The 288,358-nt window shown below is 43.0% G+C and overlaps 2 protein-coding genes, 1 long non-coding RNA gene and 1 other non-coding gene across 5 annotated transcripts in view; 1 reads left to right on the forward strand and 3 right to left on the reverse strand.

Moving 5' to 3' along the window:
• Positions 1-4,812, reverse strand: part of prkacba (protein kinase, cAMP-dependent, catalytic, beta a) — a 23,130-nt gene extending 18,318 nt beyond the window's left edge. The window contains exon 1 of one of the 2 annotated variants that reach the window (XM_046298118.1): positions 4,445-4,812. In XM_046298118.1, the coding sequence (XP_046154074.1) occupies positions 4,445-4,490 (46 nt within the window). In that variant the 5' untranslated portion in view covers positions 4,491-4,812. The remainder of the gene's footprint in view (positions 1-4,444) is intronic. The other variant, XM_046298120.1, reaches the window with a different exon arrangement.
• Positions 4,813-30,833: 26,021 nt separating this feature from the next.
• LOC123995788 lies at positions 30,834-39,722 on the reverse strand. The gene is made up of 2 exons (XR_006831892.1): positions 39,378-39,722; positions 30,834-32,687 (listed from the first exon to the last, which is right to left on the reverse strand). It is a non-coding gene; the product is annotated as an uncharacterized LOC123995788 (long non-coding RNA).
• A 282-nt stretch (positions 39,723-40,004) lies between these two features.
• Positions 40,005-171,232, forward strand: ttll7 (tubulin tyrosine ligase-like family, member 7). Its single transcript, XM_046298121.1, has 21 exons — positions 40,005-40,256; positions 58,133-58,479; positions 60,964-61,095; positions 79,973-80,094; positions 90,700-90,767; positions 90,929-91,087; positions 103,441-103,663; positions 104,235-104,399; positions 108,669-108,827; positions 120,893-120,987; positions 123,776-123,923; positions 133,864-133,937; positions 136,103-136,238; positions 138,346-138,432; positions 141,256-141,490; positions 144,111-144,409; positions 145,247-145,381; positions 148,377-148,457; positions 155,827-155,987; positions 157,879-158,052; positions 169,022-171,232. Exons 2-21 carry the CDS (start codon positions 58,455-58,457, stop codon positions 169,140-169,142), a joined length of 2,799 nt encoding a protein of 932 aa, XP_046154077.1. The 5' UTR covers positions 40,005-40,256; positions 58,133-58,454; the 3' UTR covers positions 169,143-171,232.
• Positions 171,233-197,570: 26,338 nt separating this feature from the next.
• trnai-aau lies at positions 197,571-197,644 on the reverse strand. Its single transcript has one exon. It is a non-coding gene; the product is annotated as a tRNA-Ile (tRNA).
• Positions 197,645-288,358: the final 90,714 nt, after the last annotated feature.

Genomic DNA, 288,358 nt, shown 5'->3' on the forward strand with positions numbered 1-288,358 from the left:
AGCGGAATGCCTGCGCCAGAAAGGTTAATAGACAATGCAGTAAATTAAACATCCGTCACGTCCAGGACCGGAGTCTACGCAGACCGGTGCACCATAGCCAATCAGAGCTGTAGAAGTTATTTTTGCAAACAAGCCATTGCCACAGGCATGACATCTTTCATTTTGAACTGGACTGTGTATTTACAGGCAGTTGCAACAGAGCAACTTTAGATCATGAGAACGCATTTATGAAAGCCACAAAATACACCCGAATGGATTAATGCTAATACCTGACTTGTTTCAGGAAACAAGGCATATGACGCATTTCACTGGAGGCATTTGAACATAAACATGCATTCTGAAACATGTGAACTTTCATGTGCCTTAAACTTGTACTCAATCCATAAACACGAATACATTGTTTAATTACGAGCCTCCTTAGTTTAGTCACGGAAAAAGAAACCGTCCCACTAGCCATGATTGGCGTGCTGTTATGCGAGCTGATCAGTATGTGTTGCTACTCCTTTCTACCGTGCCATTTTTTAAAGATATAACTTTAGACATCAAGAACTACAAAAGTTTTGCTACTTTTCTTAACATTGATGCCCTGAATTTAGCAGGCGCTATTGACATATCAGTTGGAAAAAGTTATGGGCTACTTTCTGCACAACGCTGTCCAAACAAGATGTTTCACTACAACAAAACGGAGTTAAATGGTTCCAGTCTGCCGTGATATTGCAAGTTAACGCATACTGCTAGTTAGCAAGCGAACGTTAGCTTGCTGGCTCACTAGCTTACGTTACGTGTATGATCTGCGTAGTAATATTATTCAAATCAGAAATCTATTTGCGTTGCTAGTTACAGCCTAATCTTAGCTAGCTAACATTGAACGTAGTTTCTACCTGCAGATCCATACTACAGCTATGACAATGTTGGTATTGGTAGCAGTAAGAGTTGAGATTATGCCTGTTCATTGTTTAGCAAGCTACCTACCTGGCTAGCTACATGTCTAAAAAGACTCCACTTCGGCCAGATTATTACATCACCCATCAAATTAGCCAGGTGTTTCTGGGAGTGATTACAGCCATCTATTGTGTTTCATTAACATGTCTAGACAATAGTGACCCATCCACTTAGCTCGATGTGGCTGGGGTTTGGTAATTGCATATCCTTCACATGACCCATCAATTTAGACAAGTGGGTCGGGTAAGTGTCATCTAATAATTATAAAATATTTTTATCTGGACACTTTTTGTTTTTGATATTGCTACTATGCAAGTAGTATCTCTACCGTTTACACCTTCTGTATCCTGTGACAAATAAAAGTAGATTTGATTTGATATAGCCTGTTTACCACATTGCCTCACATGTGAATACTTTAAGAAATGGGTGGGGGTAAGGCTTAAGAGAGGGTAAACAATGCTGTATGAGTTTAGACCAATGCCGTTGGGGGTACGCCAAATAAAATGTTTCACATTTAAAAAAATACAAAAGTAATTTTTTACATTTTTTTCCTTCACATTTTCAAACAGTCCATGTATATTTTGCAACTAGGCTATACATTTGGGCGAGGTTTCTCTCGCCTGAGTAGTTTCACTGCCAAAAATAAAAGTTACACCATCTAGTGTTCAGCGAAATAACAGAATGACAAATACAGGTAGCCGAGTCAAACAATTGAAATCCAATCACATTACCCATTACTCTCTCGCAGGAATTCCACTACAGGTCTGTATGAGCCAAACGTAGCTGCTGCTCACGTTGGTATCTGTACTGATGACGCAAAAGCCATGACAGGGAAACATAGTGGAGTGGGAACGCGTGTGCAAGCAGTTGCTCCCGATGCCACTTGGGTACACTGCAGCATACACTGAGGCTCTTGCTGCCAAGGGAATGCCTGAATGAAAATGGTTAACTGTTAAAGCAAGGCCCCTGAACTCTCGTGTATTTTCTGCACTATGCAATGATGTGGGCAGTGACCATGTAACGCATTTACAACATACAGAAGTGCGCTGGTTATCAAGGGGCAAAGTATTGACACTTTTTTTTAATTGAGAGACAAGCTTAAAGTTTTCTTTACGACCATAATTTTCACTTGTCTGACCACTTGCGTCATTACGAGTTTCTCACATAACTGACCTATCTGGGTGATGTTTTTTCTCGCCTGAATAATCTGAATCTAGGATTACAGGGACGCATCACATCTATATTAAATGTGCGGGACAAAATTGAGGCTATGATTAAGAAGTTGGAGCTCTTTTCTGTCTGCATTAACAAGGACAACACACAGGTCTTTCCATCATTGTATGATTTTCTTGGTGCAAATGAACTCAAGCTTATGGACAATGTCAAATGTGATATAGCGAAGCACCTGCGTGAGCTGGGTGCGCAATTACGCAGGTAATTTCCAGAAATGGACGATACAAACAACTGGATTCAGTCTACTTAACGATATCTGAACAAAAAAGCCTCATCGAAATTGCAACAGGCGGTTCTGTGAAATTTCTATTTAATCAGAATAGGGCTGCGCTCAGAGTTTCTTGCCTTGGCAAATAGCGCTATTAAGACACTGATGCCCTTTGCAACCACGTACCTATGTGAGTGGATTCTCAGCCCTCACTAGCATGAAAACTAAATACAGGCACAGACTGTGTGGAAAATGATTTAAGACCGAGACTCTCCAATACAACATAGCAGAGTTATGTGCATTCTTTCAAGCATTATTAACCTGTGGTGAGTTATTCACCATTTTTTATGAACAAATAAAGTTTTTTTATGTAAGATGGCTAAATAAAGAGCAGCATTATTGATGATTATTATTTGTGCCCTGGTCCTACAAGAGCTCTTTGTCACTTCCCAAGAGCCGGGATGTGATAAAAACTCACTCATTCTTATGTTAAATAAATAGATTGTATAGTGTGTGTGTGGCAGGCTTAAAATGACGGCACAAAACTAAATTTGAAAGTGCGCCGACCCTGGTCCTAGAGGGGGTAAGCAACTGGAGGGTGAATGTTTGAAGTGGCACGGGACTATAACAAGTTTGGGAACCACTAGTGTAGACAAAGAAGAGCTCTCCAGTTGGTGTACCAAAACATTCAAGGGCCATTTTCTCAAAAGTGGGGTTACAAGTTTATCAACTTTCAAAGCATGCAATGTATGATAAACTATTTTCTAGCTCCGAGTCTCTACTTTTATAACAATTTCTAGTGTTGCTGTATAAGAGCGAATCTAGGCATTCGGTCATGTGTCAACGCCCTGGGAGTCCTCTTATATTTGGGAACATCACAGTCCTATAGATCAAACAACCATGGCAAGGTAGGCTAGCACCTTCAGACAAGAGTGCTCTGAAATCGGAGTACATAGCTTGCCAGAGTGACTTTGCGAACACAAGCGATATGCTAACTGGACAACAGTCGTTCAGTATAGCTAGCGAGCAAAGTTATTCACATTTCTTGCTAGTTAACTAAATGACACGTGCATCTCTAGCTGTGTAGCTACTGAAAAACGATACAAGGGGGAAAAAGTCAGTCAGTCATCCACTCCTCCAATGAATGACATTACGCCCCGCTAGCAGCTAGCTAGATAACTAGCTAACATTAGGCTCTGTTTTTAGCTTGCTACATAAATGCATATTAGTTATGGCTGACTTGGGATCATTGCCCTTGCTAGTTTGATTAATTGACATTCCCTGCCTTAGTTACCTTTGTCCATGTTATTGAGTCATTGAAACTTTAACAACCTGAAAATGTATTGGTGAATATGAATCATGCATTGAACTGCATCCATTTATTCTGCCACTAGACTCATGCCTACTAGACTCATGTGTAGCAGTAACTTACATCATGGAATGTTGAGTTTTACATTTTTAAAACTTCAAAGTTGGTTTTGTATTATAAACTGGGAATATTATATATTTTACTGAAATTATGAACTGATGATTGTCTGTTTCATATTTGCAAAGTAGTTAAAACGCCTGACTTTAATGTCAGCGGTTTTCTTAAATAAAAAACGTTAGCAAACAGTTCAAGTTACCACGTTATAGTAACGTTAACTACTTTACTTACGTAGCTGCTAAATTAGGTAGCTGGTTATCTAACTATAGTAACTGGACAGCCAATGTCTTCGTGAATATCAACATTTAACATGCAAATTGTTATTTACTGTCTGACACTTTCCAAAATGTTTAGCTAGCTAACGTAACTCAAACACAAATGAATTAGTATACCCTCCCTCCCCCACCCTGTTGCACCGCTGGTAGTACGACGGCCGCATCGTCTACCCAACTGTCAGTGTAGCTAGCTAGTTAGCTCGTTAACGTTAGCGCACTGTTGCTAACGATTGTTACGTTAGTTAGCTAAGCCAGTTTGTCCCCTAACGTTAGCCTGCAATCCTTTATCAAATTGGCTCTTGAAATAACGAACATCATAAGTTAGCTAGCTTTTCAGGGAAGATAGCAATAATCACTTACCGCTCTCTTGTTCGTTGCCTTTCTTAGCTGTAGCGGCGTTTCCCATCGTACTCAAATTAAGACACGGCGATATATTTGAAACGATGGTGGTGTTGATGGGTCCGTAGCTAACAAGCTATTAGTCTTCTGACAGATACTTAATGTTCTGCTTATTAGCCAACGTTACTGTAGCTGGATGGCTAACTAACATTTATTCCGTTAGTTGCACTACCGAATGGGACTCTGCCAACCCCTTTGACCTTTCTTGCAGTTTACTTTATCGTTAGATGCCTATTAGTGTAACACCTCTATGTCACTGACATAAAGACATAGTCAGGCTTTTCACCTCAGCCTGTCGTTCCACCAGCGCAACAAAAAAAACAACAACAATATTTTTGCTAACACCGGAAATTACGACAACTTAATCTTCTTCTATAATATTATGGTGGTCCGCAAACAAACGTTAGATGTGAATTCCGCCACCTACTGTACTGGAGTGTGTAGTCACTCACAGTTTAGACTAAATTAATAAAGAAACATTAAGATAAACTAAACCCTACTATCTAATCCTGTACTACAAAGAAAATAAAAAAGAGCCCTACTAACTTCAAACCCTCCCTCATCCACCAAATCCCTACACATCTATCTTTCCCTCTTCCTCATACCGGTACTTACAACAATACATCAACACATGCTTTATTGTTTCATCAACCATACACAAACCATTTGCATGCTTGCCAACCAGATATAAGGATATAATAAATGCAATGTACAATTTCCTAGCAAAAACTACTTCTTCCGTCCTAATCTGACCCTTGAATCTTAGTCCACCAACCTTTCTTTGGAGGGCATAAAAATGCCGCCCTTGGACTCTGATTCCTACCTCTGTTGCCATACATCTATCATAATGGCTCTAATCTTACATTTGATTTCACTTCTACACAGTGGAGCATGAATATAAATTGTATATCTTTTTAAAGGTCATTTGGCCCACTCCCGAATTCCCTACACCTTGTCTCTCGATTCTCCATAATAACAATAATGCCTAAATGTATTTATTTTTTATTTTTTATTTCACCTTTATTTAACCAGGTAGGCTAGTTGAGAACAAGTTCTCATTTACAACTGTGACCTGGCCAAGATAAAGCATAGCAGTGTGAACAGACAACAACACAGAGTTACACATGGAGTAAACAATAAACAAGTCAATAACACAGTAGAAAAAATTAAAAAAAGAGTATATATACATTGTGTGCAAAAGGCATGAGGAGGTAGGCGAATAATTACAATTTAGCAGATTAACACTGGAGTGATAAATTATCAGATGGTCATGTGCAGGTAGAGATACTGGTATGCAAAAGAGCAGAAAAGTAAATAAATAAAAACAGTATGGGGATGAGGTAGGTAAATTGGGTGGGCTATTTACCGATGGACTATGTACAGCTGCAGCGATTGGTTAGCTGCTCAGATAGCAGATGTTTAAAGTTGGTGAGGGAGATAAAAGTCTCCAACTTCAGCGATTTTTGCAATTCGTTCCAGTCATTTAACATTTACATTTAAGTCATTTAGCAGACGCTCTTATCCAGAGCGACTTACAAATTGGTGCATTCACCTTATGACATCCAGTGGAACAGCCACTTTACAATAGTGCATCTAAATATTTTAAGGGGGGGGTGAGAAGGATTACTTTATCCTATCCTAGGTATTCCTTAAAGAGGTGGGGTTTCAGGTGTCTCCGGAAGGTGGTGATTGACTCCGCTGTCCTGGCGTCGTGAGGGAGTTTGTTCCACCATGGGGGAGCCAGAGCAGCGAACAGTTTTGACTGGGCTGAGCGGGAACTGTACTTCCTCAGTGGTAGGGAAGCGAGCAGGCCAGAGGTGGATGAACGCAGTGCCCTTATTTGGGTGTAGGGCCTGATCAGAGCCTGGAGGTACTGAGGTGCCATTCCCCTCACAGCTCCGTAGGCAAGCACCATGGTCTTGTAGCGGATGCGAGCTTCAACTGGAAGCCAGTGGAGAGAGCGGAGGAGCGGGGTGACGTGAGAGAACTTGGGAAGGTTGAACACTAGATGGGCTGCGGCGTTCTGGATGAGTTGTAGGGGTTTAATGGCACAGGCAGGGAGCCCAGCCAACAGCGAGTTGCAGTAATCCAGACGGGAGATGACAAGTGCCTGGATTAGGACCTGCGCCGCTTCCTGTGTGAGGCAGGGTCGTACTCTGCGGATGTTGTAGAGCATGAACCTACAGGAACGGGCCACCGCCTTGATGTTAGTTGAGAACGACAGGGTGTTGTCCAGGATCACGCCAAGGTTCTTAGCGCTCTGGGAGGAGGACACAATGGAGTTGTCAACCGTGATGGCGAGATCATGGAACGGGCAGTCCTTCCCCGGGAGGAAGAGCAGCTCCGTCTTGCCGAAGTTCAGCTTGAGGTGGTGATCCGTCATCCACACTGATATGTCTGCCAGACATGCAGAGATGCGATTCGCCACCTGGTCATCAGAAGGGGGAAAGGAGAAGATTAATTGTGTGTCGTCTGCATAGCAATGATAGGAGAGACCATGTGAGGTTATGACAGAGCCAAGTGACTTGGTGTATAGCGAGAATAGGAGAGGGCCTAGAACAGAGCCCTGGGGGACACCAGTGGTGAGAGCGCGTGGTGAGGAGACAGATTCTCGCCACACCACCTGGTAGGAGCGACCTGTCAGGTAGGACGCAATCCAAGCGTGGGCCGCGCCGGAGATGCCCAACTCGGAGAGGGTGGAGAGGAGGATCTGATGGTTCACAGTATCGAAGGCAGCCGATAGGTCTAGAAGGATGAGAGCAGAGGAGAGAGAGTTAGCTTTAGCGGTGCGGAGCGCCTCCGTGATACAGAGAAGAGCAGTCTCAGTTGAATGACTAGTCTTGAAACCTGACTGATTTGGATCAAGAAGGTCATTCTGAGAGAGATAGCGGGAGAGCTGACCAAGGACGGCACGTTCAAGAGTTTTGGAGAGAGGCAGCAGATGACAAACTATTCAATACAGAATCTGAGCATACTACAATTCTGATAGGTTAAACGTCCTGGAGGGCAGCTACTACTATCGCCAACAGTTCAACAGAGTATACTGACAGTTCATCTGTTAGTCTTCAACATAACTCCACATCAACTTGCGTAATGTAAATGCCTGCTCCTGTATGACCACTATCTGGGTCCTTGGAGCCATCTGTAAAAATCTGTAAACTACAGTGCCTTGCGAAAATATTCGGCCCCCTTGAACTTTGCGACCTTTTGCCACATTTCAGGTTTCAAACGTAAATATATAAAACTGTATTTTTTTGTGAAGAATCAACAACAAGTGGGACACAATCATGAAGTGGAACGACATTTATTGGATATTTCAAACTTTTTTAACAAATCAAAAACTGAAAAATTGGGCGTGCAAAATTATTCAGCCCCTTTACTTTAAGTGCAGCAAACTCTCTCCAGAAGTTCAGTGAGGATCTCTGAATGATCCAATGTTGACCTAAATGACTAATGATGATAAATACAATCCACCTGTGTGTAATTAAGTCTCCGTATAAATGCACCTGCACTGTCATAGTCTCAGAGGTCCGTTAAAAGCACAGAGAGCATCATAAAGAACAAGGAACACACCAGGCATGTCCGAGATACTGTTGTGAAGAAGTTTAAAGCCAGATTTGGATACAAACAGATTTCCCAAGCTTTAAACATCCCAAGGAGCACTGTGCAAGCGATAATATTGAAATGTAAGGAGTACCCTCTAAACTTTCAGCTCATACAAGGAGAAGACTGATCAGAGATGCAGCCAAGAGACCCATGATCACTCTGGATGAACTGCAGAGATCTACAGCTGAGGTGGGAGACTCTGTCCATAGGACAGCAATCAGTCATATATTGCACAAATCTGGCCTTTATGGAAGAGTGGCAAGAAGAAAGCCATTTCTTAAAGATATCCATAAAAAGTGTTGTTTAAAGTTTGCCACAAGCCACCTGGGAGACACACCAAACATGTGGAAGAAGGTGCTCTGGTCAGATGAAACCAAAATTGAACTTTCTGGCAACAATGCAAAACGTTATGTTTAGCGTGAAAGCAACACAGCTCATCACCCTGAACCCACATCCCCACTGTCAAACATGGTGGTGGCAGCATCATGGTTTGGGCCTGCTTTTCTTCAGCAGGGACAGGGAAGATGGTTAAAATTGATGGGAAGATGGATGGAGCCAAATACAGGACCATTCTGGAAGAAAGCCTGATGGAGTCTGCAAAAGACCTGAGACTGGGACGGAGATTTGTCTTCCAACAAGACAATGATCCAAAACATAAAGCAAAATCTACAATGGAATGGTTCAAAAATAAACATATCCAGGTGTTAGAATGGCCAAGTCAAAGTCCAGACCTGAATCCAATCGAGAATCTGTGGAAAGAACTGAAAACTGCTGTTCACAAATGCTCTCCATCCAACCTCACTGAGCTCGAGCTGTTTTGCAAGGAGGAATGGGAAAAAATGTCAGTCTCTCGATGTGCAAAACTGATAGAGACATACCCCAAGCGACTTACAGCTGTAATAGCAGCAAAAGGTGGCGCTACAAAGTATTAACTTAAGGGGGCTGAATCATTTTGGACGCCCAATTTTTCAGTTTTTGATTTGTTAAAGTTTGAAATATCCAATAAATGTCGTTCCACTTCATGATTGTGTCCCACTTGTTGTTGATTCTTCACAAAGAAATACAGTTTTATATCTTTATGTTTGAAGCCTGAAATGTGGCAAAAGGTCGCAAAGTTCAAGGGGGGCGAATACTTTCGCAAGGCACTGTATAAAAGCTTCTACCAATGTAATTATTAACCGGTTCCCCTATATCACTCACTTTGGTCTCTTCACCAGTGGTTAATGCGTCTGACCAAGGACTTGGGCATGTCCTACTTTGACAATTTTGACTCCTTCTGGAATAGGCCTTGCTACTTTGTGGAAGACTGAATTCACCTGGGTGAAAATGGCTCCCGGCTGTTGTCATCAAACATTGGATAGGTTGTAGGTCAACTAAATTGATGCGATGACAATATTAGCATTACATGTAAGTCCGTTTTTACCATCTCCTCTTTGGTCTCTATGAGAGTTCCACATGTTGTATCTGAAAGTGGTGACATGCCAAATGGTGCTAACTGGATAAATGTCATTTTTATTCCTACTTTGTTTTATTTTCCTAATAAGTATAATCCAATCTTTGAGTCTCATGTTGTGCTGAAATCTCAAAGTAATCTGACTTGCATTGAAACTCCGTATGATTTTAAATGCAGAAATAGTTTGCAATTTTTACATCTTAATATTTGTAGTTTATTACCTAAAATAGATCATGTCAAGATCTGGTTCTCTCAGGCAGACACTGACATTTTTATTGATTTTGAGACATGGTTAAATGATAAAACCCTGGACGCTGATGTTTCTATGGATGGTTACAATGTGTTTAGGGCGGATAGGAAAGGCAAAGGTTGTGGTGTTGCTATTTACACAAGGAATATTCTTCCTGTGTCTCTGTTAAAGGCTACCTCCAATCCTAAACCATTTTAATTGTTGGCTTTAAGTCTTCAGTTGGGTTCAAACTCAAAAATAACAGTTATAGGAATCTGTCATCCACCCTCCGCCAAGAAGTGTGCACTAAACAAACTCATTCATATAATTGCCATTTTTATCACTTGAGATTTTCATCTTGCATAGGGAACGCAGGATGCTGACTGTTTAAAAGATTTTTGTACTAATCTAAATTTGACCCAGCTGATCACAAAGCCCACTCGTCCAAACTAAAAGGACCCTACGAAATTGACTTTGATTGACCTCCTATTTACAAATACTCCATAGAAATATGCTGGGAGTGGGGTATTTGCTTTGGATATTAGTGACCACTGTCCTATTGTATGTGTCAGGGATATACAGACGTCTCGATCCAAACCTTGTTTTATCAACAAGAGGAATTTAAAAAATGTCAATGAACAGGCCTTTTTGTGACCTTTATTTTGGTGACTTTGATTGTATTGCAACTATACCTGACCCAGAGTTGGCTCTGAACCATTTCACAAATGTTTTCAATTGTATTGTAGATAAACATGCTCCCTTTAAAAAACTGAGAATTAAAAATTGGTCTTGCCCTTGGTTCAGTCCAGAGCTATCTGAAGTCATACACAACAGAGATGCTGCCTGGGCCAAAGCTAGATTCATGGACTCGGGCCCAGACTGGCAGTCTTTTAGGCTGTTGAGAAATCTATGCATAAAACTAGTTAAAAAAGCAAAATCAGATTATTATGTTAATACTCTCATGACGTTACCCTGTTGGGTGAGGTTTATGGCCCCCCCATAAATACATTTTCCCCTTATCTCTCCACTCTACAGAATGGACTCTTGGAAAGCCCTGTGTTACCACCGAGAAAGTATGGTACCATCAAATGTTAGGGGAATGGAACAATATTTCCCTTTCTCAACCAGTTAAAAGTGTCCGTTGGTACTTAAAAAATGTGATGTCAGATCAGTTGTTGTCTGGGACATTATGTCATGTTTGTCATTTATTGTCATGTCTTGTCCCTGTGCTCCCCATGCTATTCGTTTCCCTCTGCTGGTCTTGTTTGGTTCTTTCCCTCCTTCTATCCCTCTCTCTCCCCCTCCCTCTCTCACTCTCTCGCTCTCTCTTCTCTCTGTCGTTCCGTTCCTGCTCCCAGCTGTTCCTATTCCCCTAATCATCATTTAGTCTTCCCACACCTGTTCCCGATCCTTTCCCCTGATTAGAGTCCCTATTTATTCCTTTGTGATCCGTTCCTGTCCCGTCGGTTCCTTGTATTGTATTCACCATGCTGTGATTGCGTTTCGCCCTGTCCTGTCGTGTTTTTGCCGTGATTGTGTATCACCCTGTCCTGTCGTGTTTTGTGCCTTCATCAGATGCTGCGTGTGAGCAGGTGTCTCAGTCGACTACGGCCTGCGCCTACCCGGCGACCTGCAGTCTGTGGCCGCTTCTCCAGTTGTTTCCCTCTACAAGTCTAGAGGATTTCTGTTATTCCGTTTTGGACTTTAATAAACTCTGTTTCTGTTAAGTCGCGTTTGGGTCCTCTTTCACCTGCATGACAGAAGGAACCGACCAAGGAATGGACCCAGCGACTTCAGACGCTCGTTACACTGCCGTCGAGATCCAAGGAGCCATGCTCGGCAGACACGAGCAGGAATTGTCTGCTGCTCGCCATGCCGTGGAAAACCTGGCTGCTCAGGTTTCCGACCTCTCTGGACAGTTCCAGAGTCTACGTCTCGTGCCACCTGTTACTTCCTGGCCTGCCGAGCCTCCAGAACCTAGGGTTAATAACCCACCTTGCTACTCCGGGCAGCCCACTGAGTGCCGCTCCTTTCTCACGCAGTGTGAGATTGTGTTCTCTCTCCAACCCAACACATACTCTAGAGAGAGAGCTCGGGTTGCTTACGTCATTTCGCTCCTTACTGGCCGGGCTCGAGAATGGGGCACAGCTATCTGGGAGGCAAGGGCTGATTGCTCTAACGATTTCCAGAACTTTAAAGAGGAGATGATTCGGGTTTTTGACCGTTCAGTTTTTGGTGGGGAGGCTTCTAGGGCCCTGGCTTCCTTATGCCAAGGTGAACGGTCCATAACGGATTATTCCATTGAGTTTCGCACTCTTGCTGCCTCTAGTGAGTGGAACGAGCCGGCGCTGCTCGCTCGTTTTCTGGAGGGACTCCACGCAGTGGTTAAGGATGAGATTCTCTCCGGGAGGTTCCATCAGATGTGGATTCTTTGATTGCTCTCGCCATCCGCATAGAACGACGGGTAGATCTTCGTCACCGGGCTCGTGGAAGAGAGCTCGCATCAACGGTGTTTCCCTGCTCCGCATCGCAACCATCTCCCTCCTCTGGCTTTGAGACTGAGCCCATGCAGCTGGGAGGGATTCGCATCTCGAATAAGGAGAGGGAACGGAGGATCACCAACCGCCTGTGCCTCTATTGCGGAGTTGCTGGACATTTTGTTAATTCATGTCCAGTAAGAGGCCAGAGCCCATCAGTAAGCGGAGGGCTACTGGTGAGCGCTACTACTCAGGTCCCTTCATCTAGATCTTGTACTACTATGTCGGTCCATCTACGCTGGACCGGTTCGGGTGCTACATGCAGTGCTTTGATTGACTCTGGGGCTGAGGGTTGTTTCATGGACGAAGCATGGGCTCGGAAACATAACATTCCTTTCAGACCGTTAGACAGGCCTACGCCCATGTTTGCCTTAGATGGTAGTCATCTTCCCAGTATCAAATTTGAGACACTACCTTTAACTCTCACAGTATCTGGTAACCACAGTGAGACTATTTCTTTTTTGATTTTCCGTTCACCGTTTACACCTGTTGTTTTGGGTCATCCCTGGCTAGTATGTCATAATCCTTCTATTAATTGGTCTAGTAATTCTATCCTATCCTGGAACGTTTCTTGTCATGTGAAGTGTTTTATGTCTGCCATCCCTCCCGTTTCTTCTGTCCCTACTTCTCAGGAGGAACCTGGCGATTTGACAGGAATGCCGGAGGAATATCATGATCTGCGCACGGTCTTCAGTCGGTCCCGAGCCAACTCCCTTCCTCCTCACCGGTCGTATGATTGTAGTATTGATCTCCTTCCGGGGACCACTCCTCCTCGAGGTAGACTATACTCTCTGTCGGCTCCCGAACGTAAGGCTCTCGAGGATTATTTGTCTGTGTCTCTTGACGCCGGTACCATAGTGCCTTCTTCTTCTCCGGCCGGGGCGGGGTTCTTTTTGTTAAAAAGAAGGACGGTACTCTGCGCCCCTGCGTGGATATCGAGGGCTGAATGACATAACGGTTAAGAATCGTTATCCGCTTCCCCTTATGTCATCAGCCTTCGAGATTCTGCAGGGAGCCAGGTGCTTTACTAAGTTGGACCTTCGTAACGCTTACCATCTCGTGCGCATCAGAGAGGGGGACGAGTGGAAAACGGCGTTTAACACTCCGTTAGGGCATTTTGAGTACCGGGTTCTGCCGTTCGGTCTCGCCAATGCGCCAGCTGTTTTTCAGGCATTAGTTAATGATGTTCTGAGAGACATGCTGAACATTTTTGTTTTTGTCTATCTTGACGATATCCTGATTTTTTCTCCGTCACTCGAGATTCATGTTCAGCACGTTCGACGTGTTCTACAGCGCCTTTTAGAGAATTGTCTCTACGTAAAGGCTGAGAAGTGCTCTTTTCATGTCTCCTCCGTTACTTTTCTCGGTTCCGTTATTTCCGCTGAAGGCATTCAGATGGATTCCGCTAAGGTCCAAGCTGTCAGTGATTGGCCCGTTCCAAGGTCACGTGTCGAGTTGCAGCGCTTTTTAGGTTTCGCTAATTTCTATCGGCGTTTCATTCGTAATTTCGGTCAAGTTGCTGCCCCCTCACAGCTCTTACTTCTGTCAAGACGTGTTTTAAGTGGTCCGGTTCCGCCCAGGGAGCTTTTGATCTTCTAAAAGAACGCTTTACGTCCGCTCCTATCCTCGTTACTCCTGACGTCACTAGACAATTCATTGTCGAGGTTGACGCTTCAGAGGTAGGCGTGGGAGCCATCCTATCCCAGCGCTTCCAGTCTGACGATAAGGTTCATCCTTGCGCTTATTTTTCTCATCGCCTGTCGCCATCTGAGCGCAACTATGATGTGGGTAACCGTGAACTGCTCGCCATCCGCTTAGCCCTAGGCGAATGGCGACAGTGGTTGGAGGGGGCGACCGTTCCTTTTGTCGTTTGGACAGACCATAAGAACCTTGAGTACATCCGTTCTGCCAAACGACTTAATGCCCGTCAAGCTCGTTGGGCGTTGTTTTTCGCTCGTTTCGAGTTTGTGATTTCTTACCGTCCGGGTAGCAAGAACACCAAGCCTGATGCCTTATCCCGTCTGTTTAGTTCTTCTGTGGCTTCTACTGATCCCGAGGGGATTCTTCCTTATGGGCGTGTTGTCGGGTTAACAGTCTGGGGAATTGAAAGACAGGTTAAGCAAGCACTCACGCACACTGCGTCGCCGCGCGCTTGTCCTAGTAACCTCCTTTTCGTTCCTGTTTCCACTCGTCTGGCTGTTCTTCAGTGGGCTCACTCTGCCAAGTTAGCGGGTCATCCCGGTGTTCGAGGCACTCTTGCGTCTATTCGCCAGCGCTTTTGGTGGCCGACTCAGGAGCGTGACACGCGCCGTTTCGTGGCTGCTTGTTCGGACTGCGCGCAGACTAAGTCGGGTAACTCTCCTCCTGCCGGTCGTCTCAGACCGCTCCCCATTCCTTCTCGACCATGGTCTCACATTGCCTTAGACTTCATTACCGGTCTGCCTTTGTCTGCGGGGAAGACTGTGATTCTGACGGTTGTCGATAGGTTCTCTAAGGCGGCACATTTCATTCCCCTCGCTAAACTTCCTTCCGCTAAGGAGACGGCACAAATCATTATTGAGAATGTATTCAGAATTCATGGCCTCCCGTTAGACGCCGTTTCAGACAGAGGCCCGCAATTCACGTCACAGTTTTGGAGGGAGTTCTGTCGTTTGATTGGTGCGTCCGTCAGTCTCTCTTCCGGGTTTCATCCCCAGTCTAACGGTCAAGCAGAGAGGGCCAATCAGACGATTGGTCGCATACTACGCAGCCTTTCTTTCAGAAACCCTGCGTCTTGGGCAGAACAGCTCCCCTGGGCAGAATACGCTCACAATTCGCTTCCTTCGTCTGCTACCGGGTTATCTCCGTTTCAGAGTAGTCTGGGTTACCAGCCTCCTCTGTTCTCATCCCAGCTTGCCGAGTCCAGCGTTCCCTCCGCTCAAGCGTTTGTCCAACGTTGTGAGCGCACCTGGAGGAGGGTGAGGTCTGCACTTTGCCGTTACAGGGCACAGACGGTGAGAGCCGCCAATAAACGCAGGATTAAGAGTCCAAGGTATTGTTGCGGCCAGAGAGTGTGGCTTTCCACTCGCAACCTTCCTCTTACGACAGCTTCTCGTAAGTTGACTCCGCGGTTCATTGGTCCGTTCCGTGTCTCCCAGGTCGTCAATCCTGTCGCTGTGCGACTGCTTCTTCCGCGACATCTTCGTCGCGTCCATCCTGTCTTCCATGTCTCCTGTGTTAAGCCCTTTCTTCGCACCCCGTTCGTCTTCCCTCCCCCTCCCGTCCTTGTCGAGAGCGCACCTATTTACAAGGTACATAAGATTATGGACATGCGTTCTCGGGGACGGGGTCACCAATACCTAGTGGATTGGGAGGGTTACGGTCCTGAGGAGAGGAGTTGGGTTCCGTCTCGGGACGTGCTGGACCGTTCGCTCATCGATGATTTCCTCCGTTGCCGCCAGGATTCCTCCTCGAGTGCGCCAGGAGGCGCTCGGTGAGTGGGGGGTACTGTCATGTTTGTCATTTATTGTCATGTCTTGTCCCTGTGCTCCCCATGCTATTCGTTTCCCTCTGCTGGTCTTGTTTGGTTCTTTCCCTCCTTCTATCCCTCTCTCTCCCCCTCCCTCTCTCACTCTCTCGCTCTCTCTTCTCTCTGTCGTTCCGTTCCTGCTCCCAGCTGTTCCTATTCCCCTAATCATCATTTAGTCTTCCCACACCTGTTCCCGATCCTTTCCCTGATTAGAGTCCCTATTTATTCCTTTGTGATCCGTTCCTGTCCCGTCGGTTCCTTGTATTGTATTCACCATGCTGTGATTGCGTTTCGCCCTGTCCTGTCGTGTTTTTGCCGTGATTGTGTATCACCCTGTCCTGTCGTGTTTTGTGCCTTCATCAGATGCTGCGTGTGAGCAGGTGTCTCAGTCGACTACGGCCTGCGCCTACCCGAAGCGACCTGCAGTCTGTGGCCGCTTCTCCAGTTGTTTCCCCTCTACAAGTCTAGAGGATTTCTGTTATTCCGTTTTGGACTTTAATAAACTCTGTTTCTGTTAAGTCGCGTTTGGGTCCTCTTTCACCTGCATGACACATTATATCTGATGATAGGATGGCATAAATTGTATCTTGGAAAGTCTACACATTCTATTTATCAGATTCACATGGAATTGTTCTAATTTAAATGTTTAAATATGAAACTATTTGTAATTCAAATTTAATGCAATTTTAGCCTCATAAATAAGATAATTGTTTCATAGTAAAACATAGGCCCAATCAGTGGCCACGCCCAAGTGAACAGACATTGGTTGAGAACTATGAAACATGCCCTTCTCTACCCCAGTACAAAAGCTCATTGACGGAAGTCAAACTCAGTACCCGATGACGTGAGGACTGGTGTCCATATGTTTAAAAGGGCTAATTTCAACTACAACTTACTAAATTTTACGTATAGTTCCAGAAATGTTAAGACTAAGACTACTGTCCTAACATTTAAAAGGAAGAATTTCAATGTGGAGGTGACGATCACCATGCTGGAATGATGAATTTTGACTAGACCAGCCAGAATACAGCGCAAGCTGATTATGAACTTGGTATGAACTTTGAATGATTATTCACTAAAGAAGAAGTGATACCTCCTAGACGTTGAGTTATCAGCTGCAGCTTTAAACGTACGTGGCCTATGAAAGGACAAACAATCTCAGAAGAACGACAGGGTGATTTAACATATCCATTCTACAACATCACGCCCAGAAAGATTCTTCAAAGGACAATGCCGATCTCTGCTGGGTAAACCAGTCTTCCATCTTCGACCCATCGAAGCTGTGTAAATATACAGTTGAAGTCGGATGTTTACATGCACCTTAGCTAAATACATTTAAACTCAGTTTTTCATCATTCCTGACATAATCATAGTAAAAATTCCCCGTCTTAGGTCAGCCAGGATAACCACTTTATTTTAAGAATGTGAAATGTCGGAATAAAAGTAGAGAGAATGACCTATTTCAGCTTTTATTTCTTTCATTACATTCCCAGTGGGTCAGAAGTTTACAAACACCCAATTAGTATTTGGTAGCTTTGCCTTTAAATTGTTTAACTTGGGTCAAACGTTTCGGGAAACCTTCCACAAGCTTCCCACAATAAGTTGGGTGAATTTTGGCCCATTCCTCCTGACAGAGCTGGTGTAACTGAGTCAGGTTTGTAGGCCTCCTTGCTCTCACACGCTTTTTCAGGTCTGCCCACAAATGTTCTATAGGATTGAGGTCAGGGCTTTGTGATGGCCACTCCAATACCTTTACTTTGTTGTCCTTAAGCCATTTTACCACACCTTTGGAAGTATGCTTGGGGTCATTGTCTATTTGGAAGACACATTTGCGACCAAGCTTTAACTTCCTGAATGATTCCTTGAGATGTTGCTTCAATATTTCCACATAATTTTCCTCCTGCAGCAAAGCACCCCCACAACATGATGCTGCCACCCCCGTGCTTCATGGTTGGGATGGTGTTCTTCAGCTTGCAAGCGTCCCCCTTTTTCCTCCAAACATAATGATGGTCATTATGGCCAAACAGTTCTATTTTTGTTTCATCAGACCAGAGGACATTTCTCCAAAAAGTACAATCTTTGTGCCCATGTGAGTTGCAAACCGTAGCCTGGCTTTTTTATGGCGGTTTTGGAACAGTGGCTTCTTTGTTGCTGAGCAACCTTTCAGGTTATGTCGATATAGGACTCGTTTTACTGTGGATATAGACTTTTGTACCTGTTTCCTCAAGCATCTTCACAAGGTCCTGTGCTGTTGTTCTGGGATTGATTTGCACTTTTCACACCAAAGTACGTTCATCTATAGGAGACAGTACGCGTCTCTTTCCTGAGTGGTATAACGGCTATGTTGTCCCATGGTGTTTACATTAGCATTCTATTGTTTGTACAGATGAATGTGGTACCTTCAGGCGTTTGGAACTTGCTCCCAAGGATGAACCAGACTTGTGGAGGTCTACATTTTAAATTTATTTTTTCTGAGGTCTTGGCTGATTTCTTTTGATTTTCCCATGATGTCAACCAAAGAGGTACTGAGTTTGAAGGTAGTCCTTGAAGTACATCCACAGGTAAACCTCCAATTGACTCAAATGATGTCAATTAACCTATCAGAAGCTTCTAAAGCCATGACATAATTTTCTGGAATTTTCCAAGCTATTTAAAGGCACAGTCAACTTTGTGTATGTAAACTTCTGACCCACTGGAATTGTGATACATTGAATTATAAGTAAAATAATCTGTCTGTAAACAGTTGTTGGTCAAATTACTTGTGTCATGCACAAAATAGATGTCCTAGCCGACTTGCCAAAACTATGGTTTATTAACAAGAAATTTGTGGAATGGTTGAAAAAGTGTATGTAAACTTCAATTTGTGTATTGCTGATTCAACGTATTAGTTAGGGTTCGTGCAGATAAACAAGTACTTACAACAATCAGAATGAGACCGATCGAGGTGACGATTAATAATTGACTGCTATTGATATAAAAGATCTTCAGATCTTTAAGAGAGTGGATTCGCGAGATAACCGCTCTATATGAATTAATGCTTCCATGGTGCCACAGGTTATTAGTGGTTTAATTGTTGTATGGTTTAATTCAATCACGTAATCAATTAAACGTTAGGTAATCGATTTGATAAAATAGCATGTCATATAATTTAATCAGTCAGAGACATGACAATACATGACCTGAATGGACAGGGAACCCAACAAAAATTTTGAAAGCTGTTAAATCACTGAAGGTTTGTGTCTCCTCTTCTCTCCCCAATAAATGAATTTAGATTCTGGCCCCATTACTGACAAAATTGATATGATTAATTCATTTAATCACCATTTTATCCCTGCTGGCTTTATATTGGAAGGAATTTCAAAGCCAGCTCTTGAAAAGAGTGGTTTGGATTTAAATGATGAAAATCTATTGAAAGATACTGAAAATTCTGGCCAGGAGTTTTCTTTTCGGGAAATTCACTGATAAGCTAGTCTGGATGCTTTGATAACATCAGACAAAAATAAATCCACAGGGGCTGATAATTTGGAGCCTGGTCTGCCTAAGTGTGCATCACACCTTATTCCTGGTTCTGTAGCCCACATTTTTTTTTTATTAACATTGTTATCAGGAAGTATTCCAAAAGCATGAAAATACGCACATGTGCTGCCACTCCATCAGGGTGGGGAGAGAACAAATATTGCCCCATTTATCTTGACAACTATTGCCCCATTTCAAGACTACCTTGTTTAGCTAAGATTCTTGAATCCTTGGTTAATGTACGACTTTGTTCCTTTTAATCTGTTAATTGTATCCTTAATATAAACCAATCAGGGTTTAGGCCTGGGTATAGTACTACCACAGCAACCACGCTTGTTGTTAATGATCTTGTCTATGCCATGGATGCTAAAAAGAGCTGTGCTGCCTTGTTCATTGACCTGTCAAAGGTGTTTGACACTGTTGATCATTGTCACGTTCTGACCTTAGTTCCTTTGTTATGTCTTTGTTTTAGTATGGTCAGGGCGTGATTTGGGTGGGTTGTCTATGTTCCTTTTTCTATAATTTGGGATTTCTGTGTTCGGCCTGGTACGGTTCTCAATCAGAGGCAGCTGTCAATCGTTGTCCCTGATTGAGAATCATACTTAGGTAGCCTGGTTTCACTTTTGAGTTGTGGGTGTTTGTCTTCCGTGTCAGTGTTTGTTACCACACGGGACTGTTTCATTAATTCACGTTTATTGTTTTGTTCCAGTGTTCTGTTGTGTTTTGATTAAACATTATGGTCACTTACCACGCTGCCCATTGGTCCTCCAATCCTTCTCGCTACTCCTCCTCAGAAGAGGAGGACGAGATCCATTACAATCATTTTGTTTTGCTGAAGAAATTATCAATAGTAGGTGTCATGTTTTGTCTTAGATTGTCTTGTCATTATGCTTTCCCTTCTGTTCATTTTCCCCCTGCTGGTCTTTTTAGGTTCGTTCCCCTTTTTCTCTCTCCCTTCCTCTCTCTCTTCTCTCTATCGTTCCGTTCCTGCTCCCAGCTGTTCCTATTCCTCTAATCAATCATTTAGTCTTCCCACACCTGTTCCTTATCTTTTTCCCTGATTAGAGTCCCTATTTCTCTCCTTGTTTTCCGTTCCTGCCCTGTCGGATCCTTGTCTATTGTTCACCGTGCTGTGTCTGTGTATCGCCCTGTCGTGTCGTGTTTCCCTCAGATGCTGCGTGGAGAGCAGGTGTCTGAGTCTGCTAGGTTCAAGTGCCTTCCCGAGGCAACCTGCAGTTCTTGATCGAGTCTCCAGTCTGTTCTCGTCATTACGAGTGGAATTATGTCTTATGTTTGTAGAAATACTTTACTGGATTAAAGACTCTGTTTTCGCCAAGTCGCTTTTGGGTCCTCATTCACCTGCATGACAGAAGGATCCGACCAAAGAATGGACCCAGCGACTACAGACGTTCGTAACACTGCCGTCGAGATCCAAGGAGCCATGCTCGGCAGACACGAGCAGGAATTGTCTGCTGCTCGCCATGCCGTGGAGAACCTGTCCGCTCAGGTTTCCGACCTCTCTGGACAGTTCCAGAGTCTTCGTCTCGTGCCACCTGTTACTTCCTGGCCTGCCGAGCCTCCGGAACCTAGGGTTAATAACCCACCTTGCTACTCCGGGCAGCCCACGGAGTGCCGCTCCTTTCTCACCCAGTGTGATATTGTGTTCTCTCTCCAACCCAACACATACTCTAGCGAGAGAGCTCGGGTTGCTTACGTCATTTCACTCCTTACTGGCCGGGCTCGAGAGTGGGGCACAGCTATCTGGGAGGCAAGGGCTGATTGTTCAAACAATTACCAGAACTTTAAAGAGGAGATGATTCAGGGTTTTTGACCGTTCAGTTTTTGGTAGGGAGCCTTCTAGGGCCCTGGCTTCCCTATGCCAAGGTGATCGATCCATAACGGATTACTCTATAGAGTTTCGCACTCTTGCTGCCTCTAGTGACTGGAACGAGCCGGCGCTGCTCGCTCGTTTTCTGGAGGGACTCCACGCAGTGGTCAAAGATGAGATTCTCTCTCGGGAGGTTCCCTCCAGTGTGGACTCTTTGATTGCTCTCGCCATCCGCATAGAACGACGGGTAGATCTTCGTCACCAAGCTCGTGGAAGAGAGCTCGCGTCAACGGTGTTTCCCTGCTCCGCATCGCAACCATCTCCTCCTCTGGCTCAGAGACTGAGCCCATGCAGCTGGGAGGTATTCGCATCTCGACTAAGGAGAGGGAACGGAGGATCACCAACCGCCTGTGCCTCTATTGCGGATTTGATGGACATTTTGTCAATTCATGTCCAGTAAAAGGCCAGAGCTCATCAGTAAGCGGAGGGCTACTGGTGAGCGCTACTACTCAGGTCTCTTCATCTAGATCCTGTACTACTATGTCGGTCCATCTACGCTGGACCGGTTCGGGTGCTACATGCAGTGCCTTGATTGACTCGGGGCTGAGGGTTGTTTCATGGACGAAGCATGGGCTCGGAAACATGACATTCCTTTCAGACAGTTAGACAAGCCTACGCCCATGTTTGCCTTAGATGGTAGTCATCTTCCCAGTATCAGATTTGAGACACTACCTTTAACTCTCACAGTATCTGGTAACCACAGTGAGACTATTTCTTTTTGATTTTTCGTTCACCTTTTACACCTGTTGTTTTGGGTCATCCCTGGCTAGTATGTCATAATCCTTCTATTAATTGGTCTAGTAATTCTATCCTATCCTGGAACGTTTCTTGTCATGTGAAGTGTTTAATGTCTGCCATCCCTCCCATTTCTTCTGTCCCCACTTCTCAGGAGGAACCTGGCGATTTGACAGGAGTGCCGGAGGAATATCATGATCTGCGCACGGTCTTCAGTCGGTCCCGAGCCAACTCCCTTCCTCCTTACCGGTCGTATGATTGTAGTATTGATCTCCTTCCGGGGACCACTCCCCCTCGGGGTAGACTATACTCTCTGTCGGCTCCCGAACGTAAGGCTCTCGAGGATTATTTATCTGTGTCTCTTGACGCCGGTACCATAGTGCCTTCTTCCTCTCCGGCCGGGGCGGGGTTCTTTTTTGTTAAGAAGAAGGACGGTACTCTGCGCCCCTGCGTGGATTATCGAGGGCTGAATGGCATAACGGTTAAGAATCGTTATCCGCTTCCCCTTATGTCATCAGCCTTCGAGATTCTGCAGGGAGCCAGGTGCTTTACTAAGTTGGACCTTCGTAACGCTTACCATCTCGTGCGCATCAGAGAGGGGGACGAGTGGAAAACGGCGTTTAACACTCCGTTAGGGCATTTTGAGTACCGGGTTCTGCCGTTTGGTCTCGCCAATGCGCCAGCTGTTTTTCAGGCATTAGTTAATGATGTTCTGAGAGACATGCTGAACATCTTTGTTTTTGTCTATCTTGACGATATCCTGATTTTTTCACCGTCACTCGAGATTCATGTTCAGCACGTTCGACGTGTTCTACAGCGCCTTTTAGAGAATTGTCTCTACGTGAAGGCTGAGAAGTGCTCTTTTCATGTCTCCTCCGTTACTTTTCTCGGTTCCGTTATTTCCGCTGAAGGCATTCAGATGGATTCCGCTAAGGTCCAAGCTGTCAGTGATTGGCCCGTTCCAAGGTCACGTGTCGAGTTGCAGCGCTTTTTAGGTTTCGCTAATTTCTATCGGCGTTTCATTCGTAATTTCGGTCAAGTTGCTGCCCCTCTCACAGCTCTTACTTCTGTCAAGACGTGTTTTAAGTGGTCCGGTTCCGCCCAGGGAGCTTTTGATCTTCTAAAAGAACGTTTTACGTCCGCTCCTATCCTCGTTACTCCTGACGTCACTAGACAATTCATTGTCGAGGTTGACGCTTCAGAGGTAGGCGTGGGAGCCATTCTATCCCAGCGCTTCCAGTCTGACGATAAGGTTCATCCTTGCGCTTATTTTTCTCATCGCCTGTCGCCATCTGAACGCAACTATGATGTGGGTAACCGCGAACTGCTCGCCATCCGCTTAGCCCTAGGCGAATGGCGACAGTGGTTGGAGGGGGCGACCGTTCCTTTTGTCGTTTGGACAGACCATAAGAACCTTGAGTACATCCGTTCTGCCAAACGACTTAATGCCCGTCAAGCTCGTTGGGCGTTGTTTTTCGCTCGTTTCGAGTTTGTGATTTCTTACCGTCCGGGTAGCAAAAACACCAAGCCTGATGCCTTATCCCGTCTGTTTAGTTCTTCTGTGGCTTCTACTGATCCCGAGGGGATTCTTCCTTATGGGCGTGTTGTCGGGTTGACAGTCTGGGGAATTGAAAGACGGGTTAAGCAAGCACTCACGCACACTGCGTCGCGCGCTTGTCCTAGTAACCTCCTTTTCGTTCCTGTTTCCACTCGTCTGGCTGTTCTTCAGTGGGCTCACTCTGCCAAGTTAGCTGGTCATCCCGGTGTTCGAGGCACTCTTGCGTCTATTCGCCAGCGCTTTTGGTGGCCGACTCAGGAGCGTGACACGCGCCGTTTCGTGGCTGCTTGTTCGGACTGCGCGCAGACTAAGTCGGGTAACTCTCCTCCTGCCGGTCGTCTCAGACCGCTCCCCATTCCTTCTCGACCATGGTCTCACATCGCCCTAGACTTCATTACCGGTCTGCCTTTGTCTGCGGGGAAGACTGTGATTCTTACGGTTGTCGATAGGTTCTCTAAGGCGGCACATTTCATTCCCCTCGCTAAACTTCCTTCCGCTAAGGAGACGGCACAAATCATCATCGAGAATGTGTTCAGAATTCATGGCCTCCCGTTAGACGCCGTTTCAGACAGAGGCCCGCAATTCACGTCACAGTTTTGGAGGGAGTTCTGTCGTTTGATTGGTGCGTCCGTCAGTCTCTCTTCCGGGTTTCATCCCCAGTCTAACGGTCAAGCAGAGAGGGCCAATCAGACGATTGGTCGCATACTACGCAGCCTTTCTTTCAGAAACCCTGCGTCTTGGGCAGAACAGCTCCCCTGGGCAGAATACGCTCACAACTCGCTTCCTTCGTCTGCTACCGGGTTATCTCCGTTTCAGAGTAGTCTGGGTTACCAGCCTCCTCTGTTCTCATCCCAGCTTGCCGAGTCCAGCGTTCCCTCCGCTCAAGCGTTTGTCCAACGTTGTGAGCGCACCTGGAGGAGGGTGAGGTCTGCACTTTGCCGTTACAGGGCACAGACTGTGAGAGCCGCCAATAAACGCAGGATTAAGAGTCCTAGGTATTGTTGCGGCCAGAGAGTGTGGCTTTCCACTCGCAACCTTCCTCTTACGACAGCTTCTCGTAAGTTGACTCCGCGGTTCATTGGTCCGTTCCGTGTCTCCCAGGTCGTCAATCCTGTCGCTGTGCGACTGCTTCTTCCGCGACATCTTCGTCGCGTCCATCCTGTCTTCCATGTCTCCTGTGTCAAGCCCTTTCTTTGCACCCCGTTCGTCTTCCCTCCCCCTCCCGTCCTTGTCGAGAGCGCACCTATTTACAAGGTACGTAGGATCATGGACATGCGTTCTCGGGGACGGGGTCACCAATACTTAGTGGATTGGGAGGGTTACGGTCCTGAGGAGAGGAGTTGGGTTCCGTCTCGGGACGTGCTGGACCGTTCACTCATTGATGATTTCCTCCGTTGCCGCCAGGATTCCTCCTCGAGTGCGCCAGGAGGCGCTCGGTGAGTGGGGGGGTACTGTCATGTTTTGTCTTAGATTGTCTTGTCATTATGCTTTCCCTTCTGTTCATTTTCCCCCTGCTGGTCTTTTTAGGTTCGTTCCCCTTTTTCTCTCTCCCTTCCTCTCTCTCTTCTCTCTATCGTTCCGTTCCTGCTCCCAGCTGTTCCTATTCCCCTAATCAATCATTTAGTCTTCCCACACCTGTTCCTTATCTTTTTCCCTGATTAGAGTCCCTATTTCTCTCCTTGTTTTCCGTTCCTGCCCTGTCGGATCCTTGTCTATTGTTCACCGTGCTGTGTCTGTGTATCGCCCTGTCGTGTCGTGTTTCCCTCAGATGCTGCGTGGAGAGCAGGTGTCTGAGTCTGCTAGGTTCAAGTGCCTTCCCGAGGCAACCTGCAGTTCTTGATCGAGTCTCCAGTCTGTTCTCGTCATTACGAGTGGAATTATGTCTTATGTTTGTAGAAATACTTTACTGGATTAAAGACTCTGTTTTCGCCAAGTCGCTTTTGGGTCCTCATTCACCTGCATGACAGTAGGACTGTGTTTTTTTTGTAATGTAATGTTTTTGTAATGTACTTATTTTGTACATAATGTTGCTACTACCATCTCTTATGACCGAAAATAACTTCTGGACATCAGAAAAGCGATTACTGGCAGAAGCTTTTTTTCCATTAACAAGTCCAATGAGCCCCACGTGAAGGACATACTGCTTTCCTGGGAACAAGAAAGCAGAAAAAAGAGGATACAGAGAAAAAGAGGGTGGAAGTCAGTCTGCCTTCTGAGAATTCCTAGCCAATCAAATAAGCCAACCACTGCCTTCCGTTCTACTAGCCAATGTGCAATCATTGGAAAATAAATCGATGACCTACGAGGAAGATTAAACGACCAACAGGACATTAAAAACTGTAATATCTTATGCTTCACGGAGTCGTGGCTGAACGATGACATTATCAACATACAGTTGGCTGGTTATACGCTGTGTAGGCAGGATAGAACAGCGGCGTCTGGTAAGACAAGGGGTGGCGGACTATGTATATTTGTAAGCAACAGCTGGTGCACGATATCTCAGGAAGCCTCAAGATTTTGCTCGCCTGAGGTAGAGTATCTCATGATAAGCTGTAGACCACACTATCTACCTACCGAGTTTATCTGTATTTTTCGTAGCTTTCTACACACCATTACAGACTGATGCTGGCACTAAGACCGCACTCAATGAGCTGTATTCCGCCATAAGCAAACAGGAAAACGCTCATCCAGAGGCGGCGCTCCTAGTGGCTGGGTACGTTAATGCAGGGAAACTTAAATCCGTTTAACCAAATTTCTCTTGGCATGTTAAATGTGCAACCAGAGTGAAAAAAACTCTAGACCACCTCTAGACCACCTTTACTCCACACAGAAAGACGTATACAAAGCTCGCCCTCCATTTGGCAAATCCTGATTCCTGCTTACAAGCAAAAATTAAGCCAGGAAGCACCAGTGACTCAGTCAATAAAAAAGTGGTCAGATGATGCAGATGCTAAGCTACAGGACTGTTTTGCTTGCACAGCCTGAAATATGTTCCGGGATTCTTCCGATGGCATTGAGGAGTACACCACATTAGTCATAGGTTCATCAATACGTGCATCGATGACGTCCCCTCCCCCACAGTGACCGTACGTACATACATTTAGCACTGAGCTAAAGGCTAGAGCTGACGCTTTCAGGGGAGTGGGACTCTGACATCCGACGCTCATCGGATGTGGCAGGGCTTGCAAACCATTACAGACTACAAAGTGAAGCACACCCAAGAGCTGCCAAGTGACAAATCAAATCAAATCCATTTTTATTTGTCACATACACATGGTTAGCAGATGTTAATGCGAGTGTAGCGAAATGCTTGTGCTTCTAGTTCCGACAATGCAGTAATAACCAACAAGTAATCTAACTAACAATTCCAAAACTACTGTCTTATACACAGTGTAAGGGGATAAAGAATATGTACATAAAGATATATGAATGAGTGATGGTACAGAGCAGCATAGGCAAGATACAGTAGATGGTATCGAGTACAGTATATACATATGAGATGAGTATGTAAACAAAGTGGCATAGTTAAAGTGGCTAGTGATACATGTATTACATAAGGATGCAGTCGATGATATAGAGTACAGTATATACGTATGCATATGAGATGAATAATGTAGGGTATGTAACATTATATTAGGTAGCATTGTTTAAAGTGGCTAGTGATATATTTTACATAATTTCCCATCAATTCGCATTATTAAAGTGGCTGGAGTTGAGTCAGTGTCAGTGTGTTGGCAGCAGCCACTCAAAGTTAGTGGTGGCTGTTTAACAGTCTGATGGCCTTGAGATAGAAGCTGTTTTTCAGTCTCTCGGTCCCAGCTTTGATGCACCTGTACTGACCTCGCCTTCGGGATTATAGCGGGGTGAACAGGCAGTGGCTCGGGTGGTTGTTGTCCTTGATGATCTTTATGGCCTTCCTGTAACATCGGGTGTTGTAGCCTACCAGATGAGCTAAACTACTTCTATGCTCGCTTCGAGGCAAATAACACTGAAACATGCATGAGAATCATCACAAATCTGTCTGCCACTCTGTACCTCCTGGACTCTGATTTGGTTTTTACCTTTTGCCTGTCCACGACCATTCTCTTGCCTACTCCTTTGGATTAACAAACTTTGTATGACTCCAACCATCTGCATCTGGGTCTCACTTTGTGTCATGATGGTAATAATAGCTATAGTCTTTAATTTTGTATGTAATAGTAGTCAATAGAGCAATGATCGGTTCAATGCCCTCTTGTCCACCTACTGTAGACATCAGGAAGCAATTTGTGAGTATATTTACTTGACTGCAGTGCTGCTAAAGGCACCTGAAAGCTGGGTGTGGCATTCCAGTTGATCTTGGTTAGCTAGCTAGCTTCTTCAACCCACATTGACAGTAGTGAGTTCTAGTGACGATAAAACCGTAAACCATTTCTCAGTAGTCAGAACACTCAAGAGGCAAAGCACAGCCCTAAAGCATCGGGAGTGGCTAACAAGCTCTTGCATGGTTTCCATGAAACATGTAGGTATTGCAGACTTGGTCAGGGAGAGGTTTAAAATGTCAGTGAAGACACTTGCCAGTTGGTACATGTCCTGGTAGTCCGTCTGGCCCCGCGACCTTGTGAATGCTAACCTGTTCAAAGGTCTTGCTCATATCGGCTACGGAGAGCGTGATCACACAGTCATACAGAACAGCTGGTGCTCTCATGCATGCATCAGTGTTGCTTGCCTCAAAGTGAGCATAAAAGGCATTTGACTTGTATGGTGTCACTGGGCAGCTCGCGGCTGGGTTTGCCTTTTGTGGTCCGAAATAGTTTGTAAGCTCTGCAACATCCAACGAGTGTCAGAGCCGGTGTAGTAGGATTCAATCTTAATCCTGTATTGATGCTTTGCCTGTTTGATGGTTCATCTGAGGGCATAGCGGGATTTCTTATAAGCGTCCGGATTAGCGTTCCAGCTCTAGCCTTTAGCTCGGTGCAGATGTTGCCTGTATTCCATGGCTTCTGGTTGGGATATGTACGTATGGTCACTGTGGGGACGATGTCGTCGGTGCACTTATTGATGAAGCCGGTGACTGAGGTGGTGTACTCCTCAATGCTGGTGGTTAGAGAGTTGGGCCAGTAAACGAAAGGTTGCTGGATTGAATCCCTAAACTGACAAGATAAAAAATCTGCCGTTCTGCCCCTGAACAAGGAAGTTAACCCACTATTCCCTGGTAGGCCATCATTAAAAATAATAATTTGTTCTTAACTGACTTGCCTAGTTAAATAAAGTTTAAATGCCATTGGATGAATCCCGGAACATATTCCAGTTTGTGTTAGCAAAACAGTCCTGTAGCGTATCATTCACGTCATCTGACCACTTCCGTATTGAGCGAGTCCCTGGTACTTCCTGCTTTAGTTTTGGTTTTAAGCAGGATTCAGGAGGATAGAATTATGGTCAGATTTGCCAAATGGAGGGCGAATGAGAGCTTTGTATGGGTCTCTGTGTGTGGAGTAAAGGTGGTCTAGAGTGCTGGTAGAAATTAGGTAAAACCGATTTAAGTTTGCCTGCATTAATGTCCCCGACCACTAGGAGCGCTGCTTCTGCATGAGCATTTTCTTGTTTCCTTATGGTTTTATACAGCTCTATTAGTGCGGTCTTAGTGCCAGCATCAGTTTGCTTTGTAAATAGATGGCTATAGATGAAAACTCTCTTGGTACAGTTTATCATGAGGTACTCTACCACAGGCGAGCAATACCTCAAGACTTCCTTAATATTAGACATCGTGCACCAGCTGTTATTGACAAATAGACCCACAACCCCACTCCTCGTCTTACCAGACGTAGCTGTTCTGTCCTGCCGATGCATGGAAAACCCAGCCAAATATATATTATCCGTGACGTCGTTCAGCCACGACTCAGTGAAACATATGATATTACAGTTTTTAATGTCCCGTTGGTAGAATAGTCTCAAACGGAGATCATCCAGTTGATTTTCCAGTGATTGCACGTTGGCCAATAGAGCAGATAGTAGAGGTAGGTTACCCAATCACCGACAAATTCTAAAATGCACCCGATCTCTGCCCAATTTTCTTCACGCAAATGACAGGGATTTGATCTCGGAGAAGCAGTATAACCTTCTAATTGGACTCATTAAAGAAAAAAAATATTTGTCCAGTTCGAGGTGAGTAATCGCTGTTCTGATATCCAGAAGCTTTTTTCGGTCATAAGAGACTGTAGCTGCAACATTATGTACAAAATATGTTACAATGTGAAAAACACACAAAATAGCACAGTTGGTTAGAGCCCGTAAAACGGTACCATTGTATTTGTAATCCTGTAACTGATTCTATCAAAAATGGAATTCTCCTCATGGTTACGGAGGGATTCAAAGGATGGTGCTTTTAAGTCTGAGGGGCTATCTCGTGCATCCAATTTTTTTTCATCTATTGACATTCCCAAATACACTTGCCCTACCTTAGGCTATTGTACCACTTCATATGGAAAAACAAGCTACATCAGATATAAAAAATAGATGTTATCACCAACAGGCATAGCCATGTAAGTAGGGGTGCTGAGAGTGTTGCTGCAACCCCTGAAAAATACAAACGTTGAAAAAAAGATGTTTTGCATAAAAGTAGTGGATTGGGCCTTTATCAGTCCTGTATTTGCAGACCGTAATAGATCGTTACAAAAAAAATTCAGCATCGCAGCTTTGGCAAAAAAGGTAGTTGTATAATTAAGAACAGTATCTTGATGGGTTCAATAGTTGGAATTGTAAGAGTTGTTGCTCTGTCCCTTTCTCTGCGATCATCATTCTAATGGAATCCAGAAAGAACAAAACCCTGTCCTCAAACATTTACATCAAAAGGTGCAAAGTTATGGGCAAAGACCCAAAACATCCACATCAAATTAAATATTCTTCTTGATCAAATAAGATGGAAAACAACCACTTTTTGTGCAGTATTAATTTACCATCCTTACAAACCACTTAATGTAAATGACTGTATTGTACATAGGATGGTCATCTAGGTTTGTACCTCTAGACTTTCCATCACCATGGAGAAAAACAATGGCAATTCAGTAATTGAGTACATTGGGACATCAAGTGGTTTGTAATGTGACGATGTCGCTCATTTGGTAGAGAATGGCGCTTACAACACTAGGGTTGTGGGTTTGATTCCCACGGGGGACCAATACAAAGAAGTTTGAAAATGTATGCACACAGTAATGCAAGTTGCTCTGGATAAGAGTGTCTACTAAAATGTGAAAGGAATGTATAGACCATTTCAGTTTCCACATAGAAATAAGTTGCATTTGCAAAGTATTTCAATAAACTGGAAAACATATCAAGCAAGCATTTACACCTAGATATGTTTTATTATTCAGATTAACTGTTTTGTACAGATAATTATCAGGCTCAAATTACAAATGCTGGTAAACACTGAAATACAAATACACTTAGTACATTTTCTTCACAAAAGTAGTTCACTGGGACTTTACTAGTCCTGTATTAGCGGACGATATACATGTCGATGTCTTCAGAGCAAGCATGTTTTTTCCTTCTGCATCGCATCTGAACTAAAATGGATCTATTGAACACTTATTTTGTAATTGTTTACATAGTGATGTGTTCTGGACTGATGTGAAGATATATCTTGGCAACAAGATACAAACAACCATTGAAATATCTAAATTTGACATATTATTGTACTACACTGATTCTACAATTGAACATGTTCATACACAAATAAAAGTATAAAGAAAGACCATTTTTATATTTTTAACTGATTTGAAAAATTATAATTAAAACATGCAACAGAAAATGTCTCAAATGCATTAGCTACATTTAAAAAAAACATTATTTAACTAGGCAAGTCAATTAAGGACAAATTCTTATTTACAACAACAGCCTAGGAACAGTGGGTTAACTGCCTTGTTCAGGAGCAGAACGACAGATTTTTACCTGGTCAGCTCAGGGATTTGATCGAGCAACCTTTCGGTTACTGGCCTAATGCTCAAAATCACTAGGCTACCTGCAACCCCATGTGTGTATTTGATTTGATATGTGGATTTGTGTTTTTATTTGTCCTCTTCGTAATTTATTCTTTATGTAATCCCTCTGTCTCTTGTATGTCACTGTTTAATAAAAATAAAAAAGCTAGCCTCAATGGCGCCCTGCTCCGGAGAGCAAAGCAAGCCACAGGTCCCCCCCAGGGTGAGCGGTGCGGATGTAGAGTCCACTTTCAGTTATTTCACCGATTCAACAGCCCCCAACCGCTTCTACACCAATCCAGACACCATATATGGATCAGCCAGAAGGCAAGGATCTATTCTCTCCAAAAAAATATCACTCCCACTGGGTTAGAATCATCCTTGTCATCATTGGGATGAGGCCCAAACACGGCAACCTTCACTGCACCTGCCACCGCAGGTAATTTATCTTCACACTTGTCAGGTTAAATTTCTGAACTACCGGAGTATGGTTTCAAGTACAAAAATCAAAAAAACAAATCTTCCTCACCACATCACTTCCCTCTACACTCAGCTCCTTTCCTACTTCCACTCTGTCCATTTCCACATCTCCATGCTCTTTCCGCTCCTTTATCCGCAGTCCAATTCAAATCACATCCCTCCAGGCACAGGTACCTGTGAGGACAGAACATTCTTCGACAGGATTCCTTGCAAGGCCTCAGCTGTAAAAATCATTGAGTCCCAAAAAATGTGGCACTGCACTTACAATAATAGCAACTTTCTCAGATTTCTTCTGTTTGTGCTGTGCATTTTATGACCATTGTGTGAATGGATCAGCTTGTCCAAAGCACCCTAACATGAACAGACCAGAGGCAGTGGTTGTGGTTCCTTTTCTTTTGTATCGTTTACTAAACGGGTCTTCTTTCACCCGACAAATAACTCCAGTACAGGAAACAGCCAATGCTGAAACACCAGCTTAACAAAACTAATAAACCTAAAAGTCATTGACCTAAAGGCCATGGCCAGAAATGGAAAGCAAAACAACAAAGGCTACTCCTGTCTTGGACAATCATCTACCCGTAAGAGTAACAGGACACTTCTCTCTGCCTAAAGCCTGCCTAGGTTAACAGAGAGACAAGGTGCCCAGTCACAGATGCTTTCTCAGAGGTAGGAAAAAACCGACGTCCTCACAGGTCCCGTCTCTACTCCCAATCCTCCCCCAGCTCCTCTCCTGACACACCTGTATAGAGGAAGAGACAAAGCAATTAGTGGTCCCAGCTGTGTACTAATTGGTTTTACACTGAGTACCTTTCTCCCGAGGAGGGTGCTGTTGTGCCGTCATCCTCCGGCTGATAACTGAACTCCCACAATTGCAATAAACGATACATAGTCCACCCTTTTAACATGCATTATATCAGGATCCATTGGTTGCCGAGAAACATTCACTGGTGCAGGCTCTACTACCCTTGCATCTTCAACGCAGCTCAGTCCTTTGACGCTTCCCACCGCCTTCGGATAGGAGACTTGATGGCCAGCCATTACTCTTGGCACCTCTGTATCCTTCACCAACAGGGCAATCCGGGCTTTTGGGTGCATGTTCGCCACCACAATTGCAACATACAGTGGCAATAATTGGAATTACCTGCTTCAACTAATAGCACACAAAGTATTGTGTTCTTCTTGTCTATATTGAAAACATCATTTAAACATTCACAGTGTAGGTTGGAAAAATGATGTGAACCCCTAGGCTAATGACTTCTCCAAAAGCTAATTGGAGTTAGGAGTCAGCTAACCTGGAGCCCAATCAATGAGATGAGATTGGAGATGTTGGTTAGAGCTGCCTTGCCCTATAAAAAACCCTCACAAAATTTGAATTTGCTATTCACAAGAAGCATTGCCTGATGTGAACCATGCCTCGAACAAAAGAGAGCTCAGAAGTCCCAAGATTAAGAATTGTTGACTTGCATAAAGCTGGAAAGGTTAACAAAAGTATCTCTAAAAGCCTTGATGTTCATCAGTCCATGGTAAAACAAATTGTCTATACATTCAGAAAGTTCAGCGTTGTTGCTACTCTCCATAGGAGTGGTCGTCCTGCAAAGATGACTGCAAGAGCACAGTGCAGAATGCTCAATGAAGTCAAAAAGAATCCTAGAGTGTCAGCTAAAGACTTACAGAAATCTCTGGAACATGCTAACATCTCTGTTGACGAGTCTACGATATATAAAACACTAAACAGAATGCTGTTCATGGGAGGACACCACGAAAGAAGCCACTGCTGTCCAAAATAACAAACATTGCTGCATGTTTGAAGTTTGCAAGTGCACCTGGATGTTCCACAGCGCTACTGGCAAAATATTCTGTGGCCAGATGAAACTACAGTTGAGTTGTTTTGAAGGAACACACAACACTATGTGTGGAGAAAAAAAGGCACAGTACACCAACATGACAACCTCATCCAAACTGTAAAGTATGGTGGAGGGAGCATTATGGTTTGGGGCTGCTTTTGATATGCTGAATATAAGGACAATTTCTGATGCGTTTCTGAGTTTTCAGCACATGGTCAGTAATTTAATAACAAATATGAAATCCATATTTATCTTTCATGCACAAATCAATTTTGGATTCCCTCAGGATATCACACATGGTATGGCCGGATATTGACTCATTAGATATTGTGAGATGTTTATTTGAGTATTGAGGACATGCTCAATCATTTGAAATATACAGTATTAAATCCATATCATTCTTTCATACACTAGCTATAACTGTTGTATTTACTCTGCACAAAGGTGCTCTAAAAGCACTGTAACTGGTAGCCTAACAACAAGAATCAATGTATTTTCTGCTGTGGCGTTCCAACTGTCATTTTAGAATTTGGGCGCCACAAATGAGCTTGTAAGCGGTGTGTGGTCGAACTGACAACTGGAGAAACAAAGAAGTGAGAAGATGTTCAGAAAATAACTCAAAGAAGTTAACGCTAAAATGAGTAGCTAATTTGAGGTGTTTCAATTATTTTAGTAACTAGAATAAAGAACGTTAATAGATTTGGCCAGCAGCCATAGGGCTAGCTAGCTAGCTAGTTTTGTATTTGTATTTTTGCCAAGGCAGCAGCTACTCTTCTTGTGGTCTAGCAAAATTAGGGCAGTTTATAAAATTTTAAAAACATGACAATAAATTCACTGATTTCAAAACACAGATTGTGCCTTCAGGCCCCTACTTCACCACTACCACATATCTACAGTCCAAAATCTATGTACACTTATCACAACTTCCGCCGAAGTTGGCTCCCCTGCCTGTTCGGGCGGTGCTCGGCGGTCGTCGTCACCGTCCTACTAGTTGCCACCGATCCCTTTTTCGTTTGTCTATTTGTTTTGTCTTATTAGTTTCACCGGTGTTTCTGTTGTTTGGTTTAATGAGCTTCCCTATTTTTAGTAGGTGGACCCGCCCTTGTTTTGTGCGGGATTGTCTTTATGTTACGTGTTGTGCGTTTTAGGTGGAGGGAAATGTATTTTCGTAACTTGGCACCCTGTGTTTTTTGGGTTGTCACGTTGTATGTCCGCGCCCTGTATTGTTGGGCTTATCATTTTATGTGCATTTTATCACTCTCATGATGGAACGGTGGCGGGGTGTCAGGGTTTCCTCCTACAACTGGAACTTTACCTGGCGACCATTTGTCCTACTCACTCCGGAGAGGAGAGGAGAGCGTGAGCGCCCTCATCTTCTGTCTGACTGGACGAGCCCTAGAGTGGGCAAACACAGTGTGGAATGGTCCAGACTCGGCAAGGGATCATTACCCCGAGTTCCCCCGCCGAATCCGAGCTGTCCGAGCACTACACGATCACCCCAGGTGAGTCAGCACCAGACTCACCCAGAGCTTCCTGTCAGTCATATGTATGTGTTAACCTCTTTCCCTGGTTTTTCTCCCTCTCTAGAGCATAAGGCGCTAGTCGATTCAGGTGCAGCTGTGAATTTCATGGATTGAGGGCTCGCGTTAAGGCTAGGGATTCCCCTTTAGGGTCAGGAGTGGTCAGGGAGGCCACGGTGCTGCTGGACATGGTAACGCAGGGGAGTCATAAGGAGCAGATTAGTCTGTTCCTTATCGATTCACCTGCGTTTCCAGTGGTGTTGGGAATCCCCTGGCTAGCTTAGTACAACTCGGTGATTTCCTGGTCGACAGGGGGATCTTAAGGGGTGGTCAGAGGAGTGTTCAGGCAGGTGTATAGGAGTTGCCGTTGGTGTGACTACGGTGGAGAGTCCAGACCAGGTTTCAACCGTGTGCATTTCCTCTGAATATGCCGATTTGGCTATCACCTTCAGTAAAAACAAGGCGACCCAAATACCACCCCACGTTGAGGGGACTGCGCGATAGACCTCCTGGAGAACGCTGCACTTCCTAGGAGTCACGTGTATCCATTGTCCCAGGAGGAGACAGTAGCTATGGAGACATATGTTGCTGAATCGCTGGGACTGGGGTACATTCATCCCTCTGCATCACCTGTCTCCTCGAGCTTCTTTTTTGTGAAGAAGAAGGAGGAGGGAAATGTGTGTTCTTTAAGCAGGCCGTTTCCGTCCTGGGTTATCGTATTTCCACCTCCGGGGTGGTGGTGGTGGTGGTGGGTGACCGCGTTACAGCCTTGCGTAATTGGCCGACTCCGACCAATGAAAGAGTGAAAGAGGTGCAGTGGTTTTTAGGGTTTGCCAATTACTACCGGAGGTTTATCTGAGGTTTTGGTCAGGTGGCTGCTCCCATTACCTCACTGCTGAAGGGAGGACCGGTGCGCTTGCGTTGGTCAGCAGAGGCGGGCAGAGCTTTCAGTCGTCTGAAGGAGCTGTTCACCAATGCGCCCGTGTTGGCGCATCCAGACCCCTCTTTAGCGTTCATAGTGGAGGTGGACGCGTCTGAGGCGGGGGACGGGCCGTGTTGTCCCAGCGCTCGGGCGTGCCACCCAAGCTCCGCCCTTGTGCCTTCTTTTCGAGGAAGCTTGGTCCGGCGGAGCCGAACTATGATGTGGGGGACCGGGAGTTGTTAGCTGTTGTCAAGGCTCTGAAGGTGTGTAGACATTGGCTTGAGGGGGCGAAACACCCTTTTGTCATCTGGACTGACCATCGTAATCTCGAGTATATCCGGGCAGCGAGGAGACTAACTACGCGTCAAGCTGGATGGGCCAACACTGCATATGTTATTGTGTGTGTGTATATGCATTCGTCTGTGTCTATGTTTGTGTTGCTTCACAGTCCCTGCTGTTCCATAAGGTGTTTTTTTAATCTGCTTTTTAAATCAAATTTTACTGCCTGCATCAGTTACTTGATGTAGAAAAAAATTCCATGTAGTCATGGCATTATGTGGTACTGAGCACCTCCCATAGTCTGTTCTGGACTTGGGGACTGTGAAGAGAACTCTTGTGGCATGTCTTGTGGGGTATGTATGGATGTCCGAGCTGTGTGCCAGTAGTTCAAACAAACAGCTCGGTGTATTCAACATATACCTCTCACAAATACAGGTAGTGATGAAGTAAATCTCTCCTCCACTTTGAACCAGGAGAGATTGACATGCATATTAATAATATTAACTCTCTGTGTACATCCAAGGGCCAGCCGTGCTGCTCTGTTCTGAGCCAATTGCAAAAAAAATATTTTTTTGTGGCACCTGACCACACGACTAAACAGTAGTACAGGTGTGACAAACTAGGGCCTGTAGGACCTGCCTTGTTGATAGTGTTGTTAAAAAGGCAGAGCAGCGCTTTATTATGGACATACTTCTCCCCATCTTAGCTACTGTTGTATCAAAATGTTTTGACCAGGACAGTTTACAATCCAGCGTTACTCCAAGCTGTTTAGTCACCTCAACTTTTCCACATTATTTGTTTAGTTGAGGTTTAGGGTTTAGTGAATGATTTGTCCAAAATCCAATGCTTTTAGTTTTAGAAATATTTAGGCTTTACTCAAAGCCAGCATGTCATTAGTAAAGATTTTTAAAAGTTATGGGCCTAGACAGCTGCCCTGGGGAATTCCTGATTCTACCTGGATTATGTTGGAGAGGCTTCCATTAAATTGGGGCAGCAGGGTAGCCTAGTGGTTAGAGCGTTGGACTAGTAACTGGATGGTTGACCCTGAACAGGCAGTTAACCCACTGTTCCTAGGCCGTCATTAAAAATAAGAATTTGTTCTTAACTGACTTGCCTAGTTAAAAAGGTAAAAATTAAATTAAAGAACACCCCCTGACAGGTCATTTTTTGTAACATTTTAAAATATATATATTTTTCACATTTAATTGAACCTTTATTTAACTAGGCAAGTCAGTTAAGAAATTTTTATTTATTTATAGTGATGGCCTACACCGGTCAAACCCAGACGATGCTGAGCCAATTGTGCGGCACCCAATGGGACTCCCAATCACGGCCGATTGTGATACAGTCTGGAATTGATCAAGGGTGTCGGTAGTGGCGCCTCAAGCACAGAGATGCAGTGCCTTAGACCTCTGCGCCACTTGGGAGTAAAGTTATCTCACATAGGTTTTTCCAGCAGCAGATTATGATCGATAATGTCAAAAGTTGCACGGAAGTCTAACATAACAGCCCACACAATCTTTGTATCATCAATTTCTCTCAGCCAATCATGAGTCCTTTGTGTAGGTGCTGTGCTTGTTGAATGTCCTTCCCTACATTCTGAAAGTTTGTTGTCAATGTGTTTACTATAAAATAGCAATGTATCTGGTCAAACACAATTTATTCCAAAAGTTTACTAAGGGTTGGTAACAGGCTAATTGGTTGGTTATTTGAACCAGTAAGTGGGGCTTTACTATTTTTAGGTTGTGGAATGACTTCTGCTTCCCTCCCAGCCTGGGGGCACACAAATTCTAGTAGGCTTCATTTGAAAATATGGCAATTGTCCTCAGTAATTTTCCACCCAAGTTGTCAGAACCCGGTTGCTTGTCATTGTTAATTGATTGATAAAAAAAAAAATCAAAAACAGTTCATTCTTCCACAGCTTCGTGGGATGTGTTGGAGGATAATGTGGCGTCGGTCAGAGTCACAAGAAGTCATATTCAGATTTTATGTCTGTCTGTAAGCAAAAGAATCATGCGTTGTACCTCAAAAACATATCGGAGTGGAATGTTTCGTGTGTGGCTCTTCAAAGCAGAGCACTTATCAAGCGGGTTATCTCTGGGGTAGCACATTAAGTTTGTGCAGATGAAATACCTGGGGAAGTACATGTAGGTGGGGTGGTTGGTGAATGTCAATTGACCAGTGTGGTGGATGGAGTGAAGAAATACATTTCATCCAAACTTTTGTTGTTTGATGAAGAGTCTCTCCCTTCTCATGCAAAGTTAGGCTTTACCCTGTAAGAGACTTCGGCGAAAGGGGTCAATAACTATTATCTATATATATCCTGATATCTGACATTTTATAAGATATAAGGAGTAGACATGTTCCAGATATGCATGTCCTTAATTTCATAAATGGAGATAGGATATTCTCTGTGAAGGGACAGTTTCTCCATGCATCCAATCTGGAATTCAGAAATCTCCTTGCTACCGTATGATTCCAGGGAGATGTCTGTGGTGAGATACGTTCAAGATAAGCAAATGATACACGTGCACGAGCTTACATATTTGTAGAATATTCAAACTCCGGAAAGGGTATGTGTCAACATGCTGACATATCTATATGTAGGCATGAACTACTCCACATATTTTCAGAAATGTATCATATCTGTAGTCATTACCTGATCATTTACAGTATGTCATAATTTCAATAGATATCCTTACATGATATTTAATATTCATCCTCATATGTCTGACTGAAAATTAGTAGGCTACAAGGCACCGAAAGCCAAACATCGTCAACTGTAATACAAGTTGCTATTTACAAAGCACATCAATGCTATTTATTTATTTAAAAATACAGCATAGCAAATCCAGAGCTCCAACCTCAAAGACAGTACAGTATGAAGATCCCCGGTCATTGGAGGAAATGTCATGGCGACGTTGGCTATCTAAACGCTCAGAAACACGTATTCGAGGCTAACGGTCGTCTTGCGCCGAACTGCGCATGTGCAAGCCGTCAAATCAAACTCAATGCTTCGAAATAAAAACAAAATTGACGAAAATGAGAACGTGTCCGTTTGTAAATTTCACGAGGTTTGTGTAATAACTCGTTAAATTACATAAGACATTGACTCGAACATAGTTTTCTAGAAATCTAAAGGCACAACCTTAGAACTAAGGAATAATTGTTCACTTCTCAAACCCCGACCTGATCTGCTTTGTCGTCGTCCCCGGAAATCTCGCGATGTTGCGACTCTGCGTATAGAAACTCTGTGGTATGCGTAGGTTGCCATGTCTCCTGTTTGCACTGAAACAGCAACTGCAGTAACGTTTGTGATTTTTATATTTATTGTAAAATCATACCGTTTTGTTCTCTCCAATGGCCAAATAATAAAAATGTGAATAATAAAAAATATCTGAAAATGTCATGCGCAATACGTCCGGTATTTGTCGTAAAGGGATAAATACACATTCAATTATTTACAACTCATGCACACCTATCGAGGAATTGGTTTCACCCACCCTTGGACGCTTTCTCAGGAACTGAGAGCACGCCATAGGACAAAATATTGACATAATTATGTGTATTTCTAGCTACATGAAATATTAGGATTTCCTATTACCTTTCAATATTGAAAGTTAGCATTTACCCCAACATCATAGAACCACGCGAGACTGTGCATAGGTTACTGGTTTATCATCACCATTTGTTTCGGCTGATCCAAGCACTAACGTTAGCCACAACTGCCTGGATAAAATAAGGTAGCTACCTTACCCTTCTATCATTTTCCCCTAAAATAACAGGGTTGTATCAGACTATTGTTCTTTCCAGCATGAGACGTCTGCAAATATGATATTGTTATTCATGCATGTTTGGCTATGTGCCATCCCACTTTAGCTTACTGGAAGTGTTGCCTGCTTTTGTGGGGTCTGGCTACTCTGCATGATAATAACGGGGGCCGTAGCTAGCATGCTATCTGGCTAGCTAGCTAGCTGGCTAATTAACTAACTACCTGGCTAGGTCAATGTATATACACATCTTTGGTAGCTGTACACTTTCGCATCATTTGGACACAATGGTGGCATCTATTTTTTTAACCACACAATTACATAGTTGTTTGGGACTCACTGACAGTTTCAATTTAATATTTGAAGCTAGCTATAACGTTAGATGGATGAGAATAATTCTGCAATCAGCAGAGATGGCCAGCTCCCATTGACATAAAGCTAATTTATCTGTATAGTTTCTCTGCCGATCATGGGACACCTGCACAACAGATTATGTATTTGTAGACTGTATTTGCTCATCCTCAATCACTATTCTGGTGACCCTTTACTAATATACAGGAACCTCCGATTTATCAAACTCCTTTCCTAGAACAATTTAAGACTTTCTTAGGATGTTGGCAGGCAAATGAGTAGTCTATGGCCAAGGGATGATTTGAGATGCCCAGAGGTGTCATTTCAGTTTACGCTATGGTATGCGGAGGGGGTTACCTAGCTACAGCCATCTTTATCTCTGAACTGTTTAGATAAAAAGTTGCGCTGTTCCCAGCATATGCGTCGATGCTCTCTCCATAAAGCCAGCTAGCCAGCCTTGCAAACAGCCTCCCATCCTGTTCCCAGGCGTCCGCATGGTCCTAAAGTCTGCGGGGTTGTACCGCTAAACTGTATTTAATCAGGATTGGAATGATTTTTGTATTCTATTGCAAATAGTTGGTGTTGGCGACCCATCCATACCCAATTGACTCCCCTGGAGATGCCATCCGATGGCCTGGTAAGAATTTGAGATGCCATCTGGCAACAATATTATTTACTTTACTAGGCAAGTCAGTTAAGAACAAATTCTTATTTTCAACAACAGATTTTTACTTTGTCAGCTCAGGGATTCGATCTTGCAACATTCCGGTTACTAGTCCAACACACTAACCACTAGGCTACCTTCCGCCCCAATAAATGGATGCATTGCATGAATGATTGTCTATAATAAATATATTATTGCTCACTGAATAATATCAATATTTGAGTAAGTCATATTTTATATCTAAGATTGATGTAATCTCAGCCTACTGGATGTAGGCTATACCTTGTTACTCTTCTGTGCCACTGTGAGTATTGTAGTTTATTTGTTGTCTAGGCTACATTATATTGCTACAATGCAATCACTCGCTACCCATCCAGAAATGACAATCCCCAGGGCATGTTGATTATGCAGCTAATCAGTAAGGTTTCAAGATATGTCACATCCATAAATTCAGCCGGGTCAGAAGAAACCGGAAACATCAAGTTTTCATGGGAAAATGACATGCGCCTCACATTTGACATTCCCCGGTGAAACATATAGCAGATGCCTATAGTGTCTGTTTTCTTCGAGATTAAGTTCTTGCCACAAAGTCGACAGACGCCACATATTAATTTTGTCGGTGATTCCAACACGGAGATTCCATTATTGCTAGGTAAAGCTAGCATATATCTGGCTAACAGCTAGCTACGGCACGTGCTAGGGTAATATAGGGTAATCTATATAATAGCGTAACCTAGGCCTATTAGCCTATACGGTGCCTTTGGAAAGTATTCAGACCCCTTGACTTTTTCCAAATATTGTTACATTACAGCCTATTTCTAAAATGGATTAAATAAAAAAAATACTCCAATCTATACACAATACCCCATAATGACAAAGCGAAAACAGGTTTTTATAATTTGCAAAGGTTTGCAAAATTTATAATTTGCAAAATTTGCAAAGGTTTTTATAATTTGCAATTACTAACAGAGTATTTGCAAAAAATACAGCGTGCATCCTGTTTCCATTGGTCATCCTTAAAATGTTTCTACGACTTGATTGGAGTCCACCTGTGGAAAATTCAACTGATTGGACATGATTTGGAAAGCCACACACCTGTCTATATTAGAGGTTGACCGATTATGATTTTTCAACGCCGATGCCGATTATTGGAGGACCAAAAAAGCCGATACCGATTAATCAGCCAATTTTTTTACATTTTTATTTTATTTGTAATAATAACAATTACAACAATACTGAATGAACACTTATTTTAACTTAATATAATACATCAATAAAATCAATTTAGCCTCAAGTAAATAATGAAACATGTTCAATTTGGTTTAAATAATGCAAAAACAAAGTGTTGGAGAAGAAAGTAAAAGTGCAATATGTGCCAGGTAAGAAAGCTAACATTTAAGTTCCTTGCTTAGAACATGAGAACATATGAAAGCTGGTGGTTCCTTTAAACATGAGTCTTCAACATTCCCAGGTAAGAAGTTTTAGGTTGTAGTTATTATAGGAATTATAGGACTATTTCTCTCTATACCATTTGTATTTCATATACCTTTGACTATTGGATGTTCTTATAGGCACTTTGTATTACCAGTGTAACAGTATAGCTTCCGTCCCTCTCCTCACAACAGCCACCCTCGAAGCAACGTTACCCATGCAGAGCAAGGAGAACAACTACTCCAAGCCTCAGAGCGAGTGACGTTTGAAACGCTATTAGCGCTCACCCCGCCAACTAGCTAGCCATTTCACATCAGTTACACGTGCCTAATCTCGGAAGCTGATAGGCTTGCAGTCATAAACAGCACAACGTTTGAAGCATTGCGAAGAGCTGCTGGCAAAACGCACGAAAGTACTGTTTGAATGAATGCTTACGAGCTTGCTGGTGCCTACCATCGCTCAGTCAGACTGCTCTATCAAATCATAGACTTAATTACAACATAATAACACACAGAAATACGAGCCTTAGGTCATTAATATGGTCGAATCCGGAAACTTATCATTTCGAAAACAAAATGTTTATTCTTTCAGGGAAATAAGGAACCGTTACGTATTCTATCTAACTGATGGCATCCCTAAGACTAAATATTGTTTTTACATTGCACAACCTTCAATGTTATGTTAGAATTACGTAAAATTCTGGAAAATTCGTTTGCATTGAGCCAGGTGGCCCAAACTGTTGCATATACCCTGACTCTGCATGCAATGAACGCAAGAGAAGTGACACAATTTCACCTGGTTAATATTGCCTGCAAACCTGGATTTCTTTTAGCTAAATATGCAGGTTTAAAAATATATACTTCTGTGTATTGATTTTAAGAAAGGCATTGATGTTTATGGTTAGGTACACGTTGGAGCAACGACAGTCCTTTTTCGCGAATGCGCAACGCATCGATTATATGCAACACAGGACACGCTAGGTAAACTAGTAAAATTTACAACCATGTGTAGTTATAACTAGTGATAATGATTAATTGATAGTTTAAAAAAATGCTAGCTAGCAACTTACCGTGGCTTCTTACTGCATTCGCGTAACAGGCAGGCTCCTCGTGAGGCAGGTGGTTAGAGCGTTGGACTAGTTAACCGTAAGGTTGTAAGATTGAATTCCTGAGCTGTCTGGGACAGGTAGCACGTCCGGTGATCAGGTCAGGATTCAATAGCCGCAGGCAGAACAGTTGAAACTGGAACAGCAAGGAGGTGGACTGGGCCAGGTGGACTGGGAACAGCAAGGAGTCATCATGCCAGGTAGTCCTGAGGCACGGTCCTAGGGCTCAGGTCCTCCGAGAGAGAGAAAGAAAGAGAGAATTAGATACTTAAATTCACACAGGACACTGGATAAGACAGGAGAAGTACTCCAGATATAACAAACTGACCCTAGCCCCCCGACACAAACTACTGCAGCATAAATACTGGAGGCTGAGACATAATGAGACACTGTGGCCCCATCCGATGATACCCCCGGACAGGGCCAAACAGGAAGGATATAACCCCACCCACTTTGCCGAAGCACAGCCCCCACACCACTAGAGGGATATCTTCAACCACCAATTTACCATCCTGAGACAAGGCCGAGTATAGCCCACAAAGATCTCCGCCATGGCACAACCCAAGGGGGGGCGCCAACCCGCGCCCACCTTTCTAAAGTCGAGGAGTCAAAGAATTGGACTTTGATTGGGTCGTAATCTTATACATTATGTGACTTTGTCACTACCAATTGATCTACTCACTTTCTGTAAAAGAGTATATACAGGATAAATAAATTCAGGGTTCATATAAATTCATAATAATACATATTTGGTAGCAGAATAACATTTGGCAAATCAGTTCCAGAGATTAATTTCCTTATTTATTCTAATAATTATTATAATCATTAAATAGCCTACCTAAACCATTTCATGAGTCTCAAAACAACATTTTCTTAGGTCCCTCAAATGAAACTAAATCAAGCTGGTAGTATAGGCGATCTCAATAAACAATAAGAGGGCGTGACATTTTTCAAATGTGAAAAAGGGGTCCCTGGGGAAAAAAGTTTGAGAACCCCTGGGCTAGATATTTATTCTTTGAATTTTATACAGTACACAGAATATGAAGTGCTGTGTCTTGATATGACATGTGCATGTACAGAATGTTACGATACTGCAGCTCAGGAGGTTAAGTTTAGAATCCAGCTGACCATCGGTTATCTCTATACCCATGACTTTACACCAGCTGCTTATCTTAGCACATTAAGAAGCCAGAGTCATATCGACAGTTTAATTTTAGACTCAGCGGCAACTTAAAACCGCTTGCTCCCTCCCAGTGCATGAGCACTGATCTCGAGACGTGCGTTTGCACCGATTTCACTGAAAAGACGATGTGGGGATGACTAGTCTTAGATGAGGCTAATTGTAGAAGACATAATGAATACCCCTAGGTCCATTTTCTCTTGGAAGAGAGATACAGGAAGTAGGCCTATAGTAGGCAGCCTATATGTGACCCACCGGCTTTCGGTCTTATGTAGCAAAATTTGAAATTGTGTTTTTTACATTGGGTAAAAGTAGAGACAAGAACATGGTATATCATACACTACAGTTGAGGAACAATGGGAAAGTTATTCTGCTTTGAAAGTTGATGAACTTGTAACCCCACTTTTGAGAAAATGATCACGTTAGGCCATGTACTAAACAACCAAAGATTTCAAGACTAAAGGCTGGTTTATACTATGTCAATCGGCAGCTGTCGCAGCGACATCATGAACCTTCTACCGTCGTCTGACATCCAACTTGTCATTGTCGTTATAAAAGAGTATAAACACAAAAACTACAGGCTATTTTGGACCACCAGGCTGCTGATATCATGCACATTATCAGCCTGGTGGTCCAAAATAGCATAACTGGTGTATTTTAACACCAATAAATCCACCTGTTTAAACATTTATTTAGTATATGTCAATCTAGCAAAACAGGCAACTGAAAGCAACTTTCAATGTTTTGGTTAGGTTCTAGCCTGTTAGATAGCTAGCTAATGGTAATGACCATATCATATAGCTGACATCTTCACTTTAGCTCATTTGTATGAATTATTACAGGAAAATAAACAAACAAAAAATATCATTATTTACAAATTAATGGCAAGCCAATTACAGAAAATAGCTTACAGTTGGACGTGTGTCGAAATAAAAGCAGGGCATTCTACCAGAGAATTTTAGAACTTGGGACATTGTCTTGTTGGCCTACCGTTATATCCTAATCTGACTTTGGTGCAGGTCATGTTTTTCTTCACATACTATATCAGATAAAGTCAAAGTTTATTTGTCACATGCACAGGATACAGAAGGTGTAAACAGTACATTGCAATGGTTAGCTAGCTAGCTAAACAATTAACTATAATCCCAACTCATGTTACTACCATGCATGAATTTGGAGGTAGCTAACCAACCAGGTTAAATGTTGGCTACCTAGCTAACGTTAGGCTATAACTAGCAATGCAAATTGCTATGCGATACGAATACTATTACCACAAAGATAATACACGTAACGTAAGCTATCTAGCTAACAGTACACTTTAGCTTGCAATGAAAACAACTTTGACAAAATAAGAAATGCAACGTAAACTCGTACATCGCCTTGGTACGCAAAATTGCCCTTATTTTAAAACAATAATACTTCCAGATCAACTGTAATGTCAATACAATTGTAAATCACAATTTCTCCCCTTTCCAACAGAATCAATTACATGTCCTAAATGTTGCCCGTTTCTGCATAATTCAAGCAGACAATGAGCCCCTTCAGGTCTTTTTAAAAATGGCGGTTGGGGAAGCGAAACTAATGTGTGATAGTGAGAAGGAGAGATGTGTTGGAAAATTGCTTTTTTTTTCACCCGATCTGTCCAACCTATCACCTTATCGCCTCTAAAATGTAAATAAAACACTATAAAGAGTTTATATAATATGTCATTACATACCTATTTAAAGATTTGTGTTGAATTTGAATCGGGTTTTTAGTGCGGTGCTAAAGTGATCTTAGAAGTAAACAGTGGCTTTGAGAATGATGATCCCAGGCAATGATGATGAAAAAAATGACTAGGTATCCCCCCCTTACCCCCGTAACTGTCCATTTCTTGTTTTTAAAGGATGATAGAAGTGCTACACCTGGTGGAGAGAGATTATAAGACATAAATAATTGCTTTATGTGTGCTGTACGTTATGACATGACAAGTTCAAGATGTAACGGAGGGTCAGTTTTTTCAACTTTTCTCCAATACTCTCAAGCCATTACCATGTCGATCAACGCTTGAATAGAAACCTAGTTCACCCTCCTTATTTTGATGTCAACACAGTTGCTACAGTCCCATTAGTTTTCTTTGTAGCCTCGTTCGAATGTTGCGGTTGCATGAAAACTTGAAATCGGCCCTAATTAATCGGCCATTCTGATTAATCGGTTGACCTCTACTACAGAGCTGCAAAAACAAATATTTAGGCCATCCACTATCACATTTGGTTACTCTAGTCTAGATGTTAGAGCAGAGATAGGAATTCCATTGGGCAATGAATGGAGAAATGTATAATGCCCCAACCAATCACACTGTCGACCAATCGATGTCACGTTGTCGTGCTGCGTTACGCGGTTGCTGAGCTATGTTGTCATGCTAATGTTGGGTTTCTGAGCTAGCGCCCAATTAATTCCCATTCACTCCTTGAAGGAGAGCTCTCCTTGTCCCAGAATCGCCTAGAATGCACCATTGACGACGCATGGGCAATGTGCATATTGGGCATGAATTCGATTCCATAGAAGTTCCAGATCTCCCCAAAACTATCTCTGGTTAGATGTAGTTTTTCTAGCTAATGGTAACTAGCGTTAGTGCAATAACGTTAGTGAGTAATTGTGCTACCTTCAAACTGCATGCAGACATACAAATGTTATCCACAAGTCCATCTGACTGTGAGGAAGTAGATAAAGTGCTTCATTGCCAAAATCCTAAACTGTCCCTGAATAGCTAGCATATCAATGTAACCTGTTGGTGGTTAATTGACTCTAACGTTAGCTAACTTGGCCTGTTCACCTGTCAGTCGGTACCGGGTTGCTATAATCAACATTCGCTAGAACAGTTTAAACTATTTTGATTAACTTGCATGTCTGATATATTGGGGAAATCTGACATGTTGAGCAGTACATGATATCTACCTCTGCGTCGACAGGTCGAGTACATGGAAACTCCTCTTTCCAGCGTTAATGTCGAGCCCTGCAATGATTCTATAAACTATACTTGTTTTGTCACATAAACTGAAATTAAGCAAACTACTACAATTTTAGCAACCAGGAAATGGCGGAGCGATTTCTGCATAGTGCATCTTTAAATCGGCTTTAAAATCTATGGCAAGACTTGAAAATGGCTGTCTAGCAATGACCAACAACCAACTTGACAGTGCTTGATTCATTTTAAAAGAATAATGTGCAAATAGTGTACAACCCAGGTGTGCAAAGGTTGACAAAAAGTATTCCGACCCCTTTTTCCACATTTTGTTACGTTAAAGCCTTATTCTAAAATGGATTAAATCATTTTTTCCCCCTCATCAATCTACACACAATACCCCATGATGACAAATCTTTTTTTCCCCCCAAAATGTATTACAAATAAAATGAAATCACATTTACATAAGTATTCAGACCTTTTACTCTGTTGAAGCACTTTTGGCTGCGATTAGAACCTCGAGTCTCTTTGGAAATGACGCTACAAGCTTGGCAGACCTGTATTTGGGAAGTTTCTCCCATTCTTCTCTGCAGATCCTCTCAAGCTCTGTCAGGTTGGATGGGGAGCGTTGCTGCACAGGTATTTTCAGGTCTCCCCAGAGATGTTCGATCAGGTTCAAATCTGGGCTCTGGCTGGGCCACTCAAGAATGTTCAGAGACTTGTCCCGAAGCCACTTCTGTGTTTTCTTGGATATGTGCTTAGGGGCTTTGTCCTGTTGGAAGGTGAACCTTCACCCCAGTCTGAGGTGCTGAGCACTCTGGAGCAAGTTTTCATCAAGGATCTCTCTGTACTTTGCTCCGTTCATCTTTCCCCCGATACTGACTAGTCTTCCAGTCCCTGCCGTTAAAAAACATCTCCAAAGCATGATGCTGCCACCACCATGCTTCACCATAGGGAGGGTGCCAGGTTTTCTCCAGATGTGACGCTTGGCTTTCAGGCCAAAGAGTTCAATATTGGTTTCCTCAGACCAGAGAATCTTGTTTCTCATGGTCTGAGTCCTTTAGGTGCATTTTGGCAAATTCCAAGCTGGCTGTCATGTGCCTTCTACTGAGGAGTGGCTTCCATCTGGCCAATACCATACAGGCCCGATTGGTGGAGTGCTGCAGAGATGGTTGTCCTTCTGGAACGTTCTTCAAACTCCACAGAGGAACTCTGGAGCTCAGTCAGTGACCACCGGGTTCTTGGTCACCTCCCCAACCAAGGCCCTTCTCCCCCGATTGCTCAGTTTGGCCTGGGGGGCCAGCTCTAGGAAGAGTCTTGGTGGTTCCAAACTTCTTCCATTTTAGAATGATGGAGGCAACTGTGTTCTTGGGGACCTTCAATTCTGCAGACATTTTTTCGTACACTTCCCCATTGTGCTTAGACACAATCCTGTCTCGGAGCTCTACAGACAATTCGTTCGACCTCATGGCTTGGTTTTTGCTCTGACATGCACTGTCAACTGTGAGACCTTATATTGGCAGGTGTGTGCCTTCCCAAATCATGTCCAAATAATAGAATTTACCACAGGTGAATTCCAATCAAGTTGTAAAAACATCTCAAGGATGATTAATGGAAACAGGATGCACTTGAGTTAAATTTCGAGTCTCATAGCAAATAGTCTGAATACTTAGTTAAGTAAGGAATTTAGGTTTTTTTATTTGTATTTTTTGTGCAAAAATGTCTACAAACATGTTTTTCGTTTGTCATGAGAAGGCATTGTGTGTAAATTGATTAGGATTGTATTTAATTTAATCCATTTTAGAATACGGCTGTAACGTTACAAAATGTGGAAAATGTCAAGGGGTCTGAATACTTTCTGAAGGCACTCTAACCTACTGACTTTGCTCTTTAAATGGCTATAAATCCCTAGAGGCCTCAGGAATGCTGAAGTGACAAGGCCAGAGAGTACCACATGTACAGGAAAGACCTGGCTGGTGTCTGCTAAACCCCTTTTCTCCAACATTACTTTAAGGCCCCACTCTGTAATTTGAACAACAACAAAATGGCAAGCTTGCAATAAAGCTGAGGGATGGGGATTGATGGACAGTCCTTGAGACGACTACCATGATAGTTTTAACCAATTTTTGTTTACAAGTGTTTGTTTACAAAGACATTTTTCATAAACAAAAACAACAACCATTTGGTTATGATAGAGTTAGGCTCGACAGTTGAACTAAACTCATTAAGCATTTAGGGATATTCTTCAAGAATCAATGGGTAGGCTAGGCCAATATGATCAAGAACAGCTGTCAATATCAGAGGTGGAACCAAGTCACTATTATTCGAGTCACAAGCAAGTCTCAAGTCACAAGGTCCAAGTCTCAAGTCTAGTAGAACGTCTCGAGTCAAGTCCAAGTTGTGTGTTCTAAGAGCATGTCTCAAGTCAAGTATAAAAAAAAATCTATACAGGCAATGTCTTGTTCAAATCTAGAAAGCTTTGTCTTTTTATTGAGGCTACCAAAAAAACGTTTTCATTATTTTGTCGACAACACATTTTGATTATGTAATTTATTTTAACAAAAAATTCCAAATGCAAAATCTTCATAAGAAAATGATCACTTTCATGCCAAAAAACCGTAGGCCTATGATAGTAATTGTTGCTTGATGCCCCATTGCTGTTGAACTTGCAAAGTAAACGGTTAATATTCTTGATCACCTAAATGTTTTGGAGCTGCATATTCATTTATGGCATCTCCCCTACAATTTTACATTTGCGCTGCCCCCGATCCGATAGCTGTACATGAAATCAGCAATCTGTTCTCTAGCACAGTGGTTTTATATATATTTTTTACCTGTGGCCCCCAAAAAGGAGCTTGCGATGCCAGCGCACGCACATGCACACGCGCACAGGGTGAACATGCACCTACCATCGCTGTGCAAATATGGCCTGTCATTACAGCCATAAATGGTGATGCATTTTCAAAATGCAAGATACAGAAATAAACTGTTTTACATAAGCATTTTGAGCTGAAAGTCATTCATGTTAGCGGTCAATATCAACTACGGATATCATGTCCCATTGACACCTTCTCTGGAGTCCAGAGCAATCTTACGGCCTGCTGGTCAGATGGAAAGCATGATCTGTCTGTAGACTTTTTCTTCCACGCAAATATAATGATTAATTCACCAGAATATGTTACATATTTATCCCATAAGTACTTCATTTAGTGCGGTGTCTTTAGACATATACAGCTATCTTTAGACATATAGCCAAAATAATACAATATTTTCCAGATTCAGTTTCACACTCGCAACACCACAAAACCTTCTCACTGTGTTAGCTCAAGACTCGAGTCCACACCTCTGGTAAATATCACAGAGTGGGCCTTTAAGTGGTGTTTTCAGACCCATCTATTGATGCCACGTTCTGCTTTGAAAACAAGTTTTCATGTGTAGGCGGACATGCATAAATCCTTTGGGGAGATCCTTTGAGCTTTGAAGGGTCTTTGTAAAGACAGCGTTGTGACACTATTGTATGGCTCAGATTGGATTGATTTTTATTATATTTTATTGTGTCTTTTTAGTTCCTTCTTGTGCAGGGAGACCGAGAAATGTTTTGAATTCTTAGGCTAATTTCTTGTTTTGAAATGAAGACATGACCTCTCTGTTTTATGTATTCTACAATGTGTGATAGAAAACGGTCAGTCTTCCTGTCTTGAATAAGATATGTGAGCCATCCACTGGATGTCTTAAGGTGAATGCACCAATTTGTAAGTCGCTCTGGATAAGAGCGTCTGCTAAATGACTTAAATGTTAAATGTAATTATTTTCATAAAATGAACATGACCAGCAGAGAACAGTGTTACAAAGTCTCAGCATATCTAGGGCTTGCTAATGGGACAGGATGAGGAGCCAGAGTTGCACTTTACTGCGACAGACCAACAAACACACTTTTGTTGTGAATGAGGGATAGTGAATGGAGAAGTGGATAGAGAGGAACTGGCCTTGACAATGACTCCTTAATTCATTGGGCATTAGAGGGCGGGTATTGGCATGAGCTCACTCTGGCTCAGCGTCCATAGAAACCCAGCCATTCAGCATGTCAGAGCCACCTTTCTATGTCCCTCTGCCCGTCTAAATAGTTTTCTGAAGGTTGTGGATAATAAGCAAGCAGAAATCATGTTGTCAATAAAATATAGAAAACAGAAGCCTATAATGTGATAATAATTTAAATGGTATGGTAAAATATTTGTAGGACTATAGTCAATAAAATGGCAATCATCTGGTTGTAAAAATAAATGGTCGGAATTGTGCTCTGAATTGACGTAGAATCTTTCTTTGGTACCATACTATTTATTATTTTACAGTTCTAGCTCGTTTATAATAGTTTACTCTGCATAATAGCACAGTGTAGCCTAAATATGATTCAAGTAGGCCCTCTTGTGGTTGTTCATGCAATTACCAAAGCGTGAGGCAACCTCAGAGACAGAGGAGCAGACTGACAGACAGACCGAGAGGCAAAGGCAAACAGACAGAGAAACCTAGCAAGAGAGGTGCTGGATTATGAAAGCAGACCAGGCCTATAGATAGCCTAATAGACAATATTCTCTTTCTTTAGCAGATTACATGACATGGTTGCAAGATTGCAATATCAAATGTTGCAAGATTGAATCCCCGAGCTGACAAGGTAAAAATCTGTCGATCTGCCCCTGAACAAGGCAGTTAACCCACTGTTCCTAGGCCGTCATTGAAAATACGAATTTGTTCTTAACTGACTTGCCAAGTTAAATAAAGGTAAAAAATAAATAAATAAATAAAACATAACAGAAACAGCTGCCATTTAACCCAGGACTTGTCCTTGACCTTCTTAAGGGTTGCTTAGTCCTTGGAATAAATAAGTAGGCTAGGCCTATGTCAATGAAGATGGAAAGTCCTGGGCAGCACATTACAGAAGTGTTCTGATTGTAACGTGTAATAGAATCCGATTTTATTGAATTAAACCATTATTCTTTCACACATACCCTCTTTGTACAAATGAGGAGACTCCTGCACATATAAAGTGCTTACCTGTAACTCTTTCTACAGTACTTTACACCTACCCCCTACCCCCTCTCCACCCCATCCCCCTACTGTCTAGGGAGAGGGCCCAGCCGTGTGGGACTTATTATTGGCAGGGGCAGCTTTGGGCTCACACAATAGCAGATGCACACAGTAACAGACACATACAGACAGATGCATACGGTAGTAGATTAATAGATGAGTTTGTACTAAAGGTTGACCGACTATGATTTTCCAACGCCGATATCGATACCGATTATTGGAGGACCAAAAAAAAGGCGATGCCGATTAATCGGCCGATTTTTTGCAAATATATTTATTTGTAATAATGACAATTACAACAATACTGAATGAACAATGAACACTTATTTTAACTTAATATAATACATCAATAAAATCTATTTAGTCTCAATTAAATAATGAAACATGTTCAATTTGGTTTACATAATGCAAAAACAAAGTGTTGGAGAAGAAAGTATAAGTGCAATATGTGCCATGTAAAAAAGCTAAGGTTTAAGTTCCTCGCTCAGAACATGAGAACATATGAAAGCTGGTGGTTCCTTTTATTAACATGTGTCTTCAATATTCCCAGGTAAGAAGTTTGAGTTATTGTAGGACTATTTCTCTCTATACCATTTGTATTTCATATAGCTTTGACTGTTGTATGTTCTAATAGGTACTTTAGTATTGCCAGCCTAATCTCGGGATTTGATAGGCTATAACAGCGCAATGCTTGAAGCACAGCGAAGAGCTGCTGGCAAACGCAGTAAAGTGCTTTTTGAATGAATGCTTACGAGCCCGCTGCTGCCTACCACCACTCAGACTGCTCTATCAAATCATAGACTTAATTATAATATAATAACACACAGAAATACGAGCTTAGGTCATTAACATGGTCAAATCCGGAAACTATTATTTCAAAAACAAAACGTTTATTCTTTCAGGAACTGTTCCGTATTTCATCTAATGGGTGGCATCCCTAAGTCTAAATATTCTTGTTACATTGCACAACCTTCATTGTTATGTCATAATTACGTACAATTCTGGAAAATTAGTTCGCAACGAGCCAGGCGGCCCAAACTGCTGCATATACACTGACTCTGTGTGCAATGAACGCAAGAAAAGTGACACAATTTCCCTAGTTTAATATTGCCTGCTAACCTGAATTTATTTTAACTAAATGTATTTTAACTAAACTAAAAAAAATATACTTCTGTGTATTGATTTTAAGAAAGGCATTGCTGTTTATGGTTAGGTACATTCATGCAGCGAATGTACTTGTGCTTTTTTCACGAAAATGCGCTTTTGTTAAATCACTGTTTGGCGAAGTTGGCTGTCTTTTTTAGGAAGAAATAGTCTTCACACAATTTGCAACGAACCAGGTGGCCCAAACGGCTGCATATAACTTGACTCTGTTGCACAGAACGCAAGAGAAGTGACACAAGTTCCCTAGTTAAAATAAATATGAACTAAATATGCAGGTTTAAAATATATACTTGTGTATTGATTTTAAGAAAGGCATTGATGTTTATGGTTAGGTACACATTGGTGCAACAACGGTGCTTTTTTTCGCGAATACTCTTGTTAAATCACCCATTTGGCGAAGTAGGCTGTGATTCAATGATAAATTAATAGGCACCACTTCGATTATATGCAACGCAGGACAAGCTAGATAAACCAGTAATATCATCAACCATGTGTAGTTAACTAGTGTTTATGTTAAGATTGTTTTTTATAAGATATGTGTAATGCTAGCTAGCACCTTACCATGGCTCCTTGCTGCACTCGCATAACAAGTCAGCTTGCCACGCAGTCTCCTCGTGGAGTGCAATATAATCGGCCATGATCGGTGTCCAAGAATTCTGATTACCGATTGTTATGAAATCTTGAAATCAGCCCCAATTAATCAGCCATTCCAATTAATCGGTCAACCTCTAGTTTGGAGTCTGCCTGTCTGTCTGCTTGCCCGCCCGTCTACCCGCCCGTCCGCCCGCCTGCCTGCCTGTTTCTCCTGCCTGTCTATTAGGCTAGTGGCCAATCCTCAAAATGGGATTTGTTTTTTGAGAAACACCTACCTGAGATAGAATGAAACACAACCATGTTTTTTCACAGCTCTTATGTTTCCCAAATATGAATGGGATTGTTGTGTAAAAAGATTTTATTGCAAAAGTTTATAGATATTGTGACACACCTCCTATAATATTTTTTTCATTCAAAGATTCCTCTGGATTTGATTTGTCTACTGTTCTTATGACCTTTACTCAAAACAATTTGTGTGTTCCTAGCTTCAACAGTGCTGTAATATCTAACAATACACATACATCTAAAGTAAAAGAATGGAGTTAAGAAATATATACATATTAGGACGAACAATATCGGAGTGGCATTGACTAAATACAGTAGAATAGAATACAGTATATACATATGAAATGAGTAAAGCAGTATGTAAACATTATTAAGTTGACCAGTGATTCCATGTCTGTGTATATAGGACAGCAGCCTCTCAGGTGCAGGGTTGAGTAACCGGGTAGTAGCCGCCTAGTGATGGCTATTTAACAGTCTGATGGCCTTTAGATAGAAGCTGTTATTCAGTCTCACGGTCCCAGCTTTGATGCACCTGTATTGACCTCGCCTTCTGGATGTTAGCGGAGTGAACAGGACGTGGCTTGGGTGGTTGATGTCCTTGATTTGTCTTTTTGGCCTTCCCGTGACATCGGGTGCTGTCAGTGTCCTGAAATTGTTGCATGTTGCGTTTATATCTTTGTTCAGTATAGTTTCAGTGGGGGAAAGGAAGGAGACGTTGTTGATATGCTGTAATTGTGTGAATGGGATTTAAACATGGACACACATTGAAAAGCTATTTGTTTTCAATGATTCAAACACAACCGTGGCATGGCAGTGCCACTCATAGTCCTAGATCAGGATTTCCATAAGCCAGTAATAGCCGGCTTTTGGCCCCAAAAAAAGACGATAAATAAAATTGCTGCCTGCCAATTGTCAGCAGCCTAGGCCTACTGGATGTATGAATTTGGGATCTATTGCCCAAGAACTGTCCCAGAGTCTGTTTGGAATAGGCTATTTCTTTCTCGCACTGAAGTACAAGCTGACCAATAGAATAGGTAAACTATTTTACTGTGGGGGATAGTAGATTGACATAGGCTAGTGATTTTGCTGTTCATTACTCGTCTTGTTGGCTGAGGAAAAGTTCATGTGGCAGTTTCAAGTTTGAGGAAGCTAATTGTCACCATAAAAATGCACCTTTATAATAAAGAATTTCACGCATCCTCACAGACTAGTATTATGGCTGCCATAATACCATTTGATGAAGGTTAAATCACATGTAAATCTGAATTTGGTAATCATGCCCATAGGGACTGTTTTGTTGTAAATCTAATTTATTGGACCCACCTTGGACCCCCAAAAATCTAATTGTCTGAGCCCACTTGTTTTGCTTAGAGCAGATTACACGAGCCACAACATCAAAAAACACGTGCAACTGTATGTATTTTTGTCAGGCCGGATGATACAGCACCGAATGAGAGCAAATTTGACTTGTAAAGTTGTCTATTAATCAGCTACGAAAAGGTAAAGCTTACATTCATCATAAATATTCATAGTTTACATTTCTGCATATTGCGCTTACAGGTCCATGTTTCTAAGATGTATTAAGATATCCTAATGCTGTTTGTTTGTGGACGTTGGACAGACAACTGACTAGTTTTTTTTCTCGAAATTGTTGCAATATCAGAGCTTGCAATATTGGGTTACATGAGCTTATGTGGCCCACCACCCTCCAGCCAGTTATGTCACAATATCTATTTACTTTTGCAGTAAAATATTTTTACACAACCATTAATTTCATACATGGGAGATATTAAGAATATGAAAAAACAAATGGTTGTACATTGGGTAGGGGTAACTAAAAAATGTGAGAGCCTTGGCACTAGCCTATATCTGCCTGGCCTCAGGGCCACAGAGAGTTAATATGACAACGGGAGGTGAATGCTCTCTGGCTATTTCTCAGTAGAAACAGAGAACAGTAGGCTACAACACCCAGGGGAGAGGTAGTGTCAGCAGTTCAGCTCGTCCTTTCTCTCTCCCTCGCTGCACTCTCTCCATCCTCACTGTGAATAGAGGGTAGAGAGCACAGCAACCCGTTGTTTGGATAGAAGTGACCGGGAGTTATTGAGTGATTGAGTAATGTGATTGGATTGTTTTCCCATTTTAATTAATTACGCTGACTTTGATGGAATCAATGGACCTGCTTTGCTTTAGATGGCTGGTAGTGTATGTTTGTGTGTGTGTGTGTGTGTGTGTGTCTGTGTGTGTGTGTGTGTTTGTGTTGTTCTTTCTGTATTGTATAGGCAAACGTATGAATCACTTAAAGAGCATTTCACAATATGACCACAACAGGCTACTGTTGATCTCTACAGTGGCATTTTTTTGTTGAAATAAATAAGCGATGGTTCATCGAAAAATATACTGTTGATCACAATTGACACCATACAAAATAAGCAAATGAGCTACAGATATTTTGATAGCCTCCTTTTACTTTTCAACAACAGTTGCATCTGATTGTGTTCACTCAAGCCATTAACGGGCACAGATGGCACGATCACGAGACGTGGAGAGAGAAGAGGGACAAGCCTGAAACCCTTTTATTTGACAGCCGCATTAATATTTAATGACTCTCCCATGCAGCTGTCCTGTATATGGGCTAGTTGTGATTACGGAATTGCATTAATTACTACATGACTGTACGTCTGCTATAGCGCCAGAGGGGTGCAGTATTCAGTCACGCAGCTCCATACAGTGAAGCTCTGTCACAGTGAACTCATTCCATAGCAATGCTTCGGATGTGTCCCAAATGACACCCTATTCCCTACATTGTGCACTACTATGGACCATATGTGCCCTTGTCAAAAGTACTGCACTACATGGGGAATAAGGTTCCATTTGGGACACAGTGCTTCGTGTCAGATTGATTTATATAGTGTGAGATCTGTGCGTGCTGCACATCGAAAGGTTGTCCAGGGCAACGAAGAGCAAAGCATGCATGGAGCCAAGCAGCAGTTATTCTCCTCCTCCTCAACCTTGGCTGTAAAAAAAGTCTTATTCTTCTCTTCCTCCACAGGCACTAGACACCCGACACATCCATCACTTTCTCTGCGGGCTCTAAACGCACTGTGGCTAGGCTGAAGGAGGAGTCCCACTCCCCGGTCCCCCCCTCTACCTCTACCTCCCCCCTCTGCTGTCCCCTCTTCCCTACCTTCATGACCAGACTGAGGGAAGAGGAGAGGTTGTTGCTCAGATGATCCCGCTCTGGGCTGCCGTAACCAAATTTGTCCAGACAGGGAAGACATAAGTAGTGTCTCTGGAGGGCCCTGCCCGGTGTCCCCTCGGCCGCTAGCCTGGCAGAGTGCTCCGTTCCCCCCTTTGATCCCCCGGCCCGTGAGATGCCCTCTCCCCCTGACGATGGAGGTGAGTATGACACCTCTACTCTCCAGGCCTGACACGGCCAATTACCTCATAGAGCTGAGATGCCCTCCTCTATCTCACACACACACACACACACACACACACACACACACACACACACACACACACACACACACACACACACACACACACACACACACACACACACACACACACACACACACACACACACGCACACACACACACACACACACACACACACACACACACACACACACACACACACACACACACACACACACACACACATATATATATGTGCATGAGAGATAGAGGAGGGCATATATATATATATATACAGTGCCTTGCGAAAGTATTTGGCCACCTTGAACTTTGCGACCTTTTGCCACATTTCAGGCTTCAAACATAAAGATAAAAACTGTATTGTTTTTGTGAAGAATCAACAACAAGTGGGACACAATCATGAAGTGGAACGACATTTATTGGATATTTCAAACTTTTTTAACAAATCAAAAACTGAAAAATTGGGCGTGCAAAATTATTCAGCCCCTTCACTTTCAGTGCAGCAAACTCTCTCCAGAAGTTCAGTGAGGATCTCTGAATGATCCAATGTTGACCTAAATGACTAATGATGATAAATACAATCCACCTGTGTGTAATCAAGTCTCCGTATAAATGCACCTGCACTGTGATAGTCTCAGAGGTCTGTTAAAAGCGCAGAGAGCATCATGAAGAACAATGAACACACCAGGCAGGTCCGAGATACTGTTGTGAAGAAGTTTAAAGCCGGATTTGGATACAAAAAGATTTCCCAAGCTTTAAACATCCCAAGGAGCACTGTGCAAGCGATAATATTGAAATGGAAGGAGTATCAGACCACTGCAAATCTACCAAGACCTGGCCGTCCCTCTAAACTTTCAGCTCATACAAGGAGAAGACTGATCAGAGATGCAGCCAAGAGGCCCATGATCACTCTGGATGAACTGCAGAGATCTACAGCTGAGGTGGGAGACTCTGTCCATAGGACAACAATCAGTCGTATATTGCACAAATCTGGCCTTTATGGAAGAGTGCCAAGAAGATAGCCATTTCTTAAAGATATCCATAAAAAGTGTCGTTTAAAGTTTGCCACAAGCCACCTGGGAGACACACCAAACATGTGGAAGAAGGTGCTCTGGTCAGATGAAACCAAAATTGAACTTTTTGGCAACAATGCAAAACATTATGTTTGGCGTAAAAGCAACACAGCTCATCACCCTGAACACACCATCCCCACTGTCAAACATGGTGGTGGCAGCATCATTGTTTGGGCCTGCTTTTCTTCAGCAGGGACAGGTAAGATGGTTAAAATTGATGGGAAGATGGATGGAGCCAAATACAGGACCATTCTGGAAGAAAACCTGATGGAGTCTGCAAAAGACCTGAGACTGGGATGGAGATTTGTCTTCCAACAAGACAATGATCCAAAACATAAAGCAAAATCTACAATGGAATGGTTCAAAAATAAACATATCCAGGTGTTAGAATGGGCAAGTCAAAGTCCAGACCTGAATCCAATCGAGAATCTGTGGAAAGAACTGAAAACTGCTGTTCACAAATGCTCTCCATCCAACCTCACTGAGCTCGAGCTGTTTTGCAAGGAGGAATGGGAAATAATTTCAGTCTCTCGATGTGCAAAACTGATAGAGACATACCCCAAGCGATTTACAGCTGTAATCTCAGCAAAAGGTGGCGCTACAAAGTATTAAGTTAAGGGGGCTGAATAATTTTGCACGCCCAATTTTTCAGTTTTTGATTTGTTAAAAAAGTTTGAAATATCCAATAAATGTCGTTCCACTTCATGATTGTGTCCCACTTGTTGTTGATTCTTCACAAAAAAATACAGTTTTATATCTTTATGTTTGAAGCCTGAAATGTGGCAAAAGGTCGCAAAGTTCAAAGGGGCCGAATACTTTCGCAAGGCACTGTATACACACACACACACACACACACACACACACACACACACACACACACACACACACACACACACACACACACACACACACACACACACACACACACACACACACACACACACACACACACACACACACACACACACACACACACACACTGCGATGGATGCCTTAATAGCGGGGCATACTAGACGCCTCAATGTCTAGTATGTATGCACGCCCAGCGAATAATAATAGCAGGGTCACCTCCAGCATAACAGAGCAGGGCCTCCTTTCTCTTTTCCTTTTGTATGTCCGTTTGCATCCATTTGAGTCACAACTGGACTGAAGACAATAGCTGTATGAATATCCAACCAACCAATCACTACATCCTATTCTCCCACCCTGTACTGGGGTTATTAATTAGTGCACATCGTTGCAAAACATTTTACAACTGGAAAATGTTTTGCATCGAAAACTAGAGTTTCTGCCCGTTTGCTTTTTTTTGGTTCGTAGTGAGTTCACCCCTGTACTGTAGCTAATCTTGTACTGTGGCTCCCTCCTTCAGAGGATCAAGGACCATCCCTCATGAACGGTCCATCTGCGGGCTCCCACCAGATCAGTGGGAGAAGGAAGGTCCGCACCAAGAAGAAGAAGGGGACCATTACGGCCAACGTGGCTGGCACCAAATATGAAATCGGTACGAGGGAATATTGTGCTTTGTGTTGTGATGTTATGTTTCCTTGCACGAGCAGGCCAGAATGGCTCATAGGAGCAGGAGCCTGTCTCCTGTTTCTGTAGCATGAGGCAGCTTGATGTACAAGTACACCACCTGGACAGGAGTCTATCTATCGCAGGGCCTTACCCCTAATATATCTTCTTAATGCTGAGTGCCAAGCAGAGATGCATCGGGTCCCATTTTTACAGTCTTTGGTAAGGCTCGGCTGGGGATCAAACTTCCAACCTTCCAATCTCAGGGTGGACACGATAACCACAAGGCCACGGAGTTGTGATGTTAGCTTAATCTTTAAATTATAGGGACAATTCAAAGCAAATTAATGTGATCCTATAGACAGTTTCTCATATTCAGGTGAACTCTCGCTCAGTGGTTGCCTAACTTTTTATGGAGTGACCCACCTAAAATGGGAGTTTTCTTGTGACTCATCAAGTAAACAAAGCCTATGTTTCTGGCTAGTGGAATCGCTGGCTAGTGTTAAGTGGTGACCCAAAAAGCCATAGTAAAACATAATTGAACTATATGATTTTGCAGACCATTTGAGCATTGCATTTGTTTTTGAAACTCTAAAAAACAATAAGTCATTGAGTCAAGCCTTCGAAAAAATATCCAAGACAATTCAATACTTTCTCAAGTGAAGTAATTTAACCTGGCAGTGGATTTTTCCAAGGAAGGTAAAAGAGCTGAGTAAGCACTTTTCAAGTATTCTGTAAATTGGGTGATGGTATCTCAGGGGTGAACCCACCACCTACTAAAGTATGGAGTCAGCAACACAGAGAGAGGTTGATGGGTAGAGGGATGTTGTGGTGGGTACTGTAGTTGTAAGTCGTGCTGTGAATCTGTTCTCTAGCTGTGCAGAGACTCTCATTTTGGCCATATTGTAGCCATAGCGGGTGTCTAGTGTAGCAAATGAACATGAAGGACCAGATGGACTAAGCATTTCTACTAGAGCTAATCTTGCACCTGTTCAAAATGTATATCATTAAAGGTAATGATGAAAGATGGAACATAATAGTGGTGGAGCCGTTAAGGCTGCGGCCCTTGGCATATATGCAATCCCCCTGCCAGCGAGGGATCGAATCCTGGCCCCACCGGTCTTCACACTATGTTCTCCCAGCTCATTTCTGTCTATCCCTTTCAGTATTTTCAAATATGTATACACATTTAGAAACAGGATACAGTATACAGTTGGACATATATTTTCGTTTTTGTAATGCTTCCCATAGAAATGGATGCCAAAGCTTTATGTAAATAGAGCTATTGAACCACACCTTAGTTTAATTTCGACATCCTACCATAATGACAATAAGAGTTACTGATGGGATTGTATGTCAGTCACTGCAGTGGATCAAAGGGAACAGACAAACCCACATAGTTTTTTGCTTTAGGTTAGCTGACTGCCATTAGACATTCCAGTGTAATTGGACTGTCATAGTCGCATTGGAAAGATTTGTACTTGTTAAAGTGCAATTACGCAACATTAGGTCCAGCATCTCCAGGTTTGCCAAAGCTTTCAAGAAATGAATTAATACGTTTTTTCGTTATGGCATATGCATTTTTAATTAGTCACTGAATAATGAATAGTCGGTCATTGGATTAATGTCTAAGTGTGCCAGCTACCTATCTCTCATACTTCGGGTTTCCACTGGGATTTGAATATATTATGGGCCATTTATTTATATTTTTTGTAAAATAGGGCATGGGTAACCTGTGTTCAGATACCTAAGCTAGGTTGGATATATTGAATCACTACAAGGCTGCCGGGTAGAGCACTATGGATGCTGTCTTAATTGGCTTGTCACCTCACCACCATGAACCACACACTGCTACTCTTTAAGGTTCTTTAATGAACTGTTGGATGTGGTTCTACAAGCAATAGAAAAATGAATAATATGCAATTATGACTAGAAGATGCATGCAGTATAAAAGCTTAATCAGCTTAGCTTACTACAGTATGCAATGTAAACGTAAGGAAATATGGCTTCACACAGATGTGAATACAACACTGACTTTAAATGATATGCTGTATGTAATCGGCTTCTATTACATCTAACTATTACATCTAACTAGATTTGACAATAGCAGAATACATCTGCAGTCTATACACTGCTACACATTAAAGTTCTAGTATGCTAACATTGACAGTAAACTATAAAGTGGCCCACAGTGGAATAAACTGCATTTACTCACCATAGAATGGCAGACAGAGTGAGTGCACTCACTTATACAACTTTATACAACGGGTGGGTCTAATCCTGAAAGCTGATTGGTTAAAACCGCATTCCCTGGTGTCTATTCCACAAGTTACCATCGGATAAATCTATGAAGTTAAAATGCCGATTTACTCTGTTCCATCGGACTGCGCAATCCACTTTCTCATCAGCCCAGCCAAGCAATTTATAAGCTTGATCTCCACTATAAAAAGCATCTAAACTCAGCAAAAAAATAAACATCCTCTCACTGTCAACTGCGTTTATTTTCAGCAAACTTAACATGGGTAAATATTTGTATGAACATAACAAGATTCAACAACTGAGACATAAACTGAACAAGTTCCACAAATGTGACTAACAGAAATGGAGTAATGTGTCCCTGAACAAAGAGGGGGTCAAAATCAAAAGTAACAGTCAGTATCTGGTGTGGCCACCAGCTGCATTAAGTACTGCAGTGCATATTCTACTCATGGACTGCACCATATTTGACAGTTCTTGCTGTGAGATGTTATCCACTCTTCCATGAAGGCACCTGCAAGTTCTTGGACATTTCTGGGGGGGAATGGTCCTAGCCCTCACCCTCCGATCCAACAGGTCCCAGACATGCTCAATAGGATTTCGATCCGGGCTCTCCGCTAGCCATGGCAGAACACTGACATTCCTGTCTTGCAGGAAATCACGCACAGCACGAGCAGTATGGCTGGTGGCATTGTCATGCTGGAGGATCATGTCAGGATGAGCCTGCAGGAAGGGTACCACATGAGGGAGGAGGATGTCTTTCCTGTAACGCAAAGCGTTGAGATTGCCTGCAATGACAACAAGCTCAGTCCGATGATGCTGTGACACACTGCCCCAGACCATGACGGACTCTCCACCTTCAAATTGATCCCGCTCCAGAGTACAGGCCTCGGTGTAACGCTCATTCCTTTGACGATAAACGCGAATCCGACCATCACCCCTGGTGAGACAAAACCGCGACTCGTCAGTGAAGAGCACCTTTTGTCAGTCCTGTCTGGTCCAGCGACGGTGGGTTTGTGCCCATAGGCGACGTTGTTGCCGGTGATGTCTGTTGAGGACCTGCCTTACAACAGGCCTACAAGCCCCCAGTCCAGCCTCTCTTAGCCTATTGCGGACTGTCTGAGCACTGATGGAAGGATTGTGCATTCCTGGTGTAACTCGGGAAGTTGTTGTTGCCATCCTGTACCTATCCCGCAGGTGTGATGTTCGGATGTACCGATCCTGTGCAGGTGTTGTTACACGTGATCTGCCACTGCGAGGACAATCAGATGTCCGTCCTGTTTCCCTGTAGCCCTGTCTTAGGCGTCTCACAGTATAGACATTGCAATTTATTGCCCTGGCCACATCTGCAGTCCTCATGCCTCCTTGCAGCATGCCTAAGGCACATTCACGCAGATGAGCAGGGACACTGGGCATCTTTCTTTTGGTGCTTTTCAGGGCCCATAGAAAGGCCTCTTTAGTGTCCTAAGTTTTCATAACTGTGACCTTAATTGCCTACCTTCTGTAAGCTGTTATTGTCTTAACGACTGTTCCACAGGTGCATGTTCATTAATTGTTTATGGTTCATTGAACAAGCATGGGAATGTCACGATCGCTGTAGTGAGGAGACCAAAGCGCAGCGTGGTGTGAATACATACTTTTAATGAATGGCGAAAAATACACGAAGTACACTAAAACAAACAAACTAACAAGATGAACGTGACTACTAAAGAAACTCTGTGCTAACATGCAACATCACATAGACATACAAAAAACCCTAGATGAGCCAAAAACACACATACCACCCTCGTCACACCCCGATCTAACCAAAATATATAAAGAAAACAACGAATATTCAGGTCAAGGCGTGACAGGGAAACAGTGTTTAAACCCTTTACAATGAAGATATGTGAAGTTATTTGGATTTTTACGAATTATCTTTGAAAGACAGGGTCCTGAAAAAGGGACGTTTCTTTTTTTGCTGAGTTTAGACATTATTTCACATTTCTTAAGACTAACATTTAGTTTTTAACAGTGTAGATTTGTATAAACCTTGCTGTCTATCTCTCCAACATTTGCAATATTGTTTCCATATTCAAATTTGATCTCCAGCTGTCCCATAGTAATGACCGTGTCGGGACGAAAGATCATGAATCAGCTGGCATAATTTTTATGGATATATACAAAGAAATGTAATCGAAAAAGGTTAAATGATGTGCAGCTAGTTTATAACCTTTCCAACTTCAGTTTGAAGTGATTGTGTTGGCTGTGTTGTTGGTGTTAATGACTTTGCTGTTATTCTGGCTGCACATGAAGCCTTATGAAAAAATTAATCAACATTTTTTATGAAAATATGTTAATCATTAGTTGAATATGTTGGTAACTTGTTGGATAAAAGTGATAATGCACTATCCCTTTTAATAGCCGGGTAACGGCACATATTTCAGCAAATAAACGCCTGTTTCAAATACACACTGGATCTAAATTAATTGTTTTTGAGGTTACCATGAATTACCATTCATTGTTTACAAGGTTTAATCTTTGATATGTGACATTAAATAATTCAGTAATGACTCAAAAAAATCATGGCAATCATGCCTTTTTATCGCCAGTAAGAAACTGCTTGCCATTGGCTGCTAACAGCTGAGAACTGCTAGCAAAATGGCAACCACAAAAACAGTCACCAACTTCGGGAGTACAAATCTGCAGAAATCAACCGTCGAGTTGCGAAAGTAAGAACTGCCGAAAATGCATAGTCAAAGAGGAGAATAATTATTCTGTCATGGAATTTTGTATTACATTTTTTAAATAGAGCCATACTAAGACAAAAGAAACCGTGTGTAAATGATAACGCGTTAGTGCAGGTAATAAAGAAATGTATTAAAATGCTGGAATTAAACAATTAACTATGCAAATAAGCAAAAACTGCGTGCATTAAGGAAATAGATGCCTTGCTCTAATTTAAGCCCGTCTCTAATAAACTTCTGTGGAGAAACGAACTGTCTGTTCTGTCTTCGCCACAACTCACTGACTGGAGGCAGGACCTACAACGAGCAGGCTAAAGAGAACGTCTCTTGATTGCACAGAAAGTTGGGGGTGATTGACTGAAGAGCTGTCGGCATTCTAAGTGAAGGGACAAACTGGGGGTGCATAAGGAAATCTAAATATGAAGGCTGTCTCTACTGCCGCCTCCTCATTTACAGTGGGAAACGTGTATCTCAAAGAATGCCACAACAAGGGTGTGACTACAAGTGACTAAAGCATCATTCCCCAATCTCACGATTGTGACCCCATGTGGCGTCGGGTGATTTTAAAATGTAGTCACGAGACCCGGTTCATAGAACAGTGCCTTAAGAACGTATGACTTATTCCACATTTTGTTTGGGTTACAGCCTGAATTTAAAATGGTTGAAATAGATTGTTTTTCATCCATCTACACACAATACCCATAATGACAAAGTGAAAACTTGTTTTTAGAAATATTTGCAAATGTATTGAAAATTAAATACAGAAATATGTCATTTACATAACTATTCACATCCCTGAGTCAATGCTAGAATCACCTTTGGCAGTGATTACAGCTGTGAGTCTTTCTGGTTAGTCTTACTAACAACGTTGCACACCTGGATTATACACATTATTCTTTAAAAACATTATTCAAGCTGTCAAGTTGGTTGTTGATCATGGCTAGACAGCCATTTTCAAGTCAAAACTAACTTTGCCACTCAGGAACATTCAGTGTATATTTGGGCTTGTGTTTTAGGTTATAATCCTGCTGAAAACTGAATTTTATTCCCAGTGTATGTTGGAAAGCAGACTGTACCAGGTTTTCCTCTAGGATTTTGCCTGTGCTTAGCTCTATTCCGTTTCTTTTATCCTAAAAAAAATCCCAAGTTCTTGCCAATGACAAGCATACCCATAACATAATGTAGCCACCACAATGCTTGAAAATATGAAAATGGTACTCAGTGATGTGTTGGATTTGCCCCAAACATAACGCTTTGTATTCAGGACATGAAGTTAATTTCTTTGCCACATTTATTGCGGTTTTACTTTAGTGCCTTATTGCAAACAGGATGCATGTTTTGGAATATTTGTATTCTCTATTCTGTCCTCCTTGTCACTCTGCCATTTAGGTTGATATTGTGGAGTAACTACTATGTTGTTGATCCTTCCTCAGTTTTCTCTTATCACAGCCATTACACTCTGTAACTGTTTTAAATTTACCATTGGCCTCATGGAGCGGTTTCCTTCATCTCCGGCAACAGAGTAGGAAGGACGCCTGTGTCTACGCAGTGACATGGTTTACTGATACACCATCCAATGTGTCATTTAATAACTTCACTATACTCAAAGGGATATTCCATGTCTGTTTTATTTTTTACCCATCTACCAATAGGTGCCCTTCTTTGCGAGGCATTGGAAAACCTCCGTGGTGTTTATAGTTGAATCTGTGTTTGAAATTCACTGCCTGACTGAGGGGCCTCACAGATAATTGCATGTGTGGGGTACAGAGCTGAGGTAGTTATTCAAAAATCATGTCAGCTGCTCCAACATGGACAGTAAGGAAGGGACTCTTAAGACCAAACATACATAAAGCCTTAACATCTCAACTGCGAATGTCAGGGCCATCCATAAGCTCAGCAATGTGTTGCAGGGCCAGCTGATGGGGTGGTCCAAACTGCTTAGTGAGAGAGAGACCATGGTGTCTGAATATGGGTACCTGGAGTTACTGAATGAATCTACAATCAGCTGGACCTCTTCTAGTCTCAGGTGATCAGTGAGGATTTGGAACTTTAACCTTTCGGTCACATCTGCGGACACAATGTTTTCTAAGGCTACTTTCAGATGCGCAAACTCCCCAAAGTCTGGTATGGTAGGAGTGGGCTCTGTATTTTTTCTCTGGTTTGGGTGCAAGCGGGGGGTGATGGGAATCAGAATGGCAGTGGTCAGGCGAGTAATGTCTGATGTGTCATAATAGTCCTGACGTTACCTGGGGGAGGTGTGCGGGATCCTGTCGAGACTGGACCCCCAGCCTTGACTAGGCGCCTACGTCTTTCTTCAGGGTGACGGTGCCCTCTGCTTGGGGCTACTGAGCGGTCAGGTGACACAACTGCTGCAGATCTGGAGTGGGCCTGTGCCATCTCTGTGTGTCTTATGTGCTCTCTGAGCGCAGCCACAAGGATGGGGTCTGATGGCGCACAATTGGCCCAGCATCATCCAGGTTTGGCCTGGGTAGGCCGTCATTTTAAATAAGAATTAGCTTTTAACTGACTTTCCTAGATAAATTCTTTGTGAGAATGCTGTTAATTGACTACAGCTCAGCGTGCCCACAAAGCTCCCCACTAAGCTAAAGACCCTGGGCTAAATACTTCCCTCGGCAATTGGATCCTGGACTTCCTGACGGGCCGCCCCCTGGTGGTAAGGGTAGGCAAAAACACGTCTACCACGGGGCTCCTCAACATTGGTACCCATCAGGGGTGTGTTTTTAGTCCCCTCCTGTACTCCCTGTTCACCCACGACTGCGTGGCCAAGCACAACTCCAACACCATCATTAAGTTTGCTGACGACACAACAGTTTTGAGATCTGATCACCGGCAACAATGAGATAGCCTATAGGGAGGAGGTCAGAGACCTGGCATTGTGGTGCCAGGACAACAACCTCTCTCTCAATGTGAACAAGACAAAGGAGCTGATCGTGGACTATAGGAAAGACCAGGGCACAAATAACAATATAATAATAATCATTTTGCTCTTTATTTAACCATCTTATATATAAAACCTTATTTGTTCATCGAAAATTGTGAATAACTAACTACAGGTTAATGAGAAGGGTGTGCTTGAAAGGATGCTCATAACTTTGCAATGTTGGGTTGTATTGGAGAGAGTCTCTGTCTTACATCATTTTCCACACACAGTCTGCCTGTATTTAGTTTTCATGGTAGTGAGGGCCGAGAATCCACTCTCACATAGGTATGTGGTTGGAAAGGGCATCAGTGTCTTAACAGAGCGATTTGCCAAGGCAAGAAACTCTGAGCGCAGCCCAATCTAGAAATCTGGCGGTGGCTTCTGATTAAATTAAATTTTCCACAGAACTGCTTGTTGTAATTTCGATGAGGCTCTCTTGTTCTGATATTGGTAAGTGGACTGAAGGCAGGGCATGAAAGGGATAATGAATCCAGTTGTTTGTGTCATCCGTTTCGGGAAAGTACCTGCATAATTGCACACTCAACTCACGCAGGTCCTTCGCTATATCACATTTGACATTGTCCGTAAGCTTGAGTTCCTTTGAACACACAAAAATCATACAATGATGGAAAGATCTGTGTGTTGTCCTTGTTAATGCAGACGGAGAAGAGCTCCAACTTCTTAAAACTTCTTCGGGATAGGGGGCAGCATTTTCTCTTTTGGATAAATAGCGTGCCCAAATTCAACTTTCTGCTACTCATCCCCAGATTATAAGATATGCACATTATTAGTCGATTTGGATAGAAAACACTCTGAAGTTTCTAAAACTGTTTGAATCATGTCTGTGAGTATAACATAACTTAAGTTGCAGGCAAAACCCCGAGGACAAACCATTCAGAATGTTTTTGTTGTTGAGGTCACTGTCTATTCAATGAGTTTTCATTGGGAAACCATATTTCTAAGGGACTTGTTTGCAGTTCCTACCGCTTCCACTGGATGCCACCAGTCTTTAGAAATAGGTTGAGGTTATTCCTTTGTGTAATGATGAAGTACGACCATCTTGAATGAGTGTCACTTGAAGTGTACTTTTTGAAAGAGGCGCATGACTCAAAGTAGCGTCAGTTTGTTGTCTTCCTGTATTGAACACAGATAGTCCCGTCTTCAATTTGATCGATTATAAACTTTTAAAAATACCTAAAGTTGTATTACAAAAGTAGTTTGAAATGTTTTGGCAAAGTTTACAGGTAACTTTTGAGATATTTTGTAGTGACGTTGCACAAATTGGAAGCTGTGTTTTTCTGGATCAAACGCGCCAAATAAATGGACATTTTGGATATATATCGACGAAATTAATCAAATAAAAGGACCATTTGATTTATATATTATTTCTGCGTTTTGTGTCGCGCCCGCAGGGTTGAAATATGCTTCTCTCTCTTTGTTTACTGTTGTGCTATCATAAGATAATAACATCTTATGCTTTCGCCGAAAAGCCTTTTTGAAATCTGACATGTTGGCTGGATTCACAACATGTGTAGCTTTAATTTGGTATCTTACATGTGTGATTTAATGAAAGTTTGATTTTTATAGTATTTGAATTTGGCACTCTGCATTTTCCCTGGCTTTGTCACGCCTTGGTCTTAGTATTTTGTGTTTTCTTTATTTATTTGGTCAGGCCAGGGTGTGACATGGGTTATTGTGGTGTGTTTTTTGTTTTGGGGTTTTGTGGGGTGTCTACGTAGTCTATGGCTGCCTGAGGCGGTTCTCAATCAGAGTCAGGTGATTATCGTTGTCTCTGATTGGGAGCCATATTTAGGCAGCCATATTCTGTGAGTGTTTCGTGGGTGATTGTTCCTGTCTTTGTGTTTGCACCAGATATGGCTGTTTCGGTTTTCATGATTTCATTTTGTTATTTTTGTAGTTTCTGTATGTATAGGTTTTCCTTCATTAAAATATCATGAATCATCATCACGCTGCATTTTGGTCCGAGCCTTGTTCTACCTCTTCGTCAGAGGAGGAGATAGAAGAGAGCCGTTACAGAATCACCCACCACACCCGGACCAAGTGGCATGGTAACAGGCAACAGCAGCAGCAGGAGCAGCGCGACAAGAATTTCTGGACTTGGGAGGAAATCCTCGACGGGAGAGGACCCTGGGCTAAACCAGGGGAGTGTAGCCGCGCCAAGGTGCAGCGAGAGAAGGACTGGACTTGGGAGGACGAACTGGACGGTGAAGGACCTTGGGCTCAGCCTGGAGAATATCGCCGCCCCAAGGAAGAACTGGAGGTGCAGAAAGCGGAGAGGCGCTGGTATGAGGAGGCAGCACGGCGACGCGGATGGAAGCCTGAGAGTCAGCCCCAAAAATGTATTGGGGGGAGGCTCACAGGGAGTATGGCTATGCCAGGTAGGAGACCTGCGCAAACTCCCTGTGCTTACCGGGGGGCTAGAGAGACCGGGCAGGCACCGTGTTATGCTATGGAGCGCACAGTGTTTCCAGTGCGGGTGCATAGCCCGGTGCGGTTCATACCAGCTCTTCGTATTGGCCGGGCTAGAGTGGGCATCGAGCCAGGTAAGGTTGGGCAGGCTTGGTGCTCAAGAGCTCCAGTGCGCCTGCACGGTCCGGTCTATCCAGAGCCACCTCCACACACCAGTCCTCCGGTGGCAGCTCCCAGCACCAGGCTTCCTGTGCATGTTTTCGGTCCAGTTCCACCAGTGCCAGCACCACGCATCAGGCCTACAGTGCGCCTCGCCTCTCCATCGCTGTCGGAGTCTCCCGCCTGTCTAGCGCTCGTTTCGTTCAAATGCCTCTCCTGTGAAGTAGTGACCCCCGACATACGCCTAGTTTCCTGAAACGGGTCCCAAATTGTAAGCTTCCCCAAACTCACTTATAAAGCTTAAACCTGCTATGAGTCTCTTTTTAGCTGCCACAGTTACAAGCAGGCTGTACAATGTAAACAAACTCTGCAGCCATGGTAAATATTGCTCTGAGCGTTTGAGCCTTACTTCTGGTACTTATTTCACTGTAATGTACAGTATGCATAAACAGAATTTGAAAAAAATATGTAGATGTAATATGTAGACATGTGTTTATAGTTGTTTGTATGAATTTTACATTCATGTCTTATCTATTGGCAAATTTGACCCATACAGACAAAAAACATTACAAATATATTTTAGATACATTTTAAATACATTTAAATACATTTCACATGCATCCCAAAATGTGTATCTAAAATATATATCACATGTTGAAGTTATCGGAAAATGTATTTAATGTATTTCAACATACATTCTGAAATACATTAAAGAATGTATTTTATAATATATTTTCACAATTGTTTATTGATTTGATATTTACTAAATATATTTTCAAATGTATTAGAAATGTTTTGTAAAATATATTCCAACATGATTTTTATATTTTTTTATTTAAATGTTCGGGAAAAATCTTAAAATTTGACAAATCATATTGTAACAAAATGGTGACTGTCTTAACCATGAAACTTTAGTAGGCTCTTTGGTATCACATGCACTTATCAGTCTCATTAAAACCTCTTAAAGATCGGACCCTCTTTTTCAGTTTTCGTTTCAATTTTTCACCTAAAATGACACACCCAAATCTAACTGCCTGTAGCTCAGCATCTGAAGCAAGGATATGCATATTCTTGATTACTTTTGAATGGAAACATTTTGAAGTTTCTGGAAATGTTAAATGCATGTAGGAGAATAACACATTTAGATCTGGTAAAAGATAATACAAATAAAAAAACATGTATTTTCTTTGTACCATCATCTTTGAAGCTCAAGAGAAAGGCCATAATGTATTATTCCAGACCAGATACAATTTAGACTTTGGCCACTAGATGGCAGCAGTGTATGTGCCAAGTTTTAGACTGATCCGATTAACCATTGCATTTCTGTTCAAAATGTTGTGTCATGACCCCCCAAATGTGCCTAATTTGTTTATTAATACATTTTCAAGTTCATAACTGTGCACTCTTCTCAAACAATAGCATGGTATTCTTTCACTGTATTAGCTACTATAAATTGGACAGTGCAGTTGGATTAAGCTTTCTGCCAATATCAGATATGTCTATGTCCTGGAACATTTTCTTGTTACTTACAACCTCATGTTAATCACATTAGCCTACGTTAGGGAAACCGTCCATCCGGGGACCCACCAATCCTGTAGAGGTTTTAAGACTGCAGAACTGGCAGTATACAAATTTAACCTTTAATCACAGAACACAATATATAACATTTACTGGCATGACAATCCATCTCATGGGTGGTATTCTGCCAGTTCCGTATGCATACTTTTTTTGCAAAAGAGTCCCCTTCTTAGCTTAGCGAATAGATAAACCCGGTACTGCTACTGTAGTGTTGAAGGATGATTTATTGCCACTGCTTCAAAGGTACAGTAATAGTGACTGAAATTAGTAAAACTGAAATATCGAATGGAAAGAACAATGAGTATGACTTATAGCTGAATACTTAATTCTCAATAATAACACAGCATGTATTTGTATACATTTTCATAAACACAGAAATATGCAGCATTACGCATTCAATCGGATGTAAATAATTCCGCTAAACATGACAAGATCAAATGCACTGAACAGATATCCATTTGGCAATTAAGAAGAGTCATAAATGTCATTAAACGATCATCCGTACAAAATATCATCATTAATTGAATACCAAATATGTTATGATTCCTTTTACTTACCATACTTCTACAAAATTATAGGAAGAAGGATGGTGTTTGATAACATCTGCAACTCCACGGTGTGACTTTCACCATTTTTAGAATCTAAACAATTCTTCTACAGGATTTAGCATATTAAATGAACAACGCACATCAACACAGGACAGTGGCCCCCATGTGGTCAACAATGGAATTACACGATGGCCTAATGGAAATCAAGCTCCGCTACAGGGGCCAGAACAGGGGGCCAAAAAACAATATATGTTGTCAAAATGCATTTTTATTGTACTTGACACATATCAAAAGCACAAACATGCATTTAAATGACTACAAAAATGATACATTATCGTAATGTAACTCCATGTCTTTCATGTACATATGACAAGTAAACAAACTTGATGAGAGCATTGCAACCAATGTCCAACAGGCAGAACTTAACGTGTACTGGGTTTTTCCACGAAATGAGTGTCTTTTTGCATCCTTTTGATATGTTAAGTATAAATTATGCACCAATATTGAATTTTAAAAGCCTGTCAGGCCTTTATGAAATGAAGTGCCCTTTAATATAGACCACATGGAGAATTCACTAAATCTGTTTGTCAATATGAATAAAGACTTTCTAAAGTGACAATTAAGCATTTTGACATGTCCCTCCGTGCACCCTCTGTGACTTTTAGGAAGAGTTTAACATGTCCCTCCGTGCACCCTCTGTGACTTTTAGGAAGAGTTTAACATGTCCCTCCGTGCACCCTCTGTGACTTTTAGGAAGAGTTTAACATGTCCCTCCGTGCACCCTCTGTGACTTTTAGGAAGTGTTTAACCTACTAACCCCCCCAAAATACTCAAAAAGTTTTCACCATTATTGTAAAGCCCTATTTTGTTGCTTTGACAAAGTCATTTCCAAAGATGATTATCTATTTCATGTGATTTAGGGATTCATTTACATTTACTGTCTGTCCCTCATTTAAAGGTCAACCCTGTTATGTGAACTGAACTCTCATTTGAATATGAAACATTGAACATCTAATAGTCAAATCATAGAGTGGAACCAGCTCGCCTTCTTTTACACTATTTGGCCCTTTCCTGGTGTTTTGTGTTGAACAAATGACCGCGTTGAGCATAACATGTCAACCCTGTTGCCCATAGATAAACAGGCTAGAAATGTTTGAACAATTAACAACTTTTTTTGTGAATCTTTCATTCAATTGCCCCTTCCTGTTGCACACAACAAGCTTTCCATTGCCCCTGTCACAAAGGGATTCAGGCTGATTTTACTAGTAAATACCTGTTTGAGGGCTGTTCAAGTGGATTTTTCCCTGATATGGTAAATTCCCACTTTCCACTTGGTTACGAACCCACCATAACACCGCTAACCATCCACTGTAGAGCCGTATATGACATATGGAGCGTTGTATGATTGATAGTTTTTGTTTAAATACATAAAAACTAAAATACTCTCCTTCACAATTTTAATTATATAACTACCCACCTTTCCATCCACTGTTTTTATGTGAGTAAAGTCATACAGTATATTTAAAAAATCATGACAGCTGTGATGGAAACAGTTATATCAGTCCCGACAGATCACTTGTTCATTCGACATGGTGGGATTTTCAGTCAAATTAATTATGTGAGAAATGGTGGTGGAAATGCCTTTATGTGCAAATATTGATCCAATAACCATCATATCAAAGTAAACTTGGAGTCACTACAACTTGGGAAACCATGCAGTTCATTAGGCTACAGATGAAATAAGTTATTATGAACTTCACAGGATGGTGAAAGTGCGTGGTGATGAGTTTGATGCTCCTTTCCAATAAATATTGAGGGTCTTATTCTGGTGACATGATGATCGATGCTTGACTGCTGTTTGACAAGTAAACATATTCTCATCCATAATAATCATGTAGACTCTAGTCTACCCACACAGCATACTACCTGCACTATCTGCGACCTGTTGGCTAGAGCACACACGCCAAGCACAGAGTAGGCACATTTGGTATTTTACGCAACAGTGATGGAAACACATTGAACTCTAGATTTTTATTTGGTTTGCATTACGTCATTACACACTGATTTGTGTCCAAAACAAGTCAGTTTGGTAGAAAACACCACTGTTGGGAAAATGTATTTATGCAGATTTTAGAATATTTGCATGAAAATCTGCCGCCAATTGGATGGAAACCTAGCTACTGACACAGTTTTTGCTTGGCAGCCAAAACAATTATAAAATTATTTAATTTAAGAAGCCGAATTAGGAACCAACCTGGAGATTAGATGTCATAGCCATGCATTTGTGGAATATTGCGGGCCTAACTGTCACGGATCCCTCCGGTTTTGTTGCTCATTCCGTGCACCAGTTTCGGAGGTCTACGGGCTAGAGTGGGCCTCCTGGATGTCACGCCCTGACCTTAGAGAGCTGTTTTATTTCTCTATTTGGTTAGGTCAGGGTGTGATGTGGGGTGAGCATTCTATGTTTTGTTTTCTATCTTTATTTCTATGTTCTGGCCAGGTATGGTTTTCAATTAGGGACAACTGTCTATCGTTGTCTCTGATTGGGAATCATACTTAGGTAGCCCTTTTCCCCTCCTTTGATTGTGGGTAGTTAACTTTGTTAGAGGCATCATAGCCCTGTTGAACTTCACGGTCGTTTTTGTATTGTTTATTGTTTTGTTGGCGACATTCTAATAAAAAGGAATATGTACGCTCACCATGCTGCACCTTGGTCCACTTCTTACGACGCCCATGACAGAACTACCCACCACCAAGGGACCAAGCAGCGTGGCCAGAAGGAACAAGGATCCAGGGCCCGGGAGAAGAGAGAATGGAGGACATCATGGACATGGGAGGAGGTGATGGCAGGGGATAAGACCCTGCCATGGAAACAGGCTGAAGTAGCGAGGGAGGAACAACTTCGCTCCCAGGAGTCACATCAACGAAGCAGACACAAGAGGCAGCCCCCCAAAAAATATTTTGGGTGTACACGGGGAGTTTGGCTGAGTCAGGTCGTACTGGTCAGGCACCGTGTTATGCGGTGGAGCGTACGGTGTCTCCAGTGCGCGTTCACAGCCCGGTGCGCTACCTTCTAGCTCCCCGAATCGGCCGGGCTAGAGTGGGCCTCCAGCCAGGTCAGAGGGTGCCGGCTCAGCGCATCTGGCCGCCAGTACATCTCTATGGCCCAGGATATCCTGCACCGGCTCTGCGCACTGTGTCTCTGGTGCATCTGCACAGCCCCGTGCGTCCTGTGCCTGCGCCCCACACGTGCCGGGCCAAAGTAACCATCCAGCCAGGACGGGTTGTGCAGGCTCTATGCTCGAGACCTCCAGTATGTACCTCCTGTATGTCTCTACACTCCAGTGATGATCCGTGGCAAGAAGCCTCCAGTGATGAACCATGGCACGAAGCCTCCAGTGATGATCCATGGCAAGAAGCCTCCAGTGATGATCCATGGCACAAAGCCTCCAGTAATAATCCATGGCAAGAAGCCTTCAGTGATGATCCATGGCAAGAAGCCTCCATGAATGATCCATGGCAAGAAGCCTCTGGTGATGATCCATGGCACAAAGCCTCCAGTGATGATCCATGGCACGAAGCCTCCAAGCCATGGCAAGAAGCCTCCAGTGATGAACCATGGCACGAAGCCTCCAGTGATGATCCATGGCAAGAAGCCTCCAGTGATGATCCATGGCACAAAGCCTCCAGTAATAATCCATGGCAAGAAGCCTCCAGTGATGATCCATGGCACAAAGCCTCCAGTGATGATCCATGGCATGAAGCCTCCAGTGATGATCCATGGTACGAAGTATCCAGTGATGATCCATGGCAAGAAGCCTCCAGTGATGATCCATGGCACGAAGCCTCCAGTGATGATCCATGGCAAGAAGCCTCCAGTGATGATCCGTGGCATGAAGCCTCCAGTGATGATCCGTGGCATGAAGCCTCCAGTGATGATCCATGGCAAGAAGCCTCCAGTGATGATCCATGGCAAGAAGCCTCCAGTGATGATCCATGGCAAGAAGCCTCCAGTGATGATCCATGGCAAGAAGCCTCTGGTGATGATCCATGGCACAAAGCCTCCAGTGATGATCCATGGCACGAAGCCTCCAGTGATGATCCATGGCAAGAAGCCTCCAGTGAGGAGTCATCGAACGACGGACTCCAGTCCGTAGCCTCCAGTGACGTCCTTTAGTCCGGAGGAAAATAACTTAAATGTTGGTAAATAGGACTCTGGCTCGCACAAGCCACTTAGTTTAACTTCTAAATACGAGGTCCACCGGCATCATCGCATCTGTCGTTTCATGATGGGCAAAATAATAACAGGAGCTGGCAAAAATAATGATTAAAAGGGGATGTCCGCTCACTGTTTTGCTTTTCCCAAACTTGAGGGGAGACTAAACTTGGTTTTTAATCAAATGAAACAAAAACGAGCGATCTGTTTTATAAAACAACAACGATATTTCTAAATAGGATTCATGATATCATAAATCACATCCCTCGTTCTACGGCACTGTGTGCACACCCAGGCCTAAATGTCTTTGCCCGTAACATTCACACGTCTATACAAAATACTAGGCTCCTGTGAATTGTATCGTTTCCTATGTGCAAGGCACATTCTCAAAAAGAATGTGTCGTTGATATGGCATTATAGGAGCACTGAATAGTTTTTGAGGACAGCGTCTTTGGTAATCGGACGAGGGGCGCTCTTTGGACGGATAGCTTACTTTAACTAGTGAAATGAAGTATGCAGGTATGTCAATTGTAAATCATGAAAAAGCATGAGGGCAAAAACCTATGAATAAAACCCCTTTATTCATAGGCTACTTAGCTAATGCATGCCCAGAATAAAAAGATGCACCTATGCGAAGATGCTGACCTGGCCTTGATTAAGGAGAGGGTAGGCTATGCTTGGTTTTTAATCAAATTAAACGAAATGGGGGAAAACCAATTGCTTTTTATGTTTCTCAATACGAGATTCACCGGCACAAAAGGCACATCTCTTGTTCGATGGGCACTTTGCGTCGCGACTGGATAGGCTGCACTTCCGCGCTCAAAATCCATGCGTTAAGACTATTAATACATACTGTTAAGACCTGCTTTTAGTGGGTCTTGAAACTTCCCTACAGCACTGCATGAAATTGTCACTTTTGCGCTTGTTTTTAAGGACACACCTTAAATATTGCCTCCCCTCCCACCTTAGCGTAAATTGCTGAGCCTGGCATAAGTGGTGGAAAATGCCAGTGCTCCAGTTTTTACATTATGAAATTGCAAACTCACTTGCATTTGACACTTGAACCTCTACCACCAGCCAGATATAGAGCCTGAGATGCATTACTGAAGTAAAAAAAACATATATGAATAGAGATAACCTACTTATTATTAGTGAGATGAATGTCTACCCACTGGGCACAAACTGGTTGAATTAACATTGTTTTATGTCATTTGTCAACGTATTGTGACGTGGAATTTAGGTAGAAAATACATTGGATTAGAAAAAAGTAATCAACTGCATTTAATGTTTTGATTTAGTCCCATTTTTTTATTTTGATCTTTAGTTGAGATGGAGACGTGAACGGACATTTTGATGATTAATTTGTAGACAAACTGGAATTAAAGCCAGACTAAGTGTTAAATGTTGATATTTGGTTGCCTTGTCAACCAAACACAATTCAACGTTACTTTTGTAATACATTAAATAGCCTAAAATAAAGGCTATTTTACAAAAAATGTAACATTCAACCTTAAAATGAGTAACATCCATGGCCGCATTTAGAGGTTACTGTAATTATACATTTCTTCTTATGTGTAGCATGCATGTTCAGGATAGCATGGATAGCTCTTCGCAGGTCTGTGGAGGTCTTCACAATTGCTGTAATAATCTGTTCTGAATCTCGAACGGCATTGATCACATGCACCATGTACTTTTAATGTGATCTCAACTGCAATCCAGGTCATTTGTCTCTAAAGTGATAACACAATCTGTTGTACACAAAAAAAAAGAAATCTGACATTGTATTTGGACTTTGCTGTGCTTTTCAATGGTTTGAAAGCATATTGATAACATATTGGAAATTCAACACCTTTTTGTCTGTCTTTTTGAGTGGGTGAACATTGGTGTTAATCTCTTTGAATCAACTTCTCAACCAAATATTTCCCAATTATCCATGTTGAAATTATGTGGTGTGACCAGTGGTTAATGACTTGACTAATTTAGTGACTATTCAATTATGTTATGTTTTCCAGTTCGGATAGCGATCAATGAAATGGCCTTCCTGAAAACCCGAGATGAGGACGAGACAGCCAACCTCATCTGGAGCGACTCGGCTGTGCAGCACGAAAAAATAGCTGATCTCAGGAACTACCAGGTATGTAGGGAACAGTTTGACACATCTTTGCCTTGGTATGCCTGTGACCTTCCACATGGGGTGGGGTAGAGTTTCTTTCTTTAAAGTAAAGACGTTTGTTTGTGAAGTAAGTTCTAAAGGGGGAAGGGTGCAGTATAATTCGTGTTGAGAAATTAATTAGAAAATAATGCAGTACATCTTTAAGGTAACACTTTTTAGAGAACATCGGAGGGTTTCCATGTCTGTGGTTTTCCCGTCAAATTGGGCTACTTTGATAACGATGCCGCTGATGAAACTGTACTAGTTGCGGGTGTTTGGGGTACTTCTAAATTGGTCAGTTCTATATGGGATCCTTGGGACATCCATTTACATTTAAGTCATTTAGCAGACGCTCTTATCCAGAGCGACTTACAACATCCCTACCTTAACCCTTACCTAAACCTAACCTTAAACATTTTACAGTTTGACTTTAATGGGGTGGGGACGTCCAAAGGACCCCGGATAGCATCGACCCTTCTAAATTACACCTCAGCCACCAAGGCATTTAAAAGCATAAATGTATTTCACTGACCTGCTGCTGACAATCAGGCAGTGAGGAAGGCTGTTGCTGAGTGAGTTAGTGAGTGAGTGGAGGGGGCGGGCCAGAGGGGGGTGTGTGTGTGTGTTGAGAAAGTGGTGCAGCAGGCAGCTGAGTCACATGAGTGAGAGGAGTGCAGCATGTGCGCACATCATGATAGGTGATGTGAGAACAACAAACTAACAAGTGATGTGAGAACAACAATCAAACTGCACAGGTGTTGTGGAAGCTACTCTGAAGATATATTTTACCAAGGTACCAATTACTTTACACTAAAAGAAGTTAAGCTGCACCAATGCTACCATTAAACTATAGTACTTAACTTTAGTTACTTTGAAAAGTAGATCACGACATCCAAGCTACTTAGTGATAAATTATCATATCTAAACCTGAAATGTCATAGACTACAAATTGCAAGAACACATGTTAAGAGTGTGCAATTTAGCCTATGAAAAACAATGTTTGAAGTGAGAATTAGTCAGGTCTTATGCTGAAAAATAAAGGGAATTCTTGCTTACCTCACCGATATTTAGGGGTTCACAGCTAAGCTGAGAAACCGATTGTTATTCTCAGATGTTTTTTTTCAAACAACTCAAGCATACACTGAGTATACAAAACATTAAGAACACCTGCTCTCTTCCATGACGTAGACTGACCAGACGCACTGGTTTGTGTCAACAACTACATTGCTGCTGGGTTTTTCCACACAACAGTTTCCTGTATGTATTAAGAATGGTCCACCACCCAAAGGATATCCAGCCAACTTGAGACTACTGTGGAGTCAACATGGGCCAGCATCCCTGTGGAACGCTTTCAATACCTTGTAGAATCCATGCCCTGACGAATTGAGGCTGTTCTGAGGAAAAAGGGGCAGGGGGAGGTAGGGCTGGGCAATATGGCCTAAAAGTAATATCTACATTTTTTTCAGAGGTTTGGACAATTCACGATATATATCTTGATTTCTCTTGTTTTTCTCTAAACAAATTAAAAAAGGCCAAGACATAATTCTTAATTGAATTTTCTTTATTAAAATAACAAAATATACAAGGCCTCAAAGCCTATTTGTGCAAAACAAATGAACAACACTGCTTGCCAGGCTGTCATCATTGTATGCAAATCCAATAAAAATTAAGAATGAAAACATGTATCCCTAAGAAGAATTTACACAATAATAAATCAAATAATAAATATTCTGTCAAACAAAATATCTTTCTTTACTTTCTTCTTCACAAGTTTCTGGCGAGGAACACAAGCCTGTCTAATGACTTGAGGCATGCCCTGTGACATGTCACAATGTTCCCACCTGTGCTAAAGACCCTCTCTGAAGGGGCACTTGTAGCAGGAATGCACAAGTAATTGTTAAGCAAGCTTACCCAGTCTTGGGAAGTTGGCCTCATGGAGCCTCCACCACTCAAGTGGGTCTTTGTCTGGGTCTGTGCCAGGGGACATCATCAAGTAACTTGACAACTCAGTTTTGATGTTGTCCTCCTCTGACTGTGGGCCAGACAGCACTGTCTTCTTGAAGAAGCTTGCAAGTGTTTTCTTGCCCTTCTTAGACACAGGTTCACTTTCTTCTTCTTGGTGCACAGTTGTGCCAGGGTGACGTGTGCTTTCCTCAGCTAGCAGAGACCAGCTCCAAAACAGCTCTTTGTTTGATGCTCTCAATCTTGTCATCTGCTTTATATGTTGTCCTGAACCAGGGATCCACCAGCGAGGCTATATCAAGGAGTTCAACTGTGAAAGGATCTTCATACTTGTCGTTGAGATACTGTAGTGTGGCACTCTTGATTTTCTTTGTGAGCGTGCCCTCACCTTTCTCTGGCTACAGGAGGCTGCTGTTGAACAGGTTTAGCACAGGCTTGAGGTAGGAGACGCTGACGTAGTTCTCCCCAGACAGCATGTCAGTGAATTCCTGTAGTGGCCCTATGGCTTTGTTCACTGACTCCAACACATCAATATCCTGATAGTTGGGCAGCAGGTGCCTGCTTTTCTTCTCTGAATCCAGACACGGGCAATGGCCTTTTCTTGTTCCAGGATTCATTCTATCATCTTCTGTCTTGATCCCCACCTGGTTGGGGACTCTGTTGAGAGCTGGTGAGTGTGTAGACTGAGCTCAGTCTGTGCTACAGACAAGTCTCTCTTCTTCCAGCTGAAGGAAAAGATACTGACCACCTTCTTGCACAACCCAATGGCACGGTCAACTCGTGTGTCTTTCCCACCATTCTCTGAAAAGAATGAAGAAAGAAAGGATTCTAAGAATGGCAGCATGTTCAATAATGTGACAAGTACAGCATTCAGTTGACCTGTCAAACCAACACCACCCCCCCTCCCACCCACATGCCTATGCTATTGTTTAGGAATGTTTGACCACTAGCTGTTTGAATATGTAATTTATATAATCATTTTGATTGAAAATGTATTAATTTAGTTAATGTTATAATTAAAACAGCCTGTGGTTAGATTGGCAGAATGACACAACTACTAACACATTAGCCTACAGCTGGCCTGAACATAACTTTTTTGTTGCACTTTATCCAATGTCACACTTACCGATGGCGAGGTGAAGTCTGTGTTCAAAGCAGGCGGATCCAGTTGTTCAAGCGCAAATGCTTTTATCATGTTGCTCCCAATGTCAGTTGTCATTCACACCTGTCGGTCTTCGCTCATCAAACGGTCAGCAGACGTTTTAGCAGATGTTTTGGGAATCGGGCGACTGGAATCGGCATTGCGTAGTCTCATCCATTCCTCCCATTCCACCTCGTGTTTCAGTTGCAGGTGATTGAAGAGGTCAGTTGTCCTGCTGCTTTTTGAAGCAATTGTCTTTCGACACGTTTTACACAGGACATTAGTTTGCTGAACATCAGACCTCTTAAACCCGAATCACTTCCACATTACTGAAAAAACATTGCTGCCCTTTTTGGGGATGATAGAGAGCAGTAGAGATACTCTGAATGATCGGCTATGAAAAGCCAACTGACATTTACTCCTGATGTGTTGACCTGTTGCACCCTCGACAACCACTGTGATTATTATTATTTGACCCTGCTGGTCATCTATGAACATTTGAACATCTTGGCCTTGTTCTGTTATTATCTCCACCCGGCACAGCCAGTAGAGGACTGGCCACCCCTCATAGCCTGGTTCCTCTCTAGGTTTCTTCCTAGGTTTTGGCCTTTCTAGGGAGTTTTTCCTAGCCACCGTGCTTCTACACCTACATTGCTTGCTGTTTGGGGTTTTAGGCTGGGTTTCTGTACAGCACTTTGTGACATCAGCTGATGTAAGATGGGCTTTATAAATACATTTGATTTGATGATATCCTCACGAGAGGCTGAGTTTGCTTCCTCACTTTCCATTTTGGTGGAACTCTTACCGCCGCTACACTGCTGCGGCGTGGTTATAATTAGTGAAAGGCTGTCTAGGGTTGTGATAGGTGGATAACCTCTGTGCACGTGTTGTCACACAATTGGGACATGATTAGACATTACCCTGAAAGAGAAGAGACAGTGAGATGCTGCGTTTGTAAAATGTTGCAACATTATAACAGAACCTCGATTCTTGCCATACAGGCATTTTCCATATCTATGCTAAAACACAGTCGAATATAACGGAAAAACTTGATATATCGCCCAGTCCTAGGGGGAGGGTTCATCTCGGTGTAAGTGTTCCTAATGCTTGGTATGCTCAGTGTAGATTGTTCACTTTATTTCTAATTTGGCACACAGAAACTAGAGGCCATGAGTAACTTAAAAAAAAAAATAATGGCGCTGATTGTCCTATAGGCGGTGCTGTTATAAGCGGTCTCACTAAAACTCTCATCTGCCACCCCGTTTGACCTAGAGACTTGAAACTGTATATGTAGGTGTCTTTCCTCATGCTGATCAAATTTGCCTCAAGGACCCATCATGATAGATTTTCCTCCATCTTGGACATTTTGGAAAACCTTTTGAAAAACCTATTCTAATGAATCATAGGTCCAAATAACACCAGATGTATCTTAGTTTGAGGAAAGCTAAGGGATAGAGTTAGCGCTAGTAGTTAGCTACATACTTCTCCAGTCATACCAATTAAATGGAAAAATGCAGAGAACAAGGTGAAGTAATTTTAGATTGTCATTATGGAGACACCTATTGGATAAATGTGGGCACTCCTCTCTTGCGGCAAAAAAAAAAAGAAAGTGGTTGAGTGATTATTGGGCTAAATTATTTTGCTAGATCTGGCAACCCTGGAGTCTTGTGACACACAGCTCTACTTCCTTTCCAGATACATGTTGCTTATCCCATTGTCATTTTATACAATGGCAAGAAAAAGTATGTGAACCCTTTGGAATTACCTGGATTTCTGCATAAATTGGTCAACACATTGTATCTGACCTTCATCTAAGTCACAACAACAGACACACACTTAAACTAATAACACACATATTATTGTATTCAATATAGACAAGAAAAATACATAATTAAAAAATTCACAGTGTAGGTTGGAAAAAGTATGTCAACCCCTAGCTATTCGAGTCAGGAGTCAGCTAACCTGGAGTACAATCATTGAGATGAGATTGAAGATGTTGGTTAAAGTTATACAAAACACTCACAAAATTTGAGTTTGATATTCACAAGAAGCATTGCCTGATGTGAACCGTGCGTCGAACAAAATAGATATCAGAAGACCTAAGATTAAGAATTGTTGACTTGCATAAAGCTGTAAAGGGTTACAAAAGTATCTCTAAAAGCCTTGGATGTTCATCAATCCATGGTAAGACAAATTATCTCTAAATTGAGAAAGTTCAGCACTGTTGCTACTTTCCTTAGGAGTGGCTGTCCTGCAAAAATGACTGCAAGAGCACTTTGCAGAATACTTAATGAGGTTAAGAATTAAGAAGACTCCTAGAGTGTCAGCTAAAGACTTACAGAAATCTCTGGAACATGCTAACATCTCTGTTCACGAGTCTACAATACGTAAAACACTAAACAGAATGGTGTTTATGGGAGGACACCACTGAAGAAGCCATTGCTGTCCAAAAAACCCAATTGCTGCACGTCTGAAGTTCGCTGTGGAACATCCAGCACCTGGACGGTCCACAACGCTACTGGCAAAATACTCTGTGGACAGATGGAACTACAGTTGAGTTGTTTGGAAGGAACACACAACACTATGTGTGGAGAAAAAAAAGGCACATTACACCAACATGACAACCTCATCCAAACTGTAGAGTATGTTGGAGGGAGCATCATGGTTTGGGGCTGCTTTGCTGCCTCAGGACCTGGACATCTTGCTATCATCGATGGAAAAATGTATTCCCAAGTTTATCTATATTTTAGGCTATCTGTCTGCCAATTGAATGTCAACACAAGTTGGGTGATACAACGACCCAAAACAGAGAAGTAAATCAACAACAGAATGGCTTCAACAGAAGAAAATACACCTTCTGGAGTGGCCCAGTCAGAGTCCTGACCTCAACCCGATTGATCTCAAGAGAGCGGTTCACACCTGACATCACAAGAATGTTGCTGAACTGAAACAGTTTTGTAAAGAGGAATGGTCCAAAATTCCTCCTGACCGTTGTGCAGGTCTAATCCGCAACTACAGACCAGCCAGAGTTTCCCCCTGTTGCTTGCATAGTTTTATGACCCTTCAGTGCTGTCGTGTCACACCAAGTGAGAATGGCCACGGTGAGCGCCTCAGCAGCAGCCAGTGTACCATGAGGGGAGCAAGAAGTAGCTTTGATTTTACTTTAACTCGTTTTAACTCGTTTCCTTGGTTCAACCCCCACGGCCCAGTGCTGCTTACACACTGCTCTGCTTCGGCATCCGAGAAGAGGAGATGGAGGGGAGGTTTGGAGACAAGGCATGTCAGAGTCCCTGCTGTGTCCCCAGGCTCCTCCAGTACAACAGCCAGATCACATGAAGAGTGTGCCGGCCTGTCATAGTGCCAGTCACTTTATAATGGCAGAACCTTTGTTCTTTGTAATCAGCAGGTGTAGACTAACAGTGAAAGCTTACTCACTGGCCCTTCCCAACTATGCAGAGTAATAATAGAGACATGATACAAAGAGGAATAAATACACAATGAGTAACGCTAACTTTGCTATATACACGGGGTACCAGTACCGAGTCGTTATGCTGGGGTACGAGGTAATTGAGGTAGATATGTACATATAGGTAGGGATAAAGTGACTAGGCAACATGATAGATAATAAACAGTATCAGAGTCAAAATAGTTCAAATTAGATAGTTAACCAATAGATACCCAGACAATCTAACTATTTAGTCTTATGGCTTGGGGGTAGAAGCTCTTCAGGTTCCCGTTGGTTCCAGAATAGGTGCATCGGTACCGCTTGCCGTGTGGTAGCAGAGAGAACAGTCTATGACTTTTTAGGGCCTTCCTCTGACACCTCCTGGATGGCAGGGAGCTTAGCCCCAGTGATTTACTGGGCCTTAGGCACTACTCTCTGTAGCACCTTGCAGTTGCCATACCAAGCTGTGATGCAGTCAGTTAAGATGCTCTCAATAGTCACGCTGCTCTCAATAGTGCAACTGTAGAACTTTTTTTGAGGATCTGACGACCCATGCCAAATCTTTTCAGTCTCCTAAGGGGGAAGAGGCGTTGTCGTGCCCTCTTCATGACAGTTGGTGTGTGTGGACCATGATCATTCTGTAGTAATGTGGACACAGAGGAACTTGAAGCTCTCAAACCGCACCACTACAGCCCCGCCGATGTGAATGGAGGCGTGCTTGGCTCTCCGTTATCTGTAGTCCACGATCAGCTCCTTTGTCCTGCTGACGTCCGTCAATTCAATTCAATGGGCTTTATTGGCATGGGAAACATATATTTACATTGCCAAGCAAGTGAAATGGACAATAAACAAAATATCAAATGTTATATTATTGTCTATGTACAGCATTGTAACAATGTGCAAATAGTTGAAGTATGAAAGGGAAAATAAATAAACAGTCTTTGTGCTCCACTGGTTGTCCTGTTCTTGTGGCAACAGGTCACAAATATTGCTGCTGTGGTGGCACACTGTGGTATTTCATCTCATAGATATGGGAGTTTATCAAGATTGGATTTTTCTTTTTCAAATTCTTTGTGGATCTGTGTAATCTGAGGGATATATGTGTCTCTAATATGGTCATACATTTGGCAGGAAGTTAGAAAGTGCAGCTCAGCTTCCACCTCATTTTGTGGGCAGTGTGCACATAGACAGACCTGGCTCTCAAAAGAAGACAGGCTATGTCAGTCTCTCTCTCGATAGCACGGCCATGCTCACTGAGTCTGTACAAACAGTACCAGTCAAAAGTTTGGACACACCTACTCAATCAAGGGTTTTTCTTTATTTTGACTATTTTCTACATTGGAGAATAATAGTGAAGACATCAAAACAATGAAATAACACATGGAATAATTGAATAACCAAAAAGTGTTAAACAAATCAAAATCTATTTTATTTTTTAGATTCTTCAAAGTAGCCACCCTTTGCCTTAATGACAGCTTTGCACACTCTTGGCATTCTCTCAACCAGCTTCACCTGGAATGCTTTTCCATCAATCTTGAAGGAGTTCCCACATATGCTGTGCACATGTTGGCTGGTTTTCGTTTACTCTGCAGTCCAACTCAACCCAAACCATCTCAATTGGGTTGAGGTCGGGTGATTGTGGAGGCCAGGTCATCTGATGCAGCACTCCATCACTCCCCTTCTTGGTCAAATAGCCCTTACACAGCCTGGAGGTGTGCTGGGTCATTGTCATGTTGAAAACAAATGATAGTTGGACTAAGCACAAATCAGATGGGATGGCGTTTCGCGGCAGAATGCAGTGGTAGCCATGCTGGTTAAGTGTGCCTTGACTTCTAAATAAATCACTGACAGTGTCACTAGCAAAGCACCATCACACCTCCTCTTCCATTCTTCACGGTGGGAACCACACATGCGGAGATCATCCGTTCACCCACTCTGCGTCTCACAAAGAACTGAAAATCTCAAATTTGGACTAAAGGACAGATTTCCACCGGTCTAATGTCCATTGCTTGTGTTTCTTGGCCCAAGCAAGTCTCTTCTTCTTATTGGTGTCCTTTAGTAGTGGTTTCTTTGCCTGATTCACACAGTCTCCTGAACAGTTGATGTTGAGATGTGTCTGTAGCTTGAACTCTGTGAAGCATTGATTTGGGCTGCAATCTCAGGTGCAGTAAACTCTAATGAACTGATCCTCTGCAGCAGAGGTAAGTCTGGGTCTTCCTTTCCTGTGGCGGTCCTCATGAGAGCCAGTTTCATCATAGCGCTTGATGGTTGATGTCTTAAAGTAACGATGGACTGTTATTTTTCGTTGCTTACTTGAGCTGTTGCCATAATATGGTCTTTTACCAAATAGTGCTATGTTCTGTATACTCTCTTGGGGCTCTGTGGGGTCTGTTTGTGTTAGTACCAGCTGTCTGAAGGGACTCTTCTGTAGGCTCATCTCTCTGTAGGTGAGGGCTTTGTTATGGAAGGTTTGAGAATTCCTTTTAGGTGCTTGTAGAATTTAATTGCTATTTTCTGGATTTTGATAATTTGTGGGAAACATCCTAATTCTGTTCTTCATGCATTATTTGTTGTTTTACGTTGTACACTGAGGATGTTTTTGCAGAATTCTGCATGCAGAGTCTCAATTTGGTGTTTGTCCCATTTTGTGAATTCTTGGTTGGTGAGTGGACCCCAGACCTCACATCCATAGAGGGAAATGGTTTCTATAACTGTTTAAGTATTTTTATCCAGATCCTAATTGGGATGCAAAATGTTATGTTCCTTCCGTAGATGGCCCTTCTTGCTTTGCCTCTCAGATCGTTCACAGAATTTTGTATTTGTGGTCCTGGCAACTGGACATTTTTTGGAACACCATTATTTTTCTCTTCCCGAGATTAACTGTCAGGGCCTAAGTCTGACAGAATCTGTGCAGAAGATCTAGTTACTGGTCTAGGTCCTTCGTTGGAGACAGAAGCTCTCTCTCTCTCTCTCTCTCTCTCGTAAATAACTGAGACATCAACAGTGATGCTCAGTCAAAAAAGTAACAAAGTAACAAAGGTTTTTCAGAGGTCTTTGTGTTCCTTTGAAAATGGCCCCAACTGCATTTGAGCTCTCACTGCTGTGTGAACTTGACCTCCTCAGCTAGCGCCATGTGCTAGCCATCCATCTTCGGAATCAGCTATTTGATTACCCCGGACAGTAATGATCGATTTAAAGCACTGCAGACTCAAAGGGAATTAGGCATAGCTAAGTGAAGATACAGGAAGTGTAGGTTGGAACAAAACTGGTTGAACATTACTTCTGTAGGGTATATGCTCAACATGTCTCTCTGTGGCAATTGGAAGTATCACTACATACTTTGCATAGCTAGAATGATTCGACTTTCAGATGCAATAGTCTCATAAGCTTACAGCAGAAAAAAAGGAGAATAAAAGGAATCCCTGAACAAACGGTTTTGATTTTCACTCATGATGCCTCTCACATGCACAGCTTTCAGCCTAATTGTGAGATTTCTTCCAAATCTCAGAGCACCTAATTACATCTGTCTCGTATGTATAATCACGGATTCCTTTCACACACGTGTTCGTGTTTATTTTCTTCATTCCTTCTTTCTCTCGTTCTGTGATTTACTTGGAAAGTTTGCTGTCAAGCTGCAGTTCATACGAGCCTAATTAACGCCCCTGTTCAACCTCATTTGGTCAAAGAATACAGAAAACCCAGGCTTTTTTCTCTCTCCCACATTCAAAGCAATTCATTCATCTGTCACTGCCTACAATTGCCGGAGCTCCGATGCACAACCAATTACCTTACCCCTTGGAGTAAAGATTGATCGTCTTTTTTCGTTTTAAATTAAAAACGATGGGGTAAACCAAATAAAGATTAAGAAACGTCTAACAGTCACCTTTTGTTTTGAGTCTGTAATTGGGCATAAATGTCAGAACATTGTAATCTTACATCAGGGTTTTCTCTTTAATGTTACAATTCTGGGGGCGAAGTTGGAGGTAAACGCCGCAATGGCCTCAAAAACATTATTATTTCTGCATGTCTTTTTCTGTAGAGAATTAACCATTTCCCTGGGATGGGGGAGATTTGCCGGAAAGACTGTTTGGCAAGGAATATGTCCAAGTAAGTGCTTTTCCTGTTCTTTTACACCACTAAGTTGGTTACTAGTTAGTAATTGGCTAAGCATTATACAAACTTTGGGGTTTGTTATATAAACAATTTTACAGTGAAGATATTTATTTCTCTTATTGTCCCCACTCCCTTTCTCTTCTCCCCGCACACAGAATGATCAAGAGCCAGCCTCAGGAGTACAGCTTTATTCCCAAAACGTGGATCTTCCCCGCCGAGTACACCCAGTTTCAGAACTACGTGAAGGAGCTGCGGCGGAAACGCAAGCAGAAGACGTTTATCGTCAAGCCTGCCAACGGAGCCATGGGTCACGGGTAGGTCAAGGGTGGAGGGTGAGGATGGATTGTCGGGCCATTACAAGTGACTGACTGAGAGAAAGATAATAGGGGGGAGATGGCCCTGACATAAGCTTGGAAATAATAATGTGCCAGGGCCTCAAATATGTAATTCAGTCGAAATAATAAAACAATTCTCATAGCATGCCTCGTTTACAACTTTTCGTACATAAATCAGTGGATAGCGAGGACGCGGCCGGCGCGCTGTCAAGTCCATTCCCCGAAGGTCCCTGCATGTGATTGTTGAATCACCACAGATCACCACGGAGATCGGGTCTGACTAGAAATAGACCCTGCTGCCCCGGGCTGCTTCTATCTCTCCTTCAGAAGGCAATGGCAGCCAGTTTAGGGTCGTTATCACTGGGCACCAAACGCAAGAAGACGCCCTGGAACAAGGTGGGACTGTACCTGGACTTTTCCAATAACAAACGTACCTATTCGTTGTCTGTTGCAAAATGTTTTTAAACCTTTTCCGTTGCTGCACAAATGATCACGGCCCAGGTCGATCACAAAGTCCAAAGGGTCTTTCAAATACCGTTTTTTTGTGTAAAAAATATAAGCCAAGTATTATGGCCCATCATTGCCATGATGTAAGACAAGAGTTGGCTACAGCTCAGACAGTATGCATACGAGGCTACCCTTTTTCATTTTAAATGGCTGATTCCTTTGGTACGCATTATTTCCAGCACTATGTAGACAATGTATAGGCTGTTTTTCAGGGTCTGTAGTATTGTAAATGCTTGAAAAGAAGCCTTTTCAGCCTTGTAGTATTCTAAGGGAGCTTAGGCTGTATTTTGACTTTGCACCAATAGATGGAGGTATTGAAGTGCGTATAACACTTGTGTGTGTGTATTGGCCCACACTCATTTCTGTTTGTCCTTGTGGGATATGAGCAATACTTATGGCCCCATGCTACAGTCAGTAAGCCCTTATTTATTAAAAAATAAAAGCTGGCAACGGCTGAATTATTGCAATACATTAAAAAAGTGAAAGATGATGAGATTAGCTCGGCCATTTGGAGGGGGATGCGAGAGATTTAGATTTGAGAAACGCACAGCGTGACGCAGGAAATTAAGTTATATCTTCCCCAGTAATTTATTTTCAGTCTGAGAACTAAATGAAGTTATTGTTTGTGTCTGAACCGAAGCTTGTTAAAAAGTGTTGGGCTTAAACACAAGATCCCCACTGGTGCTAAATTAAACCCAGGTTTTGATTACTTGACATGTGTGCTCATCAATCATGTCCTCTAATCTATAACCGCTCTGGCTACAAATACTTTTTAACCCTGTCCACATCATCCATCTTTCTATCAAAGTTATACCGCTGACTTCTCAGATCTTCATCATACTTTAGACCTACACTGAAGAAAAATATAAACTCAGAATGTGAAGTGTTGGTCCCATGTTTCATGAACTGGAATAAAAGATCCCAGAAATCTTCCATACACACAAAAAGCTTATTTCTCTCACATTTTGTGGACAAATTGGTTTACATCCCTGTTAGTGAGCATTTCTCCTTTGCAAAGATATTCCATCCACCTGACAGGTGCGGCATATCAAGAAGCTGATTAAACAGCATGATCATTACACAGGTGCACCTGGGGACAATAAAAGGCCACTCTAAAGTGTGCAGTTTTGCCACACAACACAATGTCACAGATGCAGTTTTGAGGGAGCGTGCAGTTGGCATGCTGACTGCAGGAATGTCCACCGGAGCTGTTGCCAGATACTTTTATGTTAATTTCTCTACCGTAAGCTGCCTCCAATGTCGTTTTAAAGAATTTGGCAGCACGTCCAACCGGCCTTACAACCGCAGACCACGTGTAACCACGTCAGCCCAGGACCTGTATCCTGGGCTGTACGGCAACTGTTCCGCCCAAAACCATAAGGCTCTCCAGAGGGTAGTGCGGTCTGCACAACACATCACCGGGGGAAAACTACCTGCCCTCCAGGACACCTAAACCACCCGATGTCACAGGAAGGTCAAAAAGACCATCAAGGACAACAACCACCTGAGCCACTGCCTGTTCACCCCGCTATCATCCAGAAGTTGAGGCCAGTACAGGTGCATCAAAGCAGGGACCGAGAGACTGAAAAACAGCTTCTATCTCAAGGCCATCAGACTGTTGAACATCCATCATTAACTCAGAGAGGCTGCTGCCTGCATAGAGACTCAACTCCAGCTCACTTTAATAATGGAAATCAAGTCTCAAGCCACTCAAGTCTCAATCACCACTTTATTTTAAGAATGTGAAATGTCAGAATTATAGTAGGGAGAAAAACTGAAATAATAAATCTATGTACACTCAATTAGTATTTGGTAGCATTGCCTTTAAATTGTTTAACTTGGGTCAAATGTTCAGGTAGCCTTCCACAACCTTCCCACAATAAGATGGCTGAATTTTGTCCCATTCTTCCTGACAGAGCTGGTGGAACTGAGTCAGGTTTCCTCCTTACTCGCCCACGCTTTTTCAGTTCTGCCCACAGATTTTCTATAGAATTGAGGTCAGGGATTTGTGATGGCCACTCCAATACCTTGACTTTGTTGTCTTTAAGCCATTTTACCACAACTTTGGAAGTATGCTTGGGCTCACTGTCCAGTTGGAAGACCCATTTGCAACCAAGCTTTAACTGATGTCTTGAGATGTTGCTTCAATATATCCACATAATTTCCCCCCCTCATGATGCCATCTATTTTGTGAAGTGCACCAGTCCTTCCTGCAGTAAAGCACCCCACAACATGATGCTGCCACCTCCGTGCTTCATGGTTGGGATGGTGTTCTTCGGCTTGCAAGCCTTCCCCGTTTTCCTCCAAACATAACGATGGTCATTATGGCCAACAGTACTATTTACCTCATCAGACCAGAGGACATTTCTCCAAAAAGTACAATCTTTGTCCTCATGTGCAGTTGCAAACCATAGTCTGTCTTTTTTTATGGCAGTTTTGGAGCTTCTTCCTTGCTGAGCGGCCTTTCAGGTTATGTCGATATAGGACTCGTTTTACTGTGGATATAGACACTTTTGTACCTGTTTCCTCCAGCATCTTCACAAGGTCCTTTGCTGTTGTTCTGGAATTGATTTGCACATTTCGAACCTAAGTACATTAATCTCTAGGAGACAATACACGTCTCGTTCCTGAGCGGTATGACGGCTGCGTGGTCCCAAGGTGTTCATACTTGCATACTATTGTTTGTACAGATGAACGTGGTACCTTCACGCGTTTGGAAATTGCTCCCAAGGATGACCCCGACTTCTGATTTCTTTTGATTTTTCCCATGATGTCAAGCAGAGAGGCGCTGAGTTTGAAGGTAGGCCTTGAAATACATCCACAGGTACACCTCCAATTGACTCAAATTATGTCAATTAGCCTATCAGAAGCTTCTAAAGCCATGACATAATTTTCTGGAATTTTCCAAGCCGTTTAAAGGCACAGTCAATTTAGTGTATGACCCACTGGAATTGTGATACAGCGAATTATAAGTGAAATAATCTGTCTGTAAACAATTGTAGGAAAATTTACTTGTGTCATGCACAAAGTAGATGTCCTAACTGACTTGCCAGAACTATAGTTTGTTATCAAGACATTTGTGGAGTGGTTGAAAAACTAGTTTTAATGACTCCAACCTAAGTATATGTAAACTTCCGACTTCAACTGTATATACTGTACTCTATACCATCTACTGCATCTTGCCTATGCCGCACGACCGTCGTTCATCCATATATTTACATATTATTTTTCATCCCTTTACACTTGTGTGTGTATAAGGTAGTTGTTGTGAAATTGTTCGATTACTTTTTTAGATATTACTGCACTGTCGGAACTAGAAGCGCAAACATCAGCTAACCATGTGTATGTTACCAAAAATGTTTCATTTGATATGACCTCCACATCCGGCTTCTTCACCTGCGGGATCGTCTGAGACCAACCACCTCGACAGCTGATTTAACTGAGTAGTATTTCTGTGTGTAATTTGTATTTGTATTTGTTAGGGATCCCCATTAGTTCTTGCCAAGGTAGCAGCTCCTCTTCATGGGGTCCAGCAACATTAAGGCAGTTATACATTTTAAAAACATTACACAACATTCATAACAGATTTCACAACATATTAGGTGTGTGCCCTCAGGCCCCTACTCTACTCTACCACATATCTACAACACAAAATCCATCTGTACATGTGTGTGGAATGCGTATGTTATCATGTGTTTGTTTGCATGTGTCTATGTTTGTGTTGAGGGACCGACTGACTTCTCCAAACAAGGAGAGGGACCGACTTCGCAAAAGTCGTGACAGTTCTCGACTTGGGGACTGTGAAGAGACCTCTAGTGGGAGATGTCTTGTGGGGTATGTGTGTCCGAGCTGAGTGCCAGCAGTTCAATCAGACAGCTCGGTGCATTCAACATGTCAGTACCTCTCACAAATACAAGTAATGATGAAGTCAATCTCTCCTCCACTTTGTGCCAAGCGAGATTGACATGCATATTATTAATGTTAGTTCTCTTGTGTACATCCAAGGGCCAGCTGTGCTGCCATGTGCTGCCATTTTCTTAAGTCCCTCTGAACAAAGTCCAGGTGCGACAAAACTAGGGCCTGTAGGACCTGCCTTGTTGATAGTTGTCACAAACGTCGTCAGGGAAATGACCGGACCAAGGTGCAGTGTCGTGAGCGTACAATTTCTTTTAATGTTATAAATGTCGCCAACAAAACAAGAAACAACAAAAGTGAAGCTGACTAGGGCTACACAGGCAACTACTCACAAAATACAAAGGAAAAAAGGCTGCCTCAGTATGATTCCCAATCAGAGACAGCGATAGACAGCTGTCCCTGATTGAGAACCATACCTGGCAAAAACATAGAAACAGAAAACATAGAAATAAAGAAACTAGAATGCCCACCCTAGTCACACCCTGGCCTAGAGAAAAGCCTCTCAATTGCCAGGGCGTGACAGTACCACCACCCCCAAAGGTGCGGACTACGGCCGCAAAACTTGACTTTAAAGGGGAGGGTCCAGGTGGGCATCCCTTACGGCGGCGGCTCTGGTGCGGGACGTAGACCCCCCTCCTTCTCTGGCTCCCCCACTTTACTGGCGCCTCTGGTGCTGGGACCCTCGTCGCCAACCCCAGACTGGGGACCCTCGTTGCGGGCCCCGGACCGGGGACCCTCGCTGCCGGCCCCGGACCAGGGACCTTCGCTGCCAGCCCCGGACTGGGGACCCTCGTTGCGGGCCCCGGACTGGGGACCCTCGTTGTGGACCCCTGACTGGCCCGTGGAGCAGGCACAGGACTCACCAGGCTGGGGAGACCTACTGGAGGCCTGGTCCTTGGAGGAGGCACAGGACGAACCGGGCTGTGGGGGAGCACTGGAGATCTGGGGCGTATCCTTGGCACCACTTTTCCAGGCTGAATGCTCACTTTAGCCCGGCACCTCCAGAGCGCAGGCACAGGTCGAACCGGGCTGTGGGGGAGCACTGGAGATCTGGGGCGTATCCTTGGCACCACTCTTCCAGGCTGAATGCCCACTTTAGCCCGGCACCTCCAGAGCGCAGGCACAGGTCGAACCGGGCTGTGGGGGAGCACTGGAGATCTGTTGCTTAGACCTTGCACTGGTCCTCTTGGCTGAATGCCCAATTTAGCCCAGCACGTGCGGAGCGCAGGCATAGGACGAACCCGGGCTGTCACAGCGCACCGGAGACACAGTGCACAGAGCCGGCGCAGGACCCACCGGGCTGTGGAGGCGCACTGGAGGTCTGGAGCGTAGAGCTGGCACAAGACGTGCAGGGCTGGGGCGGCGCACAGGAGGCCTGGTGCGTGGGGCTGGCACAGTCTTAACCAGATGGCTAGCACGCACCTCAGGACGAGTATGGAGAGCTGACTCAGGTGACATTAAACTGAGGACATGCTCCGTAGGGCAAATGTCGTACCTCATGCACCAACACAACAGCTCTCTCCTAACTCTCCCCTGCAATCTCCCCATCAACTCCTTAACTGTCACTGCTTCACTCCCTTCACTCCCCTCCAAGTTCACCTTCTTCTCCCCGACTGGCTCTGGTTCCAACCTCAGCTCCGCCGACCGTCCCGTGTGCTACCCCCAAACATTTTTTGGGGCTGCCTCTCCTGGACATGCTACTTGGTCCTTTGGTGGTGGGTAGTTCTGTCACGAACGTCGTCAGGGAAATTACCGGACCAAGGTGCAGCGTAGTGAGCGTACATTTTCTTTTAATATTATAAACGTCGCCAACAAAACAAGAAACAACAAAAATGAACGTGAATCTGACTAGGGCTATACAGGCCACTAACACAGACTACCCACAAAATACAAAGGAAAAAAGGCTGCCTAAGTATGATTCCCAATTAGAGACCACGATAGACAGCTGTCCCTGATTGAGAGCCATACCTGGCCAAAACATAGAAACAGAAAACATAGAAATAAAGAGACTAGAATGCCCACCCTAGTCACACCCTGGCCTGACGAAAATAGAGAATAAAAGCCTCTATGGCCAGGGCATGACAATAGTACTGTTAAGAATGCAGAGCAGCACTTTATTATAGACAGACTTCTCCCCATGCTAGCTACTGTTGTATCAACATGTTTTGTAATAAAGCCCTTTTTTGGGGAAAAACTAATTCTGATTGGTTTGGCCTGGCTCCCCAGTGGGTGCGTCCCTGCCCAGTCATGTGAAATCCATAGATTAGAGCCTAATTCATTTTTTTCAATTGACTGATTTCCCTTACTGTACATGGAGGATTAATAAAGCCAGGCACATTTAACAGTTAGGCTGTTAACTATAGTCTTAAAACATTTAGACAATTATGGCAAGGGCTGTTTTCTCGTCTCCTAACTCAACTGCTGCCTCCAACCCATTGTTCTCAACACCTATATGCTGGGTAACTTTGCTATTATGCACATACTGTATCTACATTGTTGAGGAGAAGGTGCCAATTCAACAGCACACTGATGTTTCAGAACCGCGGACAGTGACCTCTATCCAATGCAGGAGAAAGTGCATTTGTTATAAAATAATATGGTTTTTATTAGTGTTGCACCATTTTTCTTATGTAATAACCATATCCAAATTCAGTAGCACATGTCTTAAGGTGGTGGACTGTGCCACCCCCACGGCCTCCACAATGGATTAGTCCACTCAGCCAGGTGAGAATCAGGCAGGTGTCTTGTACAACAATATATACTGTGTATATATATATACCTTGCCAGTCAAAAGTTTGGACACACCTACTCAATCCAGGGTTTTTCTTAATTTTGTATTATTTTCTACATTGTAGAAAAATAGTGAAGACATCAAAGCTAGGAAATAACACATATGGAATCATGTACTAACCAAAAAAAGGAGTGTTAAACCAATCAAAATATATTTTATATTTGAGATTCTTCAAAGTAGCCACCCTTTGTCTTGATGACAGCTTTGCACACTCTTGGCATTCTCTCAAACAGCTTCATGAGGTAGTCACCTGGAATGCGTTTGAATTAACAGGTGTGCCTTGTTAATTTGTGTAATTTCTTTCCTTCTTAATGTGTTTGAGCCAATCAGTCGTGTTGTGACAAGGTAGGGGGGGTATACAGAACATAGACCTATTTGGTAAAATACCAAGTCCACATTATGGCAAGAACAGCTCAAATAAGCAAAGAGAAATGACAGACTATTACTTTACAACACGAAGGACAATCAATCAGGAAAATTTAAATAACTTTTAAAGTTTCTTCAAGTGCAGTACCAAAAACCACATGATGAAACTGGCTCTCATGAGGACCGCCACAGGAAAGAAAGACCCAGAGTTACCTCTGCTGCAGAGGATAAGTTCATTAGTGTAACTTTTCGCATCTCAACATCAACTGTTCAGAGGAGACAGCAGAATCAGGCCTTCGTGGTCGAATTGCTGCAAAGAAACCACTACTAAAGGACACCAAATAGAAGAGGAGACTTGCTTGTGCCAAGAAACACGAGCAATGGACATTAGACCGGTGGAAATCTGTCCTTTTGGTATGATGAGATATTTGGTTCCAACCACCGTGTCTTTGTGAAACGAAGAGTAGGTAAATGGATGATCTCCGCATGTGTAGTTTCCACCGTAAAGCATGGAGGTGTCATTCTGTGGGGGTGCTTTGCTGGTGACACTGTTTGTGATTTTATTTAGAATTCTACGCACACTTAACCAGCATGGCTTCCACAACGTTCTGCAGCAATATGCTGTCCCATCTGGTTAGCACTTAGTCCCACTGTAACGGCGTTCGTCTGTTGAAGAAAGAGAGTCGGACCGAAATGCAGCGTGTAGGTTACTCATGACTTTAATGAAAGATATGACGGTACATGAAATAACTGAAAGACCAAAACAACAAACGGAACGTGAAACTAATTACAGCCTATCTGGTGAATACTACACAAAGACAGGAACAAACACCCATGAAATACAAAGCGAAACTCAGGCTGCCTAAATACGGTTCCCAATCAGAGACAACGATAAGCACCTGACTCTAATTGAGAATCGCCTCAGGCAGCCAAGCCTATACCACACCCCTAATCAGCCGCGATCCCAAATACTACAAACCCCAATACGAAACACAACATATAAACCCATGTCACACCCTGGCCTACCCAAACATATAACAAAAACACAAAATACAATGACCAAGGTGTGACACCCACAATCATTTGTTTTTCAACAGGACAATGACCAAACACACCTCCAGGCTGTGTAAGGGCTATTTGACCAAGAAGGAGATTGATGGAGTGCTGCATCAGATGACCTGGCTTCCACAATCACCCAATTGAGATGGTTTGGGATGAGTTGGACCGCAGAGTGAAGGAAAAGCAACCAACAAGTGCTCAGCATATGTAGGAACTCCTTCAAGACTGTTGGAAAAGCATTCCAGGTGAAGCTGGTTGAGGAAATGCCAGGAGTGTTCAAAGCTGTCATCAAGGCAAAGAGTGGCTACTTCAAAGAATCTCAAATATAAAATATATTTTGATTTTTTTCATACTTCTTTGGTTACTACATGATTCCATATGTGTTATTGCATAGTTTTGATGCTTCACTATTATTCTACAATGTAGAAAATAGTAAAAATAAAGAAAAACCCTGGAATGAGTAGGTGTGCCCAAACTTTTGACTGGTACTGTATGAACTGCTCGGCTAAAGAAATATTGGACGACCAACTGCCTGTCGACCAAACAACCGACCAGTTTACTAAATGGGTTCAGCCCTAGCCTGTACCATACCTCTATTCCATTGAATGTGATCAGGAAAACATTAGAAAACCTGTAAAAACATGGTTTCTGTCATGCCCTGACCTTAGAGCTTTTATTCAATTACAGTCAGGTGATTCTCGTTGTCTCGGATTGGGAACCGTATTTAGGTAGCCTGAGTTCGTTGTATTTTTTGGATGTTTGTTCCTGTCTCTGTGTTTGTCACCAGATAGGCTGTAATTAGTTCTCGTTTCGTTTGTTGTTTTCGTAATTCAGTTATTTCATGTACCGTTGTCATTCATTTAAGTCATGAGTAACCTACACGCTGCATTTCGGTCTGACTCTCTTCTTACAACAGACGAATGACGTTACAGACACCATTCTGTATACTTCTGGCCCTTCTTTGGACACTGTGTTAACAACCCTCCAGACGAGCTTCAATGCCATACAACTCTCCTTCCGTGGCCTCCAACTGTTCTTAAATACAAGTAAAACCAAATGCATACTCTTCAATCGATCGCTGCCTGCACCTGCCCACCCGTCCAGCATCACTACTCTGGACGGTTCTGACTTAGAATATGTGGACAACTACAAATACCTAGGTGTCTGGTTACTGTAAAGTCTCCTTCCAGACTCGCATCAAACATCTCCAATCCAAAATTAAATCTAGAATTGGCTTTCTATTTCACAACAAAGCATCCTTCACTGACAATCCTACCGATCCTCGACTTCGGCGATGTAATTTACAAAATAGCCTTCAATACCCTACTCAATAAATTGAATGCAGTCTATCACAGTGCCATCCGTTTTGTCACCTAAGCCCCATATATTACCCACCACTGCGACCTGTACGCTCTCGTTGGCTGGCCCTCGCTTCATACTCGTCGCCAAAACCCACTGGCTCCAGGTCATCTATAAGACCCTGCTAGGTAAAGTCCCCCCCGTATCTCAGCTCGCTGGTCACCATAGCAGCACCCACCTGTAGCACGCGCTCCAGCAGGTATATCTCTCTGGTCACCCCCAAAACCAATTCTTCCTTTGGCTGCCTCTCCTTCCAGTTCTTTGCTGCCAATGACTGAAACGAACTACAACAATCTCAAACTGGAAACACTTATCTCCCTCACTAGCTTGAAGCACCAGCTGTCAGAGCAGCTCACAGATTACTATACCTGTACATAGCCCATCTACAATTTAGCCCAAATAACTACCTCTTCCCCTACTGTATTTATTTATTTTGCTCCTTTGCACCCCATTATTTCTATTTCTATATCGCACATTCTTCCACTGCAAATCTACCATTCCAGTATTTTTCTTGCTATATTGTATTTACTTCGCCACCATGGCCTTTCTTTTTGCCTTTTACCTCCCTTATCTCACCTCATTTGCTCACATTGTATATAGACTTATTTTTCTACTGTATTATTGACTGTATGTTTGTTTTACTCCATGTGTAACTCTGAGTTGTTGTATGTGTCGAACTGCTTTGCTTTATCTTAGCCAAGTCGCAATTGTAAATGAGAACTTGTTCTCAACTTGCCTACCTGGTTAAATAAAGGTGAAATAAAATAAGTATATGAGTCTTAATATTTAGTCTAGAATTAAAGACCACTTTTGCCTTTTAAAAATTATATATTTTCATATATTGAGAAAAGGTCATTTAGTAACACTTGGCATCAAGTTCTTATACAGGTGTAGCAACTTTGTGATTACTACAATATTAACATTGTTGTTACATAGGACTTTGGAATTGCTTTATGATTGCATAACAATACATAACAAGTCACTGTTCCTCTGATGTACAGTAGTTGCCAAAACTCAGCTCATTGCTATGCAATTAATGCAATTACTAAAGTATTATTTAACAGCATGCTAATAAAATGTTCCAAAAGTAATTAAAGTGTTATTACACAGGCACAAGACCGGTTCATGTTAATTGCTACTAAGAATGCTAACAGTAACAACATTTGTCTATTAACTCTGGAAAGGAAACAAAATATCAACAAAAACTGCCTTCTTGAATGAACTACAGCCAAGGTAGATGGAAAATCATGTTTGTTTGTATACTGAGTAAACTATCTCTTTAAAGATGGTATAGGGTGTGTTTGAAACAAGATGGGCAAAGAGGTTAAAAGTTGTTTTTGCTAAGCTTCCATCTTCCTGTTTGCAATGTTTGGAAATGGCTTTTAATTGCTCTGCAGTATTTCCAGGTGTCATAATGTCAATTGCAGCTTTCAACCTTTTCAGTGGCATGTTGAAAGAGTCATACAGTAGTTGAGCATCACTCCTTATTTATAGGTATCAGTACAACATATCATTGGTTTGACTTGATTATCTACACCAGGGACAATGGACATCCAGGAGAATGGACATTTACAAAATGTTAAGATATAAATGTATCATGTAGATCAAATATGATCTAATGTCAGATAGATTTGAATAGTATAGGAAACAATGTTATACTTTCCACAAAGCATATTTACAAGTATATTTATCCAATGTCTGGTCTACTCCCATGAAACAAAAATGGGGGGATGCACCAGTATGTAACCAATTTAGCTCTGAGTGATGGTGATATGTTTTAGCCTTGACCAAGTTTTCTTAAGGGTGGCTGTTTGGAAAACACCCTCACCCCCACTCAATGGCCACAAGTCAGGCTAACTGGGGGGGAACTGCAGCCTGCATACTATAACCCCTGAGTGCCAGTGACAAGAGACCAAAGCAAATAAATGAAAGAGGTTGAAATGGACAAGCATTTCCTTTTCTATTAACCTGCACATAGTCAGAGGCCATGGAACAGAATTTGATGTCGTTTACTGCTCCCAAGGATGGACTTTGTAGGTTTTGGACTGTTTGACATTTTTGGTCAAAGCAAACTTACAATCCACTCCAGATGCTGCACTAGTGCTCATACAGGCTTCCATTTAAGTTATTCGTAGGACTTTATGTGTTTGTATATTTGTGTAGAGCACTTGTAAACCGGAGCATTAGTGAGAGAGATTTGGCCTTACCTTTTCTTTGTCCTCATTCATATAGAGCATATTTTCTGTTTCCAAATTCTCAATACACTTGAGGATTTGAAGCTACGTCAATAAAAGTAGTGGGAGACAAAGTCCTTATGTTGTTGTTCTTCTGTCAGGATCTCCTTGATACGAAACTGTGAGAAGCTCCCGGCTCAAGCTCAAGACCACTTCATAGTGCAGGAGTACCTAGACAAACCGTTCTTAATGGAGGGCTACAAGTTTGACCTCAGGATCTACATCCTTGTAACGTCCTGTGACCCTCTACGCATCTTCCTCTACAATGACGGCCTCGTCAGGATGGGCACAGAGAAATACCACACGCCCAACGAGGCCAACCTGGTGAGTGTGAAATACAGACACGGGGATGCACATACACACAGGCACATACATACACACACACTTACGGAAATACACACACTATAAAGGGCATATGGTGCCATTATCCGATGCAGCCCATGACTGCCAGCCTGTTACTGTATCAGGGAATAGAGTGCCCATGGTATTACTGCCATGTAGGCAGGGATATCTTGTCTTCTTGTATGAGATGCTGCCCAACTACAAATTGCATTGGTCTTAGTACCAAAGTTTTTTTTGTCAGTATACTTTTATCATTGGCTTTAAATACAAAATACATATTGTATTTGTATCAATATGCATGGTTAATTAAGCAATTAAAAGCAAAAGGAGTAAGAACGACAGCAATGTAGCACACATTTTGTTAACTGACCCGGGCCCGTATGGGTCAATATTTAGGATCAGTTTGGCTTTTTAGATCACAATGAATATGATTTAGATGGACAGACGGGATCTGATCCTAGATCAGCACTTCTACTCTGAAACACTTGATACATACTGAACTAGGGATTTGAAACGATTCAATCATTCATTAAACCCCCTACTCTCTCCACAGAGCCAGCTGTACATGCATCTAACAAACTACTCCGTCAACAAACACAACGAGAACTTCGAGAGGGACGAGACGGCAGACAAAGGCAGCAAGAGGTCCATTGGCTGGTTCACTGAGTTCCTGCGCATGAATGATTACGACGTGGCCAAGTTCTGGGGCGATGTTTCCGTAAGTGTGAGCACAGGTACACACACACACACACTGAGCATCCGCGTACCATTCCAGTTTCGGCCAAGGTTTGAAGACTTTTGCTATGACAGGGATTCAACGACCTCCAGGCTTGTTTGGCTTTTGGATGGGCAAAACAAAACAAGTGGAGGCGTCTCTTGGAAGTCTCACATACTCATTCTGCTTGCGGTTTGTCCATCCAAACACCTTTCTCCAGTATCTTTCATCTTGTCTGAATCGGGGCGTTAGTTTGGTTTGCGTTCTCTCTCTTAAATCTCGCTTGGTGCAGCTGTTTCTCAACTCCTCCTGTAATCTGTTATTATCTATGCATACATGTAGTCACTTTAAATAACTCTACCTACATGTACATATTACCTCTACTAACCGGTACCCCCTGTATTAAGACTCGCTATTGTTATTTTACTGCTGCTCTTTAATTACTTGTTCCTTTTATTTCTTATTCTTATTCATATTTTTTAAAATGCGTTGTTGGTTAGGGGCTTGTAAAGTAAGCATCTCACTGCATGTGACTAATACAATTTGATTTGATTTAAACATCTCTCCACTGTATACCCCTCAGTCCTCCATTTTTATTTTCATTCTATAAGCCTTCATCCCTTTTCAATCCGATTGTTTGCTCTCACCCTCAAATCAAACACCTTTCCTCCCTCTTGAATTCCTGCCTCATACTTTCTCCTCTAGCCTCCAACATCCCCTAGCTTTGAAAACTTTTACTTCTGTCTTTACTTACTTCTTAATCTCTCATTCCCATTTTCTCCTTATTTAAACTCATGGCTGCCAATTTACCCTCTAATCCTTGTCTTCATAACTCTCGGTGTGTCTGAAATATCTCTCCTTTCTCCAGGTTTACAATTGTTCACTTTCCTTTAAGGATTTGAAAGGAAATGACTGGTGCATACACCAATCCAATGCTTTCAAATTTGTAGGTAGTAAAGAACGAGTGCACACTTCAGGAGAAAGGAGATATTATTGGGACACACCCTTACTCTATCCACCTCCCCCTCTCGGCATCCCGCTGTTGTTGTGTCCAATGTTTTCATGTATCACCTCTTTTAACCTCTTGCTCTCTCATCTCTCCCCAAAACACATACTTTTTTCTGTCAGTCTGTTCTGCTGACACCTCCGCTTCAGACATCCCTCCACTTCTCCCTCTTGATCCTCTTTACCTCCCTCTCCTTCCCTCTGTCGTGACATGATGCTGTGCTGTTGATGTGAACATTGTCAGCATCAGATACAGTGCCTTGCGAAAGTATTTGGCCCCCTTGAACTTTGTGACCTTTTGCCACATTTCAGGCTTCAAACATAAAGATATAAAACTGTATTTTTTTGTGAAGAATCAAAAACAAGTGGGACACAATCATGAAGTGGAACGACATTTATTAGATATTTCAAACCTTTTTAACAAATCAAAAACTAAAAAATTGGGCGTGCAAAATTATTCAGCCCCTTTACTTTCAGTGCAGCAAACTCTCTCCAGAAGTTCAGTGAGGATCTCTGAATGATCCAATGTTGACCTAAATTACTAATGATGATAAATAATCAAGTCTCCGTATAAATGCACCTGCACTGTGATAGTCTCAGAGGTCCGTTAAAAGCGCAGAGAGCATCATGAAGAACAAGGAACACACCAGGCAGGTCCGAGATACTGTTGTGAAGAAGTTTAAAGCCGGATTTGGATGCAAAAAGATATCCATAAAAAGTGTTGTTTAAAGTTTGCCACAAGCCACCTGGGAGACACACCAAACATGTGGAAGAAGGTGCTCTGGTCAAATGAAACCAAAATTGAACTTTTTGGCAACAATGCAAAACGTTATGTTTAGCGTAAAAGCAACACAGCTCATCACCCTGAACACACCATCCCCACTGTCAAACATGGTGGTGGCAGCATCATGGTTTGGGCCTGCTTTTCTTCAGCAGGGACAGGGAAGATGGTTAAAATTGATGGGAAGATGGATGGAGCCAAATACAGGACCATGCTGGAAGAAAACCTGATGGAGTCTGCAAAAGACCTGAGACTGGGACGGAGATTTGTCTTCCAACAAGACAATGATCCAAAACATAAAGCAAAATCTACAATGGAATAGTTAAAAAATAAACATATCCAGGTGTTAGAATGGCCAAGTCAAAGTCCAGACCTGAATCCAATCGAGAATCTGTGGAAAGAACTGAAAACTGTCGTTCACAAATGCTCTCCATCCAACCTCACTGAGCTCGAGCTGTTTTGCAAGGAGGAATGGGAAAAAATGTCAGTCTCTCGATGTACAAAACTGATAGAGACATACCCCCAGCGACTTACAGCTGTAATCGCAGCAAAAGGTGGCGCTACAAAGTATTAACTTAATTAAGGGGGCTGAATAATTTTGCACGGCCCAATTTTTCAGTTTTTGATTTGTTAAAAAAGTTTGAAATATCCAATAAATGTCGTTCCACTTCATGATTGTGTCCCACTTGTTGTTGATTCTTCACAAACAATACAGTTTTATATCTTTATGTTTGAAGCCTGAAATGTGGCAAAAGGTCGCAAAGTTCAAGGGGGCCGAATACTTTCGCAAGGCACTGTATATATATATATATATATATATATATATATATAGATATGTTAATATATATATAATATATACATACATACATATATATATATATATTATATATATATATATATTATATATATATTAATGTGTGTTTGTATATATGTGTATGACTATTTATGTGTATGTGTTTATATATATATATACACATCCCAAAACATAACATAAAAAAATTATGTGTATATGTAATGTGTATATATATTATATATATTTATTTATTTATTTATATATATATATGTGTTTATATATATACATTATACATTATTTTTTGGTAAGTGTATATATGTGTATGTATATATATATATATATATATATATATATATACACATATATATATATACACATATATATATACACACATATATATATATATACATTCATATATATATACATATACATATATATATATACACATATATATACACATATATATATACATATATACATATATATATACATATATATATATACACATATATACATACACACATATACATATATACACATATATATATACATGCATATACATATATATATACATACACACATGTATATATATATATATATATATATATATATATATATATATATATATATATACACACATATATATATACATACACACATATATATATATACACATACATATATATATACATATATACATATATATATATACATATATATATATACATATATATATATACATATATGCATATATACATATATATATATATATATATATATATATATATATATATATACATGCATATATACATATATGCATATATATACATGTTTAAATAATTACAATTTAATTTACCAACAAGGTAACGGTATTGTAGGATTGTTTACTGATAAGTAGAGATTTTCTCCTCTCTGTCCAAAGTGGGCCAAATCTACCTGGTTTGAAAACACAAACATCTGGTGAAACACACAAACACATACCAGTCTCCAGCCTGGCGAATGACACAAGCCAATGTTACACTGGGCATCTCTTTACAGGATACCTTTCTGCATCTCTCTCACCCCCACTGCCTACATGAGATACACATAGACCCGTCCTTCCTGCAGTACACACACCGCAGGCTGTCCCTGAAACACAGTCCGTCTCATGGGGAGCCCACGCCTGCCTCAGCCCTGATAAGAGAACACAGGGTCTGGTCTGTGCTGGGCCTGTTCTCTCTCGCTCTCTCTCTCTCTCTAACTAATGTTACTCCTCACGTTGCTCTGTTCACTGCCTGCAGTATTTTGTGATCTTGTGTGTGTATCATGTTTACATTTAAGTCATTTAGCAGACGCTCTTATCCAGAGCGACTTACAAATTGGGTATGTGTATCTTATGTGTGTGTCTTTAAGAGAGCAGGCAGTTATATCATCAATACATTTTTCATTTTCTTTACACATTAGATAATGTACGTAAAAATTATGTCTCAGACCTAGACAATGAATTAGATGTTGTTTTTTAAATAATAATTCCCAACAAAATTAACATGTTTACATCTGAGTTCTCTGCAGTGCAGACTTTAGATTCTGGCATACACCACTTAGAATGCAGGCCTAATATGTTTGAATGATTGTTGAATAATTAGAGGTAGAGGAAAGAGAAGAGGAGGTTTGTGTGGGTTGATAGGATCTTACTATCTGTGTGTGTTAACAGGAGCTGGTGGTGAAGACTCTGATAGTGGCTGAGCCCCACGTCCTCCATGCCTATCGCATGTGTCGCCCGGGACAGCCACCAGGGAGCGACAGTGTCTGCTTTGAGGTGCTGGGCTTTGACATCATCCTGGACCGCAAGCTCAAACCCTGGCTTCTGGAGGTATGACATGCACTGAGACACGCATAAATGCACACACATTTTCAGATATTTGTTGTTATTAAAAACATGGTTGGGGTCTTTGCCATTTTGATTCAGTTTGAACTCAGGAAGTGAACTGAAACTCTATTTCAGGAAAGGTGAATGACAATTTATTTTCAATGAGGATATTAGGAGTAATAATTCACAATAATTGCTCCTTTTATTCTTGCTTAATTCTTTAAAGTTTGTTGAGCCTCTTTTAAAAAGCTCTTAAATTTTTTTGAGTTTAGTTAGATTGTTTATTTACATTGAAATGGAGTTGACACCAACCCTCATTGAAAATGAGCAAGCTTCCAGGTAGAATATTCCAGGCAGGTTATTGCACCATCATTGTAGAATTCCCTGAAAATGTTGAACTTTTGTATCTGGACCCAGTTCCCATCAGCTTTATATAATCCTAATTTAAAACGGACAGCCGTGTGTTATTAAGTAACTATTATGGCTCTACTACAAATGTACATATTAATGTAGTCATATGTAGTGGGAGAAGTGAAGTGTTATTTTTTTATATTTTCATACTTGCTACTAATGCAGGCTAGTGAACATACAATTGACGTAGATAGGAGTAATGATGTATCTTTCTGGTTATGCCTGTCTCTCGGCCTGAGAGAGGAGAGGCACCCCTGTCTGTGGTGTTTCAAATGTCCGATAGTTTGACAACGTGACAGCGGTGATAAACTGAAATAATGTGGCATCAGTGGGCCAGCGAGAGTGACTACCTCACAGTGACTGCTATCATAAACACAGGCTGACTTTGCTTACACTCCATCCCGGTTTGTGAGTGTTGCGCAAACAGCTATACACACAGAAGCAAACAAATGGACACAATCACACATATACCCACACACATACACACTTGTTTTTCTATCTTCGTGGGGACCCTCCCCCCAAAATCTTTCAAAATCATATTTTCCCTAACCCCTGACCCTGACCCTAACTCCTAAACCTAGCGCCTAAACGTAACCCCTAACCCTAATTGTAACCTTAACCCTAAACCGAACCCTTAAGCTTAAACTGGAAAGTTGCAATAGGCCCGTGCAACCCAAGATTTGATACCAGCATAAACAGAAACCCTCTAAATCCTAAACCTAACCCTTAAGCTTAAAATGGTCTTTGTCCTCTTGGGAAAATGTCCCCAATGTCGATATTGTGGTGAAATGGAAGAGGAAATAATATTTAACTATTGTGACCTTGAAGAAATAGAAAATGAAACTAATTGTATCCTCTATTGCCCTTTTTACCACAATATATGCTTGCTCTTATTCCAGAAAGCCCACCAGATATACCTTGGCACGGCATTATGTGGCTGAGCGATGAGGAGAAACTGAAATGTTTTTTTGTCCATTGTGTATTTCCATTTGCGGAATATTAAGATAAAGCCTGTAATAAACGAAAAAGGGTTACCTATAATTATATGATAAACATATTTAGTTTCTATGTACCAAGTGGCACAAGTGTATGTAGATTGTGTGCAGGCCTGTTTCCCACATGAATCTTTTCTTTGTGCCGGACTGGGTTCAAATGCTTTCTGTTAAATTGTTCTATATTTATCTGTATATGTTATGTATGCCTGTATGTAGGTATCTTTTTTACAGCTCTAGGAATGTAATTATTGTTTGGATAACCTTATTTACTATTATGTACTGATTTTTAGTTAACTTATTTAAAAATATATATAATATTACTCTATGCGATGCAAAATAATTATCACTGAATTATCACAGTGAATTATTGTGATGTTTGTTTATGTGTCAATTAAGCCCATAAGGGCTGCTAACTGGCGATTTGACATGAACATTTCATTCACACACACACGACAGACAGACATACAGGTCAGGACTACAGTTTGATCCAGTTCCGATTGGGAGCTTATAACTCCAGTCCAGGATTTCTATCTTCCCAATACTGATGTCAGGCAGTTAAAGCATGACCTAAATCAGTGGTCACCAACCTTTTCTGAGCCGAGATCACTTTCCGACTCAAAATGCAGGCCAAAATGTACCTCTCAGATTTTTGTTTTAAACGTCGTTTAAAAAATGGAAGCCTATGCAACATCAACCTATTCAAAACAGTACTGTAGCAATGACATTTGTGCAGTAGGCTCAATACATTATCACTATTCTTGAGTTGCCCTGCCAATGTTCTTCTCAGGCCATTTTAAAATAATATGTCAAAACTTGAGGTATCACACTGGCAATAGATAATTTGTTGTATTACTCGTGAGGCATCCATTTAAATAATTTTACTGGGCTGATGGTGCCTGTATCTGATGGTCAGTCTCAGTGGAGGGAGAGCGAGACCTGCGGAGAGGCTGCCTTTCACCGTCCCTCAGCTCTCCTTCCCTCCGCTTAGTGCTGACTGGCCAAAAAGGGGGCACTGTCTTCCAGCTAATGACGAAACTCGAGTCACACTCTATTATTTCTGACTTATACACCAATTCATGTTGTTAATCGTATGACCAGAGATCGTGAAATATTCCTTGATATTAAAAAGACACAAGCAAGTCTATCGATACACTTTTTAGCACGAGTGGATAGGGAGAGGGCGTTTTATGGCGTATAAAATTGTTGAATGAAGTGTTGACAGTGCTGAATAAAGTCTTAAACATGAATTCACTAATAAAAATAGCAGTCTCTCTAGTCATGGTTTTTAAAGTTTTGAAATCTCACACCGTAGAGTCGACTATCAACTTCGCTTTGGGCTCGTGGAAGCTGCAGACCAATGACTGTATATACTGCAGACATGGTGATCGGAGCTATCTGATTGACCAGCGGTATACCTATAGGTGTACTTGATTTGGTCTCCAGGATTGCTGGGTAGGGGGAGTTTGTACCTTCAGACACATGAAATGGTTAAAAATGGGAACACTACAACTACTCGGTGTGCAGGGCAGCTGAATCAAGTGCACCTATCGCAAACAGCGTGACACAAATAAAAAAAATAGGAAAGCAAGCCTCTTTGGGCTTTTTACAGAAATGTTTGGTCGACCGATTGGCGACCACTGACCTAAATCCTTTAACCCAAAGTGCTGCACGCCGTTTTCTTTCTCCTCTCACAAATCGACTCTAGGATGTGAAATGCTGATAATTCTTTGTTTTCACTATTGTGTGAACCCAAAATAATAATATCAGTTTTTTAAGTCTCAATAGTAAAATCTCCACTCTTCCTGAGAGAGTCATGGTGGAACACAAATGTCGTGTGTGTGTGTGTGTTGTTGAATGACAAAAGGACACAGAGTGAGGCGCTCTCAGTGACTGCTGATGCCTTTGCCGTGTAAGTTTGGAGCCGTGTGTGCGTGCATACTTTTGTGTTCATGCATGCGTGTGTGTGTGTGTGTGTGTGAGTAGGCAAACAGCCGTGGATGCAGTTGTTACACTTCAGCAGTAATGATTCCCCCAGTGCAACTAGCAGCCCGCCTTAACTCTCATCAATTAACATCCTTGCCAGTTTCACAGCGCCCCCCAAAAAAATGCTTCTCTTTCACGCTACATTTACAGCAACAATCATTTATTTCCAAAATTCAAGTGATTACTCAGGATACACTTGTGAGTGCAGAAACCCTCCCCAGCCCTCAGCGCGTATCCTACGAAGCCTGAAAATAACTTTAGTAGTTTTCTTTGCAGCTGCTTGGCTCATGGTAGTGGTTGTATGACTTTAGTAGTGAAGTAAATATTAGTTTACTCACCTGGAATTTTAACAATTTGCAAACCCTGTCCCTGTATCCCATCACCTCTGATACACATTTTTATTAAACTAAACATTACAACATTTTACGGCAAATGTAATATTCTCCCTAGTCTATTACTGTCTAGTTTTCTTTTTAGATTCCCACACAGTAAAAATTATGCTGTGTGTGTGTGTGTGTGTGTGTGTGTGTGTGTGTGTGTGTGTGTGTGTGTGTGTGTGTGTGTGTGTGTGTGTGTGTGTGTGTGTGTGTGTGTGTGTGTGTGTGTGTGTGTACACTTGTGTGTGTATGTGTTCAACATAATCTAGGCAAGATTGTTTAACTGTGGAGACTTCATATCTCAGGTTACTTTATTGGTGTCAGCCCAGATTACATGGAGTCTCTATATGCTGTGCTTTTACTCTCCTGGTGTGTCTGTGTGAGCTGGTCCGGCGAGACTGACAGGCAAACTTAACCAGGAAATGAAACTTCAGGCCATGCCAATTCAGAGCATGTTGGCTTTAGAATCTGACCTGACGTTCATTACTGCTCTCTAGTCGGAATGGTGCTATGCCTTGATAAGGACAGCTCTGAGCCGGCGCAAGATATGACTGGGAAAACTACCTCCGTCCAGGGATGGCTGCACTCCTAATTATCGAATTATCCCAATTGACATGTCGAGAAGCTTGAAATACTGCTAGTTTTTAATGAAACGGCCTTGTTCGTCCGCATGCTAGGCTAGCTAATGCTATTAGCAGCCCATTGGATTCCATGAAAATGCGAGGCCTAGCGTTGTGGTGAGTAGCTACCGGAAGTTTTGAATCCAATGGGTTGCTTTAGCATCAGCTAGCCTAGCATGCTGACGACAAAAGCAATTTCATTCAAAACTAGCAGTATTTCAATCTTTTCGATGTGTCAGTTGGGATAATGAGATGATTAGGAGTACACTGCCATCGGATTGAGGTATGTTTTCCGAGCCATATCCTGCTCCGCACTGTCCTGATCATGGCATAGCACCGTTCCAACTAGAGAAAAGTATTGAACTTCCAGTCGGATTATTATGGCTACCTGAAATTTAGATGGTATCATATTAAAGAAAATGTCAAATACGATTAGCTTTGCTGTGTGTGTGTGTGTGTGTGTGTGTGTGTGTGTGTGTGTGTGTGTGTGTGTGTGTGTGTGTGTGTGTGTGTGTGTGTGTGTGTGTGTGTGTGTGTGTGTGTGTGTGTGTGTGTGTGTGTATGCGTGTATATTTCATTCTGGGGGTGGGTTTCAAGAAAAGAACATGATTGCGTTTCACATCCTACAATTACGCTTGAAAAGGCGCCACACAGCTTTGACAAGGCATTCGCCATTGTGTGGCGTTGCAAACACCCTTGATTAGGGACACTTGCTCGTAGCTGAACAGACCCTCGGCAGTCTCGAGCTCCTGCGATTTCCCAATGAACGGACACAAAGGAAAATCAACTGAGCTTGAAAAATATTGAAAATAAGTGCTGATACTCAGAAAAGGGGACTGTACATTTGTACAAACACACACCTGCTCGATAATAACCAAAGCATTACTTCAGCATTGTGGCTGTAGGGTTGAAGATGGAGGAGAAAATGGAGAAGGCGGGAGGGAGAGATTCGAGGCGAATCAAAGCCACATCAGACGCAGAGCTCATTGTACTGAGCAGGGAGAGAAAGACAGGCTTTGTGCGATCCTTATCTTAATTCCTTGGGTTTTCAACACCGGTTATACCTCCTATTGACAGTCAAAACACCAGCATTACACAGGGAGAGACACACAAATGGTGTAACCCAAGAAACCTCACTTTCATTGACCCGCCTGGGTTGATGCACACACACAGTTATACATGCACACAGACATGCACACGCAGGCAAACACGCACGCACACACACAGCATCTGCATCTCTTCGACAGCTTTTCATTCATCGCCATTTGACGCTCACCAACTGGTTAGACTGTTGTTGGCTTTCTAATTGTTTTAATAAGGGTTCATTTTGCACACATGCGAGAAAAGGAGGAAAAAAATCTATGAAAATAATTAACGCTGGTGAGGTAAACTGGGTGGTTGTGAGGAAACTTCCACTGAAAGAAAATCTAACAGATACAAGCAAAGGTATCTTGGTATATAGTGTCGAAAAGGGTCAGAGAGAGACATGCGGGATGATGCTTTTGCTCATTAGCTAAGTATTGCGGTGCGACACTGATATCATTCCCCCCATATCATTCCCCCAGGGCCCTCGCTTTCCCATTGTTTCTCAGGTCTTTCCAGGACCCAAGACACACTAGAGATGTTAAGCCAGCATGACGAATAATGTCAAAAGCGGGCGACGGGAGAGAATATTCAGGGCGCACAGCGAGAGGGCGAAAAGGGAGAATATACATGCAAACTGTCCCGTTAAATTATTTGGCATGTCTATCCCACAGCCGGAGCGCCTGGGTGTGAGCATATTTATTGTTTAGGAATTATTAGTGGGTTTTCTCTGGCCGGGAACACTGGCCTGTGGACCACTCGTCGAGTTTGGCCCTCATTAAATCCTGTTTTGCTCTTTTTCTGTATGTGATCAAAAGAAAGACACCAGGTTTTGCAAATAAAAGGAACAACTGTTTGCAGCTAGCAGGAATAATTCCTGGGCTGGACTCCAAGTGGCAATCTGTTACCAATATTTTGTGCAATACTTTTGACCAGAACGTTATGGGCCCTGGTAAGAAGTATAGTGTATTATATCAGGAATAGGGTGCCGTTTGGGATGCAGTCCTGGAAGGTCACTGTGAGGATGACTTGAGTCTCGTGCCGCGGCACTGGTCTCCAGCTCCCCAAAGACATCAGGGAGCTTCTTAGGGCAGCCTCTGCATGTTTTGTGCATGCAGAACTCCTGTGTTTGGGTGTAGGGGTTACTCTGTCTCTCCAGGGTAGCCACTGCGACCTGCTCTGATCTCTCCCATCATCAAACCCATGCTTTCATACTTCAGGAGGAGCTGGGAGGGACTTGACACTTGTGAAACATGCAGCAGACCCATAACAAAATGGCAGGTGGATAAAAATAAGAAAAAAAGCTCACACGCACAAAAGTGTTTTGCCGCCTTTGTTGACGCGGCTGTCTCAAAGAGGTGGTGTGTGAGAATTTGAAAACACTCTCACGCCATATGTACACACACACATACACACGCGCACATAGTGTTGAGTGATGTCACTGCTCTCCAATGTGAAGCGCACTCATTACAGGGTTTGTTTGTTGAAGGCTGCAGCGTAACTGCCCACCTCCCTCCTCCTCCTCCTCTCAGCCATCCCACCATTTCACCACCTCAGGGGGCGTGTCGCAAGGAGTGATTGGCAGCTAATGAGGCGGGCGTGCTTTGAGTCAAGCGTGCTGCTGGTGTTTGGGACGGGCGATAGCTCCGCCCCCCCCACCCTCCCCACCCCCGGTGGTCAGACGAAGCTCGCTCTAACCCCCTCTCCGATTGTTTCAAGATGAGTTTGGTTCGCTTGTCCCTTCCTGAGAGCCTATATAACCAGACATCCTTTCTACTGCTAGGGGGGGTGAATGGAAATGATCTGCACTGGCGAGCGTAAACAAATACTGCAGCTCTTTTCAAGGCACGCACAAACACACACAAACAAGCACACACTCGCTCGCGCTTTCTCTCACACACATACACACACTTTGATCTTCTGCTGTTATCCTCTACGCAGCGCGACGGCTACTTCCCCTCCTTGCCGCTGTGTCCAGTCCAAAGTTGTCTACATCAAAAGGCAGACACATCCAACAGTGTCTATAAAATACAATACCCTAAAATACCTCAGTCTATTTTCATTTCAGAAAAGATTAAGTAGGTTGTAGTTGAATAAACTTTCATACAATTATATTTAATCTGTGGAGATAACTGGTTATTTTGAGCCTATATATTATATGATATAATTTTTGTATTTATAGAGCTAAAAATACATATACGTGTAGGAATGTGAGGTGTAGGGGATAAAGGAAACAGTGCCCTGCATACTCTTTTTGTTAGAATAACTCTGCTTTATAACTTCAACAAAGCTTTGAAATACATTTTGTTCCTTAAATATTCAAGGTGAATTCAGGGTGATTAAGAATGAATTGGCATGCTCCTTTTCCTCCTTTCAAGACATTTCCACCATCTTGATTTCCTTTCCAAGAATTCAAAAACATACATATAGTTGTACATATTTCATTATATTTGAGTTGCTTTATCCTCGAATATATTTTATTAATCTAAGTTATTGCACTGATTAAATCCATTATTTTTGATTCCTGTAATATTTGAAATGTTTATGAATAATATGTACCTTCATGCCCCTGCCTATTTAATCTCCTATGGAACTCTAGATGGCAGTATTCACCTTCCAGCTGTATGGCTTCATAAGGGGTTTATTAAAGTGGCAATCAGCAGTTTGAACAATAACAAACTAACTGGCCACTGCTGTTTTGGGAAAAACCTGATGAATAGGGCTGGAGAAATGTAACCACTCTCAAATTCATTGACATATCTATGGATGTAAGGACCATGATATACAAATGATAGTTTTAACCATGTTTTGAGGTTATATAGTGTTTATTTACATTTACTTTGTTTACAAACATTGGAGTGAAACAAGCTTATATTTTGGGCTCTGATGGGTTTCAACAGTTGAAATAAGCCCATGAGCCATTTGTTATATTCTTCAAGAATCGATGGGTACTTTTCGTTAAGTCCAATGGATGGAGCAACTGCAGATTGCCCCTTTTAACGAAACATTTCAACAATCCATGGGATCTGTCTGTCTCCATCCATAACCATGGCAACACTAAGTTAGATAATTTAAACATTTTTTTTTTTTTTTTAAACATGACTATTTCACAGAATAAGCATCAAATTAGGAATGTACAGGTCTGGTATATGGGCCAGCTGAAAACGAGCACCAGCATTTAGTAATTTATCATCAGGCTGCGATGGCAGCAAGTGTGTGCATGTCTGTGTTGTTTGCCTTGGACAAGCATGTGTACAAGCCATTCAAAACGGGTCGAAACAGGTAACTTTTTGTGAAGTGTTGGTCTGGTAAGTCCCAGGACCTTTAACATGCTCTGGACTGCTCCCACTGCCAGCTCAAGTTTCTCTGTCGGAATTAGCCATTATAAATGCCACAAAGGAATAAAACAGTAATTGAGAAGGCGGCGAAACCGGAGCCCCATTTAACCGGCCGACCAGCTGGATCACCGCTCTCCCTTTTTGCCTTTGTGCTGCAATAACAGTCCATTCTGGTGGCTGTTGAACTGTGCCGATATCCCTGAGTGTTTGAGGCCGTATCGGAGTTTGAGAAAGCCAGGGTTTGTATACACTAATGTAGGCATAATAAGGCGGGTTAATCTTACTGAGAGAGATTAATCACGACCGTGCATTTCAGTGTCTGCAGAGTATTTAAACACAAACACAATGGGAGTTGACCATGAGCACTGATTCATTGATCCATTAATACGTATATTATTATAGAGCTCTCTCTGCGCTATCCAATGCCCTTAAGGCCCTGCTCAGCTCACTGTGAGTCAGACAGCTATGTGGGGAGAATTTGTACTTTTTCTCTTATTTTTATTTCGACTGAACTGTCCAAAATCCATCCATCATATGAATTCGCTGGGTTGCTCTGCGCGCTCTTCTGTTTGTGCTTTAAGGCTAATAATCAGGATCATTATAGCACGAGTACATCAAAGTCGATTCAAACCAAATGGTTGATTCACGTGGGGCTAACCGCACGCAGAACGCCCGACCACAGAGCTACATTTTACATGTGCCCATAGAAACGTTGGCAGGTTACTTATGCATCAAAGACACGTATCCAGGTGCAAAAGAAAAAGAGAGAGAGAGACATTTTTGCTGGGGTATGTAACTGATTCACTATGCACCCAGCTGACATTCACTCTGATCCCAACCTTTAAATTGGAAGAATTGAAATCGACCGGGGGAAAATAAATAAATAAAACGATGATATAAACATGTATGTTTTTGTTTGTTCTCGTTTGCTCTCGCACTCTCTTTAGTTGGATTGATATATTCAGAGTTGTCAATGCGAATTTGGGAAAACTCAAAGGGTAAAACGTATAATCTTTTGTTTTTATTGAACGCCTCTTGGAGCACGCGCTCTTTAAGCCCCTGACTGAGACACTTAAGGAAATCAGAGCAGGATTTTAGAGGCTGCGGGGGTTCATTAGACCCAGACTGGCCTAACTTCCTACCTCAGAGCAAGAGAAGAGGGAGAGAGAGGGAAGGAGATTGAAAGGGTTGAGAGAGAAGGAGAGAAAAGAGACAAAGTGAAGGAGATCAACAGAGAGCGAGATTAAGAAAGAGAAAGAGTGTGTTATGCTGCCAGTCTCCCCGTGACACCACAAATCACACTGAAAAATGAGACAGGCTGAGAAAAACGCAGCCGGGATTACCAATGGCAACTGCACTAACCATGCAGCATACAGCACAGCACATACCCCCATGCTCTCTTTGTGTGTGTCATACACTATGTGAGGGGCATATAAGTGAAAATCACACTTTTCTCCCTTTCTATTCTCTTCTCTCTTCTGAAAGTGGGACATGAGGCTAAAATCTCCCAGGCACGGGGAAAAATATAGTTGACTGAGCGGGAGAGAACACTGGGATAGGAAAAGCTAAATGGCTGACACTGTAAATCTATGGCACCTTGTGTGAAGGGACAGCTCTCCGATGGTACTGTTGCCCGTATGTGCTCAAAGGACCCAGGGGCAATGGGGGCATCGGGACCTGGTAGGGTTATGGCCGCTACAGTTTATTCATTGATTTAGCTCACTGTTGCCAACCCTAGCTACATTATGCTCAGTGGTGAATGGAGCCTAGGTTGTGATGTAAATATGATCTTACAGCAGCGCTCCCTAAGCCCTGGCACACATCAGCAAGCACCTTTGTGCTGGGGATTAGTGATTGGCCGGCCAGGAGAGAAACGGCGAGTCTTGGTACCTAGGGAGCATTTCCAGTGTTTCTGTCTTGGGGCCATTTGCTGACGTAAATACAGTGTGTAGATTGAGCTTACTACAGGAAATAGAATTGAAATGAACTGACCCAGTGTGTGCACCTAGAGGTTTCCCGTCTTCTTTGTGTAAGTGGAGCATTATTGAAATGTCTGTGTGTGCATATGTGTGTTTTCTCAACCTAATCCTAGACTAATTACACCAAATGGTGGCAGTGCTGTGTGTATGAAAAGGTAAAGAGGTGGCGCGAATGTGTCACCGGGGGAGTAGTGTTATCTCGTTGTGACGCTCAAGGACTGAAACCTGATCCCGCCGTTAGCGCTGGCTGCGCCGCCGTCATTTGAACTCCCTTTTAGGCAGAATTCAATCAGTGTTCTCTCCTTGATATGCTGGCCCCTTTTTTGCCGCTCACAAATCCCCCACCATCTGGGGATGAGAACTTTTGTCATGTCAGGTATAATGCTTGATATCTGAATCCGCCGCCCCGACTGACGTTTTTACCCTTTTTGAGAAAAGGGAGGCCATTCTTACATTTTGCAAGAATGAAAAGGAATGATATAGGGCTTTTGTGTGGAGCACTGTGAGTGAATCCTCTGAACGTTTTATCCCATTCATATGGCTTGTGCTGCTTGTACTGAGCTACTGTACTGTGTTATTGGGCTTGTTCGACATTGTAGCTGACATTACCGACGGACTGATCTACAAATCATCTACCATCATAAATAAATATTCCTTATTATTTGTAGATCAGTCAGTCAGGCACAATTTACCCACAATGCTGCACAGGTTTGATGCTCTCAAACACGGAGAGATAAGAGCCTGTTTGTATTGGCTGGAGGTGCCAGAGTCCCATAGGACAAAGGGGGCAGTAGCATGCCATGGACCGAGCTACCGGTCGCTGTCATTGGCTCACAGCGACGGGGTCACGTATTTGGTGACAGCTGCCCCCCCCCCCCCCTTCCCGGCCCCCACCAGACAGGATGTGGGCTAGGTCAAAGGTCACAGGACCAGGCTCTAAAGTGTCCTCCAACCAATAAACACTAACCCCCCTCCCTAACATACACACACGTCCACCTCCCTCCTCTCACTAGTATCCCTAAAGTGCAGTAGCACAGACCACATTGGAAATAAGTGTTGAATAATTTTGCATAATCCATTCTTATAATCATAAGAAACACGACATAAAGGGGGATGTTACAATGGTATCCTCTGGGCTTTGTACTTCATCCTCTGGGCAACTGTACAATGTCTTAAGACAATCAATCAATCAAATCAATTCAAGTGTTGCCCATAGGTCATGTTCTTTCAAATTGTATTTCACTGTTGAATGTTTTTAAAAAGTGAATCTTTTCTCCCGCAGATCAATCGAGCGCCGAGCTTCGGGACCGATCAGAAGATTGATTACGACGTGAAGAAAGGGGTCTTGTTCAACGCACTGAAACTTCTCAACATCAGGTAGGCCTATAAATGCTGTGGAGCAGCAGCATTTCTACAATATCATCCGCACGGCCTCCCGAGGCCCATTATGAGTTCATCAAAAAGCATACGCTGAACTTTTGCATGGCCAAGGCTTTTGAATGTTTTAGATTTGTATTGATTCTCTTTATTTCACCACCAACATTTTCAATTCTTTGATGTGCGCACTATCTACCCCTCTTGTTATTCGTTGCAGAGTGATTTCATTAGTATGCTTTGTTTACGAGGCTTCTGTATTTAGTTTTAACAACTGCTAAATCTGCAGTCCTTGTAAAAGTGGGTTACGTGCTGGATTGTTGGATGGCGAAAGAAAAGAGTTACAAAGCTTAGGCCCTCTCCATTGTTCTCTTTGTGCATTGTTCAATCGGGCGTTGTGTATGTTGCTTACAGTATGCTTTATAGTGAGTTTCCCCTATATTCCTTTAGTAGCGGTGGCCCACCCCTACTAAATTATTGCCACTTCTGCGAAAAAAAAAAAAAATGTTTTTAAAAATGATGCTTTTAAATGGATAGTCGTTGGCTCAATGACAGGAAGTATATGGGAATCAAATAAAATATCAATTGTTTTATTTTTTATTGTCTCGTACAAATATATTGTTGATGTTATCGCGGGTGTAGAGAAATGCCTGTGTCTAGCTCCAACAGTACAGTAATACAAAACAGAATATAAATATTTAGGTGTATGATGGTGTGATGGAATGGAAAAGGTTTGTACAGCAGTAGTTATATAGGATGAACCTTGACTAGAATACAGTCTACACAGTTGAAGTGGGTAAAACATTATGTAAACATTATTAAAGTGACCAGTGTTCTATGACTATGTACATAGGGCAGCAGTCTCTAAGCTGCAGGGTTGAGTACCGGGTGGTAGCCGGATAGTAACTAAAGTTCAGGGCAAGTTTCTGGGCGGAGCCCGGTTAGTGGTCACAATAGGTGTATGTGTACGTGTCTGTGCGTGTCTTTGTGTGTGCGCATGTGTGTGTACATGTTTATGTGAGTGTGTGTGTGTGTGTACACGTTTGCGTGTGTGATTGTATCTATACTGACTAGTTGTGGTTGTGCTGTCCCCGGGCTGCCTTGAGTCTCTACACTGATTGATCATCCCAGACCTGACCTCCAGCTCTCTGCTCTCTCTGTGCCTCTCCATCACATGGCTAAATATAGTCCCCATACACTCCCCATAAACAACAAGGAATGCCACTACATTAGGACTTACACACTGGAGTGGATCAAATACACCCCTACAATAGATCTGTTTACAGCACTGTGTCACAGTGATGCACAGTGATACACTGAACACAGCTCTATCCCAGTGCAGTACAATATAAATACCTTATCAGAAGAATTTCAAAAGATCTGTTTACAGCACTGTGTCACAGTGATACACTGAACGCAGCTCTAGGTCAGCCCAGTACAATATAAATTCCTTATCAGAAGAATTTCAAAAGATCGGTTTACAGCACTGTGTCACAGTGATACACTGAACGCAGCTCTAGGTCAGCCCAGTACAATATAAATTCCTTATCAGAAGAATTTCAAAAGATCTGTTTGGCAGCACTGTGATACACAGCGATACATTGAACGTAGCTCTAGGTCAGCCCAGTACAGTATAGTAAATCATTAGGGGAAAAAGCATTGTTTAACAGCTCTAGCGCAGTACAGTACCATTAATCCCCGATCAGAAGAATTTGTTTCATTGCCGATGTTTACTGCGTTCCTAAAGACAAAAAGGGGAGATTTGATTAATACCCAACAAACAAAACTTGGCCTGGTGATAGAACATTGAAACAACGTCTGGCACCAGACAAAGTGCGTATGTTCACTGAGTGAAAGAAACGTTGTTACATTTCTTTATATAGTTATACCTTACCCCTGTAAGGAGCGGGCCGTGGTGGCTGGGTGGGCTTGTGACTTGGTTCATTTGGAAAGATGTAGAGCTGTGCGATATGAAAGAAAATCCATATTGCCTAAATTGATGTGATAATGATAAATAGAGTGATATGTTTCTAATTTTAACGTGCAGCAGGTTTTTTGGTTGGTTGTAGTCATCAATTGTCCCATAACAATGACTGATATTAGCAAACGTATTTAATTTCAAACTTCACATTTCTTCAGTATAGGCTACTTATTGTAATGAACAAAATATCAGCAAAATAGCTGCGATAAGTGATCGGTATGGTCAGTATCGATAACTTTCGGTTTAGTCTCCGGCTCAAGAAAGGCGTCAGAAGACAATCCGTATCCCTCTGCCCAAATGAGCTAGGGCAGTTCCCGGGGAATCGAGGACACAGAGTAACCCCAATGCCCACCACTGGGCACAATATTACATTTAAAGGGCCAGTGAGTGGCTGAAATATCTTGCTCCCACTAGGTCAGAGAGTTAGGACCATTGACTTCTTTATTAGGAATATGAAGAAAGTCAATGGTTCTGACTCCTTCCAACTTTGCTTTTTTCAAATGTTTTGAGCATTTGATTGGGCCTGTCAGGATTGTGGGTTTGCACTTTTTGGATGATATTCATTCCATTACTCCAGGGCAAACTCAAGTGCAGCTATGGTTTTTGAAAGAACCCAGGTTTGGTACGTTCAGCATTCCACTTTTTGTGCTTCAATGCCAAAAGAGAGAGGCTGTGGGCTTTGCAAGACGAATCAAATTATACTTTAGAGAGTACGTAAATAAATAACGGTAATGGAGGGAAGCTAAATGAGAGAGAGAAAGAAAGAGAAAGTTTGCTGTTCTCATTGTTTGTCTCTGTTTCTTCTTTCAGAGCGAGCGACAAGAAGCGTAACCTGGCCCAGCAGAAGGCGGAGGCCCAGAGACGGCTCTACGGCCAGGGCTCCATGAAGAAGCTCTCGGCCGCTTCCTCCGAGGCAGAAAAACAGCGCCACACGCTGGAGCGGAGGAAAGAAGAACTGGTGCGTAAAAAAAAAAAACTTAAAAATGATTGTTATAATTTCAGTAGTAGGAGTTCCCTCTGCTTTAATATTTTTTTACGCATAATAATATATAATATAATATTTACCATTTAGCAGATTATGCACATTGATATTGAACACATGTGGAGAGATCGACAGAAAGATGGATGAGATGTGTTAAAGGACAGTAGGCCTAAATAAAAACCTATGTCGGCATAGCCTTACCTGTGCCTGTGGCAGCGACCCGAACAAGAAAAACAACATTTGATAGAATGAGAGAAACTACTGCTCTTTCCTTGCCCTTGTCACTGTAAAAGTTTCAGTCGACAGCGTAACATTTCATTATACATGCGTTCGGAGTAGCCTGGATGAGGTTGTCACGTGTTCCAGAGCTAAGTGCCAGGTTTAAGTAGCTAGTGGGTTCTACCCCTTGATTAGTCCATTTCAACACTAGGCCTTTTGTGCTTTTCCGCTCTGTGCCTCTGACTTCATTAGTCCGATTCTTAATAGAGAAAAGTGTCATTCCTTCACTCATTGTTATTCAGATAGAGGTGCATGGGGGGAATTCAGACCCAAGTTACTTCCACATTATTCCATTTTTGTGTATTCTGACCTTGAACCTACGCATGGGGAAAAGCCAGTGCCAGCAAAGTACCCATTGGGGTGGATATCAAATAAATGGAGGTATGGCGTAGGTGTATACAGATATGCCATATTCTGACCTTGACTTAATTCCCTAGTAATTCCACCATCTTTACACAAGTGGAAACCATGAATAAGGTTGAGCACCTGTCGGTTTCAAGTGAAAAAACATTTGGATAGAAATCCGATAGAAATAATACCATTCTCCAAACACTGTAATTTATAAATTGATAAGAGTTAGGTAAATGAGTAATCGGTTTGGAGAAGGTGATTGTGAATACAAATAGCAGTTGTTTTAGATGATTTTTCCTTATGATCGCTGGAGATTGAAGTGAAACAAGTCATATGGAAGCGAGCTGAAAATCATATCAACATGACGTGTATTTCAGCCCCTTTTCCACAGTGAAGTAGGCTATAAATAGCTGTGCCGTTATTCTGAAATTTACAGTGCCTTCATCAATTATTCACACCGCTTGATTTACTCCACATTTTGTTGTGTCACAATATCGCATAATGACAAAGTGAAAACCCATTCTTTTGCAAATGTATTGAAAATGAAATGCAGAAAATATCTCATTTACATAAGTATTCCCACCCCTAAGTCAATAGATGTTAGAATCACTTTTGGCAGCGGTTAAACTGTGAGTCTTTCTGGGTAAGTCTCTAAGAGTTTTGCACACCTGGATTGTACAATATTTTCCCATGTATTATTTTCAAAATGCTTCAAGCTCTGTCAAATTGGTTGTTGAACATTGCTAGTCAGCCATTTTCAAGTCTTGCCCTAGATTTTCAAGCAGATCAGCCACCAAGGAACATTCACTGTCTTCTTGGTAAGCAACTCCAGTACAGATTTGGCCTTTTTTAGGCTATTGTCCTGCTGAAATGTGAATACATCTCCCAGTATCTGGTGGAAAGAAGACGGAACCAGGTTTTCCTCTAGGATTTCTCCTGTGCTTAGCTCCATTCCGTTTCTTTTTATCCTGAAAAACAGTCCTTAATGGTTACAAACATACCCATAACATGATGCAGCCACCAATATGCTTTAAAATAAGGAGAGAGGTACTCAGTAATGTATTGGATTAGATTTGCCCCAAACATAACACTTTGAATTCAGAACAAAATGTGAATTGCTTTGCCACATTTGCATTACTTTAGTGCCTTACATTACTTTAGTGCCTTGTTGCAAATAGGATGCATGTTTTGGAATATGTTTATTCTGTACAGGCCTCCTTCTTTTCACTCTATCAATTAGGTTAGTATTGTGAAGTAACTACAATTTGTTGATCCATTCTCAGTTTTCTGCTATCACAGCCATTAAACTCTGTAACTTTTTTAATGTCACTGTTGGCCCCCTGAGCGTTTTCCTTCCTCTCGGGCAACTGAGGAAGGATGCCTGTATCTTTGTAGTGACTGGGTGTAATTGATATGGCATCCAAAGTGTAATTAATAACTTCACCATGCTCAAAGGGATATTCAATGTCTGTTTATTTTTTTATTTTTTTTTAACCCATCTACCAATAGCTGCCCTTCTTTGTGAGGCATTGGAAAACCTCCCTGGTCTTTGTGGTTGAATCTGTGTTTGAAATTCACTGCTCGACTGAGGGACCTTACAGATAATTGTATATATGGGGTACAGAGATGAGGTAGTCATAAAAAAATCAAGTTGAAAACTATTATGGCACACAGAGTGAGTCCATGCAACCCATACTCCTGAACACAGGCTTGCCATAACAAAGTGGTTGAATACTTCTTGACTTGAGACATTTCATCTTTTAAATTTGTATTAATTTGAAACAATTTTGAAAAACATAATTCCACTATGACATTATGGGGTATTGTGTGTAGGCCAGTGACAAGAAAAATCTAAATTTGATCCATTTTAAATTCAGGCTGTAACACAACGAAATGTGGAAGAAGTCAAGGGGTGTGAATACTTTCTCAAAGCACTAATTGTATGTCCTAATCATTTACGGGGATGACATTTGGAGACCCAAGCGATAGGCTGTAGTGCTGAACCTACCGAGTTGATTTATGCTCTTTACAATGTTTTAATTGTATGACCGGGCTTTTCAAAAAATGTTCAACAATTTGTATCATGTTAAATATTAGCTACTATTGGGAGCCACAGTCAGTAATACCCACGTACATTTAGAACTGTCACGTTAGTGTTACTCTCCTTCAATTTGTAGCCTACATTTTGCAATATTCAGTTCTGTTAACCTTTCTTTCCTCTTGTTACGTCCGTGTAGTTGTTGTTGAGGGTCGCTAGCAATACTGGATTATATTAGGCTAACGTGTGTATTCATTTCGAACATGTAGCCTATTTGAATCATAATGGAACTCACACCACAGGTAGCAGTTCAAACCTGGAGCCTGGGGCACGGTTCACGACGACTGGACCATTGTTATCACAGATCCATGATTAGTGAGGAATAGAGTAAATTTATAGGACTATTATTATTATTCATTATTCATTCATTATTAAGTATTATTAATATATTACCCTATTGTGCACTTTTCTCACCTTCCAATATTTAATGGATTGAACTTGAATATGGCAACTTTCAGGATGAATCAAACCACTGTATTTGTGATTCATCAATATATTTTGTTTTATATATATATATTACAATATCAGAGTATTTTCCAACTACCAATTGGTGCTGAAACAGAGCCGAATATGCATATATGTAATGTATTTCATTGATCCCTAATATTTTGAACCCGTCTGTCACGCCCTGACCATAGAGAATAGGCGTGAATAGGGGTTGATCTAGTATTTCTATGTCTATGTTGTGTTCTAGTTTCTTTTTCTATGTTGGTGTTTTGTATGATTCCTAATTAGAGGCAGCTAATCGTTGTCTCTAATTGGGGATCATATTTAAGTCGTTATTTTTCCCACCTTTGTTTGTGGGATCTTGTTTGTGTTAGTTGCCTGTTAGCACTTTATTGACTTCACGTTTCGTTCTTTCTTTATTGTCTTTTGTGCGTTTCACTAAATAAATATGTGGAAACAATATCACGCTGCACCTTGGTCCGATGATTCTAACACGATCGTGACAGAAGATCCCACCAAACCAGGACCAAGCAGCGTGTTCGCCAGCTGAAGGAGTTTTGGACGGGAAGAAGTCATGTGAGGATGCGAAACCCTTCCTTGGCGGCAGACGGAAGTTAATATGGCTGGGGGCAGTTTTGAGTAGCTTGGAATAATAAGGTGCCCAGAGTAAACTGCCTGCTACTCAGTCCCAGTTTCTAATATATGCATATTGTTAGTATATTATTTGGATAGAAAACACTCTGAAGTTTCTAAAACTGTTTTAATGTCTGTGAATATAACAGAACTCATATGACAGGCAAAAACCTGAGAAAGAATCCAACCAGGAAGTGGGAAATCTGAGGTTGGTCGTTTTTCAACTCATTCCCTATTGAAGATACAGTGGGATATTGGTCATGTTGCACTTCCTAAGGGTTCCACTAGATGTCAACAGTCTTTAGAAACTTGTTTGAGGCTTCTACTGTAGAGGTGGTGCTCATAAGGGCTCTTTGAGTCAGTGGTCTGGCAGAGTACCACAAGCTCGTGACGCTCGTTTATTTGAGAGGTAGCTCGCGTTCCATTGCTTTTCTACAGTCAAAGGAATTCTCCTGTTGGAACATTATTGAAGATTTATGTTAAAAACATCCTAAAGATTGATTCTATACATCGTTTGACATGTTTCTACAGACTGTAACGGAACTTTTTGACATTTCATCTGCTCCTAGTGAACGCGCTTCGTGACTTTGGATTTGTTTACAAAACGCGCTTACAAAAGTAGCTATTTGGACATAAATGATGGACATTATCGAACAAAACAAACATTTATTGTGGAACTGGGATTCCTGGGAGTGTATTCTGATGAAGACCATCAAAGGTAAGTCAATATTTATAATGTTATTTCTGACTTCTGTTGACTGCACAATATGGCGGATATCTTTTTGGCTTGTTTGGTCTCTGAGCGCTGTACTCAGATTATTGCATGGTTTGCATTTTCCGTAAAGCTTTTTTGAAATCGGACACAGCGGTTGCATTAAGGAGAAGGGTATCTAAAGTTCCATGCATAACACTTGTATTTTCATCAACATTTATTATGAGAATTTCTGTAAATTGATGTGGCTCTCTGCCAGATCACCGGATGTTTTTGGAACTACTGAACATAATGCGCAAATGTATACTGAGATTTTTTTATATAATCTTTATCGAACAAAACATACATGTATAGTGTAACATGAAGTCCTATGAGTGTCACCTAATGAAGATCATCAAAGGTTAGTGATTCATTCTATCGCCATTTCTGATTTTTGTGACTCCTCGTTTTGGCTGGAAAAATGGCTGTGTTTTTCTGTGACTTGGCTCTAACCTAACATAATAGTTTGTGGTGCTTTCGCCTTAAAGCCTATTTGAAATTGGACACTGTGGTGGGATTAACAAGAAGTGTATCTTTAAAATGGTGTGAAATACATCTTTGTTTGATGAATTTTAATTACGGGATTTCTGTTGTTTTGAATTTGGCGCCCTGCACTTTCACTGGCTGTTGTCATATTGATCCCGTTAGCGGGATCTCAGCCCTTAAGGATGGAGGACAACATCAATATATTTTTTGGGGGGGTGGCACAAGGGGTGGTCGGTCGAGCTGAGGAGAGTCCCAGAGCCCGAATGTTAAACTCTGGAGGAGTGTATCGTCAGACCACAGCCACAGAAACCCCAAGATTTTTTTGGGTGGAGATGGAGCTGGTGGCTGAGCCGCGGGAAGAGCCAGGGTCTGTTAAGGAGGCAATGGAGAAGTTGGGAGAGAAAGAGATGAGAGAGATGTTGTGCAAGTGTGTTCTGCTCAACATCCGACCAGAGGATCCGGTTAGCGGGCTGGTGCAACCTGTACCAGCGCCACACTTCTGGCCTTCAGTGTGCCTCCCCAGTCCGGTACGTCCTGTGTCTCCTCCTCGCACTCGCCCTGAAGTGTGTGTCCCCAGTGCGGTAGGTCCTGTGCCTCCTCCCCGCACTCGCCCTGAAGTTCGTGTCACCAGTCTGGTGCCACCTTTACCGGCCCCACGCATCAGGCCTCCAGTGCGCCTCCCCAGTCCGGTACATCCTATGCCTCTTCCCCGCACTCGCCCTGAAGTGCGTGTCACCATCTGTGCCGGATCCACGCACTAGGCCTCCAGTGCGCCTTCCCAGTCTGGTGTGTCCTGTGCCTGCTCCTCGCACTCGCCCTGAGGTGCCTGTCACCAGTCTGGTGCCACCTGTGCTGGCTCCACGCATTAGGTCTCCAGTACACCTTCCCAGTCCGGTGCGTCCTGTGTCTGCTCCTCGCGCTTGCCCTGAGGTGCGTGTCACCAGTCCGTTGCCACCTGTACCGGCTCCACGCACTGGGCCTCCATTGCGCATTCCCAGTCTGGTGAGTCCTGTGCCTGCTCCTCGCCCTGAGGTGCGTGTCACCAGTCCGGTGCCACCTGTGCTGGCCCCACGCACCAGGCCTCCAGTGCGCCTCCCCAGTCTGATACTTCCTGTGCCTGCACACCGCACTCGCCCTGAAGTGCGCGTCACCAGTCCGGTGCCACCTGTGCTGGCCCCACGCACCAGGCCTCCAGTGCGCCTCCCCAGTCTGATACTTCCTGTGCCTGCACCCCGCACTTGCCCTGAAGTGCGTGTCACCAGTCCGGCGCCACCTGTGCTGGCTCCACGCACTAGGCCTCCAGTGTGCCTTCCCAGTCCGGTGCGTCCTGTGCCTGCTCCTCGCGCTTGCCCTGAGGTGCGTGTCACCAGTCCAGTGCCACCTTTGCCGGCCCCCAGTCCAGAGCTTCTAGCGACGATTCCCAGTCCAGAGATTCCGGCAACGGTTTACAGTCCAGAGCTTCCGGCGACGGTTCCCAGTCCGGAATCTCCGGCAACGGTCCACGGTCCAGAATCTCCTGAGACAGTCCACGGTCCGGAACCTCCGGCGACTGTCCATAGTCCGGAGCTTCCAAACATGGCGTCCAGTCCAGCTCCATGGCAGGAGCCTTCCTCAGCACCGAGGTCCAGTCCAGGCACAGTGTTCAGCATGGGTCCATGGATGGATCCGCGGGATGAGTGGGTTCTTCGTTCTGCACGAGAGCCGCCACCAATGCTGGCGGAGCTGCGAGCTGAGTGGGTACTTCGCCCCACACCGGAGCCACCACCGGCACGAATCCCCTCCCTACCCTCCCCGTTTGGTTTCAGGTTTTGCGGCCGGAGTCCGCACCTTGGTGGGGGGGGGGTACTGCCACGCCCTGACCATGGAAAGCCATTGTTTCTCTATGGTATAGTAGGTCAGGGCGTGACTAGGGGGTGATCTAGTATTTCTATGTCTATGTTGTGTTCTAGTTTCTTTTCTATGTTGGTGTTTTGTATGATTCCCAATTAGAGGCAGCTGGTAATCGTTGTCTCTAATTGGGGATCATATTTAAGTCGTTATTTTTCTCACCTTTGTTTGTGGGATCTTGTTTATGTTTAGTTGCCTGCTAGCACTTCATTGACTTCACGTTTCGTTCTTTCTTTATTGTTTTTTGTGCATTTCACTAAATAAATATGTGGAAACCATATCACGCTGCACCTTGGTCCGATGATTCTAACGACGATCGTGACACCGCCCTCTCAATATAGTTTGTTGACAAAATTGTAAAAAGGTACAACGTATTTAACCCTATCAGTCCCGAGACCCCAGATAAAAACAGCTTTTCATTTATCTAACATTCATTTAGCCTTTATATTTAGCCTCACAATGATGTTTTTTACAACAAAAAAATCAGGACAACCAGGGCCACAAGTAGAGCAGAAAACAACTTGACAAACAGTTGTATTCATGAGTTTTATTAATAAGTGTCAATAAACAAAGCAAAAACCTGATATAAATGAAATTATATGAATGCTATAAGTACATAAATTGTTTGCTCAATGTGAAATTAATATATAACTAGTCAATGACAACTGTGTGGAGTTTGGAGTTTGTGACAGCAACTGTCAGTTTATTACAGTATTATGGACACTATGTCCTGGGGTTTCCTATGATCGTCTATGTAGAAGAACCCTTTATCTTCTAATGACTTTTGTGTAGCTTGTGAGCTGCATAGAGATACACGTGTATGTGTGTTCATAAGAGTCTCAGCTTTTCATATATATATATATTTGAATAGTGTTTAGCTCAAACCATTCGGACTCTACAGACGTTCTTTAAAAAAAAGACTCGGCCCTGGGCCACTTTGGGATCCGTCATTGTCTCACAAACACAGCTCTAGCTCATCACCCGTTAATCACACAGACTAATGGTTGGTACCAACGATTGCAGAAGAAATAGACAAAACCAGTGGTACCTTGACGTCTGTAGCTCAAACACACAATCTTTAAAAGAGGATAGATGTCCAAAATCACGCCAGCACAATGGTGGGTCTCATTGGGTTAAAGGTTCCTTCAAGTGGAAATGATATTGATTTTGCACAATTTAAATCTTATTCAAATCTGTTCATATACACCCTCAAAGAATGCCCATTTTTTGTGTGTTAAGTGAACATGTAGATATCCAAATGTTAATGTTTTCATACATTCATAGAATGTAGAGTCAGGTATTTGTGAACATTCCATAGTAATATGAATGTGAAAGACATGCATTTGAGCAATTTATAGACACTGCACTCAATAAAAACTCTGTCTTGTCCAGATCCAGACTCCACACAGACTGGTGCGCCAAAACCAATCACAGCTAGAGTAGGCCTATTATACAAATAGGCCATGCCATACGAGAATGTGCCATTCACGTTGATGTTGCACTGCGCTGGACTGTGTTTACAGGCAGCAGAACGGCGCAACTTTGTTTGGATCATTGTTTAGAAAGCAGTAGCAAAAGTCACAGAAGAAACCTGAATTGTTTTCTGCAAATATATAAATAACAGGAGTCTTACTTTTTGGAACTTTACAGTCCTATTGCTCAATCAACAAACTATTTCTCCCTCAGCCTTAGCCCATTCATAGACGCTAACTACCTTTAGCGTCTATTCATGAAGGTATGTTCTGGCCGGTGGAGTTTTGTTAAGTGCCCCTTGTTCTGAAAGGTAACAGGCATTGCTTGCGGTACATTATCTTTCATATCAGCAATAAATAATAGAATTCAAATAAAAGGTTCATATTACCTCACACTTAAAAAAATATATATTATTTCTCACTGATTTGTTCCATATGTTTCATAAACCTTATCACAGGCAATGATTATTGAGGTTTCTAAATGTTAAAACGGAGTGTCGGGATTGTTGTTCACCTGGTGCCACCGGTAAGCGATGCTGAGATAGCTGAGAACCCTTGGGATAAGGCAGAATGCCTTGTTAATGCCTTGGGTTCTCGAGAACGTCAGCCTGTGCAGAACAACAACAACAATATTAGCCTGAGCCAGATGAGCTCAAGTCTAGCACAGGGGACAGTAGATAAACCCTCTCATACTTTTTCAGTGTTTCATTGACAGCCAAAATTGCACTGTGAATACGATGGGGGGGAAGTCTACCACTCACCCACTTGTCCAGGTGATAACATAACATCTACAGTATAGGTCTCTGTGTTATTTAAGGTTCTAGATAGCTAAATGACTTAGCTACCACGTACTGCATAGCTAGATTGATTGTGTTGAGATTCCCAATCACTGCCCTCTTCCCCCCCAGAGATATTGGGTTTGTGAATCTGAAGCAGCTCATCTCCTGAATTGTTGGAGGCAGCAAACAATGTACTAGCTGTGATTTACAACTGATAACAATATTTATTAGACTATCTAGTGATTTATTGTCGAATTTTATTAATCATGTATTGACTGCATCCTTTTAATTCTGCCAACAAAGCCTTACTCTATGTAATGGAATTTTGTAATGGAACTCTTATAAAGTTGGTTTTGAAACATAATATTAAAATACCTGTTGGTTTCATTTCAGCAAAGTAGTAAAAACAATGTCAGTTCCACTTTTAAGATAAGATAAATGTACTGACAACCCGATTGAATGAAAAATCAGCAAGAAAATCCGTTGGCCAGCAAGCGAGAGGGTTTTCAGCAGTTTAATTCAATGTTTTCGCTGCGTGCAAGATAGCCACACCTGTAGAGTGTGTTACTCGCCTGCATAAGGTAAGTCTGAATACCAACTACTGAGAACTGCATCGGAAAGGCGTTCGTAGGAAAGGCATATATTATAAGTCTGAATCAGCCCCATGGTGAATTTGGGCTGGTAATATATTAATTTGTTTTTTTTCTGTTACCTGTTGTTGTATTTTCTGCAGAAAGAGCAATTGACTCAGGTCCGCAAGCAGATCTCCCGGGAGGACCATGAAAAGAGACATCTGGGGAACTACAGGTAAAGGGGGAAGAGGTACCGAGTGAGGAGGGCTTCACTTACATATACGGGGTCACATGCGGAGCACCCAGATCTCAGGAGGATAAATAACATTGGGAGAGAAAATAAATGGAATGTTTGAGTGGGACGAAAGTGAGAAAGCAACAGTGTGGGGGGGGTGCAGAGGCTTGAGTTGTGACTCTTATGCGTGAGTGGTACCAAGGAGTTATTGAGAGAAAGAAAGAGAGAGCGAGTGCTTTGCAGAGGCTTGAGTCGTGAATCCCATGTGTTCACAAAGGCAGCGCAGCCACGTCATGCGAAAAGAACAGGCAAACGAGTAAGCGTCTGATCTCCTCCTCACTGATAAAGACTTCAAAAGACGTAGGCCAGTTAATTCTTTATAGTATCGTTGACGTGTCTGAGTCAGAGCTTGTTTTTCGTTCATTGTTAATACTCTCTCCGTCCCTCAGCTTTCTCTTTCTGTCTCTCTTTCCCTCTCTCTCCCTCGCTCGCTCTCTCCTTTTGCATAAGTGACCTCTTCCCTGAACACTCAATGAGCGGATAGTCTAATGGCGACGTGCGTCTGTGAATTATTGTCGGTAGCTAACCCTGCCAGACACACCAGTCTGGAACCCGAGCTAATAGACCCCGCCTGTGTCCCAAGTGGCACCCTATTCCCTTTATAGCGCACTACTTTTGACAAGGTCCCATAGGGCCATAGTGTACTATATAGGGAATACAGTGCCATTTGGGACGCAATCCCTGGGAATCATACACGGCATCGGGATCTGATTTAGGCTCGCTCGTTAGCATCCCTTAACGAACTTAGCCCGTCATTAGATGAAATGCACTTCAGGTACGGGAGTCAGACGAGAGACCGGCATCAAAGGGAGCTCAGGTCCAGTGCCTGTCACCGTTCGTTTATCAAACTTCTCAGAAGTGTGTGTGTGCATGCCTGTGTGCGTGCATGTCTGTGCGTGTGTGTGTGCGTGTTTATGTGTGAATGTGTGAATATGTTTGTGTGTGTGTATTAACCAGCGTAGGGGACTTATACAAGGCTGGGAAGGGACAAGTCAAGTCGAAATTCATTGAAATAGGTCAAGTTTTTAGCTGATGTAATTGCCAGTTCTTACACGATCCCCAACTAATCAAAACAAGGGCTGAAATATGCAGAAACATTCTGAACATGAACAACTCCTTCAGAAGAAACATGTGGGTCAAATCGCAGATTAAGCAGCCATATGTTTAAAAGCTGGGGCCAAAATATGAGCGATGGCGAGCACACAGGTTGCGTCCCAAATTATACCCTATTCCCTATATGGTGTACTACTTTTGATTGGAGCCCTATAGGGCCATCGCTAAACTTTGCCTCTCGAGTTGAGCCATCACTCACATGTGTAGCTCTTAAAGGATTGACAGCTTTATCCCCCCACGATCTCAACATTTACATTGGTTTATCCCCTTGATTATGGTGGGTGAGGGGGCCGTTCCAACCCCAAAGCAGGCTGTTCGCGCTTCAAAATGACTGGCTATACAGATGTTCGATCACCCTGTTGCAGGAGAACTTTCCTTTAATGCCAAACTTATTTGAGGTTTAAAAAGGCTTCTGAAGATTGTAATTTCCACTTTGAAATATCAGACTTGATTTCCCCTTGCGAAGCATCAACCCTGCAAAAAGGTCCATTAATTATAAAGTCACATTTCCTGTTGCTGCAGGATTATTTTCCTGCTGCAGCAAACTGGCGAAAATGTAAAATCCTACATTTAAGCCAGTCTCCACCATCAATTAAATTAGCCGTATATTAGCACTGAGCCCACTGAGTGAAAACTGATTGAATCAACATTGTTTGCACATCATTTCAACCCAAATGTTCAAGATGATGACGTTGAATCACCGAGGAAAACTGATTGGATTTGAGAAATGTGATCAATGTAAGAGAGTTTAGTCTTCTTGAATGTAGGTGACATTATTTGTTGATTTTTACATTGAATTCACATTAGTTGACAACTCAACCAAAATCAAATCTACACGTTGAACTGACATCTGTGCCCAGTGGGAGGGAACATAAACTGACATTCAAAAAAACGTCAATAGAAAAGGGTACTGGTTGACTTTCCTCGGTGGTTAATGTTTATTTAAATTAATGTTATGTCATTGTTTTTGTTCCCCCTCTCTCCTCCCACAGACGTATTTACCCCCCAGATGACAAGCTCCTCCTGGAGAAGTATGAAAGCCTTCTCTCAGCTGCCTTTCAGACCTTCCTCGCCGGCCGAGCGGCCTCACTTCAAAAGGAAATGAATAATCCTCTGAAACGAATGAAGGTATGTACCTGAGACTGAACAGCACACACACACACACTCTCTCCTCTCTTTTACCTCTCTCTCTCTCTTTCACTCGTCCTCTCTATCTCTCGATCTCTGTCTTGCCCCTCACCTCTATTTAGATGCTCTCTGCTGCAAAAAAAAAAAAGAAGAGCGAAAAATACACACAGAGAGAGAGTGTCACGCCCCCTCCTCAATCCGTGTTTGTCACCTTGTCCTTGAAAGCATCCATTGATCGCTGATCATAGCATTTGTTAAAAGCAGGACGAACCCGTACAACCTCTCATCTTTGTTTCCAGTTGCTTCGTCTGGCTCTGGCCTTTCCCCTTCTCCTCAGTCTAGGCGCTCACTGTTATTCCTTAGCTCTTCTCTGTGAATTGTCACGGTGTTAATTTGTAGTGGTTTCTCAAAGATCTCAACGTATTTGTAGGTGCCTGTGATGGTTGAATTTCTTATGGAATGCAGTGGAAGCAGCTGTGTTGCTGCGGTTTGTGGTGCGAGAGTACGTTCATAGGGAAAATAATTGTTAATAGGGAAATCGCAGGGCTGCTCTGGCATTGGGGGAGAGACGGACTGCATCCCAAATGGCACCCTATTGCCAATAGTGCAGTACTTTTGACAAGGGCCCACAGAGCTCGAAAGCTCAAAAGCTGGGCTTTTGTAGGGAATAGGGTGCCATTTGGGATGCACACATGCTTTCTGAGGAGTTTTATTCATGATGCATTTCAGATGGAGTGGTGGTGTTTGGTTTCTATTCTGTGAGAAAGGGATACAGAAAGGGAGAGAGAGAGAGAGAGAGAGAGAGAGAGAGAGAGAGAGAGAGAGAGCGAGAGAGAGAGAGAGAGAGAGAGAGAGAGAGAGAGCGAGTAGGTAGACAAGGAGGAGTATGAGAGAGACGCGATAAAGCGGTAAAGTGGTATGGTTGATATTTGGGGGGTTTGGACTGTTAGGGAGTTAGAAAAAGGGGAGAAAGTGTGTTTGAGAGTAGGAGAAAGGGAGACTGAGGGAGGAAGAGAGGGAAAGACAGAGGGAGTTTTAGGAGAAGGGAAGGTGAGACAGATAGCCAATCAGAGAGTTAGCAATAGCCTAGAATGGAGGGAGAGAGAGGGGAAGAGAGCTGGAGGGAGGGGGAGAGGGATTTGGAGGGATCTGCCATATGTACATGTGGCTTTGAGTCTATATGAGCTAACCTCCTGCAGAGCGAGAGGCTGGCTGCGCTGGTTGGTTGGTTCATGATCAGGGATTCAACCAAATGCCAACACAGCTTTGGCCTTATGACCCTGGCACACACACACACACACACACACACACACACACACACACACACACACACACACACACACACACACACACACACACACACACACACACACACACACACACACACACACACACACACACACACACACACACACACACACACACACACACACACACACACACACACACACACTTTTGTCCCCGCATTTGACATTTGAGCAGCCTAAAACTACTTGATTGCTAATCTGAGAGACCACAGTCACGTTTAATCTGTATTTGAGAGACAATGGGAGGGTGCCATGCACGACAGCAAAGCAACATTAATCACCCTCTCTCTAATTCAGCCGCGGCCAAAAAGGAGAAGGGGCCCAGCGTATTGGCCACGGGTAACATAAAGTTTCCAGATTGATCATGGCTGCGTTCCAGATGGCACCCTATAGATGGCACCCTATTCCGTACATAGTGCACTATTATAGGGTATAGGGTGTCATTTGGGATGCAACCATACATCAATAAAGAGTAACACATGTTGTGCCAGGTCTTTCATGGTCTAGCTATGCAATGGTACTGAGGCATTATGGAAGTGGAACACCTGAGTTTTCACGACTGCTTGCAGGTCGGGAGTAGCAACAGAATCTTACAACTCTTATTAGTGGTAGTTGATTGATTAAATGTGTAATTGATAGAATTCATAATTTGGCAGTTGGTTTATGGTACTGTGTTTTACGGTACCATAGGCTGTTCTACTGACTTGAGATCTGCACTCATACTCAAACTTCTGGTTAAGTCTCCCATTGGCGTTAATGAATGATCAAGTACTAACCAACTGTATTCTGTGTGTTTGCAGGAGGAGGACATCTTGGACCTGCTGGAGCAGTGTGAGCTGGACGACGAGAAGCTGCTGGGGAAATCGTCACGGCAGAGAGGACCCAAGGTGAGATATGGAGGAAGAGAGGCCTCTTCATCTTCTCCAAACGTCTTTGGGTCCATGAAAAGTGCTATGTAAAATCCTTGTATTATCATTATTAACAGAGAAAAAGAGAGATGGAAGAATGAGCGAGAGGAGAGTATGAGGAGGAGGAGGAAGGTTTGAAAGCGAGGAAGGAAGGAAGGAAGGGAGGTAGAGAGAGGGGGCAGATGCCCTAAGGGAACACACAGAAAGAGAGAGAGGGAGAACGTCTGAGAGAAGAAGGACAAAAGGCAGAGAAGCAGATGTATAAAAGGGGGCTGATGCCATAAAGCAGCCATTCCCAAACTTTTTTCCACTGGGCCCCCTTTTTCACATTTGAAAAAAATGTTTATTGAGATAGCCTATATTAAATACACCACTAGCTTGATTTTGTTTTAATTTGAGGGACCTAGGAAAATGTTGTTTTGAAGCTCATTTCCTGCAATTATACATCCTGCAACTCATGACATCTTTTAGGTAGGCTTTTTTAGTAATAATAATAACTATGAGGAAAGTAAAGTCTAGACCCGATTTCTCTGAATGTTCTTCCCCTACCAAATATGTTTTATGATCATTTACATGAACCCTCAATTGAATTATACATAATTCTGTTTTACAGAAAGTGAATAGATAAGTTGATAGCAACGGAGTCACACATTGTATAAGATTACTTCCCAAGCAAAGTCCGTTTTCTTCGACTCTTCGACTTTTAGAAGGCTGCAGCTCAGCTTCTGAATGTCATAGAGTCAATCCAAATATATTCCAATGTGCATCAGTCATGTCTTCCTATGGCATTTCACCTCTTGCTTCTAGCAAACATTGAAGACATTGGGGTTGTTTTAGATCTGTCCTAACAATCGCAAATTGTATTTGCAAAACGTTGGCGCCCCCTAGGTTAGGAACCCCTGCCTTAAGGTATCGGAGAGAGAGAGAGCGAGAGAAAGTGATCCAGAAAAAGCATGTAATGGAGATGGAGAGTCAAAGCAAGATAGGCCCTGGTACAACCAATCCCCTAAGGGAAGACCTGTCAGCTCTCCCTCTCCCTCACTTCCCCTCTCCCTCTCTCTCAGTCCGTTACCCCACATGCCTCAATCCCCCCAATCCCCCATCCCCCATGACAGCACATTACTCTCCCCATCGCCTTTCCCCTATCTCCCTTTCTCCATCTTTCTCTCCACAACCCTACATCTAAACCCATCCCTCACTCCTCCTCTGAAGTGGGGGAAACGCACGACGGGTTGTGTCCCAAATGGCACCCTCTTCTCTACATTGTGCACTACTCTTTACCAAAAATACTACACAGGGAAAAGGGTGCCATTTGGGACATAGTCACCAAGCAGCGAGTCAATGGGACAGTTTTCTGCTGTATTAGGGCCCTTTCCGCGAGGATAACGACTCGTTCAGACACAATTGCTTTTGTCGAAATTAATTTGTGCCTGTCGCTTTGGACCATGCCAAGTGCGGGCTGACGTGGACTGACTGGCCTGCTGGCCCTCCTCTGAGTGCTCTGATGGATCGACACACTCCCAGGGGCTGTATTACGGGCCATCTGGAAAAAGAGGGAGAGAAGGAGAGAGGGGTTGAAATGAAGCAATTTAAATACTGTGGATTCATACTTAAGCAGTGTAGAAAGGGTTGATAGAGGGAGAGAGAGAGGTGATAGAGAGAGATGGTTTTCTTTTCTCCCCTTTCTCTTTTTTCTGTCCCTCTCTTTCTATCCTATGCTATTTTTGTCTCTCCCTTTCTCGCTTTCTTCCCCCTCTCTCACTCTCGCCACTTTGTTCCCCCCTCCGGTGATTGTATATAAGCTCATGCCTAGGATCACATCCTGCACATACATTTTGTACGCGAGAAGCGCTTGCTAAATTAGCTGATGAATAACAGATGTGAATGCTTTATTAATGCTAACAATGTGTTCCTTCCATGGTGTGAAATAGACATTCAATTTAATTAACTTTTTTTGTGTCTGGTGGTGAGGGGGGAAATGATAAATTCATGCTACAAAGGCCAAGAAGGAGGATTTGAGTGGCCGCTTGGATTTAATTAATATGTCTCTCTCCACCGTCGCTTTAATCACAGCTACAGAGACAACACACACACACGGCTCATTGGGTGTGTACACATGAATGGCGTGTAGAACACGCTCACCTGTGTGTGCGCAGACGAGCACAGATGCACATACAGAAGTAGGACTTAATTTGATCACTCTGTTTTTGCTGAGAAGTTTCCTGCATAGCAGGAAATGCAAAATATTAGTGTATTCACGGTTTAAAAAGGCCTATTAAGTTTGTCATTCCCACTTTAAAATGTCAGACTTGATTTGCCCCAATGAAAAATGTATTAACCCCTACAAAAAATGTCCATTAATTATAATCCACCTAATAATTCACATTTCTTGTTGCTGCAGGATTATTTTCCTGCTGAAGCAAACTGGCTCAAATGAAGTTTGTACATCAGTACACATAGACAGACACACATATACACAAACACTCATACATATAGTACACAGACACACACCACATACGCTCAGATAAACACACAGTCATACACTGAGACACATACACACCGATGCACACGCGTATTTGTAGACACATGAACACTCACACTGACACACACACACGTACGGGCCCGTGGTGTCACCTCTGCTTCTCACAGTGACGGACGGTAATTGGCTAGGGTTGAAGGGTGTGTCTGTGGGTGCTGACATAATCTTCTCTCTCTCTCTTTCTCTCTCACTGTGTGTCCGTGTCTCTCTGTCTGTGTGTCTCTCTGTCTGTGGGTGTGTGTCTCTCCTTGTGTGTGTGTCAGCCCCTGTCCTCCATGCCTGAGAGCGCCCAGACGCCGTGCGGCAGGAGACAAAGAGAGTACGGAGGCGACGGAGGAGACGCCAGTGGCAGCAGCGTCAACAACAGCAGCTCCGAGGAGGGCCCTGAAGAGGAGGATGACAGGGAGGATGAGAGGGAAGGAGGGAAGACAAGGGAGAAAAAGAGTGTCTCTTACGACCTGGGAGAGAACAAGTATAAGTCGTCGTCGGAGCGCTCAGGTGAGGAGGAGAGCACCCCAGACACGCACCGAAACACACAAATGCACAGACGTACACGCACAGAGACAGACAGAGACACGCACAGAAACACACAAATGCACAGACGTACACGCACAGAGACACAGACAGAGACACGCACAAAAACACACAAATGCACAGGTGTACACGCACAGAGACAGACCGAGACACGCACAGAAACACACAAATACACAGACGTACACGCACAGAGACACAGACAGAGACACGCACAAAAACACACAAATGCACAGGTGTACACGCACAGAGACAGACCGAGACACGCACAGAAACACACAAATGTACAGGTGTACACGCACAGAGACACAGACAGAGAGACGCACAGAAACACACAAATGCACAGGCGTACACGCACAGAGACACGCCCAGAGACACACAAATGCACAGGTGTACACGCACAGAGACACAGACAGAGACACGCACAGAAACATACACACACTCCTTCCCCCTTCACACACACACACCCTCGTAAAATGGAGGAGGGGGGTCTGGGAATGTCTTTATTAGCAATCAGAGGCCTCTTCTATAAGAAGGCTATTTCACAGACATTCTCTCCATTTCCTCCTTTCTTGGGCTGCATCCCAAATGGCACCAAATTCTCTATAGAGTGCACTACTTTTGACCAGAGTCCGATGGGCCCTGGTCAAAAGTAGTGCACTAAGTGTATATAGGGAATAGGGTTTCATTTGGGATGTAGTCCTGGTATATTGGGGAGAAGGCTGTTTTATGAGAGGGCTCTCTCTGGCCATGATGCCTTCCAGATGACTACAAGGGTCCAATGATTACTAAAACAAACTTGTGTCACACACGTGCACGCATGCAGACACACACTTAGGTTGTCCCATACACCAGGGCAGACAGGGAGGTTGTTAAGTAGGTAGGTGCCGATGCACGTACACGCACACACGTACACGTGTGCAAATACTCATAGGCATTAGACACATGATTGCTCTATATTACCCTCACACACACATACACTCTCTCTCTCTTGCTCTTTCTCTCCAGCATGCCAAGTTCCTAGATATACTGCAGTGTTGGGTTTGGTGGTGTCGGCCAGGTCCCGGTCTAGCTAAATTAGTGATGTAAATCTGTACAATGCATTTGTTTACCTAATTAATACATGAAACAGGCTAAATCCATATTTTTTAATTAGGGTCATCGTCTGATGATGGCTCCATGGGAAGGCTTTTTATTCTACTAGTTGTTGTCGTGTGTGTGTGTGTGTGTGTGTGTGTGTGTGTGTGTGTGTGTGTGTGTGTGTGTGTGTGTGTGTGTGTGTGTGTGTGTGTGTGTGTGTGTGTGTGTGTGTGTGTGTGTGTGTGTGTGTGTGTGTGTGTGTGGCATGTAGTAGAGCGAGATAGAGAGGCTTGTGGTTTACCTTGAAAACTCTCAGAAAATTGGCCTGAAATGTGCTCTTCGGGAAACTAGAGGGAAAGATTGATAAGTTGGATATTCCTACAGGTGTATAAGGTAATGTGTCTTTTCCACCAAGTTTCAAAGTCCCAATACAGGTAGAAAAAACAAACAAAAACGTATTTGTGTTGCATTGTGAAATATTGGTTGGTTTTCTGCTCTAGCATTATATTTTCCATTAGGGGTATATCCCAAATGGCACCCTATTCCATATATAGTGCACTACATTTGACCAGAGTCCAATGGGCCCTGGTCAAAAGTAGAGCACTACATAGGAAATATGGGGCCATTTTGTACACAGCCTAGGTCCAGAATGAAGGACAAAGAAGTGATTTGGCTGGATTTGAGGGGCTGCTCTTCGCTGGAGTGACTTTGCCTCCGCCTACCGACTCCATAAGCGCCCATCTGGGGGCGGCCTCAGCTAAGCCCTATAATGTGGCCGATTTGGCAAGTTCCGTGCTCAAGGTTCGCCGGTGCAGCAACACACACACACACACACACACTGTCTCATGTCCAGACACACACACATATACGAGCAGACGCACACACATGCACACAAACTTTCATCACCAGGCTTACACACACACACACACACACACACACACACACACACACACACACACACACACACACACACACACACACACACACACACACACACACACACACACACACACACACACACACACACACACACACACACACACACACACACACACACACACACACACCACACACACTGGGCTGGCTGGACGTGCTGCTGGAGGTGGTTCAAGCTCCGTGGTCCTGGGGAGGTTCTGTGGCTGTGACTGGGCTGGATGGGCCCGCTGCCCTGCTCTCTAATCCGGCCTGAGGAGGGAAGAGAGCAGCCGGCCCACAGCCACAGAAACACATGCTTTAGTGATTAATGAAAGCCACATTCAATAGGCCACCACGTCGGGTCCCGGAATGGGACTTTTAATGCCACACTTCATTTCCAACGATGGAATGAAAGTGGACAGTATGGAAAGCAGAGCATGAGAGGACAGATGAGAGGGGGAGAAAAAGAAAGAGAGAGCGAGAGAAGTGAGAGAGTTCCCCCTCTTTGGACTAAGTTATTTAGGTCACCACTTTATTCCTTCATTTCATGTAATCTTTTTTTCTTCTCCTTTTCTTCATCCCTCTCTCTCAGGACGAGTTCACTGGAAACCTCTGATGAAGCCGGTCAAGGCCGGCCTCTCTGCCTCCTCCTCCCCGACCCTCTCTGGGCCAATCAGACGCTCCATCTCCTGCCCGCGTTCTATATCCTCCCTGGCAGCCCAGTCACCCACCAATGAGACACGAGCCTCGCTGGCCAGGCCCTCCGTTCCTGCAGCGACGGCCCTCGTTAGGCCAAGCTCCGCTTCTCTGCGCTCTCATTCGCTCAGCCGCAGCGGCTCCACCCACAGGGTGCCGCACAGTAGTAGTCTAGGTACCATCCACGCTAACATGGTGAGTTACAAACATACACACACACGCACTTATCATTACACTTTCTACATTCACACTTTCTACACTCTCTGTCTCCTGCTCTTTCTCCTCCTCCCTTGGGAGCATACAGTAGGCTACCATTACCATACCATATAGTGCCTGACGAAACATTTCAAGTTGCTAAAACTATCTCCACATTCTTTGGAAGGTCCTTCTTTGGATGCGGCCCTGTGCTGTGTGGCTCTAAGCCTGTACAGATAGCTGTCCTCCTAACCCAATGTCGGTCTGTGTCTGGCCTCTCTTGACACACACACACATTATGCCCATTCTCTTTATATGCCCAGTCTCAGTCTGTTCCTGGAGGCCTCAGCAATATGGACTCTGAGCTGGAGTGCTCTCCAATTACCATGGCCACGCTGTCTTCTCTCGCTCTATCTCGTTCCCTCTTTCTCTCTCTCTCTCCCTCTCTTTCTTTCTTTCTTTCTCTCTCTCTCTCCCTCTCTTTCTTTCTCTCTTTCTCTCTCTCTCTCCTCTCTTTCTACCACATCTCTCTCTCTAGCTCTCTTCTCTCTGAGATCTCAGCTGAAACCCATGATGAAAAGCATTTAATCCCTATTCATGTTCTTTTCTCTCCTCTCTTTCCTTTGTGTGTCTGACCCTTGTGTGTGTGTGTGTGTGTGTGTGTGTGTGTGTGTGTGTGTGTGTGTGTGTGTGTGTGTGTGTGTGTGTGTGTGCGTGTGCGTGTGTGTGTGTGTGTGTGTGTGTGTTTGACCTATATGTGTGTCTGTCGGGCCTGTATTCATTTGTTTTGTTTATTTGTTTGGCTTATGTATGTGTTTTGAACATTTGTGTGTGCAGGGTGATCCCGTGCTGATCCTGAGGAGTAAAGACCAGGAGACAGAGCTGACAAGACAGAGCCTGGCCGCTCTCAGCGCCATGAGGATCCGCTTCCCGGGGAAGACTGAGGAGGAGGCCGAGGCCGTTCTGGATGAGGTGTGTGTGTGTGTGCGTGCGTGAAAGTATATACAGCGTATCTCCAAAGAGAGACAATGGCCAGAGCCAACCATACAGTATGGGACTATTCCTGACCTCCCAGCCCCTCCACAGTGGCCTCCTGACTGCCTATTGTCTTTGAAAACTCCCTCATGGCCAAAACGTGGGCAGCAGAAAGCCTCACTGTATTCCCCTCAGCTCCTGTGTATTTATCAATGCCTCTTTTCCCCTGGACGGATCGCCTCCGCTACATTGGTGTCGAGGTCGTGTGACACAATTGCAGTTCCAACTGTTCCGCTAATAAACTCTTAATAGGTGCGCAGATGAGCAGCCGCACCTGGCTGACTTGTTACCTCACTCGTGAGATGACTGTGTAAAAATAGTGAGCCACCGTGGTTGACTGTGAACTCTAAGCTGCAATATGTCACTTTGTAGACGACCCGACCAAATTCACATAGAAATGTAGTTATAGATCTGTCATTCGCATTGAAACCAAGTCTAAGAAGCCATAGATCTGTTCAATGTGCGTTATTTCTATGCTTCCCGTGCTTAAGTTTAGTTTTTGTCTTTTACTTTCAGTTTTGTACATCAGCTTCAAACAGCAGAAAATACAGTATTTTTGGTTATTAAAAATATATTTCACAGCAGTTTAGATGGTACAATGATTCTCTACACTTGCTTGTTTTGTCACATGAAATAAAATTAGGCAAACTATTAGAATTTTAGCAACCAGGAAATATTATATTGCACCTTAAAAAAATGTTATATTCATAGTTGACTATGGTGGCATGCTATTGTTATATTCAAAACATTGCTAGCAACTTGCTCCTACCTACTGAGTCAAACAGTAAAGCACGGGGGCTAGCTATTTTTACTTTAAACAGGGTTTCAAGTTGCGAAAATGACAAATTGAGATGGTTTTGTGATTGATGTTATTTTCAAAGTCATTTTGATATCTGTTACAAATCATGAGCCAAGTATTATTCAGAACCACAGCAATCATGTGGAATCGTCGTATCACAAATGGCACCCTATTCTCTTTCCCACTGCATTTCAAACATAACGATTGGTAAAATAGCAAGGTTAGGATCGAAATAGAGAATAAATAAAGTGTGTACATGGTAATGTAAATTAGGTGTCAGTTTGATTTCATATAGGTTCAGCTCAGTTTCAGTTTAACACTTTCCCCTCATATTTTATCATTGATCAGCACCTAAATTGGAACGCAGTGGCTGTACAGTAACATGACATCGGAGCTCAGGTTCTCTGCGTCACAGCGCTGTATGGGTTTTGACTGAGAGCCGTTATAAACCTGAGCGCCATGCGTGACAAGAAGATGCCCCATCCCTCCCGCTAATTGAGCTACTTTTGCGCTTTTGTTGTTGTCTGAGTGAAGGAAATGCTATACATTTAGAGGAGTCGATGTGTTTTGAAAGATAAGATGTTGAGGATAATATTATTTTAAAAAATACCGCTTTGATGTCATCCAAGAAAACCACATACCCATGAGTCCAAATGTGCACTACACATTTCCATATTTGAAAACTCATTGAAAACTCATTTACAGTATCAACATTTATGATCGTTATGATTGATCCACAGTTAGAAGGATGACACGTGTTATACCCCAGGTTCTCCTGAACAGATTGATCCTACGTTTGTCATATTGTGCAGACAATTTGCGCTAGAACACGCACTTGAATTCACACATGACTCCATGCTACACTCTTAGAAAGAAAAATATGCTATCTAGAACCTAAAAGTGTTCTTCGGATCTCCCCATAGGAGAACCCTTTGAAGAGTCTTTTTTGGTTCCAGATAGAACCCTCTTGGTTCCAGGAAGAATCTGGATCAGGTGGGCATAAATTAAAAGCTTATTCTATTGCCAACGTGTGTAATATAATCTTTCAAAAAATGTCAATGAATATTATTCTAATGTTACTGAATGTATCAAGAGTATTTTCAGATGTTGTTGTTGACAAATGCTGTGAAAATGCACATCAAATCAACAGTGTGATGCTTGAATTTAGTCTTGTGTCAGGTGAACTGTTGTGTCCTCATCTTTGGTCTGATAATTTCCCCATAATAAAGTTCTCTCTGTCATTTGCTACCACGGTCAATCATATGGTTTTTATAGTTCTTCTGTTAGAAACATTTCAATTTGGCCCTATCCATATAGGCCGAATTCGACGAGTGTAAGGGGTTTAAGGCCTTTCTTCACTGGACACATTCACAGCCACACCATAAAAGAAGAAAATAAAAAATGCAGGTCAATTATAACCGTCCTAACACCAGACTCCACAGAATGACAGACGGCCATAGACTGTGAAAAGGTGCGGTGGTCTGAGGCGGCCGGGTCTATAGAATATAGTTTTGGGTTGTGCGTCTTGGATGAAAAGGCCCATTCGGTTGCAGCCGGCCTTGTTCGCAGTTCCCGGCGTCTCTACCGCAAGACATTGATTTAGTCTCCAAGGCACAATGCAAATGCAGACCCTGAACTGTTTGAATACTTGAGTAACAATACCCCGCCGGTTCCATGGGCTGATTGCAGAAAATGAGGGATGAGATGGAGAGGGAGAATAGAAATGGGAGAGAAATTGTTTTTTTTTTATTCCATGAGCTGATTGCTGAGAACAGGGGGATGAGTGAGAGAGAGAAAGCTAGACAAAGAGAGAAACACACACACACACACACACACACACACACACACACACACACACACACACACACACACACACACACACACACACACACACACACACACACACACACACACACACACACACACACACACACACACACACACACACACACATATAGGAAAAGGAGATCATTTTAATTTTTGTCTTCTTTCTTTGCAAAATGCTGCGGGGGGGTCTAAGTTTTTGTTCAAAGGCTACTCCTCTTTGCACAATGTCCCAACTGGTGAATAATACAGTAATTGTTGAGTTATTATTGCAGATTGTTGATTTTATTCTGTGCTTTTATCTCTCAGATACTAGACAACTGGAAGTACCACAAACCCAAAGTGGCCTCTTACTGGCTGGTAAAGTTGGATTCCACCAAACAAAGGAAGGTGAGTATCATCAAAGCCACTATCCTGATTTGGATAGTGGCTCTTGATTCTTAATGAAGATGAGAGATGGGGCTGGGGAAATGTACCCACTCTTTTATAACCTACAATATATGGGTATACAGTATATCATTTATTTAAATTGTCATTGGACAGCTGTAAATATTGCAGATTATACCTTTAATGGTTGTATTTGTTGTCATAATGAGGCATTTGGTAATTCAGTATACCAGCGTTTCTGGATGTGTGCAGATTTATCAGTGAATGCTATCAAAAACATTTCATTCCGTGCATTTCATTCCAAAAAACTTGCTCCTCCCTTCTGGCCTCCCCATTCAGTCCCCTTGACAGATCTGGTTAGGTGAAAGCAATATGGTGGAAACTAGGAGGAGCTGTTACTTACACCTGCCTTGTTGTCTCAGATCTGTTCAAGGGAGTGAATGATGACTGAGGGGGAGGGAGGAAGTGGCTATGTCTTGCATCACTGTTGTTGACAGCCTTAGCTAGACGTAGCGAGGAATAACAAGCAGTAAACAAAAACAAAGTCACATCTGAAATGACATGAATGTTGTTGATCTCATATGTGGGCTGTGGTGGTGGAATGTGCTGGAACGTATGCTACAGAATCTCTTGTCCCTGGGCCTTTCTAATGAACACCAGACATTGGCTGGGCTTGTAGCTATCCTAGCATTCTGCTATCTGATTAGCATTGGAGGCTGCCTAGTGATGGTGGAGGTAGCAGTCAAATAGAGACAACGTTTTGCTCTATACCCTACGCTAGCCCATTAATAGTGCATCTCTACCTTTAGAAACACACATGCTCCTACATCGACAAACACACATATGCCAGCACACACGGGAACACACACACACACATCATGGCCATCAGTAATAAGTCAAGAAATCTAAGGCTCCACAACAATAGCAATTACATTGCTCTGAAATGAAAGAGAATGAAAAGGAGGGATGAGGGATCCCTCATTGACCGCCTGCAATCTCTGGTCCCTGTACTTCTCTTTCTGCCTTCATCATATACTGCCTACCTACACACTCCGCCTGATTTCTGTGTGTGTGCGCGTGTGCGTATTATGTGCTTCTTTTTGTATGCATTTGTGTCTGTATTGTGTGTGCATCGGCTTCCATGTATACACAGCCACACCAGCCAGCTAAGAAAGAACACTCCCAGTAAACTAGAAACCTCAGGTTAAAACTAGAAAAGTAAGTTTCAGTAGAAACTTTGTTTTTCTTGCTCAGCTGGCTGAAAGTATTAATATTAATGGTAGTGGAAAACTGCTCGTTTTATAGTTATAGGATAGCCTAATGGATTATAAATATTGCTTTCCAATTATTGAATTGACATAAAATTGAACAACAAGATATAGGCTGTATAGGATGTAGTTTGATGACTTCCATTAAACCCCAGGCTTGTCCCAAAGGCTTAGACTACAAATGGTGTAGTTTTCCAGAAGTATTTTTCACACTTAGCGACCACTTTTTGTCTCGCGCCTCTGTTGATGATTTTGATCCCACAATGTTGGCAATTCTACAGGGGAAACAACTCTGTTGATCCCACAATGTTGGCAATTCTACAGGGGAAACAACTCTGTTGATCCCGCAGTATTGACAATTCTACAGGGGAAACAACTCTGATGATTCCACAATGTTGACAATTCTACAGGGGAAAACAACTAACTGTTGATCCCACAATGTTGACAATTCTACAGGGGAAAACAACTCTGTTGATCCAAATCAAATCAAATCAAAGTATTGACAGTATTGACAATTCTACAGGGGAAACAACTCTGTTGATCCCACAATGTTGACAATTCTACAGGGGAAACAACTCTAAATGTTTATCCCACAATGTTGACAATTCTACAGGGAAACAACTCTGTTGATCCCACAATGTTGACAATTCTACAGGGGAAACAACTCTAAATGTTTATCCCACAATGTTGACAATTCTACAGGGGAAAACAACTCTGTCGATCCCACAATGTTGACAAGTCTACAGGGGAAAACAACTCTGTCGATCCCACAATGTTGGCAATTCTACAGGGGAAAACAACTAACTGTTGATCCCACAATGTTGACAAGTCTACAGGGGAAACAACTCTGTTGATCCCACCATGTTGGCAATTCTACAGGGGAAATAACTCTAAATGTTTATCCCACAATGTTGACAATTCTACAGGGGAAAACAACTCTAAATGTTTATCCCACAATGTTGACAATTCTACAGGGGAAACAACTCTAAATGTTTATCCCACAATGTTGGCAATTCTACAGGGAAAACAACTCCAACTGTTGATCCCACAATGTTGACAATTCTACAGGGGAAAACAACTAACTGTTGATCCCACAATGTTGACAATTCTACAGGGGAAAACAATTCTGTTGATCCAAATCAAATCAAATGTATTTATATAGACCTTCGTACATCAGCTGATATCTCAAAGTGCTGAACAGAAACCCAGCCTAAAACCCCAAATAGCAAGCAATGCAGGTGTAGAAGCACAATGTTGGCAATTATACAGTGGGAAACAACTCTGTTGATCCCACAATCTTGGCAATTCTACAGGGAAACAACTCTGTTGATCCCACAATGTTGGCAATTCTACAGGGAAAACAACTCGGTTGATCCCACAATGTTGACAATTCTACAGGGGAAAACAACTTGTTGATCCCACAATGTTGACAATTCTACAGTGGGGAAACAACTTGAACTGTTGATCCCACAATGTTGACAATTCTACAGTGGGGAAACAACTCTGTTGATCCCACAATGTTGACAATTCTACAGGGGAAAACAACTCTGTTGATCCCACAATGTTGGCAACTCTACAGAGGAAACAACTCTACATGTTTATCCCACAATGTTGACAATTCTATAGGGGAAAACAACTCTGTTGATCCCACAATGTTGGCAATTCTACAGGGTGAAAACAACTCCAACTGTTGATCCCACAATGTTGACAATTCTACAGGGAAACAACTCTGTTGATCCCACAATGTTGACAATTCTACAGGGGAAACAACTCTAAATGTTTATCCCACAATGTTGACAATTCTACAGGGGAAAACAACTCTAACTGTTGATCCCACAATGTTGACAAGTCTACAGGGGAAAACAACTCTGTCGATCCCACAATGTTGGCAATTCTACAGGGGAAAACAACTAACTGTTGATCCCACAATGTTGACAAGTCTACAGGGGAAACAACTCTGTTGATCCCACCATGTTGGCAATTCTACAGGGGAAAACAACTCTAAATGTTTATCCCACAATGTTGACAATTCTACAGGGGAAACAACTCTAAATGTTTATCCCACAATGTTGACAATTCTACAGGGGAAAACAACTCTGTCGATCCCACAATGTTGGCAATTCTACAGGGAAAACAACTCCAACTGTTGATCCCACAATGTTGACAATTCTACAGGGGAAAACAACTCTGTTGATCCCACAATGTTGACAATTCTACAGGGGAAAACAACTCTGTTGTTCCCACAATGTTGACAATTCTACAGGGGAAACCAACTATGTTGATCCCACAATGTTGACAAATCTACAGGGGAAACAACTCTAAAGGTTGATCCCACAACATTGACAATTCTACAGGGGAAAACAACTCTGTTGATCCCACAATGTTGGCAATTCAACAGCGTGAAAACAACTCCAACTGTTGATCCCACAATGTTGAAAATTCTACAGGGGAAAACAACTCTGTTGATCCCACAATGTTGGCAATTATTCAGGGGAAAACAACTCTGTTGATCCCACAATGTTGGCAATACAACAGGGGAAACAACTTTGTTGATCCTTCAATGTTGACAATTCTACACTGGAAACAACTCTGTTGATCCCACAATGTTGGCAATTCTACAGGGGAAAACAACTCCGTTGATCCCATAATGTGGACAATTCTACAGGGGAAAACAACTCTGTTGATCCCACAATGTTGACAATTCTACAGGGAAACAGCTCTGTTGATCCCACAATGTTGGAAATTCTACAGGGGAAAACAACTCTGTTGATCCCACAATGTTGGCATTTCTACAGGGGAAAACAACTCTGTTGATCCCACAATGTTGACAATTCTACAGGGAAACAGCTCTGTTGATCCCACAATGTTGGAAATTCTACAGGGGAAAACAACTCTGTTGATCCCATAATGTGGACAATTCTACAGGGGAAAACAACTCTGTTGATCCCACAATGTTGACAATTCTACAGGGAAACAGCTCTGTTGATCCCACAATGTTGGAAATTCTACAGGGGAAAACAACTCTGTTGATCCCACAATGTTGACAATTCTACAGGGAAACAGCTCTGTTGATCCCACAATGTTGGAAATTCTACAGGGGAAAACAACTCTGTTGATCCCACAATGTTGACAATTCTACAGTTGGAAACAATTCTAACTGTTGATCCCACAATGTTGGCAATTCTACAGGGTGAAAACAACTCCAACTGTTGATCCCACAATGTTGACAATTATACAAGGGAAACCAACTCTGTTGTTCCCACAATGTTGACACTTCTACAGGGGAAAACAACTCTGTAGAATTGTCAACATTGTGGGATCAACAGTGTGAAAACAACTCTTACTGTTGATCCCACGATGTTGGCAATTCTACAGGGGAAAACAACTCTGTTGATCCCACAATGTTGGCAATTCTACAGGGGAAAACAACTCTTAACTGTTTATCGGATACAGTTTTGACTATTGGTTTTCTGAGATGAGTATCTGCACATTATCTACACAGTGAACATATTCCCATACCCCTTGTTGAATCAATATTTTTATTTGGACTTTTTACGTTGAATATGATCCGCGATTGCCAGTGACCCTATGTAGTCCTACAGTAATAATACAGGCATTTACAGATGAGAAAGGGTTTTAAGTGAAATTGTATAATGTGGTCTGCAGTTATGTGGTTGCGGTCAGTAGTTGTGGGGTTGTGGTCCGTAGTTGTGTTCTCAGTAGTTGTATGGTTGTGGTCAGTAGTTATGGTGAGTTGTTGTGTTGTTGTGGTTAGTAGTTTTGCGGTTCAGTGGTGGTCAGTAGATTTCTTAAAAGACAGAGCTAGCTAGCTAACTAGAGACATAAGAAACTTGCTAGTGAGCTAACTAGCTTGCTAGCTACATTTTTGGCCGTGAGAGCGTGAGAAGAGAGTCAAATGCGTGTCTCACGGCCAATGCATTTCTTATCTCACGCATTGAAAAGTACTGCTTTTATTTTTCTGATTAGTCAGCTCATTAACTTTCAACTGTGCTCCAATTTGTTTCGAAATTGGAGCATCTGCGCCTGTAATTTAACATCATGAGCGGAACCTTTGTCCTGTCTTGCCACAGCATGTACTGAAGTCAATTTATTCCACACTTGCATTAGTCCCCTCGTTTGGTGACTGGCATTTAGACTGTGACAACGAAAAGGCAGAAGACAGTATGTTTTAGCAGGGAAGTTTGGTATGGTGACCTGATCATTTTGTCAAATAGATTGTGAACCCAAAAGTGTAAGTTTGATTTTTAAAAATCATTTGGTTAGGTTGTAGGGGCACATTTACGTAATCTTGTCTTCATGAGATGTTTTCTATTTACAGATCTTATTTAGGGGCTTCATAGCGAAGGGAGGGAATACATATGCATTCACCACTTTTCCTTTTTTTTGTAATTTTCACAAATTTTCACTTAACCAATTTGGACTATTTTGTGTATGTCCGTTACATGAAATCCAAATAAAAATCAATTTAAATTATAGGTTGTAATGTAACAAAATAGGAAAAACGCCAATACTTTTGCAAGGCACTGTACTTTATTTAGTCTGATCAGTGGAACAATTCTCATTCTTTACATTGGGCTAAAACACAACATTACTGCTCTTGTCAGTGAGAACACTGTAGTGTAATCACATATTTGAAATCTGATGTGCGTAATTGTGTCTTTGAAAATTAATTATATGAGGCTATGTATTTTTGCAGCCATTCATGGACAGTTTGAATACAAATAAGCATTGGATATTAAATACTTGAGGAATCAAATATAATTTTTTACATTTTAGTATTGTTCACATGCTAGGCAGAGATTGTATGGTGGGTCACAACTCAGAAACGCTTCATATTTGTCTATGTAGAGTAAGACTATGGCAATGATCTCCAACTAGTTGGCATAAACCACCTGAATTTTATATTCTTTAGATTTTTCTTGAAGGCTGGGTGATTTTGACACGGAGCACTTGGGAAACATTGATCACGGGTGGCCAACCCTCCTGGAGAGCAAGCAGGATTTATTTTTTTTTTTTCTAAGTAAAAAAAAAAATAGCATACTTTATATTTCATTCACCCCAAAAACTCAAAGTAAGAATGTCATCAAATTATGAGTGTTCATTTAATGTTCAAAACATCCTGAATACACCTGACCTGTGGTTTTTATTACAATACAATTCACCCTGGTCATAGGCCTAAGCCATGTCAAAATACATAGAATTGCAGGAAATTAGCTTTAAAACGGTGCAATTTTCCACCATCTAAGAGTTGTCCCACTGAAATTCACAGCAAATTTCACTCCAAGCTTTCTTCAAAAGTTGGCAGCCCTATAAACGGATTATTTTATCAGTAAAAAAGCATTAGTAGGACTATAGGAAACATCAGGTATTGAATTTACAAGTGTTATTTGACACTATTACAATAAAACAGCTTATTAAAGGAGTTACTTGTTCATATAAAACTGGTTCCTGAGTTGCTGGGCAATTAAGTTTAGTTTTGAACCACCATGTTAACTAATGGGAGTTTTTGGAATTACAAAAAATGTAATATTGTAAAAGGAGGTATAATAGTTATCAGAATGATTTTTGCAGGGTTTGTAATTTGGCGTGTTCTGTATCGTAAAAGGTGTATCAATAGCAATGTTTCAAAAATGTCATATTTTGGTCACCCAAGAGCTCCGTGTTAAAATGTGCATTTTTAAGTGATTATATTTTTTAAAGTATGATGACTATAAAAATCATATGTCAGCAACTCAAGTTAGGCCTCTCTGCACATTATAAAGTGAAATGGTATGTTCCACATAAAAGCTGTAGGACGAGTAGTGGTGGGAATAATAATAAGATGAAGAAGTATGACGAATGACAGTAGTGTGTTGCTTTGCAAGCACACTCTTAATTAATTATTGTGTTGCGGTGGTCTTTCATGCTGTCCCTCTGGCGTCTGTTGAAACCTTGATTTATTTAGATTTTCTTTTTCTCTCCCTTCCTATCTCGTGCATTTTTTTCCATGTTTGATGAAGTTTCTTGCAATCGTACGTACTAACGTTGTCCTCTTCCTATCACTTTCCCCTTTTTTTCGTCTGTTTCTTTAATGTCCCATGAAGGTTCTGGACATCGTCCGTACCAACGTACGCTCGGTGCTGCAGCGGCTTTGGAGGGAGCCCGACGTGGACAGTTTACATTTGTATCGCCTTTTCAACCGCGTCTTTAACCGACTGCTCTGGAGCCACGGACAGGGCCTGTGGAACTTGTTCTCCAACACTGGGTAAGTCTCATTCTCTCTCTTGTTGTCTCTCTGAATCAATCTCTCTCCCTTTCCTTTTCTGTCTCTGTCTTTCACTCTCTCTCTCAATACTTGATTTCTCTTCAATACTTGGTACTGTAGTGCTCAATCTCATATCGACCTCCATCCACTATCCCCTATGCACCTGCAAAGATATGAGGGTATTAACAATATGGGAATAGCTCCACCTTGCCCTCGTCCTCTGATAGACTAAGTGGAATTTTCACCATTGTTCTTACACCTTTCCAATTCTCTCAGATCACTCCAAGTGCAAAGAGGGTAGGGATCGTGCGTGTCTTTTTCTGCCTTGATAAGTGCATATTTCAGTAACAAATCTCCAGAAAGTATGTGGCAATCAAGTATGTAACAACTGAAATCCATGCTACAGCATGATGATAACAGCATTTATTAGGCTCCACATTCTGCCCAATGCACGTTTGATTGACAGCTGGTGCACTTATTGACAGGCCCAGCCATGCACTGCTGTGGAGATGACAGACAGACAGACAGACAGACAGACAGACAGACAGACAGACAGACAGACAGACAGACAGACAGACAGACAGACAGACAGACAGACAGACAGACAGACAGACAGACAGACAGACAGACAGACAGACAGACAGACAGACAGGCAGGCAGGCAGGCAGGCAGGCAGGCAGGCAGGCAGGCAGGCAGGCAGGCAGGCACACATCCGGACAGACAGACAGACAGACAGACAGAGTAGACAGACAGTCCCTCTCATCCTGCAAAGAGCTACAGGGATGAAAGCAACACGTGTCTATCAGAGTCGAGACACATTTCTCAGTCTGCATAATGTGGCCACAGATCTTGTTTTCTTATCATCGGGGCTTTCTATGTGTCAGGAAGGAAGGAAGGAAGGAAGGAAGGAGGGCTAAAGTAGGTCCCATACTCTTCTTTCCTCACTCACTTCTGTTTGTAGAAAGGTCCTTTGATGTCTCTCCCGACTTTTTTTGTGTGCCATTTTTGTGCCGACTGTAAGTGGCTTTCTACATAGTGACTCATCTCACTCTGCATCCTTATAGAAACACACACACTCCTATTCACATATCTACAGACACACACACACACATACATTATATTATATCATCTTCAAGAGCCAGCTGTGGTGCAGCCAGCTTCTCATCTCGTTGCTGATAAAGGTTCAACCTTTTCCTCCCTCTCCATATTCTTTTTGTAAGCAGTTAGCAGCGCTCGTCGTGGGGGGCTACGTGGGTTTTTGTATAGCTGCCCCGGCAACTGCCACAGCTGGTAATTGATTGTCAATGACCGAGTGTGCCGTACTGTAGCCTTGTTCGAGTCAGTGAGTGGCTTTATTTCACTTGATGAGAGTCCGAGTCTCCGGGTGGATTAGCCAGCAGATGCGGCTCAGGCACCACATGCTGCTTGCGTCTAATTAGGGAGCGCGCTCTGGAGGATGTGGGCCGCTGTAGCCACAGGATAAACGCTGCAGGGGGGCCCGGCGTCATGCAGCGTTGGAGCCCACCTCGCTACTCGCTAAGACCAGGCGGTGTAAATGTACACTTGAGCTCCACGAAACCCCTCGTTTGATATTTCATCTGAGCAACTTCGACAATCAAACGCCGCCGCGACTATTGCGGTCGGAATTTAACAGGTCTTTGAAAGGGAAAGAAGAAAAAAACGGTCTCTAAACCGTTCAAAAACCCAAAGAATTGAGAGGGAAGAGGAGAGACATTAAAACGCCCCGACCCCTCAGTTCTCTCACTGTTCTGAGCCCCTCACAGTCGGGGGGAACGGCCAGTGTGATAAAGGAGGTTAAATGTACAGCATTTGTTTTATCCCCTATTATGTCTTTGTGTGTGTGTGTGTGTGTGTGTGTTCTGTGGCGCAGCTCGTCGTGGGAGACCATCTTCAGTAAGAGCAGCGAGGTGGTGTCGCAGCAGGAGCTCCAGTGTTGCCAGAGGCTTGTGCAGCTGTGCAGGGACTGCCTCCTCGTTGTCTACAAATTTGTCTCCGAGTCCCGGGGCTCGCTCACCGGCCTCAGCCCCGAATGGGACGACACTAGGTGAGGATCAACATCCAATCAACGTCCATTCCTCCTTTGTTTTCTACTGATGAAACAAATCATTTTTGCAACTGATATGCTTCCAACTTGAGTTGTAAAATTCTGTACACTTTAAAAAAAATATTGGTTGGAGGTAGGAACTTTCCTGATGTTCCTGGGTTTTTCCCGAAATCCTGGTTGGGGGAAGAAACCTTCCCAGTTCCCAGGTTTTACAGAATTCCTGGATGGAGGTCTCTATGCTAATTCCCTCCTGATTCTGGGAAGCCTCCAAACGGGATTTCTGAAAAAAAGTATTTGTTTTTTTACTCCAACTCCCAATATGGAGTTGTTAGTGAGACAACACACAAGACTTGGACAACGTTATGATTCCCATTGGTATTACAGTGTTTTGAATCTCAGACTTGATAAAAATTCTAGTAGGGATCAGAATGTTATGTGTTGTGCACCCCACCAATATATATATATATATATATTTTCATTCATTTTCTTTCTCTATCTAGCACCTGAACCAAGTAGTAGGTGTTTATATTTCCTCTTTCGGTGTTTCTCCTAACAATACCTGGGCTAGGTGGTACCCCCCACTTCCCTGCCTAACTCTGTTGCCCCCCTGCCAAGCTTTAATATTACTCCTTAAACCCCCAACACGTCTACCCTTCCTAATCCCTAAAAAAAGTATGGTTTTCATTTGAAACGTTTGGTGCCGGCAACTCACAGTGTTATTTCCGAACCTTTGTACCCCGACAGGAATCTCACCTGACCAACAACTGACCCCAGCCTCTATACCCCTTCTACAACTCTTCTATTTTTAATGTCGATCCTCATAAGACTTGGTGGGGGATTGGTTTTGAACGTGTAAACTTTTAAGATGCGTCCCAAATGGCACTCTATCACCAACAAAAGTTCAGACACACCTACTAATTTTTCTTTATTTTTACTATTTTCTACATTGTACAATGATAGTGAAGATATCAAAACTTTGAAATAACACATATGGAATCATGTTGTAACCAAAAAAGTGTCAAACCAATCAAAATAGATTTTAGATTCTTCAAAGTAGCCACCCTTTGCCTTGATGACAGCTTGGCATTCTCTCAACAGCTTCACATGGAATGTTTTTCCAACAGTCTTGAAAGAGTTCCCACATATGCTGAGCAGGCTGCTTTTCCTTCACTCTGAAGTCCAACTCATTCCAAATCATCTCAATTGGGTTGATGTTGGGTGATTGTGGAGGCCAGGTCATCTGATGCAGCACTCCATCACTCTACTTCTTGGTCAAATAGCCCTTAAGCAGCCTGGAGGTGTGTTGGATTATTTTCCTATTGAAAAACAAATTATAGTCCCACTCAGCGCAAACCAGATGGGATGGCATATCGCTGCAGAATGCTGTGGTAGCCATGCTGGTTAAGTGTGCCTTGAATTCTAAATAAATCACTGACAGTGTCACCATCAAAGCACCCCCACAGGATGACACCTCCTCCTCTATGCTTCACGGTGAGAACCACACGTGTGGATATTATCCGTTCACCTACTCTGCATCTCACAAAGACACAGCGTTTAGAACCAGAAATCTAAAATTTGGACTCATCAGACCAAGGAGAGATTTCCACCGGTCTAATCTCCATTGCTCGTGTTTCTTGGCCCAAGCAAGTCTCTTCTTCTTATTGGTTTCCTTTAGTAGTGGTTTCTTTGAAGCAATTCAACCACGAAATTCAACCACGAATGCCTGATTCATGCAATCTCCTCTGAAAAGTTGATGTTGGGATGTGTCTGTTACTTGAACTCTGTGAAGCATTTATTTGGGCTGCAATCTGAGATGCAGTTAACTCTAATGAACTGCAGTAGAGGTAACTCTAGTTCTTCCTTTCCTGTGGCGGTCCTCATGAGAGCCAGTTTCATCATAGCACTTGATGGTTTTTGCGACTGCACTTGAAGAAACTTTAAAAGTTCTTGATATGTTCTGCATTGACTGACCTTCATGTCTTAAAGTAATGATGGACTGTCGTTTCTCTTTGCTTATTTGAGCTGTTCTTGACATAATATGGAATTAGTCTTTTACCAAATAGGGCTATTTTCTCTATACCACCCCTACCTTTTCACAACACAACTAATTGGCTAAAACACATTACGAAGGAAATAAATTCCACAAATTAACTTTTATCAAAGCACACCTGTTAATTAAAATGCATTCCAGATGACTTCCTCATGAAGCTGGTTGAGCGAATGCCAAGTGTGTGCAAAGCTGTCATCAAGGCAAAGGGTGGCTACTTTGAAGAATCTCAAATATAAAATATACTTTTCTGGTTACTACATGATTCCATATGTGTTATTGCATAGTTTTGATGTCTTCACTATTATTCTACAATGTAGAAAATTGTAAAAATAAAGAAAAACCATGGAATGAGTAGATGTGTCCAAACTTTTGACTGGTACTATATATAGTGCACTACTTTTGACCATAGCCTATGGGCCCTGGTCAAAAGTAGTGCACTATATAGGGAATGTGGTGCTATTTGGAACACAAGCTAAGAACACACAGGGCTACAATGTTAACAGGAAGTAATGACCTTGGGATTAGCGTGCAGGTTAGCAAGCCCCCTGAGGCCAGTTTAATTCAATTATGAGCCAGATGAGGCGCGCCACAAATGACCTTACGCCTGCTCCTTCCCCCAGAACGCTTTAGATGATTCATAACCAGCGTATATTTAACAGGCTATCACTTTGCACTTTCTAATTTAGTCATTAAAAAGGGTGGGGGTCGGGGGGATTTTGGATAGTCTGGATTAGGTCCCCATCAACATCATGAAGGGGAAAGTAAAAATGTAACAAATGCCTACATTAGTTTAAAACAAAGTAACTTTAGCTACTTTGTTAACTGTGCGCTTTCTCCCCTTCCTACAGTAAATAACAACTCCATTCAGATTATTAAGTAGCAGCCTACCAGTTTTTACACCTGTCCTAGATTTCTCCTAATAACTTGCAATACGGAGGCTCTAGCTCTATGTCTGTGGCCTAGTGCCAGTTTTTTGACTTGTGATTGGACGACAACAACAGCAAGCTACACACGCCACTGTCATGAAAAGCAAAATCAGCAGAAATTATAAAAATATCTCTCTTTCTTTGTGGGACACATGATGTAGACCATCTATATTGTGAATGCACATGGAATTGTATGATTTCTTTCTTACAGTTTTAACAGAAAACCAGCAGTTTAAACATTAAGAAAATGTTTCCATTTGTCACATTTGTCTGCTTTCCAAATGATACCCTTTTCTGCGTTCCAAATGATACCCTTTTCCCTAATAGTGAACTATTTTGGACCAGAGCATAATAGTCGACTGTGTTGAAGAATCTCCTTTAAAGAACTTCATGCCATATCTTTGAGTGGGGTGGTGTGTGTGTGTCGGACTAAACAATTATTTTTGGGGTATTTTTACGTTTCTATTGACAGGTATTATTTTAGAATATGAGGTGGGGAGATAGATGAGAGGGATTCAGCATAGAAAAGTGAGTGTCGGGAAACAGGTATTGAACCACTGCCTCCAGGGGAATATGTTGTTCGGCACCGACCAGCCAGCGGCCCACGTTTAGCACTCCTATGGGGAAAGTCATGCATATGAAAGAGAATTAAGCAACCTGCCTGAATTATACTATTTACCTGCTTCGCCCTTGAGGGGTATCCTTCCCTCTGTCCATTCAAATAATACATTGGTCTATCTCTCAACGTCGTGTGTGTGTGTGTGTGTGTGTGTGTGTGTGTGTGTGTGTGTGTGTGTGTGTGTGTGTGTGTGTGTGTGTGTGTGTGTGTGTGTGTGTGTGTGTGTGTGTGTGTGTGTGTGTGTGTGTGTGTGTGTGTGTGGGTGGGTGGGTGGGTGGGTGGGTGGGTGGGTGGGTGGGTGGGTGGGTGGTGTGGGTGTATGTTTGTGTGTGTGCTCACCATGGAAGCTCACCATTGGCTGCGGGACCAGCCACCTCCGCCCATGGCTCGTCTTCCTCTTCCACTGCCTCTTCTTCCTCTGCCATCTCGCCCATTGACGCAGGTCTATGCTCGATTCAGTGACCTCTATTCCTCCCCTCACTCTGGCCTCACCCCTTTTCTGCCTACAGTCTGACTGAGTCCTGACTAGGGTTAATCTCAATTTGCTTGGAAAGACCACACGTTGCAAACATCCAAATGTTAGTAGAGACCGCTTGCTAGTTTTGGAGGGAGCTTTATGTTTTCTAGCAAAGAGCAGTGTGGTAGCTGACTATCTGTGAATAAGTTCATTGTTTCTTCCCACAGTTTGCCATGTTAATTAGCTAGCTAGCCAAAGGCAGCGTTATGTTTGCTAGCGAAGATCATTGCTGTAGCTAACTGAATAAGTGAATTATTTCGCCCCTCAGCTAGCTAGCTAAATGCAGCATTACGTTTGTGAGAAAAGAGAAGTGTGGTAGCTAACTAACTGAATATAGTTTCACCCCACAGTTAGCCAAGTTAGTTCGCTAGCTAAAGTTATTGACAGTTAGCAACTGCTCCTACACTCTTTCACTAGCTACCGTAATGCTTTCAAAAACATGGTAATGACGTGTTTCCAGTTGTGTTTACACTTTCCAAGTGTATTCCATTTAAATTCAGTCAACTCTGGACAGGAATCAAAATAAAAAATTCAAGAATCCAAACATCTTGGACCCTTGGACTTTCAATTCACCATCAGAATTTGACTGAACTAAAAATGGAATTGAGCCCTACCCCAATTCCCCACTGCACACCTTCCTGCTAACTGTGGCTTACTGTAGCTGTGTCCCAATAGTCTCAGATAGATTCCTCACCTTGTCTCCTTTTTTCGTCAGACTTAGTCTAAAGGTCAAGAAAGCTGACTGGTGAAAGGACAGATTAGAGGTTATGTAGGAAAGGAGGCAAGGGAAGTAAACAAATTGAGACTGTTGGGAAGCAGCCTGTCAACATGCAATCGCAAGAGACTGTGAGCCCTGGCCGGCCAATAACCTAACCTCTTCTCGTCACTTCCATTGCACTGCGTGCTTAGCACAGTTTCACAACGATGGCCCTCCTTCCTTTGATTCCATCAGACACTTGTGATTGCCCCATGGCCACCATGGGGCTGGTTACAGTTCTTTTGTCATTAGCCACATGCTTTGTCTCGATGGGGTGACATTATGTCTGCCTATGAGAAGAGTACCATCTTGCACCTGTCACCTCCTTCTGCTAGCCTGTGACTCATACCCTACTCACTGCCGTTGTGTCTGGACCCCCTGACCTGCATCCTTATGCTGCCTACTTACCTGACACACACACACACTAACATGCTCGTAAATGCACACATATGCAACACACACGCGCATGCCGAACACACACACACTCACACTCTCACATACGCATTTTACACAGACATATATTCTGCAGCACACACACACTGGAGTGGGTCTCAGTGATGAGAGACTCTAACTTAAGCACTTCTCATGGTAGGAGTACAGAATACGTGTCAGTGATCACTTACAATAGGTCTGAGAACAGACCTTCTCTTTCTGTGTGGGCAGAACATATAGTCACACAACAGTATTATTGTGAGCCTAGATGGCTTTTCACGCTAGTGAATTGAACCAAACTGAACAGACCAATATTTACTGAGCTGGCTTGGTTACACATCCAACATAGCTGCTTGAATCCAGCTGAAAAGTACAATGTGAATTATTCTAGTCAGTACAGTTAAGGTTTTGGACCTTATTTCATTTTTTCCCTTTTTTTATGAATAACAATCAGGTTAATTGGGTTTTGTCTGTGGAATCAGTCAAAGATGACCTTTTCCGTACGGCTTTTGATCATGTTCACTTCTTTCACTTAGTCACGACTCTGTTATTCCGCTTGGCAGTTGTGTCGCTAACAGAGACCTTGAACAGTGCAGGGCCAGTTGGAGGTACTCCACATAATATAGCGGTGAGTTTGGAGCTCGTTCTCTTCACACTGACGATTTGAATTGAAGCAGGGCTCCACAGCAGTGGCTTCTCCTGGACTTTCAACTGGCAGGTTACTGCAAGCAGCTCATCCATGATCAAAAGCCCAAGTTACCTGGAAGACGTGTTAGAGGGTCCAATTAACTGCACCCCCGCAGAGTGATCAGGGCTCGGAAAGTGTCGGGACCGTATCTCGCGCTTGGCCTACCTAGTGTGGACAGAATGTTCTCTGTGTGAATTCATGAGAAATAAAAAGAGAAAATAGTACACACAATCACTAACCACCACCCACAAGCATCACCGCATAGTTCATGTTTGAATTTCAATTCTTGCAGTGGAATGTCCATACATTGGCCAACAAGTGTTCCGTGGAAGAAATATGGTTATGCCTTCCAGGAAGTGTAACACACACCAAAGTTTCGGACTGAACACGGTCTAACGAGTTTGTAATAAAACTCAAACAGAACAGAACAGATACAGAGGAAAGCCTTCAGGAGAAATCAAAGCTTCTTCCAGAAATGGATCCCTATTCCCTATGTAGTGCACTAAACACTTTTAAACAGATTAGGGAATAAGGTGCCATTTTGGACACAGACCGACATAATCAGAAACGAGGAAAGGGATGAACCCGAAAGGTGACAGAAAATCCTGCAACACCATCTTAAACTGTAAGTTTAAAAGTCAATGTCCCATCCGAAACCATTGTAAGCAGTGCCCCTGAAGTCGCGAGGATGTAGCGAAGCAGTGCAGCAATTCGAGAGGGTATTGGCTAAGTAATCCACCCTCCCTCACTCTCCTTCTCTTCCGGCCTTGCTCCATTGAATGGTTGAGCTCCAGAACAGGCCAAGTAGTACTGTGGGTGGGTAGTTTAACAACCGCAATCGAAAGTACCCGCACGGCCCACTTGAGTGGTTTTCAAGGACATTCTACTTGAACTAAATGAAGTTAATTTGAATCCTGCCCAACTCTCCTGGGTCTGGCTCTATTGCGGCAGATGCCCTCGACGCAGCAAGTCTTTTTTTGGTCGACTTTAAAAAGAAGAAGAAGCAGCTCGACTAATTTGTCCAGGAGATATTTTACAGGGAAAGTATGTCAGAGTGAACACTGTTATCTGCCAGCAAACAGAAGAACATTAATTCACACCATAATCCATATGGTTCAGTTGACAAACTGTTTTATTAGTTAGAATTTTACAGATTTGAATGGCTATCAAGCTTTTTGCTCAAATGCCATTTTCGTTCTCCCTGAGTTACTTCATTGATGTCCCTTGCCATTTTGAATGAGTTGAAATGTTGATACATATCATTAAATAACATATTATACGCCTTGTTATAAGACATTATACAGGTGCATACATGCTTATAAGTTATTAAGCAAAGTGTTACAGCGAGTTGTTTCTGTTTGAGCTGTACTCGTATTTAAAGAGGAAATCTGCAATTCAAACAATAAAGTGGTGAACACGCCACTTTCTTGGTAATTAGCTTAGGCATGGGGCTGGAGAAATGTAACCACTCTCAAATTCATAAACAGAGCAATGGATGCAAGAATTGACCATGCATGATCTCAGAATTATAGTTTTAACCATGTTTTGAGGCTATACAGTATTTGTTTACAATTACATTGTTTACAAACAAGGTATTTAAACAAGCTTATATTTTAGGTTCTGATGGGGGGTAGGACAGTTGATCGAAGCTCATTAGGCATTTGTAAGTTATATTCTTCATCAATCAATCGGTTTACAGCATTAATTTTCAAAGTGAAGAAATGGGCAAATCAATCACAGATTGCTGTTTTATTCAAGCTCTCCGTAGCCGATGTGAGTAAGACCTTTAAACAGGTAAACGTTCACAATGCGGCAGAGCCAGATGGATTACCAGGACCCGTACTCAGAGCATGCGCTGACCAGCTGGCAAGGGTTCGACTGACATTTTCAACCTCACCTTGACCCAGTCTTTAATACCTACATGTTCCAAGCAGACCACCATAGTCCTTGTGCCCAAGAACCCCAAGGTAACCTGATGAAATGACTATCGCCTCGTTGCACTCTGTAGCCATGAAAAGCTTTGAAAGGCTGGTCATGTCTCACATCGACACCATCATCCCAGACACCCTGGACACACTCCAATTCTCATACAACCCCAACAGATCCATAGATGACACAATCTCTATTGCACTCTACGCTGCCCAATCCCACCTGGACAAGAGAAACACCTATGTGAGAATGCTGTTCATTGACTACAGCTCAGCGTTCAACACCATAGTGCCAACACCAAGCTCATCACTAAGATAAGGGCCCTAGGACTGAACACCGCCCTCTGCAACTGGATCCTAGATTTCCTGACTGGCTGCCCCCTGTTGCTGAGGATAAGCAACAAAACATCTGCCACACTGACCCACAACATGGGGATCCCTCAGGAGTGCGTGCTTATTCCCCTGCTGTACTCTCTTTTCACCCACGACTCCAACACCATCATTAAGTTTGCTGACGACACAACGGTGGTAGGCCTGATCACTGATGACAGTGAGATGGCCTATAAGGTAGAGATCAGAGATCTGGCAGTGTGGTAATAATCATAATAATATAATAATAAATAATAATAATATATGCCATTTAGCAGACGCTTTTATCCAAAGCGACTTACAGTCATGTGTGCATACATTCTACGTATGGGTGGTCCCGGGGATCGAACCCACTACCCTGGCGTTACGAGCGCCATGCTCTACCAACTGAGCTACAGAAGGACCATGGCAACAACCTCTCCCTCAACGTCAGCAAGACAAAGGAGCTTATTGTGGACTAAAGGAAACGGAGGGCCGAGCACATCCCCCATTTACATCGACGGAGCTGTAGTGGAGCTGGTCAAGAGCTTCAAGTTCCTCTGCACTAAGGATCATTCATGGTCCACACACACCAACACAGTCATGAAGAGGGCACGACAATGCTTCTTCCCCCTCAGGAAGCTTAAAGGATTTGGCACGAGCCATCATATCCTCAAAAAGTTCTACAGCTGCAACATTGGGAGCATCTTGACTGGCTGCTTCACCGCTTGGTACAGCATCTGCTTGCATCCTACCACAAGGGACTACAGATGGTAGTGTGTACGGCCCAGTACATCACTGGGGCCAAACTACCCATCATCCAGGACTTTTATACCAGGTGGTGTCAGAGGAAGGCCCATCATTTTTTCAAAGATTCCAGACACCCAAGTCATAGACTGTTCTCTCTGCTTCCGCACTGCAAGCGGTACCAATCAGATTTCTCAACCAAGTTAGGAACCAACAGGACCCTGAACAGCTTCTACCCCCCAAGCCATAAGTCCGGGTAGCTATTAGTTAACTATTTAACTATCTGCATTGGCCCTTTTTGCACAAGTTTTATTTTTTACTCATCACATACGCTGCTTCTACTGTTTATTATATATCCTGTTGCCTAGTTACTTAATTCCTATTTATATGTACTGTACATATCTACCTCAATTACCTTGTACTCCTGCACATTGACTCAGTATTGGTACCCTGTGTATATAGCTAAGTTATTGTAATTCATTGTGTATTTATTATTACACTGAACAAAAATATTAATGAAACATGCAACAATTTCATGATAAATTGTAGACCACACTATCTACCAAGAGAGTTCTCATCTATATTATTCGTAGCCGTCTATTTACCACCACAAACTGATGCTGACACTAAGGTACACTCAATGAGCTGTAAAAGCCTATTTGGAGGAGGTCAGAGACCTGGCCATGTGGTGCCAGGACAACAACCTCTCCCTTAATGTGATCAAGTCAAAGTAGATGAATGTAGACTACAGGAAAAGGAGGACCGAGCACACCCACATTCTCATTGACGGGGCTGTAGTGGAGCAGGTTGAGAGCTTCAATTTCCTTGGCGTCCACATCACCAACAAATAACATGGTCCAAGTACACAAAGACAGTCATGAAGAGGGCACGACAAACCCTATTCCCCCTCAGGAGACAGAAAAGATTTTGGGTCTTCAGATCCTCAAAAGGTTTTACAGCTGCACCATCGAGAGCATCCTGAGTGGTTGCATCACTGCCTGGTATGGCAACTGCTCGGCCTCCAACCGCTAAGCACTACAGGGGGTAGTGCATACGGCTCAGTACATCACCGGGGCCAAGCTTCCTGCCATCCAGGACCTCTACACCAGGTGGTGTCAGAGGAAGGCCCTAAAAATTGTCAAAGACAGCCACCTAGTTGTAGACTGTTCCCTCTGCTACCGTACGACAATGGGTACCGAAATGCCAAGTCTAGGTCTAAGAATCTCCTAAATAGCTTCTAACCCCAAGCCATAAGACTCCTGAACAGCTAATCAAATGGCCACCCAGACTATTTACATTGACACCCCCCCCCCCTTTTTGTTTTTACACTGCTGCTATTCACAGTATTATCTATGCATAGTCACTTTACAAATTACCTTGACTGACCTGTATATATCCTCGTTATTGTTATGTAATTATCTTGTGTTACTTTATATGATAAAAAAAAATAATAATAATACTTACGTTTATTTAGTAAATCTTTTCTTAACTCTATTTCTTGAACTGCCTTGTTGGTTAAGGGCCTGTAAGTAAGCATTTCACGGTAAAGTCTACACCTGTTGTATTCGGTGCATGTGACGAATAACATTTGATTTAATTAGAACAGATCCAGGCGCTCTAGATTCACTTTCTCATGCCATCTCACCTCATACTGGAGTTATTCCCACCTTCTCTACCTACTGTATATATTTTTGCCAGGTGTCTAGGTGTCTATTTGATGGCTGCAGATCTCATAGTCATAGCTCATCATTAGAACGGTACTGTATTTTAGTCTAGGCTGAAACAAAAGGGGAGACGTATCCTCATCTCGTGAATGTGTCGTCAGCTTGCAGGGATAATGGGCTAATGCGGCCATGATCTCTTCGCTGTGACCCTTTGGGCCTCTAATCCTCGCATTATGTCCCTTGTCCACCTTCCCCCTCCTCTCTTCCCTCCATCCTTCCCTCCGTCTGTGCAGGTATCTGCTGCCAGTGACCTCCCAGTTCATCATGAAGTGGCCTTCATCCAGCTTCGGCCATGTCTCCTCGGCCATGCCGCGCTCACGCAGTCTGTTCACCACCCGGATGGGTCAGTTCTGACTGACCGCCCAGGCCCACCCTCATGAGCTGTAACCCCCAGCCAATCCCTCCTCCCCTCCACTAACCAGTTGAGAGGGCTGAACTGGTGGACCTTGGACCCCTCAGCAGCCCCACAAAGGCCAGAGCATATGGGTGAGATTAGTGACACCCTTGCTCTGCCCAGAACACTCCAATGTTCCAACAGGACTCTTGATCTGAGCTCCACTTAGTGTCAGACAATGGGTCATTCTCATGTGCCCCGACCCAGTCGTTCTCTGTCTCTCTCGATCTCGCTTTATCTCTCTTTCTTTCTCTCTCTCTCTCTCTCTCTCTCTCTCTCTCATTGTACCTGACATTGCTGTAGTATATCCGCTCACTGTACAGTTACAAGTCAAAGTACTGTAAAGGAAACAGAACAAGGTTTCTTACATTTATTTTGTCAAATGTTCCATGAATGCAGTGAATGCTGACGCAGTGTGCAGATGGAATGAGATTAACAGGTTATCCCTTTGTTGAGAAAAAAATAAGCTTTTTTTTGCTGGCTATGAAAATTGCTAAATGTATTTTGGTGCTGTTTGGATTTTATTTATTTTTTTAACTTATTTCAATGTGATGCTTTAGTTTACATTGTTTTAACAGTCACTTTATGCTCCTGTCAATACAACCCAAAGTACAGTAGAGCGAGGAAAGATTAATTTATTTTAAACAATTGGGTCAATTGCAACCAACAGGTAGAACGTGCAGCTGCAGGTTAGCTCTTGATTTCTTAAAACGCAACTACACTATTCTGCACTCTACTGAGATATACTCTACTCAAGTACAGTAAAGTATAATACAGTACATTATAGAAGTTTATGTTTGGGCCACATTAGAATATAATTTGTAATTTGACATACCTTGATTAGACTCTAATTTAATAAAAAATATAGGTTTGTATTAACAAAATCATGATTGTTTTGAGTTGATTTTAGTTCAGGAATAGTTTATTTTCCCCTTTTGATAAGAAATTACCACACTGTATTAAGGCAAGTTATTCATGGATTAAATATTGGAAATGAAAAGTAAGTATAGCAACACAATCTTCACATTAATAAAATGTATAGCGTAAATTGGCACAGTAGATTATCGCTTGTAAACGAGTAATTATTGCAGTTGTACGGAATGATTGTCATATATTTAAATCTGTGCTTAATCTGCTCAAATATTAGGTTTAGTTTATACCGAAGATAATACCCAGAGGGCTAAATAGTCTTGAAAATGTTTTGCAGCAACAGGGACTGAAAGTTAACATCGATATCAGCTTTAGGGAGGGGTAAAATGGCCGCCAATAGTGGTTGCAATTGAGATCGGCAGTGTGGGTGATTTTAGGGCATATTGATGCTTTAACGAGAGACCACCTCATTTTGAGACCGTGCTCAATGTTGGTTGCAGTTGACCCTTAAACGTTTAACTATAGCTTATATTTTGGGTCTGTATTGACAAGTGCAGCACAGTATAGCCACAGAGTGTCTAGAATGTTTATTTCCAACTAGCGAGCCAAGCATCCCTGCTACTTAGTGAATGAGTTGACTTTGCAGCCTCACCGTAGGGAGCCAAAATGGATTCTCGGATATTGTCTTGTTGAATATGCACCTTGCAGTATATCACAATGTGGCTGGGTCATGTACAAGGTCAACTACATTGTTGACGACATTGCAGTCGTCTGCCATTTCTCACAACGTCTGTATAGGTGTTTATAGAAATCTGACGCCCGACTGGGAAGTCGTTGACATGGCACGCATGCTTGCTGCGTGCAGCAAGACTGCAATATAGGTGATTTGGAACATGACCAAGGACTTACTCCACATACTGCTTATGATGCTGTAAGCAGTAGTTCTTGCATGCATAGATTATAGTTCTACACCCAGACGTTGTCCATAGACAGAACAACTGCATTATGGGAAATACTTGAATTTTTGTGTTGTTAAATCTTTTGGTCTGCGCTCGCATTAAATACACAAATTTAGATTTTTGGGTATCTTTCATTCAAGGGTTTTTCTTTATTTGTACTATTTTATACATTGTGGAATAATAATGAAGACATCAAAACTATGAAATAACACATATGGAATCATGTAGTAAGAAAAAAGGGTTAAACAAATCAAATTATATTTAATATTTGGGATTCTTCAAAGTAGCCACCCTTTGCCTTGATGACAGCTTTGCACACTCTTGGCATTCTCTCAACCAGCGTCACCTGGAATGCTTTTCCAACAATCTTAAAGGAGTTCCCACATATGCTGAGCACTTGTTTTCTGCTTCGCTTCACTCTGCAGTCCAACTCATCCCAAACCTTTTCAGTTGGGTTGAGGGCGGGTGATTGTGGAGGCCAGGTCATCTGATGCAGCACTCCATCACTCTCCTTCTTGGTCAAATAGCCATTAAACAGCCTTGAGGTGTGTTAGTCATTGTCCTGTTGAAAAACAAATTATAGTCCCTAAACGCAAACCAGATGGGATCACTGACAGTGTCACCAACAAAGCACCCCCACAGCATCACACCTTGTCCTCCATGCTTCACGGTGGGAACCACACATGTAGAGATCATCCATTCATCTACTCTGCGTCTCACAAATCATCAGACCAAAGGACCGATTTCCACCGGTCTAATGTCCATTGCTCATGTTTCTTGGCCCAAGCAAGTCTCCTCTTCTTATTGGTGTCTTTTAGTAGTGGTTTCTTTGCAACAATTCGACCATGAAGGCCTGATTCATGTAGTCTCCCCTGAACAGTTGATGTTGAGATGTGTCTGTTACTTGTACTCTGTGAAGCATTTATTTGGGCTGCAATTTCTGAGGCTGGTAACTCTAATGAAATGATCCTCTGCAGCAGAGGTAATTCTGGGTCATGCGTTCCTGTGCTGGTCCTCGTGAGAGCCAGTTTCATCATAGCGCTTGATGGTTTTTGCGACTGCACTTGAAGAAACTTTAAAAGTTCTTGAAATTTTCCGAATTGACTGACATTCATGTCTTAAGGTAAATGATGAACTGTCATTTTTCTTAGCTTATTTGAGCTGGTCTTGCCACAATATGGAATTGGTCTTTTACCAAACAGGGCTATCGTCTGTATACCACCCCTACCTTGTCACAAAACAACTGATTGGTTCAAACGCATTAAGAAGGAAATAAATTCCACAATTGAACTTTTAACAAGACACACCTGTTAATTGAAATGCATTCCAGGAGACTACCTCATGAAGCTGGTTGAGAGAATGCCAAGTGTGTGCAAAGCTGTCAAGGCAAAGGGTGGCTACTTTGAAGAATCTCAAATATGACGTTTATCACTTTTTAGTTTACTACATGATTCCATATGTGTTTTTTCATAGTTTTGATGTCTTCACTATTATTCTACAATGTAGAAAATAGTACAAATAAAGAAAAACCCTTGACTCAGTAGGCTTTTGACTGGTACTGTATGTGTTGTATCACATATGGATTGTATGACACATGATTTAGTGTGTGACATTTATGAGTGGGGGGGGCAAAAGTGGTTGCGATAACGTAATTATGTCATTGGCACCTCTGATGTCATACTTGTTGTCAGAGATTGGAACTCAAATTATTTTCCAATCGTTCCGAGCAGAGCCCTTATTTTTATGTTCTATTCCGGTGGTCCCACCAGAAAATAAGGTTCTGAACCGATTCGAAAACAAAAAAGTAATGGTTCTATAGTTCATATATAAATGGAACATGGGAATTCAACTTTGTTTTTACATTCAGCTCATTATTTTACTCCTCCAATTAGCGCTGATAGTGTAGCTTGCTCTGGAAAGGGTAAAATACTTTTGACTGGTCAGATAAATGCAGGCGCGAGATGTGACTGAATTTTTACAGCTGGGGAGAGAGCAAGAGAAGAGGGGTGGACATGGAGATGGCTTGGCTTGGCTTGAAGCGCTGAACATCATAACGTGAATTGGAATATGTTTAGGCTATTAGTAGCATTATAACATCACCAAATTACAGAATTATATACTAGACTTTAGGAATATTTTTTGAAGTAAAAATAACATTATCAAATGTTTTTCAAGATTTATAGATAGCGGTTCTGTTCCGGAACACTGGAAATCACTTTCGTTCCTGGTTCTGTTTTCGTTCCTCTGACAATGTCGTTTGTTTTCGGTTCTGTTCCCTGAACCGGTTTGAACCCCTGTTGGTTTTAATAGGAAGTTTTGTAAATGTCTTGTTATGTAAAACAAATCTTACTAGATAACAACAAGAATATGATTTATTTTCCATGATGTAATATCGTCATGAGAAAGACATCTTTACCTGGTTGTAGACAGTCTCAATCTACAACTAGAAAATTACATCATTATGATGTCACATGTCCATTTTTGAGTCTCTTTGGCGATTCTCTGTAAGTCGTACTGTTACTGCAGTGCTTTGCCTCGTCCGAGAAGCTGCCATTTTGTGTTTTAGCAGCTGTGTCCTATTTCCCACTCCCGCAGGTACAAGTGCCAGTGCAAACAGTGAGGTGCCAATACACCGCATATCCATTCACTAATGTGTTCCATTGGTCTTTAATTAAGGTTAATTAAAGTTAATATGTGATCAATTACAGTAGAAACCCTCATTAGGAACTATTTAAATGTTAATAGGGAGAAATGCAGTATTACGTGTCTAGGCTAGATTGTGTTACTTTTCTCACATAATTTATGGGTTTGATTTTCAACGGTAATAGGAAGCAGTCAGACTTCATGATAAAGTATATTGTACGTTTTACAACAACTCTCTTACTAATAGGTGTGGCGGGAATTCTGTGCTAAAAATGTATTTTCCCCTTACACTTTGCTGAATATTAATTCACAATGCCAAATATTTTATTTTGCCTGAACTTTGTGTTATTTAAGAGAAATACCTTTTCAGTTGAGGTATGGATTTTTAAGTTTACATAGCAATAAAATGCTTAAAACAAAAGAGGTTCTCAAGTTTCTATTATTATTTATCCTATATCGGCATACGGGTGCTTTGCGGTTCCATGTAGAATCTTTTTGACTGACATATTCTGTATGAAGCGAGCCATTGAACTCTTTGGTTCTATATAGAGCCTTTACTTCAATCCCAATAGTCCATCTGAGTGACTGTGCTTGGTCTCTGTGCCTTTGATAGCCTGACAGAGTGACTACACGACATGTAGCTATGACAGGCTGTCCATGTTAGCCCTGACCTGGATCACATTTCCCATTTGGAAATGTCAAACGTCACTCATGTCAAGGAGTGTGAGAGAGAGACCCGCAGCCCTGTCTTGTCTTGACCCGGACCCCCGGGGAAGACAGGTGAGCCCGGACTTTGTTTGCCATCTCTACACCGGACTGGCGTCCAGCTTCCTCTGGCGTCTCAGATGACGCAGTGAATTTCCCCCCAATCCCTCCCTCCTGTCTTCTCTCTGTTAGTAGAAGAGGTGGATAAGTCTACAACCTTGAGTTCCTACTGCATTGTGGTCAGAGGCCTCTGCGCCAAACAGGCAGCCACTGACAGCCAGCCTTGTGTTTCAACAAGTCCCAAAAATATATCCCATGCGCTATGGCGCTGCACTGTCCTTTTGACCTCTGTCCCCCTTCTACTCTCTCTCTCACCCTCAGCTGTCCTGGATCCTGGTCCAGACAGTTGTGCAGGCAGCCAGGGTCCAGTGTACGCTCAAGTCCACAAGCCCCTCATCTCTGAATCTCCATCCCTGTGACCTGAGTGAAAATTGGCCTGGGAGCAGAGTGTTAGAGGTGGATTGCTCAAATGTGATAAAGCGGTACACTTTGACCGTGTACATGTGCGAGTGTGCATCTACAATGACATGCTTCAAAGGACTTTATCAGGAGGCAGTGGTTTACAGCATCGTCGTCGCAGCTGGGGGCTGTCTACTGACAAACACACAACCACATTGCACACCACCTAACCATCTCAGGACTGATAACAGGCATTTGCCTCCTGGATAGCAAGGGCTCCTTTTAATGTTCTCCCCGACACTCCTCCATGCACCGAGAAACTATTTCAAGGTGATTTTTTGGTATCTTCATCCTAAAGGTCATTCCCTCTTCCATAAGCTGCACAACAAAAGGCTACATTCATCAACAAACAAATTAAGAAATGGCTGCTATACTTTAATGATCTGGAAAGTTTTTTTTTTTTTTGACAATGACGGCCTAGCAAGAGGCAAAAAGCCTCCTGTGGTAACGGGGGAAAAATATTGTAGGTCAAAACGCACATCAAGACAAAAGAGAGAAGATTACATAAAGAGAGGCCTAAGACAACAACACAACATAGGAGCAACACAACATGACAACAACACAACATGGTAGCAGCACAAACATTGTTAGGCACAGAAAACAGCAAGAATGTCTGTGACTATCATTAAATGTGTTAGACTTATTATGTCAAATCAATTCTCTGTAATTATTATTATGTGATTAAACTAATCATGTAAACTTTAATTGACTAGGAATTCGGGGCACCACAGGAAAATCTTTATAGTCTCTCTATTTCCCCAATCAACTCTTCAGATATTTTCATATAAAGTACAAATGTATTATTATTAACTCATCAGATGAACGTGGTACCGTTTGGAAATTGCTCCAAAGGATGAATCAGACTTGTGGAGGTCTACAATTTTTTTCTGAGGTCTTGGCTGATATCTTTTGATTTTCTCATGATGTCAAGGTAAGAGGGACTGAGTTTGAAGGTAGACCTAGACACACATCCACAGGTACACCTCCAAATGACTCAAGTTATGTCAATTAGCCTATCAGAAGCTTTAAAGTCTTGACATCATTTTCTGGAATTTTCCAAGCTCTTTAAAGGCACAGTCAATGTAGTGTATGTACATTTCTGACCACCTGAAATTGTGATGCAGTGAATTATAAGTGAAATAATCTGCCTGTATCAATTGTTGGAAAAATGACTTGTGTCATACACAATGTAAATGTGCCAACCGACCTGCCAATACTATAGTTTGTTGACAAGACATTTGTGGAGTGGTTGAAAAACAAGTTTTAATGATTCCAACCTGTTTACATACAAGTGTATTTAAACTTCCAACTGTATATATTTTAGAGATGGGTTAACTGCCTCGCTCGGGAGCAGAAAAACAGATTTTTACCTTGTCGGGGGATTCAATCTTGCAACTTTACAGTTAACTAGTCCAACGCTCTAACCACCTGATTACATTGCACTCCACGAAGAGACTGCCTGTTACACGAATGCAGTAAGCCAGGGTAAGTTGCTAGCTAGCATTAAACTTATCTTATTAAAAAGAATCTATCAATCAAACATAATCACTACACATGGTTGATGATATTACTAGTTTATCTAGTGTGTCCTGCTTTGCATATAATCGATGCGGTGCGTATCGTTGCTCCAATGTGTACCTAACCATAAACATCAATGCCTTCTTCAAATCGATACACAGGCGTATATCATTTTAAACCTGCATATTTAACTAAAAGAAATCCAAGTTAGCAGGCAATATTAACCAGGTGAAGTTGTGTCTTGCGTTCATTGCACGCAGAGTCAGTGTATATGCAACAGTTTGGGCCGCCTAATTTGCCAGAATTTTACATAACATACGTATGACATAACATTGAAGGTTGTGCAATGTAACAGGAATATTTAGACTTATGGATGCCACTCGTTAGATAAAATATGGAACGGTTCCGTATTTCACTGAAAGAATAAACGTCTTGTATTCGAGATGATAGTTTCCGGATTTGGCCATATTAATGACCTAAGGCTCGCATTATTTAAATCAAATTGAACATGTTTCATTATTTATTTGAGGCTAAATTTATTTTATTGATGTATTATATTAAGTTAAAATAAGTGTTTTTTCAGTATTGTTGTAATTGTCATTATTACAAAAAAAAATTAAATCGTCCGATTAATCGGTATCGGATTTTTTTTTGGTCCTCCAATAATCGGTATCGGTATCAGAGTTGAAAAATCATAATCGGTCGACCTCTAATATTTACACACATATGTTGTTGTTTACGCCCGTATGTAATTGTTGTCTCTCTGTTGGAATTGCAGGTCCCTCTGCTGGAGAGTCGGTTCATCAGCGAGTCTCTGGTTAACTTCCCCAGAAGTCACAATGTCTTTTGTAGTTGTCGCTTTCTCAGCGGCTCTGGATATTGTCTGTTATAATGGATATGTCAGGCGTACAGATGGTCGTTGCATAGAATAGATGCCTCCGCGGTTGTCGGTATTCTCGTACTAGATTTATGTAATTTCCAGCTGCAGACTAGTAATTCAATGTCTAGGATTTGCTCTTATTCTGTAGTGATCGATAATCTCCAAGTTTCATCATTACCAGCCGTGTGGCCAAAGTATCCGCTGCCTGGTCTCCTGGGCCTATAGAGTTGTAGTTCTTAGCCATTTCAACATGTAGCGTCAGCTCCATGTTTTCTATTCTAATGGCCTATAGAGTTGTAGCCATTTCAACGTGGGGACTCCGTCCCGGCTTTCTCTGACTTAATGTATATTTTTGTAGGATGTGGTTTTATACTCGGTGGAAAAAGGTGTGATTCCATAACAGCTGATGTAATGTATAGTCTCACGGGGGCGTGTATGTGAGCCTTACAGAAGGCTCACATACATTACATATTTTCACAAATAGTTTCATATTTATTCATTATTTCTATCCAACATCTAGATGGAAATCTGATCATTGAAAAGTGACACAAACAGAGATACAGTAATGTGGGTCTCCTGTCTTTCATGAGGTCACCAAATGAAACAACTTTGACAGGACTTTTCTTTAAATACCCACAGACCATTCCCACATTCTCAAAAATAGAAATATTGTTTAATTATTCATACTTTTGATTGTCCAAGTGTCTCTCTGTGTTCCACAGTTTATATTCCACTCTCGAACACTACAGAGCATAGAGGCAGCGTATTTTACAACCGCCATAAAACAGCCGACTTCCCGCTCTCCCCCTCTACGAGAGAGAGCATGCTGTAGAGTGGACCCACTGTAACCTGACCTGATCCACACTAACCTGGTCAGATCGTCACAGGAGAGGTATGAAAGTAGAAACAAAAGCACATCACGCAAAGCAGCCACAAGTGTCAGTAAGTGTCCATGATTTGAATGTAGAGATGGAGTAAAAAATGTCTAGTTTGAGTGTTTTTTGCAGCTCATTCCAGTCATTAGCTGCTTTGGGGACCTTTAATAGAATGTGAATGGCAGAACGGGTGCTCTATGTGAAGGATGAGGGTTCCAGTAGGTATCTTGTGATGGAAAATGTTATGTTGATGCTTTTCTATTGATACATGTTTTTGCTTTTCTAGTAACTGTTTTCTGTGTTCATGCAAGTGACTGATTGAATGAACCCTCACTATCAGTATCTGCAATTTGGCATTTTCCCAGACCCTTGTTTTGAGAACGAAAGATCTCAGTTTCAAGGTCTTAGAGAGAAGAAGCCTCGTCAGTATTGGTTGGTCACATGAATGAAGCAAACGTTAATGATGAATTAATTATGAATGAATAAGCTAAATCATGAAAATATAACTTGTCGGTATATAACAGATCTAACGGGGCTGCCCCGAGAGAGGTCCTGATTGACATGTTCTTGGTGCATTGAGTTGGTTGGAACCTCTCTAGCGAGCTAATAATAAACAATGATTTATATAAGATTGACCTCTTCTCCCTGTGTAAGAATTTCCATGACAATTTGGCTTCAACGAACAGGATGATTAATTCTGCCTGCGGAGCATTCCAGTGGGGGTCTGCAAGAAAAAACGGGTGGTGCATTTTATGAAGCATGAAGGAAATTCTCGCCTGACCAAAAGATGACAAGATCCAAGCAGACCAGACCCTTACCGTAAGTTGCTCAGGAGAAGACACATCATCTGCAAACAATTGAGGGACCACAAATGATTTCAGTAAGTCAATTTAAATTAATCTGTATAAAGAAATCAAATAAAAAAATCTGAAGGCGAGTAATGCATAAAAAGGTACCCATAGTCTTGTAGAGAGAAGGCTATTCACTAGACTTATGAGAAGAATAGAGTGAGGGCATAATGGTACCATGGAAAGCCCCGCTGCCAGCTGTCTGTAGGCATTTAGAAGAAGTGTCTACGTGGTCTGCAGCCACTACAAATAACACAAGGTGTTTTTGAATATGGTGTGTTTTTTATATGTATAGGAAGTAGCGGCAAGAGAACCATTGAAGATACATGTGGTGCATAGCAAGTAAAAACAAGGGAATTGTTGTAGATGCACATGGGTTAATAAGGGAGATTTCCGAGTGTGTTTGGGAATAGTACCAGATGAATGTGATTGTGAGATACGACATATTAACCTATTAGGGATAGTGAGACGCTAGCGTCTCAAGTGGCCAATAGCCTCGGGAATTGCATAGCGCCAAATTCTAATAAAACGCGATAAAACTCAAACTGTAATTAAATCACACATGCAGGGTACTCAATTAAAGCTACACTCATTGTGAATCCAGCCAACATGTCAGATTTTTAGAATACTTTTCGGCGAAAGCATGAGAAGCTATTATCTGATAGCATGCACCCCCCCTGAACCACCTGAACGAGTTGTAAACAAAAGAATTAGCATAGCCGGCGCTACACACAACGCTGAAATAAAATATAAACATGCATTACCTGTAACGGCGTTCGTCTGTTGAAGGAAGAGAGTCAGACCGAAATGCAGCGTGTTTGTTACTCATGACTTTAATGAATGAAAACGAAACATTTACAAAAACAACAAACGGAACGAGAACCCTATTACAGCCTATCTGGTGAACACTACACAAAGACAGGAACAATCACCCACGAAATACAAAGCAAAACTATGGCTTCCTAAATACGGTTCCCAATCAGAGACAACGAGAATCACCTGACTCTGATTGAGAATCGCCTCAGGCAGCCAAGCCTATACAACACCCCTAATCAGCCGCGATCCCAAATAATACAAACCCCAATACGAAAACAACATATAAACCCATGTCACACCCTGGCCTACCCAAACATATAACAAAAACACAAAAGACCAAGGTGTGACAGAACCCCCCCTATGGTGCGGACTCCCGGACGCACCTCAAACCATAGGGAGGGTCTGGGTGGCCGTCTGTCCATGGTGGCGGCTCCGGCTCGGGACGTGGACCCCACTCCATTAATGTCCTTGTTCCTCCCCTTCGCGTCCTGGGATAATCCACCCTCTCCGCCGACCATGGCCTAATAGTCCTCACCCAGATCCCCACTGGACTGAGGGGCAGCTCGTGACGGAGGGGCAGCTCGGGACAGAGGGGCAGCTCGGGACAGAGGGGCAGCTCGGGACAGAGGGGCAGCTCGGGACAGAGAGGCAGCTCGGGACAGAGGGGCATCTCGGGACAGAGGGGCATCTCGGGACAGAGGGGCAGCTCGGGACAGAGGGGCAGCTCGGGACAGAGGGGCAGCTCGGGACAGAGGGGCAGCTCGGGACAGAGGGGCAGCTCGGGACAGAGGGGCAGCTCGGGACTGAGGGGAAGCCCGGGACTGAGGGGAAGCCCAGTACTGAGAGGAAGCCCAGTACTGAGAGGAAGCCCAGTACTGAGATGAAGCCCAGTACTGAGATGAAGCTCAGGCAGGTAGTAGGCTCCGGTAAATCCTGGCTGGCTGGCGGAACTGGAAGATTCAGGTTGACTAGCAGATTTGGAAGATTTAGGTTGACTAGCAGATCTGGAAGATTCTGGTTGACTGGCAGATCTGGAAGAGACTGGTTGACTGGCAGATCTGGAAGAGACTGGTTGTCTGGCAGATCTGGAAGAGACTGGTTGTCTGGCAGATCTGGAAGAGACTGGTTGTCTGGCAGATCTGGAAGAGACTGGTTGTCTGGCAGATCTGGAAGAGACTGGTTGTCTGGCAGATCTGGAAGAGTCTGGTTGTCTGGCAGATCTGGAAGAGACTGGTTGTCTGGCAGATCTGGAAGAGTCTGGTTGTCTGGCAGATCTAGAAGAGACTGGTTGTCTGGCAGATCTAGAAGATCATGGCTGACTGGCGGATCTAGCTGCTCTATGCAGACTGACAGCTCTGGCTGCTTCTTACAGACTGATAGCTCTGGCTGCTTCATGCAGACTGATAGCTCTGGCTGCTTCATGCAGACTGACATCTCTGGCTGCTTCATGCAGACTGACAGCTCTGACTGCTCCATGCAGGCTAACAGCTCTCTGCAGACTGGTGGATCCTGGCTGACTGGTGGATCTAACTGATCCTGACAGACTGGCGGCGCTGGGCAGACTGGCGGCGCTGGGCAGACTGGCGGCGCTGGGCTGACTGGCGGCACTGGCGGCGCTGGGCAGACTGGGAGCACTGGCGGCGCTGGGCAGACTGGCGGCACTGGCGGCGCTGGGCAGACGGGAGACTCCGGTAGCGCAGGAGAGGAGAAAGGCTCTGGCTGTGCTAAACAGGCGGGAGACTCCGGCAGCGCAGGAGAGGAGAAAAGCGCTGGCTGCGCTGAACAGGCGAGGCGCACTGAAGGCCTGGTGCGTGGTGCTGGAACTGGTGGTACTGGATTGAGGACACGCACAGGAAGCCTGGTGTGGGGAGCTGCCACCGGAGGACTGGAGTGTGGAGGTGGCACAGGATGAGCTAGACCGTGAAAGCGTACAGGAGATCTTGAGAGCAGTGTGGGCACAGGACGTGCAAGGCTAGGGATGTGCACAGGAGGCCTGGTGCGTGAGGCTGGCACCAACTTCACCAGCCGACTAACACGCACCTCAGGTTGAGTATAGAGCGCTAACTCAGGTGCTATCAAATCCCCGACACGATCCGTCGGACGAATATCGTATCTATAGCACCAAGCTAGCAACTCCCTCATTACTCTCCACTCCACTTTCCCCATGAACTCCTTCACAGTCTCTGCTTCGCTCACCTCTAACACCTGCTCTGGTCTCCTCCTTGGCTCCTCACGATAAACAAGGAGAGTTGGCTCAGGTCTATCTCCTGACACAGCCATACTCTCCCTGAGCCTCCCCCCAATACATTTTTTGGGGTGACTTTCGGGTTTCGCTCTGCGCCGCCGTGTTCTCCTTTTCCACTCCATTCGCCTATAGCCCTCCTCGCATTGTTCCAGTGAATCCCAGGCGGGCTCCTGCACTCTCTCTGGGTCGGCCGCCCACCTGTCGATTTCTTCCCACGTCGTATACTCCATGCCTCTACCATCCATAATGTCCTCCTTTCGCTGCTGTCTGTTAACATGCTGCTCGGTCCGTGAGTGGTGGGTGATTCTGTAACGCCGTTCGTCTGTTGAAGGAAGAGAGTTGGACCGAAATGCAGCGTGTTTGTTACTCATGACTTTAATGAATGAAAACGAAACATTTACAAAAACAACAAACGGAACGAGAACCCTATTACAGCCTATCTGGTGAACACTACACAAAGACAGGAACAATCACCCACGAAATACAAAGCGAAACTATGGCTCCCTAAATACGGTTCCCGATCAGAGACAACGAGAATCACCTGACTCTGAGAATCGCCTCAGGCAGCCAAACCTATACAACACCCCTAATCAGCGGCGATCCCAAATAATACAAACCCCAATACGAAAACAACATATAAACCCATGTCACACCCTGGCCTACCCAAACATATAACAAAAACACAAAATACAATGACCAAGGTGTGACATTACCTTTGACGAGCTTCTTTGTTGGCACTCCAATATGTCACATAAACATCACAATTGGTCCTTTTTTTTCGATTAATTCCGTCCATGTATACCCAAAATGTCCATTTATAAAGCAGGTTTGATCCGGAAAAAACAGCTTTCCAAAACACAACGTCACTACAAAACATTTCAAAAGTTGCCTGTAAACTTTGCCAAAATATTTCAAACTACTTTTGTAATACAACTGTAGGTATTTTTAAACGTTAATAATCGATCAAATTGTAGACGCGGCAATCTGTATTCGATAGAGAAAGTAAACAAAACATGCACCATTTTCCCTCTTGCGTAACTATCAACAGTGTAACGTTGTTCCAGGATGTGCCTCTTCTTTGTTTCACCAATGATTAAATTCAACCTAATTCCAAAGACTGGTGACATCCTGTGGAAGGCGTAGGAACTGTAAAATGGATGCTATCTAATTTCCCTTGGCAAAGACAGAGGGAACTGTCAGAGGAAAATAATAATATTTTAACAGTTTTCCTTGGGGTTTTGCCTGCTACATAAGTTATGTTATAGTCACAGACATGATTGAACCAGTTTTAGAAACTTCAGAGTGTTTTCTATCCAAACCTACTAATCATATGCATATAATATATTGCTTGCATGAGTAGCAGGAAGTTGAAATTGTGCACGCTATTTATCCAAAAGTGGAAATACTTCCCCCTATCCCTAAGAAGATTTATTAAGCTGATTGAAATTTAGCTGATTGAAATTTGAATAATAAGATTGAAATGTAGCTATTAATTACTGAGTGAATGAGATCTGTCAGGGGACTAGCGCCAGTATGAAAGAGAATTATTGATTGTGTGAAAGAAGGGATACCCCAACCAGTTCTGTGTGACAGCATAGACAGGGAAACAGATGCAGTTTCCATTTTGCCAACTCACAAATTGTTTTAGAACGTCATCATTTGGGACATCAATGAAAATGCCATTGGGAGTACAATACATGGTAGCCGTAAGTTTATTTAAAAGAAAATCATTGGTTCTATTTAACAGGGTATGGGGTTTATTTGAAAATGTATTACCAGGGTGGAGGAAATCTCATAAGTATTTATCATTTTATTGGTTAGGGGTAAGTCAAGTCACGTACAATGCTTTAACTTTATCTTTATCAAATGATCCATAAAGGGACCACTCTGAACATTTCTCAGAATCCTTTTTATACCACTTACATACGTTTACGTGTGGGTGTACAATTTGCATATTATTAATATTTGTATTGTTACTTCATCAGACCTCTAGTACCCCATTCTATACATTTTTGTTACTTTATATCCAGTAACCCATTATACATTTGTGTTACTGTGACAGGTTAAAGGAAATATTCATAGCCTGTTATACATTAAAAAGTATTAGTAAGTTCATAGTACGTGAGGATTTTAAAACATCTAAGGTTTAAAAGATGCATTCAGTATTAGTTGATAGAGATTGATAACATTCATATAATTGTGTTAAAGTTACAATCTGTCAAAGGGTACGAATTGTGAGAGTTATGTGTAAACGTTATATTAATTTATTTTGTGGTGCCTAAATGTGTTGATCTGTGAGCCACGAAATGCTCTTAATCTATGAGCCGGAGATCGATTGCTCTGGTCTCCACCCATATTCCTGGGGAAAATCGCGGTCTTTTCTCATTGAAGTTAAAGTTGAATTGAGAATACAACACCGTATCACTCTCGTGATTATTTCTCCCCTATTTTCAGGGGCGTAACATTTTTGGAGGCTCCGCTGAGATTGCTGCTCAGATGTCCAGTTTCCACACCCTGGTCGCTGAATTCCGAGCCAGCTAAATCTCCACATAACAACTCAGGCAGGCTGAAGTGAGGAAAGTGTTGCTGTTCGAGGGAAGTTCGAAGTTAGTGGTTAAGTACGGGTCAACTGAGGCCATTGATTGACCATCAGAGACAGTAAGGACCATCTAATTCAGAGTCAACTCCTGCACAGTAAAAGTTCCTCCTGTTCTGTCAACATGACAAGCGCCTTGGAAGAACTACAGGAAGAGGTAGTAGGAGAATTGAACACCCTGACTAAAGACAAATTACTAGAGATATGTGATTTCCTTGAAATATCAGGCGAACAGAGAAGAGATGTTAAAAACAAATCCCGCATATCATTGATGACTCACTTTATGATTTTCCTTGAAAGAGAGGAAGTTGCAGAGTTAGAAGATGGTGGCATGTCAGAATTGTTGCTACTTAAAGACGAAATGACAGAGATGATCAGTGGCATAGATAACAAAACAGGGCAAATTGACCATGATTTTGAACCAGCCAGAACACATCACAGAACAGAGGAACTGAGAACTGTAACCCCACAACAAGGGGTGGGAACTGAGCAGATTACTGCAGCCAAAGCCAGTGATTCTCTGTGTCAGCCCCAACACCATGCCAATCTTCAGGGGAGCGTGCCGCTCTCACCCAATGCACAGCCCAGCTCATACTGGCGTAAAAGTTTAACATTTTTGGTCAGATAGGTGAACTGGGCCAGAAAGAAAAACTGACTTTTTCCAGCCTTGCCCATCAGATTGAAAATGGACTTAACAGAGGCTATCCTGAGGTAGAAATAGTAGACGCAGTAGTCAGGGCTATTTCTCCAGGCTCACAGCTACGCAGCTACTTGGAAGGTAAACCCCAGCTAACTCTTCCCACACGTAGATGTATCCTGCGTTCCCACTTCCAAGAGAAGAGTGCAACAGAGCTTTACAAACAGCTAGCTTCAGAAGCACAGCATAGCAAGGAGACCCCTCAAAGCTTCCTGATGCGCGTTTTAGATTTGAGGCAAAAAGTACTGTTTGCATCCCAGGAGTCAGAATCAGGGCTTAAGTATGACCCTGCTCTAGTCCAGAGCATGTGTTTTCACACAGTCCTTACAGGTCTCCAGAGTGACAATATCAGGATAGACATGCAGGCTCTCCAGCTAGAGAGCGAAACATCAGATGAGGTTTTGCTAGAGAAGCTTAACATTGCTTGTGCTAATGAGATAGAAAGACAAAACAAAAAGCAGTTTAATGCCCCACAGTCTACTACAACTGTAAGTGTAGTCCAGTTAGAAGATATGCCATCTGCAAAGTGTCCTGTGAAGGAAGCCAAAACTACGAGAGCGTCTGCTAAATGACTTAAATGTAATGTAATACCCACAGAACTGTTAACAGAGTTAGCTGAACTTAAGACAGGTGTAGCTTCTCTAAAAGGTCTCAGTGCAGAGATTGCTCAGATTAAGGAGACATTACAGCAGCCTATGTTTCAGTCACCGCCTTGTGCCTATGCCCCACCCCCAGTTAGGAGGCCAGATAGGGACCCCCAGCCACCTGTTTCCCAGCAGCAGTATTACAGCAACTACAGTCGGTCCCAAGCACCTGACCCTGTGCAGCATCAATATGCATCTAACCAGTATACCAACCGCTCTGCTCAAGCTCCAAGGAGGTGTTTTGTCTGCCAGCAGGCAAGAACAGATGCACGCTACACACACTGCTTCCGATGTGGGAGTGGAGAACATTTTCAAGCTGGATGTAAAATCCGGGGAGCCAGACCATCATCACCTTTAAACGGAAACGGGTTACCGTGTTAACGGTTAAACGCTTTCCCAAGCCTCAATAGAAACAAGGTGAGAGCTTTTATGCAGGCTGTTAGCGCAGAACAGACAGATGAATACGCAGTGAAAACCAAGAAAGAGAAGGTTGCTGTACCAAAACACAGTAGCATTCAGATTGAGTGCCTTGTAGCTTCCCAGCCTTTCAAAGATGACATGACAATGCTTTTCCAGCCAGACCTGAACTCGCAGTGGCCAGACGACCTTGAGTTCTTTGACACACTAGTCAGAGTCAGGAAAGGTGTTTTTCCAGTTATCCTGCTTGATGTCTCTAACCCCACTGACCACGACATTGTACTGTACAATAATCGGTACAGTACAAACCATTATGACTGTGTTACCTGCCCAAGTCTTTGAAAAAACTGTCACCTCAGCCACAGTGAATCACACCAGCGTTCGAACCCCATGTACTGCTACTGAACAGTGGGATACACCAGTAGGTTTAACTCACCTAACCGAAGAGCAGAGAGAGGTTGTTAGGAAAATGCTTAGAGAGGAGTGTCACTCCTTCTCCAGAACAGATAATGACATTGGCTGCATTGAACGATTGAAAATGACTATTTCTCTAAAAGACTCTGAACCAGTAAAGCGCACATACTCGTCAGTGCCCAGGACACTGTATCAGGAGATGAAGGGTTACATTTATGACCTCATAGTCCAGGGCTGGGTTAGGAAGTCAAACTCTTCATATTCTTCACCTGTCGTGTGCGTTCGTAAGAAGGACGGGACCCTCCGGTTGTGTATAGATTACAGAGACCTGAACAGAAAGACACATCCCGACCGCCAGCCCATCCCTCGGGTCCAAGACATCATGGACAGTTTAGGTGGTAATTCCTGGTTCTCCCTCTTAGATCAGGGGAAAGCGTATCACCAGGGGTTCATCTCTGAAGAAAGCAGACCACTGACAGCATTTGTGACACCGTGGGGACTCTATGAGTGGATACGTATGCCATTCGAACTCATGAACGCTCCTACAGCTTTTCAGCGGTGTATGGAGGAGTGTTTGGAAGGGCTCCGGGATAACATCTGCATTCCTTATCTGGACGACACGCTAGTTTTCAGTAAAACATTCAACAGCCATGTGAATGATGTGCGAAAAGTTTTGCAGCGTCTCAGAGAGTATGGCATTAAACTCAAACCAAGTAAGTGTGATCTCTTTAAACCCCAGGTCCGTTATTTGGGCAGAATAGTGTCTGTAGAGGGCAGCCGAGTTGACCCAGCCGATTTTGAAGCAGTAAGAGCATTGAAAGAAATCAGACCAGAGACTGTGGGCAAGCTCAGAAAAATGCTTGGTTTACTCACTTACTACAGACAGTATATCAAAGACTTTTCTAGGAGTGCCAGCTGCCTGTATGACCTCCTGAAAGCAGATTCAGAGAAATTACCTGACCACCTACGGAAAACAAAACAAAGAAAGTAAGTCATGTGGTGCCCTCAAACAAGCCAATCCTGTGGACTGACCAGCATCAACAGGCACTTGAACAGCTGATTGAGTGTTTGCTTCACCCACCATTTTTAGGTTTCCCTGATTTCACTCAGCCATTTGTTGTACACACTGATGCGTCACACCAAGACTTGGGAGCAGTTCTTTATCAAAAGCAAGAGGGGAAGCTTAGGGTCATTGCTTATGGCTCTCGAACCTTAAGACACTCCTCCTTCTCTCCGAAACATCTAACAGGAAAAGAGTAACAAGATCCCAAACTTGTATTACTCCCTTCTGGTGATCTGTCCTCACCTCCTGAACTCAACCCCTCCTTCATCTAATCCACAGATGTCCATCTGTCTTTCCTGTATCAACACGTTGCTCTGCTCCCATCCCCCAACACATTCCACAGCTATCTGTCCTACAGAGAACCCTTAACTTTCTCCTTTGATTCTATGCTTCTTCTCTATAATTTATTTAATATCTCAATGTTCAAAATGTCGAAACCAACAGTGGTCAAGATGTGTTGGTATCTGCACTGATGGCACAAAAGCCATGACAGGGAGACATAGTGGAGTGGTAACGTGCATGCAAGCAGTTGCTCCCGACGCGACTTTGGTACACTGCAGCATCCACCGAGAGGCTATTGCTGCCAAATTAATGCCTGACGGCTTGAAAGACGTTTTTGGACACCACAGTGAAAATGGTTTGTTAACTTTGTTAATTGAAACTCTGGGGGCGGTATTTCATTTTTGGATAAAAAACGTTCCCGTTTTAAACGGGATATTTTGTCACGACAAGATGCTCGACTGTGCATATAATTGACAGCTTTGGGTAGAAAACACTCTAACGTTTCCAAAACTGCAAAGATATTGTCTGTGAGTGCAACAGAACTGATGTTAGAGGCGAAACCCAGATAAAATCCAATCAGGAAGTGCCCCATATTTTGAAAGCGCTGCATGCCAATGACTCCTTATATGGCTGTAAATGGGCTACGAATGAGCTTACGCTTTCTACGTATTCCCCAAGGTGTCTACAGCATTGTAACATATTTTTACACATTTATGTTGAAGAATAGCCGTAAGGGACCACATTGAGCAAGTGGTCACATGATGTCTCCCGCAGAAAATCTTGCGTAAAGTACAGAATTAGCCATTATTCCAATCGCTCCTAATGAGAAACCAATTGCCAAACGTGAAGAACAAACAGCTATTTCGCCTACAAAAATAATATTTTGGGGAAAAAAAGGAACATTTGCTATCTAACTGGGAGTCTCGTGAGTGAAAACATCCGAAGTTCTTCAAAGGTAAATGATTTAATTTGATTGCTTTTCTTATTTTTGGGAAAATGTTGCCTGCTGCCAGCAGAGCCTAGCATAGCATTATGCCATGATAAATTTACACAAATGCTTGTCTAGCGTTGGCTGTAAAGCATATTTTGAAAATCTGAGATGACAGTGTGATATAGCCTTAATAATTAACTAAGCAATCAGTTAAGAACAAATTATTATTTTCAGTGATGGCCTTGGTTAACTGCCTTGTTCAGGGGCAGAGCAACAGATTTTTACCTTGTCATCTTGGGGATTCAATCTTGCAACCTTTCGGTTACTAGTCTAACACTCTAACCACTAGGCTACCTGCCGCCCCAAATGCTTTCAAGAGAGGGGCTCTGGGATTGTTCAGCTTGATTGCAACACTATCATCTGATGTGTCTGAAGTATGATTCTGTATACGACTGATGGAATGTCCGCGACCAATTATTTTTCTTTACATCTCTCCCTTTGAAAGGCTTCCTAAGGCAAGTGCCTTGGGAGAGCAGTTAAAGGTACCCGGATCCATAAGGGAGCTCCCAAATGAAGTAAGGCTTGGCCATTTTGCTTGTTTTTAACCTACGATTTTTTATCACACACACACACCAGCACCCCCACACAACCCATATGTTAATACTTAGTTGTTACTTAGTTGTTAGTTGTTAACCTCTCTGGGATATGTAGGACGCTAGCGTTCCACCTGGCCAAAAGCCAGGGAAAATGCAGAGCACCAAATTCAAATAAATTACTATAAAAATCTAACTTTCATTAAATCACACATGCAAGATAGCAAATTAAAGCTACACTTGTTGTGAATCCAGCCAACATGTCAGATTTCAAAAAGGCTTTTTGGCGAAAGCAAACGATGCTATAATCTGAGGATAGCACCTCTGTAAACAAAGAGAGAATAGCATATTTCAACCCTGCAGGTGTGACACAAAACGCAGAAATAAACATATAATTCATGCCTTACCCTTGACGAGCTTCTTTTGTTGGCACTCCAATATGTACCATAAACATCACAAATTATCCTTTTGTTCGATTAATTCCGTCTATATATATATCCAAAATGTCCAATTATTTGGCGCGTTTGATCCAGAAAAACACAGGATCCAACTTGAGCAACGTGACTACAAAATATCTCAAAAGTTACCTGTAAACTTTGCCAAAACATTTCAAACTACTTTTGTAATACAACTTTAGGTATTTTTTAGCGTAAATAATCAATAAAATTGAAGACGGGATAATCTGTGTTCAATACAGGAGTAAAACAAACTGTAGCATGCTTTCTGCTTTCTGGTCACACGCCGACACTCGTTCAAGATGGCCGTACTTCTTCATAACACAAAGGAAAAACCTCAACCAATTTCTAATGACTGTTGACATCCAGTGGAAGTGATAGGAACTGCAAGAAGGTCCCTTAGGAATCTGGATTCCCAATGAAACCTCAAAAACATCTGAATGGTTTGTCCTTGGGGTTTGGCCTACTAAATAAGTTATGTTATACTCACAGACATGATTCAAAAAGTTTTTGAAACTTTGGGGGATGAGTAGCAGGCAGTTGAATTTGGGCATGCATTTCATCCGGACGTGAAAATACTGCCTGTGAAAGTCAATATACATGTGCCCTTGACCAAATTTGGGAGATCTCTAGAAGTAGAGAAAAATTGGCAATGCTAAAAGATTTGCGTAAACTGGCTCTACAAATCGAAGAGTCTCTTGACTAGGGGGCACTTGTGCAATCATGAATGTTGTACTTTTGTCCCAGATCTCTCTTCTTATATGACTGATCTTGCTGATTACATTGCCGCTGTTGGTAAGAATAATTCCCCACAACCAAAGTGGACTCCGCAAACTTGATTGGAATACCTGTTTGGAAGTTGGAATCCCAAATTGCCAAATGGGCTGCAGTATGTGTTATTTTCTTAGTTTTTCTATATTGTGCTATTTAACATGCTGTGTATGTGTGTGTATTTTTGATAAATTCATTCCCATTAATAGAAGTAGTGTCACGTCCTGACCTTAGTTATCTTTGTTTTCATCATCATTTGGTTAGGTCTGTTTAGGTGTTGTATTGTCTAGGGGTTCCCTAGTCTAGGTGTTTATATGTCTATGGTTGCCTAGATTGGTTCTCAATCAGAAGCAGCTGTTTATAATTGTCTCTGATTGGGAACCATATTTAGGTAGCCATATGCCTTGTGTATTTTGTGGGTTGTTGGTCTATGTTTAGTTGCCTGTTCGCACTAGTCATATTGCTTCACGGTTCGTTTAGTTATTTTGTAGAGTTTTGTTCAGTGTTGCATTCATTTAATAAAATGTACGCTTATCACGCTGCGCCTTGGTCTCCTCATTATGACGAACGTGACAGAATAACCCACCAAACCAGGACCAAGCAGCGTGAAAAGTAGGAACAGCGCTTAATGGGGAAATGGCCCTGGGAGGAGATATTAGATGGAGCAGGACCCTGGACAGAGCCGGGGGAGTATCGCCGTCCTAAGGAGGAGTTAGAGGCAGCGAAAGTGGAATGGTTATACTACTAGGAAAATACAGGAGAATAGAGGAACAGTGAAGATATGAAGGAACACGGCTAGCACGGAAGCACGAGAGGCAGCCCCAAGATTTTTTTGGGGGGGAGACACGAGGAGATTGGGTGAGTTAGGTAGGAGACCTGAGGCAACTCCTCGTGCTTACTGTGGGGGAGCGTGTAACTGGTCAGGCACCGTGTTATGCAGAAATGCTCACGGTGTCTCCAATGCGAATGAATGGGCATCCAGCCAGGACGTATTGAGCCAGCTCTATGATCTGGATCTCCAATGCGTCTCCACAGTCCAGTGTATCCTGTGCCTCCTCCCCGCACTCACCCTGAGGTGCGTGTCACCAGCCCAGTACCAGCAGTGCCAACAGCATGCACCAGGTTTCCTGTGCTCCTTCAGAGCCCAGTACGCCCTGTTCCTCCTCCCCGCACTCGCCCTGAGGTGTGTGTCCTCAGCCCGGTACCACCAGTGCCGGAACCACGCACCAGGCCTACAGTGCGCCTTGGCAGTCCAGAGCGTACGGCGACGGGCCACAGTCCGGAACCTTCAACGATGGGCCACAGTCCGGAACCTCCAACGACGGGCCACAGTCCGGAACCTCCAACGACGGGCCACAGTCTGGAAGCAAAGGTCTCCAGCAAAGGTCCCCAGTCCAAAACATCCGGTGATGATCCAAGCAGCGAGGGTCCCCAGCCCGGGGCCTACGGTGAGGATCCGCAGTCCAGAGTGTCCTGCAATGATCCACGGGTCAGTGCTACAAGAGCGAACTCAGTGTAAAGAAGGGGGGCGGCGTACAGAACCAAAGCCGCCACCAAGGTTAGATGCCCACCCAGACCCTCCCATTTAGGTTTAGGTTTGCGGCCGGGAGTCCGCACCTTTGGTGGAGGGGGAGAGGTACTGTTATCTTAGTTATCTTTGCTTTCTTTATTATTTTGTTAGGTCATGGTGTCACACGGGTGGTTTGTTGAGTTTTTGACATTGTCTAGGGGGTTTTGTATGTCTCTAGGGGTTTACCTACTCTAGGTGTTTATATGTCTATGGTTGCCTAGATTGGTTCTCAATCAGAGGCAGCTGTTTATAGTTGTCTCTGATTGGGAACCATATTTAGGTAGCCATAATCCTTGGGTATTTTGTGGGTTGTTATTCTATGTTTAGTTGCCTGTTCGCACTAGTCATATTGCTTCACGGTTCGTTTTGTTGTTTTGTATAGTTTTGTTCAGTGTTGCATTCGTTTAATAAAATAGAATGTAGGTTTATCACCCTGCGCTTTGGTCTCCTCATTATGACGAACGTGACAAATAGTACTACCATACTAATTAGATTGTATAATCCAGAATTAAGGGTTTGAAATGATGAAGTGTCTGGGTTTTTTTCTGTGTTGATTTTCCTGAATTTAATAGGAGTATAAAATATTTTGATATAGAAGCTAAAATATAGATGCTTACCTTAAAATGTTTTCAGATATCTCTGTTTCAAGGTCTAGCTTAGAAAGAAGAAGTCTCATGAGGTATTGGTCTGAGTCGTGGAAATTTCCGCTATTTACCAAATCATGAGCGCAAACCACACACAAGTCAGAGTTAGTTATCAAAGTCCATCTTTAATTATATGAGCTCTATCACAACCCTGTGACTCTCAGATCAATTCAGTGTCTATCAATGAATTCTCTGAGAGCCCCCTCTACATTGAAACTGAGATCCTTTAATAGCAAAGAACATACATAGTCAGACAGCATAGACATAATAAATCATTCAGCTTTGTCTCCTTACTCAAACCCAGAACCATAAACCAATCCTCCATATCAACAGGCATATATCAAATTGTCATTTAGATACAACCAATTCCAAATACAACCAATCCTGGACAAGCTCACAGGGAGCATAGAATGATTCCAGACACTGCCATCCTCCTCTCCCCAATGGGAAAAGTAGGGAGTGACTGGCACACAGACACAGTGGAGCAAAATATATGTTTACACATGATGACACCTTGACCTCTCCCCTCTCTGCGGCCCATGCAACTTAGTCTTGACATAGAACAGATAACTGCCAATGGCCACCACTATAGTACAACAAAATACATTCTTATGAGAAATAACTCATAAGCATATCATGAAAATAAAACATCTTATCTATGTTACCCACAAATTCTGATTATTCCACAACATCTGTCACATGCATGACCCAGTATTGGTCGGTCACATGAAGCAAACGTTAATGATTAATTTATTATAAATTAATAAGCTGAATCATGCAAATATACCTTCTCTGTATATACGAGATCTAATGGGACTGCCCCAAGAGAGCTCCTGTGCGATATTTGTACATGGTTCATTGAGTTGGTTGGAACCTCTCCAGTTCGCTGATAATAAACAATGATTGATTTAAGATTGACTTCGGGTATCCGTGTGTGTATGAATTTCCACAATAATCTCAAATTGGAGGAAGTGAAGCCTAAAAGGGTTTTATAAATAAGCATCAACCAGTGGGTCTTGCACCGGGTACACAGAGATGGCCAGTTTACAGAGGAGTACAGAGTGCATTGATGTGTCCGATAATGAGCATTGGTGGCAAATCTGATGGCTGAATGGTAAAGAACATCTAGCTATGAGAGAGAGCACCCTTACCTGCCAATCTCTAAATTACATCTCCGTAATCTAGCATGGATAGGATGATCATCTGAATCAGGGTTAGTGTTGCAGCTGGGATGAAAGTTGGGTGATTATGCTGGTTGAAACCAAGTCTAGATTTAATGTTTGCCTGCAGCTTAGATATGTGCTGAGACAAGTACTTGCATGATGTACTAATCACACTGGTGTGTGTGATTACTTTGTTTTGGAGGTGTTCAGAACAAGGTTAAGGGCAGAGAAAGTTTGGACCACAAGAAAGCTTTGTTGTAAAGCGTTCAACATGAAATCCAGGGAGGGGCCAGCGGAGTACAAGACTGTATCATTTACATATAAGTGGATGAGAGAGCTTCCTACTGCCTGAGCTATGTTGCTTTTGTAAATTGAGAAGATTGCGGGGTTTAGGATTGAGCCTTGGGGTACTCCCTTCGTACCAGGCAGGGGCTGAGACAGCAGATGTTCTGACTTTACACATTGCACTCTTTGAGAGAGGAAGTTAGCAAAGCAGGCCAAAGACTCCTCAGAGACACTAATACTTCTTAGTTGACCCACCAGAATGGAATGGTCTACCTATCGAAAGCTTTGGCCAAGTCAATAAATATAGCAGCACAACATCAAGGGCAGTGCTGACATAATTTAGGACCTTTAACCCTTTGAGACTTACAAACACACAGGTGTGATCATTCTACAGTGGTCATTGCAGCATTCGCTCAAACCAGTGTGATTAGGACACTGATTTAGAACATCCATTTACGAATGATGCAACAGTCAGCTTTTAAACTGGTCACTGTTTTTTCACAGAAACATTTTGTACAAACAGTACTTACAACGTCATGTCCTCAATGTAAGCAGTTTATTTTTGGATGCAATGTTCAGACAATCACAGAAGTCGCGACAACATAACACAATTCTCATCTAAACCAGAAAATGTAGGCTACATTAGTCGTAGCGCTAACTGAGGAAAGAGTGACCTAACACAAGCGGTCATATAACTATATGACCAAAAGTATGTGGACACCTACTCATCATTACAAAATAATGGGCATTAATATGGAGTTGACTGCTGAAACTGCTAAAACAGCCTCAAAGTTTGAAGCACAGAATGATCTTGAATGTCATTTTATGCTGTAGCGTTCACTGTAACTAAAGGGCCTAGTCCGAACTATGAAAAACAGCCCCAGACCATTATTCCTCCTCCACCAAACTTTACAGTTGGCACTATGCATTGGGGCAGGTAGCGTTATTCTGGTATCCGCCAAACCCAGATTCGTCCGTCGGACTGCCAGATGGTGAAGTGTGATTCATCGCGTTTGCACTGCTCCTGAGTACAACACTCCAGCCGACGCTTGGTATTGAGCATGTTGATCTTAAGCTTGTGTGCGGCCGCTCGGCCATGGAAACCCATTTCATGAAGCTCCCGACGAACAGTTATTGTGCTGATGAGGCTTCCAGAGGCAATTTGGAACTCGGTAGTGAGTGTTGCAACAGAGGACAGACAATTTTTATGCGCTTCAGCCCTCAGCGGTCCTGTTCTGTAAGCTTGTGTGGCCTACCACTTGTTGCTTCTAGATGTAAAAGCACTTACAGTTGACCGGGGCAGCTCTAGCAGGGCAGACATTTGATGAACTGACTTGTTGGAAATGTGTCATCCTATGTCAGTGCCACGTTGAAAGTCACTGAACTCTTCAGTAAGGCCATTCTACAGTCACTGTTTGTCTATGGAGATTGCATGGCAATGTGCATGATTGTATACACCTGTCAGCAACGGCTGTGGCTGAAATAGCTGAATCCACTAATTTGAAGGGGTGTCCACATACTTTCGTATTCATAGTGTATTTAGCTAACTCTCGGCTGACAGAAACCATAATATGAATGAGCTAATAGCAATTACTATTTACAAATCACCCCATCACGGGTGACCTCACCAGTGATTGAAATAATTAAATTCAGAAGTAATCTGACAATGGGTAGCTTGTGTGCGCCGCAATGTTTTTTCGCATCAACCAAAAATGTTACAAGATGAATTGGGTATTTTTGCAATATGCATGTTGAAGGGAGTGTAGTTATATCTTTGGTCTGACATACGTTTATGTGACAACCAAGATGCATTGTATGATGTCAACAAACAAGGTGCCACACACATAGCTGGTAATTAGTTTAGCTTTTGCTCATTATAATAAAGTATTTTACACACATCTTGTGTCCATTACAATCTATGCAAGAATTAGAATGCATGATTTGTCATCAGAATTTGAAAATGTGAAGAAAACAGTAAATACATTATGCTCCCAAGCATACAGTGCTTTCAGAAAGTATTCAGACCCTTTTTACACATTTTGTTAGGTTACAGCCTTATCCTAAAATGTGTTAAATAGTTTTTCCCCTCATCAATCTACACACAATACCCCATAATGACAAAGCAAAAACTGGTTTTACAGATTTTTCCTAATTTATAAAAAAGATATAAATTAAATGTTTACATAAGTATTCAGACCCTTTACTCAGTACTTTGTTGAAGCAGCTTTGGCAGCGATTACAGCCTTGAGTTTTCTTTGGAATGACGCTACAAGCTTGGCACACCTGTATTTGGGGAGTTTCTCCCATTCTTGTCTGCAGATCCTCTCAAGCTCTGTCAGGTTGGATTGGAAGCATTGCTGCACAGCTATTTTCAGGTCTCTCCAAAGATGTTAGATCGGGTTCAAGTCCGGGCTCTGGCTGTGGCCTCTCAAAGACATTCATAGATTTGTCCTGAAGCCACTCCTGCATCGTCTTGGCTGCGTGCTTAGGGTTGTTGTCCTGTCAGAAGGTGAACCTTTGCCCCAGTCTGAGGTTCGGAGCGCTCTGGAGCAGGTTTTCATCACGGATCTCGCTGTACTTTGCTCTATTCATCTTTGCCTCAATCCTGACTAGTCTCCCGGTCAATGCCGCTGAAAAACATCCCCACATAGTTACTGTCATGTAACAATGACAAGCAACTTTCATGTAACACTGATGTCACAATGTCAGATGAAAAAGAAAGACATTACTTACTTTCAGAGGAGCAGCGTGGCACACACCATTGAGGCTCACAAACAAAGCTGTGGGCTGTTTCCTAGAATCCAGAACATAAAGAAAGAACAACTACTAATGCTGAAACCCGGGAACAAACCAGGGACATTTAGATTTTCAGTCTAACACTCTCCCAACTGAGCTATTTCTGGATGTTGTTAAAATCAATTCTGTGGCACACTTGACGATACGCACGCATGTGACTCACAATTTTGACATTAAAAATGTTACTCTTGGCCAGTACGGGGATCGAACCCACGACCTTGGCGTTATTAGCACCACGCTCTGACCAACTGAGCTAAACGGTCACTGGCACGCAATTGTTGAGATGCACCGAGCCTCTGGGTTAATAATGCCTTATGAACCTGTCTTCGATGACAATCCATCAAGCCACAATGAGGTCTAACTGTGTCGATTCTAAGCTTCCTGGAGCAATCGGAAGTGGTTAAAATCACCCTAAAAGTGTTTTGCCTTACCCAACCTTTAGTTTGTGAGAAATAGTGCATTCAACCCTGTGTAAATCAGTCAGTTCTTAACGTAAATACTTTAAACTCAGGATTCTATAAATGCATACCCCAATCAGGATATGTGTTTACTTTAAGCTTCCTGTGCCAACCGGAAGTGCCTTTAATTGGGGTCAGAGTGTCTGTTTTGAAGGGTTAAAAAGGTAAAATCTTTTCAAAACTTCATATGTGTGATTAGGCAACCCTCATGAACTGTAAGTCAGTCATTTCTCCCAACAGATGTCAAAGAAAAGATCTCTCTCTCTCTCACACACACACACACACACACACACACACACACACACACACACACACACACACACACACACACACACACACACACACACACACACACACACACACACACACACACACACACACACACACACACACACACACACACACACACACACACACACACACACACACACACACACACACACACACACACACACACACACACACACACACACACACACACACACAGCAAGGATGGAGTGACAAAGTGCGGTGCTTAAAGACACACAGAGCCTGCAATGGCATTACCATAATCTCTAGGCTGTGCTGAGTTCAATGAGATGCCCAACTTGACCGTAGCTCGCTCGGACTAGGCGCAGCGACCGTGAAAAAGTAGGCCCAAAATGAAGCCTGGCCCCAAATTTCATTTGCTTTGGATGACAGTGAGAGAATCGTTAGGTTGAGAAGCACAATTCGACCTCAGGTACGTTCCTGAGGTCCTCCCGATCTGTGCAAGCCTAACCTTGACCGTGTGGCATTAACCCTTAACCCAGTGGTTCTTAACCTTGTTGGAGGTACTGAACCCCAACAGTTTCATATGCGCATTCACCGAACCCTTCTTAATTGAAAAAAAATCAAATTCAAAACATAGGTATATATTTGACTGGTGCACAAAATGAACCGTGCATCAACATCACTATGTTCAAACAACAAAATCATCAAAACATTTTCACACAGATGATCATTTTCACACAAAAACAAAAACATAACAATGAATATTTACTGCAAATCAGTGTGACTTCTGCTGTTGCCTTTCAGAGACCAGTTCAGAAATACTCGGCTTCACCTTGGCAAGTGCCATTCTCATGTCATTTCGCAACAAAGTCTGTTCCTTTTCTTCGTTTTTATGTCTAGCATCCTCGAAAAGGATTGCTCGCAAAGATATGTTGTAACAAACGGTATGAAAATCTCCAGAGCTTTCTTAGCAATAACAGGGTACGTTACCATTTGTTGACACCAAAACGTTGAAAGCGTTGTTGTTCTGAAGAGTTGCTGTTGAACCTGGCTCTGCTGAATTTCAATGATTTCATCGAGGTATTCATCATTGACATCTGTTGTCTCAACACTAAACGTGAACGGCTGTCTCACCCATGCTGGATATGACTCTCTTGTAGGGAAGTATCCGTCGAGAGACTTTGCAAGTTCATCTAAGTGCGTGGCAATTGCTTGCTTCAGTTCAGCGGGTACAGAAATGTCTCCGATTCCAGATACATATTCGATCTTACTTACACAGTCGTCCAGCAGGGGAAAGTTTCCAAAGTTATTGTTCTCTGTTTTCCTCCGCTTCGATGATGTTGACTCCACCGCCCTGCATCCTTTGATTGAGATGATTGAGAGCTGCGAAGATATCGGCCATGTACGCTAAAATGAGAATGAACTGAATTTTTGAAGCAATCTGCATGACAATGTTGGTGCTCTTGCAAAAACAGGGCTAATTCCACAAGCACGGCAAAAACACGATTCAGCACCTGTCCCCGGGATAACCACCTAATGTTAGAATGGTACAGAAGTACCTCAAATTCAAAGCCCATTTCTTTAAATCAAAATCAAATCAAATCAAATTTTATTTGTCACATACACATGGTTAGCAGATGTTAATGCGAATGTAGCGAAATGCTTGTGCTTCTAGTTCCGACAATGCAGTAATAACCAACAAGTAATCTAACTAAAAATTCCAAAACTACTACTACTACCAAACTAACAACACTTATACACAGTGTAAGGGGATAAAGAATATGTACATAAGGATACATGAATGAGTGATGGTACAGAAAAGCATAGGCAAGATACAGTAGATGGTATCGAGTACAGTTAGGGATAGGGCTGTCTACTGCCCCCGCTGGAGTAATTGCGTGCCCATGGTAAACATAATTATTTTTTGTCAAAAGTTGCTAATATATGTAAATAAAAAATATTATTGAATAGAAAACACTCTAAAGCTTTTAAACCCGTTTAAATTGTGTCTCTGTGTAAAGCAGAACTCTCAAAATATGCATTCTCCCAAACTATCTCTTCTCATCTGAAAACTTGGGCCACCTTTGACGTCATCACAGACACCCTCCACAAACAGTTACCGGTCCCAGAACAGTCTCCACGTGTTCAGCGTGATCTCAGCTTTCAATGGGGCTTGTCATTGTGAGAATCGCCCGCTTGCGAGAGTTTGAGCACTCTGTATGCTCCCAGTCAATCAAAAACAGATGTCACTTTTCTCTGCGCAGTGGTCAAGACCTCTCTTTCTTCCAAGATCAATTGAACGGTGCCTGTGTTTCTGTTTGTTCTCAAAATTGCTGTACACCTTTATAACATGTTAAAGCTGGATTATGAAGTTAGTTTGACAAGTTAACTAGACATATAATATATAATTTCAACGTTTTGGTGCGCAACTACTTCAATTTTGCGTAAATTTCGACCGAAATGTGGGTATTTTGAGAACCGAAAGACGTAGACTTGAAAACTAAACGCTGGTTTGGTAAGTATAATCCCTTCCAGGTCGTTTGATGGAAGAACAACAAAGGTAAGGGAATATTTAATGTATTAATTTTGGGTTTCTGTCGACTCCAAGATAAAGGAGTCATTATGCTACTGTGGGAGCGCCGACTCCATATTATAGTCTAGTGAACGCAAAATGTAACGTTAAAATTAAATGTAACAATGCAATTGCATTTAGAAGAAGTGTATCTTGCTATACATATGTAAAACATGCATATTTAGTCAAAGTTTATGATGTGTATTCCTTGTTAGCTGACGTTATCTGCCGGGGCTATCGTCATTTCTCAGGACATTTGGGTAGCATTTTTGAACGATGCATCATTGTAAACAGAGATTTATGGATATATATAGCATATTATTGAAAAAAAATGAATGTACTGTGTAACATGTTATATTACTGTCATCTGATGAAGATTTCAAAAGGTTAGTGAAATGATTTTTCTTTTAATCCTGCGTTTGTTGATTGCATATTTTTTCCTACTTGGCTATGCTAATGAGCTATGTCTGCGGTGGTGGTTTGACATAAATATGTGCTATGTTTTCTCTGTAAAACATTTTAGAAATCTGACTTGCTGGCTAGATAAACAACTTGTTTATCTTTCATTTGAGCTATTTTACTTGTTAATGTGTGGAGGTTAAATATTTTTAGGAATATTTATTGCGTTCCCTGCGCCACATTCCAGCTGGGGGGGTGGGGGCGCGTGCCCAAATGGGAACTGGTGTCTCTAACAGGATATACATATGAGATGAGTATGTAAACAAAGTGGCATAGTTAAAGTGGCTAGTGATACATGTATTACATAAGGATGCAGTCGATGATATAGAGTACAGTATATACGTATGCATATGAGATGAATAATGTAGGGTAAGTAACATTATATAAGGTAGCATTGTTTAAAGTGGCTAGTGATATATTTACATCATTTCCCATCAATTCCCATTATTAAAGTGGCTGGAGTTGAGTCAGTGTCAGTGTGTTGGCAGCAGCCACTCAATGTTAGTGGTGGCTGTTTAACAGTCTGATGGCCTTGAGATAGAAGCTGTTTTTCAGTCTCTCGGTCCCAGCTTTGATGCACCTGTACTGACCTCGCCTTCTGGATGATAGCGGGTTGAACAGGCAGTGGCTCGGGTGGTTGATGTCCTTGATGATCTTTATGGCCTTCCTGTAATATTGGGTGGTGTAGGTGTCCTGGAGGGTAGGTAGTTTGCCCCCGGTGATGCGTTGTGCAGACCTCACTACCCTCTGGAGAGCCTTACGGTTGAGGGCGGAGCAGTTGCCATACCAGGCGGTGATACAGCCCGCCAGGATGCTCTCGATTGTGCATCTGTAGAAGTTTGTGAGTGCTTTTGGTGACAAGCCAAATTTCTTCAGCCTCCTGAGGTTGAAGAGGCGCTGCTGTGCCTTCTTCACAATGCTGTCTGTGTGAGTGGACCAATTCAGTTTGTCTGTGATGTGTATGCCGAGGAACTTAAAACTTGTTACCCTCTCCACTACTGTTCCATCGATGTGAATAGGGGGGTGTTCCCTCTGCTGTTTCCTGAAGTCCACAATCATCTCCTTAGTTTTGTTGACGTTGAGTGTGAGGTTATTTTCCTGACACCACACTCCGAGGGCACTCACCTCCTCCCTGTAGGCCGTCTCGTCGTTGTTGGTAATCAAGCCTACCACTGTTGTGTCGTCCGCAAACTAGATGATTGAGTTGGAGGCGTGCGTGGCCACGCAGTCGTGGGTGAACAGTGAGTACAGGAGAGGGCTCAGAACGCACCCTTGTGGGGCCCCAGTGTTGAGGATCAGCGGGGAGGAGATGTTGTTGCCTAACCTCATCACCTGGGGGCGGCCCGTCAGGAAGTCCAGTACCCAGTTGCACAGGGCGGGGTCGAGACCCAGGGTCTCGAGCTTGATGACGAGCTTGGAGGGTACTATGGTGTTGAATGCCGAGCTGTAGTCGATGAACAGCATTCTCACATAGGTATTCCTCTTGTCCAGATGGGTTAGGGCAGTGTGCAGTGTGGTTGAGATTGCATCGTCTGTGGACCTATTTGGGTGGTAAGCAAATTGGAGTGGGTCTAGGGTGTCAGGTAGGGTGGAGGTGATATGGTCCTTGACTAGTCTCTCAAAGCACTTCATGATGACGGAAGTGAGTGCTACGGGGCGGTAGTCGTTTAGCTCAGTCACCTTAGCTTTCTTGGGAACAGGAACAATGGTGGCTCTCTTGAAGCATGTGGGAACAGCAGACTGGTATAGGGATTGATTGAATATGTCCGTAAACACACCGGCCAGCTGGTCTGCGCATGCTCTGAGTGTCACACCTTGGTCATTGTATTTTGTGTTTTTGTTATATGTTTGGTTAGGCCAGGGTGTGACATGGGTTTATATGTTGTTTTCGTATTGGGGTTTGTATTATTTGGGATCGCGGCTGATTAGGGGTGTTGTATAGGCTTGGCTGCCTGAGGCGATTCCTATTCAGAGTCAGGTGATTCTCGTTGTCTCTGATTGGGAACCGTATTTAGGCAGCCTGAGTTTCGCTTTGTATTTCGTGGGTGATTGTTCCTGTCTCTGTGTTGTAGTCACCAGATAGGCTGTAATTAGTTTCAAGTTCCGTTCTGTTGTTTTCGTATTTAGTATCAGTTATTTCATGTACCGCGTTTTCTTTCATTAAAGTCATGAGTAACCAACACGCTGCATTTCGGTCCGACTCTCTTTCTTCAACAGACGAACACTGTTACAGAATCACCCACCACTCACGGACCGAGCAGTGTCAGAATCACCCACCACTCACGGACCGAGCAGTGTGTAAACTGGCAGGAGTGAAAGGAGGACGTTATAGACGGTAGAAGCATGGAGTATACGACGTGGGAAGAAATCGACAGGTGGGCGGCCGACCCAGAGATAGTGCAGGCGCCCGCCTGGGATTCGCTTCAGCAGTGCGAAGAGGGCTACAGGCGAATGGAGTCAAAAACGAAAACAACGCGACGCAGAGCGAAAACCGAAAGAAACCCCCAAATATTTATTGGGGGAGAGCGCAGAGAGAGAGTGGCTGAGTCAGGGTTCAGACCTGAGCCAACTCTCCCTGTTAATCGTGAAGAGCAGTTGCAGTGGGAGAGGCTGCACCACTTGGAGAATTGTACATGGGAGGAGGAATTAGACGGGAAAGGACCCTGGGCTCAGCCTGGAGAATATCACCGTCCCAAGGAAGAAATAGAAGCGGATAAAGCGGAGAGGAGCTGGTATGAGGAGGCAGCACGGCGACGCGGTTGGAAGCCTGAAAAGCAGCCCAAAAAAATATTGGGGGGGGGGCTAGAGGGGAGTATGGTTATGCCAGGTAGGAGACCTGCGCAAACTCCCTGTGCTCACCGTTGGGCTAGAGAGACCGGGCAGGCACCGTGTTATGCTATGGAGCGCACGGTGTTTCCAGTGCGGGTGCAGAGCCAGGTGCGGCACATACCAGCCCTTCCTATTGGCCGGGCTAGAGTGGGCATCGAGCCAGGTAAGCTTGGGCAGGCTCGGTGCTCAAGAGCTCCAGTGCGCCTGCACAGTACGGTCTATCCAGAGCCACCTCCACACACCAGTCCTCCGGTAGCAGCTCCCCGCACCAGGCTTTCTGTGCATGTCCTCGATCCAGTACCACCAGTTCCAGCACCACGCACCAGGCCTCCAGTGCGCCTTGCCTGTTCAGCGCAGCCAGCGCTTTTCTCCTCTCCTGTGCTGTCGGAGTCTCCCGCCTGTTTAGCGTAGCCAGAGCCTTTCTCCTCTCCTGCGCTGCCGGAGTCTCCCGTCTGCCTAGCGCCGCCAGTGCTCCCAGTCTGCCCAGCGCCGCCAGTGCTCCCAGTCTGCCCAGCGCCGCCAGTCTGCCCAGTGCCGCCAGTGCTCCCAGTCTGCCCAGCGCCGCCAGTCAGCCCAGCGCCGCCAGACAACCAGTCTCTTCCAGATCTGCCAGACAACCAGTCTCTTCCAGATCTGCCAGACAACCAGTCTCTTCCAGATCTGCCCGACAACCAGTCTCTTCCAGATCTGCCCGACAACCAGTCTCTTCCAGATCTGCCCGACAACCAGTCTCTTCCAGATCTGCCCGACAACCAGTCTCTTCCAGATCTGCCAGACAACCAGTCTCTTCCAGATCTGCCAGACAACCAGTCTCTTCCAGATCTGCTTGTCAACCAGAATCTTCCAGATCTGCTTGTCAACCTGAATCTTCCAGTTCCGCCAGCCAGCCAGGATTTACCGGAGCCTACTACCTGCCTGAGCTTCCTCTCAGTACTGGGCTTCCTCTCAGTACTGGGCTTCCTCTCAGTACTGCGTTTCCTCTCAGTACTGGGCTTCCCCTCAGTCCCGGGCTGCCCCTGTCCCGAGCTGCCCCTCTGTCCCGAGATTCCCCTCTGTCCCGAGATGCCCCTCAGTTATGTGGGGATCTGGGTGAGGACTATTAGGCCATGGTCGGCGGAGAGGGTGGATTATCCCAGGACGCGAAGGGGAGGAACAAGGACATTAATGGAGTGGGGTCCACGTCCCGAGCCGGAGCCGCCCCCATGGACAGACGCCCACCTGGCGTCTGGGGGGGGGGGTTCTCAGGGTGGAGGGCCCTGAACTGACGAATGAGGTCAGGGTCCAGTATGTCTTTGGCAGGAACCCAGGAGCGCTCCTCGGGACCGTAGCCTTCCCAGTCCACCAGATACTGCCAGGACCGCTGCACCTGGCGGGAATCCAGTATCCGATGGACGGTATAAGCCGGCTGGCCTCCAATGACACGAGGCGGAGGGGGAGGTCTGTCTGCCGGGACAAGGGGAGAAAAAACAACAGGTTTTAATAAGGAAATGTGAAACGTGGGATTAATCTTAAGGGATCTGGGTAAGTGTAGGCGATAAGAAACTGGGTTAACTCTACTGGCAACCTTAAAGGCACCGATGTATTTTTGGGACAGCTTGCGAGACTCCACCCGTAGTGGTAAGTCTCTTGTGGAGAGCCAGACTCTCTGGCCGGGGCGCAGGGTAGGCCCGGGACGGCGACGTCTGTTGACTTGTTGTTGGTACCTCTGTGAGGAACGCATAAGATTAAGACGGGTCTTCCTCCACATAAGCCGACAGCGTCTGACGAACTTCAAGGCTGAAGGCACTCTGACTTCTGCCTCCTGGTCCAGGAACAATGGAGGGGCATAGCCAAACTGACACTCGTGCGGGGACAAACCAGTGGAGGAGGAGCGCAAGGTGTTGTGCACGTATTCGGCCCAAACAATGAAGGACGACCATGTGGACGGGTTGTTACGAGTCATACATCGGAGGGTGGTTTCCAGCTCTTGATTCATCCTCTCAGTTTGGCCGTTGGACTCTGGATGGTACCCTGAAGATAGACTGGCAGAAGCCCCCATGAGTTGGCAGAAGGCCTTCCAAAACCTAGAGGCGAACTGGGGACCTCTGTCAGAAACCATATCTTGAGGAATGCCGAAGACTCGGAACACATGATTAATTACCAACTCAGCCGTTTCCTTGGCAGAAGGTAACTTAGTCAGAGGGACGAACCTGGCCGCCTTTGAAAACCTGTCGATAATGACTAGGATAGTAGTATTGCCATGGGATGGAGGAAGGCTAGTAATGAAGTCCAACGAGATATGGGACCAGGGTCTGTGGGGAACAGATAAAGGGTGAAGGAGTCCTTGCGGGCGGAGGTGAGAAGATTTGCCCTGTCAGCACACGGGGCAGGCATTGACGAAAGTGGCAACATCTTCTCTTATGGTAGGCCAGCAGAAATGACGCTGGATGAACTCCAAGGTGCGACCTAAGCCCGGGTGACAGGTGAGGCGAGAGGAGTGCCCCCACAGAAGGACCTGAGTCCTCACTGCCTTGGGGACAAACAACCGATTGGCAGGACCTCCTTTCGGGTCCGGTTCAATAGCTTGAGCTTGTCTCACAGTATCCTCAACTTGCCACGAGATCGGAGCCATGATCTTAGCAGCAGGAAGGACAGGCATGTCCGTGTCATCTCGAATGGCAGGAGTGTAGACTCGGGACAGGGCATCCGGTTTCAGATTCTTCGACCCGGGCTGATAGGTGAGGATAAACTGGAATCGATTGAAGAAAAGAGACCATCTAGCTTGTCTAGAGTTCAACCGCTTCGCCTGCTGGATATACTCCAGATTTCTGTGGTCCGTAAGCACTTGAAACGGGTGAGAAGCCCCCTCGAGCCAGTGTCTCCATTCCTTCAATGCCATCTTAACCGCTAGGAGTTCACGATCCCCCACATCGTAGTTCCTCTCAGCCGGGGTAAGCCGGTGTGAGAAGAAAGCGCACGGATGAAGCTTCTTGTCTTCACCCCTCTGAGACAGAACAGCTCCAACACCAACCTCTGAGGCGTCTACCTCCACCACAAACGGTTCATCCGTAGTCGGTAGTATCAGGATGGGAGCAGAGAGGACGCGCTGCTTGAGTCCTTGGAAGGCCTTCTCAGCTTCTCTTCCCCACAAAAACCTTGCATTGCCACCCTTGGTTAAAGCTGAGAGAGGGGCTGCCACCAAGCTGAAGTTCTTGATGAACTTGCGGTAAAAGTTAGTGAAGCCCAGGAAACGCTGAACTTCCTTAACGGATTTGGGGGTGGGCCAATCCGCTACCGCCCCTACCTTCCTGGGGTCCATTTGGACTCGACCGGGTTCCACTACAAATCCCAGGAATTGTACTCGGGATGAATGGAATTCGCATTTTTCCGGCTTAACGTACAGATAGCTGTCTAGGAGGCATTTGAGTACTTGTCTGACATGCTTAGTGTGTTCTTGAAGAGAGCTCGAAAAGATGAGGATGTCATCCAAGTAAACGAACACAAATATATCCCTAAGTACATCGTTTATGAGCGCTTGGAACACCGCTGGGGCGTTGGTCAGGCCGAAGGGCATCACCAAGTATTCATAGTGACCAGTAGACGTGTTGAAAGCGGTCTTCCACTCGTCACCAGGTCTGATCCGCACAAGATGGTATGCGTTCCGCAGTTCAAGCTTAGTGAAAACAACTGCTTCCTGGAGCAGCTCGAAGGCTGTGGCCATAAGGGGTAGCGGGTAACGGTTACGGACGGTTATGGCATTGAGTCCCGGTAGTCGATGCAAGGACGTAATCCACCGTCTTTCTTGGCCACAAAGAAAAACCCTGCTCCCGCCGGGGAGGTGGATGGACGCATGAGGCCTGCTTCCAGAGCGTCCTTGATGTAGGTATCCATAGCAGCTCGTTCGGGTGGAGATAGGGAAATGATCCGACCCCTGGGGGGGCAAGTGCCCGGAAACAGTTCTATGGGACAATCATAAGGTCTATGGGGTGGTAGCATGGTGGCCCTCTGTTTGCTAAATACCAGTTTGAGGTCATGGTAACACTCGGGAACTCTGGTCAGGTCGATGGATTCTAAAGACTCGGGAGTAGAACTCGGGGAATTCGGGAAAATACAAGTAGCTTGGCACATAGGACCCCACTGCTTGATAGTGCCCACAGACCAGTCGATGTGAGGGTTATGGCTGTGAAGCCAGGGGTATCCAAGGACGAGAGGGAACTCGGAACAGGAGATCAAATGAAAGTTCATCAATTCCTGGTGTTGTGAAACTGAAAGTCGCAAGGAGGTAGTGACAAGTCCAGATCCCAAAGGGCTTCCATCCAATGTAGTAACCCTCATGGGGTCACTTAGAGGTTCAGAGGGAACGCCATTCTCCTTCGCCCAGACACCATCCATGAAGTTACCTGCGGCTCCAGAGTCTACCAAGGCTTGAAGGTGAAGCTTGTGGTTGTCCCAGGAAAGGGTGACTGGAATGAGCAGACGGGAGTTGGACGGATGGGAGGAGGTTATGTTTCCCGTTACAGTTCCCCCCCCGGTCTGTACGGGACAGAGCGTTTCCCTGGAGCCCGGGACACGGAAATGGCCCGGTTTGCCGCAATATAGACAGCATCGCTCCCTCATCCGGCGGTCTCTCTCAGCCTGGGAGATGCGTCCAATCTGCATGGGTTCCGGTGGAGCCAGCGAGGATAAAGGTGGGGACTCGGAGCTGGGACTGATAGGGGTTAGAGGTCTAGGGTTGAGTTCTCTCTCTCTCTCAGACGCTGGTCAATGTGTGAGGCCAACTTGATCAGGGACTCGAGATTGTCCGGTGGTTCCCGAGTGGCCAGTTCATCTTGGATAGTGTCGGAAAGGCCTTTCAGAAAGCACACCATGAACGCCTCGTTGTTCCAGCCACTCGCTGCTGCCACCGTGCGGAACTGGATGGCATAGTCCGTCACGCTGCGCCGACCTTGGTGGAGAGTCAGGAGCTGTTTGGCTGAGTCAGGACCACTGCTTGGGCCTTGAAACACTCGTTTGAATTCCTCAGCAAAGGCAGAGTAGCTGGCACAGCAGGAACTATGGGCATCCCACACAGCAGTAGCCAGAGGGTTAACTGCCATGGGTATGTGAATCTGAGGTACTGGGACGGGAACTGTTGCCGGGGTAAGTCGATCACATATCTGCTTTATGGAAGTCAGCATCTCCGACAGAAGATGAGAATGTCTAGCCATTAAGGCCTCTTGCTGAACCAGGGCAGCTTCGTGGCGCTGGACAGTCTCCTGGTGGTGGGACAGCATGGCAACAAGGTCCTGGGAACTGGCTGCCTCTGGGTTCATTTTTGGCTCTGTGTTTCTGTCAGGACCCAGTTACGAACCCAGGTCTCCGGAGTGAGAAACAGTCACAGTCACCAACTGAGCCACGAATAGTCGGCAGAACCCAGAAGATGAGGCAGACACAGCAGTACTTGAGACGCTGTATTTAATGAAGTAAAAAGTGAAGTTCTTCAGGAAAACATGAAACTCCACAACCTCAAAAGGAATCCTACAAGAACAAAGGTAATCCTCCAAGACAAAAAAGGTCAATCCACAAGGTGGAAGGTAAAGCACAAAAATCCTCAAAAGATACTCAAAAAACAAACAAACAAGAACAAAAAACAGAATTCCACAAGAGAGTCCATCGGGATCAACAAGAGTTCTCAGAGTACTAGGGCTGGGTGCTAACATACAAACACAGAGCAAAGAACAGAGGAAAACAAAGGGTTTAAATACAATCAGGGGAAATGAGGCACAGGTGCAAATAATAATGGGGATCAAGGGAAAACAAAAGATCAAAAGGCACAATGGGGGCATCTAGTGACCAAAAACCGGAACAACCCTGGCCAAATCCTGACAATGGGTTTATATGTTGTTTTTGTATTGGGGTTTGTATTATTTGGGATCGCGGCTGATTAGGGGTGTGGTATAGGCTTGGCTGCCTGAGGCGATTCCTAATCAGAGTCAGGTGATTCTCGTTGTATCTGATTGGGAACCGTATTTAGGCAGCCTGAGTTTCGCTTTGTATTTTGTGGGTGATTGTTCCTGTCTCTGTGTTGTAGTCACCAGATAGGCTGTAATTAGTTTCAAGTTCCGTTCTGTTGTTTTCGTATTTAGTATCAGTTATTTAATGTACCGCGTTTTCATTCATTAAAGTCATGAGTAACCAACACGATGCATTTCGGCCCGACTCTCTTTCTTCAACAGACGAACACCGTTACACTCACTATGTTTGTTTTTCTATGATTTGGGGATTTCTATGTTTCGGCCTAGTATGGTTCTCAATCAGAGGCAGGTGTCATTAGTTGTCTCTGATTGAGAATCATACTTAGGTAGCCTGGGTTTCACTGTTTGTTTGTGGGTGATTGTCTATGTTAGTTGCTTGTGTCAGCACAGGTCTCATTTATAGCTTCATGGTCGTTATTTGTTTATTGTTTTTGTATAGTTTGTGTTCAGTGTTCAGTGCTTTCTTTTATTAAATATTCATCATGAACACATACCATGCCGCATTTTGGTCCTCCGATCCTTCTCGCCTCTCCTCTTCAGATGAAGAGGAGGACGATCGTGACCATCTGAGCATAGAGCCCCATAAAAAACAACAATTTCAACCAGCACAGGCGTAACATAATCACAAACTGCATTAAAATAAATTGTTTACCTTTGACGATCTTCGTCTGTTTGCAATTCCAATGCTCATTGTTACACAATAAATGATCTTTTGTTTGATAAAATCCGTTTTTATAGCCTAACACGAAACATTTTGTGAACCGCTTGTGTCGTGAATTCCGTCTCATTCCATTTTCGACGACACATTCCAGGTAAATAACCCACACAGAATGTGACTTTTCCAGTCATGTTTGGTATCACTGCAACCAACTGGTTTGTTTGTAACACAATCAAAGCCATTTTTCAGGACGTATTGACTGAAAGAAATCGATTTGAAGACAACAAGTCATGACATCAATGTGCACCAATGATTTGCCCGCTGTTTCGTCGATTGACTGTATTTTAAACCAATGACCATGAATGTCAGTCAATCCAGGAAATTTCAAGAACTTTGAAAGTTTCTTCAAGTGCAGTCGCAAAAATTCATTAGAGTTACCAACCTTCAGAAATTGCAACCCAAATAAATGCTTCACAGAATTCAAGTAAGAGACATATCTCAACATCAACTGTTCAGAGGAGACTACGTGGTCTAATTGCTGCTAAACGACAACAATAAGAAGAGGAGACTTGCTTGGGCCAAGAAACATGAAGAGCTAGGACATTAGACCAGTGGAAATCTCTCCTTTGGTCTGATGAGTCCAAATTAGAGATGTTTTGGTTCCAACCGCCGTATTATTGTGAGACGGATGATCTCCGCATGCGTGGATCCCACTGTAAAGCATGAACAACTTCAGGCATGTTTATCCCCATTTTGTTCTGTTTGCCTCTTTTTTGTTGTTGAGTTTTACCCCATTTTCACCCCAATTTTGTGTGTGCACTGCACCCGGCCTGCCACAGGAGACGTGCGATGGAACAGGGATATCCCTACCTTCCCTAACCCGGATGACGCTAAGCCAATTGTGCGTTGCCCCACGGACCTCCTGATCGCAACCGGCTGCGACAGAGCCTGGGCGCGAACCCAGGGTCTCTGGTGGCACAGCTGGGACTGCAATGCTGTGCCCTAGACCACTGCGCCACCCGGGAGGCCTCTTTTTGCAACTTTTTAAGAAATGTTTTTCAAAAGAATCGGCGGAATGAATACCCCCATTTGTTAAACCGGTGCTGGATAAATATTGGACAGAACATACACTGGGTTGCATGAATAACCCAACATGTTGGGTTGTTGGGATTACCCAAACATTGGTTAATTTAATCATCAATTGTTTTTTTATTAACTTTAATGTAATCTATAGGTTATTTTCAGGAGGTGTGGCTTATTAGGGCCGTGGCTTTCCTATAGTTTGGCCACCCGTGAGAGTAAATGTCCTTCCTGTTGATCATGTTACGTTTGTACACTGCAAATTTAAACTTTCCTTGTGTTGTTGCACATTACATATTCTAATATAATATTAATTGTCACGGGTGTTGTCAGGGTGTGACTAGGGGGTGTTCTAGCTCAATATTTCTATGTTGGTGTTTTGTATGGTTCCCAATTAGAGGCAACTGGTAATCGTTGCCTCTAATTGGGGTTCATATTTAGGTAGCCATTTTCCCACCTGTGTTGGTGGGATATTGTTGTTGTGTTTATGCACGTGCACCACTACTTTCACATTCTGTTATTGGTTTATTGTTTTTGTTTAAGGTTTCACCATAATAAAGATGTGGAACTTCAATCACGCTGCACTTTGGTCCGCTCATTACGACAATCGTGACATTAATACAATTATTATATACATGTTGTAAAAAAGTGCTAACTATCCCAACATTGGCTACAAATGTGACCCAATGCCTGCAACCCAGCATTTTTTAGACTGCATCCTATCCTCTCCTCCTCTCTCGTTCTACCGAGCCCCCCTCTCCCTCTCTGCCTCTTTCTATTTCTCTCACTTGTTCCCTCAATTCAATTCAAAATGCTTTATTGGCATGCATCTCTTTTCCGCTCTCTCTTTTTTTGTCTTCCTTCTATCGCCCCCTCCCCTCTCCCATCTCTCTTCCAGCCAAACGGCTACCCAGGGACTCCTTGTCCTCTCCCTCGCTCGCTCGCCCCTCCACCAGCGCTCCCTTTAGGGGGGGATTGAGACATCCTGGCGGATATTATCAATACATCCCCTCCAGCCAGGCTGCGAGACATGAGACAGGGCCGCTCTGCCTATTAGTCAACCGCTGAGCGCGGGGACAAGGGGAGCAGCTGTCTGGCTGGCTCCTAGCTCTGCCAGCCACACTCATTCACTCCTTCTAGAACTCCCTTCCTCCTTCCATCTCTCCCTCCCTTACTGCAGGACTGCCACTGACTGGAGGCACACCTACATCCTTCTTCCCTCTCTCTTTCTCTCCATACCTCCCTCTATCTCTCTCCTTCCTTCCATCTCTCCCTTCTCTGCCAGCCACACTCAATTATTCTCTCCTTCCCTAGTTTCCCTTTATACCTCCGTCTCTAACTGCCAGACTGCTGCTGTTTCAAGGCACACCTACACTCACTCCTTCTCTCCCTCTTTCTATCCCTCCATCTATCTCCCTTCCTCACTGCTGTAGTGCTGCCGACTTGTGCTGAGGCACGCCCGCTCCAGTAATTAAAAATGTCTAATTTCACAGGGAACACTCTGGCCCCCGTCTCACAGTGAAGGATGCTCCTCTGAATGGGAACGGACGGCTTTATTGACCAATTAGCCGCAATAGTGTTTTTTACCTCTGACTCCTGTCTCTCTCTCTTGTCTGGTCTGGTTTATCTGGTTTTAAACCAAGGGTTGTTGTTGACCATGCCCTCTGTCTACTGAGGATGACACCCTTGTGTTATTCTGTCTGTCTGAATCCTCGACTGCTTTACTTGTATATAGCGGATTAGATGCTAATTGTCTACTGTATATGTTGAACTTAGGTTAGAACAATTCTGTGAAGCCATTATAGGAAAGATACAGTAGGTGGATAGTTAGATTGATGAAAATACATTACCAGTCAAAAGTTTGGACACACCTACTCATTCAAGGGTTTTTCTTTATTTTTACTATTTTCTACATTGTAGAATAATAGTGAAGACATCAAAACTATGAAATAACACATATGGAAACATGTTGTAACCAAAGAAGTGTTAAACAAATCAAAATATTTTTTATATTTGAGATTCTTCAAAGTAGCCACCCTTTGCCTTGATGACAGCTTTGCATACTCTTGGCATTCTCTGAACCAGCTTCATGAGGAACGCTTTTCCAACAGTCCTGAAGGAGTTCCCACATATGCTGAGCACTGAGCAATGTTTTTCCTTCCCGCTGTGGTCCAACTCATCCCAAACCATCTCAGTTGGGTTGAGGTTGGGTGATTGTGGAGGCCAGGTCATCTGATGCAGCACTCCATCACTCTCCTTCTCGGACAAATAACCCTTACACAGCCTGGAGGAGTGTTTTGGGTCATTGTCCTGTTGAAAAACAAATGATAATCCCACTAAGCGCTAACCAGATGGGGATTGCGTAGCGCTGCAGAATGCTGTGGTAGCCATGCTGGTTAAGTGTGCCTTGAATTCTAAATAAATCACAGACAGTGTCACCAGCTAAGCACCCCCACACCATTACACCTCCTCATCCATGCTTCACTGTGGGAACCACATATGCAGAGATCATTCCTTCACCTACTCTGTGTCTCACAAAGACACAGCGGTTGGAACTGAAAATCTCACATTTGGATGAAAAAACAGCAGTTTGACCATGAAGGCCTAATTCACGCAGTCTCCTTCGAACAGTTGAGATGTGTCTATTACTTGAACTCTGTGAATTATTTATTTGGGATGCAATCGGAGGTGCAGTTAACTCTAATGAACTTATCCTCTTCAGCAGAGGTAACTCTGGGTCTTCCTTTCCTGTGGCGGTCCTCATGAGAGCCAGTTTCATCATAGCGCTTGATGGTTTTTGTGACTGCATTTGAAGAAACTTTCAGTTATTGAAATTTTCCGGATTGACTGACCTTCATGTCTTAAAGTAATGATGGACTGATGCTTCTCTTTTCATTTTTGAGCTGTTCTTGTCATAATATCTACTTGGTCTTTTACCAAATAGGGCTATCTTCTGTATACCACCCCTACCTTGTCACAGCACAACTGATTGGCTCAAACACATTAAGAAGGAAATAAGTTCCACAAATTAACTTTTAACAAGGCACACCTGTTAATTGAAATGCTTTCCAGGTGACTACCTCATGAAGCTGGTTGAGAGAATGCCAAGAATGTGCAAAGCTGTCATCAAGGCAAAGGGTGACTACTTTGAAGAATCTCAAATATAAAATATATTTTGATTTGTTTAACACTTTTAGTTTTACTACATGATTCCATATGTTTTATTTCATAGTTTTGATTTTCCTTGCATATTAGACAAACCTTCCTGCCTTGACTGTTTATTCAAACCCACATTGTGGTAAATGTAATATGCTGGCCTTCCCCATTACGGGCTTGATTGAGCCTGGACCTTGCTCGATAGATCTTACATGGCCTGTGGTTGTGTGAAAAATGTACTAACACATTAACAGACAGAATACCATACAGTTGCACAGACACATCCCACTGGGCACACCACGTAATTGGTGTAGATAATTGGGTAATATTTGGTTGAGACATTGATCAATGCGATTTCAGCCTTTATTCACCCACTCAAAAAGACAGCCAGAAGTGTGTTGAATTCCCAATGTGTCATCAGCTTTCAACAATTGAACATCACAACCACATTCCAATGGTAAAACAATTCCTGATTTTTGGTTTAGTTGTCATCTAAATGTGTTTTCTGCGCTTTCAACCATTTAAAGAAAGTTCAAATGGGAATACAATGTCAGATACTTTGCATTTATACAACAACACATTGCGTTATCACTGTGCTTCATCTAATAGAACAACTAAATGGCCTGGAAATGTTTATTTAAAATGCATTTAAAGTTTGATTTTATTTAGTCCTATGCTTTAACTTTGATTTTTGTTTGAGATGGAGATGTGAATACAAAATATCTATTATACATTTTTAGACAAACTCAAATTCAGTGGCACAGATGGAACTATCCAAGAAGAAGATACATCTCCTTTAAATGTTGATATTTGGTTGCATTGACAACCAAACACAATTCAATATCCAGTTTGTCTACAAATGAATAATGTATTCACGTCTCCACCTCAACCAGAAATATAAATGTAAGAATAGCACTAAATCTAAGCTACTCCAACTTGAAATGCTCTTTAAATAAAGTTTTATTTTATTTAGTCCTATTCTTTATTAACTTCGATTTTTGGTTGAGATTGAGAAGTGAATCCAACGTGTTAATGATTAACTTGAAGATTAAATGTGCGATCAACCAGAGCTTCAAAACCTAGGCCAATATGTAATGTCTGTTTTTAGTTGAACCCTGGGTTGAATTGAAACAATAGCTGTTGATGTCTTTGAAAATGCTATTTAGACCTAAATAAATGTATGATATATGACATTTAATTTGCACTGTTAAATCTAGCCTTTGGAATGACTTCCATAACAACAGTGAATATAATTCAAACCCCCTCCAATTTTTTATTTTTATCACTTGCTTCGTAAACAGCAGGTGTAGACTAACAGTAAAATGCTTACTTACGGGCCCTTCCTAACAATACAAAGAGATAAAAAAGAGGAATATAAAAATAAAAATAATAATAATAATAATAACACAAGGAATAAATACACAATGAGTAATGATAACATGGCTATTTACTGTACATGGGGTACCAGTACCGAGTCGATGTTCCTGGGTAAGAAGTAATTTAGGTAGATATGTACATATAGGAAGGGATAAAGTGACTAGGCAACATGATAGATAATAAACAGTAACAGCAGTGTATGCGATGAGTCAAATACTAACTATTTAGCAGTCTTGTGGCTTGGGGTTAGAAGCTGTTCAGGGTCCTATTGGTTTCAGACTTGGTGCATCGGTACCAGTTGCCGTGCGGCAGCAGAGAAAACAGTTTATGGCGGGAGTTTTTGACAATTTTTAGGGCCTTCCTCTGACACCGCCAGGTCCTGGAAGACAGGGAGCTCGGCCCAAGTGATGTACTTGGCTGTACGCACTACACTCTGTAGGGCCTTGTGGTTAGATGTCAAACATTTACATACCAAGCGTTGATGCAGCCAATCAAGATACAGCTGTAGAACTTTCTGACACATTTTTTCAGCCCCCAAAGGGGGAAGTGGCATTGTCGTGCCCTCTTCACGAATGTGATGTGGACACAGAGGAACTTGAAGCTCTCGACCTGCTTCACTACAGGTTGATGTGGATGGAGGCATGCTCGGACCTCCGCTTCCTGTAGTCCACGATCAGCTCCTTTGTCTTGCTGGTGTTGAGGGGGAAGTTGTCCTGGCACCACTCTGCCAGGTCTCGTACCTCCTCCCTGTATAGAGCCTTGCAAAAGTATTCATCCCCCATTGGCATTTATCCTATTTTGTTGCATTACAACCTGTAATTTAAATTGGCTTTCATGTAATGGAAATACACAAAGTAGTCCAAATTGGTGAAATAAAATGAAAAAAATCACTTGTTTCAATAAATAAAATAGAAAAATCAGAACGGAAAATTAGTGTGTGCATATTTATTCACCTCCTTTGCTATAAAGCCCCTAAATAAGATCTGGTGCTACCAATTACTTTCAGAAATCACATTAATTAAATAAACCACCTGTCTCCAATCTAAGTGTCACATGATCTCAGTGTTTTTACACCTGTTCTGAAAGGCCCCAAAGTCTGCACCACCAAGCAAGCGGCGCCATGAAGATCAAGGAGCTCTCCAAACAGGTCAGGGACAAAGTTGTGGAGAAGTACAGATCAGGATTGGCTTATAAAAAATATCCGAAACTTTGAACATCCCACGGAGCACCATTAAATCCATGATAAAAAAATGGAAAGAATATGGCACCACAACAAACCAGCCAAGAGAGGGCCACCCACCAAAACTCCCGGGCCAGGCAAGGAGGGTATTAATCAGAGAGGCAACAAAGAGACCAAAGATAACCTTGAAGGAGCTGCAAAGCTCCACAGTGGAGATTGGAGTATCTGTCCACAGGACCACTTTAAGCCGTACACTCCACAGAGCTGGGCTTTACAGAAGAGTGGCCAGAAAAAAAGCCATTGCTTAAAGAAAAAAATAAGCAAACACGTTTGGTGTTCGCCAAAAGGCATGTGGGAGACTCCCCAAAAATATTGAAGAAGGTACTCTGGTCAGATGAGACAAAATTTTTGTTTTTTGTCCACAGGAGAACGATTGCCTTACGGCGAGGATAGCTTTGCTGCAAGCCCAGCTTCAGGCACAGACGCTTCAGACGCAAGGGTAATTTCAGTGTAGGAAAGGATGAAACAGCGTCTGTGCCACCAGTACAGCACGGTCCTTATCTTAGTGATGAGTTTGGAGGGCATAATGGTTTTCCTTTTGTCCAGAGCAGTGTGGAGTGCAATAAAGATTGCGTCATCTGTGAAAATGTTGGAGCGGTGTGTGAATTAGAGTGCGTCCAGGGTGTCTGGGATGAGGGTGTTGATGTGAAAAACAAATGTCATGGGTACAGATGTGAGTGCTACAGGGTGATAGTCATTTAGACAGGTTACCTTGGTGTTCTTGGGCACAGGGACTATGATGGTCTGCTTGAAACATGTATGTATTAAAAATCATGCTTGGGAGAGGTTGAAAATGTCAGTGAAGACACTTGCCAGCTGGTCAGTGCATGATTCGAGTACGCGTCCTGGTAGTCCGTCTGGCCCTGCCGCCTTGTAAATGTTAACCTGTTTAAAAGTCTTACTAACATTGTCTACGGAAAGTGTGATCACACAGTCATCCGGAACAGCTGGTGCTCTCATGCATATTTCAGTATTGCTAGCCTTGAAACGAGCATGGAAGGTATTTAGCTCATCTGGTAGGCTTGTGTCACTGGACAGCACAAGGCTGGGTTTGCCTTTATAATCCGTGATAGTTTGCAAGCCCTGACACATCCGATGAGCATCAGAGCTGGTGTAGTAGGATTTGATCTTGGTCCTGTATTGATGCTTGTCTGATGGTTCGTTGGCATAGTGGGATTAGTGTCCCACTCTTTGAAAGCGACAGCTCTATCCTTTAGCTCAGTGCGGATGTTGCCTGTAATCCGTGGCCTCTGTTTGGGATATGCACGTACGGTCAATGTGGGGACGACGTCGTCGATTCACTTATTAATGAAGCCAGTGACTGATGTGGTAAACTCCTCAATGCCATCGGATGAATCCCGAAACATATTACAGTCTGTGCCTAGCATCTGCTTCAGTGGACAACTTCCATATTGAGCGTGTCACTGGTACTTCCCGTTAGAGTTTTTGATTGTAAGCAGGAATCAGTTCGATATAGTTATGGTCAGATTTGCCAAAAGGAGGGAGAGGGAAAGCTTTTATGCATCTCTGTATGTGGAGTAAAGGTGATCTAGAGTTTTTTTGCCTCTAGTTGCACAGGTGACATGCTGGTAGAAATGAGGTCAAATGGACGTCAGTTTTACTGTGTTAAAGTCACAGGCCAATAGGAACTCTTCTGGTTGTTAGCTCATGTCCCTATTCAGCTAGTCGAGTTCGGTGTTAGTGCCAGCATCGGTTTGTGGTGGTAAATAGACAGCTACGAAATACCTGTATATAGATGAAAACTCTCTGGTAAAAAGTATGGTCTACAGCTTATCATGAGGTGTTCTAACTCAGGTGAACCTTGAGACTTCCTTAATATAAGAGATCGTGCAGCAGCTTTTGTTAACAAAGAGACACACCACTTCCCTTGAGTTTTCCCGACGCCACCGTTCTGTCCTGCTGATGTATAGAAAAACCAGCTTGATTTATATTTACTGTCCTTGTTCAGCCATGACTCTGAGAAACATAGGATATTACAGTTCTTCAGTTCACGTTGATAGTGTTAGCAGTTTATGTTTTTCTTCAAGCAAATCCGGGGGAGAAAAATAGATTTATTTGAAAAGGACAAATCATAGATGTTATGCTGAGAAGTAGATGTTCAGTCTTCCCTGTCCTCGGTTTTTCTCCCCTAAGACTCGCTCCTGTGGGACAGCGTGTAGTTTTATAACCCAGTCATAGCCTGTGGTTGACCAATTTCATTTATGATTTTTTAAAATGTAACCTTTATTTAACCAGGTAGGCCAGTTGAGAACAAGTTCTCATTTACAACTGCGACCTGGCCAAGATAAAGCAAAGCAGTGTAACAAAAACAACACAGAGTTACACATGGGATAAACAAACATACAGTCAATAACACAATAGAAAACTCTGTATATAGTGTGTGCAAATGAAGTAAGGAGGTAAGGCAATAAATAGGCCAATAGTGGCGAAGTAATCACAATTTATCAATTTACACTGGAGTGATATATGTGCAGAAAGCAGTGCAAAAGAGCAGAAAAACAACTATTTACAGAGTTACACATGGGATAAACAAACAGGAATTGTGATGGTTTAAATGTCAGGAATTGTGATAAACTGAGTTGTGATTAACTGTATTTCAATAACACAACTGTATGTCTGTAAAAACTCTGACTTGCCACTTTTCATCTTTAGGAATCACAGCCCAGCCCTGAGTAGGGATCCATAGCGTGCAGCTCTTTCAGAACATCAGCTGTCTGATCAGAATTCCTTGCAAAAAACTGGCCAATGGCGGAATAACAAGTATCCTGCTCCAGACTCAATGTATAGACCAAACCATTGTCAATTTATATTGGTCCAATTAAGATTGATGCAGGAATCTACTGAGTACTAACGATCAATGGAAATAGTGTTTTTCTGTAATAGGGAATTATCAATGGAAATAGTTGGTTTACAGTTCAACATCTGTTAAGAATGTCAGTCCTGAACTTATGGAACGTTCTCATTGTCCCAACCTGAAATAGGATAGAGTTTTATTGAAATTAATTCTAATTAGACAACCACAGGCTAGGGCTGGGTAATAAACTACATCCTGTCCCTTTGTTCACTGGAGATAACCACATTGGGAGAGAATAACTGGAGAGCATCACTGAGGACAGGGGAGAATGACCATCTACCTCCCCGTATGATTTGTCCTCTTCGAATAAACCCATTTTCCTCCCCCTGATTTGCTTTGAGGTCTGTGTTATTGAAGAATAACATCAACTGCTAACAATAGGATAGTCTTGGACAGAGCTCATCCAATTTATTCTCCAGTGATTGCATGTTCACCAATAGAACGTAGGGTAGATGGGATTTATCCACTCTCCAACGTAGTTTTGTCAGGTATCCCGCACTCTCTATTACGCCGTCTCTTTCTCCTTCGAATGTTGGAGATTTGGGCCTGGTTCAGGATAATCAACATGACTTTTGCCTCCGACTCATTGAAGTAGAAATCCAAATCGAAGTTAGTGATAGCTGTTCTGATGTCCAGAAGCTATTTTCGGTCATAGGAAAAGATGGAGGAAACATTATGTACAAAATAAGTTAAGATCAGCGCAAAAAGAAATAGCACAATTAGTCAGGATCTTGTGATAGTAATTATTGCAATATTACATTGGTAGTAGTCAGTGACAAATATAAAAGCTAAGCAGGCCTTGGGGGACCAAATTAATGGCTATATATTAACTCTCCAGTAAAAGGTGTTGTCCAGCCTATAGTGTATATAACGTTGAAGATCTGACGTTGTTTCAAAGGTACAAATTCAACATACACTATATATGCAAAGGTATGTGGACATCCCGTCAAATGACTGGATTTGACTATTTCAGCCACACCTGTTGCTGACAGGTGTATAAAATCGAGCCCAGCTACGCAATCTCCATAGACAAACATTGGCAGTAGAATGGCCTTACTGAAGAGCTCAGTGACTTTCAATGTTGCACTGTCATAGGATGCCACCTTTCCAACAAGTCAGTTTGCCAATTTCCCGCCCTGCTAGAGCTGCCCCGGTCAACTGTAATTGCTGTTATTGTAAAGTGGAAACGTCTAGGAGCAATAACGGCTCAGCCGCAAAGTGGTAGGCCACACAAGCTCACGGAATGGGACTGCTGAGTGCTGAAGCACGTAGCGTGTAAAATGCGTCTTTCCTCGGTTGCAACACTCCTTATCGAGTTCCAAACTTCGTCTGGAAGAAACGTCAGCACAATAACTGTTCGTTGGAGGCTTCATGAAATGGGTTTCCTTGGCCAAGCATCTGCATACAAGCCAAAGATCACCATGCACAATGCCAAGCGTTGGCTGGAGTGGTTTAAAGCTAACCGCCATTGGACTCTGGAGTGAAGAATCATGCTTCACCATCTGGCAGTCTGATGGACAAATCTGGGTTTGGCGGATGCCAGGAGAATGCTACCTGCCCCAGTGCATAGTGACAACTGTAATGTTTGGTGGAGGAGGAATAATGGTCTGGGGATGTTTTTCATGGTTCGGGCGTTGCCCCTTAATTCCAGTGATAGGAAATCTTAACACTACAGCAGACAATTATAGACGATTCTGTGCTTACGACTTTGTGGCAACAGTTTGGGGAAGACCCTCTCCTGTGTTAAAATGACAATGCCAGAAATGGTTTGTCGAGATCGGTGTGGAAGAACTTGATTGGCCTGCATAGAGCCCTGACCTCATCCGCATCCAACACCTTTGGGATGAATTGGAACGCTGACTGCGAGCCAGTTCTAATCGCCCAACATCAGTAACCGACCTCACTAATGCTCTTGAAGCTGAATGGAAGCAAGTTCCCTCAACAATGTTCCAACATCTAGTGGAAAGCCTTCCCAGAAGAGTGGAGGCTGTTATAAAGGCAACTTGTGGACCAACTCCATATTAATGCCCATTATTTTGGAATGAGAGGTTCGCCAAGCAAGTGTCCACATACTTTTGGTCGTGTAGTTTATTTTGTCTGTTGAAAATGGGTTACAATGATGAAATAATCCTGTGGTTGAAACGTCACCCTCAAAACAACAGAAACATTTTTTCAAAAATCAATGCATTTTCCACTAAATTTCCATGTCATAATACGTTGACAAATTACGTTGAAACAGCATTGACTCAATCAATTTGTGCCCAGTGGGATATGATCTCTGTTTCTTTTTCAATCATCACTTCAGCTCTTTTGCTCGTGTTAAGATGGCACATTATCTATTAAATCTTCTTTATTAAGTCACTAAACGCTTCCTAGTTTCCCATTGTCATCCATCTACTCTTAATTGTTATTAATTAAGGCAAGCAGTTGTTCTTCTATTATTTTTGATATCTGCTGTTTTCTAAACGTTTTGCTTCGGCGTTATGGGGAGAGCTAATTTTTTGCATCTTAAAAAAAGACATATTCTACAAATACAAATGTATTCGAAAGTGTTGTTAACTCTGAAACTTTCCTATAGCATATGTAACTTCAAAATGTCCAATTCCACCTTTGGTCAGTCTCTGGTGTTGCTTATTTCTGCACTTGTCACCCCCATCTCCCTCCCAATTCTTAATCTGGCCTGGCTGCAATACAGAGTCCAAAACATTTGGTTAATCTGGGTTTAGCACTCGCTTTGGGAATCTCTGAGTTCTTCTGATTCAGCTGGACGAGTACATGACATATTTATTTTACTCCAGACTCCAGTTGTGGGTATTTTAGGGATGGGGATCTGAATCGCTTTAACAGACTGTGACCTCATCCACTCTAAACAGAGTGGACTTTTAAAAGCGCATCCCCACCAAATGAACCTTGGTTACAAAAACACACTCTTTTTGTCTGAGATTTTCCTCATCCTTTGTGTGGCTCCACCGCAAGGACCTGTCCGTCATCATTAGATCTGGTGCAGTCTGAGGAGGACGCTGCGCATTGGTCACAACAATATGACGGACACAGGTCACTGCTACTCCTCCCGGATGACTCAGTTATTTGAGTCAGACACACACACAAACACACAGGGTTGGGAATGAACTGATTAGTGTAATTAGTTACAAACCAGAAAAAATATGATTACTTATTGGATTACTTTTAAATGTAGAAAGGATGTTTGTGAAAAAAAATACATTATGATACCTTTATGTTTTCTCAATGACGTTCAATTCAGCATTGAAAAAAGGTACAAGTTTAAGTTTGTTCCATCTGAGTGAGTCTGACCAAGTCAGAGACCACTATGATGACACACCAAATGCTTTTGATGGATCCTTTTTGTCTACTTCTAAGGCCTCCTAAGGGGAAAGTAATCCAAAATTAACAGAGTATGTTATTGAGTATGGGTAATCTAAATGTTCCGTTACTGATTACAAATTTGTGCAGGTAACTGTTATGAATTACATTTACAAATAACTTACCCAACCACACACCTGCGTGTGTGTGCATGTGCTCGCGTATTAGAATATAGGAAAACCTGTGTATTTGTGATGGACTGGTTGTTGTAATGATGTGTAGTAGTTTTGCATGAATTCACTTCAGTAAATATAGCTGTTATCCTTTTGCTATTATGAGTCTTCTAAAGCTCACACTTCGGGTAGACAATTCTAACCGTTGAAGGTCTTCCAAAGCGTGTATTTACTTTCCTATTTCATAAAACTGCTTCTTCAGGTTCTTGGTGAAGAGTTGTTGGTTACATTTGTAGTTTCAAAGGCCTAAATCTGAGGATAAAATGGAGTTGAGTTTAAATCAGTATGTTGTCCTAGTGCATGGGGTTTCCAACCGGTAGAACTACCAGTAGCTCGGTGCCCACCTATGTATGATTAGTTCGCCAAGGAATTCTGAAAGTACGTTCCTTTTTTATGTCTTCCATCTCAAACTGTTATAAACATAATGCTCCCAGCTGCTATCCAATCAAAAGCCACATTGACATTATTCCGCCCCTGGTTAGCACCTATTGGCTTAAAAAGCCAAACGTAACACAATATCAGGAAAATAATTTCCTGCAATTTTGCCCTCGTCTGTCTGTTTTGTGCGCACATTTGTCTATCACTCGGTCTGTAGCCAGTTAGTGATGCTAATGATAACCGTCTGTGGGTAGAAAGAAAGACTTTCCCCAGAAACATTCTCAATTAAATGTTAATTGCAAAGTAGGCTTACCACATGATTATTTTTATCAATTAGGTGGCGATTGTTTTGTTAATCCTGCCATGACGTGCTGCAGCTAGATGCGCAGTTAAAGGGGATTTCTTTCAGACCTCAAACATTTTCTTCTGATGGAATCTACAGTTGAAGTCGGAAGTTTACATACACTTAGGTTGGAGTCATTAAAACCCGTTTTAGTTTTGGCAGGTCGGTTAGCACATTTACTTTGCGTATGACACACGCAATCTTTCCAATAATTGTTTACAGACAGATTATTTCACTTATAATTCACTGTATCACAATTCCAGTGGGTCAGAAGATTACATACACTAAGTTGACTGTGCATTTAAACAGCTTGGAAAATAGGCTAATTGACATAATTTGAGTCAATTGGAGGTGTACCTGTGGATGTATTTCAAGGCCTATACCTTCAAACTCAGTTCCTCTTTGCTTGACATAATGGGAAAATCAAAAGAAATCACCCAGGACCTCATAAAAAAATGGTGGACCTCCACAAGTCTGATTCATCCTTGGGAGCAATTTTCAAATGCCTGAAGGTACCACATTCATCTGTACAAACAATAGTACGCAAGTATAAACACCATGGGACCACGCAGCCGTCATACCGCTCAGGAAGGAGACACGTTCAGTCTCCTAGTGGCAGCATCATGTTGTGGGAGTGCTTTCCTGCAGGAAGGACTGGTGCACTTCACAAAATAGATTGCCTCATGAGGGAGGAAAATTATGTAGATATATTGAAGCAATACCTCAAGACATCCGTCAGGAAGTTAAAGCTTGGTGGCAAATGGGTCTTCCAAATGGACAATAACCCCAAGCATACTTCCAAAGTTGTGGCAAAATGGCTTAGGACAACAAAGTCAACGTATTGGAGTGGCCATCACAAAGCCCTGACCTCAATCCCAGAAAATTTGTGGGCAGAACTGAAAAAACATGTGTGAGCAAGGAGGCCTACAAACCTGACTTAGTTACACCAGCTCTGTCAGGAGGAATGGGCCAAAATTCACCCAACGTATTGTGGGAAGCTTGTGGAAGGCTATCCAAAACATTTGACCCAATTTAAAGGCAATGCTACCAAATACTAATTGAGTGTATGTAAACTTCTGACCCACTGGGAGTGTGATGAAATAAATAAAGCTGAAATAAATAATTCTCTCTACTCTTATTCTGACATTTCACATTCTTAAAATAAAATGGTAATCCTAACTGACCTAAGACTGAATTTGTCAGGAATTGTGAAAAACTGAGTTAAATTGAGTTTAAATATATTTGGCTAGGGGTGTATGTAAACAATATGCATTGACATGGAATCAGAACATCAATATTCTTTGTTTGTCTATGAATAATAATGTAATGTAAACTTTATTCCAGCAGCATACCACCCTGCATACCACTGCTGGCTTGCTTCTGAAGATAAGTAGGGTAGGTCCTGGTCAGTCCCTGGATGGGAGACCAGATGCTGCTGGAAGTGGTGTTGGAGGGCCAGTAGGAGGCACTCTTTCCTCTGGTCTAAAAAAATATCCCGAGGGCACTGCCCTGTGTAGGGTGCCGTCTTTCGGATGGGATGTTAAACTGGTGTCCTGATTCTCTGCGGTCATTAAAGATCCCACGGCCCTTATTTTAAGAGTAGGGGTGTTAACCCCGGTGTCCTGGCTAAATTCCCAATCTGGCCATCACGGTCACCTAATAATCCCCAGTTTACGATTGGCTCATTCATCCCCCTCCTCTCCCCTGTAACTCTTCCCCAGGTCGTCGCTGCAAATGAGAATGTTTTCTCAGTCAATTTACCTGGTAAAATAACGGATAAATAATGTTGAGAGTAAATAACAGGAGAAAAAACAAACAATAACAACTGAATTCAGGAAAATACTAAATATAATTTGATGTTTAGCAACCATTCTTTTACCACGTGTATTGACAGAAAACATATCTTGTACACCAAGCAACCAGATAAGAGTTGCTCGTTAGAGGAGAAGAGAACAATGTGCCTTTTATTAAGCTTTGCAGAAGAAAAAAAGGCTTTTTAAAAGTATGCTAGAAAAGGATGGAGAACCCTTTTCTGAAATTACATGATTTATTTAACTTGAGAGAGGCACCCCAGATCATGTAAGAAAGTTTTGATAGTAAAACTGAACTCAATTATGCGTAGTACTCAATATGGTAATTTGTTTCTGCACATTCTCTCCAGCTTCTTAGCAAACCTGGGCAAATCAAGACTTCAATAATTGCCGGAATGTCCCTTCTCACTCTGCAACTTGAATTAATTGGCCTCTTTACTTACACTGTCGGAGTATCTTTTAGATCACCCACGGCAGATTTATCTTTGAACTGCACATACTATATACGGTGTGTGATTTAGAAACGGATTAACAATAACATAGGTGGGTTCAAAAAACATACCTACTCTCAATCAGATTTTGTCATGTACATTGAGAGATGTGAATATTGAAGGTCATCACTTTGTTTAATTCATATTCGTGAACCTTGTTAAGATGGTCCAAAGGTCGGCCATGTTGGTCAGGGAGTTGCTAAAAAAAACTTAAAAATAAAATGTTGTAAAATAATTAATGTGAATAACTGCATTTATAATTATATTACTATTTTAGGTTGACTATAATTTCATAACACAATTTATGATACATCACATGCCTTACTTTTATTTTTCCTGCAAAGCAGGAAATCCATCACCAATGTTTCTTTTGCCATTCATTCCATTTAGGTTTTGGATTTCTCTCTGACCAAGATGGCTGCCATTTTCACCCCATTATGTAACTTTGAGGGCTTATGGCATAGCCCTTCTAGTAATTTAATAGGAACTCTATGCTCATTCCATCAGATGATTAATTGAATGTGCGTACTGTAAAACATCTGGTGAAGGTAACACGTCTAATGCAACCTTTCAATTATTCATTTGATTACAATGAGAGTAAATCGTTTATTTTTAATTAGCTAGATGTTTTTACCCTTCTTGGACATACACACATTGACCTATGGCAGAGGTGGTTTAAAGTACTGTGCTTCAAATACATTGATTTGTTGTTATTCAGATTGAATAGATATCCACAATGAAATGTACACTTTGATCCATTATAACTGTTTTGAACTCTATGGTGTGCATATTAGGACAACATCGATTGAAAATAATTCCTGAGGCTGTCCTAATATCGAAACCGCGGTGTCAAGGGCCATTGGCGGTAGGCTAGAGAGAAGGAACCTTTTCGTCAGTGTTACATAAGAATCCTCCTCACATTTCAAAGCACGGAAGATGAGGAAAGAATGGTTTGCTTTATAATTCTGGAGGAAAGGATGCTAGGAAAATGGCATTTTGGCATTGAGTATGAGGACAACATTTGCCTTGAGCTGTTGGATAAACCCTGCTATAAAACCCACTGTCTACTCTAGGTGATGGTATTATATCACAGTCTGTCACATTAAGATATTTATTTTTGTTTGCCATTTCATGATCCAGATATATTTGCACATACAGTCGTTTTTTTACGCTTCTGGACTCTTTCGAGCACCCAAAATCATCAGAGAGGATGTGATGATAAGCCTTTCAACCAGAGTTGAAAACACTGAAACTTCAAATGGAGTACAAACATATGGAAATAAAGAAAATACATTATTTCAACTCTGCTTTAAAATTGGAGATAATTGAAAAATGTTTTTAGTTTTGCCACGTAATTACTTCAATTGCTGAACACACTGACTTCAATATTCAGATGATCTGAGGTATTATAAGCTTCAAAACCTTGGTGATGGTGGAAGGAGACAGAGAGAAAGAGAGAACACCTTCCTTCAACTGAGAATTCCATTCTTTAAGCGCATCCACTGATGTTTAATTGATCCCATCCGTCAGTCTCTTTCTCTGAGGAAATCCTAGCAGAGGACAAATACTCTTCCAGCTCTCTCACAATTGCCAGAAGAAGACAGAGGGGTGAGAGAGTGAAAAAAAGGCCCAATCCTCAACTGACTAATAACTAACGTGTAGACTACACTGAGTATTAAACCCAGGGGAAGTGTAACTGACTCGTTGCCTAAACCCAGCCATCAAAACAAAATCCCACTGTCTGTGTCTGTGCTCCCTTCTGTCTTGTCTGAGCACTTCATTCCCTGGGAGAGCGACTTGTCTCGAGCTCTGGAGTTAGGGGAGTCGTAAAGCCCCAAGACGGTCAAGCGTTCAGTGGGCCTTTAGCAGGATAAAACCGACCCTCCGCTCAGACATCAGACATAACAGAGCCGGAGTTAGGGAGAGGTGAGCTGAGAGTTCGGGGACTCCGGCTCCTCTGCATCCTCTCCCAATATGAAAGTATTAGGAAAACCGGTCCTCCATGTTTTCTTCTTCCTCTCTCTCCGAATCGCGAGCCATGTCAATTCAACTGGGGATAGAGAGAGCGAGATAAAGAAAAAGAAAACCCTTGAGGCTGGGTTGGGGTGTTCTACGATGGTTTCCGGGGGTGTTAGGTATACTAAGTTGCATGTTAGCATCTAGTAGCGACTCAAAATAGGCTGCTGAAATATCCGTTTGATGACTATTAAAAGTCTAAGAAAATACACTTACTGCAGTCTCCCTGAAATTGATGAGTTTCTACCCTGATAATATCACCTCCACACATTTAATAGAGAACTAATGATGAAAAACACCCGTGCACAATATTCTAAAGACAAAACGGAGAAAGGTATTTTATTTTGAGACTCCTCTGAAGGTGACTAGTATTGTGTCTGCCTGGCTTTGGGTCTGGTTATTGGATATGTGGTTGTGTTTGAAAGAGAGAGTGAGGATCACCTTTTCAGGCACAACTCTGAGTTAAAAAGCTGAAGAGCCCAAGGGGTTGGTAAAAATAGCCTGGAGGCTGATTAAGGGAGAGGCAGCAGGAGGATTTGAAACTCCTGATTAAGACACCTGTAAGGCCCCTTTAAGTAAACCTTCTCAAGAGCACAGCTACTCACATCTGCCAAAGCTGTCCGTGACGCCAGTAAAATTCCCTCCCCATCCATTCTCCAGGGGGTAGCGGGGACAGATGGAAATCATACGCGAGAGAAGAGAAGACAGTGCAGTAAACGCTTTAGCTATATCCTCAATATGCCCTAAAACTTGATCTGTGCCGACCTTATACATGCTACTATTTTATATGAAGGGTTATTATAATACCTGAAGCTCACCCCAAAATCAAAGTTTTACTGGCATTTTCATAACTCAAAAGTTAAGTTGAGTCCATGTCCCACACCATTTGTTGTCTACATACAGGTAGACATTAGGAGGAACCTACAGCATGCCTCATTTTCAAATGAATTACACAGATTATCACCATCTAATGTATTTGGGCTAAACTATCCATTTCAGCTGTTTGGGCTGAACTATCCCTTTAAGCTGTGAGATCAAACAATGTGAGAACAGCGTTTTACCACTGCATTCATACAAGTCCTTCACTGTGCAAACACTATATCTCTGCTAAGTTAGTATTGCTGTTGAAAAACAATCTGGGGTCTGAGGTGAATGGCCCACCCCGAACCAAAATGAAGCTATGCATTCTCAGCTTCTCTTGAACCTAGTTGACTGGTCCTTTGGCCAGTAAAACAAACAGGCTCGCCCACAGACAGGGTGTTTGGAGATGTGCTTTGCTAAAGTCTGCATGTCCCAGGATGCCTCTCAGGGAGAAAGAGAGAGGGATAAAAACAGAGAGAGAGTGGAGGGACATGGACAGGTCATCATGGGGCACTTGGCTCCACTGCTAGTGTTCCCTTTGCAATCGCAACCTGGGGGTGGATTTTTTTTTTAAAGAGCAGGTCCCTGTCTTCTCCTGTCAAATAAAGGAAAAGGGAGAGAGGAAGGAAGAGAGAGAGTGAACCTGAGAGCCCCCAGTCCCAGCTGTAAGGCTTCCCTGATCCCTCGCTCCTCTCATCTTCAGCCTGAACTCGACCCCTTACGGAGTTCAACCCGCTCGTCTACGTTGTGTTTTCACAGGGCATAGCAAAGAATATAATCTGGGGCCTTTACATTGGACTCAATTTGCGCCTAAGGATTCATACAGGTTTTATTATACTCTACGTCAGGTAATGGATACAAATGATTTAGCGGTGCATAACTGAATGAAACATAAATGGCTGGCAATCTCTTTTTCTTTCTCTCTCTCTCACTCTCCCTCCCCCTCTATCATCATTGCTCTCTATCACTCCTCTCTCTCTCCCTCTCTCTCTCTCTCTCTCTCTCTCTCTCTCTCTCTCTCTCTCTCTCTCTCTCTCTCTCTCTCTCTCTCTCTCTCTCTCTCTCTCTCTCTCTCTCTCTCTCTCTCTCTCTCTCTCTCTCTCTCTCTCTCTCTCCCTCCACTTCCTCTCTCTCTGAATATAAACCATTGGACACACTACAATCCCAGGCTCCCAGTATGTTCTTTGTGTCCCTGCCAACAGAGCTGACCAGCTCAGCCCTCCGATTCCACGGCTCTAGTTCACTCTGCTCTGGCATTGCTCGCATGCTGACCAGACCAGATGGTGGCAAGCCTGTGGCCAGACGTTTCCTGGTTCCTGGTCACCTGAGCAGCATGTGGCCAGGGTGGCCCTTCCCCTTCCCTGGCTCTTCCTGTTCGGCTTGGAGGTTCCTGAGAAGGGTCAGTGTGACCCAGTGTGCTCAGGATCCATACCGGGATATTTATTATTTCATTTAAATCCTTCTTTGGCTCTGGAGAGCAGAGGGTCATCAATGTCTCTCAGAGGTTACAAAACGTGTTCATGAGGTAACCGCGTGAACTGCTGAACCCGAAGCAAGGACTGGGTACTTGTTTTTTTCTGCACACAAGGGCCACCGAAGAGTGTTTATGTGGCATGATAAATTCAGCAGACAATACACATGAGCAAACACACACACACATACACACGCCAAGACAGATATGTGCTTTTAGAAAAGGGATGTTTACTGGTCGCTTGCTGGCTGACCGGCTTTTAGGTAATTGCATAATTTATTTGATGCTGTTGGACAAACAGGAACATGCACTAAACTGTCCTCCCCCACCCCTCAGAACACATTGTTATTACTTTAAAGCGAGAATCCTTAATTTAATCAATAACAAAGCAGTCACCCCACTTCTGTTTTGGTATAAATCTGAGTGATGGACCTGGAGAAATGTAACCACTCTCAAATTCATAGACAGAGCTATGGATGCAAGGACTGACCAGCCATGATATCAAAATTATAGTTTACATAGGCTATGTTTACAAAAAGAGTAAAACAAGCATATTTTGGGTTATCATAGGGTATGGCAGTTGAACTACGTTTATGGTGCATATATAAGTTATATTCTTCAAAAGTCAATCAGTTTATATCAATAATCATTAAGTCCAAAAATTGATATAGCAACTAAGGATTCTAGCTTTAAGACTGATCTCTTCCCTCCTCTGTTTTTATATATATTCGTATGGGGGGGGGGGGGGGGTACACTGTTCCTTGTAAAGATAAGGTTTAGATTATTAATGGAAATTTTTACCCTGCCCCCTCCCACTCAATATTAGTGGCTTCCCCCCTCCACGTCAATATCAGTAGTCTCTACACTCCTCCTCTCCGCCTCACATGGCCCTCCCAGCCATGACATGAGTTCACAGGGGAGGGAGAGGAGCAAAGTAAATGAGGGACAGAGGCCTAACTCCATTAGGCATAGAGAGTAATGAAACCATGTTTTGTTAGATTACCTCCAACAAATGTGTGGACACTGGTTTATGTGGATAATCGTTCATCCCAGACAAAAGGGGACTGATTTAGGTCCTGGCATCAGGTTACAGGCAAAATGTAAGATCCACAGAAGCTGATGTATGTTGATTGCTGGCTACGCGGCATAACCCAAGCACATCAGAGGGAGAGAAGACTGATGATGGCAGGAGGACACAGATCTCTGATTTCCCATAATCTCATGTCTACATGGACACGCACACACCACGAACACACACATGCTCATACACACCTATACACACTCTCGTACACACACAAACACACACACACATGCTCACACATGCCTATTAACATGAAATGGATTATGCCTTAGATTTCTCTAAAGATCTATTAGTCCTCGAGCCTGTCATTGAGCAGACGGGTCCACAAGTCTACAAACAGTTGCTCCTTGGCTGAGTGAGATGAATGGTTTTATAAACATGATGAATGACTCTGATGTGTGATGACAGCCTTTGAGTGACTTGTTACAGGTGTCTGCCCCCCACAACCCCCTTTGCCTCTTCCTCCTTTACTCTATCCATCTAGAGAAAGAGCGAGACAGCTGTTCCCTCCGACGACCACCTTGCCCTCTCAATCAGCCTCGACAGACAGTCCTTCTTCAGATAATGGCGAGGCATAAACTTTGATAGTGATGACAAACATTAGCTAGCCATGTCTATGAAGTTTTTGTGCAGCCTTAGTTTCCGGCCGAATCCCTTTGGCTTATCTGCTCGTTTGCTGCCCTCGGAGGCTCGACCAAGCAAAATAAATAGCTATGCTGTCACCCGTGAGAGTGGATACACAACCGCCCTTCAGACATCCAGTTGGCAAGGGTGTTGGGGAATAAAATATCAAAGGGACCTTAAAACAGCTGCAAATGGGTTTACAGAATCAAGCTGACATGGCACAGAGCAGACTGGTCTAATATTATGGAGACGGTCAGTGATCCATTTCAAGGTAGTGTTTCACACACTGAAAATCCAACTCTCCTCAAATGGCCTTCACTCATTGTCACCCAGCAAAATTAGAATTTTGTGATCTACACATTTGTGATATATACACATTGATTCTTGAAGAATATCACTTATAAATGGTCATCTGTCTAACCCATGATCATAGCCAACCATATCATGCAAAACCATCAAGTATAGAACCACAATTTGGATCATTATCAAATGCTAATAGAAAGTGGTTGGGAAAAGTGCAGAGATGTACACTTAAAGTGAATAATGTGCTTTGTTTTTCCAACAACAACAACATATACCCACAGTAGATGTCTGGCACAAGGCAAGGCAAGCAAGAGGTCTTGGGACTGTGATGAAGGTGAATGGCAGGGGAGAGGGGCTAAAGCCTTTCTTCTTGGCTGCTGAGCCTCCCCTTTGGTTCTTCACTGACACTACCTTTTGCTCTCCTGGCAGAAATGAAAGGGGGGAAAACAGGGAGTGTGAGCTCAAATCACGCTGTTCTGTAAATGGACTTGACAACCTCTGATATTGCATCACTTAAAGAACCCTGGAGCTTTTCTCAATAACCCTGAAAGGCGTGGGCTACTTGTTTTCTCTCCTTACACTTGCACCACCTTACACTGATAACATTATCGGAAAGAGAATGGTAGGAATACAGCAGAGCTACAACGCCCAAGATTGTAAAATTGGAAATAAAGAACTAGAAGGACTTTAATAGTGTACATTTGTAAAGACAGTGAATAATATATTGGGGAATTAAAGAGAGCGAGAGAGTCAACTTCCTAAAAGTAGGTCAGTTGGAAATCAGAATTGCCCCCACCCCCTCTAAACATTTATTTATTTATTTCCAGTCACCTTGGATACGGGCACGGCGATAACTTCAAGCCGCAACATCTCACATTTAGAAAGGCATGAGACGTGGACTTCCAACATCAACGTGAAAGCTCACAAAATCTGTCTGTCATGGGTTTGACAAGTACCCTTCACAAAGCAAATGAAATCTGTATGTTTAGCGGTAGGCAAGGACCTTGTCGGATGCTAATGCCGGGGGCCACAGCGGAGGTAGCTATTTCTACATTTCCAACACAGTATGTGTTTGTTGTTCTAGCAGTACCTTTGCAAGCCAGATGGTGGTGGTCTCTGCACTTGCTACATGAATCATGCCCTTATCTCTCTTCTCTTCCCCTCTCTCTAGCTCTTGTTATTCATTAAAGCGGAGCGGAATAATAAGTCCCTAAGAAACTAGGAACATGTGATGAAGCCATATTTAATAATGTATACATCCCCCTTCTTTTTCTCCCCCTTTTCCCTGCCTCTCCCTCTTCCTCGGCCCCCTCTTTCCAAAAGCTGCAGAGTGCTCCACCAAACTCCTCTCTCAATACACCCGTGCCCTTGTGGTGAATGGGGTAAACACACATTAACATATTTATACTTTGCTGCTACCAAAATGTGACAACACACAAGTGTAAATGCATTCCATTGAAGCCTCGAGCACACAACTCCTTTCACACCCCATTTCAGCCCCGTAATTATGCTATTTAATGTGTTCAGGGAGGACAGAACCGCCGTCTGACATTTGGGAATGGCCATCTCTGAAGATTCTAGATTCTGCCCATTAACACGTTCAATAACGAATGTGATGCTGTGCGATCACAGGGAAGGCATATCATGGTATGTATGAGCTCATAGAGAGAGTGATGTGGGTGCTCTGATACTGGGAGGGCCAGTGATATTTCACTGTAACGTTCTTCGTGAGATAGAACGCGATGGATTCAGTGGGCTCGTCGTTTTTAGTCTTTGGCAGGATGAACATGCAGTTTGAGCTTATGCAGATACAAAATCACACATGCATGCGTCACGTGAAATATCAATCAGAGAGGAATGAACACAAATAACGTGTTTGATCCATCGAGATGTTTTTCTTCTTCTCTTTGTCGTTATGTGATGAACCGAAGAACACTGACTTTGATTCACCTTATGGCCTGTGGTAGAGGATCTAGGATATTTTTTTATAACTGTTTAAAAATCCATCCATGCATGCTTTTTATGATTGTATTTTTTTCATTTGCCACCTTGAATTTTTTCTCACCTCACATTTGAACCAATCATTTGTGTTGTTACAAGGTATGGGTGGTATGGGTGGTATACAGAAGATTTTGGGAAAGATTTTGAGAAAAGACCAAAGTCCATATTGTGTCAAGAACAGCTCAACTAAGCAAAGAGAAATGACAGTCCATCCTTAGGTTAAGACATGAAGGTCGGTCAATCTGGAGAATGTCAAGAACTTTGAAAGTTTCTTCAAGTGCAGTCACAAAAACCATCAAGCGCTATGATGAAACTGGCTCTCATGACGACCGCCACAGGAAAGGAAGACCCAGAGTTACCTCTGCTGCAGAGGATAAATTCATTAGAGTTAACTGCGCCTCAGATTGCATCCCAAATAAATGCTTCAAAGAGTTCAAGTAACAGACACATCTCCACATAAACTGTTCAGAGGAGACGGCACGAATCAGGCCTTCATGGTTGAATTGCTGCAAAGAAACCACTACTAAAGGACACAAATAATAAGAGGAGACTTGCTTGGGCCAAGAAACATGAGCAATGGACATTAGACCGGTGGAAATCTTTCCTTTGGTCTGATGAGTCCAAATATGAGATTTTTGGTTCCAACTGCCTTGTCTTTGTGAGATGCAGAGAAGGTGAACGGATGATATCCGCATGTGTGGTTCCCACCGTGAAGCATGGAGGAGGAGGTGTGATGGTGTTGGGGTGCTTAGCTGGTGACAATGTCTGTGATTTATTTAGCATTCAAGGCACACTTAACCAGCATGGCTACCACAGCATTCTGCAGCGATACACCATCCTATCTGGTTTGCGCTTAGTGGGACTATCATTTGTTTTTCAACAGGACAATGACCCAACACACCTACAGGCAGTGTAAGGGCTATTTGACCACGAAGGAGAGTGATTGAGTGCTGCATGAAATGACCTGGTCTCCACAATCACCCGAAACCCAATTGAGATGGTTTGGAATGAGTTGGACTGCAGAGTGAAGGAAAAGCAGCCAACAAGTGCTCAGGATATGTGGGAACTCATTCAAGATTGTTGGAAAAGCATTCCGGTGATTTTAGCTTGCTGTAAAGCTGTCCCAGAAAATAACCTACACAAGCAGCAATACAGGAACAACATTCACGGAGTATAATTTAATTAAGGTGAGACTGTCTATTTCACCTTTTGAGCAGAAATGAGAAATCCTGAAGAAATCATATATTTTTTTGTCCATAAAACAAATGTGTTTGTTGGCAGAATACATGATTTATTTTCAAATTGACTGTCTCCTTCATGCTTCTCTCATAAGCTCCAGATGCAAATGCAAGATGCTTCCTCTAAATAGCTGCTGCTAGAGGGTTTCTCTTCCCAGTCAGATACAGTTTTCATACCTAAAGGCAGAGGGAAGGGCTTGAGAGCAACGCGAAGGGAAGGATTTGAGTGCGACACATTTCGCAATACCATGTGGCTCACATCACATCAGTAGACATTGGAGTGGTTAGAATATTTCATTAGCAAGGAGATCAGTTCTGGGAAATAAAGAAAACATGCTCAACTGATTCTGTCAACACGGCAACATTGCAGAGCAGACGTCTGCCTAGGTCTTTCCTTCATGATACTCCACTTTGATAGGCTGACTCACAGCCCAGATTCATTGCATTTGCTCTCTTTCAGCACGTCAAATAGCACCCGATATTCTACATAGTGTGCTAGATTTGACCGGAGCCATGGCCAAAAGTAGTGCAATGTACAGGGAATAGGGTGTCATATGCATTTGGGACATGGTGACTGAGACACACACACATCCTTTAAACCGTCTAGGCTCTTAGACCCTTCTTTCAAAGTCTTCTAGCCGTGGTAGCCAAATTAATGGGCAACTGGGCATTTTTATACATGACCCTAAGCATGGATGTTAATTGCTTAATTAACTCAGGAACCACACCTGTGTGGAAACACCTGCTTTCAATATACAGTGCTTTGTATCCCTCATTGACTCGTGTTTCCTTTATTTTAGCAGTGTCTTTCTATTTCTATACTCGTACCTTTCTCCCCTCTCTCTCTTTTCTCTCTCCTTCATTCTATCTCAATCGCGTATATAAACTGGTCTCTTTGTCTCTCTCTCTCTCTCTCTCTCTCTCTCTCTCTCTCTCTCTCTCTCTCTCTCTCTCTCTCTCTCTCTCTCTCTCTCTCTCTCTCTCTCTCTCTCTCTCTCTCTCTCTCACACACACACACACACACACACACACACACACACACACACACACACACACACACACACACACACACACACACACACACACACACACACACACACACACACACACACACACACACACACACACACACACACACACACACACACTCCACCTCTTTCTCTCTCTCACACTCCCCCTTCTCTTTCTCAGGCTATACTCTCATTACTGCTAAGGGATTGTTTTCCAAATAATTGCGAGGACGCTGTTCTCTGATGTTGATTAAGTCTTTATTTCCATCATATTCAACTAATTAAATTATATTTTCTCTCCCCCACTTCTCTTTTTTTCTCATTCCTAATAGCCTGAACAGTGATACTAACATAAATGGAAATATGTTCATATACACACGAGCATAAATAGAGACTACAATCATAACACTCTGTCTTAATTTGAAATATTTTCATAAAATGTAAGCAATGGCTGTGGCTCTATCTGATATGTGTATGATATATATCAGGCTTTGCCAATGAAATTACAATAGCTTTTTCCAGAGAATGTGTGAAACTTCAGTACTTCAATTTAGCACACATGTAAAATGTTTATGTTATTCATGCATTTCTGTGAATATAATAGAATGGATGACAAAACATGTAAGAAAAACTATCCATAACCCTCACCCATTCATATTCTGTATCCAAAATGTACTTTTCATACTAATGCTAAAATAGGTGCCATTTTTACTTTATGCATTAACACCAACAAGAAACACACACTGTGAATAATGAATTGTGAACAGACTGTATTGGAACTATTTTTTTGTGTATTTTTTTCCGCCCCTATTCCCAGAGCATGAAACAGACATGATACCCTATCGCAAGCGAGTCAAGCCGCTTCACTCCCTGAAACATTGCCCTTCAATCCACTGGCTTTTTAAAATTGAGATAATGGGGCAATGGAATATACACAAGTGCAGATTTTAGTGGAGCAGCTAAGCTATAGGAAAATATTTGGGCCCATCAGTGAAGGGACTTACATTTAAATACATTTTGTATAACTTCAGCCAGTAGTTTTGAAAGTGCCAAAATGGGTCCCCGTTTTTTTGTGCACTACGTCATCCAATTGTGTACCACGCCATCCATTTTGTGTGATATGTTGTGGCTAAGATCCCAGAGTGCATTTTAAAGGGGTACACACTCCCCTAGACACCATTCATGATATTTAAATATATGGGTGTCATACTGTAGTGTGTAGACGATTTGGCTCACATCTTTCAGATATTTATTTTCCATTTGGACAGTTTTAGAGTTGAAAGAGAAATTGCATAATGACTATTTTATAGGGGTAATCTATGTTGAAATCGTTTGGCAGTGAACATGACCTAAAACAAAACAAGGCAGTTATTTTTTGTAAACCACAACACAGAAAAAATATTATTTAAAATGTCATGTAATTAGGTTAATAACACAAAGAATAACAGATATTATTAAATGTACAGTAATGTAAAATATGTGGTTAATACAGAAATAATGGTCGTTTTAAATTAGTATTATTATTACTACAGTCAATTCTTGTTAGTTTATATGTCTTACCTATTCTATTCCTTTTTTTAAGTCAAACTATTCACTTAACTGAGGAAACCTTACAGTTGACATATGTGCAAGTGATGAAATTAAGTACTGAAATTTCCAAATAATATTTAAACTGTATCTCTAACACTGTTTACCTTTTCCACCACTGGGGATATTAACAGGATTCTAACATTTTAGTGTTGCAGTAATCCTAGTGATTAAGACCTGCTGACAGTTCAGACAAAGTTTATTGTTACACTAGGACCCACAGTGCTCTGCCATATTAAAAACGGGGACTGCACGCAGGCTTGTACCTGACACCAAATACAACAAAAGTTCATATTAAATGACTGCCTGGTGCATACTATACTACAATTGTACTGTATTGGTAAAGCACGTACACGTACACACACACACGCACGCACGCACACACACACACACACACACACACACACACACACACACACACACACACACACACACACACACACACACACACACACACACGCACGCACACACACACACACACACACACACACACACACACACACACACACACATGTATATTTACAATATAAATAATAAAAGGTTAATAGAAAGTTTAAATTAATGTTTACTGGGCACGTACACTATAAAACCTTTTTTTTTTACATGGTTTCACCAACCCGATGAATAAAAAACAGAATATATATATTTTTTGTGGCCAATCAGATTCTCAGGTTGTGAGATGAAAATGCCACTTCTCCTGCAGGCAGCCCGAGGCATGTCATTAGGAAGGGAATATGACGCCCCACGCCAGTGCTTGCAACTATTAAGTGCAGAAGAAGTGAAAACTCATCACTTTCCTCAACATTTCAGCATGTTCTTGGGTAAGTTGCTTACTTCACTGACAATTGTTTACTTCACTGACAGGGGTACAGTGGGGCTGTAGGATTAACCTTTAGGTGTCACTGTACTTTCAAGAATATGTCCCCGTCCCCAATCACACACAGTGTAACAAAATGGTGTCTCACTGGGGCAGCTATTGTTCCCAGTCAGCTCGGTGCAGCTTTGAGACACATGACAACAGAAAGAGACTATACTGCACCAAACTCTGCTCTCCAGAGGCAGAAGATTAATGGGCAAAGAAACAACTTTGGAGATTTTCAGAAAATCCCATTTCAAACCTGATAAAACTACAATTGCCACTATCCCAGCCCACATAAATTGAGCTTTTTTATTGGTACAAACTTTTTTTTTGCATGACAAATGTTGAATATTGAACATTGGCTTCCCGCAAGTGAATTGCTGCAGGGCTGGACATAACACATGTAACTGGCTGGTTTATAAAATCTAATTGCAACAAATTACACCCATGCTCACCTCGAATATACTGTACTTTATAATACAATTCGCACAGTCAGAGTAAAACACTTTCAAAAGGAGGAGAATGGAGGAAAAAACATGAAAATAGACTTTTAAGACTTGACATTACACATTCAACACTGCGAGAACAAAGAGTCTCCATAAATACTTCCATATGCTTTCTGTTTGTGGCTATGCATATTTCTATTCAAAGAAAAACAAAAAACATGCGGCTTCTGCCAGAATACTTACTATTCAGAAAATAACCTTTGTAGATGAGAAGATTTGAGGGAGAGTTTTCCTTCTCCCTCTCTCTCCCCCTCCCCCTCTCTCTCTCTGTCTCTATCTCAGCATGACTTTACTGCTGTATCACCACAGATTGAATGTGTTTACTGTGATATGGTTCAAGACCTATCAGCCAACTGCATTCTTGTGCCGTTCATTTTCACAGCATCTGCAGCCATATGCAGGACAGACATAATCAAAGCCTGAGTGACAGCAACCCATTTAGAGCTCAGTCAAGCAACACCAGCCTTGACAAAACAGAACTAGATAAACGCATGCGAATAAAAAAGTAATGGAGGTGGTGGGCTAACAGTAGTGAGTGAGTGATCTAAAGGGAGAGAGGACGGCTGTAAAAAAAACAAAAAAAAACCAAGTAACCCGCATTTTTGGGCTTGGTTGAATTTTGTCTATTTATTTGAGAGCTGCTCATGTTGAGGAAATGTCACGTTTGGAGGCTCGCTGTCGTCAGAGTATCAGTCTCACCTCATTAGTGGACTTACGGGACATTGTTTGTGTGGTTGAGAGGGGGCTTGTGAAAGCTGCAAATATTATTATTATAAAGTACCAGCAAAATCTCACAAGTGTAGACTGAAAATATAGAGAGGTTCCAGGTTCTTGGCAGGATGGCGAATGGAGCTTTATGGACACGCTCGGCAACGGCATGGCCGTGGCTATTGTGACGAAACTAATTAATAGACTAAATATGTTTCACTCACGCAGAGGAAAAGATAGCTCCTTCAACTTGACAATTCATTCATGAGAATGAAATAGATTCATGTGTTTGTTATTTAAGAGCACAATAGAAACTTTCTCCGGGACACTATAGTGGTCTAGGTTCTGTTAGGAATACTGCTTGTATACTCTATGTCAAGCTTGAATCAGATAGTTCTGACTGTAGCCTGGTGAGGTGAGCTTGTGCTCCTCTGCCTTACAACAGAGACTCCCAAATACACGTTGAGGACAGTGCGGGCTAGCATTTCATAATAGCATCTCTCTCTCTTTCTCCCTCCCTGTCTACTTCTATTCTCCACTCCCGTTCGAAATTAGCCAGAAGACAAAAATAATGTGTTTCAACATGGCACAGAAACTGTGGTTTTTGGATTTCCGGTGTTTGTACCTCACAGGCATCACTGCATCACTGTTAAGGCCATTAAAGCTCATTTCTATTCCTTCTTCCTCTCTGTTTCTTCTCTCAGGGCTGTTCGGGGCAACATTTTAGAAACAAAAGCATGTGGGCACCTTTGGGGGGGGGTTGTGTGGTGTAGCTCCATGGTCCATGGTCGGTGTTGGAGGGATAAAGAGAGAGGGAGAGTGAGAGGGGAAAGACAGACTGAGGTAGAGCAGAGAGAGGGAATAAACAGAGGTAGGGTTAAAGAGCTAGACAGAGGTGTTAGACAGAGAGACAAAACAAGAGGGAGTTAGAGAAAGAGAGGTAGACAGAGGTGTAAGACAGCGAGACAGAGCGAAAGGAATGGAAAGTTAGAGAAGCAAAAAGAGAGAGAGAGGGAAGAGAGGTGGGCAGAAAGTGTTGGGTTTCAAATCCAGCGCTCAGACAGCGCCTTGCCAGATGACCTTGGGCATGTCAGGCTGCCATCTGCTGCCTCTGTCTCGCCTGTCAGCACACCTCGGCGGCAGTCCAAATGGCACCCTATTCCCTATATCGTGCACTACCTATGGGCCCTGGTCAAAAGTAGTGTACTGTGTAGGGAATAGGGTGCTATTTGGGACGCATCCCTTGAGTGGAGTTAAAACATGACAATCCAGTTTCCTGACACAGAGAGGTACTCATCATCACCCAAAGAGACGACGGACGGAGAAAGGGAGAGAGACGGAGAGAGGTCAGATTTAGGAAGAGACGGAAAGATAGAGAGAAAAGGGATGAGAGACAGCTAGAGAGAGGCGGAAGACAGAGAGAGGGAGGGAGGGAGGGAGGGAGGGGAAGAGGGTGACCTTTTACTGAACGGGGACCGTCTCTATCGTCGCTATGAACTGATGTTGTTATCAATGTATGACTCCCTGGGCTCCACTACACTGCTACAATAAAAGCATTATATAGACGGTATATCATCATAGGACAAAGAGGGGTGCTAACAGAGACATCCATTGGGGTATTGGGTTACACTGATTGCTCTCATAAATGAGGGTTGCTCTCATAAAATCATGTGTTAACGGCTTAGTAGTGCTGGATGCAATGGGTGCAATGGCTGTGTTTTCTTGTCTATAGCCTGACTGTCATTCCATCATTCATGTGGGATGGAGTTCCTTAGGAATGGAACGGGAAAAGAGAATAAGGACTATACTCGAGAGTGCAATGCCATTGTGAAGAAATGGGATGAGAAGCAAGTACACATACAGTAAATGACAGTCAGGTATGCCTTTGAAAAGCTCCCTGCAGGTCCGTTATGGCTTCTCATTAAGACCAATCTTAAAGATGTAATGTGTCAGCCATTGGCTGGTACAATGTCTATATTAGGATGTAATTGTCAGGTACGGTGTCCATATTAGGGCAGTCACACATCCATGGAAGTTGAGTCTCAGGGGTTCTCTTTCAATTATTTGTTTCGATATTCCACATGTGGGATTCACCTGAATCTCAGAAGTTTGAAACCCCTCCCCTTATTATATTGAACCACTCGCCCACATTCTGGTAATTCTCACCTATCTTCCTCAGAAAGAGTTCTACTCTCTAAGTTATCATCAGCATGACTTGATCCCTGTTTTCCTGTTCAAGTGTTCACAGGTGTGCCGCGAGGTTATGCAGGTTTTTCAGCTCTCGTCTTGTGTTGGGTGACTTTACCTAAAGTAAAGTTTTCGCTTCAGGTAAGATTTAGCTTTTTCTTCCCTTTGTCTCTGGTGGAAGCTAGCATCACACGGCTAGCTGCTGAGACTTGACTAGCGTATCTGCAAGGCTTAGCTAGCCTGGCTAGCTCGCCAGAAAGCTAGCTATCCTACCGACTAGCTTTTCTACCTGGAAGGGTAGAATTATGATCTCATTCTCTCGTTTAGCTGAACCCACCACCGTGCAGCATTGACTAGACCGACTGTCCTAGTTTCACTGGTTATCGGTCAAGAACCACATTGTTCTGCGTAAGACTAAAAAAGCACTAGCTTCCTTTGGCTAACATTTTGCTAACTAGCTAAGCTGCTAGTTCATTAGGCGAAAGCTAACTACGTTCACATGGTTAAAGTATTAGCTTTCTCCGGCTGGCACTGTCCTAACTAGCTAAGCTATTAGCCCACGTGGCTACATTTCACTTTGTAGTTGTTTTTTGGAGTCGTGGAGCCTGCAAGCTCGGCCCAAGGGGCACAGCGCAAGGCCCACGGTCCCTGCCCCAGCACCAGAACGTCTGTGTCCATGCGGGGAAACCGTATCAGGCAAGGACACGCATCCCCTGATAACACACTGGAAGGGAGTCAGCCCAGTGGAGGAGTGTCGCAATGAATTCTGTGTGTATTCAGCCCAGTGCAGGAATTGGGACCATTACCCCTGCCGGTCCTGGCAGTGGCTCCTCAGGAAGGCCATAGTGCCGGAAGACCTGCTGTAAAAGTGTCTCAGTGACCTGATGGCATAATTTAGAGAATCTTTTCCACTATCACAAAAATGGTGGTAAAACCATCAGACGAGGGGAGATCAGTGACTAAATCAATGGACATATGAGACAAGGGACACTGAGGCACGGGAAGGGGAAGGAGCTTCCCTGCTGGAGCGTTCCGGGAGTATTTGAATTGGGCACATACGGAACAGGATGTTGACATAACGAGCGACGTCCTGCATCAAGGTGGGCCACCAATACTTTCCAGAGATGGACTGAATGGTGCGGATGATACCTAGATGTCCAGTGACTACAGTTGTGTGCGCCCAGGTCAACAGCCAATCCCTTATCCCCGTGGGAACGTAGGTGCACTCAGGAGGAAAGGTATCATGTGTGGGTTCCCTCTCCAGGGCCTGGCAAATGCCCAGATCTACGTCCTAGAGCATGGAGGCTACAACTCGAGAAGGCATTATTATGGGTGCACTCAAAACAGGAACCTCTCCCGAATCATTGAGACAGGACAGGGCATTGGCTTTTATGTTGTTTTTTAAAAACCTGGGCGATATGTCAGCGTGAAGAAAAGGGCCCACCTGGCTTGGCGCGGTTTCAGTTGCCTTGCTGTCCGTATATACAGTTTTCAATGGTCGGTGAGGATGAGAAATGGGTCCTGGGGGCCCTTCTGCCAGTGTCTCCACTCCTCTAATGCCAACTTCACCACCAGGAGCTCCCGATCGCCAACATCATAGTTCCCCTCAGTAGGAGACAGCTTTTCAGAGTAATATGAACATGGATAAAATTTCTGTGGATTACCTTGACATTGGGACAGGACAGCCCTCACACCTACTTCTGAAGGGTCCACCGCCACCACGAAGGGCAGTTTAGCATCTGGATGTTTGAGCAACAGGGCGGACGTGAAACATCCCTTCAGTAGGCGGAAGGCTTCGTCAGCTGCAGGATTCCTCCCCAACTTCCTGGGACTCCCCTTGAGTAGAGAATTAAGAGGAGAGGCAATCAAGCTAAAGTTCGTAATGAATCAGTTGGGATGGTTGGGACTGGCCATGGCCTGACAGAGAGGATCCACCTTCTTCTCATCCATCATGACTACTTTTGTGTCAATCTGGTAACTTAAAAACATCCTCCTGATGAAACTGGCACTTCTCAGCCTTGACAAAAAGTTGGTTAGCCAGGAGGCGTTCCAGGCCTACTCGGACGTAAGCAATGTGATCCTCCAAAGTAGCCGAGTAGACCAGGATGTCATCGATATACTCGACCACCTGGGGTCCAAGCATGACCCGGAACACCTCGTTGACGAATGACTGGAACACTGACAGAGCATTGGCTAATCCAAAAGCAATCATCAGGTACTCTTAGTGACCAGACATCGTGCTGAGGGCCATCTTCCATTCATCCCCCTCCCGGACTCGGATCAAATTGTAGGCACTCCGCTGGTCCCAAAAAACGGGCGCCGGGGAGCTGTTCGATCGCGACCAGCACCAATGGGAGAGGGTAGCGATACTTCGTGGTGATAGAATTCAGATTTCAATAATCGATGTACGGGCGCAACCCTCCGTCCTTCATGAAGGTGAGTGGTGCTGTGATATGTGTGACTGTCCTGGATGAAACCCTCATAGGCTCCTCTCCTCTCTCCCAGACGGCCATGGCCCACTCAAACGCCCATCCGGTCAGCAGAGAAATAACTGTGGCAACCTTAACCCTCTCGGTGCTAGGGGCTCCCATCTGATGAGCAAAATAGAGGGAGCAATGGAGTAGGAAGCCACAGCATTTTGATGGATTCCATTCATATTTGTCCAGGAGAGACAATCGGGCATCGCTGATCAGGATGGACTGGGGTACTGGTTCGCTGGGTCGACATTTGGTAGAGAATCATCCGCTCTTCGGAGATGACACCCCTTGAGTAATGTCAACTCATTGAAGAACGTGGAGGACCTCATCTATAGCCGTTCCCAAATGAGACAACTGGTCATGGTGATGACAAAGTAGTTGTCCCTGTTTTCCAACCATCTGGGAGATGTCTTGATTTTAAATGTCACGTTTTTTTTAACTAGGCAAGTCAGTTAAGAACAAATTCTTATTTACAATGAAGGCCCACTGGGGGACAGTGGGTTAACTGACTTGTTCAGGGAGAGAACAACATATTTTTATATTGTCAGCTCTGGTATTCGATACAGCAACCTTTCAGTTACTGGCCCAACGTCCTCACCACTAGGCTACCTGTCGCCAGTTGATTAACTGCTGCTTTCCATTTGTTGAGGTAGTGTTCTGTAACGTAGATGTAGGACGTCAGGTGCAGTTAGTGAGTTTAAAGAGAGTGAACTTGGAACGATACAAAACAAGAGAAGCATCTCACATGGAAACACAAACAACACTACCTGATGACTGACAAAACAGTGTGCTAGATAAATGGTAAGTAATGAGGGTGGTAATGAAGTCCAGGTGTGCGTAAAGATGGGTTGCCAGGACTGTTGGTGAGTAGACCGGTGATGTCACACACTGGAGAGTGGGAGTAGACGTAACAGCTGAGAATAACATTCTAGAAGTTTATGAAACTATGGCACTCTATTAAAGTGATAACAAACATTAGCTCTGCTAAGAAATCAGTATAAACCTAATTAACGTGACAAACCAAACTAATTTAATGACTTTTATCGATTTGATGTCAGAGATTTTTTCTACAAAGTGTATGAAGGTGTTAGATACAGAGGTCTGTGATTCTGATTCTGATAAACTACAAATTGAACCAAGTGTTGTCACAAGGGCTTTTAAAGGCATGCGTACTAAGAAGGCCATAGGAACTGATGGAATATCAGCATTCCTCCTCAAGATGTTTGTGGAGGAGCTTACACTAGCTTGGCATCCTCTCTTTCAGCTTTCTGTTGACATACACATGGTCGCCCTGCTGTGGAAGAAATCAACTATCACTCCAGTCCCAAAGAAACCATGCCCTGTAGTCAAAAACGACTTTAGACACATCACATACACATTCATAGTCAAGTCCTTAGAGAAAATCATGGCTGGAACCATATGCACCGATGTCCAACAATCTCTAGATCCCTATCAGTTTGCACACAAGGAGAAGAGGGGCACGGATGACCCTATTAGTACAATAGTTAATCTTATCTTAAAACACCTAGACAGCCCAGTATCATACACACGGTTAATTCACTCCAGCTCGGCTTTTAATATAATCCAAGTGTATATCTTACTGGAAGGCTACAATAGATGAAAGGTCATTCACAATAAGGTGGTACCACTCCTTCCTTACCAACAAGATGCAGCAAGTCAGAGTTAACTCTACGCTCTCTGATGCCCTGACAACCACCACGGGGGGCGCCCAGGGCTCCGTGAGTTCCCCTATCCTTCTCACGCTGTACACAAACAACTGCGTCAGCATGCACCCCAGCAACTATGTGGTTAGGTTCTCGGATGACACCGCTGTCCTCGGGCTCTTAAACAAAGGCTCTGACACCAATGGCTACAGGGCAGAGATCAAAGGATTCGTCAGATGGTGTGATGAACATCACCTATAGGTGAATGTGAAAAAACCCTAAGTCCATTGGGGACCACAGCCCCATAGTGCTACACAGGGAGAACATTGAGCAGGTGAACTTATACAAGTACCTGGGGGTCCACATTGACAGTGAGCTGTGCTGGTGCACCCATGTGGAGAGCGTTTGCTCATGCAACCAACAGCGTTTGCAGTTCCTGCATCTACTCAGGGTCTATGGAGGCATGCTCCTCTTTTATAGATACAGCTTTGAGTCAATCCTAAAATATGGCATTGTTACAGGGTTTGGTAACCTGACAGTGCAGTCCAAATCTACAGACGGACCAAGACAGCAGGGAAGATTAGAGGCATGGCACTTCCCTCGTCTCTCCAGGACATTTTCGAAGAGACTGTCATCAGACAAGCCATAAAGGTCATATCGTACCCCACACATGCACTGAACACAGCGTTCCAGCTGACGCCATGGAGGAGGCGTTATAGCGTGCCCATATGCAGGCTGAACAGATATAAACATTTGTTTGTACCCCTGACAATAAAACTACTTAACAGCAGTGGAGACATCGAGGCAGACGAGTGAGTTGGCAATGATGGACTGGAGCCTGGCCCGTGAGCCTTCATCATGTGGAAATGCCACCTAGTCACAACCTTGCCTGACATTAACTTATTAACTTTTTGTGTGGGTGGGGAGGGGGGTATGTGATGGGTTGTTATTCTCAATTGATTTTATGTATTTATGTGAGAGCAGCAGCATTCTCTATTGTCCAAGTCAGATGTCCCCTCTGGGACAATAAACTATATTATATATATCATATCATAATCAAGATGTGACAGGACCAGAGCCTGAACTAGTACAATTGATTTTTGTGTAAAAAAGGCAGGACATATTTTTTAAAAAGAAATACCCATCCCCATCTTCACAACAACTTTGTAAATACCCATAATAATTGACCATCCAGTGTTATACCTAGGAGTTTAGCTTCCTAAACTTTTCCAATGGTCACACCCTTTATGTACAACTCCAGTTGAGGTTTAGGTCCTAGAGAATGCTCTGAACCAAATACAATGCTTTTAGTTTTGGATGTATTTAAGACCGGTTTATTAGTAATCACCCATTCTGATACTGACAGTAACTCCCACTAGCTTTGGGTGCTGACATGTAGAGTGTGGAATCATCCGCATACAAAGTCATGCTTTGTGTAAGACCAGTGGCAAATAATTTGTAAAAATAGAGAAGAGTAACGTCCCAAGGCAACTGTCCTGAGGGACACCGCACTGTGCATATCAGATAATAGAGAACTTTCCATTGAAGAACACTCTCTGGTTTCTATTGGATAAATAACTCTCCAACCATGTGATGACAGGTGATGTAAAGCCATAGCAAGTGAGTTTTTCAAAAACAATGTATGATCAATAACATAAAGGTTGCTCTGAAATCTAACAATACAGCTCCAACTATCATCTTATTATAAATTCATATCAACCTATTAGTCATCTGAGTCAGTGCAGTACAATTTGAGTGCCCTTCCCTAAATGCATGCTGAAAGTCAGTAGTTAACCAGTTAACTAACTAAATGTAAGGGACTAAATGTAATGAGAAATGTAATCTACGTAATCCCCAAAAGTAATTATTTATCATGAGAGGACCACAACAATAACTAGTAATTCTGCATTCCAAGAAAATCTCACCTTTTTGGTAAAAATAGTTATAAATTGTTGAGGTGTAGCCCCTTTTGAGGACACAAGTACACCGTACAATTTTGATAAAAATATGAAAACATTAAACATTTTATATGATGTACTTCCTATTCAACAAAACTGTATGAATAGGGCTTGAAATGACTGAAATGCGTTCTCAATATAATATATTCAAATTATAAAATGACTAGCTATAATATTGCCCCTTCATTATAACTGTAAAATAAGTATTTGTATGTTAGACAAAATGTGCATATTTTCTAAAGGTCTCTATTGTTCAAAATGTCTGCCCCCATCGTTGTGAATGTCTCACAGAGATCTAGCTTGGCTTTCTGAACTCGCTAAGAACTCGCCTTTCATCTCACATTAATATTGTCCGTCTATGACAAACAGAAAGTGTGTTTAGTTTAAATCTATTATTTTAGATGAATGTCTATAAATCGATCTCTGAATGTGCACAAACTACTTTCTCCTGACGCACTACGACGTAAGGATTGCAGGCATTGTCAGGGGCTTTTGTCAGTGGCTATGACATAGTGTTCAGCCAGGAATTGATGAACAGTCAGAAGAGCGAATGAAATGGTAGGAGGGACATCCCAGCTTCAAGTGGTTTCAGATTTCACATCCTACATCACACAGGCTCAGAAAATATACTACCATGTCCATGGGAATCAGGGCTATCACTCAATGCAAGACCTTTCCATTTCCATCTGTCCACATATCGATTTCGAAGTGAAAATGTTGGTCGGAACCGGTAACAGAAACACACAGGTATCCTAAACAGGGGATTTTACATCTTGTTCTCTGAGAAATAGCATTGTATTTGGTCAAAAACTATTCTCTCCATCAGTTTCAGGGCCGTCGGCAGAACAAATCAATATGACAGGCCTTTGATTTCCATAGGTGGGCATTATTTCAAGAAATGTTTTTAATGGGTGTTATGGTAAAGACCTTAAGCAGCTAGTAAGTTTACATTTTGTGGAAGCTTACAATTTATCCTACCATTTCTACTGATCAGCGTGCCAGTTATCAGTATTCTTATATGCACATTTTCCGGGAACAGTTACATTTCAATAATTACGTTTTTTTGTTTTCAAAATCATTCTACAGTTCTAAAAGTTGAAATTCTAGGCTAAAGTAATGAGTGCATGGAACTCAGAGATAGCCTATAGGCCATTGCAGCAGTAGGCCTATAATTTCCATCATCAACTAAGTAAAATAAAATATGATGAAAAATCCATCTTTCAAATAACATTAATCTCTCTACTCCGCCTGTCTGCCTACAGTTTCCCACACCATTGAGCTTGGGACAGACAGCAGTTTCTTCTGAAATTTCTAATGGATATAGTGTATGGGATCATCAGATCATGATTTGTTTCTTGGTGATTATCGAGGCCGGGAGAGTGTTGGAAAGATTTTTTCAAATACGGTCAAGAACTATTTGTCTATTATGAGCAAAGGATAATAGCCAAATAGTCAACTCTGTTGACTCTGTGAGGTGAAGAATGAATGAATGAATGAATGAGTGAACGAGTGAATGAATGAATTCACTGACAGCCACAACTCAATCAGCTAGACCTATTGCCACACATGTTGCCCAAATGTCATGCTTCCCAAACAGGCATAGCCTAAGCACTTGAAACAGATTTTATTTACACAGGAGAAATAATCTAATTTTGGCAAAACATCAAAGAGCTTAAGGGGAAGACAGCATCCGAAGTGCACTGTGCAATCGCCAACTTTCTTTACCAATTTGCAAGAGTCTGAAACCAGAGAACTGTAAATAATAACAAGATGCTCATGTCTCCACCCTAACAATGGGAGTCGTTGTCCCAAAGGCAGGACGGGAGCTACAAACTTAGGTCTGCAAATTATGCCCATAAAAGAGCATTGTAAGTATTCTGGACAGATTTTGGAGAAAGTGAGCCCTCTAGCTTTGCCTCTTCTCTGCTGAAACTATCACAGGAGAAAGCATCCAAGTGTGCCAAATAGCGCCCCTCTGTCTTTCTATGTATAGTATATGTACCTGATGGTGTATGGCCAGACATAGTATGACATGCCATACTCTTTTTGCCCAGACAGCATCAGATACATGGTCTACACAAACTGAGACAGAGGGCCGCTGTTTCACTACCCAGGCAGCATCAGATACATGGTCTACAAATACTGAGAAAGAGGGTCGCTGTTTCACTGTTGAGACAGCATCATATACGTGGCTGACACGTACTGATAGAGAGGTGCTGTTTCACTGCCCAGACAGCATCAGATGCATGGTCTACACATACTGAGACAGAGAGGTGCTGTTTCACTGCCCAGAAAGCATCAGATACATGGTCTACACAAATGTATACAGAGGGCCGCTGTTTCACTGCCCAGGCAGCATCAGATACATGGTCTATACATACTGAGACAGGGCCGTTTCACTGCCCCAACAGCATCAGACACATGGTTTCACAGAGGGGTGCTGTTTCACTGTCCAGACAGCATCAGATAGTCTACACATACTGAGACAGATGGGAGCTGTTTTACTTTCCAGACAGCATCAGATTCATGGTGTACACATAAGGAGACAGAGAGGTGCTGATGCTGTTCCAGACAGCATCTGTACTGAGACAGTTTCACTGTCCAGACAGCATCAGATTCATGGTCTACACAAATGTATACAGATCACTGCCCAGGCAGACAGATACAGAACTGAGACAGCGGGCCGCTGTTTCACTGCCCAGACAGCATCAGATGCATGGTCTACACATACTTATACAGAGAGATGCTGTTTACTGTCCAGATAGCATCAGATTCATGGTCTACACATACTGAGACAGAATGCCGCTGTTTCACTGCCCAGACAGCATCAGATGCATTTCACTGAGACAGAGAGGGGCTGTTTCACTGTCCAGACGGCATCAAATTCATGGTGTACACATAATGAGACAGAGAGGTGCTGTTTCACTGTCCAGACAGCATCAGATACATGGTCTACACATACTGAGACAGAGGGGCGCTGTTTCACTGCCCAGACAGCATCAGATAGATGGTCTACACATACTTATTCAGAGAGGTGCTGTTTTACTGTCCAGATAGCATCAGATACATGGTCTACACCTACTGAGACAGAGAGGTGCTGTTTTACTGTCAAGACAGCATCAGAAACATGGTCTACACATACTGAGAAAGAGGGCCGTTGTTTCACTGCCCAGACAGCATCAGATACATGGTCTACACATACTGAGAAAGAGGGCCGCTGTTTCACTGTTGAGACAGCATCTAATACATGGTCGACACGTACTGATAGAGAGGGCCGCTGTTTCACTGCCTAGACAGCATCAGATACATGGTCTACACATACTGAGACTGAGGGCCACTGTTTCACTGCCCCAACAGCATCAGATGCATAGTCTACACATAATGAGACAGAGAGGTGCTGTTTCACTGTCCAGACAGCATCAGACACATGGTCTACACATACTGAGACAGAGGGCTGCTGTTTTACGGTCCAGGCAGCATCAGATACATGGTCTACAGATACTGAGACAGAGGGCCCTGTTTCACTGTCCAGACAGCATCAGATTCATGGTCTACACATATTAATACAGAGGGCCGCTGTTTCACTGCCCAGGCAGCATCAGATAGATGGTCTACACATACTTATACAGAGAGGTGCTGTTTTTCTGTCCAGATAGCATCAGATTCATGGTCTACACATACTGAGACAGAATGCCGCTGTTTCACTGCCCAGACAGCATCAGATATATGGTCTACACCTACTGAGACAGAGAGGTGCTGTTTTACTGTCCAGACAGCATCTAATACATGGTCGACACATACTGATAGAGAGGGCCACTGTTTCACTGCCCAGATAGCATCATATACAAGTTCTACACATACTGACACAGAGGGCCACTGTTTCACTGCCCCAACAGCATCAGATGCATAGTCTACACATACTGAGACAGAGAGGTGCTGTTTCACTGCCCAGAAAGCATCAGATACATGGTCTACACATACTGAGACAGAGAGGTGCTGTTTCACTGTCCAGACAGCATCAGATGCATGGTCTACACATACTGAGTCAGAATGACGCTGTTTCACTGCCCAGGCAGCATCAGATACATGGTCTATACATACTGAGACAGAGGGCCGTTGTTTCACTGCCCCAACAGCATCAGACACATGGTCTACACATACTAAGACAGAGGGGTGCTGTTTCACTGTCCAGACAGCATCAGAAATATAGTCTACACATACTGAGACAGATGGGAGCTGTTTTACTTTCCAGACAGCATCAGATTCATGGTGTACACATAAGGAGACAGAGAGGTGCTGTTTCGCTGTCCAGACAGCATCAGATACATGGTCTTCATATACTGAGACAGAGGGCCCCGTTTCACTGTCCAGACAGCATCAGATTCATGGTCTACACAAATGTATACAGAGGGCCGCTGTTTCACTGCCCAGGCAGCATCAGATACATGGTCTACACATACTGAGACAGCGGGCCGCTGTTTCACTGCCCAGACAGCATCAGATGCATGGTCTACACATACTTATACAGAGAGATGCTGTTCTACTGTCCAGATAGCATCAGATTCATGGTCTACACATACTGAGACAGTATGCCGCTGTTTCACTGCCCAGACAGCATCAGATGCATGGTCTACACATTCTGAGACAGATAGGGGCTGTTTCACTGTCCAGACGGCATCAAATTCATGGTGTACACATAATGAGACAGAGAGGTGCTGTTTCACTGTCCAGACAGCATCAGATACATGGTCTACACATACTGAGACAGAGGGGCGCTGTTTCACTGCCCAGACAGCATCAGATAGATGGTCTACACATACTTATTCAGAGAGGTGCTGTTTTACTGTCCAGATAGCATCAGATACATGGTCTACACCTACTGAGACAGAGAGGTGCTGTTTTACTGTCAAGACAGCATCAGCTACATGGTCTACACATACTGAGACAGAGGGGTGCTGTTTCACTGTTGAGACAGCATCAGAAACATGGTCTACACATACTGAGAAAGAGGGCCGTTGTTTCACTGCCCAGACAGCATCAGATACATGGTCTACACATACTGAGAAAGAGGGCCGCTGTTTCACTGTTGAGACAGCATCTAATACATGGTCGACACGTACTGATAGAGAGGGCCGCTGTTTCACTGCCTAGACAGCATCAGATACATGGTCTACACATACTGAGACAGAGGGCCACTGTTTCACTGCCCCAACAGCATCAGATGCATAGTCTACACATAATGAGACAGAGAGGTGCTGTTTCACTGTCCAGACAGCATCAGACACATGGTCTACACATACTGAGACAGAGGGCTGCTGTTTTACGGTCCAGGCAGCATCAGATACATGGTCTACAGATACTGAGACAGAGGGCCCTGTTTCACTGTCCAGACAGCATCAGATTCATGGTCTACACATACTAATACAGAGGGCCGCTGTTTCACTGCCCAGGCAGCATCAGATAGATGGTCTACACATACTTATACAGAGAGGTGCTGTTTTTCTGTCCAGATAGCATCAGATTCATGGTCTACACATACTGAGACAGAATGCCGCTGTTTCACTGCCCAGACAGCATCAGATATATGGTCTACACCTACTGAGACAGAGAGGTGCTGTTTTACTGTCCAGACAGCATCTAATACATGGTCGACACATACTGATAGAGAGGGCCGCTGTTTCACTGCCCAGATAGCATCAGATAGATGGTCTACACATTCTGAGACAGAGGGGTGCTGTTTCACCTTCCAGACAGTATCAGATACATGGTATACACATACTGAGACAGAGGGGTGCTGTTCCACTGCTGAGACAGCATCATATACAAGTTCTACACATACTGACACAAAGGGCCACTGTTTCACTGCCCCAACAGCATCAGATGCATAGTCTACACATACTGAGACAGAGAGGTGCTGTTTCACTGCCCAGAAAGCATCAGATACATGGTCTACACATACTGAGACAGAGAGGTGCTGTTTCACTGTCCAGACAGCATCAGATGCATGGTCTACACATACTGAGTCAGAATGACGCTGTTTCACTGCCCAGGCAGCATCAGATACATGGTCTATACATACTGAGACAGAGGGCCGTTGTTTCACTGCCCCAACAGCATCAGACACATGGTCTACACATACTAAGACAGAGGGGTGCTGTTTCACTGTCCAGACAGCATCAGAAATATAGTCTACACATACTGAGACAGATGGGAGCTGTTTTACTTTCCAGACAGCATCAGATTCATGGTGTACACATAAGGAGACAGAGAGGTGCTGTTTCGCTGTCCAGACAGCATCAGATACATGGTCTTCATATACTGAGACAGAGGGCCCCGTTTCACTGTCCAGACAGCATCAGATTCATGGTCTACACAAATGTATACAGAGGGCCGCTGTTTCACTGCCCAGGCAGCATCAGATACATGGTCTACACATACTGAGACAGCGGGCCGCTGTTTCACTGCCCAAACAGCATCAGATGCATGGTCTACACATACTTATACAGTGAGATGCTGTTCTACTGTCCAGATAGCATCAGATTCATGGTCTACACATACTGAGACAGAATGCCGCTGTTTCACTGCCCAGACAGCATCAGATGCATGGTCTACACATTCTGAGACAGAGAGGGGCTGTTTCACTGTCCAGACGGCATCAAATTCATGGTGTACACATAATGAGACAGAGAGGTGCTGTTTCACTGTCCAGACAGCATCAGATACATGGTCTACACATACTGAGACAGAGGGCCGCTGTTTCACTGCCCAGACAGCATCAGATAGATGGTCTACACATACTTATTCAGAGAGGTGCTGTTTTACTGTCCAGATAGCATCAGATACATGGTCTACACCTACTGAGACAGAGAGGTGCTGTTTTACTGTCAAGACAGCATCAGCTACATGGTCTACACATACTGAGACAGAGGGGTGCTGTTTCACTGTCCAGACAGCATCAGAAACATGGTCTACACATACTGAGAAAGAGGGCCGTTGTTTCACTGCCCCAACAGCATCAGATACATGGTGTACACATACTGAGACAGAGGGGTGCTGTTTCACTGTTGAGACAGCATCATATACATGGTCGACACGTACTGATAGAGAGGGCCGCTGTTTCACTGCCCAGACAGCATCAGATACATGGTCTACACATACTGAGAAAGAGGGCCGCTGTTTCACTGTTGAGACAGCATCTAATACATGGTCGACACGTACTGATAGAGAGGGCCGCTGTTTCACTGCCTAGACAGCATCAGATACATGGTCTACACATACTGAGACAGAGGACCACTGTTTCCCTGCCCCAACAGCATCAGATGCATAGTCTACACATAATGAGACAGAGAGGTGCTGTTTCACTGTCCAGACAGCATCAGACACATGGTCTACACATACTGAGACAGAGGGCTGCTGTTTTACGGTCCAGGCAGCATCAGATACATGGTCTACAGATACTGAGACAGAGGGCCCTGTTTCACTGTCCAGACAGCATCAGATTCATGGTCTACACATACTAATACAGAGGGCCGCTGTTTCACTGCCCAGGCAGCATCAGATAGATGGTCTACACATACTTATACAGAGAGGTGCTGTTTTTCTGTCCAGATAGCATCAGATTCATGGTCTACACATACTGAGACAGAATGCCGCTGTTTCACTGCCCAGACAGCATCAGATATATGGTCTACACCTACTGAGACAGAGAGGTGCTGTTTCACTGCCCAGAAAGCATCAGATACATGGTCTACACATACTGAGACAGAGAGGTGCTGTTTCACTGTCCAGACAGCATCAGATGCATGGTCTACACATACTGAGTCAGAATGACGCTGTTTCACTGCCCAGGCAGCATCAGATACATGGTCTATACATACTGAGACAGAGGGCCGTTGTTTCACTGCCCCAACAGCATCAGAAACATGGTCTACACATACTAAGACAGAGGGGTGCTGTTTCACTGTCCAGACAGCATCAGAAATATAGTCTACACATACTGAGACAGATGGGAGCTGTTTTACTTTCCAGACAGCATCAGATTCATGGTGTACACATAAGGAGACAGAGAGGTGCTGTTTCGCTGTCCAGACAGCATCAGATACATGGTCTTCATATACTGAGACAGAGGGCCCCGTTTCACTGTCCAGACAGCATCAGATTCATGGTCTACACAAATGTATACAGAGGGTCGCTGTTTCACTGCCCAGGCAGCATCAGATACATGGTCTACACATACTGAGACAGCGGGCCGCTGTTTCACTGCCCAGACAGCATCAGATGCATGGTCTACACATACTTATACAGAGAGATGCTGTTCTACTGTCCAGATAGCATCAGATTCATGGTCTACACATACTGAGACAGAATGCCGCTGTTTCACTGCCCAGACAGCATCAGATGCATGGTCTACACATTCTGAGACAGAGAGGGGCTGTTTCACTGTCCAGACGGCATCAAATTCATGGTGTACACATAATGAGACAGAGAGGTGCTGTTTCACTGTCCAGACAGCATCAGATACATGGTCTACACATACTGAGACAGAGGGCCGCTGTTTCACTGCCCAGACAGCATCAGATAGATGGTCTACACATACTTATTCAGAGAGGTGCTGTTTTACTGTCCAGATAGCATCAGATACATGGTCTACACCTACTGAGACAGAGAGGTGCTGTTTTACTGTCAAGACAACATCAGCTACATGGTCTACACATACTGAGACAGAGGGGTGCTGTTTCACTGTCCAGACAGCATCAGAAACATGGTCTACACATACTGAGAAAGAGGGCCGTTGTTTCACTGCCCCAACAGCATCAGATACATGGTGTACACATACTGAGACAGAGGGGAGCTGTTTTACTTCCCAGACAGCATCAGATTCATGGTCTACACATACTGAGACAGAGAGGTGCTGTTTCACTGTCCAGACAGCATCAGATTCATGGTCTACACATACTGAGTCAGAATGCCGATGTTTCACTGTCCAGACAGCATCAGATACATGGTCAACACATACTGAGACAGAGGGGAGCTGTTTTACTTCCCAGACAGCATCAGATTCATGGTCTACACATACTGAGTCAGAATGACGCTGTTTCACTGCCCAGGCAGCATCAGATACATGGTCTATACATACTGAGACAGAGGGCCGTTGTTTCACTGCCCCAACAGCATCAGATACATGGTCTACATATACTGAGACAGAGGGCCCCATTTCACTGTCCAGACAGCATCAGATTCATGGACTACACAAATGTATACAGAGGGCCGCTGTTTCACTGCCCAGGCAGCATCAGATACATGGTCTACACATACTGAGACAGCGGGCCGCTGTTTCACTGCCCAGACAGCATCAGATGCATGATCTACACATTCTGAGACAGAGAGGGGCTGTTTCACTGTCCAGACGGCATCAAATTCATGGTGTACACATAATGAGACAGAGAGGTGCTGTTTCACTGTCCAGACAGCATCAGATACATGGTCTACACATACTGAGACAGAGGGCCGCTGTTTCACTGCCCAGACAGCATCAGATAGATGGTCTACACATACTGAGACAGAGGGGTGCTGTTTCACTGTCCAGACAGCATCAGAAACATGGTCTACACATACTGAGAAAGAGGGCCGTTGTTTCACTGCCCCAACAGCATCAGATACATGGTGTACACATACTGAGACAGAGGGGAGCTGTTTTACTTCCCAGACAGCATCAGATTCATGGTCTACACATACTGAGACAGAGAGGTGCTGTTTCACTGTCCAGACAGCATCAGATTCATGGTCTACACATACTGAGTCAGAATGCCGATGTTTCACTGTCCAGACAGCATCAGATACATGGTCAACACATACTGAGATAGAGGGCTGCTGTTTTACTGTCCAGACACCATTAGATACAGAGTCTACACATACTGAAACAGAGAGGTTCTGTTTCACTGCCCGGACAGCATCAGATACATGGTCTACACATACTAAGAAAGAGGGCCGTTGTTTCACTGCCCCAACAGCATCAGACACATGGTCTACACATACTGAGACAGAGGGGTGCTGTTTCACTGTTGAGACAGCATCATATACATGGTCGACACGTACTGATAGAGAGGGCCGCTGTTTCACTGCCCAGACAGCATCAGATACATGGTCTACACATACTGAGAAAGAGGGCCGCTGTTTCACTGTTGAGACAGCATCTAATACATGGTCGACACGTACTGATAGAGAGGGCCGCTGTTTCACTGCCTAGACAGCATCAGATACATGGTCTACACATACTGAGACAGAGGGCCACTGTTTCACTGCCCCAACAGCATCAGATGCATAGTCTACACATAATGCGACAGAGAGGTGCTGTTTCACTGTCCAGACAGCATCAGATTCATGGTCTACACATACTAATACAGAGGGCTGCTGTTTTACGGTCCAGGCAGCATCAGATACATGGTCTACAGATACTGAGACAGAGGGCCCTGTTTCACTGTCCAGACAGCATCAGATTCATGGTCTACACATACTAATACAGAGGGCCGCTGTTTCACTGCCCAGGCAGCATCAGATAGATGGTCTACACATACTTATACAGAGAGGTGCTGTTTTTCTGTCCAGATAGCATCAGATTCATGGTCTACACATACTGAGACAGAATGCCGCTGTTTCACTGCCCAGACAGCATCAGATATATGGTCTACACCTACTGAGACAGAGAGGTGCTGTTTTACTGTCCAGACAGCATCAGATTCATGGTCTACACATACTGAGACAGCGGGCCGCTGTTTCACTGCCCAGACAGCATCAGATACATGGTCAACACATACTGAGACAGAGGGCCGCTGTTTCACTGCCCAGACAGCATCAGATAGATGGTCTACACATACTGAGACAGAGCGGTGCTGTTTCACCTTCCAGACAGTATCAGATACATGGTCTACACATACTGAGACAGAGGGGTGCTGTTCCACTGCTGAGACAGCATCATATACAAGTTCTACACATACTGAGACAGAGGGCCACTGTTTCACTGCCCCAACAGCATCAGATGCATAGTCTACACATAATGAGACAGAGAGGTGCTGTTTCACTGTCCAGACAGCATGAGATACATGGTCTACACATACTGAGACAGAGGGCTGCTGTTTTACTGTCCAGGCAGCATTAGATACATGGTCTACAGATACTGAGACAGAGGGCCCTGTTTCACTGCCCAGACAGCATCAGATTCATGGTCTACACATACTTATACAGAGGGCCGCTGTTTCACTGCCCAGGCAGCATCAGATACATGGTCTACACATACTGAGACAGCGGGCCGCTGTTTCACTGCCCAGACAGCATCAGATACATGGTCTACACATACTGAGAAAGAGGGGTGCTGTTTCACTGCTGAGACATCATCATATACAAGTTCTATACATACTGAGATAGAGGGCCACTGTTTCACTCCCCCAACAGCATCAGATACATAGTCTACACATACTGAGACAGAGAGGAGCTGTTTCACTGTCCAGATAGCGTCAGATACATGGTCTACACATACTGAGAAAGAGGGGTGCTGTTTCACTGTTGAGACAGCATCATATACAAGTTCTACACATACTGAGACAGAGGGGCGCTGTTTCACTGCCCAGACAGCATCAAATCCATGGTCTGCACATACTGAGACAGAGGGCCGCTGTTTCACTGCCCCAACAGCATCAGATACATAGTCTACAAATACTGAGACAGAGAGGAGCTGTTTCAATGTCCAGACAGCGTCAGATACATTGTCTACACATACTGAGACAGAGGGCCGCTGTTTCACTGCCCAGACAGCGTCAGATACATAGTCTACACATACTGAGACAGAGGGCCGCTGTTTCACTGCCCAGACAGCGTCAGATACATAGTCTACACATACTGAGACAGAGGGCCGCTGTTTCACTGCCCAGACAGCGTCAGATACATGGTCTACACATACTGAGACAGAGGGCCACTGTTTCACTGCCCCAACAGCATCAGATACATAGTCTACAAATACTGAGACAGAGAGGAGCTGTTTCAATGTCCAGACAGCGTCAGATACATGGTCTACACATACTGAGACAGAGGGCCGCTGTTTCACTCCTTCCGATGCGTCATCTGAGATTGATGCCCCTTTCTGTCGTTGCCCATCTCGGTCAAATAAACTATTAATATTTGATTTGAATGGGGAAGGAGGTGTGGTAAGGAGGGCCAGGCCCCCTAAGGCCCATTACGCTGGCCTTTATCAATTTACCAAGAACAGGCAGGAAACCTATTAGGCAGATGTTACGCCAGCAAAAGGTACTTGTCTATTTTTACGCCTGTGGACACACAGACTCCTTTTGGCTTTGGTTAAAATATAGCATATATGGGGTACAGGCAATTCAGTCTGCTACTATTCTCAATAGTTTCCCATCTAGGTTGTCTATACCTGGAGGCTTATCATTATTGATGGATTACAATTGTTTTTCGACATCACCAGTGAGGCTCTCCGTACCTCTAACAGAGGGCCTCCTACCATGGGTCGGCACAGTGAGCCAGTCCCCCAGCCTACCTAGTCGTCTACACAGGTCAGCGATGACGCACTGTCCCTTCCGGAGAGGCATGGCGGTATTACATTGAAATTCCGTGGCTTCCTACTCCAGGGCTCCCTCTATTTTGCCTATCAGACGGGAGCCCCCACCTCCGAGAGGTCCAAGGTTTCCACGGTCATTTCCCTGCTGACCGTGCGGCGTTGGAGTGGGCTACGGCTCTCTGGGAGAGAAGAGAGGAGGAGCTGGGTTCATGGCTCTGTTCAGGGCGGTCTTCGACTATCCCCCAGAGGGCAGAGAGGGACATTAGTGACTTTTTCAACTCCACCAGGGTTCCCAGGCTGCTGTGGAGTACACCCTCATGAATTGTGGCAGCCTCAAGCGGATGGAATGAGCTGGCGGCTTGCACTATTCCGGAGAAGACTACGCAAGAGGTCCAGACGGAGTTTGTGTGTCGGAATGACATCCTATCCTCGGACGCACTCATCGCAATGGCCATCCGTCTGGATAACCTTCTTCGGGAACGCCGGTGCCCACCTCACCATTCGCCATCCTCCTTTGGCTGTCCCGAGGCATAGCCTGAACCCAGGGTAGGTGTGAGTATTCCATCATTAAACTCACCTTCTGCACCTGCTTGCTGACTCCCAGCGTATATGCTACAGAGATGAATTGGGTTTTCTGCCCATGATATAAGTTAACACTAGAACCACTAAAGCAGTCATTCTGACTGCTCTCGAATGTATTTATTTCATTACACTGCCATTTTTTGTCCCCCTCCGTCCTTGACTTTAACTAAATAAGTCTATATAACACACTATGTTAGAATCGTATTATCACAAACAGAACTGGAGTTATAACCAGTATTAGGATTTTTTTTTTTTCTCATTTGTTAATACTTTGGTTAGGTATGTTAGGTAAACATTTTTTTATAACAAAATAGTATGCTCATTCGTTTATGTTACCATAAACGAATGAGCATACTATTTTGTTATAAAAAAATGTTTACCTAACATACCTAACTAAATGCTTATTTTAGCTATAGCATGTATGAGATGTGTTAATTACGCTGCTAGAATGTTGTCGTCAGAATGACTAGCTCAAAGGGGAGTCCCTAGAGGCCCAGCGGTTCTAGTGTTACGGTTCTCCAAAGTATTTCCCCATTGTGTTTAATGTCATTTATCTTGACTTGCCTAAGTTAAATAAAGGTTAAATAAAAGTAAAAAATAAAATATTTTATGATTTTTATGATTTTTTTTCTTTCTTTTTAAGTTTAGTCATAACTTGTCTCAATTTACAGTATGTGAACCAATCAGCTGAGCAACATCATACACATCAGACCAACATACATATTTTACGTCTTCAGCAAAAGAGTCCTGAGAAAACATTTTGTATGATTTCTTAAAAATGACTTTAGGCCCAACCTTTGTCACTTGGGTTTCCTTGTCATTGCCACAATGTTAAGGTCACTACTGCCAATTGGAACTGATATTGCTTTGGAGCAAAGCTCTGCAGCATTAGTGAAGATACTGTATGAACAATACAAGTGGAAGTCCCAGATCGAACACTATTGGTATGTACTCTAGTGATAACCTGGGTCATATTGCAGGCATTAGTCACAGTCTTGAGAGGACAGCTAGTTGCTAACCAATCAATGTTCAGGTCACCCAGAAAATAGGCCCCTCTGTTAACATCACACAAATTATCAATAGTGGTGGAAAAAGTACCCAATTGTCATACTTGAGTAAAAGTAAAGATACGTTAATAGAAAATGACTCGGGTAAAAGTGAAAGTCACTCATTAAAATACTACTTGAGTAAAAACCTAAAGTATTTGGTTTTAAATATACTTAAGTACCAAAAGTAAATGTAATTGCTAATATATACTTAATATTAAGCAAATCAATTTAATTTACGGATAGCCAGGGGCACACTCCAACACTTAGACATAATTTACAAACAAATAATTTGTGTTTCATGAGTCCATGAATCCGCCAGATCAGAGGCAGTAGGGATTACAAGGGATGTTCTCTTGATTAGTGCATGAATTTGATCGTTTTCCTGTCCTGCTAAGCATAAAAAAAGTAATGTGTACTTTGGGTGTCCGGAAAAATATATGGAGTAAAAAATACATTATTTTCATTAGAAATGTGGTGAAGTAAAAAGTAAACGTTGAGGGAAGAAGACTCATACCTCATCTTAGTAGCCCCTCAATGGCCAGGCAAGCTGGGTAGCGGAGATCATTCTCCTGCTGTGCGACAAGTCCTACCAACTCCTTTTACAATGACAGCCTAGGAGCAGTGGGTTAACTGCCTTGTTCAGGGGCAGAACGACAGATTTTTACCTCAGCTCAGGGATATGATTTAGCAAACTTTCGGTTACTGGTCCAATGCTCTAACCACTAGGTTACTTGCCACCCCTGACAATCAGTGGTGAAAAGTCCTACTGAAGTAGTTTTTTTTTAGGTATCTGTATCTGTACCTTAATATTTGTATTTTTGACAACTTTTACTTTTACTTCCCTACATTTCTACTGAAAATAATGTACTTTGGTCTTCTGACCAAAGCAAACAGAGATTTCCCACCCTCACCCGGACACCATGGACCTCTGTGCCTGGCCCATGAGAGGTTAAATCTGGATGCGACAGGCCTGCTTCTCGGAGTCATTGAGACTATCCAGAGTGCCAAGGCTCCTTCAACACACTCACTGTATGGAAACAAGTAATGTGTTTTTAAGAAGTGGTGTGACCAAAAACAGATAATTCCTTATCAATGCTCTGTGTCTGAGGTTATATGCTTTTTGCAAGACCTTATGGACAGAGGGAATCCCCACGCCTCAAGCTGACCACCATCATTCCTGTTCTCAAGAGCTCTACAACTACGTGCCATAATGACTACCACCCTTCAGCACTCACATCTGTAATCATGAAGCACTTTGAAAGCCTGGTTATGGCACACAACTCTATCATCCCAGACACCCTATAACCTCTCTAATTTGCATACTGCCCCAACAGATCCATAGATGATGAAATCTAAATTGTACATTTCAAACTGTCCTCACCCACCAAGATAAGAGGAATGCCCTATGTGTGAATGCTGTTCATTGACTACAGCTCAGCATTCAACACCATAGTCTCCTCCATACTCGTCACCATAGTCCCCTCCATGCAACTGGATCCTGGACTTCCTGATGGGCCGACCCCAGGTGGTGAGGGTTGGCAACATCCCTTTTGCCATATTGATCCTTGCCCGTGCACGACTCCAACACCATCATAAAGTAAGTTTTCTGACGACAAGACGGTGGTAGGCTTGATCCCCGGTGACATACAGCTGCACCATTGAGAGCATCTTGACTGGCTGCATCACCAGTTGGTATGGCAACTGCACCGTCCTCACTCACATGGCGCTACATGCAGTACATCACTCGTGCTGAGCTCCCTGCCATCCAGAACCTCTATTCATGCAGTGTGAAAGAAGGCACCGGAAAATTGTTAAAGACTGCTGAAAAGTGAATAATATGGCTACACGGACTATCTGCATTGACCCTTTTATTTTTACATTGACTTTACGCACATTCACAGGACCCGACAACACTCACTCAAACACACACATGCACTAACACACTAACACACACACACACACACACACACACACACACACACACACACACACACACACACACACACACACACACACACACACACACACACACACACACACACACACACACACACACACACACACACACACACACACACACACACACACACACACACACACTCTTCATTTGCTCACACACATACATACTTAAACACACACACACACACACTAAACACACACACACACACACACACACACACACACACACACACACACACACACACACACACACACACAATACACGTGCACACACAAAACCCACACACTCTCATTTGCTCACAAACCTATCATGCACACACATTCATACTTACTCTACACACACGCACACACACACAAACACATACAATCTTCATTTCCGCTGCTGCTACTCTGTTTAGCATATTTGCTGATACCTAGTCACCTTACCCCTATACATATCTACCCCTACCACTCCAATATCACTGCACATTGTCAATATGGTATTGGCACTGACCTTGGAACTTTTTGTGTTCTTCTTATTTCCATTTCTTGTGGGTTTTTGTTCTACTTTACTTTATTTTATATAACTACTTATATTGATTACTGCATTGTTGGGAAAGAGCTTGCAAGAAAGGCATTTTAATGTACGTGTGCAGGTGACAATAAAACTAAAAACTTATAATTAGGGGAGGGGCTCACCTCATTCACCACTCGACCTGTGGTTCTTCGAGATATCTCACTGATAATATCAGAGAACCTGGGTTACACAAGTAGCCTTGAGATTCCCAGCTCACAAAACAAACACTTCTTCAGGGCCTCAATTAGAGTCACACATTTTGATAAACCAATATCACCTACACATTCCAATCCCTGGAAGCTGAGAGGAAGCTCCATTGACCGAAGGGGAAATGATTTAGCCCATCATAATCTGTTAATTATATCCCAACCTGCTGAAATACGTACAGAGCCGAGAGCCCCAAAATAAATTTTGCATTCGGGAAGAGAGATGAGAAAGGAACTTGGGGGATCAAGGTGCTTATCAGTAGTATTATCCTCCAAATGGAGCCTCCCGATGTCGCCCCTGGCAGGTTTAAGGTGAGCATCGTCAGTTCCATCAACTTCACAGAAGCCTTTTGGAGATCTCTCCAAAGCATCTCGACTAAGTGACACCAGTCCAATGACTGACTGTATTTGGACTGCTGCTTTGTTTGTGGATTTAAAAGTTAGCAAGTGGGGAGGCTGCTATTTGGCTGCTATTTGGGTCAACGTAAACCACTCCATAATATTCAGCAGTATAATTTCCCCTCTCGACCGCAAGCTACTTAAATCATTAATGAGCTATTTAAAAAAAAAAGGTTTTATTTATTTTTTGATTCTCAGTAATATATCCACATTCACTTACAGTATCACCTGCAAAGTAGGTGAAGGGATGCTAAAAAAAATGTTGAATTTAACTCCAACGCGGTGTGGGAATGTATTCATCTGGAAATTGATGATTCCTCCAACCTCGACACCTATGACCATGACTATAAAAATTACTTGGACAGTGCCGTCCTGAACCAAAATCTGGCTTGGTTATTTGCGTTTGAACATAAACTTTTTTTTTCAATGTGTTTTTTGGCAGAAATGCCTTCTGGAACATGTGAACTTTCTTGTGCCTTAATAACAAACTTGTATGTCATCTGTAAATACAAATACAATTGTTAAATTAAGAGCCTAGTTGGTTTAGCCACAGAAAAAGTCAGCAAACTTCCCGCTAGCCATGATTGGCTGAGATAATGAGTGGGCTGGACATGCCGTTTGAATTGGTCTACCATAAAGCATGCTTCTGTCTATTTGAGCTGGTCAGTAAGTGTTGGTAACCTTGTCTAACGCTGCTTTTTTATGTATATCGTGCAGTAAAACTGCCTAAGTGTTGCTCTCCACTTTCTGGAGGACCGAGTTCAGTAGAATTTGAGTATGATAGCTAAGGAGATGGAGAAAACACCTGTCTCCAGATTACATATTCAACCATGTCATCTGTGACAGGAGACACGTCCATCTATGTTGTATACGGGTAAGAAAGTGGTTCCATTTCAAGTTAAAGTGTACTGTTAGCTAGATAATGTTAGATGGCTGGCTCACTAGCTAACGGTACGTGTATGATCTTATTATTCATATTTCAGAGCCATTTGCTTGGCTAGCTAACATTGAACCTGGATGGTTAGCTACCTGCAGATTATTTCAGGGTAGTTTCATCATGAGTTGGGATTATGGTTCATTGTTTAGCTAATGGGTTACCAATTAGCGTGTTTGACATTTCAGTGGAAATACTACTACTCTCAGCTTTTTGATAAGCGGTTTAGCAAAAATAAATACGTCCCATATTATCAGCATACGGTCCCCAGTTATTGGCCACCTTACTATTTTGTTAAATTACAAGATATATCCATTTAATTTTGTTAAAAAAAGAGACACCAACCTTGTGTCCGAAGTGTTTACTGGATAGTTGACTAGCTGGTTACCTAGCCTTCCAGTAAAATAAAAATTACTTGCCTGTCAACTTTTCATTGCGTAGCCTGGTGCGCCCTCCTGTAGACTTCTAAAACTGGTTCTTCGCCAACATCTTCTTCGGTGTTGTAAGCAAATAATGTCTCATTATTTGTTTTACAGATTAATCTTACGTTTTGAGAAAGTAGATAATTTTTTATACTAATATATAAATGAGTATGAATAATTTAGGTAAAAAGTTGGATTTTAAAAGATGTGTGGTCTGTCGCACAGTATAATTTTACAATATACAGTGTGTCGGACAAAATGTGCATAAATATGACTTTTTTTGGGTGTCCAATATTGGTGGAAAATTAGCTAGCTAGCTAGATGTCTGAACAAAAGACTCCACAATACAAGAATCTATTTCAATAGAATGTCACTGCGACAACTCAAATCAAATCAAAGTTGATTTATCATGTGAGTCGAATACAACAGGTGTAGACTTACACAGTGAAATGCTAACTTACAGGTTCTAATGCTAACTTACAGGCTCTAACCAATAGTGCAAAAAAGGCATTAGGTGAACAACAGGTAACTAAAGAAATAAAACAACAGTAAAAAGACAGGCTATATACAGTAGCGAGGCTACATACAGACACCGGTTAGTCAGGCTGAGGTAGTATGTACATGTAGATATGGTTAAAGTGACTATACACATATGATGAACAGAGAGTAGCAGTAGCGTAAAAGAGGGGTTGGCAGGTGGTAGGTGGCGGGACACAATGCAGATAGCCCGGTTAGCCAATGTGCGGGAGCACTGGTTGGTCGGCCCAATTGAGGTTGTATGTACATGAATGTATAGGTAAAGTGACTCTGCATATATGATAAACAGAGAGTAGCAGCAGCGTAAAAAGAGGGGTTGGGGGGGCACACAATGCAAATAGTCCGAGTAGCCATTTGATCACCTGTTCAGGAGTCTTATGGCTGGGGATAAAAACTGTTGAGAAGCCTTTTTGTCCGAGACTTGGCACTCTGGTACCGCTTGCCATGCGGTAGTAGAGAGAACAGTCTATGACTGAGGTGGCTGGGGTCTTTGACAATTTTTAGGGCCTTCTTATGACACCACCTGGTGTAGAGGTCCTGGATGGCAGGCAGCTTAGCCCTAGTGATGTACTGGGCTGTACACACTGCCCTCTGTAGTGCCTTGTGGTCAGAGGCCGAGCAATTGCCCTACCAGGCAGTGATGCAACCAGTCAGGATGCTCTCGATGTTGCAGCTGTAGAACCTTTTGAGGATCTCAGGACCCATGCCAAATCTTTTTCGTTTCCTGAGGGGGAATAGGCTTTGTCGTGCCCTCTTCACGACTGTCTTGGTGTGATTGGACCATTCTAGTTTGTTGTTGATGTGGACACCAAGGAACTTGAAGCTCTCAACCTGGTCCTCCTTTGATAGACGTTGGTTAGCTACCTGCAGATTCATGCAGGGTAGTAACATCATGAGTTGTGATTGTGATTAATTGTTTAGCTACCTAGTTAGCTATATGACTTAACACAAGACTCCACTATGCAAGTAACCATTTCAATACAATGTCACTGCGACAATTGTTGATAGGTGTTGGTTAGCTGCCTGCAGATTCATACAGGGTAGTAACATCATGAGTTGTGATTATGGTTAATTGTTTAGCTAGCTAGTTAGCTACATGTCTTAACAAAAGACTCCACTATGCAAGTAACCATTTCAGGTGCGTTCGTAAATTCAGTCTAGCCATTTCAGAGCACCCTTGTCTGAATATGCCAGAACACAGAATAACTGAAGAATTTACAAACGCTCAACGCCAGTTGAATATGGCTGGTGTCAGTAAACGTCAGGAAAAAATAGTAATTCAATTGTTGCCATCAGCACAGTTTCAGTTACCAATGTTCATATTAACATAAAAACAGCCTAACCAGCTCTGCTAGATCGAGTAAAATGGTCAGAGCGGGGTGTTCTCTCATTATGTGTCTGGAAGTAGCTAGCAAGCTAGCCAATGTTAACCAGTTAGCTTGGGTGCTTGTCTGCCGTTGTGAGGTCAGAAAGTTTGGATTAACCGCACTCATCGGCCAGAGTGTCCAGTGTGTGCTCTTAACGCTCCGAGAGCAAAACAGTCTGAATTTACGAACGGACAATCTGACAGCACAGTTGCAGTCACCAACACTCTGGATAACATAACAGCCTAACCAGCTCTGCTAGGGCGAGCAGTGTTCAGTGAGCTGTTCTCTCATTTGTCTCTGGAAGTAGCTAGCAAGTTAGCTTGGGTGCTTGACTGCCATTTTTGTATTATTTTGTATTATTATTATGAACAAAACAAATACAAAACAGAAATATACAAACAAGAGTACAGAAACCTAACAGCTATGTCGAGATAGATTTTCAATTTTATGGTATTGCTTTGTTGTTTTTACACTTACTAATAATCTCAAAATAATATTAATAGTAGTTTCTTTTAAAATAGCATCTTAGAACTCACTGCAAAATATTCTAACATAAGAACAGTCCCAAAAGAAATGGTCTGGGTCATAACCACAAAATACACATTTGTTATCAATAACTATCTTGAATCTGTGTATAATAAAGATCTTTACAGTGGTGTTTGACTGCTGTTATTACATAATTCTCGGATCAACCCTTAAAGAGATGGGTGGGGCTAAAGCTTAAGAGGGTGTGAACAATGCTGAATGGGTGTAGACAAAGAAGGGCTCTCTAGCAGTAGTACCAAAATATTCAAAGGCCATTTTCTCAAAAGTGAGTTTACAAGTTGCAGAGCAAAATTACTTTCCCATTGTTCCTCAAATGCAGTGTATGATATACCATTTTGTAGCTCTGATTCTCTACTTTTATCCAATGTAAAAAACACGATTTCACATTTTGCAATTTAAGACCGGTTTGAGCCGGTCGGTCCCATTTTATTTTCACATGGTCTTTTTCAGACCGTTTCCCATCACTATGGCAGCTTGGTTTGACTGGGTTCTGCTTAGTAGTGTTTAACCCTCTTTCCCTCCGCCAACAAAACAACAGCCGTATATGTTTATCTCAACCTACCACTCTTGGGACTTAGGCAGTAATTCTACCATGGCCAGGGCTTGCTCTCCTGCCTGTCCCTCAGTGACTGATATGAAAGGGAAATGGGGAGACTGACCCTCCCCTGACTTGGGGAAATTGCTCTGACCTTGTGCTGCTTTGGCAGGAAGTGACCTGGCACATACCAAGTGGCATTGCATCTAGCCCTGACCCCTGAGATCTCAGGTAAACTCCTCAGCCTCTTTGTACGTACACAAGAGGCACTGCATGGCTAGATCGTGTTACCTCCGATTGGCCCCGAACCTCCAACACCCACAAGCAGCCTCTCTTTTTGCAACCTCTCGACATCACTCCGCATTCTGATTTGGGGAGCTGAAGCATGCCCCCATCATTAACACCATCGGCTGCCCTCATAGTCAGAGCTAAAAGGTCTGCATTCATGGGAGCCGTCCTGGAGACCAGATGTGAGAGAGGGGGAGTGAAATTGAAAGTGGTCGGGAGCAGCGGGGCAGTGTGTATGCCTGAGGCCCCTGGGCCCGAATGGTGCACAGGTCACAGTGAGTAATGCAGAACTGGGAGTAGAGCTGCAAGCAGTTTCCTGCACACCAGTAAGATCACACAGTAGTAGTAAACACAAATCTCTCCAAAATACAGTACAAGTCAAAAGTTTGGACACACCTACTCATTCAAGGCTATTTCTTTATTTTTACTATTTTCTACATTGTAGAATACTTGTGAAGACATCACAACTATGACATAACACATATGGGATCATGTAGTAATCAAAAAAGCATTAAACAAATCAAAATAAATAATATATTTGAGTTTCTTCTAAATAGCCACCATTTGCATTGACGTGAGGAAGACATTAAGCGTGTTATCCCTCACAAGGCTGCTGGCCCAGACAGCATCCCAAGCTGAGTACTCAGAGCATGTGCAGATCAGCTGGCTGGAGTGTTCACGGACATACAATATGCATTATAGGATAAACACTTGTGGGTAGTCTACTGCCTTGTGCGCATTGCTGCACTTATAATGTGAAGAAATAATAGTTTATCAAGGTATTAAGATAAAAGTTCTGATCAGTTGGATCAGACTCATTGCTATTTGGATTTATCGTCCCACAACTGTCCCAGAGTTTGTTGGGAATAGGCTATTTCTTTCTCGACAAGCTGAACAATAGAATAGGTCACCTTTTCTACTACAGGGATAGTACAGATGTAGGATCTTAATTTGATCACTCTTTTGTTGCTGAGAAGTTTCCTGCCAAGCAGGAAATGCAAACATGTAGTGTATTTGAGTTTTAAAAAGTATTCTAAAGTTAACAATTTCCACTTTGAAATTTCAGACTTTATTTGCCCAAGCAAAAAATGTATCAACTACTACAAAAATGCCCAATAATTATAATCCACATAATAATTCACATTTCCTGTTGCTGCAGAATTATCTTCCTGCTGTAGCTGACTAGCTCAAATTAAAATCCTAAATATGTAGATAAACAGTCTAGTGATTTTGCTGTTCGTTACTCTTCTTGAAGAAAGGTAAATATGGACAGTTACTCTAACATTGGAATTTGGTAAGAAGGATGCACGTCTTGCATCCTTGACTTGCATGTTTTGTTAACATGAATTACCATAATCTAAATGTGATTTCTGTCATTCTCATCACCGTGGGTGGATGCCCTAATTAGGTTACGCACCCAATGCATATGGGTCTGGTTAATTCCTCACTTGTCTGGTAAATTAAAAATGCTGCCAGTCAAACGTCCAGTGCCACATTTTCCTAATGAAAACCCTGGTGAAGACTCTCAGGAGATGCAGCTTGCATGGTTAGCTGTCTGCATGCAGTGGTGTAGTGCAGTTTTTTGAAGTGAGGGAGTGCAAAAAATATATAATAAGTTACGTCATCATTTTATTAATCAAAGTTTGTACTGACAGATGTAGAATAGGGCAGTGCATAAAATGCAGCCTCCAACTGCAATTGTTTGTCTATGTCCACACTTGTCTATTTTTAATACCCTCAAACACCAAGTTAGGCATACCTCATTTCAAAATAGGCCATTGTCACTGTCAATTACTGGTGAAATGTCAAAATTGCATGTCAATCATTTGATCTCAATCAGTCTCGTGGAAATATGTATTTAACTATATGCCTTTCTTGTAGGCCTATTTTGTTTCAATCAAACTAGTGGAGCGCGCTGTTCAGTGTTGGCCGCATGAGGAAAAAATGGTGACTCTTCAGCTTTAGATAAGGAACGACTGAGGAGGTGTTTTTGGCGCACTATGCTATAGCATATGCTATTATATTCGGATCTGTTATCTAAAATACCTATTCGTCATTATGTGATCTTGCTAGACAGTCATTCAGCTTTGATTTAACTTCATTAAACAAGCACCATTGTGAGAAGTGAAAATATTATTTTGTAATAATAATAATGAGTAGGACTACTATTAGGCATCGGCAACAGATCTTGATGATGAGGGTTATTTTGTTGTGCTGAAAGGACAGCACCGTAACCAACTGGTCACATATCATTAGGGAAACTACCATTTCATCTATCCTCTCTTCTAGCTTGAAATGAAAACACATTCTGTACAAGCTCAGATCTCAGTCTTGTTTTATGCTAACAGTCCTAAAAATGATCAGAGTATGGAAAAAGTTCCTTTCATTACTCAGCCCGGTGGTCTTGGAATTCCCTCCAAGCCAACATGAAACTACAGGACCTGGTGTCCCTGGAGGAGTTAAAATGACAAATAGATGAACAGATTGTTGAGACATGTAGTTGTATCTAGTTGTCACCCGATGTCAGTACGTATCCTTATGTAAGGAAGCATCACACACACCACACACATGCCTCCACACACACGCACATCCACTGTTGGTTTGCTGTTGTATTTGTGCTGTTGCCAGTGTCTTCTGTGTTGTCTGTTTTGTCTAACATATATATACATTTTTATCCCATCCCCACAAGCAGGCCTTTTGCCTCTTGCCAGGCCATAATTGTAATAAGTACTTGTTCTTAATTGACCCGGCTGGTTAAAAAGGCAAAAGGTTAAATAAAATAAAAGAAACATAAGAGGGTGTCCCTGGAGTTATAAAACATTAAGGCAGACACGTGTTGAATTTGGATACTAGATGTCGTTGGTGTGATGATAAGGTTCATGCGGTGGATCAGTTTGTCGGCATACGCAATAGAGGTGGTACGTTTCTGTAAGCTAAACACTTGGACAGTAGGGGGAGTTCAAGTGCATAACAAACTGTGTTGAGGGCAGCCATTTTAGCAACCCCTGGAGTTTTCCATCTGTGGCAGTTCTTGTTATATCGGATTTGGATCACTCAAAGTGATCAAGCCTGTGACTGACGGGCCTCTGCACAGGCCTACAATTATTCATCAATTGTGCCACCGCAGAGAGAGAGAGAAAACAGAGAAGAAACCACCATTTACCTACCAATAGGCTGCTATACCCTACATATTGCTTTAGTTTGTCATGTTTCTATTCCAAGAAATATGACAAACAAAAATATTGTGCTGTACAACGTGACCGGTCGGGAGTAGGCTGCTAAGTGACTAAGAGTGAAGCAAAATAATCCTAACATTTCTACACCCTAATTGTAGGCTAACCCACACCCAAACGGAGATTCAGTGAAAATACAAAATCTCATTGATTTATAAAGACCAGTCCCCATGTTTGTCTCAGAGCAGCTCAAAATGGTGCTGAAATAGTTGGCCACACGCAGGTAGGCTATTGCTTCAACTCCTATTATAACAATTGGATGACTTTGGGTGTTCCAGTAAGCAACAATTTGTTGCCTTCATTAGCCTACTTTGTTCTGATGTATCTGTCATTCAGTGATATTTTTGATATTTTTATTTATTCACATAGTAATTCATTATGACTAGAAAACAATTTATTTGGTTGACCCGGTTAAGAGTCTATTGTCCAGCACAGAGAAAGGATAATTAAACAAGTCGGTAAAATACCGTTAGACTTGGAGATTATGGTCACGGACAGTGCTATTCGCCTGTGTTACGCCGAACACGAAAGCCCCAGGAAAGTGAACAGATACAGTAGGCTACAATACTGTAAAGTAGGCCTAATAATTCTGAAAACAATGCTTAAATATATCGACTGCTGGACTTTACTGTATGCTGCACATTTTTACATTGTATTCCATTTCCAAATAGACTATTCAAGCCATCGACTCACTAATGGTTGAAGATGATGAGCAATCGGCAAAGGCAATCTGTAATGTGCTGGCATCACGGCAAAACATCAACATCGCTCTAATCACAGTCAGAAGACAGTTGAAGAAACTTGAGTGGACTTATGAAAAGGCCCTGTAGGACATTTTATATATATATATATAAACATTTCAGAACATTAACCATGTGTGTTCTCATGTTTTGTACTGTTCTGTAGTTTCGACCAAAGGATTCATCTGACAAACAAAGATCTTTGCATCCTGCAGGCCCAGGCATGGATCAAAGCTGGTGAGACATTCAATGACATCATTAAGAGATATGCTGGACCCTATGTCAGAGATGTTTTTGGGACCACATCGTGTCTATTGTCCTGCTAATGGCCCTTGTGAAAAACAAGTATTTGAAAATATGTTAGCTAATATTTAAGGGGCTTTTATATAATTATAATGCAGGGTTAATAATAATAATAATAATCGTTGGATAACAGATCGGCTCTCGTAACATTAAGAGGCACCTTCTATTTTCAAAATAATAATTAATTCAGAAGATTAAACCCATAGGTTTTAGGCCTGCAGTTTCTAATAAACAGAAAATTGCGTGTCAATTCATAAACATTAATCTTTACATTGAAAAATCTCTTCCCAACTACTTTGCAGTCTATATGGCACAGCTGTACATTTTATGGTTGTTATTTTTCCCCTTTCCACTTGAGAAAGGTTCCAATTGATTAAGTTTTTCATCAATTAGTATATTTGAGTTTAACCACAATATTTGTTGTATTATTTGTTCTGTCTCTTCTGGTGGATTAAACTCAAAGAGAGTCGGACCGAAATGCAGCGTGTAGGTTACTCATGACTTTAATGAAAGAATCGCGGTACATGAAATAACTTAAAGAAGAAAACAACAAACGGAACGTGAAACCTATTACAGCATATCTGGTGACTACAACACAGAGACAGGTACAAACACCCACGAAATACAAAGCGAACTCAGGCTACCTAAATACGGTTCCCAATCCGAGACAACGAGAATCACCTGACTCCAATTGAGAACCGCCTCAGGCAGCCAAGCCTAACAACACCCCTAATCAGCCGCGATCCCAAATAATACAAACCCCAAAACGAATACAACATATAAACCCATGTCACACCCTGGCCTACCCAAACATATAACAAAACCACTAAATACAATGACCAAGGCGTGACAGGCTTGTTTTAAAAATAATAATATGTTGGAGATTATTTAGTCTTCAAATAACTGAAAGTGAGCGATAGTAATCTGAATAAAGGCAAAATGGCTATTCTTGAACAAGGGGTGAGACATTCTTACTAATTTGTAAATAAAGCCAGTTTGTTATTTAGAATAATTCATTTCTGTTTATAGAGGGAGAGAAACCAAAAGCCCACCGCACCTATTTTTCAAAAATTGTCAGTCCACATGTCAAGTGTAATACCCCCATTGTATTTACCCAAGTTCTCTCTTAACTCCAGGACCACCGACAGTTTTGTATTGTTGTTGCCTGATGCAGGACTCTAGTGCTAGAGAAGAGAGACTCTCAGACTGAAAACGCCTCCATTAATTTATGAAAAGATAGTCCATTTGCGCCACAATTTTGACTACCGATAGATCAGCGTTCTAACTCCCCCTTGTGATAGTGTGGTGCAATGACAGAATGACACCATCTACCACTAACGGTCGCGGCATACGCTCGTAACTTTTAAAGGAAGAACCACTGTACATCCAAGTCTGGTTGTGGAGGAGAGTCAGTGAAATGCTGTTACAAACGCCATCCGACCCGACTTCCAACACGTAATTGTGGAGTTTTTTTATGTTGACTGTGGCAAGAATCCTGCAGGTCACTTCCTACATATTCCTTAATATTCCTTTGGAAGTGACAATTTCTCCAATATTAATTGTGGGTGGTTGGCTGTGATTACGGCCAGTATCTCACAGTCAATCCCCAGCTACCATACACAGCGACATATATTCTTGTCACAATACCAGCATTTTGACTTTGACACTGATATCAGGTTTAGTATCACAATACTCAATACCATCACGATATTCAATAACAAAATGATACCACAAAGGCCACCATCTCACAGTCAATCCCCAGCCACCACACACAATTTCATACAGCAAGTTTGATGATCGTAAGGGGCCTCATGTTAGGCATAGATGCATATGTCCTTAAAGGGATGTTGGGATGGGATTACTGAATGGTTTGCCAGAACAATGAATGAGTCACCCAATGTGGGAGCTCATTTTTTACATGCGAGTCCAGCTCAGGCATCACATTGGTTGGCCATGGGTGGTATCAAAATAGGTACATATGATGTCAATGCACTCCAGCACTCTCCAGATGGCATTTTGAGTGTTGACTGGCCTACTGACATATGGCAGTTCAGTTCCATGGTGTCTCTGTCTGTAGTGACTTCCAGAGGGGGATTTGATGGTGGAGTGGGCCTATCAAGGACAGTTTTGGGATATTCAGGATGGCATTGACATTAGAGAGGAGCAATTTCTATCATCATGTGAAGACCCACTAAGTTCATGGTACTTCTTGTCAATGAGTGTCAGGTTGTGTTGGTTCAATGTCTTGTACACCTGCCTTATGTGATTTTCATCATGTCTGTTTGCATTCTCCCCATACACCATAATGGCACATATACAGCAACTCAAGGGCAGACAGCCAGGATAGTACAATGCAGTGAGCCAGCGGAAGGTCATGTTGGATTCAGGTAGCCATATTGGACTAGCCATGCATCAAAGCTCACTTCTAAATGATAAGGAGGCGACTTAAGAGCCCAATCCTGGAGGCACAAGTTATACCACAGTGGGGGCAAGTTGTAGAGCTAGAGATATGGTGTCATAGTTGTAATGTGGTCTGTATGTAGCTTGTGTAGAGGAGTCAGGCGCAGGACAGCAGATATGAGTAAATACACTTAATTTACTCAAAATAGACAAATACAATACAATAAAGCGAGCCCACATAACCGACCGTATTACATACAAACAATTACTCACAAACAAATATGGGGGAACAGAGAGTTAAATAATGAACAAGTAATTGGGGAATTGAAACCAGGTGTGTAAGACAAAGACAAAACAAATGGAAAATAAAAAGTGGATCGGCGATGGCTAGAAGGCCAGTGACGTTGACCGGCGAACGCAGCCCGAACAAGACTGACTTAGGCGGAAGTCATGACAATAGTCCAGGGTTGGATTACCTTTCCTTTTCCGTGGAGCCTCCGAGTTGTCTCATTGATCCTCAAAGAGGCTTGTGACTTGGAATACTTGGTGTTACCATGCCAAGTAGTCTGCCGCCTTTTCTAAAATCCAGACAAAGGATTCCGTAGTTGAATTGCACAAAAATAGTATTGAGTACAGGTCATACGAACAGTACACAAATCTGAAAGATGTCTCTTATTTAAAACATATACAGGTGATGAAACCACAACGTATTGTGGGAGCCATATTGCAAGAGTAGGGGCTGAACAAATAAAATCCACAGAGGAACCTTTGACTGGAGAAAAATGGTAGTTTCAATCTCTGAACCCACTTATGTATTTTAGTAGTTGATATTTCCACCTATAGTAAATATGTGTTTACAAGTCTACACTACCGTTCAAAAGTTTAGGGTCACTTAGAAATGTCCTTGTTTTACCATGAATACATGAAATGAGTTGTAAAATGAATAGAAAATATAGTCAAGACGTTGACAAGGTTATAAATAGTGTACTTCAAACTTTGCTTTCGTAAAAGATTCCTCCATTTGCAGCAATTACAATTACCACCACCAAAAGCACCCTTAAACCATCACATTGCCTCCACCATGCTTGACAGATGGCGTCAAGCACTCCTTCAGCATCTTTTCATTTTTTCTGCGTCTCATGAATGTCCTTCTTTGTGATCCAAACACCGTAAACGTAGATTTGTCTGTCCAGAACACTTTTTTCCAATCTTCCTCTGTCCAGTGTCTGTGTTATTTTGCCCATCTTAATCTTTTCTTTTTATTGGCCAGTCTAGGATATGGCTTTTTCTTCGCAACTCTGCCTAGAAGGCCAGCATCCTGGAGTCGCCTCTTCACTGTTGACGTTGAGACTGGTGTTTTGCGGGTACTATTTAATGAAGCTGCCAGTTGAGGATTTGCTTCTCAAACTAGACACTCTAATGTACTTGTCCTCTTGCTCAGTTGTGCACCGGGGCTTCCCACTCCTCTTTCTATTATGGTTGGAGCCAGTTTGCTCTGTTCTGTGAAGGGAGTAGTACACAGCATTGTACGAGATCGTCAGTTTCTTGGCAATTTCTCGCATGGAATAGCCTTCATTTCTCAGAACAAGAATAGGCTGACGAGTTTCAGAGGAAAGGTCTTTGTTTCTAGCCATTTTTGAGCCTGTAATCGAACCCAAAAATGCTTATGCTCCAGATACTCAACTGGTCAAATGAAGGCCAGTTGTATTGCTTCTTTAAATCAGAATAACAGTTTTTAACTGTGCTTACATAATTGCAGGGTTATCTAATGATCAATTAGCCTGTCACGCCTTGGTCATTGTATTTTGTGTTTTTGTTATATGTTTGGGTAGGCCAGGGTGTGACATGGGTTTATATGTTGTATTCGTACTGGGGTTTGTATATTTTGGGATCGCGGCTGATTAGGGGTATTGTTAGGCTTGGCTGCCTGAGGCGATTCTCAATCAGAGTCAGGTGCTTGTCGTTGTCTCTGATTGGGAACCGTATTTAGGTAGCCTGAGTTCGCTTTGTATTTTGCGGGTGTTTGTTCCTGTCTCTGTGTTGTAGTCACCAGATAGGCTGTAATTAGTTTCACGTTCCGTTCTGTTGGTTTTGTATTTCAGTTATTTCATGTACCGCTATTCTGTTCATTAAAGTCATGAGTAACCTAAACGCTGCATTTCGGTCCGACTTTCTTCATTCAACAGACGAACGCCGTTACAGAAACACCCACCACTCACAGACCGAGCTGTGTGTAAACTGGCAGGAGCTAAAGGAGGACGTTATGGAAGGTAAAGGCATGGAGTATACGACGTGGGAAGAAATCAACAGGTGGGCGGCCGACCCAGAGAGAGTGCAGGCGCCCGCCTGGGATTCGCTTCAGCAGTGCGAAGAGGGCTACAGGCTAATGGAGTCAAAAAGGAAAACACGGCGACGCAGAGCGAAAACCGAAAGTAACAGGGGAGAGCGCAGAGAGAGAGTGGCTGAGTCAGGAGTCAGACCTGAGCCTACTCTCCCTGTTAATTGTGAGGAGCAGCAATATAAGGACTTCTGGTCTTGGGAGATGATATTAGACGGAAAAGGACCCTGGGCGCAGCCGGGAGAATATCGCCGTCCCAAGGAAGAAATAGATGCGGATAGAGCGGAGAGGCACTGGTATGAGGAGGCAGCACGGCGATGCGGTTGGAAGCCGGAAAAGCAGCCCAAAAAAATTATTGGGGGGGCTAGAAGGGAGAATAGTTATGCCAGGTAGGAGACCTGCGCAAACTCCCTGTGCTCACCGTTGGGCTAGAGAGACCGGGCAGGCACCGTGTTATGCTATGGAGCGCACAGTGTTTTCAGTGCGGGAGCATAGCCTGGTGCGGCACATACCAGCTCTTCCTATTGGCCGGGCTAGAGTGGGCATCGAGCCAGGTAAGCTTGGGCAGGCTCTGTGCTCAAGAGCTCCAGTGCGCCTGCACGGTCCGGTCTATCCAGAGCCACTTCTACACACCAGTCCTCCGGTAGCAGCTCCCCGCACCAGGCTTCCTGTGCATGTCCTCGATCCAGTACCACCAGTTCCAGCACCACGCACCAGGCCTCCAGTGCGCCTGCCTGTTTAGCGCAGCCAGAGCCTTTCTCCTCTCCTGCGCTGCCGGAGTCTCCCGTTTGCCCAGCGCCGCCAGTCTGCCCAGCGCCGCCAGCACCGACAGTCTGCCCAGCGCCGTCAGTCTGCCCAGCGCCGCCAGCACCGCCAGTCTGCCCAGTGCCGCCAGTCTGCCCAGTGCCGCCAGTCTGCCCAGCACCGCCAGTCTGCCCAGCGCCGCCAGTCTGCCCAGCGTCGCCAGACAACCAGTCTCTTCCAGATCTGCCAGACAACCAGTCTCTTCCAGATCTGCCAGACAACCAGTCTCTTCCAGATCTGCCAGACAACCTGACTCTTCCAGTTCTGCCAGCCAGCCAGGATTTACCGGAGCCTACTACCTGCCTGAGCTTCCTCTCAGTACTGGGCTTCCTCTCAGTACTGGGCTTCCTCCCAGTACTGGGCTTCCCCTCAGTACCAGGCTTCCCCTCAGTACCGGGCTTCCCCTCTATCCCGGGCTGTCCCTCTGTCCTGAGCTGCCCCTCTGTCCCAGGCTTCCCCTCAGTCCCGGGCTGCCCCTCTGTCCCGGGCTGCCCCTCTATCCCGGGCTGCCCCTCTGTCCCGAGCTGCCCCTCTGTCCTGAGCTGCCCCTCTGTCCTGAGATGCCCCTCTGTCCTGAGATGCCCCTCTGTCCTGAGATGCCCCTCTGTCCTGAGATGCCCCTCTGTCCCGAGCTGCCCCTCTGTCCCGAGCTGCCCCTCTGTCACGAGCTGCTCCTCAGTTACATTTACATTACATTTACATTTAAGTCTCTTCCAGTGCATTCTGCCATGACATCCAGTGGAACAACCACTTTACAATAGTGCATCTAAATATTTTAAGGGGGGAGGGGGTGAGAAGATTACTTTATCCTATCCTAGGTATTCCTTAAAGAGGTGGGGTTTCAGGTGTCTCCGGAAGGTGGTGATTGACTCCGCTGTCCTGGCGTCGTGAGGGAGTTTGTTCCACCATTGGGGAGCCAGAGCAGCGAACAGTTTTGACTGAGCTGAGCGGGAACTGTACTTCCTCAGTGGTAGGGAGGCGAGCAGGCCAGAGGTGGATGCTTCTTATTTGGGTGTAGGGCCAGTCAGAGCCTGGAGGCTTCCCCTCAGCTCCGTAGGCAAGCACCATGGTCTTGTAGCGGGCTTCCTGGAAGCCAGTGGAGAGAGCGGAGGAGCGGGGTGACGTGAGAGAACTTGGGAAGGTTCCTAGACGGGCCGTTCTGGATGAGTTGTAGGGGTTTAATGGCACAGGCAGGGAGCCCAGCCAACCCTCGGGAGATGACAAGTGCCTGGATTAGGACCTGCGCCGCTTCCTGTGTGAGGCTGTACTCCCATGGAACGGGCCCCTTGATGTTAGTTGAGAACGACAGTTTGTTGTCCAGGATCACGCCAAGGTTCCCTGGGAGGAGGCAATGGAGTTGTCCCCTCTGGAACGGGCAGTCCCGGGAGGAAGAGCAGCTGCCCCTCTTGAGGTGGTGATGTCATCCACACTGATATGTCTGCCAGACATGCAGAGATGCTCACCTGGTCATCAGAAGGGGGAAAGGAGAAGATTAATTGTGTGTCCTGCATAGCTAGGAGAGACCTGTGACCTGAGAGGGCCTGAACAGAGCCCTGGGGGACACCTGTCCTGACAGATGCCACCTGGTAGGAGCCCTCTGTCCTGAGATGCCCCTCGGAGAGGGTGGAGAGGAGGATCTGATGGTTCACAGTAGAGGTAGCCGATAGGTCTAGAAGGATGAGAGCCTTTAGCGGTGCGGAGCGCCTCCGTGATACAGAGAAGAGCAGTCTCAGTTGAATGACTGTCTTGAAACCCTCAAGAAGGTCATTCCGGGAGAGCTGACCAAGGACGGCACGTTCAAGAGTTTTGGAGAGAAAAGAAAGAAGGGATACTGGTCTGTAGTTGTTGACATCGGAGGGATCGAGTGTAGGTTTTTTCAGAAGGGGTGCAACTCTCGCTCTCTTGAAGACGGAAGGGACGTAGCCAGCGGTCAGTTATGTGGGGATCTGGGTGAGGACTATTAGGCCATGGTCAGCGGAGAAGGTGGATTATCCCAGGACGCGAAGGGGAGGAAATTGGACATTTATGGAGTGGGGTCCACGTCCCGAGCCAGAACCGCCACCATGGACAGACACCCACCCGGACCCTCCCTATGCTCTTGAGGTGCGTCCGGGAGTCCGCACCTTAGGGGGGGGGGATTCTGTCATGCCTTGGTCATTGTATTTTGTGTTTTTGTTATATGTTTGGGTAGGCCAGGGTGTGACATGGGTTTATATGTTGTATTCGTACTGGAGTTTGTATATTTTGGGATTGCGGCTGATTAGGGGTGTTGTTAGGCTTGGCTGCCTGAGGCGATTCTAAATCAGAGTCAGGTGCTTGTCGTTGTCTCTGATTGGGAACCGTATTTAGGTAGCCTGAGTTCGCTTTGTATTTTGTGGGTGTTTGTTCCTGTCTCTGTGTTGTAGTCACCAGATAGGCTGTAATTAGTTTCACGTTCTGTTCTGTTGTTTTTGTATTTCAGTTATTTCATGTACCGCTATTCTGTTCATTAAAGTCATGAGTAACCTACACGCCGCATTTCTGTCCGACTTTCTTCATTCAACAGACGAACACCGTTACATAGCCTTTTAAAATGATAAACTTGGATTAGCTAATACAACGTGCCATTGGAACACAGGAGTGATGGTTGCTGATAATGGACCTCTGTACGCCTAAGGAGATATTCCATAACAAATGAGACGATTCCAGATTGAATAGTCATTTACAACATTAACAATGTCTACACTGTATTTCTGATCAATTTGATGTCATTTTAAATGGACAACAAAATGCTTTTTAAGTGACCCCAAGCTTTTTAATGATAGTGTACAGTTGAAGTCTGAAGTTTACATACACCTTACACAAAACATTTAAACTCAGTTTATCACAATTCCTGACATGTAATGCTAGTAAAAATTCCCTGTCTTGGGTCAGTTAGGATCACCAATTTATTTTAAGAATATGAAATGTCAGAATAATAGTAGAGAGAACGATTAATTTCAGTTTTTTTCTTTCATCACATTCCCAGTGGGTCAGAAGTATACATAGACTCATTTAGTATTTGGTAGCATTGTCTTTAAATTCCTTAACTTAGGTCAAATGTTTTGTGTATCCTTCCGCAAGCTTCCCACAATAATTTGGGTGAATTTTGGACCATTCCACCTGACAGAACGGGTGTAACTGAGTTAGGTTTGTATGCCTCCTTGCTCGCTCACGCTTTTTCAGTTATGTCCACACATTTTCTACAGGATTAAGGTCAGGGCTTTGTGATGGCCACTCCAATACCTTCTTTGTTGTCCTTAAGCCATTTTGCCACAACTTTTCAAGTATGCTTGGGAACATTGGCCATTTGGAAGACCAATTTGCGACGAAGCTTTAACTTCCTGGCTGATGTCTTGAGATGTTGCTTCAATATATCAACATAATTTTCCTCCATCATGATGCCATCTATTTTGTGAAGTGCACCAGTCTCTCCTGCAGGAAAGCACCACCACAACATGATTCTGCCACCCCCGTGCTTCACGGTTGGGATGGTGGTATTCAGCTTGCAAGTTTCCCCCTTTATCCTACAAACATAACGATGGTCATTATGGCCAAACAGTTCTATTTTTGTTTCATCAGACCAGAGACATTTCTCCAAAAAGTATGATCTTTGTCCCCATGGGCAGTTGCAAATGGAAGTCTGGCTTTTTTGATTGCGGTTTTGGAACAGTGGCTTCTTCCTTGCTGAGTGGCCTTTCAGGTTATGTTGATATAGGACTCGTTTTTACTGTGAATATAGATATTTCTGTACCTGTTTCCTCCAGCATCTTCACAAGATCTTTTGCTGTTGTTCTGGGATTGATTTGCACTTTTCGCACCAAAGTACGTTCATCTCTAGGAGACAGAGCGCATCTCCTTCCTGAGCAGTATGATGGCTGCGTGGTCCCATGGTGTTTATACTTGCGTGCTATTGTTTGTACAGATGAATGTGGTACCTTCAGGCATTTGGATATTGCTCCCAAGGATGAACCAGACTTGTGGAGGTCTACAATTTATTCATCTGACGTCTTGGATGATTTCTTTTGATTTTCCCATGATGTCAATCAAAGAGGCACCAAGTTTGAAGGTAGGCCTTGAAATACATCCACAAGTACACCTCCAATTGACTCAAATGATGTCAATTAGCCTATCAGAAGCTTCTAAAGCCATGACATCCTTTTCTGGAAATGTCCAAGCTGTTTAAAGGCAGTCAGCTTAGGGCATGTAAACTTCTGACCCACTGGAATTGTGATAACGTTAATTATAAATAAAATAATCTGTCTGTGCAAAGTAGATGTCCTAACTGACTTGCCAAAACTATTGCTTGTTAACAAGAACTGTGTGGAGTGGTTGAAAAACGAGTTTTAATGACTCCAACCTAACTGTATGTAAACTTCCAGCTTCAACGGTATATTCCCAAGATACATTAAAGATAACCTAATATATCCTGACTACTTGTATTACACATTTTAGCAATATCAGTGCTTTCAATATTTACTTACATGAGTTTATGTGGCCCATCCCATCTCCAGCTCCCCCCTCCACCCAGGCATTATTCTGCACTTTTTGAGTTTAGGGGGTGTTTCACAATATCTATCAACCACACTTTTATAAGAGATGTGAAAAAAATGGTTGTGTTTTATTCTACCTCTGGCAGGGGCATCTCAAAATCTAAAGCCTTTTTTTGAGGATGGGCCACTAGCCTAAAATAGACAGCTCTAATTTGATCTTACAAATATGAAAAAACCCAAATATGAACGACCAAAAACAACATCATCATCGACAACAAAACAATGCCACCCACAGGCAACCACACTTTTGAGAGAACCAAAACAACTAAAGCAACATTGAATATTTTTGGGTTACAATTATTTCCTTTCAGTTGGCTTCAAGTTTTGTTCCGTGTTAGATTGGCAATGCATTTTGGCTAAGTGATATCATGTGGCCTGTCGTGTTAGTCTCCACGATGCAGTCTGCCTATTCCTCATCTCGACGGGCCCTGTCTCACCGTGGGGGAGGAACTACATTTCTTTCTCATTTGGAGGCAATAACAGTGGCAGAAAATGCTTTGGCAAGCAAACAAAAACTGCACCCAGAGCTACACTCAAGCAAAAGGCGCAACCTTTGTTTTGATTTTGTGATTTTGCTTAAATAGCCATGTAGACATTCTCTGATATAACCGGGTCATTTAAGTTTGAAATGTTTCGGGAATAGTCGAAGACTCCCATTTAATCGCAGCGAGCATGCAGTAATTTTTCAGGGCACCATTAACAACAGTTTTAGAAGAAAGAGTGCTAAATATTCAGACCATACTGTCGGTGATCTATTCACATGCTCCCGAGCCACGTTAAGAAATCCATACAGCAGAGACAGGTTTATTAACATGCCTCACAGAGCTCAATGGCAGGATATTGCATGGAGAGGCATATAACAGCTGAGCAATTTGAGGTCGGCAGCTGGGCATGCAGGTATTGTCATTAATTCCACGCTCAATTCCCACGGCCATGTCGGTGGTGTACAATTCGCTGTTGTTCCTTTTCTAAAGGAATTTGAATTAAATGTTTTTTGGGAAACACCGACTCAAAACAGCAAGGGATAAGGAAAAGAAAACACCAGGCCTTTTAAGAAAATGGCCTGGTGTGATTTCACTAAGAATTTATCAAATGTATAACCCACTTGTCGCAATGCTTTGAGTGCCACTTTTGTTTCTGGCATATATTGTACAACACATTTCTGACATACTTTTATATAGCGAGTTTGGCTTTTGGGCAACACTTTACATTAAGTTTCCCCTATTACTATGTAATTGCACAGTAATAACTGTAGTAACAACATGGTAATTACATAGGTATTGCTTATTATACATCCACTTGTGTAATTACTAACGTAACATATTTTCTTGTTACACTGTGAAACTAATGCTTTGTAATTACTCGCTTGAAAGACACCTGTAAATTACCCTGGTTAATAACTGAAACCAAAATCTGACCTTGTTACATTTCGCGACAAGTTGCCACTACCATTGAATCCACATGTAATACCAGGGTTGATAAATAGGCTAGGACCTGGTAACGACAATATTGTAACAAGGCCCAACCTGTCATGAACTACCAGTCATTATCAATGTGTTTAATTATATGTTATGACCTGGATTAAAGGCTATTCCTAATCAAGTGTAATGTAAGAACAATGCAGTTAGATACAGCATCATCAGAAAATATTCACACCCCTTGACTTTTTCCACATTTTGTTGTGTTCCAGCCTGAATTGTAAATTGATTTAATTATGATTTTTGGTCACTGGTCTACACACAATACCCCATAATCTCAAAGTGGAATTATGTTTTCTGAAATACTAATAAATAAAAAATGAAAAGCTGAAATGTCTTGAGTCAATAAGTATTCAACCCCTTTGTTATGGCAAGCCTGAGTAAAAATGTACTTAACAAGTCACATAATATGTTGCTTGGACTCTGTGTGCAATAATTGTATTTAACATGATATTTGAATGACTACCTCATCTCTGTGCCCCACAGATACAATTATCTGTAAGGTCCCTCGGTCGAGCAGTGAATTTTAAAGACAGATTCAACCACAAAGACCAGGGAGGTTTTCCAATGTTTTTCAACTTTTTGTCCTGATTACAAATTTTGGGCAAATCCAATACAACAGAGTACCACTCTCCATATTTTCAAGGATAGTGGTGGCTGCATAATGTTATGGGTATGCATGAAATCGTTAAGGACTTGGTAGTTTTTCAGGACAAAAAATAAACGGAAACGAGCTAAGCACAGGAAAAATCCTAGAGGGAAACCTGGTCCAGTCTGCTGTCAACCAGACACTGGGAGATTAATGAATCTTTCAGCAGGACAATAACATAAAATACAAGGCAAAATTCAGTGATGTAAAGTATTTAAGTAAAAGTACTTTAAAGTACCACTTAGCTAGTTTTTGGGGGTATCTGTTCTTTACTTTACTATTGATAATTTGGATAACATTTATTTTTACTCCACTACATTCCTAAAGCTAATAATTTACTTTCTAATCCATACATTTTCCCTGACAACCAAAAGTACTTGTTACATTTTGAATGCTTAGCAGGACATGGTCATCTCTACTGCATCTGATCTGG

This window comes from Oncorhynchus gorbuscha, linkage group LG14 (assembly GCF_021184085.1).
Source record: "Oncorhynchus gorbuscha isolate QuinsamMale2020 ecotype Even-year linkage group LG14, OgorEven_v1.0, whole genome shotgun sequence".
Classification (NCBI taxonomy): Eukaryota; Metazoa; Chordata; class Actinopteri; order Salmoniformes; family Salmonidae; genus Oncorhynchus; species Oncorhynchus gorbuscha.

What these genes read in the sequence shown, in the direction of transcription:
- ttll7 (XM_046298121.1), top strand. Translation starts at nt 58,455, where the DNA reads ATGCCCTCTCCCCCTGACGATGGAG. An exon ending in AGACATCTGGGGAACTACAG is followed by an intron (nt 133,938 to 136,102) that starts GTAAAGGGGGAA and finishes CTCCTCCCACAG; the next exon opens with ACGTATTTACCCCCCAGATG. An exon ending in ATCCTCTGAAACGAATGAAG is followed by an intron (nt 136,239 to 138,345) that starts GTATGTACCTGA and finishes GTGTGTTTGCAG; the next exon opens with GAGGAGGACATCTTGGACCT.